This window comes from Nelusetta ayraudi, unplaced genomic scaffold (assembly GCF_046127955.1).
Source record: "Nelusetta ayraudi isolate G7.1 ecotype Tasmania unplaced genomic scaffold, CSIRO-AGI_Nayr_v1 ptg000058l, whole genome shotgun sequence".
Taxonomy (NCBI): domain Eukaryota; kingdom Metazoa; phylum Chordata; class Actinopteri; order Tetraodontiformes; family Monacanthidae; genus Nelusetta; species Nelusetta ayraudi.
Window position 1 is genome coordinate 146 of NW_027466108.1, and position 258,965 is coordinate 259,110.

A 258,965-nucleotide genomic window follows, 5' to 3' on the forward strand; every position below is an offset into this window, starting at 1 on the left:
CGCGCTGTCCTCACAGAGCAATTTCAGGGTTCAAAAAAATCTTCCATTTCAAAACAAAAGGAGAGAGAGAGAGAGGTCTGTCTTTTTGTCAAAACGGCATGCGGGAGGTTTAGCGAGTGTTCTTTATGTCACAATGCACCGCAGTCACGCGCAAGTGACTGCCCCTCCCCGCCGCCCTCCTTTTAAACATCAGGCTTCCGCAGACCCACAGTGTCTGTCGGGGAAAAAAAACAAAAACAGACAACCAACTGTCAGCGGTGGAAGCAGCCGTCTGTGCGCGTCTCTCCGAGCCTCTGCGGAGCCGTAAAGCCCCCGAAAATGGCAGCGGCGTCGCCAAGGTTGAACAGTCAAGTGCCATCAAGAGCAGTTTCGCCGCAGAAATGGGTCCATCTGAAAAGCAAACAAAAGTGGGGAAGGGGGTGGGGGGTTGGTGGGGTGCACGCACTCGACTCAACCCGCTCGGCGTACGGGGGGCTAAGTGCGCGAGAGAGAGGCTCGTCTGACGGCGGCAGAGAAATGGCTTTCTGAGCGGGAGAGGGGAGACGGGGGAGGACAATAAATGTCACTCTGGGAACTTTCCCGCAGGGGAACAAAGTGTTGCCGCTCGGCGAGAGTCAAAGGTGTCGAAGCCGGAGGCTTCAAGTCGCCCTTAAACCCTGAGGTCTTCTCCGTGGTGAAGGAGTGAACTCCGAGCAGCTCGCCGACACCGACGCGGTGCCGCGTTACAAAAAAATAACATGAAAGTAAAAAAACGCCAGCGGAGACGAAAAGAAAGAACAATCGGGTCGCCGACACCGTCCTGCCCTTTGGCGCCGACTCGGAAGTGGCCCAGTCAGTCGCGCAGCCGAGACGAGTTGTCGGGCCGAAGTCGGCGCTCGGTCCGGACAAAACAGCCGCGAGCGCAAGACGGGCGTGCGTGCGTGCGTGCGTGCGTGCGTGCGTGCGTGTGCTCGACAGGAAGTGCGCTTACGTTGGTGACCATGCGCCGTTTTTTTTGTGCACCCCCGGTGCCTCGCTCTGCCTTCTATTAATGGTGCTAAGATGTAGGCCAAATTATTTTTGGAAAAAAGGTAACAAAACTAACCAACTGCTTGCCCTGGATGTGCAGTAAGGGGGCATAATCTTTATTATCATCACTGTGTAAACTTCTAATTTTGACCTGAACGTGCAACAAGTGGCTGGCGGTTGACTGTACCGAAAAGTTCGGGATTCTTTATGCAGTGTATCAGAAATGCATGAGGGCATCCACAAATAACAATTTTTTTTATACTCGGAGATGAACTGAGAGGGGCAAAGGTCAAACACATTTACTGTCTAAACCATGTTTGTTTTGTAGTTGGTGGTCCATAAATACATAAATTAAAGTGTATAGTCAGAGTACAATAAAAATAATTTTGTTTTTTTTCTACCCTTACAACGGTTGTACACAAATATAAAATTATAATTATAAAATTTACCTTGGACCTTTAATGCCTATTTGTACTATTGTATTTACTGCCGTTACGACTTGTGAATTCTTTGTCTAAAGAAAAAATATCAGTCTGGCTGACGTTTTGAATGCAATGCATGTGTGTGTTGCAACTGTAATATAAATGAAAACTCAACACTTGGTAAAACTGCATGTGTGCGTGTTTGTGTGTCTCATCTCGCCCTCCAGGCTCAGTCCTCCTCCGGCAGACCAACAGTGAAGGTCAGACTCCGCTGGACCTGGTGTCCGAACCCGGCCAGAGGGAGCAGCTCCTCCGCAGCGCGCATCTCGGGGACGCTGCCCTGAGGGACAGGGCCTCCTCCGAGGTGACCAACCTGCCCCTCCTGGAGGCGGGATCCACCCTGCTGGCTCACATCCTGGTCTCCTACCAGCAGGAACGGGGTCTGTCCGGCCTGGTGCGGCCCAGCGGGCCGGGCCGCAGGCTGCTGGCCGCCCTGGGAGAAGAACCGCTGGGGACGGTGACTCGGGGCTGGGCGGACCAGCGTGCGCTCAGGCTGGCCCAGGACACGGAGACGCTGCTGGAGCTGGGCAGGGGGAAGCACGAGGGGCTGGTGTCCCGGGCGGTCAGGGAGTGCGAGGGGGAGAACACGCACTTCCTGATGGAGATCGTGGAAAATCTCAGGTGCCGAGTGGAAGAACTGCTGAGCTGCAATGCAGAGGAGGAGATGACTCACTGAAAGAAAAAAAAAAAAAAGACTGGCACGTCCACGTTAAAATGTTAACGCCTCAAGAACTACATTTGCGTTGAGCCTGTTGATCCTACGTCGCTGTTTTTTTCTACTGTTTTTCTATGTTGTTAACTTTAAGAGAAATAAAAATTCTATATATATATAATATATAACTATTCACCTGCCCTCTTTTTTCCTGCAGTGCTCTGATTCTCTAAAGCAGCACTTCTCAACTGGTGGGTCACAACCCAAAAGTGGGTCGCGGAGCTGTTCTGATTGGGTTGCGGCACGCACACACACCCACACACACACACACACACACACACACACAGAAAATGTTAGTCAATTTCAATTTACTTACTCGACGAGATAAAAAAAAAAAGTGGGCTCGCGTCCAATAAATTTGAGTGCCGTGGAATAAATTTGGGTCGTGACTTCATGATAAGGAAAAAAAAAAAAAAAACTCTCCACCACTGATCTAAAGTGCGCCGTTCTGTAAACTTACGCAGCTCCAGACGGCGTCGGCTGCCGCCGGTGACCTCTGGAGGGCAACAGAGAGTGAAATGGATTCTCTGGCGGGCCGTCCTGACTGAGGCGCTGGTGTGGACTCGGGACATGAGCCGCGCTGACCGCAGTGAGGGATGAGCAAACTTCCTGGAGCTGAACAAGACTGAAGGAGGAGGCCGAAGCCTGACTGACGGCAGAGTGGCGGAGCGAAAGACTGAAGGCTCTGAACATGCGCACAGAATAACTTCAAAACACGCTTCAAGATGATAAAAAATATTTATTCTCGTGTCCCCCCCCGCACCCCCCCTGCCCCCCTTCAAAATGAGTTACACGTATCTGATGCATTACATCTTTCAAACTTCAAAATATGTTTGTTTTTTCTTTTCGACCTTCTGCTGACCAATCAGCGTCTCCGCTCTTTATTGCTGCCCTAAATTGCTATTGGTCAGAACAGTGGGCACATGAAGATGATGTCCAAAAGGCAGGCAACATCGCAGGCGGAAAAAAAAAGAAAAAAAAAAAAAAAAGCGACAGATCATATAAAATGAAAAGGCATACACCGACATTACGATATCATAACCGGACCATCAACAGGCATACCGTATAAAATACCAACATAAATTAGTAAGTAGGTCGGACTGTACAATATTATTCCAAAAATAAATAGTCTTATTTCAACCTCGGTGCAAATAAAAGTGCTTTTTTTTTCATCCTCCCCCCGCCCCCCCCGCCGCCCTCCCCAACAACGTTACAGCCGTCAGTCTGATACATTCCTTCATAGAACTGATTTTCTCGACATCTTGCATGATAAAAAACACTTTGGTTTGCTTGCAAAAGGAAACGCAGCCTAATCATAAATAACAGAATAAAAGAAGGTATCTGGATGCAGGACCACACAGTACATCACCACGATTTTCTTTCTGGAAAAGGAAAAAAGGAAAACCCGACATACAGTAGAAGACACGCACGTATCAGGTGTTTCCGCCGGTCCCTCCGGGCGTTATAAAAAGCCATCCATCCGTCACCGGCCGCGCCGTGTTTGCTGAGGAGGCTGTAATCAGTCCGCCGGGCGGCTCTTGTGTGTGTGTGGGGGGGGGGGCCAGGCGGTTATTGTCTTTCAAGTGGATTCTTAAAAGCTACAAAATAAAATCAATGGCCCTCCGGAGTGACGGAGGAACCGGGGCCTGTTGATATTTAAGAGGAGATGGATGGGCGACGGGGGAGAGTGGCACACAATCAGGCCCAGAGAGAGGGTGGGTGGAGGGGTGGGGTGTGGGTGGAGGCGGGGGTGGGCGGGGGGGGGGCAGGGGTCGGGTGGATGCGATGGAGCCCGAGCTGCGATCTTTTAGCAGACGCTCAGCCAGAAGCCCAGAGTCCCCCCCCCCCGGGCCAGGGCCTCCAGACAGGGTTGCAACCCGGCCCACCGACGAATAAGGGAACCCGGAGAGAGGAGTGCATGCACGCATACGTGCACGCTCATCCCGGGCCCGAGCCCCCCCTCGGACTCTGGCCTGGTCGCGCCGCGGCTGACGTCCCTCCTCCTTCCTGCAAACCAGACAGCGGCTGACACTTCTGCTGCCGCTGCTGCTGCTGCGCCTGCCGCTGCCGCTGCGGGTAAACGCAGTCTACAGCTGGAGGGCCGATGCAACCGTGACGCACGCCAGCGCCGAGGAAAAAGCAACACGTCTTTGATTATGTAAACGCGAGCGCGCGCAAAGAGGAGGGAAAACAACGGCGCCCGCGCCTGCGTCTCTGAGAAGACGAGATCAAAGTTGAGCTGTGGGCGTGGGGGGGGGGGCAAGGGGGTGAGGGGAGGGGAGGTGGGGCGGGGGTACGGCCAGCCCGGGGCGAAGCATCACAGGAAGCGTGTCTGTGCGCGAGCGCGCCCGCGGTGGAGGCTGCGCCCGCCGCTCAGGCGGGGCTGCCGCGCTTTTCATCCGAGACTGGCGGGGTGCTGGCGGGGCGGCGTGATGGGGTAGGGGGCATCAGGGTGTGTGTGTGTGTGTGTGTGCGTGTGCGCGTGTGTGTGTGTGCACGGCCACCGAGGCAAATGCACGGGAGAGGAAAAGGGAGAGCAGCCTTTCAGAGCAGATTAGGACTGTGGCAGCCTGAAGGCCTCGGCTGCCTGGCGACACTCTGCACAGTCTGGGTGACGTCTCTATCAGCGGCGGGGCAGCCGAGGAGCCAGTCTGCTGCTGCCGCTGCTGCTGCCGCTGTCGCTGCTGCTGCTGCTGCTGCTGCTGCTGCCGCCGCTGCTCACAGGGACACAACGTGGGTGTGTCTCTCACTCTGATGGACTGGTTGACCTGCTTTCAAAGGGGCCAACTGAGGCCGCAGCTAATTAAATGACAGGGACAAGTGGTGGAAGAATCTGCATGTCACACCAATGTTCTTTCCTCCCTCTGACTATTATTTAATGATTATGTAATCTTAATTTTTATTTATTTTTTTCTTTACTAATACCTCTGCCTGCTGAGGTTTCAGTCTCTTCTTTGTCTTGGAGTCGCATCTTTGAATCAAACAATACAAGAGGAAGCCAATTTGGCCGTGGGTGGAGCGCAGACTGCTGCAGCCTTCAGCCCTGCCAGTCCGGTTTTGTGTACAAGGACGTATCTGGAGGCTACCGGCGTAATTGCAAATCAACTTGGCCGGCTGAGTTAAGTGGAGTCGATTCATATTAGTGCCGCTGAAGAGAATGTCATTTCATAAAAGAAAATAAGGGGGAAAGGGAGTGTAGGGGGGGGGGGGCAAACAGAAGCTGTTTCAGTATAAAACCAATTAGAAAAAACATCAACGTAATAACAAAATGATGTATAAATTAGTTTAAAAACTGTAAAATCTGTCAAAGTGAGGATGCTGAATGTAACTGTAAGGCTTGTGTTCGGGTGGACTGGCTGAGAGTGTGTTGTTCTGGGTGGTAAGTAAAAACATTACAACTTATAGCGCTTATAAATTATTGTAAGAGAAGAGTGCGTCACACAATGAATTAAAAATGAAATGCCACTCCATCCGTGTTTGCAAACACGGACCCGACGCATGAAAAACGATCAGGAGAAAAACGAGTGTGTCGTCTTTTTCGCACAAAAAGGAATCACTTCAGGAAACGGTACGGCACCATACAGACATAATTAAAGACGGAAATAAAGTATTAAGAGAAGCAAATAGGAAGGAAACGTAAGAAGAGGATGAGTTCAACTGGTCCAGGGTTGTTTTCCTCGGCGACTCGGCGTCCAGTAATAGACAAGAAGTGGAGAAGGAGAGACGAGTCGGTGGGCGGACGTCAGCTAGCCGGGGTTGTTTTTCTTCCTTTTATTTGGACTGGGATTGGGATCCAGTTTCAGCTCTCGGTACTGCACCTGTTAAAACACGCAGGAACACACACACACACACACCACCCGGTCAGGTGGAAAGAGCAAAGGATGCTTGAATAGCAGTGAAACCCTCCAGAGGCTCTCTGAGTCCAGCTGTGTGGAACAGTGGCCTCGGGGAGGGGATTACACACTGATTACAACAAACACACACACACACACACGCTATCTCTCTCTCTCTCTCTCTCTCTCTCTCTCCCCCCCCCCCCCCCCCCAAAAGTCCAAATACACTTGTGCTCGCAGAGAAACACACGTGTGCGAGCGCATACTTTCACAGACGTGGGACAGTGGCCGGAGGGAAGGGATCACACAAGCAAACAAGAGAACAGGGCAAGGCCTCATGGGAAAGCTTGGAGAGACAACAGAGTCGTCTCAGTGTGCCAAGATGTTGAGTAGCAGCAGCAGCCGCAGCAGCAACCGCAGCAGCAGCCGCAGCCGCAGCGATGGGAGGAGAAACAAGATGGGAACAGAAACGAGACTGCAGCGTCCACCGTTTTCTCACCCACCCGACCGTCACATGCAAGTCGACCATCAGCGATAAAGATCAGTAGACAAACAGGTTTTTTTTTAACAATTCTAAGTATTCATTTTGGCAACAGGCAAGAGAGGAGCAACATCTTCAACCTCCTGTGACTGTTCTGCTCTCGGACTCAACCGCGCTAAGTGAATCGTCCTGTAGATTTGATCGACTGCTGAAATTTAGTTTGATGATTCCATGCAGACTTCCCAACATTATCATATGTTATTTAGTAGCTGCTTCACTGGGTGAAAAGGTAAAAGTGGTCTCGCTCGTGGCTTTGGCCTCCGTTTACGAGTTTTGTTCTCTTGTCATTTGTTGTCATTTGTGGTTTTAATGTATGGTGATCTTGTTATGTTAAATGTTTTATGCTGCGACGATAGATGCAATTTAGCCTCCTTGCTAATCTTGCAACGTTTAGAGTACATCGTGTGTGTACTATTCATTAATATGCCCTGCCCCATCAAAATCAATCATCATCAGTCGCTGCGATAAATTTTCCGCACAAATCTCACAAAAAAATCAGTTATTTTACAAAATAAAAAAAAAATCGCATGACTCTTTACCCAACTTACTTTCTTGCCTGCGATTCTAAAAACTCTAATCGCATTTCGGGAGCATCGTCTTCAAAAAACACTCAAAGACACGTTCCAGCGTTCCAGCCAGCCGCCCGCTCTTCCTGTGGGGAAACCCCGGCCCCCTCCGATCCCCCCCCCCCGCCACCTCGCAGACGCCGATCGCAAAAAAAAAAAAAAAAAGTTTGGCGAGCGGAGCGACGACAGACGAGCCGCTCCAAAGTGATGGACACTCGAAATGCGACGGCATCACAGTGGCTGAGCGTCGACAACCGGAGACTGTCACTCCGGCAGTCCCTCGCTTTCAAAGTGTACGCACACACGCGCGCGCGCACATACAAACACACTTGTGTATGCACACTTGAATACAGTCTGGAGCCGAGACACTGACAAGCACTAGCCACTGAATCAGAATACTAATACGGATAGAAAAAAACAGACAAACAAACACGAGACAGTGGCAGCACCAAAGACCCAGTACTGGCTGTGGAATCCCTCCTGTGCTGCTCTACTGTAGGCTACTCTGTCTGACTGACTGGCTGACTGACTGACTGACTGACTGACTGTCTGACTGTCTGACTGTCTGGCTGGCTGACTGACTGACTGACACCCTCTCTGATTCTCCATGCGCACAACAAAGTGACGTCAGTGGGGGTTCGTCTGTTGCGTCTCGCGGCGCCTCCAGTCTGCTGTGGATGGGAACAGCGGCACCGCTCGGCGCCATGGAAGGGAACGTGGGGGGGGGGGTTCGTGGGTAAAGAGTTTGGAGGGGTGGGGGGGTCTTTGTCATCCATCTCATTCTGGTGCGGCGACGCTTTGGCAACACTTTCTTCCTGCGTCCTCCGCTGAACCGACGGGAACCCGAGAGTCGTGCGAGAGCCGGAAGACGGAACGAGGGGACCGAATGCAAGCGCACGCCGTCACGTCCGCGTGACCGCAAACTCTCTGGCGGAGTTAACTGGAATCCCCCGCTCAAAATGTTTCGCACGAGGCGGCCACTTCTGATCTGCGGATCTGCTTTTGTTCACGAGGCAGCAGCTGCACAAATACGGGACTGGGCCGTAATCTCCCGGGGCGACAGGGAAATAATCCAGGTGAGGCAAACAGGAGGAAGATGGGAGGTGAGAGTGAAGAGGAAACAATGAGTGAAGAGGAGCCGGGATGAGACAGGGTGAGGTCAGTGGGCACTCCAATGATGACAGATACGGCCTTTTCAGAACCCTGCCAACTAAAGCAGACAAAAGAGGAAAGGCTCAGTTGGTTGGAGTGTGTGTGTGGCCTCATGAACGTGTGTGTGTGTGTGTGTGTGTGTGTGTGTGTGTGTGTGTGTGTAAGAATAAGAATAAGAATGCCTTTATTTATCCCACATTGGGGAAATTGTCACCGCTCGCGCATCGCTGCACTCAGCGACTGCAGTGGCCTCGGATGACCGAGTGGGTGAACAGTCGGATCGCTTGATGAACTCGTCAACTATCAAGTGTCATCACACCTGCGTGAAACGTCGCTCAACATATTCAATGGCTGAGTTTTGAAGCAGGCAAAAAAATCCGGTGAAATCTTTTGTATTTTTAAACTTATCACCGCTCTTTGCGCGCTGCCGGCTCGGAGTTTAAGTGGATCCAGAAGTAGGACAGACGGCGGCGTACGAGATCACCGACTGCTGGCGCTCCCATTATACGGCCAAACGCCTACGGCAGCCGCAAACAACAGAAAAAGGAGCAGGCAATTTAATTCGCCGCACTGACATCCCTGTCCAAAGCAAACTCTCTGTGAGTGCAGACACACAAAGAAAAGTTTGCGTGTCAGGAGAAAAGCAGGGGTTTGTTTCCTCATGAAGAGGAGCGAAGGGGATCGACGAAAAAGAAAGAGTGCGGGTGGGGGGGGGGGGGATCGAATAAATATATATATATATATCAATCAAACAGGAGTTTTTCTCTGTGAAGAGCTGCCAGTCAAGAGAAATGTGTGTGTGTGTGTGTGTGTGTGGAGGGGGGAAGGTGGGGGTGGGGGACTCATGCGTCGCAGGTTCAATTCCACCTTACAGGTGACAGGCCTGCCTGACGCTATATACCCCTGGCTCCCCCGCTCACCTCACCCAACAACGAGAAGAAAACAAAACAAAACAAAACAAAACAAAAAAAAAAAACACAGCCACACGCACAAAAAGCAAACACACAGTCGCCCGAACCGAAAGCGGGAAAACAAAAGCTAGTTAAAGTCAAAAACAGAAGAAGAAAAAAAAAAAAAGGCAGAGGAAGACGAGGAGAAAGTGGGGCGTTAGCAAAAATAAAGGAGAGCGGAATTGGGTGAAAGTAAAAGAGCGCAAGGGGGAGGAAAAAACAAAAAACAAAAAAAACAAAAAGAAACGATGCGGCGTTAGCGTAAGCAATTTGGTAGCGCGAGTGGGGAAGCGTTAAAGGAAACATTGACAAGAGAGGCTGTGGGTAAAAGACCCGGCGCTGCTCAAAGGCTGCTCCGCCCTCGCTCCTCTCGGCTCCTCTCCTCTGCTCTCCCCAATGTTGACAGTACAAGTGCAAAACAGGCTTTGAAGTGCTGCTCTGCTGAAGGGGCGCCGTGTACTCGGCACCGCGCCTCGTTTAACGGTGTCACCCGCACAGCATCCCGGGACCCCCCCCCCCCCCCCAGCTCAATTCCCCACAACCTCCCACTCCCCCTCCTTCCCACCCCACGTCGTGCTGGGTTCTGGTCATGTCAGGACGGACACACGGACCAGGGTGTGTGACAGCAAATTTTTTTTTTTTTAAATAAAAAGACAAAATCAAAGCTTGCAAGACAATTCTTGGATTAATTCAGGCGTGGGAAAACTATGGCCCGAGGGCCATATGGGGCCCTTTAAGATTTTTAATCTGGCCCGCCCATCTTGAAGAAATTATGTAATCGTAAATCAGTCATAAAATAGCTGTATTTCCTCCATTTTTCAGTCTTTTCAGAATCATTTCAATCCAGAGCTAAATACTGTGGGGCTTCAAATATACTGATTTTGTTGCAACTTTTCTTCTGTTCATTTTCAATTGGCATTTAAGCACGTTTTCTACATATCCCTCGATATATTTTTTCCTCCTATAAGGTGGGTCACCAAAACACTCCATCCATCTTCTCCTGCTCCTCTGTCAAATGTTAGAACACATTGTGGCCCACCGGTCAAAAAAATTTGCCCACCCCTGGATTAATTCATTGGGGGGGGGATGCAAGCAGGCAACATCTTAACGACGCCGTGTTTTTCTGGTTTCTCCTCCCGTTTTGGCGAGTCTCGTCTCATGTGACGGCTAATGGAGCGCGAAGGTTATTAAACCATTCCCAGGCAAACGCGGGTGTACGTGTGTATGTGAGTTCAGGGACTCGGTACTCACGCCGAGGTGACGTGAGCCCCGCAATTTATTATTTTTTTTAACAAAGTCGGAGGGGGCGAGCTGCCGCGGCGGGACGTCTCCTGAGCAGCTACTAATTGGTTGCTAGGCGTGAAAATGTCTTAAGTTTGACACCGGAAAGCCGTGTAAAGCTGTAGACTTTCAGGGGCTGTTTACAGGAAGACGGGTTTGTGTGAAAACGGTAAGATATTTTGTGGTTGCACAAACGATCTTTGCTATCTCCGTGGTGCTGTGTTAGCGAGCTGCTAACACGCCGTCGTACTCCGGGTGTTCTTCTCCTTCTCCGCCTTCGGGAGTAAACTCGCAGCGCCACACAAGGCCTGGCATCGGTACTACGTCGATTTCAGTTGTTTCCAATGCAAGTTTTTTTAAAAGACGTCTGTGTGGAGGCGTTTTTCCATAGAGAGCTCCGGAAAATTGTCAGTTTAAAAAAAAAAAAAAAGCTGTCTCTATGTAAATAGGGCCTCGATAGGTCGATCAAGCTTTAACCTTTGGCCGTTGCACATCTGAAAATGGAAATCAAAAATCAAAATGAGCACAAACTTTAACTTCGTAGAGATGTTAAAAACGCAAGGAATTAATTTGATTTGAACCTCACTTCCGGCAACTCCAGGTGAAGACAATAAAAATCCAACAGCAGCGTGCTTCCGCCAAAAGAGTGCGTGACTCCCGTTGTAAACGCGCACTTTAACTTTGCTCCACACGGAGAGAACTAATGGTTTAAGTAAACTGTCCAGCTGGTAAAAAAGGTTCACCCCCACCTGCTGCCTCCCTTTTAAAGGGTGTTTGACGGTGCTGTTAGGGGCCCGGTGTCATCGGCCGAGCCTGCTTTCTGCAGGAGCCGTGTCTTAGGTGCACGTCTGCACACGCGATGACGGACTGCAGTCCGAGCCTGGACGCCCTTTTGTATATGAAGCCATTAGAACCTCATCAGGTCTTGGCTGCACGAAAGCACCTCTAAATGATGCGGAACGCTACACATCCCCTCCCCACAGCCCTCTCATGCACTACTGCAGGGCGTGTGTGTGTGTGTGTGTGTGTGTTACACCAGAGCCTATAAATGGACCTTCATTAGTCATCCAGGGTATCAAAGCCGGTCGGTGCTCAGATGCCGTTGGCTGCTGCGGACATGCAGGCGGCTGTGGGGGCGGTGGGGTAGGAGTGGGGGTGCTGCATTTGGACCCCGGCTCCTCTGTGCACCACCAGGCAGGCGGGTGGGGAGGTGAATCCACCACTGCAGGCGGCAAGTGCGACGCTCCGCGGAGCAGAACGTTCTCTTTTTAGCCGCCGCGTGTCTTTGCGGCAAATTAACCTCAGCGACACAGGACACAGACTGTTTTGCAGACTAAGCAAGAAAATTATTTTATTAAAGTTTTAACTCCTGTTTTCGGTCCTCACACACATTAGGACACCTTACACAAAGTCACCAGAGTGGTCATTTCCTCATTTCGACCTTATGTCCCTTCCTTTTCCCTGTGTGTCGACTGCCATCTTGCTCTGGAATGCTCAAAGTTGTCCGTAAAAACCCAGCAACACTTACAGTGTCGACAGCTGCAGCAATAACCGCCGCGGTAGCGCTCGCGGTGTTACTGCAGTGACGGGGGCGACTGGACCGGAGCGACTGCGGCCGCCGGCGGGGACCTCATTAGGGGCCTTGTAAAGGCCTGGTACCTGCCGGTGCAGGGGCCCCCCTGCGCTCGGCTCCAGGTGTGCAAGGTGGCTGCACTTTACCAGAGGCTAATTTACCGCCGCTAGCTACCTGCCAGGTGCCCACTGCAGCAGCAGAAGCCAGTAAAACTGGGAAACTGTAAAACTGCGCAGGGGCTAAAAGGGGGAGGGGGAGGGCGGGGGCGGGGGGTGGGTACGGAAGGTTGAGGAGGGGGTATAAGGGAGCAAGGATTATGACCCCGTAAAGATGAAAGCGGTCGTGGGCAACGAGCGATCAAAGGGGAAGCGTGTCGGTGCTGATGTGGCAGGGGATTGGTCGTATCAGAGCCCGCGACGTGTGTTTATCTGCGTGCTGACGTGCGCGTGTGCGCGCGTCGAACTCAGCACGGCGGGGCTTAACGGCCACGGAGGAACACCGCCGGCGCTGGATAACGCCGCGACTTTCACAAGCATGCGGCTTAATTGCCGTTTAAACTGCACTTTGTCTTACGCAGCACGGCCTTACGCCGTCCACGCTTTTATTTTTTTTTCCCCTAACGAAGCAGCCACAAAGTTAATCTGATCTCACGCTTAATGTAAAGGCAGAACCGCATGAGGCTGGTTAAACAGCCGGTTTACACTCAGGTCCAATTACTAGCATAGCCGGGAGACCGCGGCTAACTGTAATTGTGCGCGAGCGAGCGCGCAGTGGACTCAATCAAGCTAGTTATGGGCCGGGCACTAAACTCACTTAACCTTGTTATCTCGTTACACAGCCGCAGCTACGTATGTGAAAATTGAATTAGACAAAGAAGGCTTTAATCAAAGGCCGAAAGGCTCTCAAACAAATGAATTAGATCCTGTCGCGGACAAAACAATCGATCGGCGGTGACGGACGGTGAGACAGAAAAAAAAGTTGAGCCATGAACCAACTGAAGCAGACTTCAGTAAATGGAAGGAAGGAGTGTTCTCAAAGAGACGTATGAGGGATTGAGATTAAAGTTAAAAAAAATTTAACCCACCACTTGCACATCTGAGGGAACTCTGGACAGGAAATCTAGCAGCTCATTGTTATCGATGGCGTACGGGTCTCGCAGCTTCTTGGTGAATTTATTCACCCCTGCAGGGGAGAGAGAAGTGAATGCGGCATCCATTTCTTAAAGCTTTGTGAATCCCAACTGATTTCCAAGTCCGTCAACATTCTACAAAAAAATAAGAAGAACAATAAATAGATTTTTATGGCTCACCCCAGGCCAGCACGATGTATCGCAGAGGGATGAAGTAGATGATGGTGGTGGCCACTCCGAAAGCCACGATGGCCAACCAGCTTAAGAAAGGCACGGTCCAGTTGAATGTGCTGCAAGAGAGTAGAGAGTGAAACAGAGATATGAAGACACAGTCTCAGTATAGTCAAGGAAAAATAAATAAATAAATGAATAAAGCAGTGAAAGGGAGTCGGCAAGGGCATTTTAATACTTTGGAAGCAAAACAAGCTGATCTGGATGCCCTCACCCTACAAATCCATCACAAGGGTATGTGAGGACGACACGAATGCAAGGGTTATTGCAGGTCGGGGAGAAAGTCGCCGGTGACTCATTGCGTTTTACAATATGGGCTCTGCAAAATGCTTTCAAACGTACAGAAACACGGGTCAGAGTTGTTCCAGTCTGATTTAAAATGTTTGTTTGTCTTTTTTACCTGCAAACCCGCGACCTTTAATCAAAAACTAAACGGACTGCCTTTATACTCGGCCGGCTTTTTTGAAACACCGGAGCACCTGGTCGGAGGCTGGGTGGGGCAAACACACACTCGCCCGTTTGCGTTTTCCGATTACGCGCTCAATCTATCGGGAGGTCGCGGCGGGTGAGGCGAGGTGCGACGAACATAAAGGCAGCCTGTTTGTTTGCCTCTCGGGGGGAGGGATGTGGGGAGGGGACAGGACGGGGGAGGAGCGGGAAGGGGTCACACTGGCAGCGTCTCCTGAGAACAGAACCCCGGCTTTTGGATTCAGAAGCGGGGCAACCTGGCACTGCTGGAAGGGTGATGGAGCGAGGGAGGGAGGAAGGGAGGGAGAAAAAAATAAAAAATCAGAGTGGGACGCGCGGGCCGGGTGCCGAGGAGCAGGCTTACGACTCACTTCTTTATCCTCTCGCCATAGGAGGCCACTTCATCCAGCGCATTCTGCACACTGATGCACACGTCCTGAATGGCATAGAGCTTGTTCATGAAGCCCTTTCTCTCCGAGTCCTGCAATGAGGGCGATAGAGATGTAGGCGAGGGAGAGGGAGAGAGAGAGAGAGAGAGAGGAGTGGGGTGTGGGGGTGGGTGGGCATGAAAGACGGCGAGGGTGAGGGCGAGGGACGGAGAGAGAGAGAGAGAGGAAGTGAGAGAGGGAGACGGAAGACGGAGGCTGGGCTCCGGCACCACAGCGGAGACAATAGATGTTAAATAGCGTCAAAGATTTGCAGCGCGGAGCCAAATCGTCGGATATCCTGAACGCACCAGCAGCGGCACCGGGTGGAGCGCTCCCCATTCCCCCACCCCCACCCCGCCGTTTCCAGGCAGTGATGGAGATATAAAGTCGGCAGAACAAATCAAAATGCTCCCCTCCAACTTAAAAAAAAAAAAGGCTCACGCAGGGAAAAATCTGAATGTGCGAACAGAGAGGAGGAATTCAAGCGTGAGCCAACTGGATACGTCAATCTCCGGGCGAGTCTTCCTTTCTCTCGGCGGCAGCCGCTGGCCAAGGCCGCTCCGAGGACTGGGGGTTGGGGAGAGGGGATGAGAGAGCCCTCTTTTGTTGTGGCTGGCACACTGTGATGTCACCGGCCGTGACATCATTATCAACCTCATGAACGCTGTCGCCCGCCATGAAGAAAGAGCTCCTCTCTTTCCAACTTCTGATGCAGGACAACTTGAGAACAAGGGGAAAAAAAACAACACGAGGGGTCCGGGAGCCATCGAGAGCTGCTGTGCTTAAAGTGAGGACACGCACACAGTTGCAGCTGGATGTGGTTGGTGGACATGCGAGAGGGACAAACACACCGGGAGGAGGAGGGCGACCTGCTATCACAACCTGAAGTTACAATAATGTGCGTCAATAAGGGGGCAAACTGGAAAAAGAGAATTGTTGGGATCTGAAGTCGTTTCCTGTTTCTCCTCCTCACTTCCTGTGGTTTTCCGTCTCCCCTGTTTGGCAGCTGGCCTGGGAGGCATCATCCACATGATCAGCTACACCTGCTCCCTAGCTGCCGCTGGTCCACCTGACTGCCTTCTGCTCATCTACACCTGTGTTTAAACCTGCTCTGATCACCTAGCCTCTGCCAGTTTGTCAGTTACTCTGAGAGCACCGTCCGTTCAACTGCATCTTCGTCCCAGCTCAGCCGTTGTTTTGCAGCCCTTCATTTTTGGCTCGACACCCTTATTTGAATCCTTAAATATATTCAGTTAATACATTGACTTGTTCAATCTGCATTGTGGGTCCAGCTTCTGCGAAGCAACTGGTTTCAGATATTACAGAAGTGTAATTGTTCGAACTTAAAATGTGGTTGAAATGCACATTTCAGTTAGAAACAGTTCAGGTAATAAAGAACCTTGATTTTAAAGGGCACGAACAATAGAATAGAATAGAACACCTTTACTAAAGATAGTATGTTTGTATGACTGTGAGTGACATGAAGAGATGCAAAATAAATTGAACATCTTATCTGGGGAAGGATGATTTCTATTGGATCAGCGATGTCACCATGTCCATAGAAGACAACGAAGCGGTCAAAGACTGAAACCCCTCAGAGTCTTTTACCTTATTTCGCTCTATCAGCCCCCTGACCCTCCCCTTTCCCCCCACTGAGACCCTCCTCTTCCTCTCAGGCTCCGTCCAGGATGGGAAGATGTGAAAAATGATCACTGGCCTCCCCGACAGAACCGGCAAGACAAATAGATATAATTAGACAGTCGGTCCCTGGGTTATTTTTCTTTGCAAATGTTTTAAAATGCCCCATCTTTTCCCCTCTTGCTTTCTTTCCTCCTCCCTCCTCCTCCTCTTCCTCCTCCTCTTTGTCAGTCCCCTCCGCAGCGTCCATCTGTTTTCCATTGGCTGGCCAAACAAATCTCGGGACTAAGCGAAGGTCCGTTGCACCGGGACGGGTACGGTCCCGCTTCGCTCTCGGGCTCAGGGGAGAGTGTGTTTGGGGCCGAGGGAGTGGTGTGAGAGAGCATGTGGGGGTGGACGGGAGAGGTCAGAGGTCGCCAGAGTATAAACCATTGCCACATGCCCCTCGGACCGCGGGCCGACTTGTATTTCCTGCCTTCAAACGCCACTCGGGGAGGCGGGAGGTAGCAATAACACAGAGGGCCGTGGAGAGCCTTGTTTTCCCAGCTTCCCTGCACACTGTGCACATATGGAGCCAGGCAACCTGTTCTTATAATGGAACCTAATACACACACAGGCACACACACACCCTTCAGCTATTAGATAAGGTTGATGTGCACACCTGGTCTTGCTGTGCGGCTCAACAAGCAAGGGCACAGATTAGACCAGAAGGGTCCTGGACTTCCCCAAAGCCGCAACCATCAAATAGGTTTTCAGCCTGGACTAACAGGACTGACATAGTGGACATGTAAAGGGAGGAGACGTCACCATGCCGCAGTGTAGTCCAGGTTAAAAGTTTCTACAGGCTTCACAAAGTATGAGGGATAGCTGGGCTACAATGCTGCTGTGTCTCTTCCTGTCAGTCAGGGACACTAAGTGGGTTTTTGTTTGGAGACCTGAAGGCACAGTTAATAAAATGACATCTGCGGGTGGGCCCCCCCTTGTATGAACTCGGACCTCATTGCAGGGTCCACGTTGATGCTTGTTGAAGAGACTCCTTCCTTAAAAGGATCTTACAGAGCTGACGTGGCACAACTGTGAATAAGCCATGCAAACACGTATTTAAGTCAGCAACACTGCTGCAGGACAGTGCAGTGCATCATTTGAGAAACTTTATCTAATTGTTTAAACTGCTTCAAGGTTCAGCTTTGGTTGCATCTTGCATCTTGCAAGATTAAAAAAACATTAAATGAGAATAAGTATCTATAATATTGTAAAATTGATTGTTTCATGCATTACATAGTCACACTTTGATATATACACATATACCATTTAAACATTACATTTTATGTATATTTTTATCTTTATATGCATATATCTACTACTGCATATGTGTACTGTGGGTGACTTGAAGTCAGGACAACTGAAAATCACTGCGGTGTGAAAATTGTTTACCCCCTGGATAAAATGCTGCTGCGCGCAGAGGAGAATCTCTGACATCAATTAACTCCCATCAGGTTGGCAGCGGCAATATTTTGTGACTCTTCGCGGGAGGAGAGCTGCCTTAATTGCGCGCGCGCCCGTTTAAAGCCCATAAACGCTTTCTTTTGTGGTTGTGTCGAAAGTTTGCATCATTGTCGGGACGCGGGGAGCCTCCCGCCCGCCAATCAGCTCGCCGGCCCGGCGTGCATGCGTGCGGGCGGGCGGAGCACGGCCGCATCGTGGGAGCGCCGCTATCAGGGAAGACAGAGACGGGGGGGGCGGGGGGGCTTGTTAAGGCGATGCGAGCTGTTTGCATGCGTTAAGGAGAAACAACCCTGTGTGACATCAGAGTGAGCCCAGGGACGCTCGCGCACAGCGGGGAGGCGCGCAGCACACAGCATCGCTATAGGCTAACCGCACTGCATCTGCTGGTAAATCGCGGTGAACAAATGTGGTGAACTCGCTTGATTAAATATTTAATAAAGGGAAGGTGCCTGTATGTGCGTGTGCGTGCTCGCTCCCTCGCTCGCTCGGCTGCTCCATTTTTCTTTTCTGACGCGCCACCTTGCAAAGGCAGAAGTGTGGAGAGGGAGCAGCTGTAAACTTTGCAAAGACGCTGCGCTCTTCACTGACCCAGGGCCTGGAGCTAAACAACAGAGGTCGCAGAGGACCCGGCCCATCACAAACTGAAATATCTGCCCTATATATAGAAATATATATATAGATATATAGATATATATATCCTCATATGTAAGGGGTGAAAACAGAGAGGGCCATTTGAGACTGTTTTTGCCTCTGATCACATTGCTGGGTTATGTCATAAAAATGATAAAGTGGGTTACACTGTATAGGCACGTATCCCATCACAGCACAGAATCACTTTGAAACCACGAGACGCCGCCGCCGCTCATTGCTGCCGTGTTGAAATTGCACCTGTTTTTCTTTGTTTTTGTTTTTTTTTTTTTACCCCCTCTCTCCCTCCTCCTCCCCCCGCCTTGCCTCTCGCACTCTGGCAGCGGCACTAAAAATTGAAATGTCATATAAAACGTGACAGGATGCTAATATGCGGCTCCCAGAGGGCATCTGAAAGTGTTCTTGTTGATTTTGTAACTGCAGAGGGAGCCGGCATCCCTCCAATTTTCACCGCGGGAAGGCGAGAGGAGGAGGAGGTGGGCAAAAAAAAAAGAGAATACATTGAGAAGTTGAGCGAGTGGAGGAATGCTTAAGCAGCAGCAGAAAATCAATTTCCACAGCGTTTGCAAGATATCGGTGGAATAACGCAGTAAATGTCACGCGCATGCAAACACTCATTAGACTTTAAAAAAAAAAAAAATCCATATGTAGCTATTTTAAATAATTGTTTATAAGGGTAATTATTTTGCACCGCGCTGCATTATGTTCAATTCTGAAGCACCGTTCAATGAAGACTCAATTTATTCTATTTGGAACAAATTTAACACCTTCAATTCTATACTGTGGCAGAAAGCAAAGCAGTTGATTAAGATGAAATAATTGCGAGAAGTGTTTTAGAAATGGCTGCGCAATAGAGATCATTTATTCCTTTTTGCCGTGGCCATTTTAGTCGTTTGAAAATCAGTCAATTACAAAAATGGCAATGAGCTCTCGACGTTGAAAACACTTCAAAAGTTCAGCTTGTGAATCGGTGGAGCCACTGACTGCACTCATGGCGAAAACTCACGTCAGAACCGGAGCGGAATTAGAACCCTGCTTCAAACACGGTCGACTTCCACCGGGGGAGCCGTGAGTCACAGATTCTGCCCAGCAGGAGGTAAGAGAAGTCCCACAAGGACGGGGGGGTGGGGGGGGTGGACTTGTGGCCTCACCGAGGGAATGACAACAAGATGAGACAAAGGCCCTGTGACCGGCCTCAGAAACCACCGTGCTGGCTGGCTCCTCGCCAGCGCCACATGAAAGAAGCAGATGTTCCTCCTCCCTCCCCCCCCACCCCCCCACCCCCTTTTGGAGGCCACGGTTTTAATAAATTATTTATCCCGTACAACAACTAATCCGAGGGTGAATGTGGGGAATACATCTTTATTTCCCTGCCTCTCTTCTTTTTTTTTGTCTTTAATCATAAACACATAAATATCGGCTTTGCCGGGCTGTTGGGATGCATGACACGTCCTGCATCCACCTCATGCGCATAAAAGGCCGTGCTGGAGCGCGACTCCGTGGTGCTGCTCGTACAGGCTGGGATGAGACGTGTGCATGTGTGTGTGTGTGCGGCAGTGGGGTTTCCTTGAAGAAGGATGTACGTGCCGAGGGTTTGCTCCCAAACTGCCGAAGACAAAATCCAGTTACAGGGGTGTAAAACGAAGAAGGAGCTGGGAGTCAACCTATGGCCCAGGGGCCATATGTGGCCCCTTCAAACTTGAAGAAACAACATTAATAGCCAGTCAGTCATATGATAGTTGTCATTCATCCATTTTTTCAGTGTTTCAAGAGTCATTTCAAGAAAGAGCTAAATACCGTGGGGCTTCAAAGACACTGATTTTGCTGAACTTTGCTTTTGTTTGTTTTCGATTGACATTAAATGACGTTTTCTACAAATCCCATGACATATTTTTTCCTCCTATGAGGTGGGTCACCAAAACACTCCATCCATCTGCTCCTGCTACGGCTCCTCTGCCGCATCTTAGAACCCATTGTGGCCCACCAGTCAAGAAGCTAGTCCACCCCTGCACTAACGTGACAATATGAGGGCAACGTCCTCACACAGTGCTTAAAAGCCAGGGACGGCAACACAACAGTGTGTTTTTGCATGACCTCTGCCTGGGAAGCCGACCAGTGACTACAGTTCATCTCTATTGTATCTGGGGGGTCAGGAGGTCGTTCTCCCACTGATCATCTTTACCCATCTCACCCATCTCCCCCTGGTGACTTCTCATCACCTCCGGCCCAGCAGCCACTTCATCAGGCTCAAGGTCGGGTGCGCAGACACACGCCGCACCGCACCCAAACTTGTGCACTTGATCACTTTTTCCGGCCCGGACACCCCCCCCCCCCCAGCCTGGCCAGTATCGTCCCCCCAACCCCCAACTCCCCTCACCCCCAGACTTTGTCTCACCTCTGCTCCCCTGCTCCCGCACTCTCCTTCCCCTGTCCTTCCCACCATCCAGGCTGGCAGTGGGTGATGAATGGGCCAACATTACTCTTGTCCTCTGCTGGCCTGGTTTTAACTGCGGAGGCCCATCTACACCTCCCACCCCCTCCACACACACCCCTCCCCATCCCCATCTGTCTGTCCGAAACCATCCGTTTGTCTGTCTCCACGTCTGGACGGCCTTAAAACATATGGCACTGCACAAGATATACATTTTTTTCTTTTTAGAAAAACTAGATTTACTTGTCTTGGCCTACAGCCAAAGATAGGGGTGTAAATGAGTCCCCGTATTTTTAGGAAAGGCACAGAAAGGGTGTTTGTTTGGATGGGATCAGACAGGCATTTGAAGCCTTTGACACCGGGAGGTGAAGCAGATCCAGTGCATCCACCTTTCTATTCTGGGGAGCTGATTGAGATTTTTCAGTATTCTATATTTATTGTTTCTTTGATTAAATACCATCTTGCGGCTGTGCAGGTTAATATCCGTCTGATTAATCACCCTGGCTTGCAATGATCTTTCTGGATCTTTCTAACTTTGGCGCTACCTTTAATTACATATTCATGTTCAGAGAGGCGCGGGGCCTGGAAACAGCTGTAACAGCCACTGTCTTAAACTTTGTTTTGAAAGGGAAGTGGGAGTGCATTCCTATGAAGTGAAGGGATCACGTCTTCAAAAAAGTAAATAAAATATGCATCCTCTCTGTGCTCATTACAGATTTATGACTCTTGTTAAAAGAAAAGGTGGCGGCTGCCTCCTAACACGTCTGACTTTCAAATTCAGACGACACCGCTGTCAAGTGTTGTGCTCCACATTCTGTCCAATGAGAGACCGCGAGGGCTGACTGTGTGCCGTCTTTAACATCCTGTTTGGTGAGAGCCGGGGAGAAGAGTTACTTCTTTGGGCGGATGAGAACACACACAAGAACTCCTCACCTACAGTGCAACCGAGTGCCGCTTTGATGCATAGTTCATCAGTCAAAAAGTTCAGTTGGTTCAGCCGCTTGTGTGCACACGATTCAGAACAATAACAGTTGGGGGGAGCCGGCGTTGCTACATTAGGCATAATGAGCATTGGGATTTGCTCCGGCAATATGAAATAGTTTTGCTGTCTCAGTAGCAACTTTTAAGAGGCAAAAAAAAAAAAAAAAAAAAGCATTCGGATCAGCCCATCATCCATAACCAGAAACACACACACACACACATAGGCGCGCACACACATTATTTGCACAAATCATTTGGAATTAGGTTGTTAGGTGCTTGCTAGCAGTGACTTGGGGGTCATAAGGTGCGAAAACAATCATTATTTGTGAGAGGAAAGTAATTAGGGTTTGAAAACACACACGCACACACAAGCAAAAAAAAAAATGAAGCTGCTAACAGTCAAGTGTTTTGTTTTTTTTTTAGTGAGGGTTTTTGAAATAATAAGTAACACCCTCAAGCATCTGATGAAGGCCACCCTCACCCAGAAGATCATTTGAGTCAATCCATATCACCCCCTTCAGTGGCCAGGATTCAAAAAGTGCTGTTAAACGGAGCTAACGCACCTTCGCACAACAATCCAGCAGCCGTCAGACTGCGGCGTGACAGCTCCGCAGCGCTGAGGGAAAGCCTGCCTTCCCCCCGCTGAAGCCCCATTAGTTCCTATTACCTCCATAAGGAGCAGGCAGACGTGGGGGGGGGAGGGGTGGTCCTGGAGCTGGGGTGTGGGGTTAGTGAGCCGAGCGTGCAGCGTGTGCTTGCGGAACGAGACGCAGACAGTGGACAGGTGACTGTGCAACAAAACCCCCCGACAGGACGGCAAAACAGGAGGCCTCCGGACAGACGACGAGCTGAGAGAGGTGGAGGGGGGGGCCAGAGGACAGCGACACACAGCATCAGGGTGTAGTGGAGGAGGCGGAGCAAGGGGGGGGGGAAGAGTCGGTGCCAGAGCCACACACATGCCCAACTTACCACCATCACTCGTATCCACTGAAAGTGCCAGGAAGCCAACATATCCTCAAGGATATGGTTATTATCACAGCTCTCCTCCCAGGGGTCTGCTTTAGGGCCCTTGTGGATAAATTACAGTGAGACGAGCTCTTTAAAAACCAGGGAAATCAAAGTGCAATGCTTACAGTAAACACATGGATGTTTTTCTTTCTTTTTTTTGCTCCCGGGGCATGTTTTTGTTCGCCCTTGCAAGTAGCTTGAGGGTGTTTCACGGCGTCACGCCACGTCTGCCGGGTTTACATCGCGGACGTGACGTGGGCAACGCTTGAAAAGCATGGAGAGAAAAAAAAAAAAAGCTTCATCCTGCAATTGAGAAAAGAATACTCACCTTTTTATGGACTGAGACTACAATCGATGACTGTGATAATATTTTATGACACCCCGAGTGAAAAGTGTGACGTGTATTCAGTTTCAAAGGGCAAACTGAAGATATTAAGAATGTTGTGGGAGCAAGAAAGGTGCAGAAACGAGAGAGAGAGAGAGAGAGAGAGAGAGAGACAGAGAGCAAAAGATAAAACGGCAGATATGCATCTGCGGGGAATAGAGACGACCCAGACTGGCGCGCGCATGTGACAAGGAGGGGGAAAAAAAAACAAACTAACAAACAATGCAGTAGGTTTTGCACAGACTGACAATACCCTCCATGCCTCTTTCACCCACCTTTTCTGTTTTCCTCCCTCCCTCTATTAGCAAAACATGATTAAAATGCAGTTCCTACTGGCGCGTCTCTGCTGAACAATGAAAACAAAAACGGGGGGGAGACAGCGAGATGGGAGGAAAAATGAAGCGAAGAAGTCAAAAGTGTCTTTTGCGGCATGTAAACAATCAGACTCCCTGAGCAGTCCCTAACCCCTTCAGTACCTGAGGACCCCCCCCTCCCCACCTCCCCCCATCTCCCACTCCTCCAGACCCAAAAAGATGATGCTCGCCCTATTCAACACTGCGTGGCGCGGAGAGGCTTGCCACCTGCTCAATGGTGCGAGCAAAGAGAGAGGCAGCGTCGTAAAAAACGACAGAGGAAAGAGAGACTGAAAGCGGCGATGCTATACTAAGATCAGTAACAGCTGTGGGGTCTGAAGGATGAAAAATGTCCACGTGCAAGCTGGTAGCGTTTAGAGTCGGAGCTCCGCCGCAGCTGACGGCATTCTGAGCGCGCACAGGATACAGGTGCACGAGTCGCGGCCACAGCGAGAGCAGCAGAGGCGCAACTACAGTGTCAGCAAAGACAGAGTGGCTTAATGGTGACACTCAAAACTGAAGATACACGTTTCAACTTGTTGTTCTACGAGAGCGAATTTAGACGAGAAAGACGAGATGTGATGCTCAGGGATTTTTTTTTTTTAACCAGTCAAGCAGGTTTACAGAAAAAAGGGCTTTGGAGATAGATGCAAATAAGAATAAAAAAAAACCTTTAAAGGTAGGTGTGTTATGTCAATGTGTGTGTATGTGTGATAGAGGGCGAGAGAGATAGATACAGATAGGCAGACAGAGGGAAAGAAAGAGAGAGGGCTCGCATCGAGCAGTAAGCCTGTGAGCAGGACATGATTGCAGTGTGTATCTTATCTGTGTCAGGCCCTCCTGAGGCTAGCGGAGCCGAGCTGCACGGAGCACCAGCGCTTCAGTGACCAGTCAACCGTGTGAGGGTAATCTCCTCACTCCTCCGGTCTCACTCGCTCTTTTTCCAGTAAGCCAACCGCCGCCAAATCCCCCTCTGGGAGGCAGCGGAGCCGCACACGCACACACGCACACACGCACACAGACAGACAGACACTTGCTCACACAAACAGTGAAGCGAGCGCAGGGCCTGAAGGTGGTGGCTACATGCTAGCGGTGGACAGCGAACCCACAGGTGAGAGCTGAGATCACCGAGAACCCTGAGGCGCCAGCAGACCGCACAGTGGTTCGGCTTTACGTATGAAACAGACTCGGGGATCTCACACCATCTCGTAATGTTACTTCACAGACAGATAGAGGTAACATGCCAAAAAGATTCCTGACAGGAAGGTTCATGTCCTTAACCTGGAAATACATTTTAATAGATGTGGTTGACTGAAAATTTCACTTAACCGAAGGTATTTTAAATTGCAAAAACTAGGGATGCACCAATAGCGATACCAGGATCAATACCAGTGTTGAGTACTCTACCTGTTCTCGTGAATATTATGTGCAGATACCGCGACACCGACACAAGTTGTACACGCATGTAAATGACAATTTTGTTCAATTTGTGGTTGGACTGCAGTGAAACTTGTGACAGTCACCCATGTCCTCCAAAAACATGCTGAGGAACGTTGTTCAAATAAAAGAACATCTGTGGAATTTATATTTTTTTAGATCCAAGTAATTCTATAATGTGTGATGGTGTTATTATGTACTCTGCATCGGTATTGGTTAATGATGAAATGTATCGATGCATGCCGGGTGAAAGCTACAGCAGCACACTGCTGGTGCGCTCAAGACATTTCAGGTCACACACAACTGCATACAACCACACAGTGCGAATGAGCCTCGGTGAAGCCGGCCCACTTGGCTTTGGCAGCCAAAACATCCCCATCAAAATTAGCCAAGATGCTGGACTTCCATTGAGATGAAGTGACTAATATCAACGCTCGCTCAGGAGAACACAGAACTCAGTACGCTAAGTCAAAACACGTGGCGATTCAAGACCAAAAAAAAAAAAGCCCTGGCTGCAAGGGGTCCTCCACGCAATGAGAAACAGGTGCTCTACTTTTTGGCCATGTAATACCCCATTTAGCCTCTGGGGCAAAGGTTATCCAGCTAATAGCTGCCTTGTGGTGCACTGGGAAGAGCTGCGCACATGGCTGAAGTAAACATCTGGGACAGATTGAACGCACTTGCAACATATGCTTCAAGTTCAATTAAAATGAGGCCTTGGCATATTTATTAATCTCCCCACCCCCACTCTCATTTTTCTGTTTCCTCTTTCTCTCCCCTATAGGGCCTGTGCCATTAAAGAGGCCCTCTTTTGACCCATCTTTCATACTTACTCACACAAGCTGAGGCTGCACCTCATATCCAATGTAAAAGACAATTTTCTTAAGCCTTGAAACTCTATTTGTTCTGCACTTATGCAGGTTGAAGGATGAGCAAAGGATAAAGACACAGGGAGGAGAGAGAGAGAGAGAGAGAGAGAGCCAGCGAGCGAGCGAGCGAGCAAGAACGGAGAGGGAATATATGTCGGAATAAAAGGAAAAAGACGGGCGCAACAGGGGGATGGGAGGGAAGGGTGGGAGAAGAGCGGGGGGGGGCATGTAGGCAAAGGAGGAAAAATAGAAAAATGCCCCCTTTTAAACCTTCCTACGGCTCAAATGAAATGCTAACAGTCGAGGGGAGCGATAGATCAAAATGTATGAAGCCAGAGTTTGTAGCCTTTGTGGCGACCGCTCTATCCAGCGTCCCAGCCCTGTGTGAGCTCAGAGAGCAAGGCCCTATTATGTGGAATAATCAGTTTTGCACCAAATCTGTCAGAGGCCGCAGAAGCTGCTGCTGCTGCACCTCATTTGAATATGAAAGTCCAAAAAACGTATTTCATACAATCTGCAGCATTTCACATGTACGTATTATTTATTTATTATTATTTCTTGAAAAGGGAAGGCACGCGACGACGGCGAACAGATGAAAAAGAAAATAATAATGATAAAGAAAGGTTCAGCGCTGCCTGGTGCTCATCTCCAGTTGGTGCACAGGCGTGCACGTCGGGCCTTAGAAGTTCCCAGCCGTGACATGTTGCTTCTGCGAGCGCAGTGGGACAGGGCGTAATGCTCACGTATCTTTGTGTGCTCATCAGTCACCCAGGCTGCTGCCTGGTCGACTGATTGGCCAGACCCGCCGGCAGGAATGACTGTTTGTCCATCCGCGCTACAGATGGAGGTTTTTAAACCTCTTTGTCGGGCCCTCACAAAGCCAGAGAGACTTCGCAGCTCCCCGGGAAAGTACGGAATGTCCTCGGGCCAAATATTCATTTTCTCAAAGATGAAATTGCCTGGTCAAAGGCCTTCTTCATACTTACCGTTCCAAACACCCAGCGCTGCCCCTTCCCCAAAAGACGGCCAACGAAACAGAGCATGCATGCAGAGTGGAAGCCCGCTAACCTTTAAACTGTGAGAGTGTGGCTGAGAGGCGCACGGTATCAACTCTAAATCACAAGTCGGGGACTCGCATCCGCGCCCTTGTTGGACATACCGCAGGGCTAATCTGAGCTGCAAATCAAACGTGTCATAATTCCAAGCGTGTTTAAATAAAAAACAGGTGACACACAAACACACAATGCGCTGCTAAAGAGTTGCAGCGGTCCAGCGGCGTCCACAGTGGATTACCGACACGTTACAGTCTCCGATCCGGCGGCGTTTGTTTCAGTAGCTGCTCTTGCAGTGTAAACGAGCGGAGGCAGTAAAGTAGCCACCTGTTGTTACCTGATAGTGTCTGGACAAGCCCAGATGCTGTTTTACTGGGACATAAAGGAGCAGTGAATGGAGCTAAATAGCTAACTAAGCACTTTATACGGCCGCGTGTTCTCGCAGGAAGCGGGGGGGGGCGGGATCACAGCGTCCGTGTCGTAAATTCGACGGAGGGGAGGAAAAAATAAGCGCGACGGAAAGGATTGCAGAAGAGAAAGAAAAAAAGGTGGGAGAAGTGCGTCTCTTGACATGGGCGAGAATGAAAAGGTTGCGAGGAGCCGTTGCGATCACGGCACACAGTGTTTGCGCTGCGAGGCAGAGGGGAGGAGGTAGCAGGGAAGGGAAAGAAGTCATTTTGTTCATCTGTGTGTGTGTGTGTGTGTGATTTTCCTGGTGTATGTCGACCCCCTCCTGTGGCGTGTGCAAGAGCGCGTGCGCAATTTATTTTTTTTTTTTTGTGCCTGTTTGTCGAGACATAATTACCTTGTCATCTTTGTCAAAGTCCTCGTCCTCGTCCTCCAGCAGGTCCTCCATTGCTTGCTGACGAGATGAAAGAGAGGAAGAAATAAAGAGGAAATTAAAAACACTTATATAAGACTCGCGGCGGCGCCGATGCGCGCAAGATAACGCAGGGCTAGCGCGTCATCAGCGCTAAAGCGGATTGGTTACGCTTATGTCTGGCGCGGGTTCGCTAATGAGTATGGGAAAGCACGCCGGGCGCATGCTAACATGTCACAGGGCTCAGAGTGACTCAGAATTAGTATTTCATTTTGGCAACAGTCTGTTGTTCCGACGTGTTGACACTTCTGGAAAATGCGAGCTTTGATTTCCGACGGCGGCCGAGGATTAACGCCGCCTGTTTATCCACTCGAATCGCGTCGTGCAAAAAGCATTAAAACCCGAACGCGTTCGGCGGGGACGACGAGGGCAGAGCTCGTCTCTTTCCATTTCGCTCGCTCTCCGCCGACCTCCTTGACCTTTTTTGCTACCTGTACCTCCCCGCCCCCTCGCGTAATGACGCTCCGCGGGAGAACAGAGCCTGCAACACGGTGGGGGGAGGGGGAGCCACGAGGAACAGCAACTATGTGCTTCAGTGGTCCACGACAGATGAAACCGGAGCCGGCGGAGCTCCGAGGCCCCAAGACACCTCGGTACGTACTGTACAACCGGAGGGGAGAAAAAAAAAAGTGACAGGGACACACTGATGCGCAGACAGTTGGAACCAGGAACACAAAGGCACATATGGACGCTGCACGTCGGCACCAACTCAGACTGAGGGCCTGATTTACTGTAGGTTTGCCTTGGGAAAAACGGCCTAAAACGTCACATGCTAATTAATGAGGACGCTGATCTGCTGGTGGCAGAATAAGGGTCGCGACCGTTACACGGGCAAGTCTTTTTAGCTCTTTTGCAGAAATGAATATGTAGATACGGGCGTTTCTGACAGAACGTGCAAAATATTGGTTAAGGTGGATGCAAATAAATTATTCAGAGGGCGCACTGTTTAGCAAAACTGAAACTGATGGCGGTTGTTATTTTTGTGTTTTTGTTCAACTCCTTTGAAAGACAGGCATTTTCAATTTGGTGCAGCACACTGGTTGCACACAGATCGAGCCATGTTGGCCAGGCTGGCGACACGAGCGATCCGATTCAAAGCCAGTTGTAATGAAACCCATTGAAAGTAAAGCCTGCGCCTTTAATTCAAACACCTATGAGGCATGCACACTATCAGGGTCTGTTCCAAATCTGCGCAAACCAACAAGCATACTCATACCATGGAAACTCGAGAGCGGTCGACCTAAAGACATAAAGTTCCGCCGAGACTCAAGAACAAAAAAAGAAAGAAACCAAAATCACCGCAGCCCCCTAACAACCTCCAGAAGAGCAAAACTAGTTTTGGAGAAATCCAAAAAAAAAATCATTACTCGACGAGACAATGGCTTTTGTCCTTTTCGGTTTTCAGTGTGCGGAGGAGGGTGAGGGGGTGTGGGGTGGAGGGGGGGGGCGGCTGACATAAGCCTCTTATGTAAATGCAGCTTCCCACACAAACAAAGAGGAGTTCAGAACGGCAGAGTTGAGAGGGGAGAGTCAATAGCATGCGCGTTTGTGAGTGCGAGTCCTATCAATAGCTCGCCCATCGCCGAGGCAGAGCGCTTGTTCTGCGTGCGCACGTTGCGTCGCGCTACCGGCCGTGAACCGTCTGCTGGTGGAGCACCGTCAGCGTCTAGACGGAATAGGGGTAACCAGAAGTAACAAAGTCCACAACAAACACTTTGTTACTGAACTTAAAGGTTCTCTGTGTAATATTTTGGGATTTTGAGAGGAAACGGCGACATCGAGTGGTTACATTTTAGATTGCAGCGCTCGTTCACTCACCCTCCCACTCCTGAGCTTGCCAGTGAACTACTTTTATGAATTTATTTATGGCCAGTATATGAAGCTTCTACCCATAGTAAATCAGGCCAAATTTTACACACTGGACCTTTAAGTAGATTTTTCAGGTATCTGTACTTGAGTATTTCTTTTTCTGATGACTTTTTACTTTTACTTCCGACATTTGTGGGAAAAGAGGCTTGTTACTTTTGTAAGTGTCTAACAAATACACATTTGTTAAAAGTAATTCACTTATTACATTAGTTGTTTAAACTATAATGTTATGTCGTTCGATATAAAACTTTCCTATCAACAAATGTATTGTTTTATTAACTGCAATTACTTTTTACTCAAGTACATTTCAGAACCTGTACTTTCTTGCTTTGACTTGAGTAAAAGGAGTTGAATCAGCACTTTCACTTTCGCCAGAGGGTTTTTCTCCAAAAGTCTCATACTTTTCAGTCATACTTTTACTTTAGTACAGCTTGTGAATGCTTCTGACACCGCGGCCGCAACGCTCGGCCTCGGCCCCTGCATAAAACCCTCCACGGCTTTGTAGCGACGCCGCGAAACCAGAGCGAGGTGAAAAAAATCTCCAAACACAAACGAACTAGAAGCGTTTATAAAGTCGCAGCGGCGGCTCCTCCCGAAATCCCTTCGCCCGCTGCCAGAACGCAAACACAATGGATCCCTCCGCGCGGAGGGCTCTGCTAAGGCGCGCCTGGCACGCGCTGCCCAACTTTAAACAAAAGGGAGGGGGAAAAATGAACATGAGCCTCGCTGGGAGAAGCACGACCTGGAGAGACGGAGGGAGCGATAGAGTCGTTTGTCTCCTTCCTTCCCTCCCTCCCTCCCTCCCCCACCTCACCGCTCTGCTCTCTCTCTCCCTCTCCCCCTCTTCCATCGCCGCTGGTTACAGAGAGAAGTCATGTTTCCCGCAATGAGACACAGTGTAAAATTAATAAATAAAAAGACACCGAACGTGTCATCTGCCCCGAAGATTGCCACGGCTAAACGTGCGCGCCGAGGCTCCTGTCGCAGCGAGGGAGGATATAAATTACGCTGGTGCAGCCGCTGAATTCCAAACATCTCTCTCTCTCTCTCTCTCTCCCCCCGTCTATCTCTCGCTCTATTTGTCTCAGTCTCTCTCTCCTTCTAAGACCTGTTCGGTGTATGATATCATTTGTCTGTTTACACCTCCGCCCCCCACTCCTCCCCCTCCCCCCCCATTATCATGTTGTTTGAATTACTATCATTACAGCACGGCGGCATCAAAGCCTTCCTGTTGACAGGATGGCGTGGAAGCTCGCGCGCGTCGCCCCTGCAGAGCCGCTTCCAGTCGATTCAATATCTCGCCGAGGTGGAGATTAACATATTCAGACCTATTCAAAATGATACGGGAGGAATGCGGGGCTATACCCTCGCAGATTACACCGTGGCCCCATAAACGCGCACAAAGGCAATGATAATCTAAAGAAAAAACACACACACACACACACACACACACACATACACAAAATAAAAGAATAGATCCGGCGACAATGACATTGACATTGAGAGTTCCAACCCTTGCAGAGGTATCAGTGTGTGTGTGTGTGTGTGTGTGTGTGTGTGTGTGTGTGTGTGTGTGTGTGTTTCTGCACCTTGAGATCCTGGACAATGGATGCGCACGGTCGTCACTTTATTTAGTTTTTTGTTGTTTTTTTTCTAAATCATGCAGAACGCTAATTGAGCAGGATTTACTGCTGTCAATTACAGCGAGGCTGTTCTTACAATTACAGGGGAAAAACGTGTGAATGGCTCAATTTCCGACGAGAGCGCGAGCAAATTAGACCTCAGACACGTCAAATCACAGAGGAGAAGCGCGGTGACGTCCTCGTTCAGCATCCGTGTCCCTGTGTGTGTTTGAGAGCAAATGAGAGGGGAGGAGCTGAAAAGATGGAGCGAGGTGCAACACTGGCAACGGCACAGGAAGTTTCGTTTGGAGGTCTGTTCTTCAAAATGTTCCCACTCATTAGTTTCTGCCGCGATATTCTCGTCTATGGACTGCAACAACCGCGAGTGAACAAACTCCTGAGTTCTGTGGGGTCAAAAGGTCAAACGAACACGAGAAACTCTGCGCTTCTTTAGCTTCTGCTTTGCGGGTTCACAGGGCTTTTAGGCGAACTGACGGAGCAGGAAGGAAATAAATACTCGAAATAAAAGCAGTTTGACGGAGCAGAATTCCGCCACGTCAGAAATGCCTTCAAATTCCACTTCTTAGGCCAGCACGAGTTGCTCTCGCACCCTTTCCCCTCCCGCCCCGCTTCTCACCTTCCCAATGACACCCGCGGGGGGAATTGATGGCGAGGCAGACATCGTGGCGAACATGAAGATATACTTATTCCCCTTCTTCTTTTTTCTCGCTCCATCCCTCCCTCCCTCCGTCCTCCTGCTGCTCTTCCTCTTTGAGACGCGAGGGGGTTTTAACCTTTCCAGCTGCTGAGGTTTGGCCGACTGGCTGGTGTGTGTGTGTGTGTGGGGGGGGGGGGGGCTTCGGCGGCGGCTCTCAAGGCCCTACTTGGTATGCGCTGTCCGTGAAGCGCCCCTTGTCTGTGTGTGTGTGTGTGTGTGTGTGTGTGTGTGTGTGTTTGCGCGTCGGCGCGTCGGCGCGCGCATATTGCCAACACCACACTTTCCGGCAGACTGGGGGAGGCTCTGCGCGTCTGATAAGGGCTGCTGGCTGAGCCTGGCTGACCCGCGCGGGCCCTTCACAAGCTGTCAGAGCCGCGGCCCGCCGAGGGGGGCCGGGGCGGGCGGGCGGCGGGGGGGGGGGCCTTCCATCTGCACTGCCCCAGTCTGGGGCGAGGCCCAGCAGGGGGCCGGATTGAGAGAGAGGCTGGGGGGGGGGGAGAAGAGAGAGGCCAGGGTGCTACTGGATGCTGCGAAGGAAGGAAGGAAGGAGGGAGGGAGAGAGGGAGCGTGTTCATTAAAGCCGCTGCAAATCCGCCAGAAACTGAAAGAGATTGAGTGGCGGGATGAAAAGCCCGTCGTCGCTAAGACCGGCGCGCATCTTTCCCCGTCGTCTTATTTGCTGACAAATCGCTGCGGCTGTTTAGTCTGAGATTCGGCAGCTATTTAGGGGGAGGAATTGCAGCCTTTTTACGCGCTCCGTTTTTCCCCCGGCGACTCGGTAACCACCGCCGACGCAGCCGCGCAGCGTTCGTCCCTGACAGACAATACTGTGGTTTTTTTCGTTAAATACGCAGCCGGGGCCGAATCCGACGTCGCAATCGATGGCAAACAAATACGCAGTCCCGTCCTCGAGTTCAAGGTTCTGAAAGTTTGCCGGATGTAGCGTGCAGACAAAAGACACACAAAAAAAAACGAACAAAACAACAACGACGACAACAGGCGGCGAGACGGAGGCAGACACGCCGCGCTGCCGACGTTGTTAGCAGAGAGCAGCGACAGTCACGGAGGTTCACGGGGGGGGAAGAGGGGAGGTCGGGTGAGGGGGGAACAGAGAGCGACGAGACGACATGATGAAAAGGGAAGGCTGGGAGGATTCCGCCGCCCCGGCATTCCCGGCGCTCCCGGTTCTCCCGTCCCGCTTCAAACTTCAGCCCCGTCGCCTCTCTCTCTCTCTCTCTCTCCCTCTCTCCCTCTCTCTCTCTCTCTCTCTCTCTCTCTGCCTGCCAGCCTGCCATCCTGTCTGCCAGTTCAGGCGGCGAGAGCAGCAGAGACGAGCGCGGCGATGCCGGGGCGGCACGGGGGAAATCAGTGGGGCACAGGCGCCTCCCAGTTAAAAGTGACATGACCTTTTGATTTTGTCACCTGTCACCGACTGCCATGTCTGACTCGGCGCCGAGGAGTGCCTGCCATCCGTCGCCGCCGCTCTTCCTCTGCCTCTCTCTCTCTCTCTCTCTCCCTCTCTCTCTGAATTCTACTCCTCCTTCGTCTTCTTCTTTTTCTCATGCCTCTCGCTCCCACTCCATCGACTTCTCTCCTTCTCTCCCTTTCTTTCCGGAGTTGCGGTTTTATTGGGAGAAAGTGGAGGTGTGACTTTTCCGGAGGAGCTCAGATATAATAGGGAGAGTTTTCCCTTCTGCTCCTTTCAGCTTTTTTGGTGTTTTTTTTTGTTTTGTTTTGTTTTTTTCACGCCTGCTTGTCGCTACCTGCATTGCGCGTGGCTCTTAATGAGGGCAGGTGTCATGGCTCGGTGTGTTTAGAGACGCGGATTATTTGAGATGTAAAAATTGGGGGGGGGGTTAATGCAATATTCAACTTTTGGCAATGAAACCAGACGTGGAATAAAAATATTATTTTTACACCCAAGAACTGCACGGCGCTATTATAGTGAGCACACTCACAGTCGCGGCTTTAATGATCGAACCGTTTAAAGTTAAGCTAAATTGATTCAGCAAAAGCTATTTTCTGTTGTTTTTTTAAAGGATGGCAAAGCTACATTGATTCGTTTAGAAAGAGTCCCGAACCTATGGATGTCCAAGTGGGACTGAGGCGCTAGGCTCCGTCTCACCGTCGGAGGCGGTATCTAAGTATCCTCAGACTATTAGGCTTCTCTCTACTGTAATGGGCCGGTGCATCTATGTAATGGTCTGAAGAGGGGGGGGTTCTCCGGTGTCGTGAGGCCTAATTGCCCGTCATTCTGTTGCGGAGAGAGACATCACCGCGTTCCGTGTGTGCCCTCCACGCCGGCCCTGGACTAAAATTAACACCTTCATAACATCTGCTCAGGGGCCTTTCTGGGCCAACAGAACAGCAAGGAAGGCTCTCTACAGGGGATGTGTTCCGCTCCGTAATCTCAGAGACCATCGTATGCACTCAAGAAAGCGCACGCACGCACGCACGCACACACGGATACAGTGAGGCAGCAACGAAAAAAGACACACGCGTCCACACTCGCAGCCTTTTTCCTGTTCCAGCAGCGCAGCCTGTCCTCTAGTTGACCGAGCCCAGCCTACTGGCAGCTTCCTTTTGCAGCGAGCGCAGGATGGATCTGAGCCCCAAACTGTTCCAGGTTTCAAAACAGGATGGAGCAGGCGAGGTCGCGGGGTGCTCCCTTCGCATTAAAAGAATACACACAGATGCAGAGATACGGGATGGGCCGTCAGGGACGGTACATAATCAGCTCTGAATGTCAACGTGAGCGCGGCGCCCCGTGCCTCGCATGCAATTTTTACGTGGCGGAGGAAGAGAAGGTGGTGGAGGCGGAGGAGAAGGAGGGGGGGGGGGGGATAGGCTTTTGTTTGCTCTGGCGGTGTTGCGGGCCCTTGGCACGGAGGTCAGCGAGCGGCGTCGGAGTGTCAGGGTTCGCGGGTCAGAGTGCTACACGATAAAAAGAGGAGGTCGGAGACCTTCCTGGTGCGCTGCCTCCCTTTAATCGCTGTTTTGAGGATGCTCTGACTGCTTAGCAGGCACTGGTCAAGGTTGGGGCACGGGCAAAAGTGGGGGCCGGCGATCCGGGATCTGTTTGCGAAGCAGCGCGTGGACAAAACACAATGCGCGGTGGCGGCAAGCGGACTAGTACAGCGTGTCGGGAACGGGGAGTTTTGTTTGTTCGGCACGAGGGGGGGGGGCTGCATCCTGCGGTCGCGGCATTAAAATCAGAGCGGGGCCGCTCACATTGAACCCATCAGATGAAGCGAGGCCGTTGGGCTTATTAGGAAGTCTCTAATAAGTGCGCACTTCTCTTCCCTCTCCTCTCAGCCCGCGTTGCCAGACCTCTCTCTCCTTCCCACCCTTGTGAGCGAGGTCAGCAGAGATTCCTTTTGTATTACCCTGCACCCCAGACTGCTGGAAGACCGCAGCGCTCCGGATGCTGACCTTACTAGGGCTCGGCGCAGCGCATTCATCTGGCATGTTGTTTAACGTAATTAAAAAGCCCTTTTTTGCTATCCTCCGGTTTGGTTTTCTCTCTTCTTTTTTTGACTTGTTTCCCTCTCCCTGCCAAGTGCAAGAGGGAAACGGCGAGTCGTCCGTGACTCGCGCCCGATAAAGACTTGGGAGAGGAATCCAGGGGACTGGAGGAAGGAGGAAGTGAAGATTGCAGATACTGTATGCTCTCGCTCGCTGCACCCGCTTCCCCCCTGCAACGCCGAACTGAAAACAAACAGGGACAGGACTCGGGGGATGCTCCAGTCTCAATGTGCATGTGCAAGTGTGTGTGTGTGTGTGTGTGTGTGGTGAACACAAATGCTTAAAAAATATACACAACGTTCATAAATCACGGCAGGCTACCTTTCACGATAGATTATTCAGTGCAGGCAAATTAAAGGAAGAAATTTAATGAGAAGCCAGAGATCAAAGTTCAGCCCTGAGGCTTAATTCTAACACACACACACACACAAAAAAAGAGATTAATTGTCAAGAATCTTTCTCGCATCAAATGTGCTGCTCTTTACTGTTGGGCGCCGCAGTGGTAGCGCGGTTGGTTCTCCGGCAAACGCTTTGCTAATTATTATTTCCTCCTTCCATATTCAAAGGCTACTGCAAAGAATGCGTGCACGCGCACGTGTGTAAGGAATGCTTTGGTATTCACACTTGTACTCGCGGGAGATAGAAAAACGCACTTTCTCCCGCAATCGCACACCACAGCTATCTTCAATTCATATTTTGCATCCGCACTACATAAACATACACCTGGAGTGACTCCCATTTCAAAGCGCGCAGTAGGCGCGTCCATGTGTGTGTGGTTGTGTATGCGTGTGTGTGTGTGCCTCTGCATGACCTGTAGTCGTGCACGATGGATTTTAACCTTGGAATAAGAGAAAACATCTCCCAAACATAAAACATCACAACAACCACACCATAAAACACATAAAACTCAGTATTCATGGATTATACACAGAGACAGTCACACACACACACACACACACACACACACACACACACACACACACACACAGACATCTTGCACACATCCATTCAAACTATATAGAAACCTGATGCACTATTCTATTGAACTTTGTTTTTCACAAACTGAACCAAACCAACTTCGACAGTATACCGGATACCCTCACCTACACACTGCAAGGCTGCCGAGCTGCGTGCCACATACACACTCAAGTACTTGTTTTAGACCATGAGATGTTGTACAGTTGAGGATATGTTGAGCCCTGCGTCCAACAACATGTGTCTCTGTATTTCACATGTGAGATTAAACTAAAAAAAAAACAAAAAAAAACTGTTAAAGTGAGCGTTAATAAGATAAGGAGATGACAGTGCTTATAATAAACAAGACAAAGTTAGGACAAAAAAGTAACAACAACAAAAAAAAAAAGCCGTCAAAATTCTTGGTGTATTTAGATCAGAATTAACAGGCTACATTAAGAAGTGCACTCCTCAATGTTGAGGCTGAAGTTTCAGGGTTCAGTGTGTCCTCTTGTTTCTCAGCATGGAATGCATTTGCTCAATTGTCAGTATTGTCAACTGAAGGGACACTCGGCATACGTGTATAAACACCACGAATGTGTGATAAAGTTCCAACCAACTACTGAGGCACTTCAGAGACAATGGCCCCTTTTCAAGGAGTGTGAAGAAACTATTTTGCATGACAGATGAATTACATGTACTTGCTCAAACGACCTTATTGTTGTTGCTATTGTTACCTTATTTCATTTAGGACGTATACAGGGAAAGATACTGAAAATACAGGTGAGGGGACAAATCATCTTGCCTGGTGTATTGTCTTAAGGCACGGCTGACTGTTTTTTGTCAGGCAATGTTGCCATCTACAGGCCGACTTGCACATAAACCCTCTGCATCGCCGTAAGAGAGGTGTTTCATCTTTGTTACTTGGACCTACAATTATTTGACTCCTGATTATTGATTGATTCAATTACAGTGGGTCAAAAACTACTGTAAAGCCGCTTGATTACGGTTGTTTACAACGGTTCAATTCTGTCCCGTATTTTGCTGTTTACGGCCGATTTTAATGCCAATGTTTAGCATTTACAAAGATAAAACTAAACTTTACAGATTTTACAAACAAATCAATAATATTACAAGTGATGGGCCGCTTTGCATCTAATTCTATCTAACGTGCAATTTTTCAGCCCTGTGTGGTAATAACGTTTGGTTTATTATCATGACAGAATTCAATATCGAGCCTATATCCAATCTAATTAAAAAAAAAATTCCTTATGAGAAGATAAATATACACACACAGAAGGCGAGAAACCGAAGAAACCACTGCGGCCTATTCACCAGTGATTCCCAACCAAGTCCTGGGAAAATAGCACTTATTAAAATTAATCACTTCATTGTTCACGCTTCGGCCGTAGCCCGACTCGCTGTCGTCCCCTTTTCACTCCGTACTCACCAAATGTAGCTGGCAGTGATTAAGACATGTCTGTGTCTTCACTTCACACTGATTTCACATTGTTTAATTGGTGTAAAAGACCGAAAAAATATAACTAATTAAATATATACAAGAGCAGGTAAGTGCTCAAGGTAACAGCCTATTATTTCTCCCCTACAGCTGAATCAAAGAAGAGGTTCCCGTGCAAAACGTACACAAATGAGTCTCCTCATGAGGAGATGCATCTTCATTATAGCTCCTAAAAAAAATAGGAAGGCACATTTAGAATCTAAACGCAAGGTTGTTAGGTTTAGACATCCAAAATTTCTTTGTATTGTGGTCATTACTCACGTATCTGTACACCAGTAGTGATGAAATCATATATTTTTGCAGCACCAACATGTTGATGCACGGTTATTTTGTGTCATTTTTGAATCAACGGAAAAAGAGCACAGCCAGGACTCGAGGATGGACGAAACGTTGCCTGTCAGTTGTATATTTAAATCAAACTATCGGGCTACTCACCACATCTTGCCTGGTGTCCTTCCCCGATGTGATGAGGATGTAGTTCCAGGCCAGGGGCAGCAGCAAAGCCAGGGGAATCATGTAGAGTTCAAAGTTCCAAACGACGATGACAAAGAGCTGAGGAGCAGAGAAAGGGACAAAACATTTCAGCCCAAGAAAAGAGCGAGCCCACAGAGTGCGTCAAGGTTGCATACATTCAGGACCTGCTGTTGACCCCTCATGAGCGTAACTCCTGAGAACATTAAGCCGACCATATGTGCTGCTGAAAATGACACGCATTCATGTCATAACTACCATGGAGCAGGGCATAAAAATAAGGGTGAATTTAAACAAAGGTACAGGTCTGCTGTCAGTGGGCCTCGGTTCACCACGCTGACCCTAAAGGCCTCCTCCAGCCATAAGCCTGAAGAGGAGGACGGCGAGGAGGATGAGCCTGAGCCGTCAGAGCCCCTTTACTCCTTGCCAATCATCCCGAGCCTTAGGAGCTGTACCGTTTTCAGCCGCGGGACGTCAAAGTTGATCCATCCATACACAAGTCTCAAATACGAGCCTCTGACCTCACACACCCAGAGTCCCTAACCCTGTCACTCCAGGCCCCAATACCCTCTCAGCTTCCCCAAAAGGCTCCTGTGCCCCATCCCTAACCTTCTCTGCACCCATCTGCCAAAACCATAACCCCTATACCTCCCCTCTCATTACCAGACAAGAAAGGTACCATCTGAAAAATTAACCTCTCTCGAAACCCCGCATTCTCCGTTTGACAGGGCTCTTTAGCGGCAGACTGCAGCAACCAGAGAAGATGTGTGTGGGAAAGTAAAAACTGCTAATGACAGAAGGCTGCTTCTTTGGGGAGGCACTGGGCCAATTGTGAGAAGATATTTTGTCCACTAATTCAAGAGAGTTTAGCAGGGAATAAAAGATTTGGATGGTAATTAAGGAACGAAAAAGAAAAGCTTTTTTTTAAATAATTAAAAAAAAACAAGCAACAAAATCTTTTCAAAAACAGTTAAAAAATGCTGAGACCCCAAACCAGTGCAAATTATTTTCTTATGAAAACATATTAATTAAATTCAAGTGCAAAAGACACCTTATTTCTACATATGAGAAAAGACACAGTTTAACTTAATTATCCTCAGTATGAAATCATGTTTTCCGATCAAGGATTTTTTGTTTAAAAAAAAAGGTGTTAAAATGACTGTACGAGAGAGAACGAGAGAGAGGAGAATGGAAATAAAGCTCTTCATTGTGTTTACACTCTGAGGTTAATGTGAATATGAGGTTCAACAGCCCCTCCAGAGTGTCTGCAAGTCTGCTGTTCTATAGCCGAGCCAGTCAGACGAACTAACACGGCGCGCCGTCGCCATTTCATTTTACTTTCGCACGTGCAAACACATGCAAATTAATATCAACGCAAACAATGGCATCATAGAAACACAGGCACCCAATTACATTTTCCCAACTTTTCCACTTCTCACATTCAAAAGTTTAAAAGGCCTCGTCCAAACTTCTCGAATAACATGCTAGAAAGCAACTGACGGCGGGCGGACGAAGCAAAAAGACAAACACAATAGAGGTGAAAATGCTCAGTACGTGAACCCGAGTGGCCCGAGATCTTGGTCTCAAGCTCAGTAGCTCACGTGAAGCTTTGAGGATATTGACAAATAAAAGCTAGTGAATCATGAATAGCTGTAGACTAATAAACAACACATCCACTCTGAGTTGTATATAATAAAAAGCAGAGACGACTGTGCGAGCTGGATAACAGAAACAGAGGAGAAGAAACAACAAACACACACGCACACGTTTTTCCAGACAAAATGCAGCCGCGCTAAAATTATCAATTTTCTAACAAATTACCGTAATTTACAAATCTGTACAATCTGTGTGCAGTAGTCTCCACCTCAACCGTGTGCATAAAAAAAGACTTCAGTCAAACAAAGGAGCTCGCTTGTTTTAAACTATTCTGGTGGGGGCTATAAATAACCGCACACTTACAAACATCTTCATCAGACGCACACAGAGCCGCTTTCAAGTCCTGCTATAAATATGCGGTACAGTCGACATGAGCTGTAAAGATTCACTCATTTCTCACAGCACAGCTGTAGCAAAACTGAAAGAAAACGTGTGCTTCTCACTATCCTGATGTTGATATATTTAAAAAAAAAATAAAAAAATTATTGCTTTCTTCTTTGTTTGCCCCGAGGACGGATAACCCGCCATAGCCTCCATTCCATTTTTCCATTTGCTTAAAGTAGCTAAGGGCAGAGTTTTGACTGGCAGCTAGAGGAAGAGAAGACCCGGGGTCAGTAGCGGCCCGCCCTGCCCCGTCTCCATGCCCCCTGGGTTGGGTAATATGGGACCGGCAGTGCCTGGACCTTCCCACCAGGACCGAGCGATCACAGCCACCCCCCGCTGCTGCTTAACTACACCAGATAGGGGGGACGTTCGCCTGGGGAAGAGGGAGAGGGAGGGAGGCACGCCGAGGATGTCAACGACCGGGAAAAGGTGGAAAAAAAGGACAAGGAAAACACGGCCGATGGAAGGAAAACAGAGTGAAATGCAAAAATAAAAGGTAGAGACGTGGTCGGCGGAAGCAGTTTAGTAGAAGTGTGTGCGTGGTCGGACGCACATGATTCTGGAAGCAGTAGCTGACAGTTTTCAATTAAATGGACGCAAGCAAAGAATAAAAATAAGGCTGGATTTCAACAGAGCTGTTGGTGTAAAATATTATCTTTGTCATCATTTGAAATCTGTTTAAGAGTTATATCATATTTATAGAGGTAAAAATTGGTTAAATAAGCACAGTAAATCTCTTTGGAAAAAAAAATATATATATTAGCACTTTCCAGTACTTCAATGGAATTCACTGATTGATTGTTTTTCTTTAACACCAGACTGCACAAGTAAAAAAAAATAAAAATAAAGAAATACTGCCAAATCAGACAGATCATTTCAAATAAAGTCAGTGTGTAAGCTGGACAAACTGTATGACTTGAAAAAGGCTGAAATTAAAAGAATAGCAGACGTGAAATTAAAACAGACAGCCACAAGCACAAGCAAAGTCAAATCATGGCTGGATAATTTTGACTAAACTGTCATTAAACAAAATGAGCAAACTGGACTGCTTTGATGAGTCTCTGCCGTTGAATTTAATAACAGATAGAATACTTGAGGCTTTCGGATAATATTAAGAAATTCCCACTACACAACAAGATTTAAAGGCAAGTCAAAATGATTTATTCAGGCACTCAGTGTGTCACGTTGAGAGCCGTGTCTTGCATTATTTGTTTCAAAAAAAAAAAACAACAAAAAAAACAAGCCGCGTCCTCACGGCTCCGAGCCTCGGCACTGTGGGAGGGTAATATTCAGTGCTTTGGCTTACATTAGCCACACACCAGGCTAACTTTCCTCCTGCAACTGTCTCAGTGGAGTGAAACTGAAGTTTGGATTCCAGAGTTTCCCCCCTTTACCTCTCTCACATCAGCTTCCATGCTGGCACTAAATGTTGCCAGATAGCAACAAGAAAAGTCCTGTTAAGTTCAAGAGACTGAGAGAGGGAGGGAGACTGTGTCCTGTTTGTGACCGGACCCGGCTGTCGTTCTGCGGTGCTATACTGCCCCCACCTGGCCTGTTGCAGAACAGCTCCGCTGGAAAAGAAAAAAAAAAAACTATGCTGGTGGAAAGGTAGTATGAAAAACAAAATCTAGAATGCAAAACCTTTCAAAATGACCTCTTTCATTTTTAAAAATGTGAAACAATCCAAAATAATGTTGGGACAATGTGTTGATGCAATGCCGCACAAGGGCCACAAACAAAGGGGGCCGCATTCACGACGGAACAACGGGTCTTCACGCCATTTCCGCCGAATCTCAATCTCTGGTGATTAAAGTCTGACTTGGTATTCCCGGTTAGTCACGCCACAGCATTTCAACTGTCGTTCGTTTTGCAAATCAAGAGAGTAGTAAAAATGTGAAAGTATGTCTTTCAAAGCTGTCCCTTGCTGTGGGCAAAGACGAACTCCCGACTCTAAAACTTTTAAAAGTGAGACAGGCTCTTTGAAGAGGAGTCAAAGGAGCAATTTAAAGAGACCTGGAGTGGTGTGTGTGTGTGTGTGTGTGTGTGTGTGTGTACCGCCGTTTGCTACGGCGTTGTCTCCGCACTTTGTGCAGTGTGTGTGTCAAACTGTCAGCCGAGCACGTGCAAACACACACACACACACACACACACACACACACACACACACACACACACACACACACACACACCTACTCCAATAGTTGCTTCTGTACCTGTCTTTGCTTTTTTTTTTTTTATTTCAGCAGGGTGAATTTTTATCTAAATGCAAAGCAGGTGATAGGTGCTCCAGTTTCCTCTAGAAGTAGCTCCCTTGTCTGGGCTCTCTTCCTGATAAGAGTCCTACTTTGCCTGACATAAAAGAGCTCGGTATCATTTCCCCTGCCTCCCCAACAACCCCCAGCTCGCTGCCCTCGCCCTTCCCTGAGCTCCACAAAGCTGCCTCTATTTGCTCCCAATTCAGGGCCCAATTGCAGATAAAGTTACAGCAAATTTGTTTGGAGGAAGAGCTGCTGAGGCCTGCCGTCCCTCGGGCAATAACAGCCTTGTCTCGCAGGGGCCGTCGGGGAGGGGGGACGGGGGGGGAGGAGGAGGCTGCCAGCGGCAGGAGAACAGAACTCAACACCAACTCCGGGCCCCACAATGGCCTCGACTCTCCGGCATCGGGAGGGGGAGCGGGAGATAGAGGGAGGGGAGGGGATGAGGGAGAGCCGAGATGGACGGAGGGATGGCTGCACAGACGGGAGGGAGAGAGAGAGTGAGAGAGAGACGGGGGCCTGCAGGTGTGGAGACGGGAAAGCGGGCGCTTAACCCCCCCTGGACGCAGGGAGAGTGAGACACCGGGACCCGCCCACACACGCACTTAAGCACAGACGCCACCCATCATGCGGGACAGGAGGTAACTCCAGTCCCGTCCATTGTGCCAACGCCTCGGGCAAAGCTGCCACGGCGGCTGATTCTCTCCGGAGATGGGCGTGCGACAGCAGCGTGGGTGTGAGAGAGAGAGAGAGAGAGAGAGAGAGAGAGAGAGGGAGAGAAAAGGCTGCATGTGAGGCATGTGCGATATCTCTTTCTCTCGTGCGCACGCACGCACGTACGCACACACACACACACACACACACACACACACACACACACACACACACACACACACACACACACACAGTCATCACAGCTGGCACTAATGATGTGTACATGCGGCTGGCATGGCAGAGCCGGGCAGACGGGGGAGTTTGGGGGACCGTGAAGAAAAAATGCAAAGTGCTTTTATGGGGAAGGAGCGTTTTGAAGTGACGACGACGGCATTTTGATTTGCTTTGGCGCAACATGGAATCCTTAAAACGTGTGAAGGCGCTCGGCGGAACCCCGTCACTCAGGCTTACGTGAAGACGTTTGCTGAGCTTGGGCGGCGAAAAACATCCCGCGACTTCGTCGGACGGTCGAGCGCAACATCTGCCTGGAGAGGCGGCCCCAGACGGGAACGCGCGCCCGGAGTGCGTCCGCGCACAAGCGAAGAAATAAATAAATAAATTTAAAAAAATAAGAAATCGGCAGACACGTGCGCCCGTGATCGCACGCCGCCGCCACCGCACACCTTTGTGAACGCACCACCTTGGCCAGATGGCCCCCCATAAAAACCCACTTAAAGAGATGAGCGAAGTGATTAAGAGGCCTCTCAAAGTGAGAGAGGGATGAAGAAACGGAGGGTAAGAGAGGGAGGGAGTACCTGTATAAGAGCCGAGGCCCTAAATACTCTGATGCTTTTAGCTAAGTGCACACTCCTACAATAACAGACTCCCAAAAGAGCGAGGGGAAGGAGAGGGTGTCGGGGGAGTGGGGGGGGGGGGGGCACAATGACACCTAAATTTCAAGACTTTCTCCAAACTGTAAAACGTCCTTGGCCTAGATACGCGGGCTTTGTCGTCATCCCAACACTTTAAATTTAAGTGAGCACAATGAGACTATGAATAGTCTCCAACTGCTCATCAGGAGCGGATGTTCTTTACGCAGCGCTTGATTTGGAAAAAATAAATAAAATAAAAGAATAAAAGGTCGGAAGGGTCACGCGAGAGAGAGAGCAGCGCTAACTGATCAATATTACGTCTTGTGATGACTATGACCTGCTGCACAAATGCCACACACACACACACGCACGCACACACAGGGCCAGGCTGGGGTCTGTGCGTGTGTGTGTGTCCACCTGTCCTGAAGCTGCTCCCGTCAGGACACTAAAACCAGACAGGATTAAATGCCGCTCTGTCATCTTTAGGGCAGGGACCTTCCAGCAGTCACTCAACACCTTTTTGCCCATGTCTGCAGCAGATAGCTTCACTGCCCAATTACATCTCACCTTTTAATACCAGACACAGATGACAGGGGAGAGAACATGTTGCCATTTCCATTGTCTGCAGCTACAGATTATTGTTTGTAGTGGGTCGCTAGCAGCATTTTGTCGACGCGCGGACGAGCGTCTCCTTTGGAACACTACCTCGCTGAGTCAGCACTCGTTTTGAGCTGCGCATCACAAAAAAAAACAAAACAAAAAAAACAACTGTGAATTTTTGCGTTCGATTGAAATCTGGAAAACACTCATCCTGACAGTCGAATCAAGACGTGCGTGTGTGTGTAAATAACAGAGCGTGCAGCACAGTGCGCTAATGCACTCAACTGGGACCCGAGACATCAACGATCTCTTGTGGTAGAGGGTGCAATTACTATGTACTCATTTGGTGTGCGGCTGTCCAGCGGCGCTGCATGTGTACCGATGTCAACTTGCTGACAGTCTCAAGCGTAAGCAGCACAAACGTTGTGATACAACACAATGCATCAATGATCCAACACCGTGTGTGAGGGGTTTTTGACGACATCAAAGTGCAAGTCTGGAGGGCTTTAGAAATGCAGGAGTAAAACCAAATCAAACCGAACATAAATGATAAATTAACAAGGGTGCAATTTAATGACATTTGCAACAATAAAGAAGCCTAACCCTCAAAAACGTCCAATTTGAGAAAGTGCAGTGCGACATACCACGAAAGCGCAGATGCTTCTCTGCGGGGATTCCCACTCGAAGCAGCTGTTGATGTAGTAGCCCGTGTTGATTAGGAACATGATGCAGCGGCGAACTCTGTTGAAGTTGCGCAGCAAAAGCTAAAAAAAAAATAAAAAAAAAAGAGGCAAAAGCACAACGAGGCATTATCGCATTGTCATTTGAAATGAGAAAAACGGAAAGGGGGCGAGAAAATGAAGAGGATGGCAACACAGCAAAGCACTGAAGCAGGCGATAAATCGCAGCACATTTTCTGCCGTTGTAAATAAAAGCAATAGATTATCTGTCGGCCGACATGAGCAAAACCATTACGGTGTCACAATATTCACAGAGAGGAGACGCAGGCTGATAAGGGATTTGTTTTTACACATTAGCTGTACAATTAAGAAATGACAAAGTGTCTCACTCTGATGTCAGTGGGTGAAGTCGACTGGAACTGTGATTTTTGCAGATGTTGATTCATCAGTGCTAAAACACTGAGAGCGGCATCTTGTACCTGCTACTCGCCAACTAGCAGCGCAGACAGATTAAAGTGACTCACGCGGTTCGGCGGAGTCTAGTCTCGCAGTGATAAAAGTTAAGCAAAGATAATACCAATTTCCTGCACAGTCTGTGCACTCGCCTCCCCGAGGGTCCTGGGCGCATTCTGCCAGACAGGAGAGAGAAACTGGCTAACTGCTGTCCTCCCTTTGGGTTTCCAGCCACGCGGGGAATAAAATAACGGCGGAGCAAAATGCCAGCCACCCAATCAGGTCAGCGGGAGTAGAAAAGTGCTCCCACAAGACAAACTGCCTTTGCAAATTGCACCGTGGAGGAGTAGGGGGTAAATAAATAAATAAATAAATAAATACAAGAAGGTATTGTTTATTTCACTCTTTGAAAAACTGGGTGTTGACTGCAGTCACTGAGTGGAGGTAAACTGCTGGCGCTAAGAGCAGACAAGGCTGCAACTTCTGTGCTGCAAGAGAAAGGACTCCTTTCCCTGCATGTGTGTTTAAATGTGCAAAGCCATTTGTCTTTGAATTGACAACGGCCGTGCGGTGTCCTGCCGAGGACGCGCGAGACCCCCGAGGACAGCGAGCCACGGCGTGACTCATCCCCTTCCACGTTGTGCCGTGCGTGCACTTGATGCGCGGGCTCAAGTCTTGTAGGCTCATTACTGCCTTAACTGCCTCGATAAGGACGTTTCATTTTCCATAAATTATTAAGAAAAAAAAAAAACAGCCCTCAGTTATTCCTTTGAAACACTGACTGAGCAGAGCGGCGGAGACATTTATTTAGGCAAATGTCATAATTACAATGGAGCGGTTTTGTTTCTGAGGCTGCTTATTCGCGGTCTTTTTTTTTGTGTTTTTCCCCTGCCCTTCTTCGGTGCGTGCGTGCATGTGTGTGTGTGTGTGCGCGTCTGCACGCTGCTAAGCGGCCAGCGACAGCAGGGGAGCCGCCGCTGCACAAAAGAGCCGTCGCGGGGCGATCCCTCCAAAGCAGCCAGTGACATCATCATCGCGAGACACTGACACGGGTCATCTCTGTGAGTCAGAGGTGAAATGGGAGATGAAAAAAAAAGAGCCTTCAGCGCTCGGTGGGGGGGTGGAGTGTGTGTGTGTGTGTGTGTGTGTGTGTGTGTGTGTGTGTGTGTGTGTGTGTGTGTGTGTGCGGGTGCGGGTGTCAAAACAGCGAGGGAAGACAGGAGCGAGCGAGCGGACGGACGGGGAGCTGACAAGGAGTGACGCGGTGAGCCGGCGCAGCGCAGCGCAGTGCGGGCCGTGCGTGTGTGCCGTCCGCTGTGGCGAGGCCCAAACGGTCAGTCAGTCGTATGACACGTCTGATTTGGGCCGGCCCCAACCATTCAACCCCCTTTGTGGTGCCGCCGCTGCCACTGAGCGGCGTGACAATGAAGTGCAAAGCAGCAGCAGTGGCAGCAGCAGAAGCAGCAGAGGCGGCAGCAGAGAGGGCCGACTATGAGGATGGCCAATCTACTTATGCACCCCAGAGCTGACAGCTTGACATTTCTATTCACCGCTCGCAGAGGATGCGAGAAAGGCTGGAGGGGGGGGGGGGGTTTGAGGGGGTTAGGGGGGGCAAAATGCTGTTTTTCTTTCAATCATCCTGTTGTATCTTGCCCACACAAGCGCTGGTGGTTTGCAACATGCCACTCTCAGGGCATCGTTGGGTTTTTTTTCGTTGTTTTTTTTTTTTTTTCTTTTTTTTTTCACTTAAGACAGTGAAGCCAAGCGGCGGCGGCGGCGGCAGCGGCGGATTTGAAAAAACAGACACGGTGAGTGAATGAGAGGGAGAGTGATGGAAGGAGGGAGGGAGGGAGGGAGGCAAGTGTGGTAAGGAGGAGATAAAGCACTGGCTGCTGCTTCTACCTGTTTGGACACTCTGGGCTCCTCCTCGATATACTTCTGCTCAATGGGAATCAGCGTCCTGAGACCAGCCTTCAGCTGGAGGAGGGAGAGAGGGAGAGAGGGAGAGAGAGAGAGAGAGAGGTAGGTAGGACACACAGCGTCATGCACGGCGGGCGTCACAGTGCCGACAAAGTGAAAGGACAAAAACACAGAGGCGGTGGTGGCAATGAGACTACATTCAGAATATTTCATTTGAATTTTATTTATTTTCCGATGGCAAGAGGGCGCCGATATTAAAGGCTGCGTGCCCCAGAATGCCAGAGTCTGGGGGAGAAGAGCTGTAAGATGGCTGCCGTGGGACACACACGGCGATGGTTAAGCGGGCAAACAAAGGGCTGCTGAGAGGGAGTCTTCGATAATTAAAGCCCCCGACGAGGACGAGGGACGAGAAGCGGGGAAGGAGGAGGGGGGGGAGAACAGAAGCGATGTGAGGAGAGAACAAGGGAGGGACGGAGGGACAGGATAAAGTGGGGTTGGTTGGGGGGGAGGGGTAGGGGGAGGTGGCACAGCAAAAAAAAAAAAAAAAAAATCCAGGAGGAGAATCAAAAAGGCGAAAGAAATACTTACGGCATTGAAAATCACATCTATTTCGAGAAAGATGACCCCTTTGGTTGGCCCTGTCAGCTCCTTGCTTTTCAAGGCGTAGGCTTTGCGTTCTCCATTTTGGATCTGCGGGAGAAGGGACATGACAGGCGTCTGTCTGGCAATACCCGGCTGAATCGGCTCCCCGGGCCACCTCTTGAACCCCAGCTGCTGCCGCTGACAGGGAACCCAAAACAACTGTGGCAACTCTGACAAGTACCTGTTCATTACCCAGCGCAGCTCGGCTCTGTCAAACAGAAATTAACTATCCTGGGGAATCACGGCGCCGCACAGCCCGCCACAAATAGAGCAGACATACACTTCTTTCACACACACTATCTATATATATAGATATAGATATATATACATACATATATATATATTTTTTTTTTTATTTTTTTTTAACATAAATGACACTCTTCTCGTGAATCAGACCACTCTATCCCTCAATCAGTGTCATTTTCATAACAGTCGCCGTCCTTTCCTGTCGTCACTTTCTTTCTTCTCACCTATCAATCTCCTCTGTTTTCTCGGCCATTTTTCCCCTTTATGCCATCTCCCCCTCTCTTCCTCTCACTCTCTGTGAAATAATAACAGTCTCCTCTGTGAAGTTACAAAAATAACCTCTGCTTTTTATATCTCCCACTGCATGTTTTCATTATTCCTGTTCCTGTATGTTCCTTTAGCGCTATTATCCCCAAAGGAAAAGAAAAAGGCACAAAGACAGGGAGAGAGAGAGAGAGAGAGAGAGAGAGAGGAAGAGAGAGAGAGAAGAGAGAGAGATGTGCCTTTGACTCACGTTTAGCAAAGGGATGGCCACTTTCCCCAGGAAGTCTGCGCTCCTGTCTCGGTCCTCGTCGTAAACAGTGACCTCGAGCACTGAGTGGATGTCCTTCACATTACTGGACCGCACACAAAGACAACACAGACGCGCGAGTCCTTAAATGTGGGCTAGACTGTGAAAGCTACCAGACGTCTTCCGCGATGCTAAAGGAAACGGTTTGAGATCTGAAAAGACATAACTAATAACAAATTTGACATTCTAGCGTCATAGTAACATAAAGGAGAAGAAAAAAATGACCACGAGCATCTTTGCCAATGCGTGAAGTAGGTGGAACTAAAGTGGGTAGCTGAAACATGTCATCCTCTAAAAACTAGGCTAGTAAGACTATAGCGGATGTTATGTATAGAAAAGAGGCTAGGAAAAAAGATCCGCACTCAAAGAAAGACTAAATTAATCTGCCCCATCACTGGGAATAGACATTTGTACTCCTGAATCAAATTGCGTCTTATATATAGGAAACCAATATATAGAGTGGGAACTAGATTAACATCCATTCATGGCCTGTGGTGCAACTCCAAACTTAATGAGGGACAAGAATATTCAAAAGCCTTTAAAATATAAATAATAACTGATTGATTGATAGATACTTGATTCATCCCCATGCATATTTCTAAACAGTAGTCCCTAAAAACAACCCGCCAACCCAATTAAAATCTTAAATTGACTTGTATTGACGTGAATTCTATTTTAAGAGGAACTCACAAGGTGAAGACCTTGTTCCACTCCGGGTTCAGGTTTTTGTAGACTGTGTGTGTCAGCAGCCGATCGTTGCTCAGCTCCACCACACAGAAAGGGTCACTCTTACCTGCAAAGCACCAAAACAGGCACTGATCAAGATGATTATTATCAGCCATCAGTGCAACATGTGATCATGCAATTCTTTCATTTTAAGCTCTGATGTGGTGATGCGCGTCACACAATAATACATCAGTCAAGCTGCAGCCAGCTGTTTCTATCAACACTGTGAAAAGATGGGCTGCTAAGAGATAAGCTTCAGGACAACTGTGCTCTGGGCAGTCACAATATAGAGAGGAAAATAATGAGTAAATAAACTAATGACACTGAGAGCAATGTGACTCTGCAGGTCCAAAGAAGTTTAAGGCAGAAGACAATGACATGAAAATTAGGAATGAAAGAAGAATAAGAAACAAGGAAGGAATGGAGTTGAGAACAATAAAATAGTTACTTGAGATTGAGACCTTTTTTTGCAGAATTTAACATCAGATTCATAATTCTGATTGCAGGCAATACACGTTTTATCCTTGTTACTGTAAATATTTATTGAAAAAAACAACTATCAACTTCACGCAAAGTGCCATATATATCAGGTACATTAGTGTTGCCAAAAAGTGAAAGGAGGAGGATTTCAAAAGTGTTCAAAAAGTAAGATTTGACATAAGATTTAAATATCATTCAATTTATTGATAATTTATTCCAAAAATAACTTTCAATTCAGAAAATTACTACAGTTATGTAACCAAGTTAAGAAAAAAAAAAACCCAAAGAGACAAACATGTTCATTGTGTTCTTTCCTTCTCCTGAGAGTAGCATGCTGTACTGAAATAACCCAAACCAGTCATGTCCCGTATAATTCTCCATTTGTTTACCAAAATCTCACAGTTCTTTTTCTTCACACACAGAAAGAAGTGAGATCTGCTCTTCCCATGCCTGCCATCCCACCTCCCTTCCACTGCTTTAAATGAACTGGGGGGGTGGGGGGGGGGAAACAACACAACAACTCATAATTCTGGCTTTGATCGTGTTAATCTAAGCTGTTGGGAGCCGTTGTGCTGTGTGTTGCAGCTTATTACCTTAAAAGGCCGGGTCAGGAAGTAAAAAGTTTATATTTAAAATCCCTTGACGACATTCTTGTATTTGCTTGTGTGTGTGTGTGTGTGTGTGTGTGTGTGTGTGTGTGTCCATCTGCGAGGTGCATGCGAGTGTCATTGATCGGTGCGATTTTCCTCAAATGTTGTGACAAGGGCAGGACATTTAGTGGGCGTGCAAAGTAAATGTCACTGTGATCAATGGCGAGCTGTAGGTGTTGCCTTTCATATTTGTTGTGGCGCTCTATTGACGCGGCGGGTTGGAGGTGGATATTGACGCCTGCGACTCCCACCATGAGAAACCAGACACTTTTAAACCGACTAAAAAGACAATGGACTCCCGAAGCACATTCTTATTGTGTTTATGTTGCTATGTTGTGACGTTAACGGTGTGCAAATAACACTGCTGGCGTACTGTGTCAAATACAAAACCCCACAATGATTCCGTACTATAAAATCTTTAAGTGCAATAATTATTACAGGGGCAAACACTGAAATCATCCTTGAAATTCCATGGTGGAAAGGATTAGAACGCCGCGCGGGCCAATCAGCTCCCATTTAATTTAAATGCAATCAATTAAGAGATGGAAATTACTCCGCCCTCCCCCTCCCCATTTTATCTATAACGTTCTGTTTTTTTAATGACACGGCAGGCAGGCGGCGGCGCCGCGGAGTGCCAGTTGTCGCCGGTGATGAACTTTCACCTTATTGGCCGCCGGCGCCGGAGGCGGCTGTCTTAACCAATTACACGCTGGGGATTGAGCGCCACTCGGAGATCGTCCAGGTAACGTCCGAGCGGCGCTCCCCCCACCCCCGCTGGGTCCCATCACTGTGGCGCGGGGAGGAGTGGGCTCCAACTCATTTCAGGGTGGCCTGAGATAAGGGTGGAGGACGGATACACGGCGCGGCGGAGGGGGGTTGGCGGTGGAGGTGGAGGTGGTGGTGCTGTAATTGCCTGGCAAGGAGCTCAGAGTTCGCAGTCGGGATGGAGGCTCGCATGTCTAAACACAATTAATTAGAATTCACACTGAAAAATGAAAATTAAGACGCACGTTTGTTGCATTTTTTTTTTTTTTTGTGTATCTTTTTTTTTTTTTTGGTTTAAACCCATTTTTAATCACTTCTAAATGGACCGTGCAGGATTAGCGCAGTGCTCCTCTGTGTGAGCCGTGGAGAGTTCGCACTTCACCAGCAGGTTGGGTTTCAACGCCGACTGAAAAAGAAAGAAGGTGGACGCAGGCATTGCTGGCGGTGCCGCAGTGCGTGTGCGCGCGCGCGCGTGTGTGTGTGTGTGAGCGCGCGCTTCACTATTGAAATGTTCTTACAGTACAGCATCCACTCAGAGAGACAAGAGCTGGCAGACAAAAGGGATTGTTGGTTTTAGAGACTATTTTCAGTTATCCTACTCGGGCTGGAGAGGAGCTACTCCACAAAAACACTTCAATTAGAGAGGGAGAGAGAGAGCGCGAGAGAGAGAGAGAGAGAGAGAGAGAGACTAGCAGGAGGGCGAGCGAGCGAGTGTGGCGGGAGAGAGGGGGGGAGGCTGGAGACAGTGGAGGGGACGGGCAGCATGAATGGGTGAGAGATGGTGAACTCTCCCTTTCTCTCTCTGACCTTCCCCCCCTCCCCTCGCCCCCCACACCCTCCCTCTCCCCTGTCTGTTTGTCTGTCCGTCTGTTTCTCTCTCACCTTGCTGCTGACCCTCTCTTGGTCTGGCCTGTTCAAATAGGGTGTTCATGCGGTGAGGGCTCTTACGTGGCTCTCACAGAGCTATTGTTTCTGCCAGTGACACACACACACACACACACACACACGCATGCGCGCGCACTCGCGCGCGCACACACACACACACACCCAGAAAAGCAAGCGAAGTGTGCGCACTGTGCAGCCTCAGAAATGGAACAGTAAACATGTCCATACAATTTCACACGCTTAAAATAATAAAGAAAAAAAGTTTTTTAAGACACCTCTTTAAATTTAAGTTATGGTGAATTTTACAGAAATCTCATTATTTTTGTCAAGAAGGTTTATTCAGCAATAAATGTGCAAAAATGTTAAGTCACGTTTTTGGACATTTTGTACTTCGTATTTTGGTATTTGAATTAAGGAGGAAAATAATTTCACAATTCTAATTTCACCAAAGTCTTCTCTTTAATTGTGATAGAAGTTAAAAATGGGATGAGCAGTGATGACGCAAACCAAGACCAGTTCAGATCAAACATTTTAAACATGAAGCACTCCTTTCCAAAAGGTCTATATTTAGTCTTCAAAAATTCTGAAATAATTTGTCGGGGCGATGTAGCCATAATTTGAAATCACCACAGGCTGTAGAGATACTTTTCAGAAATCACACTCACGCTCACACACACACACACAGCAGCAGATCGCGAGTAAAAGGCAACAATCAGCCGATGGACGCTAGATTTCCACACTTACGCCCTTTTGTTTTATTTCTAAAGCTTCTGTGAGGCTCAGACTGAATGATGAGCTCTACAACGAGGTCACAGAACAAATTTGTGCTCCAAGTGAAATACAAGAGCCAGAGAGCCATTAGCCCTGCTCTCCGGCTGCTCCCCTCGCTCTGCGCAATAACCCAAATCAACCAGCGCCACTCTGCATTGGCTAATGGGACTGAGCCTCTTTCAAATGGAGTAAAACTCTAGGCGCTCTCTCACTCGAACACGCACACACACACTTCTCTCCCAGTCTACCAGATAATACAGAGTGAAAAACTAGGCCTGTCCACTGTAGACCTAATTAAAAGTAAGAATTAATGGAGAATGGAGGATTCAGAGGGGGAGCAAGCAGAGAGAGAGCAGGAGGAGGGCGAAGGAGGGAGAGGGAGATTTGTTGGTTCAAATATGTGCTTTTTCTCTATTATTCAAATGAGCGCGCAGCGTGTTTTCTAAAAGTGCGGAGACAAACTCGGCGTCCTGCGCCGAGTGGACTCCAACTCCCTCTGAGGACCCTCTGAGAGAGTCGCAGCTCAGGCCGAGGCCGCAGTCGCACCGCCGATGTTAACAAAAGGTAAATCCAGCCTGAAGACTTGTTGAGAATGAGAAACTGTGTGGAACTTCGGTGTTCTTCAAAGCTTTTCCAGTGCTCTGTAGCGCGGAGTGAGCGGTGGGCAGCAGTTGCAGCATGATAGGGAGAATTACACTATACTCTCGTCTGATGATCTTGTGGCATGAACAAACAAACAAACAAATCAAAACAAAAAAAAAATTCAGCATGATAAGCTTGACCTCTGCGGAGGTTCACGCCCTGCTGTTTGGACGCTTGGGTCGCCGTCCTACCTGTGACGTCCGCCGCCATCAGTCCCTCGGCTCTGATGACCTTCACCTGCACCACGCCGACATCTTTCAGGTTGTGGAGGGACCTCCAAATGCTCTGAAACATCACAGGCACGGGGCGAGAGGGGGGGGGCAAAGGTACAGAGAGGGCTGCAAATTAGCGCCGGAGAGAAAGTCAGGTCAATAGCTTGACATTTCATTAAGTGAGGAAAGGGTAGGACGTGTCCTTTTACAGTCCTTATTTGAAAATGTACGGCGGGGCTGGCATTTTGTAGTTGAGTCTAACGGAGGACAAATGGCCAAATTTAATTTCACTTAATGGCCGCGCCTCTCTCTTTTAAATGTTCCCTTATGTTGCACATTTTTAAAATACATGGCGACATCACCGCTTTCCAGCCGAGGCGACGCAACTGCGGGAGGGATTTTCACAGAGGATGCATCTCCCACAAGCAACGTGCGCATGTTTGCCCCTTAATGTGACGAAGTGAGTCACTTAATTAACTCATGCTGGAATATTTTTCCCCCTGCAGAAGAGAAAAGACGACCATAGCGGTGGTTTAAAGACACAACGCGTTGTTGTTTTAATCTGACCTCAACAAAGACAAACGTAGTGATTGGAACAGATCGAAAGCCGTTCTAATCCCTCCATACTACTGTCCCAAGTTAAGTCAGTTTAATTCAGCACTAAGCGTAGTTTTGTGCACGTGCAATGTGGCAGAAACTACGAACTTTAAATAAATCATGCAGGAATTTACTTCCCAATGTGCAGAAATATTTTTGTAGCACTGTCTGCTTTGTTTCATTTTGTTTGTCTTCATGCACTTCACACTGTAAACCTAATCTAAACTAAGTTCTGTGGGGGGAAAAAAGCAAATCACTAATAGGTGACTGAGTAAATACGGGTCTATAAATTGCAACCTGTGGAAACCACCACAGCCCATTGGGGCAAAAAGACACACACACACACACACACACACACACACACACACGCACACACACGCACACACACGCACACACACGCACACACACGCACACACACGCACGCACGCACGCAATCATAAAATCATGCTTTTGTTCACTCCCAAATCCTCAGGTACAAACACACGCAAAGAAAAGCCACACTGAGGCCAAATTGAGTAGCATGTAGCGCGTCTTAAAAGCTGAGTGGAAATGCACTTCACTTCAATTTATTTCACTCTCTCTGGCAATAACCCCGTCCATCCCCACAGGAGTAATTATAATTTAAATTTCAGAGTCAGGGCCAGGCTACAGACTTAATTCATTATTACCAACTCTGTCAGACTCTGCCTGTTTCCAGCGATATCATTGTCCAAAACCTCTCCAAAGGAGATGAGAGGAGGGAGTGTTTGAAAGAGAAAGAGAGGGGGAAAGAGAGCACGGGAAAGAAAGGAGAAGGGAGGGAGAGAGGGAACTCTCAATTTTCAGGCACGATTTCTCTGAAGATACAGCTGCTTGTTGTGGTTATTGGGGAGCAGTTCAGAGGAGAGACGCCGGGAGAAAACGAGTCAGAGCGAGGGCACGGAGGAGGCAGCCGAAGAGGAAAGAAGGGCAAAGTAATGGATGACTAGTTTAAAGCCAGAAACAAGACAGAATTTTTCATTTTTTTTACTGGGATTTCTTTTGGCAGTAAGAAGAAAAATTCTACTAAATTAATTCTCTTGTCCAGCTTACTAGTTTCGAAGAAAATATGAAATCTGTGACAGCGGCCAATGACTGCAGAGTTTCCATGAGTCAGGTGTTTAACTGATACTGGACAGGAAAGATTAGCTCATAAAAGATTAGTGTTATGATTGATAGCAGTAGCGGCCGTGTATTGGTGCAAGTTCAATTTCAGACAGAATAACTTTGACATTGATACTATGTTATTATAATTTCCTCGCGTGCAGTTTGCTTTTTCCAGCCATAAATGAAAGATATAACAGTGGAGTCGCAATGTTGGACTTCCTGGAGTCCTGGAAGTCCAAAGTTCCTGGGAACCACTTGTATCTGAATGCTAAAGAATTGTGAAGGGTTTTGTGAAAATTAAAAAAAAAGATACTTAAAAAGCAAACAAACAAACATACAATTGTGCATTTTCACTTAAAAGCAACTGATGATTGAAAATACTCGCGGCATCACCACAACAGTTTTTTTTCCAGATTGAAACATGAAATGACGCAAAGACGGTGGGGAAAAAAACAAAATAATTGACACAATTATTGCACGTATGGATGCAAAGATATTTCTCCCCCTCCCCAACCTATTATCCATGTTCCATCCCTTCCTCCCACCACACAGGCTCCCTGAGGGGACAATCCATGGTTCGGCCTGGATGCTGGAGGAAACACACCCATCCTCCACAAGGACTCAAATCCTCGACAGAGAGACGGACAGCAGAGGATTGAAAAGACAGACAAACAGAAAGGTAGAGTGAGGGGGGGAGGGGGAAAAAAAAAAAAGATATGAGGAGAGGCCTGCGACGACCCCCACTCCCTCATTTACACCCCCATCAGCATGCAGGTGGAATGACGGGAATAAAGAGGGGGGTGAAAACAGAGAGACGAACAGAGGACAGAGGAGGAAAAATGAAAGGACGGGAGTCGGCGCTTACAAAACAAACCCCCGCCCCCCCCCGCTCGTGATTGGCATCTTGTCACCGTGACATCTTCCTCCCGTCCGCCGTCACACTCGACAGACACACAGATGAATCAGCCCTGGCGTCGGCTTCACCGCGCTCTGTCATCTTTGCATCGTGTCACCTTTCATCAGCGCTCGCCGTAACATTTCGCGACGAGGCACTAGGCGAGCGTCCGGACATTTGATCGGATGACTGTGAAACGTTTGAATGCGAACCCTATGCCAACAACTTCCTCCAATTCCCAGGCCTGCCTCATCAGCTCGGAGGAGCGCCCGTCAATCTGCGGCCACCGACGCGCGGAAGCTTGCGGCCCCCTTATCTCACTTCCTTGTCCGGGTTTTGCGTTTGTGGGCGCGCATGTGCGCAGGGGTGGGTGTTGAAGTGCCACCACTCCAGTGGAGGTCACCACGTCCTCCTTCCCCCCCTCATACGCCCATCTTGCGGCCACCCCTAAGCCCATTAAGAGCCATTAGCGCGCGCGTGCTCCTTTGCAGTCATAATGCATAAATCTTTTCCTCTCACGTTGCCGCTCTCCCTCTGTTCCTCTTCACTTCCGAGAAGCTGTAATTAGGGATGAAGGAAAGGTTACGGCGAGCGACGCTACGTCTAATGTGGTCGTCGCCAAGCGATGTTTTCCACCGGGTGGGGGGAGTGGGGTGCATGATGTGAATTCATTCACAGGCCGACATATACGGTGGATACATGGTAACAAAGGCCCTCGCATCACAAACGCATCACAACGTGCATAGAAATGCCAGCATGATGGAGTATGTGCTATATAGCGATGTATGCTAACCTTCAGGTCGTCCATTGTTCTGCCTTTTCTGAAGCAACCAAACCTCTGAATCTCACACTCTAAATGTGAGCGTATTTGTTTTGTGTTCGGTGATAGAGAGTGTATTGCTCATTTTGAGTTGAATCGTTTCATCAAATCAGTTTATGTCTACTTAAATTGTATTCCGCCCCTGCCTACGTGTGAATATTGTCTGTCAATGCTCACATGTTGCTACAAACGAGCCTTGTATTTTTGTGAAGAACAGGTTGGACCATGCTGGCGATAAAAATAAATAAATAAAGAAAATAAATAAAATAAATCCTCCCAAAATTTCAATTTGCATTGCCAAATTGTTCATCATTTGGGAAGATGTTCTCTTTTTAAAGGCTGCGACGATGTCAGTATGGTACTTCAAATGCTCTGCCAAACCACATCTTTTTGTGAGGCAGCTGACGAAATAAAAAAAAAAAGTGCCTTTTTTTTCACCCTCCTTTTCCACCACGGGTCTGCATGTGTGTGGCTGTTTGTGATTAGGTGCAGTGGGACGCTTTGTGCAGTTTCGAGCCGGACAGCTGATTTTTAACTGATAATACTCGGCAGTAAAAAAAAAAAGTACAATAACACACACATACACACACACACACACACACACACACACACACACACAACAGCACGTACACACACATACTCTTACACACACGGGCAGATTAGTGGGCTTTGAGCAGCACTGTTATGTATTAGTGCTGGTACTTGGTCTTATCAGGAGTCTTTGATAAAGTACATCTTTATTAAATTTTCAACCTGAAAGACGGCCAGTGGGAGGGTGAAGAGGGGGGAGGAGGGGGGAGAGGAATATGTTAATAGGTAGCGAACATTCAAGTCTTCCAACCGACCTCGCCGTGCCCCTCCATCTGCAAGCCTCCCCGCTCTCCACCACTTTCCATCTCTCCATCCCTTCATCTAATGGGAGGGCCACGGTGGCGGCAGACAAAGAAGAGCCGGGCTGCAAGCCGGGGGAAGCAGGACAGAGATGAGGCGAGAGAGAGAGAGAGAGAGAACGGGCGAGCGAGGGAGGGAAGGGGGGCGCAGAAGGTGGGCAAAGGAAAGGGGAACGTCTCGCCTTCAGCCGAGCAGAAAAACGGGGTCTGCGAGAGTTGTGAGAGAGGTGAAATAGCTTTTTCTTTTCATTTTACACGCCTTCCCTTCCTGGTGCAACCCTCATCCTTTACCTCGCGCCCCCTATTACGCACACGCTCACACAAACAGACGCAGCACACATGCACACACACACACGCGCGAGTAAGGCGCCCCATCCTCAGCTGTGGTCTGCGTTGTTTCCCTGCCTCGGTCCTAGAGCTCCCCCCTCTGATACCAGCTGGTCTCTGCAGCGCCGGCAGAGAGCTAATACGCTAACACGGCGCCGCTGTGGCTACCTGACACCAGCGTTTCGGCCTGCCGGGGCCTTGACACTGGCACCCGGGCGCGCGTCAAAAGGTGATAAACTCACAGCGGCTCTCCCACGGCGTTGAGTGGAGTCAGAAAAACACTAGCTGGACTATGTTTTGCTAATGTGAAAACAAGTAACAAAAAATAAAGAACATAAAGAGGTTACAGGGCCCAGGCACACGTTTGTGTTGTTCCTTGACACCTACTAGTGAGATTCACATTAAAAAAAAATTGCTTTCAGACGGACGCTTGAGCGCTGCTGGCCGTATTTTTTTTTTTTTTTTTTTTTTTTGCTCACGAAAAAAAAAAACCCTACAACTCTCTGATGCAGGGGTGGGCAAACTTTTCAACTGGTGGGCCACAATTGGTTCTAAAATGTGACAGAGAGGCCGGAGCAGGAGCAGATGGATGGAGTGTTTTGGTGACCCAACCCATAAGAGGGAAAAATATATCAGGAGATATGTAGAAAACACGTTGCATTATGTAAATTGAAAATGAACAAAGAATTACAACAAAATATCTGTCTTTGAGGCGCAGAGGTATTTAGCTCTTCATTGAAATCAATCTTAAAAACAGGAAAAATAAATTGATGAAATACAGCTATTTTATTATTTACTGACTATTCATAGGTTTGCCCACGCCTGCTCTCATCTTGCATCAACCCAGCAGTGCAATACTAAATAAACAAATCTTCCGACCTGGACTTTGACTTTCTGGACAGCGTGAGAAATGAGAAAAAAAAATAATCTCAGAGTTTTTGTACAGGCAGCAAGAAACGGTTTGAAACTGAGTTCAAACAGGTCCACAGATGCAAGACAACGCTCCGACGACGTGCGGAGAGGATGCCAAGGCCGTCGCAAATCCAGTCTATTGAAAGTGCGAAAACGTGTGCGCGGGCGTAACTCTGAGGCGGCGACAGAGGATGACAGGGTGTGAAGGGTTAACCGGGGCTAAGACAAAAGACGCAGCGAGAATTGTGTGGAGTGAAGGGCCTCTGGAGCAGATGGGGCCTTAACGTTCTCTTTCTCACTCGCTCTTTCCAATTTTTGAGCGCAATTAATTGATGCCTGGTTAGGCGAGCCAAGCTGCTGTGCTCACAAATAAATGAGCCGGCATGCATTAATCATAAATGCAAAACGCACGCAACTTAGTGCGGCGCGCTGATGCAAATGCACCCCCACACTGGCGGAGGCATGAATCAGGGCCACGGAAACAAACTAGCAGGGTGGGGTTCAATCTTACAGAGGAAAAAAAAAAAAATCCAGCTACACAACTCCTTTTATAATTTATTTAATCTTCAAAGTTCAAACCACAGTCACTGACAAATGGATTTTATTCCAAATCATTTTTCTTTAGGGTGACGACACCCCTCTTGATTGAACAGCCCGGGTCGCCATACGCTGAGGCTTTTTAACAAGCAGACGTCTAATGATGCGTCTCTGAGGAGGCTGCAGTTTTGGGACATTTGTCAAACTCATAACTCAAAAGAAAAACTCTGCTTCCATTTTTGTCTTTTTGACTTTAAAACATGAAGCGAGTCGAGGAAACCCCACGGCCTCAGGTGCGAGGTCCATTAGTCAGTGGCAGGTGTTTAAATGTTGTTGCACTTCAATGTGAACGAATGAAAAATATTCTAGAATATAAAAAGTATGAAGCATTGTTTGTTTGAGGAAAAAGGTTTTCTGAATTATAAATAAAAACATTTTAATCTTTGATATTCAAAAAATATTTTCTTGCAGCGTTCCATCATTAGCATAATTACACTGAAAATACTGGACATACCTGCCTGTAGGTTAGGCAGAACTAACTTCTTGACAAAACAAAATTCACTCAACGCTGACACGCGCACACACACACTAGCACACTTTGCAGAGGAGCTCAAGATCACAAACTTACGTATCGCTGCATGATCTGGTGTCTCTCGTGAGGGTCGTCCAGCATGTTGACCGACAGGTCAGAGATGGAGACGGCGGCCGAGGCGGTGAGCGTGACCAGCAGCACCAGCACTCCTCTGCCTTCCTCCAGCGGCACGTCCAGCTTGTGCGTCTGTTCCTTACTGAGGAGCGACAGGTCAATGGTACACCTGCGGTACACACACACACACACACACACACACACCACAACAGTCAGATGCACACGATCCCGGCAAGCTAGATGTGTACAAACCTGAGCGCCGTACCTTCCCATGAAGTCGTCCTTCTTGCCTGCATCTTTGTCCCACACCGTGATGTCCACAAAGCCTCCCTGCTCTTCGTAGAGGTGGAAGTCAAACTGCTCCCTCCACTGGGGGTTCAGTGTTTTGGGAATGGTCTGACAGGGAGAGCATGGCAAAAAAGAAACACACAAGAAATGCATTTGACTCAATACTGCCAACAAATTCGAGGTTAAGAGAAACGACCCGGTTGTTGTTGGTCAAATTTATGTAAATCCAGCTTTTAGCTTGAATCAGATTGGATCGCAAGGCCTTACAATAAGTCTGAGTACTATCACATTTCAAGCTGGACGACTAACTTGACAACAATCAAGACCCGCTACCTTGCTCTTGTACTTCTGGTGGCCCATCCTGAATTTGACGTAAGGGTCACTGAGGCCGTTGGCGTCCATGGGCTGGAGGCCACAACCTTCGATCAGACTGATGCTGACGATCCCCCGCCACAGCTGAGCTTTTCTGTGCACGTCGGACAGACGCATACTTTGATACTGCAGCAGGCACACACACACACACAAATAAACAGCGTGTTAAAAGGAAAAGAGTTTGTGCAAGCCCTCTGGCAGATAATAAAAAAAACGTGGCTTCGTTAACATTTAAACAACCATTACAAAACACGTTGAGACAACACAGCGAGGGGCAGGCAAGACGCACAATATTCAACCAAACAGACAATGGCTAAAGCCTGAGCTCACTTGACAAGGTGTGAAGAAGCCTTGAGCAACTGTATCTAATATTTTATTGTGAGATTTTCTTGTTTCCTTGGTTTTGTCCTCTGCAGTTATGGGACAGGAAGCTCATATTTGGAACATTGACGTGCATCATACAGGTGTTGTGCGGACATTCTTGATCCACACGTATAAAAAGAACGTTGACCATATGGTTTGTTTTAATTACATATGTGAGCCAGTGATGTGCAAAACAAGCCAGATCGCCGGCTTGTTATTGCGATGAAAGTTAATTTCTTGCTCCGTCTGTGACTTTGATAAGGCTGTAAATTCAGAGCGGTGATATGCCATATACAATGTTGTTGCTTTTCTTCTTCTTTCCAACCCCCCAGTCGTTTCTGCGGCACTTACAGGTCTATTTAACCTCTCTTTGAATCATGTCAGTATCTTTCACGAAAACAAAGAGCAGGGTATTTATTTGTCAAACAAATACACCCCTCACTCTCTCCCTCGTTCTGCCTTCCCCTCCCCTCCACCCTCATTAGGGAGAATTTATTAGCATAGCTTTTGTTTTGTGGGTGAATTTCATTAAACTCTGAACAAACCCTGCCTCTCAAGTGGAGGCCTTTGATCTGAAGACAGAGCCTCTTAATTTCCATTCTCCAGACATGAAACAATGCGAATGGTTCCTTGCAATATAGGCAACCGTACACTCAGCAGCTCCCACATCTTTTATTCCTCCTTGTTCACTTGCTGCAAATGTACTGTGTACTAATACACGGAGGGCACTCTTGCGTCCGACGTTGGTACATTACAAAATCTTCCCTTGTTTTGTATCACAAATTGAATGCTTTGGGCTATTTGTATAAGGAGTCCAAATCTGTCGTCGACAGAGTAGCACAAGGATGCCGTGAAAAGATGTTAGAATGCAACAGAAATGTCAGGAAAAACACTGAATGCAGGCTTGCGCATGGTTCGATTTTTGTTTGTTAGGCTTTTCTGAAAAAGCAAGAATTTTTAAAGCTGCAAAAAAAAATTAAAAAATTCAAAGGGGTGAAGTGATTTCATAAAGTACGATTTAATGTGCCTGTGACTCAAGCCATTTCTTGAATAGTTTGCATCTTGTGCCGCGGGTTCAGTGCTCGTAGATGCTTCATTAAAAAGGAGGTGCTTGTGTAAAAATAAACCATGCACTGTATGTTGTCGAGCACAGAGGCAGGGCGGCACTCAGGAGCCGTGCCTTTTTTGGAGGGGTGGTAGGGTAGCTAGTTAGTTAGCGTTTGAGGTAATTCCCGAGTCACAGGCAGGGTGGCCCAGTTTGCAGGCTTCAAAGGCACGGTTTGGGGAAGCACGATACAGCAGGACGCCTGCCCATATCTAACCGAACAAACCCTCTGCGTCTCCCAGTGAATGCAAAACTTTATACTGTTGTGAAATTACAAGGCTTTTAGCAAACATGCCGTAAACTGTTCAATTTAAAACAACAGGACTTTCTAAAACAAAAAGTAAACTCATGAATTGCAGTCAAATGTAAAAGGTGGATGCATCGTACAAATGTGAACATAATCACTTGATGTGAAGTGTCCACGGGTGCCTTTTCATTCGCCCATGTAGTTGGTGGAGAGGAAAAAAGAAACAATGATGCACATAATTCCATTAAATCAACTTAAACCCCTTATATCAACTTAAATGCTTGATGTTCTCAGAACGCAGCTGCAAAACACTGAGGAAAGCAAAGGTGGAAGAGGCACATTTAATTTATACTGACGGTTGACATGATTATACATAAATAGACTAGCAGCTCAAGAATTTAGGCGCTGCAAAATTTAACTACTGGTCAAAAATACTTTGGAAGAATGAGCAATTGTTCATTTGTAACGTATTAGTATAATCTGTAAGTCATCACAGTAAGGTCCACCTTGAAGACTGACTGAGCTTTAACTGTGATTAGAGCTCGGTGAGTCAATGCGTATATCCTCTGCGGCCATGTATTGCAGCTTGTGGACAGCATAAAGAAAGAGAGAGCAACTGCTAGCACCACGGTGGAAGGAGGAAAGTAAAAGGAGACCAGGGAGACTCTTTTCCATGTACCAGGGACACAGATGAGGGGTGCAGGACAAGTGAGGTGCGTTGCGGTAGGTAGCCGAGTTACAAGTACACGTCAGGGGTTTGTGGTTGGAGTTTCATGCTGTTTTAGTTTACCTTACTAGATCGTTTCCAGTTCCTTCTCAAAAGCATGGTCTGTAAATGAGACAAAGCTGTTACAGAGCGCCCCCAACTGCCTCCCCGTTAGAGCTGCAGTGTAAGAGGTTAAAGGGGAACAGGGAGGGTATGAGGTACAGGTGTTAATCCTGGTCAGGGGCGGCAGAGCAGCCGGTATTCATGCAGGTTAAATGAGCAATAAGGGCACAACGAGGCCTCTTTGAAAAAAAAAAAGTTTTTTTGTAAATGTGGACATGCATATGTGCCACATACACACAAAGATAAGCATGGCTAAACACAGCTACTTTTGTTTTCCATGATTTCAAAGAGGGTTCAGAATATATTTCCAAAGGCTCTGCAGTCAGAGGACCCCTATATATTATTATATAATAAAGGGTAATAAGTAAAAAAATAAAAATAAACACTAAAAAAAAATATGAAGTATGTAGTTTGGACTCAGATAAACAAATTAGAAAAAAAGTTTTTTTTAAAAAATAGTTACAAATATTCTGAAATTCTCCCTTACACTTTTACACCAGTAGATGGCAACAGCGGCCTGGATCCTGAATGTACTACTAGTGTAACCTTGTACCCATTTCCTTCACAGTTGGAGAAACCCAAAATGATGCTTAACCTAAATAGAGTTTATTTGTTCTGTCAAATGTGGACTCTGTGCACTGCACTAAATAAGCAGCGGAATGAAGACATCAGATCAAAAGGAATAAAATATTTCCCCCATGACTCTGCCTTGTTCCGGATCAAGCATGCAGGGGTCCAATTAAACAAACAAATAATTGAACAGAAATAAATGCAACACGGAACATGGAGCGTGTCCGCAGAGGCAGCAGCCAACATAATTAGGAAAAGAGGAGCCAGTGCTCTTTGAACATGGAACTTTTCCACAGAACATATTAATTACACTTGTGTTTATGCATATGTATTTGCTGAGTTGAAGAGTTTCCAGCGGCTGAGGCGGACTGCAGCCAGCGTGCTCCATTTGAACACAGCGTGCGTGTGCTCCTGACTTATAGATGAACAGTTTACTGGTTGAGAATTGCACTGTTGCTGAACTTTGATAATAAATTATAGAATCTGATTACATTGATTTGAAATGCAGATATATTTAGCGTGGGCCGCCACAATATTAGTATAAAGGGCAGTGTATGATAATTATTTTACATTTTGGTGTGGTTCAGGGGTGAGGAAATTAATTATTTACCTAAATGAGTACAAGCAAAAGTTGTCTCGGTAAAAAATAGGGATGAGTTCAAATATCAGAATGGTCATAAAGATTTCTTACAGCGTCCCTTAGGTCTCCTTCCTTTGGGGACAGGGTGACCGATAAGTCCAGGGTGCCCAGGTTGTTTTCAGGGTACTGAGGGTCTTTCAAGTCAAGCGTAACGTCAAGAGTCCTGCAGAGAAGCCCAATAAATCATGTTGACAAAAAATTAAAAATACGGTTGGCTAAAGAGCCAGTAGACATTATCATACTGCATAGTTAACCTCCCTGAGCCTGACCGTAACGTTGACAGTCGCCATTTGGACAATACAAGGTAGATACTGCAAAGTGGGAGATTACAAAGAAAAAGCATCCATGACCATGAAGTGGGTACGACCTGCTCCTCACAATGTTTCTTGGTCTCAAAGAAGAAGAAAGCAACCAGGTCAAATCAATTTTCTATCACTTATCCTTTTTTTTTAATTTGCTCTGTAATGACTGCACGGAGAGCAAAGGCCAGCCCTCAAAACCCACCAACAGCGAACTAGCACCTGGTTCTTCTTGGTGGAAAAGAGGTCAGACTGAGCACGCCTATGTCTGAACATGTGCTCAGAGTTGCAAAAATCTAAAAATGTAATTTAGTTGACTATTAATTTTCAATAACAGCACCCTTCTCTTTTTTAATAACTTTACTAAAAGCATCACATTACTCCATACACACTGAGCAGCGCTAAAAAAAAACTGCTGATTCACCCATCCTAAAAAGGTGGTGTCACCTGCATTTTTGTCTTTTTTCTTTAAAAAAAAATCTCTTGTAGAAAAGGCAGCTAATTGGGAATACAAAGTAATGACTACACCTCAAGTTTGACAGCTCCAGCACCCTCTTGTGGTATTAATGTAAACTGCAATAACACGTGACAAGCAGAGCTCTTGGTAATACAGCGTCGTAGTTAAATGGCTGAGACTCGTCGTAAAATTAACACCAGTCCTTTGATTTGGTCTAAAATATTTGCTGCACTTTATTCCTGTGTGAGATGACGTACTGAAAAAACAATATACTGTTTGATATACAAACGTTTCTCCCAGAATTGGCCAGATCAGACTTTTGAGAGGGACTTCAAGGTAAAAGAATGTATTCAGTATTAGAACACATTAATGTTCTAAAACAAAAGAAGAGTTTATGAGTCAAAGAAACATGAAAATACTGATTGAATTCAAAGTCCACTGCATTATATGGATCAGTATAATCAATTCTCAGCTTGGTTTTGTTGATCTCAAAGTGCAATGACACAAAAGAACATGCCAAAATCTTGGGCAAGTACAAGGAAAAACGTTCTTGCTTCTAAGAGAAAGAATTATGGAAGTTTTCTGCATGATGCATGAGTAAAGCAACGGGGTCTAAGTCGACCTATTAAAGACTACCACTAGAGGGAGACAACAGACTACTACAGAAAGACGGAGAGGAAATAACGGTTGTCAGATAAAAGGCTTTACACCTGTCATTCACTGCTTCCTATCACGGTGACCATCAAATGGCAAGAGAGTGCAGAGGAGACAGGTTGGATTATTATGGGGGTCAGGAGGTAAACCTAGGAGAAATGGGCAATGAATAATAATTACAGAACAACAGACCTCTGGTGTTCCAGTGACTCCAAGTGGAGATATGCCGAGCCCATGAAATCATCCTGAAGTCCAAAGTCATAGTCAAAAACCTACAACAGCAACAAAATGGATCAAGTGTCAAAGAGAGACAAACTATCTACAATTGCTTTATGTCAGGCAGCATTAATCTTGGCTTCCATTTAAAAATAATACGAAATAAATTGCATGTATGTACCTTGACGTACAGTGGATCCCTCAGAGTTTCCACCAGCAGGCTTACTCTCTCATCCCATACTGGATTAAGGTTCTTATGGATGGTCTTACTCCTGAACACCTCCTTCCCTGCTATCTTGAACTTCACATAAGGATCACTGGTTCCTACAACAAATTTAAAAAAAAAAAAGGAAGAGGCAAAAAAGAAACAATTTAGAGAAAAGGTGGATATCAGAGTGACAGTGAACTGCATGTGAATTGGAAAGCAGGTTGTGAAATGTTAATTCAACATGCAGTTGTTGTATAACCAGGCAGATGCTGTCAAATTATACTTTGTGTCATTGTCATTTTTCAAAAACGCCGTGAAGAGGCAAAGACATTGCTTCGCGATCAAGCGAGTGTTGAACGTTTGAATTTAAATTATACTTGCCATACATCAATTTGACCGCTAGATGGAGCCACTGTACTGTATGTGATGGTGGAGTCAACATTGTACTCTATGATCTGCCTGTATACACAAGACTTTCTCTGATGTTTAACTACATCATCACGGAAAACAAACGTCAACAAAATTAATAGAAATTTACGACTATTACCTCGTAAGACATTTATAAATTAAAACTGATGATTCTGTATTTGAATGATTCTTTCCCTTGGAGTAAATAAAATGTAAAACAATGAGCTCCCCTCTCTTCTTTTATCTGAAAACATTTGTCGTTTGTTGTCTTTTCCCCATTCAGGTTTTGCTCTGCTGGAGTTCTGCTGCTCCATTGCTTTTACTCCTTCCTGGAGATGCAGAAAAAAACGCAACTTTTGTTTGCCACGGTTGCATCAGTGTTTGCTCACAGCGGGTACAACTGCTCTAGACAGCTTTGATCTAGATAGCGTCGCCATGAAATGGTACCACACAGGTGTGTGGGTTTAAATATGAATTGAAAACAGAAGAAATAAAAACATATGTAACCAAATCAGCAGGTAAACGAGCCCGTAACAACAACATCTATCCGTTCATCACAGTACCACTGCTTATCCTGTCCTGCACTCAGGGCTACAGGGGGTTGGAGCTCATCCAAGGCGCCACAGGGCAAAGGCAGGGTACACCGTGCACACCATTACAGGACGGACACATGGAGACAAACAATGACTTTCACTCAAATTCTCACACACACACACACACACACACACACACACACACACACACACACACACACACACACACACACACACACACACACAGATTTTTGTTACCTTATAAACCAAATGGAATGTTCCTTACACTATGCCCAAATCATCTAAAACCTTTCCTCAGTTGTCAGGCCACAAGATAAGTCTAAACATCCTCCCCAATGAAAACATGAAGCTCATTACATTTGAACAGCGTTATAATATCAGTTAATGATATTAAGAGAAATAATACATTTATGTGCATCACAGTGCTGTACATGTGAAACACAAATGCAAAAATAACGTAAAACACTTTCAAACAATTTATAAAGTTCACAATTATTAAGTCTGAAACAGGACACCAAGAGTAAAACTAATGCACAATAGGGGTTTTCAACTTTAAAATCTGAACCGGTAACCTGAATCCGAGTGCATCGCTGCACCACGGCGCTGGTACATAGAAAGAAATGACCCGATCACCTACCAACTTCTTTTTTAACCTTCGGGACATTCAGACACTCAATCTTCTGGAATTGCAGAGGCCATGTGGGTACAGAACAATTGGCCAATTCGTGACATAACGTACAATAAGAACAAACAGCGATGCTGTAAATACCTGTGACGGCATCGATTTGTGACACAGACGAATATAAGTATCGGATAAAAATAAAGGGGGGTCTTATTTCTTGTTAGGGAAGCGGATTCATATTATGTTATCAATATGATGACACAATATGTGACACTTTAGTTCTTTTCTCCAGACCATAGTTACAAAGAAAGAAAAAAAAAAAGTACCCTCACTGCATCAAGCTGGTGAAAGCTATCAAGCCCACTCTCCTCCCTGGCAGCTCTGTGTGTGCTCCACCAGGTCGATATTCCCCCGACACACATCACCGCCTCGCAGTCTCTGCATCCCACAGTGCCAGGGCTTTTTTTTTTATGGTGCCATAAATGCACGCAGGAAAAATAGAGAGGGCTGGTTTTGCGGGTGGGTGGGTGGCGGCTCAATATGAGTGAGAGTGGGCACCGAGCAGGGAATAAATCACAGAGAGACCTTCCTCAAATTCAATCACATAGGTGACATTTACAGCATGGCTCTTAAACATAGTTGGCAGACAGGAGGAGAGACTTGACCGTGGGATTTAACAGAGCAGCTATGTAGCTGCTAAATATTTTGGGCCATGTAGCTATCATACTTGGATGTTTTGTCAATACTAAATAGACGTTAATGTTCAGCTTTATTGACTGTACCGCAATCTGAAATTACATTTTTGTACGTACATTGAAAATAATCAGTAATCCTTAAATGAATTGGTAATGGTTGATTTATAAAATGTATATAAAAATCAAAAAAAAAAAAAAAAAGTAGTTGGGTTTAAGACACTAGTGCGATGACCTGGTACACTGTGAGTGTTTTCAGTGACAGGCAGAAGGTTGTGAGGAAAGACTGGGTCCACCGGGTCAATGTGTCTCGTTCTGATAAACGGGCTCATGTACTGCGGTCACTTGAACGCAGTCAAGGAGAGTAAAAAAGGATTTTCTGTCACTTCGATATCGAGTGGCATTACCTGTAAGACGTGATAAATGCTGAATGTGAAAAACACACTCACGGAGGGAGAGGGAGAAAGTACGGCAAAAAGTTTTTATGTGCTTTATTTGCTGAAATCCTGTTTTCGGCTTCAGCGATTCCACTCAATACAATCAAGACCGACGGCAATTCTTTGATCATGTTTTGCTTCTAAAAGTGTCTCAGTAAAGAAGAAAGTGGTTTCTGATTAGCCCTGATAGACAATAACGCTATGCAACAAATTAGTTGGTTCTTGAAACTATTTTTTTCTGTGTGTGAAGAAGCGGGGTGATGAAAAGACAGTGGAGCTCATTTACAGCAACATGATATTCTTGAATTTTTAGGCTCAGTCCTTTGCACAGCTTTGATTGTGTCTTTCTTTGTGCGTCACACATTTCACATTAAATCTCTTTCAACACATTTTATATCACTCCAAGTGACTGCAATATTTACATTTTGAATCATTGGTCTAGAACGGCCATAGATCATCACAAACTGAGATTAAGGTTTTAATGATTTTGTATAATTACAAGCACAAGAGAGGCTTCTTCAATTTCCCTTCCGTTGTAAACAGCTTCACCTTTCTCACTCTCAGTCTCCGAGTGCCAGCACTCCTCTCAGCCAGCAGGCTGCTGTGTGAGCGGACAACAGTGTCTGCGTAAGAGGAGAAATAACTGAATGAGCCACAAAGTGGTCTTCATTTATTCATGTCATCTGATGGGATTAAAACCAACGACTAAACACTGTCAGAGTGAGAGGACCCTGCGGTGCACTCGACAACTACATTTACTGTGGGTGTGGCTAACAGGCTAAAAGCCCCTGAAAGACTTTGTATCGGATTGCTTCACTCCGTCTTAATGACAGTCAGTCTGAGATCAACAACCACAGATTCATCTCGGCTGAACACCAAATGGACAGCAGCCGTAAAAAAAAATATTTTTGCAGTGAGCTTGGCTGCGTGCGCCAGACAATCAAAAGTGGAAAAATAACGGCAGTACGTTTCACAGCACAGATGGAAAAATGTGACCAGTCTACTCCAACATTTCACTTAACTATTGTAATATCTTCTCTCGTCCTCTAGTGCCCCGCCATAATTATTTTTTTCCCCCTGCAATTTAAAAAACAACTTTCATCTCAGCTGCATTCTGCATAATTCCATCCGCCTAGGTGCTCCTGGTTGAAGAAGGTGAGCCCTGCATACAAGGACCTCCCAAGGAAACCGACCACGGAGAGGACAGTCATCCATGAACAAGTCTTGATTATAAAGAAAGGTTGCATCATAAGAAGAAGGTCGTCTGGCCCATCAGTTCAGTCATGCAACAACTATTGCAAATGCAACAAAGAGAGGAAAGTCTTATGACTCCTTTCAACGGCAGACCTGAGAATCTTGGCACTATTTGTCAACAGGTTAATTGTGGTTGTGTTGAGAAAGTTTGTTAACTTTGCAAAACTTTGTTTTTCACAGTTTAAGTTTCTACATGCACGATCTGTTTGCGTATTTCCACTGTATTACCAGTGGAATGTTGGTGAAGTGAAAATACATTACACAAGACTGTGAGTTATGTCTTAAGCGATTGTTGTTACCATATTTGGGGAAATTCCACGTTTAATTCAATACCAGAAATACCTAATATACAAGAATAAATAACATCTCTCAACTATTAGCTTTCCTGGTGCTGAAACGCAATTTAAAGAACAGCGAATCTGCTACCTGAATGATAAGGGGGGAGGCAAGACAAAAACAAGATTTATTAGCACAATAAAATCACAGCATCAGTGGCTGAGAAAGTGTCCCACATTAGGCAGAACTGGCTAAAAAGACCAATGCTGCTGTTGCAGAGTTAAAAGTAGCTGCCCAGTTAAAAACAAAAAAAAAGTCCTATAACTTTAAACACTAATGTGTGGAACACTCAACCCTGCTTTCTCATTCTCATCAGTCATGAGACACTCATTAGGCATTCATGATCAATAGTCTGCTGTCTCACTACAGAGCAGACAAACTGTGCTAAATTATTAACTGATAATAAATGAACAGGTAATTACATTTCTTGGGAGGACACTGTATTACCATATTCTATAAATAAGTTAGGCTTCCTATTTCTATCAGGAAATTAATAAAATGTGCCCAGAGCAGTAAGCACATTCCTCGAAAAAAATGCAAATAAAAGTATTTATGTTTATGCAACAAAGACATACAAAAAAATGCAAAAACATAAAATGAGAAGTAGCGTGGATGTGAACTTAATGATAAGATTTGTATTAAAATGTAAGGAGTACTGGTGACCAGCCACCAACTGACTGACTGCACTTGGAAGCTATTAATAATGTACGTCTGAAAGTATGCGATCACTTCAGCCTCCCAAACCCCAGTGATCTGTTCCACCCAAAAATAAACAAGAGAGAGCGACTCCCCCCCCCCAAAAAAAGACTTTTCTAGAAACAGCTTGCTGCCCTTTTTGCAATGGCGACTGAATTACAGCATTTTATCTATCGTAAGAGTTACGCAGACGTTTCTCAGTGCTAAAATGAAATAATCCACATCACAAACTGGACTCCGCATCCTATGTTCAGTTTTTATGCTGAATTACTCCACTGTTTCTTTAATTTTACACGGCCAGACCCAAGCTTTTCCTCCATGTTTTGGTTTTCAGTACCAGGACATCTATATGTTTAATACTTTCACTCTACTTTTTGAATTGAGATAAATCAGCATCTGTTTGCTTGTAGTTTGGCCTGAAAATACATTTTATAACATTTCAAATCACTATTAAGTATAATCTTCTGAAGGCCATTTCTCTTGAGGTAATTCCTCATAATGGATAAACTGCATGAAAAATGAACGGACTACCTTGGCATGGGTTTTTAATATCTCCCAAATGAAAAAAAATATGCAAAATGAACTTCAAGTTTATATAAAGTGGCTCAACAATCACAGCATAAACACTGAAAACGGTCTCTTCATATTTCCTGCTTCTGTGATATACAGTGCGGGAGAACATATTGCCAGTAGGCTGTTATTGAGAGCCACACAGAGGAGGAGGCGGCTCACTGACGCTTGCAATGGGATTGTGACAACAGGTCAGATGAAAAATGCAGTTGGTCATCAAACACTGAGTTGTGCACAAAGCTGGATCAGCACAAGACCGGTATAGGTCGCACGGCACTACGCGCCGCCTCGAAAGGGTGGCGTTGTTCTGAGTGAGTTGAAGCTTCGCGTGCAGTGCAGAAATTGATTGATGGTTGCAGGTCTGGGGTTTCCCATTACCCAGAATGCAATCTAGAAAAGAAGTATCGGCTAACGGGTTAAAGACTGGGAACTCCATCACTGGTGCCGACAGCATGGTTGAAAGCTTTGCTTTTTTCCTGATGCACGTGGCCACACACATGTGTGACTGTGCCTCTGGCCGGCTGGTAGTCCTTTTGCCTTCGAGCCCTCGGCTGATAGTCACCCAAAAGACTACCCTGCTTGGGCGTAAAAAGGATCTAGCTGCAATTGAAACTCGGCATTTTTTATGAAATTACAGAAGAAACGCTGGCTTAAACTGATGAGTTGAGGCAAATAAAAGATACAGTAGGTGTTGAGCAGTAAAGGTGAAAAAATAACAGAGAGGTGAGAGAGTATTCAAGGCAGCGTAGTAAAAGACATCAATCAGACAGCCGTGCTTGGCCCTATTTTTCCATTTTCAAGCTGCTGTGCTGAAGACAAGATCATTAGGCTCTCTGTGGACTGATTGATCTTTTTAGTCGTGCTTGGTGAAACAAGAAGTAAACACTGCACCCTCCGTTCGAAAACAAGCATGGCACAAACTGGAAGCCAGCCACTGACACATCTCCTCTTAAAGGGAGGAGGAGAGCAAAAACATCTGCGCCAAGCTCGACGGGTCTTGATTTGTACTGGAGATGGATGTCTGAATCAGTACGCAGAAGCAGTTGGAAATTTACTAGCTATTTTAAGACTTGAGTGGTGAAAATGTAATGCTCTGCAGATGAAACTGTGTTGTCTCTGAGGTTGGCTTGTTTGTTTTTGAAGTCATTGTTCAAAAGAATAAAAAAAAAGAGCAGGCTAGTGTTCACGTTTAATACCGGGTATCACTAGTTTGGAATTAAGTGTATATCATCTATCCTTTAAATTGCATTGCTGTGCAAGTCGAGAACAAATATTTGGGGTTAATGGGTTAAGAAACCATGTGCTGAGTATCACTAATAAATGCTAATCCCCGATACATTTTTTGTGAATCTCCAGTAAAACTGTCATATAGTTTACATGTTAATGTCAGTGCTTTTGTTAAGAATCTGTGCGGATAAAAACAGGCAAATTTTCCCAGTTCTACAGGGACATTATATGTTACAGTGAATATGTTCTAGCATTATCCAGTTCCTAAACAACATTTTAGAGCATATTAGTTGGTACGACATGTTTTTGGATAAAACATGAGGAAGATCCAGGCAGCATAGTTGATTTCTTATATCAATGGAGTTTCCACAGGGATTCTCTGAAGGCCTCGAGCAAAACATTATTTGCTAAACTTTTTACCAGCCAATTAAACCATCTAATATTATTTGGCATTATTGGAAATCCATTATAATATATAATGGAGGGCATATCGGAAATTTGTTTGGCAACGCTGACTATTTGTTACAACAATGACAAGAACAGGTCTGCTACATATCAGAAATTTAACAGCATTATTGCTTTGTTACGTCTCTCACATTGGACAACTGGTGGTCTTGATAGGCTCCAGACAGACAATTTCCTCCACACCTCCAAGACCACAGCATCAATCATATTCTCGAGCACTTCATTTCATAGAGAAGGGCCTTTACCCAACACACGTATTGTTCTGGTTAGTGAATGATTTCGTAATGTGACACAAAGGCACTGAAGTATCAGAATAGAATCAACTGTCTTGGTACCAAAGTGAAAATCTTTGAGTGAGAGCCAAAGTCGAGTTATTTTTATTTCCACATCTACACAGAATTTCTTGCATCGTCTCACATCACTCATTGAGAAAAGAGTGTTCTACTGGGGTGAAAGACAACATTTATGAAAGCCAACAATACGCTGCGATGTAGCAGTAGATAAAGAGAGTCAAATGGAGAGAATAGTGGCGCAAAAGGGATTATTAAGTCAAAAAAGAAGGTATATTAAAACTATACAAACTCAGTAAAAACCAATGCTGATTCAAATGGGAAATTAATCTTATTCTGGAGTCCATGTGAGACTAAAACCTAAGTGGCAGCCAAGTCTGCTGAAAACAATCACCATAACAAGAGTTCTAACCCTTGTTCATAGTTTAGCTTGTGTTGTCGCTACATGACTTCACGACACGCAGGTGAAGAGGAAAACAAGAGAAGCCTGACCAATGGGAAGAGAGGGACGAAATCCAGTTAGTGGTACCACATCTAAAGGGAATTCACTACTGGATAACAGGTAATTATACTCTAGCCTGGGTTACCACGAAACTGAAATGATTAATCTTTGAATTAAAAAAAAAAAAAAAGATTAATCTGACTCATCATCATCACTCATTTGCGTGGAGGAGGTCTGCTGGACCCCCACCTCAAACAATCCCTGGCTGAGGAGAAAGAAACCATGGCAACCATCGGTTCAGCCTTAACTTAGTCACAAATGTGAGTGAGCACATGCAGAAGAAAAATATATTTTTTCCCTTATAAGACTGGCTTCTTTAATAACTTTGTGAACAAACAGGGAAAGTACATCGACTCACATGTTTCTGGACCTGATACATTCAGCAATGCCCATCAGCCTGTCCATCTAATAATTGTCGCTGTAACAACCAACAGTGGCAATGAGACAGAACACCTACCAGTCCTGTCGCGGATGGCCAGGTTGTTCCCCTTCTTTAAGACGATATCCAGCTGATACATGGCTGGACTGGGTGGTCTGGGCGTGGGCTCTGCATTACTGGGCTCCACGATGTTGATGCCCTGTGGAGAAAAAGAAAATGACTGATTAAATTGTGCTGCAACGTATCACCTGTCAGGATAATATATTTAGTACGCCCAAGTGAGAAACAGCCTATATAAAACAAATGCAGGGCACTGTGCTCTATGGATGCCAGGTACAGCACTAAAACTTTTTTTTATCTTTTTGCCGAAGTAGTACCAGTACTTGGTCAGCTAAACTTTTACCAAAGCTACTCCAGTAAAGCCGAGGTTCTGTTTCCCATCAACATCGTCCTTTGTGCAATCCTATGCCTTTCTTTCTGTTACTTCATTCTCTGTTTTGACAAAACTATCAGCCAGCTTGTTGTACTTTCTCATCATGGAGCAACTAAACCTTGCGCAGAATCACAAGGATGCTGATGGTCCGGTCAGTTTAAAAGGACCTGAATCTGAGCAGTCCAGCTGTTTGGCAAAGGGGCAGTGTGAGTCAAAATAAGAAGCTTATCATTTAATTGCAGCCCTGTGACCAGCTGGTGAGTTGTCCAGGTTGTGCCATGTATCTTCAGCATCCTGTCAACCCTGGGTGCAGGATGCACCGGTACAAAATCAAAGGAGGGGTCAAGGATGGGGTTAATGCAGTTTAATATATGAATAAAATAAAATTTCAATTTTGGTCACATCGAATAAATCATAAACTATAGAAAATGAATTTCTTTTCAAACTAAAGAATGAAAGGAAAGAAATTAACAAATCTGTGTATGCCTCTCTCTCTCTCACACACACACACACACACGTACAGCCGAAGACATGCTGTAAATGAGAGGGTATCTCATGATACACCATGGTCTGCGAGGTCTTCGATGCGATCCACTTTGGCAGGGATTCCCTGAGGCTTTTATTACTGCGGCTCTCTTTGGAGGAGACCCATTAGCCGGACACACGATGAACTGAGCTATGCTCTCCGATCCACCACAGATTTCTTTTGCCTCCGTCTTCATATTTTTTTCATTTAACCCGGCCACTCTCGTTTGTCATTCCTCCCCCTTATTCCCAAGCCGTGCACAGGCATCGCTGTCGTGTTTCCACAACTTTTGTACTCTGACGCAGCTAAGAATAACTTCATAAGGGTATGAAACTACTAGCGGGCCAATGAGAGCAGGAAAATACGAGAAGAACAAGAAGAGCTGAACATTTGCCGTACAGAGAAATACCAGAACACAACAAGGCCAAGAAGGAACTGGCTGCTTTCACGATATTCTGAACCTTTTCTATGGGTGATAAATTGAAAATAAACACACTATTTCACAAGCAACCTTATTGTACGTTAATCTTACTAAAACCGTTACTTCAAGGTATATCACTGGATACTGAAAAGGCCTGTGAAAAGCAACGGGGTCAAACGAAAGGGTCAAAATGAACTTTAAGACAAGCAGCTCAAGGACACTTGCACAAAGATTATTATCGCCATTGTCATCATGTTATAGGAACAATAACCGCTTGATGATTCAAACTCATATTATTCATCCTATTTGTGCACTGCAGTGCAATAAAAGTGGTGCTGTGTAAAGCTGGGAATTGACAAATCCCAAAGTACAATTTAACAGCTCAACAGTTTTTTAGCTCCACAGTGTCAGCAGGTATTAAAACAGAAAGGTAACAAGAAAGGCAGGCCAGCTAATATCTGGAAAACAATATTGGCTCAAAAGCAAATACAGAGAGAGAAAATGTCTGTTCCAATTGCATGTAAAGAAGATCAACAAGATTTAATTCAAAGCACCTCAGATACATTTAACTTCCAGAAACACTGCAGTGGAAAGTAGTCGGAAAGCCATCAGCACTTTTTCAGGAAATGCTGCTGACCAAAATACTGACTGAATTTAAAATTAAAATCGATGAGATTTTTTTTTCCCCCCGTTAAGTAATTACTACTTTGATGGAATGAGGGGGCTCAGTGCTGCATTTTAAATAGTGATGGCAATCTTGCATATTTTTTTTTTCATCGTCTCGAAGGGACTGTGTTCAAGCGACGGTGGGCGTAGGCACATGTGTTCATTTTAATGTGTCTGGGACACGATGGCGTTTCTCCTTCTGAAAAAAGGTGCAGAAAGCACAAATCAATAGTATGAGCATAAGTAACATCACATCATACTGTTGTATAATGATGTAAAACAAATCTTCCTAACAAATAAATAGATAATTATTCATTTAACAGTACTTAATGCAGACACTACAAAAAAAACACAACATTGAAATCATTTTTGACAAATAATTCACAGAATATAGAATGTGATTTTATTTAAACTTCGCTTCTCCACAGTTGTTTGATTATGTTTAAGGCCAATAAAATCCTACCATTACATTTTCAGTTTTAGTCACAATGTCTCACTGTTAGTTGTGTTTGGCCAGAAACCAGAACATTATGCGAAAGATTTCACTGGCATTTATTGACTTAACTTTGGTAAGAGCACTGCTAACCTAATTGGTATTAAGAAATTGTTGCCACTGTTAAAGTGCAAATTGAATGCCCTCCTCCCCCAAAAAAAAAAAATAGTGAATAAAAGAGTATACAACAGTAGAGTCAGAATGCATCAACTAAGATGGGAAACACGAGCAAGAACATGTTTTGCCACTGTCAATGTCTAAAAGTGCTTGGGTTGAATAACTGCTGAATGAGACGTGGGGGAAAAATAAAAATAAAACACAGAGAGGTTTTTCACCAAGTTCACCTTTAAAGGGAAGGCTGAACTTAGAAACAGATAGGCTCATATTCCTCTTAGAACGTTATGTGTCATAAAAGTTGAGTCATAATAGAAGAGGAAGTCTGGATTTAGCCGGGGGCACCAAAAGGAGCCAGACTCGTTTCTCAGACGGATGGCAGGCAATTTCCAGGCTCTGTACCTCCATTTGTGAATAACAATAACCAGTTCCTGCTTTTGTCATTAACAAGGGTGTTATGACAGTTCTCCTTCAGTTAGCAGAGGTGCAATTTCCTTCAACCCCATCGTTAAAACCAATTTATCCATCATTTCATGCCAGAAATTCCTGTCTGACTAATTATGTCTGAGCGGGAAAAAAAACAAAAAAAATCTCACAGGTCCTTTTTTTCTATGGTTGGCCACTAGGGTAAAACCTCACTAGGGGACAGCACTGAGAGTGGGATGGACAGCTAAATACAGTGTTAGTAACAGAAAAATGTAGTAAAATGGATGTCGACACAGGTTGTGTTTTCTCATGTATTATGGCAATTGACACAAAAGTTAAATGAGTGCAGAAAGTCCCCGTGAAGTTCAAATATCACGTTAACAAGGTCATTAGGCACAGATTTTGAAATTAACACTTGCCAAGAGCAAGTGGCTTTTCCATTTTGCAAGTAAATCTCAAAGGGCTGCAAACCACATGAGAGATGAATGTTTGTTCAGACAAAATAGAAAAAGAAAATCAGGTAATCTAACAAAGTTGAGAGCAGTTCATTTTCGCTGTGTTGCTTCAGTGATCCATCGCCCATCGATCGACACTGGTGCACGTTATGTTAATTAGGTGATGAAATGCCAATTACACAACTGTTGATGGCACCATTGTTTGTTGCACCACCGGATTGGGTGCACATGCAACTTCACACGGACGCTAATGTGTGGTAATTAAACATTGTGTGGAAATAATCAGGAAGTCTTGCCGTTTGAATACCAAGTATGAGAAAATGCAACCATCAAAAAAAAAGAAAACTGACGCCCGCCACATTGGCATCACAAAATTAAGTTCTCTGAGAATAAAGAAAGCAGACCAACGTACATTGAATATCAGGTCACGTCTTCATCTCTTCAACGTTTTGTGGCTTTTGATCACTAGCTGATCAATAACGCTCATAGATAAGAAACCAAATGACAAGTGAAATTGAAATCGTATTTTAGCAGGATTCCAATCAAGACTGTTGAAGGCATTGTTTTGAAACAGAAATGTAGCAAACCATCCATCAGCTTGTATCAACATACCGCCATGATATTGACCGACTGATGGAGCCCTTTGTGGGCTGATTGGCTTCATTATCGGCAGACACTGCAACCCACAATTGGGGAAAATCCTGATTGCAGCATTTCCTTTCATTACCGCCAAGGACGGTTACTTTTGCCTTTAGCTTTTCAAACCCAAAGAGTAGCATCAAGCATTGTTACTGCGGAAAACCTACAGTACTAGAAGCTAAGGCTAAGACGACGACAACGACGACGACGGCTGTCTTACTTCACCCATAGCAACAGCATAATATCTCCTGCGGACAGTACAGCGCTTTTAGAGCGTATATATGCAACATAGCATGAATGAATGCCTACCGGGCAGAACGTGAAGATTATCACTACAAAAACCTGGAACGTAAAGACAGAAATAGTGGGGTAGGAAGTAAATGATAAATGAAATGGCAGGAATTGGAAACATAACCTTTTCAAACATTCTCTGCCTCTGCCCCCGGAACAAATGACCAGACTCTCCTCAAAGGAGCAGCAGTTCTTAATGATTATAATGGCCTGATCCATTCTCTTCTGAGAGATAATCACTATCCAGCTCTCAATGGTCACTCTTAATGTTGCCGCAGCCTCTGCGGGTGTGTGACTTAAATCTATAGCTCTGACCTGCATACCCACCATGGTAACCCAGTTTCAGACCACCCTGCCAGCTGCGGCAAGACTCCCTGGCCAGTTGCACCAGCTGTCACGACTAAACCCTGTAGTTTGGCCCACATAGGCCGGATGTGGTATTGGTGGTTAACATGTAGAGAACACCACAGGAGGACGCAGCTCCTCTTGTCGACAGTCTCATGACAAGCAGGATTAAGTTGACTTGTTAAGTGTGTGTGTTTATGTAGACTGTCTCGGGTTCAATCAGATTCACATGGCACACACGACACACTGTTGACTCCTTTCACCCAATGGGTGTCTTTTCAACTTGAAAACTCAACCCTACTGCAACAATTGTATGGATTTTTGTTTCGCGCAAGCCAACATTTTCTTTAGTTCGTCTTTTTTGAAGTAAAAAGCAGGAGTCGGAGCCAGCTTTGCAGATGTTGTGAACAGCAGTGTGTACAGGTGCACAGCAGAGGGCCCATCTACAGCCCAAACCAAACTCTTCTAATGTCTGTAACATCTGCATCTGCCAACCTATTCAGTGAATTTGTGCTGTTGGTCTCAGGCTGCTACTTTAGAGCTACCCTCACAAAAACAAAATGCTACTCCATCACACCTGCTACCATAAGGCTGCTTACCAGCAACCCTTATCTTGCATGACTTATGTTGGTGGTTGGCTTGTCTCACCTTTTTTGAGGACTATCAGTCCAAAATACACTGAGACATTTGTTTATGCATGGTGCTTAATTATTTAGCAAATTGCACATGTCCTTGGTCTTGCTTGTCCATGCACTGCCTGTGTGATATGCTGATGTGGTGGATGCAGGCTGCTTGTGTTTTCTGTGTTAGTTGTGCACTGGGTCTATGAAACTTAATGGACTGTGTAAATATTAATAAAGCTGTCTGATTCAGCCAGTCTTTTCATTATTTTTGTTTAATACAAAAGTCTTCTGTCATCAAGAAGCTTTTCATCACACAAAAGATGGGAAATGTGTTGTGGCTATCGAAGAAAAGTACACCTGCCTTTTGTGTCAAAAGGAGCCTGTAACCAGTCAATGACCACATTTAAAAATAAATAAATAAATCATGTGACGATTCATGTGACCATTATCTGCACCAAGATAAACAGATGAAAACGGTGCATTCATTCTGCATTGTTCTGTACAAATTGGTACTCTGTTGGATTGTTAGGGTCATTTGGTTGGTTAATCAGTATCCAGCAAAATTAGGACTAAAGATACTTCATGCCATTGAGGTCTACTGTCGGTCCAGACACAGCGCTGACTCGACGGCCTGAGTGTCCCCATAGAATGCACACATCTTCAAACAGTTCTCACCACCAATGAGACTGCACAGTTCTGGTCACAGCCGCGTAATCACAATCACGTTTCACTTGCCCTGCTGTCACATATTCTGTCTGACGGGCCTAACAACAATTCAAATCAGGAGGTCTCGACCACTTTTGCACCTGTTGTCAAGGTGGTCAGGCAATCTTAGTAGATCACCCACAACATGCAAACCAACAACACGCTCAACCTATGGGTGTGAACACTTGATTTAGCACTCTATTTGGGATCTTAGTGAATTAGGGCCATAGTATGTAGGGGCCGATATTCCTTAGCGGTAAAAACCACCACTTCATCTCAGTTCCCTTTCATTAAACCATTGTTCATAGAGGTGAAATGTTATGTTTGCATAATCTGATAGCACATAGCAAGTTTTCATTCTAACCAAGACACTACCTGGCATCTCACAGGTGCGTGCAGATGGAGAGAGGAAACTGACCCATTACATTAGCAACCAGAGAAGGTACAGACATGGGTAACACCCACCTCAGACTTTTATTATCTTATTTGCATGTGTAGAATTTACAACCTCTTCCTCTTCAACAATTGTATCCTCTTCTACTAAGTGTCATCATCCACTTTTCAAAGACAATAGCTCAAATTGTGGCAGCATCAGCCAACACTGAGGCACTCCAAGCTCCCGCAACACATCAAACGATGGAAATGCAGCTCCTGACTGCTGTAAAATCCATCGGAGTCAGCTGACATTGCCACGGTTTGAGCTTGGCCTTGCTCCCTTGCTTGGTGTTGCCACATGCAACTCCCTACATCTATGCTACTGCTTTGGCTCCACCACTGCAAAGTAGAAGCACAAGCCAAAATGAATGAATGAATAAGAATTAAAAAAAAAAAAATCCCAATATTCACTACACGCACTATGAGCGGATCTTGTATCATAGATGGATACCTTATTAATCTTTCACAGGAAATTGAATTGTTCCAGCAGCAGTGCGTTATTATGCGTCATTCATTCATTCATTCATTCATTCATTCAACACACTTAGGTAACAACAACCAAAATGAGAGAGCTATCCACAAAAATAAAACAGCTTATGTAATAATATATATAAATACATACTATAGATATACACACACATATACATGCATATACGTGCTTATCATATCCTTTAAAGGCACTCTGTTGTTTGGCAGATGTTTCATCGAACCACAGAAAGTAAAATCAGCTATTTCCTGCCCATATGCACGTAAAGTAAGACGTGAGGAATGTGTCAAAACCACATCCGTGTACAAATGCAAAAAAGGTCCCCCAGAAAGGAGACTGACAGAAGATAAAACAATAAAACACAGACGACAACATATTTTCTGAGATACACAGATCACTATTGCGTATCACAATCCAAATTCTGGCAGCTACAAAATGTAGGTGTAGATACTACTTGAGAAAAAAATATGCAGGCAGACAGAGGTTGTAAAGGCAGGAAGATGAAGGCTATTCAAGACACATCAACGTACAACAAGACAGTAAGCTCTTGCAATGGCCAACAACAAGCATTTCTGCGCAACAGACTTAGAATGCTAAAGTCATATATAAACAACTGGATGACAAGCACTTAATATAATCAGATTTGATTTGACTTGGCTGACTTCAAGAAAATGAACCCCCTTGCAGTTTAGTATTCTAAAACAAACCTTTGGACAGTAGGGAAATATGGATGTTAGTTAAAGACATACATAATATGCGGCTGTGTGCGCAATCAATAACTGCAGTTTAGGAACCACTTCCCGCATATTGGAGAGTGATAAATAATTTTTTGAAGAAAAAAAAATTAAATGCCAAAAGAATTCATTCTGAACTTTATTGCCAAGGCAACATCAACACGCACGACATGCATATTGCAGAGAACTGCATGAACTGCAGTAAGTTTTACTCAATGGATGATCTAAGCTCATGTACTTTGTGAGACAACATATTCAGATGGAGCCCAACTGGCCTGGATGGCTGCCGGCCATGGATATTTCAGTGTCTGAGGTTAGCGAGGGGCAACTTTAAGCACATGCAGGTGAGCAAAGGAGTGAAGCATCAATGTCATGTTTGCAGTAGTGGAAGGGAAGGCGATGATATGCGACAACATTTAAGTGTTCACCCAAATTTAAACATGTACAAAAAACTCCAAAAATTCTCTGCAAATACAATGTGTTAGAATTTTTTACATTGAAAAGATACTGCAATAAATTGGATTTAAAATAGGAATTTTAAAATCACAATATAATTGAAACACATTAAACTTATGACACAAACGTTTCTGTTTGCAACTAAATCTATTTGGCAGTGGCAGAAGCCAAACACTTTTTAGCAAAACAAACACTTTTTAGACGATGATGATAAATATATTATTGAAAACTGTCTGTCTAATCTCAGTGGCATTATAAAACAGCTAGCATTTCGATTTTTTTAATGACACAGCAATGACAAGTTAAGAGAAGCAAATATATAGAGATTGCTGTGAAAGTTCACATCATTAAAATATACAGACAACACAACCACATAAGTGCAAATGTTTTGGCAGTCCACTAGTGTTCCTTTTCATATTAGTTTTTTTGTAGATATCATTAAGAAGCAGGTAATTAGGCTCTCTTGTTGGCCAATTCTAAAAATAAAATCACATTGGATCTCTTTAATGGAACTGATGGAATGATAGAGTATGTATTTTGTAGTGTTTGAGAAAAAAAGAATAGCAAGTAAACAGAATTGAGGGCGCAGTAGGTTTTGCTGCACACTGCAGATGATGGATGCGCAAAATAATAAAAAAGAAATAGAGGGGTAGCAATAGACCGAGCACGGGGGTTAAGAAAAAATGAATAAGTAAGCAAATAAATAAAACCATGAACGGCTGAGATGAAATTGTTGTCAGACCATGCAGTTGTGGAAGACAATCTTAAAAAATGTGTGTGGAATGTTTGCCACTGTGTAATAAATGTATGAATAACCCAGGTGTCAAAAACTCCTGAGAAATATCTATTTGCACTGAACAGTTTTCCAGAAAACACTTCACTGCAAGAGCAGAGATTTCACACAGTGTTCAGGCAAAAACGTGCGGTGATAACAATCCAAAAATCAGCATAGCAAATAAAAAAAAAGTATGAAAATGCCACATTATTGTTACACTCTCAGTATGATATTTGCAGAATCTAACCATTTTAATGATGAGAGCTGCATTCCGTCCTCCTTCCTCACATCTTTTTAGCTTTTTGTTCACTGCTCGCATTCGAAACATTCAGCAAAGAAACGGTGAGGATGAATTAAGTGAAAAACACATTGATTGCGAGAGAAAGCCAAAGATACCCTTTAGCCAGCTGCATCAATCCATTTATTGTTAGCCCTACCCTTGCTTTCAACATTTACTGCACTCTCCTCTTATTTCTGCATCTTCACTGTCTTTTACAGTATCCGTGTCCGTCTGGACTCTGACAAACAACTGCATGCAATGTCACACGAGCAGCCGGCTCGTCTTTCCACACTATTGGAAATTGGACACGGCGCAACCATTGCACCTCTAGCACACCTTCTGACCGCATGCCATACACAAACCCATGTATAGCATAGCAATTAGGCACGTTCTTAGACCGTCACAGAGTGCACTTGGGCAAGGCAGGTGCTCAGGTGTATGGAAATTTGGACTAAAAATAAAATTTGTTTTCGCATGCAAATGCTGAAATGCACTGAAAAGATGGAAATACGTTGTTTCCATTTGTGACACCTCTGTCAGCTCGCCCAACCTTGGTCCGAACATTCAACAACATTCAAATGATGAAGAGATAAACAGCTGGTGAAAAAAGCACAACAGTCAGTGCATATTGCGTATGTGCATGTCTATATATAAGCCAGTGCGTGTGGTGCAAGCACGTGTGTACCTACAGTGATGCTTCGTCCTGCAGCTGAGAGAGGCAGTGCAAACATCCAGACACCGAACACGTTCCACTGTACTACTGCTTCTGCTGCTGCTGCTGCTGCCGCCTCACTGTGCTATACGAGAGTCTGACACACACACACACACTTACGCACACCCACCAGATTGCTCCCTACGTTGCTCGCTCGCTCACTCACACACATGCCAACAGAGAGACACACACACACACCGGTGATGAACAACCAGCTGTGACGTTCTTGCACACTTTCCCTCAGTCAAACAACTCTGCACACACACACACACACACACACACACACACACACACACACACACACACACACACACACACACACACACACACACACACACACACACACACACACACACACACACACACACCCCTCCTCCCGCTTCCCCTTTTTCTCACTCTTCCTCTCGCTCACTCTTACAACAGACACCAGCGCTGTCTGTCACTGTCAACTGACCAATCCCACGGGACAGAGAACTTGAATAAATAAATAAATAAATAAATAAATAAATGTGTGCTGGGCACAAGAAGGAGTACAACCTCTGAGCGAGTTTATTTCAATCCAGTTCATTAGTCTGAGATTACATTTGTTTGAGATGACCATTTTGCTTGCAGGAGGAAACGGTAGCAAAGGGCCATGTGGTGAAGAAGGCAACACGAAAATTAAGTAAAACAGCAAAAAAGAAGGAAGTTGTGGTTTTGTTTTTTTTAATGGTTTAATCGCAGTGACCATGAAAAAATGAATAGGTCTGTCTGGTTTTCTACAACTTTGCTGAAGTTGATGCTATTCATCAGAATGCATTATGGGTTCATTGGCTTTAAAGTCCAGTCTTCTTTCCCTTGCGTGTATTTTGAAAAACATGCGAAAGAAATACTCCTCTTTGCAGAAAGCAGTGAACCAATACATTTGTTAGACCTGTCAAAGGAATATATAACATCTACTATTGAAGCAAGTGTCTCCCGAAAGCAGAACCTCTCACTTTAAGTTCTGCCAGTGTTGTTTTTCTGCCCGCCAGCTATTTCCATCAGACGTATGGTGGGGGCTCCAGAAGAAAACACAAGTCGGTATTTGTAGACACTGGCAAAATGTTCACAAGTCAGAAAAAAAAGTATGCATTTTGTAACTTGAGGAGGAAAAAGAGGAATAAAAGAAATGTGCAACGGCAGATACGCCTTAACAGTTAGATTGGCACAGAAAGGGAAGAAGAGGAGAAAGATAAGACGGGGGAGACAGTGAAACATCAAGCGGAGGAACATTCTGACAGCAGCATAGTGAGCAGCACAGATCGGCAGCAAGGTAAGACAAATTTAAAAAAAAAAAGATTTGGCACACATTAATATACAAAATGTTGTAAAGAAATAAATGTATGCAATGAGGCTCTGTGTAGCAGGGTGACTGCTGGGGGACAACCTTGTGACAGGGAGGCTGCAGGGTGCAGGGAGGTGTCACTCTGATTTCTGGTACAGACAGCGCTGCATATTCACAACAAACGCTCGTACAGTAAAAATTGTGTGTGTGTGTGTGTGTGTGTGTGTGTGTGTGTGTCAATCACAACAGAATCAGGTGCCAGGATGGAACAGCTGTTGGGCGTAATCAAACACAGTGGCACAGCAGAGCAGCAGAAATTAAACCAACACAAGATAAAAACAATGCGCAAATATGAACAAGTCCAGAATGATAAAATCGCAGAGGTGCTGGAGTCAGATTAACTGCACGTACAGCATCTTTGCACGAGCATGAGCTGAGGCTCGTCCTCTTCACGCGTGCATTAGCAAGGCAGCCTCCGAGCACTGCTTTTACGCACCAACAAGCATCTCTTCAAAGAAAAGGATGGTGACCGGTTGTTCTTTTTCCTCCAGCGCAGACACATGTATGTAATAAGAAAACACCAATGCAGTTCCCCCCCCCCCCATCACCTTTATCTCCAGTGTTGGCTTGAATGCCCAAGCAAAGCCTGGAGTGTGCGCCATCTGTCTAGTTCATTACTTGTCACACGTCTTGGGGCATATGGTTGCACACACACACACACACACACACACACACACACACACACACACACACACACACACACACACACACACACACACACACACACACACACACACACACACACACACACGCAGTACATTATAGAAACAAAAGACATTTTGCATCATTTCAGCTAATAAGCCCAACAGAACAGGCCAGGGAGAGAGAGGAGCTGTATGCAAGTGGCCGTTGCACATTACTCTGGCAAAAGCAGTGTTTACGGTGAAGAGAATGGGGAAATGTGCCGGCTTTATCAGTGGGGGGAAATAACACGGTGGACTCGGCGAGCAGGAAGACAGATGGGCAGGGAGAGGGGTGCCGCAGAGAAGGGCAGGCTTAAGAATATCGGTGCACAAACACAACAGGGCTATCGTTTACTTTTAAACCACGTACGGAGCTTGGGACGACTGCTACAGAATCCTAATCAATAATGTATTAGGCAAATGTAGCAGCCACCAGCCCTGCATACGATTAGAGAGATCCACAAATCTGCCTTTCAGCGGGACTCACGAGCCGTGTGTAGGATACAAAAAAAAGTAAGTGAGTAAGTCTGTGCAAAATCTCTTAATAAACATGAACATTCTGCACTGACCCCCTTCAAGATTCCGAGACTCCGGTTCAACAATGGAAAGTTAATGATCACAAATGCCAGAAATTCAGAGAGAGCTTGGTGCTCATTCAAACACACGGCCACTGCTTATTAAAAAAATACCTTTGGAAAAAAGAGCCCTTTTTCCAATGTAACTTCCAAATAGACTGTACAACAAAATTTGCCCCTGGATAATAATGTGAAAACAAGCACATCTAGCTGCAGAACCCCTAATTAGTTAGTTAGCACTAGTTAGGTCAACGTAAATTACAATGTTATGTCATGAATAATAATGAAACTGTAGGTCAGTCACCCCCCCCCCCCCCCCCCCCCCACACACACACACACCGGTCTTGGCTCCCAGCAGATGAGATAAAAAAAGAAGCCAAAAAAAAAAAATCATTGATAGTGTGATAATGATGTTCAAATTAACTGCCTGCGGCGTAAATACAAGAGAAATATGAGGAAGAAGATATTTCTCAGTCACCCAGCAGAAACAATGATTTGGGAAGGTGGTGCGCCAATAATTTGTCCATCCATCAAAGGTCGGTGAGTATCTAATGAACTGTGACTGGACGGTGGTTTCGAACGGCGCTCTGACTGGTCAATGCAAAGCAACACAGTTGGTTATTTAGCCACTGCGAGTGAGCATTGACAGACGTAGCTGCACGGTGCCAGTTCTTGTGACCAAGAAGTGCCGCCAGGCTCAACTTTGTCTGCGGCAATTACTTTATTTTCGCCGCCTGGCATGACAACCGCTGCGGCAAGAGTGCAAGGATTTCAATTTCATTTCTGTGCTCAGCTTTCAGCTTGTTAGCATGAGTGAAAAGAAAATCCAGTATACCTGCGATTTGCAAACGAGCGCTGAAGTCGGTGTTTGACAACGAAACAACTGACAATCCACTGGCGGGATGGATGAGCGTCAGATGATCAGCATCATAACGGGGCATTGATGAAATGAAAATCCAGATCAGCGCCAGTGGAAAGCTGTTGGATGTGCATATCAAACGTTCCCACTAAAAGCAGGAGGTTCGTCCGGGTGTCTGGCGGTCAAACACAGAGGCTGGCCTGAATTATCCACTGCCTTGAGGGAATCACTGGCTGTTTGGTCTGTGGGTGGATTATCTACTCTGCTCTGTTTATGTCTGTCCCTCTCGTATCCTCTGTTCTCTCCATGACCTTGCTTCTTTCAACACCTGTTAACAGCGCCACTGTCACCGGCCCACTTCCTTTCTATGCACAGCTTTAGCACTTTTAGCTTCATTTGTAAGAAGCATTAACAGATAAATGCAAAGTACTTACAACAAGTAAATTAAGTCAATGAAAGGACACAAGAAGACATAATATAATACACTGGGGGGACCCCAAAGCGGCAATAAAAAAGCATTCAATGGCGGCAGTATAGACTTGAGCTCCTGAAGAAGACCCCATGTTCCCAGTGCAAGAAACGTGCACAATTGTGAAGATAGATTAACCCTTTGGGAGGGAAGCAAAAGAGATGAACAGTGGCATGTGGGGCAAATACTAATGACATTAAATATTGATCAAAAAAAAAAACTAAATGCTACAAGTTTATCCTGAAGTGTGGGTATGGAAAACTGTAATGAAGCACATTAAGTATCATGTCATTACTTTCTTTTGACTATTGAGACGATAACCATTAGCTGACTTAGCTAGCAGAACAAACCAGTGTGTCACCTGTGCTTGTTGTGTGACCGGATCGATTGTGTACGCTGGCAGTCAACCTGTTGACTGTCAGCTAGAAGCAGGAAGAAAAAAAAAACTCCCATACCATTTAATGAAATCAACGCACTTGTCAACGTTTTTTGTCCCTTGTGTGTCTCCCTTTGATCAGAGCACTCCACCTGCTCAGCAATGAAAGACGATAACGTGAGGAAATGGCAAGCGGAGGCAGATATGCCAGTGCAACAGCTGCAACCCAACACACGTGTGACAAGCTGCCAAAAATTGCTTCAGCAGGAATTTGTTTATTGCAATTCCACGTTCCATGTAAACACCTTAATCGCTGTGAAACTGCTGCTGTTTACATGACAATGTCTTACTTGGAGTAATTTGAACAATATTGGATTACAGTCAATGCGGGAATATTGCTGTGTGTGTAAACATGCTGACAACCAGGCCACGCGGTTAACATAAAAAGTTGCGGTGTAAGCTCCTGCATGCAGGTTTAATCCTTTCTGCGTTGAAATAACCTTGCATTGCATAGCCCATCTCAACTGAAATGTAAGAACAAACCACAAAGAGCAATAGCTATGCACAACAGCAGCACTAACACGGAAAGCTTAAAAGACACCTTAAAAGTAATTTGAAGCAATTGTTGACAAGTTGAGCAGAGAAAACCCCCTTCACACATTCCAGGAAGTCACCTACATCAATAACACGTCATCCATCTATAGACCAAATAATAACTATTTTTGTGTGTTAGGAATAGAAGCAAAGTTCAAGTGCTTATAAGCACACACACACACACACACACACACACACACACACACACACACACACACACACACACACACACACACACACACACACACACACACACACACACACAGAACCTTGATGTATAAGAGAAGCCACCTAAGGAGCTGTGAGAAGGGGAGGTTTTTCCTTCACCAACCTGAGATTCATCCCACACGCGGCATGTCGTCACAGCAGCCTACGCTACAGACCTGGAAGGAGGCCCACACTCCAGACCTGTGTGACTGTAGTAGCAAACCTTGGTTTCACCCAATGATTCATCCTCTTTCATTAGAACACCCACACGCCGTCGAACCTCGGCATGGATTTATGAAAAACCTTGAAGACGACAAAGCACCATGGCGACCATTTTTAGCCTTCAAATGTTGAGCATTGGCTTTGAATTCAAGTCTACTTTTAATCATATCTGGAGTGATTTACAGTGCTGAAACGTTTGCACTGCCTGATTGGCTGATTGTGACTAATTCTTGGAAAATAATATAAATTGCAAAAGATTGTATTGGTATTTGTAGCAATCAAGTGTCTGTGCCATAAACAAATCAATTTCTTTTAGGTGCCAGCAAATTGACCAGGCTCATAGTCGTACAGGTCCTCATTGTCTTTGAGAATTGAGTTGTAGGCACCTGAACTTTTGAACATGCCATTATGCAAACCGAAGAACTGAAATATCTTTAAATAGACGAAGTGCCAACTCTAGTTTTCGACAGCTTAACTCTGAAAAATTGTATAAACAAAAGTCGGTTCTAAAAAAAGTGACTCAGAATAAAAAATTCACAGCACGTCGATTGTTGTTCATAATAATAATAATAATAATAATAACATATATATATATATATATATACATATACATATATATATTTTGTGGTTAATAAAAAAGGGAAAGTGTTAACTCACCAGCAGTTCAGAGCTCATGTTGCAAATATTCCCGTGTCTCTCAGAGCAACGAAATGCAGTTAGATGACTAAGACGGTCAAAGCTAATGTCAGCCGGTGTGTCAACAGCGGATGTGCGCACCAATGGGAAGAGGAATCTCTGTTTAGTATGGCAGCTTCAGAGGTCACCCGAGTGAGGCAGGACTTGTGATGCAGACCAAGTAATTATTCCTGTAGCTCAAATATCACCTGCGCAATTGCACCGCAACGTATTTCACTTCTTAATCTGGGTGTCTGCATCATTTCTTAACAAGTCTATTTAATCATCAACAGGTGAATGAAATGCAGCCAAATAAGGATGTGTGCACACAATAAAGAGAATGTAAGCAAGAATAGAATCATCAGAGAATAGGAATGATTCACAACAGCAAACTACATGCGAGGAAATGAAATTAAAAGTCATGCTGTTGCGTGTCAGGCCTTTATATAGCACCTATGGCCTGTACTCATAACCATGACTTCAAAATAGCAGCCACCTGTTGTAGGTGGGGACTCGGACAAAAACAGATTGGCAGGCAGACCACTGAAATAGAACGGCACTGATTTACCAAATCACGGGATCATGTGTGCGCACACGCAGATTGAATTATGTATCGGTAGGGTAGGTTGCTTTTCAGATGCTGAAAAAATATCACTTTATGCCACAAGCACTCAGGCACACATTTGCTCATTGATCATGGTTTCTGCCTGCGATGCTGTCAATAAAGGGGTAATCATTTGTGCAGCAAGTAGAATACATTTTCAAATGATGGGGAGAAAAGGGAGGTGGGATATGGAGAATCCCCGCAGCATGAATCACTGTGATTTATGAATTTGCCAGTAGTGGAGGGAAAAGCACTTGGTATTCTGACCTGCAGAGAAAACACACGTGCACACGCACACACACAAATTAAACGGATGGTGGCTATGGGTTCCTTGAACACCATTACACTTTCCTCTGTTTTTTAAAACTGTTTCAATCAATACACACAGATTTGCCATCGTGTTTGTTTGATGAACGCGATATAAATCCCCAGAAACCAAGGTTCTTGCTATGAGATTCGCTGTGGTCTAATCAAACTGATGGATATTTGAGGTGTATCTTGGTTCAGTAGAATATTTAGAATATTAGATATGAACAGAAAGTTGAGCACCACATTATTCCATCAGTGTTTCCTCTCCTCCTTAGTGCAGCACATCAGCTTTAAACCAGTAGGTGGCACCAAGTCCCTTCTGAGCTCCAGCCAAAAATTAAGAGCAGACAGAGGCTATTTGTGTAAAAAAGAACTGCTGGGCACTGACATTATACTATCAAATACAGGCTGAGCCATCAGCTGGGCTTAAATTCTGAAGCACAATGAAAACACAAATAGACAAAAGTTGGGACAGACTTATAGACAGAATGTTCACCATGGACATCATAGATCAGCGATGTCATACTCTTGGAGTGGGGGAGGTGGGGGGGGATCAGCCTTCACACAAGCACTTCACTGGAATAACATAACAGTCGATTGGCTTTCAGGGAGCGAAGGACTCGTTAGCCCTAAATTTAGTTTGCAACCCAATATACTGAATGGGTGCTATTAGATAGGCCGTTACAAGGAACCGCACAGTCATTATCTGCAGCATGTATGTTTTCATTTTCATTTTTCATACTTCATTGTGCATGTGCAGCCCGTGTCAAGTCATGCTTGGTGATATAATTTCTGCACCACAGCCCGTTTTTAAGAGGTCACCACCTCACAATGCAATCCTCCCCCTCTATCACAGCCTTCAGTGTCACAGACTAAACAAGGATCCAATCAATAGAGCAGGCGACTCTTGATTTATGATGAATGTGTAAGAGCATCATGGGATCATGATGCAAATGTCTTTTTTGTTTGTTTTTTTAAGCAGCAAACCGCACTTACAGCACACCTGCTATTTGGAAAAAAAAAAGTGATGCCCATTTCTCCGTTTCCAATAAACACAAAAGGATGTGGCTCTCAGAGAAAAAGTGAAATGCAAGTGAAACTGCAAAACATTTTGCAAATCATGATCAAAAACACACAGTGCGATGCGAGTTGTATGACATGCTTTGAATAAACAAAACAGGCGTTTGTGAAAAGTCTGCACCCAGTTGCTGAGCTGTGATGAGGCGTGTCCTTCCACAAAGAGAGGTTAGGGCAAAAGCACACAGCTTTTCCAGATTGAGACTCTTAGCAAACATGTAAGCCAATATTAGGCAGGCTGTCTAGAAGTATATATATTATTTTTATGAAATAAGTCACATTTTCTTGTCGCATTGCTTTTGTGCTGCATGTGTCACATCAAGGCATTTTTTGCCATCAGCACTTCAGAGAAAAAACATTGTGACCTTAGTGAGGATGCGCGACATCACTTGACATTTTGGTGATACAGCAGCCAACCACTCTTTTTTTGTTTTACTACAGCTTGTGTAATGCACATTGTAATGAGACAAAGTAAACATGCAGACTAATCCTCCTCTTTCGGTTATATTCCAGACAGAGCACATAAAATACCACAGCGTGCAAGCAAAATTACAATACAAACTAAAAACTGCAGTCATCATTTTGATTGACAGTCCCTTTTAATTATGCAAGATATAGATCGAGTGAGATTCCCAAAACTGAACGTCTACAAATGAATGTCATTGTGCCAAAAAAAAAAAAAAAAACCATTAACCAAGCAAACACATAAAATGTAAAGTAAAAGCTGTTACCTGTTACTTACACAGTGCTTGTACCTCGTACACGTCAAGTGGAATTCTTTTTAGTGAATCCTGCCAAACAACGTCCTCTCTAAATTAGCTGTACAGCAGCTCAGGACCACTTTCTTTTGGCACTGAACTTGGAAACAGTGCTTTCCTGTGAAAGACTTGAGGTTGTGAGAAAACAAAACTGAGGTAGTTATGTGATGACACCAGCTGGGCAACACTCTACTCCTCCTGCCAATATCTGTCAACTTGAGCTTATTAAGAAGGATCTTGCACCTGTTCTCTTCACTCAATTTCAGTCATAGTCCCCTTGCGAAACAATAAATCTGATTTTGAACTCAGAAAGAAACTCAGATCATATCTGAATAAAGCATTGCGGTCTGCAAACAGGATCATGAGCAGCCCCAACATGTTCAACTAGCCAGTTACTACCAAGTAAGTCAGTAGAACTTGTATAAGTGCAATTCGTGCAATTCAATTTGTGCAATTCACACACTGTCATTTCAACCTTAGTCAAATGAACATTATCCAAGGCCAAGCAAGTAAAGTCGCACTGCAGTTACAGCAGTTTCCATTTAAAGGATTACAGGATTATTGTATTGCTGTGTTGTTGTTTTATGTGGCCATGTGCTGTGACCTTAAACTGTACAGCAGTTTTTTGTGACAACTCTCAACATAGTTTTCAATTACATTCAGTTGCAGGATTTATGCAACTTTTTAAATGCAGGAGAAGAGACTGCAGTCGGGATTAGATAATAGGGCAGCATTCATTTTAGCGAAGTAAAGGACGTTATCTGTCAATCGTGAATAATATCCATATGTTAAATCCATACACAACATTCCCAACGCATCCTACACAGGACAGTGTTTTTTCAGAAATAAACTGGAAGAATAAGAATCTGCTGGCATATTATAACGCTGGAAATGAAATGCACAGCCATGATCCAATTCTGCCAATAATGATTTGTGGCAACACTTCTGACACAGACACTATTGGGACAGCATTGTGGCGGCTACAAGGGAGACTCATTTGCAAATATTCAATATCCACTCACCACCAAGGAAGTTGGTCTATATTGAGTTGCAAATGATCTATGCTTGATTAGCATGAGGAGTAGGTGCATCCATCCCACAGCCATTGGCCACCATGTGTTGCTTCATCCGGAGAGACAGTCCACACTGGGTTTGTCTGTTCCATGCGGTCATATCTTTTGATTTCTTGCATTACACAATTAGAAACACTGTCAGCGCAAAGTTTTTATGCACAAAGAGCATCTGGGCTGGTGAGAGGAAGACAAGTGCCACACACAAAAGAGTCCTTCTGGCTCCATCAGTTGACCTGATCAGTCTTTTTTGTGTTAAAATAAAACAAAACTTGGCAATTGCAGCACAGTTTAAGCATCAGAGCAGTTGATGCAATCTGTAACGTGATGGCCCTTCCTACACACATACACCTACATCCAGTGCTTTCCCATTGTTGTGGGCTGACTCACCTCAGTAACAATTTATCAGGGACAGTCTCATTAGGAGAAGGAAAGCTTATTTAAACGGTTCCATCTGTTGATGTCTACGTCTACGATTTTGATCTTTAACACAAACTGGTGACTATGATTGTTTATTATTTTAGTGTCTTAAATATGTGTATATACATAATTTGCACATTTATACAGTGTGAGTGAGTGAATGAGTCTATATAGAAGGTCTAGGGGTCCAGGGTAGCACAATGTCAGAGTACGGTGTCTCCGTCTTGTCATACACAGACTGTTCTTCTGAGAGGCCGGGATATATTTCGGATTTGTCCTCAGACAGCTCTTCTGAGGGGAGCAGTCGTTATCAGAGAGGCTAATGCTATCAGAGAAGGGCGAATGTGAGATAGATCAGGAGGAAGTAAATGCAGAAATGAAGGTTATCTTTGAAGGACTAACTCGGAACCGATGGCAGGAAGGATTTGGAAGAGGAGTGTCCTCAGGGTAATGACTGTCTCAAACACTTTTGAACTAAGGGCTGGAATTACCAGAAACGACGGCTAGAAAGATTCACAGGTTGAATTATGGTTCATACTTTTTCCCCACAATGGTTTCCCTGAGAAGAGGAGGGTGCCATGTCTGTTTATTCCAGTAGAAATAGATGCACAGCCAGTCGTCCATATATCAATTCCTCAATCGCAACAGAAGTAATTATTTCTCATCTCTATCTCACAGACGTTGCAAAGAAAAACTGTCCCTATCTATGTGTTTGCGGACTGAATATGATGAGTAACACGTTGAACTTTCCCAAACCATTTTAATACATCATAAATTTACTACGGGAAACACACTTGTCTGCACACAAAACCACTCAAAATCTCTTTAGCAGGTTGTTGAGAGATTTCCATGGCAAGTGGAAGCTCTATCCCTGGCAATGAGAGACACTTCACCACAAAGTGAGAGCCTGAACCCATCATCACCTCAATGGCGTCAGTGATACTTTTGCTAATGCAAAAAAAAATTGTTTTCCACTCCTTCATAATGCCCGGCCAGCTACGAGGGCAACATCCATCATGCGCTTGTCAGTGTGAGTTAAAACCAATTTTCCCTTTAGCTGTAATAAATCCTAATTTAAGATGCCATCCGGCTCATCCACACTTGTGACATGAGCTGTTTCTAAGTAGCGACAATGCTGTTCTCACACAACTGCGCAATGACAGCCACAGGGAAGAGACAATACAACAGCTCATTTCTCAGTCACCTATTTTTGTCAAGGGATAAAAATTACAAAGAAAAATCACTTAAATATATTAAAATTTTAAACAACCATTTACTATAAACAGAAACATGAGATATCAGTGTGGGGAGTCTGACACATAAACCTACTTCCCTTGTTCACAAGTACTTAATATTTTAATGCAGTGCATTGAAAGACACGTCGGAGAACTGATATCAGAGCACTGGCTGTCAGGTTAATGGGATGACATATATAGGGAAGTGTCATAGAAAAAGGTAGATCATTAATTAATTCATTAATTCTGGTGTTGAATGCAGAGTGTTGCATGCATTATTAGTAATAGATAAAGGAAAACTGTTGAGGAAAACCTGCCAATTTATGACCAGAAACAATTGTGCTTGAGGTTGAGATGAAAAGCGTATTTTAGCTCATAAAAAAAAAAAGTTTGGTGGACACTAACAGCAACAAATGTAAACACATAGATGAGGAGAATGACTGCAAAACCAAGGAGGAAAGGCCCAAATACAAGAAGCAGAGGAAGTACAGCAAGAGTGATGATGTGCACGAGGAAGAGAAGCATCAGTTGGACCAGATTTAGAAGTGGAAAAAAAAAAAAAACAGGCCAGATATTTTCAGCAGTCAATACGCAGAAAATATCTGGCCTGTTTTTGGTGACATTATTTTATTTGTTTGTTTCAAACCAGACGACACGGTGGTGCAACAAGAATGTCGTGGGTTCGATTCCGGGCCTGGGACCTTTCTGTGTGGAGTTTGCATGTTCTCCCTGTGTCTGCGTGGGTTCTCTCCGGCTTCTCCAGCTTCCTCCCACAGTCCAAAAACATGCATGTGAGGTCAATTAAACACTCTAAAATTGTCCGTAGGTGTGTATGTCAGTGTGAATGGTTGTTTGTCTCGATGTGGCCCTGCGATGAACTGGCGACTTGTCCAGGGTGTCCCCTGCCTTCGCCCTATGACAGCTGGGATAGGCTCCAGCAGACCCCCGTGACCCTGAGCTCGGGACTAAGCGGGTATGGAAAATGAATGAATGAACAAATGAATGAATGAATGTTTCAAACCAAAACAAACAAAATAATGTCACCAATCAATTCATCCATCACCATGGAACATTCTATATAATGCAGTCACATTGAAATGCATAAAGCAATTCAGGAGTTACATCTGAAACGAGGCAGTAGTATTTGTGCGTTGTTGTTTTTTTACTTCTGAAATATAGGAACTATTTATGGGAATTATATATACTCAACACTATTTTTCACTTTTAAATGCTGCATCCCGTTTGAAAACAAATATGAGTTCGCAAAGTCATATCTGACACAAACATGCGTACAGACTCCAATGTCTACATCAATCTTACAAAATGCTCAAGGTCTTACTCAAAGACTACCTCACCAGTTGTGTGAACGATTAAATGCTGAGCAATCCCTTTCAAAATAGTTTCCAGTCGAAAAAAAACTTGGAACGTATGTGCACAATTGACTTTCATCCATGCTTCGAACTCAGCTAGCTTCCGTCTTTAACTTCTTTCGCACGAAGGAAACCTGTCGGTGGTCTTTTTTTCTCTGCGAAAAGCCACAAAAAGGAAGCGGCTGTGGCTCACTGTCTAACGTCTCCGCAACAGAGTCGTATTGCTTTTGATGTTCTTATCCGTCTGTCGAGGGAGAACGAAAACAACTTTACTGTGAACAAACACTAACAGCAAACATGCGCAACACTGTGGGATGGATGGGTTTTGCTTGGCACTATGTGTTGACGTTCAGTTTCCATACTACGGTAATAATTTCTCTTTAGTTATCGGGAAATGCGTTTTGTTCGTTTAACTTTACTGACTGAGGCACGTGTTAGCCAACTCGGTTACAGCGGCCACAGAGTAGCCGCCTAGCTGTCCTTATTCCCTGTGCGAGTTGGTGTGCTATAACCAGCGACGGGAAACAACGTTTTGAAAGCAACACACGTTCACATGTCAAACTCACAATTATCGAGGGTCAGTGTCTTTCAAGTCATAATCAAATAAAATTAAGGTTTCACTCACGTTGATTTAAGTCTGAGGGCTGTCGCCAACGTTGAACTTCCAACCCAAAGAGCCAGCGTAGCGGTTTTAGCCAGATTGTCCATCTGAGTTAGAACCAGGTTGAAGGGAGCGGCGGATGCAGCGCGTTCGCAGACGTTCTGCCAATTAGCCGTGACCGTTTCTGTTACTTTTTAAGTTGGTTTGGGAAAACGCCTTGCTGATATAACGCAAACTGCATTTGCGACGTTAACTGACGAAAAACGACTTCAATATGATTGACAGTTCAAGGTTGCTGCTTGTAGTTGACATCAAGCTAATTAACTGCAACTGCGTGTTCCTTTTGTCTGTCTGACGCTTGCGATAGTCACATGACCACCTTGAACCTCCGGTATCCCAACACCCTGCTTTTATATTGCTAAAATGATGGTGATTCATTTTTGACACGATGTTGTTTTAAATGGTTTAGCTTACAGCCACCATGACCATGGCGACCATCGAGCTAAGGCCCAGCTATAGCGCTTGCAGTTCGCCTCTGAGATCAATACAAATAAAAAATAACATTAAAGTGCCTGCACACATGGGAAGAATAGCCTGGAGTAAGTGAGTGGCGCCGTGCCATTATGAACCTGTAGCAAGAACGTGACTGCATGATTTTCCCAAATAAGTGTCAATATCACTTTTCCGGTATTCAAGATACACTACAGGAGTGTACAGATGCATCATAATTAGATGAAGACCCTACATATACCACTGAAGAAGATGTGATTCATCACTGTGGCAAACAGCGTTGCATGGCCTTTGCAAACTCAGTCTAACAAGTATTTGTTTTTTCTTTCGGAAAACCCCTATTTTTTTTTCACTCCGTAAAATAATGAAACCCTTATTTCTTCCCCATTATGTTGATAATGCAAGTACTCTCAGAATTTGGCAGCAATCCCAAAAACACTTACTCCAGTTTAGAAAAGGCTTTCTGCACACTATTTTCAATATGATGGTATTTAATTTATTTGGGGCATTGAGGCTCTACTTTTTTCATATTAAATCCAATGCACTCATCCAACTTTGAGTATGTGGATAAAAGTGGGTTATTTCCAGCCATAATCTTTGTGGCATTAGGAGAGTGTTTATGCAGGGAATAGTAACATGTATATTAATACAGGTGAGTACATAACAATAGCTTCATGGATTATAAAATAACCGCAATACCTAAATTATTTGCTTCTGACATCAATCTGTGTTGATTAATGTATTATAAAATATATAGTATATTTTTATTTTATAAAGCTCTTCTTTCATCGTGCATTCCCTTTCCTATTACTCTGCCCCCATATTACACTATCGTACATCACGTCATCTTTCACCTGATCTTATTTGACATCATTTTATCACATCTCATCTCTTATTACTGCTCACTCTTAATCTCTCTCCCTTACAGGTGTTTACTGTCTTTAAATGTAAAGTGAGATCCCCGAGTGCAATACCCATTTTACTCTTCAGTTTTATGAATTCTTTTTTTTTTTTAAATATATCTTTGTGCTGTGACCTGAGAAAATGAAGTATACTGTATTTACCACTTCGCTTCTTTTGCCACTGATGTGGAAAATCTAGCAAAAAGAACAACAGAAGCTTAGATAAACATGGCAAGGCAACGACAGGGGATAATTAAGGGCTCACACACTGAACGCTCCAACTTTATTTGGCAAAGTGAGATCTCTGTATTATGTAACTGACCCGGTAAGTGCTGTGATAAAGCTGACATCAAATTTAATTAATGCTTGCCTTCTTTTACCTCTTCTGCTGAGTGCACAGCACTGCTCTTGCAGATTTAATGGATGTGAAACCATTGGATCATCTGGATAAAGCTGTGGTTGGATGCCAACTTACCCTAATTCTATAGCGTGAATTGGGATCAGCAACTTTTTCACGTCCCACTTGGCAGCTTCATATATTGTATTAGTCATACTATTAAATAGCAAAAAGCTCTGTCAAAATGACATGACCCTCTGTCAACCTACAATCCACATTTAGGGCCAATTAGCCCAGACATAACATTTCACTTCTCCAGCATTAGATTCTTTGTCATTTCCCTCTCTAACTTCCTGGATGCCATTGTTAGTGACTGGAGTCTTCACAGCATGTCAGTTCTGGTTGACACATAATGTTCATGCTGTTGTTGTTGTGATTGTTGTTGCTTTCCTTTAGGGCACCCTGACTCAGCGCATTGAATTGCACAACAATGTTCATGCTTTCACTGCCCTGACTGGCCACTTGACATAAATGAAGTGAAAACATGATGGACCTACAGCATGTATGGGGCTCATACAGCCTCTGCCTACAGGCAAGGGCAACGTGACTGACTCACTGTGACGCCACGGGACAATCCTGAAAGGAAAGTGAATGGGGCCGCAAAGATGCTCTTATTGACGCCAGGGCGTGTGTCCTGCACAAACGCAAGGGGGTCTGTGATTCGTATGAATGAAGACGTGATTAGACTGTGCGACCAAATCAAACAGTGATTCAAGCCTCTGGATCACTTGCACTCGCCGGGCTGTAATCATTTGACCCATGCAGCTCTACAAGCTACAGGACAGCGTAAGGGCGGCAGTCAACCGGCACCACGTGATGCAAAGAGCCTCAGTCTCAGGACCACCACCATACAACTTGACTGCCCCCATTTCATTTACGGGGCTTCTAGCCGAGCTCGTCTCTTTAGAAACGATGTCGTGCACGCTCGACATGGGCGTGTGACAGAAACAGGTTTCGATTCGTGTTTCACCACATGTTCATGTATACTCACAGAATCGCTTGCGTTTTTACGCAGCTGTTCTTCCTCGTCCGCCGCCGACGAGGCGGCCGCAGTCGGGTCCATCGCCAGTTTCTCGAAGCACGCCGATCCCAGAGAAGAGCTCTTCTGCTGGTACATGATTAGCTGCGACACAGGGAGCTTGGGGCTGCCGCACGCAGACAGCTCCGGCTTGCTCCCCGTGGCTCCGGAGGCTGCACCGGGGGGGTGCAGCAGAGACTGCACGCAGGCGCCGCTGGTCCCGGGAGCCGCGTCGCCGCCAAAGGACGCGTCCCCATCAAAAGCTGCAGGTGTGGAGCACAGATTGGGCTGGGACGACGAAAACACGCGGTCCAGCTGTTTCTTTTTCCTCTTAAACATCCACAATCCCGACTCCTTCTTGCTGCCCTCCGCGCCCCCGGTGCCACGACGCTCCGAACCCAGTTTAGGGCTCAGCCATGGCTTGGTTTTCTCCTGGAAATTCTTCCACATCCTGCGCTGGTAGGACTCCTGTCCTTTGCTCTCGTGCTTCGGCGATTTCTGCTCCATGGTGCCTGTGCAGCAGCCGGCCAGCCTGAGCGCACTTTGAATCAGCGGAGGGATGTCACAGTCGGGCTGCGGCGGCTCGGGGGGCACTTCCACTGATGATCGGTTTGAGCGCCAAGAATGAGAAGCGCTGAGTGCTGATGAGAGGGGTGGTGGTAGAGGGTTGGTGGTGGTGGGGAGTGGGTGGGGGGGGGTGGGCGCTGCTCGTATCGCGGCGAACCCTGCAGGATGCCTACGCACGCGGCGCAGTCTATTCTATGTCACGCGCTGTGCAGCACGCTTGTGCAGCGTCTATTTTTCACATCTCCCTTGCAAGTTGCAACACATGCGACTTTACAAACGCTACGTTGAGTCTGTTTGAGTCCCTCCCCGTGCACTGTGTTTTACGATACTTTGACTACGCTTAAACCGCAATTTTAATATTCAACAGAAGGGGAGGCGTGCGTCGCCTCCCTCTGGCCGTGCATGTGACTTCACCGGATCATCTGCACGCATGAAATTGCGTAAGGCAACCCCGCGATGCGATGGCCCATTGAAGTGTTGATCACGCAACAACGTGCAAGTGTATTTAATTAATTAAGTGATTAATTCTCGAACAGAGGCATGGCTCGAGTGTAGGCCATTACTCTCAAACAACCAAATAAAGTAAGGACATATGGATCAAAATGTCAAAAGTTTTGACAAAGATAAGACATAAGCACGCACACTCACACAAACTTAAAAATTGATACATTTTAAAATTTTGCATGCATTTGATTTCTCACATATACCAACCATATGTGCATATATACACAATGTTCCCATCTAAATACAGCTCGCCTAAAGTGGTGGTCACCATGTTAATATATCTCCTCCGAGAGCACATCTTAGGCCCCATTGTTTCTGTCGACTGGAGGGCTAAATATGCTATTTTCTGGAGATCTATTGAGCATTTTTGCTCTTAGATAATTTACTGTGCGACCCTTTGCCAGGTCAGCTCGCTTGATTCACGAACCTGACAGTGAGTCTGAGAACTGTGGCTTTCAATTCTTGTAAGGGTTAACGCCATGTGAAGGTCCCTCTACACTGTTGCCATGTCTGATTGTGTCCTCTGCATCAAATGTGTCAGGCTTCAGGGAATGTTATCATCCACATGCAGCAGAAAACCTACAGTGAACAGAACAAGTCCATTCTCCTTTTAGTTGCATCTGGAGTGTGCGTGGTACAGTAAGTCATTACATCGTCCTCTGCTGCCCTTGTTTCAGCGCTGATGTGTTCCTTCCTTCCTGGCAATTGCTGCGGCCATTTTCTGACATTAAGAATACAAATATGCACTAAGAAGGAGCACCCCTCTTCATTTCACACAGTACACATGTGGACTCATAGTACAAGCAGGCTGCAGAATGACCTTCTGACTGCTGATTAAATGGTGTTTTCAGCATCTAAATGGAAATCAGGATGTTGTAACAGGCTGAACTTTGTCCGATTACACAAAGGGCATCTCAGAGTCCAAGGCCTGCAGGGACATTTAGTCATGCGAGATGCAGTAATGCGACCTTGATATCACTTGTTGGAGTTATGACGAATGTAATGAAGACTATAAAGCCCTCTGACTATGACCCCACCTCTTTAATTGTAAATAATGAGTGAGTAAATAGCAATTGTGCTTCAGTTATGAGCAGCACATCCCATTTTTTTCTGATCCTGAGGATTACTCCCAGCAGGATATGAATGCTGGACAAGAGCGTTGTAATTGCATAGTCACCCATGAGATCACAATGCTTGATCCAGTCCACCAGTTTAAAACGTCCCTATCATAACCATTAGAGCTCTGCCAATGAAACACAGAGAACTGCTCTGAACCTCTTTTCCATTCAACTGGATGGAGATGTAAGGATTGTGAGCCGATTGCTTTTTACAGAACATTGTCTTTTCTCACGGGCCTGCATGCAGAAGTCACGAGTCTGCAGTGTGCCAACCTCTTTCCTAATGATCCCGGTTCTGTTGACACAACACTAATCCACACGATGTGCGTGGGTCTCTGCATGCATGCACATCTACCCACCCACACATTCCTACAAACGCACTACTGACTGCAAATGTACATCACTAACACTTGCTGCTTGACTCACACAGATGACAATGTCAGTTAAGTATCACTTAAACCAAACAATGTGCGATGCTGAATCATCCGGTTAATTCATTCAAATAAAAGCTAGCTGCCCACTAGCTGACGTGTTTTATTTTCTGCATTGTATTGTGCAAACAGCACGGGGGTTGGATGGCAATACAGAGCCAGTATTCCCTAACACCCCATGCCAAATTGCAATAATAATCACGGATTTGGCTTCAGCCACATGAATTACAGGCACTTGAAGAAGGCCCTGTGTGCTGCCAAATGAATAACTATGTTTAAGTAATTAAAAGCTAAATGCTCGAGTCAGCCTTCTTCCACAAGGCGTATATGGAATCACTTGAAAATCACTAGACTAGAAAAAAAAAAAAAAGAAGAAGAAGAAGAAGAAGCAACTACTTATGTGTTCTATTTAGGAGATTCTTTAAACTTGACTGTAAGTGACCAACATTATTTTATTTTTTTAAATGAATATTAAGATAATATTTGTGGGAAATTATTGCCTAAGCAAATTGGTTGAGTCCTTGGCTCAGTTTGGACCTTCTAAATCCAAAAGAATACGTATCTAAGAACCGAGGTTTTCGCGGTAACCACTGCGCCACCATGTCTCCCAAACATTTTCAAATAAGTGATTTGTTATTTAAAAAAAAAAAGGCTGAACTAAATATCATTCACCCTTTAATATATCAATCATGAATCTTGTTCTTTTTAAGATTTTTTAAACCATTCCATTTTATTTTATACTATATAAAGGGTATTTTATTACGAAAGAATTAGAAAGAGATTGCTGAACAGTTTTGTTGACTGAGTAAAGTTGCAGTTAAAACTACTGCAGTGAATAAACTCTTTTGCAGTGAATAAAAATTTTAGAGTTAAGACGTTCCTCTGCAATTAGAATATAATAATAATATAATCTCTATTATTTATGTTGCTGTATTAATACCTCATCTAAACAAAATGGTCCGATGAAATTCCTCTAGCTTTTAAGTATATTTATTTTGTAAACTGATCAGTTGGTCAAGTACAAGGTTATGTTAACACCCTATGGTCCAAATTGCTGAGTGAAGTTGATTCGCATTGTGTTGTTCTCGCATTACTGAGTTTGCAAATTCACACAGACAGGTGGTCACTCCCCCACTGAAGGAGGCCACAGCAACCTGGAGACAACACAAACACAAGAACTCAAGAACCAGCAGAGGAAAAGCCCGTGAGTAGTCTATAATCAAAAAAAAGAAAGAAAAGCTTTTAGTTTTGATTTTCTTTTAATATCTAATCTGCATTTTTCCCCTCTCTTTTTCGACAGAAGTAATGTCGCACAAGGCAAAGCTAAAGCCTATTTCCAATCGCTCAAGGTAGCTTGACTTATTTTTACATTATTTATGAAGACGTTACAAAGCGCAGTGGTAAATTATTTTTGCTACAGTTTCTGTTTTTGTATAAGTAATAATTCCAGTTCAGTTACTGCCTGAGAGAGGCTGATCTGTTTCTTCCGCCAAACTGGGGGACAAGTGCCTGGAAACCGCCAGTCGCATTTCTTACTTTGCCAAGGATCCCCCTGCACAAATTAATACAGAATCCCATCATAAAGCACAGTGAGATGAAGACAAGACGTGATTTGGTCTCAGACTAACCTCAGGGAGGGAAAACTCATGCACATTATCACCACTTTGGATGGATGAACTTTCATGAAACTATTAGGCAAAAATACTTTTTTTATTATTCCTGAACATGATCTGTTGTTTTATGTGTTTTTTTCATCACAAGACTTACCATATTTACTTTTGCTACTGTTTTCCATCATTATTAATCTGTGATGTCACAATGTCTCGTCTTAGCTGGCCGGAGACAAAACTGGCTGTGCTGTTGGAGCAGGCCTGTCACGTCAGTGAGGAGTTGGCGCTGGATCTAAGGTCCACCCAGGGATCCTCACAGGTCGAAGCTGTTTCCCAGAAGCTGCTGGAGAATCATATATTGATCATCACACACATTGTAAAGAAGCTTGGCCAAGACGTGAAAGTATGTACCCCATGAAAAAATGCCTCTTTTTAAGCAAGTCTTGGGTTAGGCGTGGCGTGAATCTCTGGCTGATGTAATTTCCCTGCATATTCTCTCAGCTGTTTTTTTGGTCATCCCTTTTGGTGTGCAGAACACATGCACGCACACACCCTGCTTTGCCCACAAACTGGCAGCTGATTTGATTACATCTGATAGAATGGTGCAGTGCCCAAGCAGGGCCCCGTCTGACTTCTCATCAGCATCAGCTCATTTCGTCTCCTACCTTTAGAGGCAGCTGCCCAAGCGAGAATTTGGAAAATGGGTGTTTGTGGCGTCGTCATACTGGACATCAAGCAGCACTACAGTCTTATCAAAGCAGTACAAACAAATTAAATTCATATTAGACCTTTGAAAGTGAGTCATCTACACGATTAAATGCTCGTCAGAGATATAATGTTGTGCCAAGAGCCCATTAATTCTCAACACGGAGGCAATAAGATAAGACATGAAGTGAAAATGCCGCTGGTCAGTAAAGTGGAAGGAGTTTCAGGGTTTTGGGAGGTTTTCTATACCACCATGACCCACAGTGATGTCTCTTTGAAGCTGGCTTATCTCAAATTTATTCACATGTAATTAGACTATCCCAGAAAATAAAATTATTAAGGCAGTGATATAATTGCTGTATCAGTAAAACACATTTCAATCAATAGTAGTTTAGCCTTAAAAGGAGAGAGAGAGAAGGAAAAATGTGATGCTGTCAATGCTGGCGACTGTGTTTAATGACTTTGCATCTCGGAGGTGCTTGTTATTAGACCCACGTGTTCTCTTTGGTTTAAAACAGGCTGTGGAGGGACACATATCCCAGCATGACCTGGCTATTTCTGGAACCAGTGTTGTTGTTCAAAACCTGGATCAGAAGACCCTGGCTGCTGTTGCAGACCTGAGAGGAAGGGTTGCCAGGTACAGACACCAAGCCTCTCATCACTCACAACACTGCAGTGTGAGCTGCACAAAGAGTGAACAAAATCTTTGTTTTTTTTCTGTGGAGAAAATCCACTTTTTTAGACAAGGATGATGTTGATGTTGATGATCTTTTTGTTTTGGCTCTTATGTTTTATAGCCTTCATCGTGTTTAGCAAGGCTTCGAGATTCACACCATACAGTCTCTGATTGCAGTGCTTTGAACAGACATAATTATTTTGCCCTCAGCGTGATGAAGTTCCTCATGCTGAATAGTGTGGACTTTGCTAACGCTGGTGATTTTGCTAGTTCCTTTTTAATATTTCTACAATTTATTGACTAGTTCATCAGAGAGAAAAAAAGAACACATGACAGAAGATCTTCAGTGAGTTGACATTTGCGCTTAATTTACAGCTGGCTTTTCTTCATGTTTGTTAAGATGTCAGTAAGGGAAGATGGGACAACTAGCTGGTTTATGGACCTATAAAGTCAGAATGACCTACTCAACCTGATGACCTTATGTGTAAAGACATCACAGAAAGTGAGGACTCAGCCAAAGGGGAAATCAACCAAATTTCATAGTAGACGTCTCCAAAATTAATTTCAACTGATGGTTAAGCACGGATTTATTGAACCGACTCAGTGATTGGATTTTACATTAAGCAATAAAACAACAGGGCTGTCTTTGTTGCATCAGGGTACATTTAATGATGAATTTTCAAAACCACTTGCTCATTTAAGTGTGTCATGTGTGACCTACATTGATTATCAGTCATTTATTACCCCAGAAAACTGTTTTGTTCACCAGACAAGATGGGACTCCCTACTTAAGATGCACTGATGTCTTCCTCTCAGCTTCCAATGTCTCACCTTGTAAAGAATAAGGGCAACTGTCATATTTGGTCCCATTTATCTGCATAATTGTCTCCTGACAGAACTCAAGGTGCTCCGGCTGACCGTCTACCCACTCTCCCTACTTCTCCAGTGCTTTTCTCAATCTTCCTGTTTTCACACCTTCGTCTCTCAAGTCCCATACATCAAACCTTTCCCATTCTCATTGAGCATTTCTCTCCCCGCTTTCCCACCTATTATCTCAGGTGTGATGGCTGCATCTCAGCACTCGGCGTTGACGTGAGCTCTGGGGAGCGGCGGCTGATTAGGCAGCAGCAGGAGGTGGCAGAGCTCCGCTCAGCTGTGGACGCGAAGCTCAAAGAGATGACGGAGAAGGTGAGAGACGGTCGGTGACACAAGGCCTGAATAAAGTGGCTGGCGCAGAGCACTTGTTGTTGCTGGTTTATTTTTTATTTTTGTGCGCCACAGAACAAAATGCTGCCATGCTGAGGCCTGAAAGTCTGCATAAAAAGCTGACAATAATCCTTGTGATAATGTTGAAATGCTGCCATCAGTACTTTGAAGCACCGCATTGCCGGAGTAAAGACTAAAGTTGAGACCTTCATACGGCCCTAGACTTTTAATCTATTCTTTTAAATGATGACATAACTATGAGCTCCCCTCGCTAACCTGTGGCTTAGCTTCTGTGCACCCAGTGTTACATGGCTTTGATTCATTCTGAACAATACAGTCCCAGGAATTATACCTTTGAGAACTCTGAAGAGTATAAGTCAAATTCAGTTTGCTTTCCAGAAATGAAAGCTCTTGGCACGCGAAATTTACCGGCAGATGTTCAAGCCCTTACCGGTGTTAAGAAAGACAACCTCCTAAAAAAAAATCTGAGTTTGAAAGAATTTTGAAAGAATCAGGCATGTAAATTCAGCTGGGGATGTCACACACACACACACACACACACACACACACACACACACACACACACACACCCATGCTCACACACAGCCTGTGCCCAGTTTCGCTGATAGTACAAGGAGGTCAATCACAGCGATGACAGGACATTAGCTGCGGAGCGCTGGTCAACCACGGACCATAAAGATGATTGAAAATGTTGAGAAAGTGGGTCACTGCCATTACTCCCATGCCTGAGTGTGAGCGGAAGTGAAGCGGTGACTCGACTCAGCAGAATCCACAGAAGGTGAAGGGTCGCATTATGGAGCTGGCAACACAAGATGCTCCAGTGTCACTTGTTTTTTTCCCCTCTCTCTTTCCTTTTCCCAGCTCCATCATGCCCAGGGGAGACTGGAGGCCTCACTGTTAGATTGTTCTAAGATGAACACTATGTCTGATTTTCAAAAACAAGAAGACAGGTGAGGTGGGACAATTATTAACCAACGAATAATGAAAAAGTGTGTAACATCACTGATTATTTTCCTTTTTAATATAATGTTTCAGGGAAAAGCGATGTTTGCCGTGTAGGCATATTTATAGTAACATGGAAATGAGTCAGAGGAAACCAAGAGAAAATGAGTACAAATTACACAGTGTTACTCTTTTAACATTCACGCATGCAAATGAGTTGCCTTTTACCATGCTGTTTTTCCAAAAGTCGTGACTGAACCAATAAACCAGCAGTATGACATGAACTCATGTACTCGACTTGTACAGCACGCCTGAGGGTAAAGAGAAGTCGTTGGTTGAATGAACTCGGTTGGACATATAGTGTTAATTGGCATTTATATGATAGGAAAGGTCACTTATTTTTATCAAAGAAAGAACAAGCATAAAGCTAGAAATTATTAGTGAACAGTTTCTATTAAATACTGCAAGACTGTAAAGAAGAACGGGTCACTGCTCATGCCAGAAACAAAAGAACCAGTGTTTAAAAATAGACTAAAGGCTGTTATGCCTGTTTTGCAATGCAGCCAAAATAAGGACAAACATTCAGTACCTCTGAACATTATATCATCACAGATGCATCTTCCTTTTTCTGCTGCTCTTACTCAAAAGCCACAGGAGTAGCCATGAAGTATCAACACACAACACACTTAGCTCTCAGTGTCAATACTAGATTTGGAAACAGTTCAGTCTAAAACGCATTTATTGCTATAATGGTCAGCCGTCCTCTTGAAGAGCGCATGCCACTAACAGCTGCAAACATGAGCTAGATTAGCCCGTCTGTGTGGAGTAATAGATGAGGTGTCTCTGCAGCTGCAGATGTGGGCATAATTTTATTTCTGGCTAGTATCATACACGCTCACATACACACACACACACACACACACACACACACACACACACGCGCGCGCACGCTCAGTGGCTCTCTGATCCTGAAGAATGAGAAGAAAGAAGGTTGACTCAATTCACTTCATCAGGGGAAAAAAAATCCCCTTTCGGAGGGAACCCCCATTGATTTACTGTCATTTGCCCTACCACAACACAACCCACATGGTTTTTCTACTCGGCACGCCTAGGAGTGCACCGTTAACCGAAGACACATTCAGACCCAGTGGGCTGGATGAAAAAAAACAACTCTCAACTGCTTATGACACATCAAACAGAAGACCAAAAGCATCTTCACTAACACATATCTCTCGTTCTGAGTATCATGTGCACAGTTGCCTTCAGCTCCTGCAAAAGTGGGCTCGTGGGGCTTTTTGCCCGAAAGTATAACCAGCAATTGAGACTATCATCAAGTCAACCAAAAATAAAGGAGTACTAGCGCTGATTAAGTCTCACCTCTAAACCAAAGAGCAAACACTTTACACAATTCAGATGGCTTGTCTGCCTGAATGTATACGTACGCTGAAGTAACAACAGACAGCACTCTGGTTGCAAAGTTCTCCTCTTAATGAGTTTATTTTTATTTTATTTTATTTATTTTACTATATTTTACTTCATTATGTACTTTGACTCTGCAGGATGTCCATCAAGCTGAATGAAGTGGAGGAACACACAAATTCTCTGAAGAAGTGGACCCAACAAGAGCTCAACATCTTGAGCCAGCTGTGCACACACCAGCATGAGGAAGCGGTAACTCAACTTTCGCAGCTATGGCTGACTTTCCACACCTATTGGCACAAGAACATGTCCAAACGTAGAGTAGCTTCCCACTTCATTCACAACGAAACTTCACCCCTGCTTTCACCTCGTCATTCGTTGTACAGATTGCGTCATATACTTGACAGGTGGCTTTTAAGCTGCCTGTGAAAGATTTCAGACTTGAAACCATAGCCAAAAAAGCTATGTATTTGTAAGCATAAATATCTTCACAAAAAGATTCAAAACTCTCACTTTGTACTGTGGGTTTTTAATTGTTTTCATTTGTTTTGTTACGTTTTAGACGGAGGCAAAATTATCTGATCGGTTGCATGCACTGGAGGCTCGTGTAGAGCAGTTTGAGACCCAGCTGGACCAAGCCGACCGAATTCATGCTGATAAGATAAAACACTCTGAAACCAAGCTGAGTAAAAGGATGGGCCTTGTGGAAGACAGCCTTCAACAGGAGCTGCAGCTGTTCAAACATGAATATGACGGAGGTGGGATGTGACTGTCCGTCACCAGCGGGCAAACGCACACATATTGCATGTACCTTACTATGCAATTCAAGGAAAATGCACATGCAAAAGGGTCAGAATAGAAAAGGGAGAAGGAATAATTCAGCATTATTATTCTGACATGACAATGGCATAACTAATGTGGTCCATTTTATTTCCTGGAAGTCAAATACTTATTATCCCAGTTGATTATATATTGTTACTGACTTGATAAATGACTGAAATGTGTGAAGGGAGTTGTATTTAAATTATGCATGAGAACTTCTCAATTATACTGACAATTTTCAATCTGAATCACAATTGTGTATATTGCTGAAGTGTGAATCATCCAAATTATGATGTCTTAAAAGCCAATGATCCACAAGAATTGAGGTTGTAAGTACAGAATCTGAGTCACAGCAAGCTGATAACCCAGGGACAGAAACTGACAGAAATACACACTTATCTGGCAGTCCATTACAGCAGCTCAGCTCTGCATCGGGCCACTGTTAACGTCCCTCTCCATCTCACTGCTGTGCCAGTACAAAGCCCCAAAACTAATTCTCCCATGAGCCGTGGTGTACAAAAAAACCTTTTGCCATATCTGCCCTATGCTCTGGCTCTTCTTTAGGAGAAGAAAACAGAAAAGAGCCCTCCACAGTAAATAAAAGCAGAGCTGAACTTCCTCATAGCACTCAGCACTGCACTGCTAATCTCAGCCCATAAGAGATGTCCAGTCATAGCTCTATTTCAAGCATGCGATGACAAGATGGAAAGAGAGATGGTTATGGAGTGGAGCAGAGCAATGCATAATTAATAAGGGTTGTAAATATTTGTAGGAAGATGGGTTGAAAGGGAAGAAAATGATTTTAATATGTTCCAAGACATTTTATATCTCAATATAATATAAATATAAAATTACATTTTAGCGGAACAGTAGTGGTTGCTGGTGATTGAAATCAAAGCGTTAATACTGTAGCTTGTACTTTAATTACACAAAAGCAACGTGAAAATTCAAAAAACACTGTTGTAGTTACTACACAGTAATATACAATAACATGCAAATGTGCAATAAAATCAGGAAATCTGAGAATGTGCCTCTAAAAGCCACCTTATCCAGCTTGTCGAACAAACAAAGTAAACAGCTTATTTTATGTATAATGTGATTTTTTTTTTTTTTTTTCCTGGATTCATTCCAACCAGTGATTCCCTATATGTATTATTCTCAGCAGGTTTCCTATTGGTGCGGGATGCCATTGAGAGCCTCAGGCAGATTGGAGACACCAGATCTCTTCTTGACAAGAAGAGGCTTCAGAAGGATGTCAGAGACATCTGCAGTAAGATGGCAAAGCCCACTGACCTATGACAATACTGTCACAGCAACCCCTCAACAATAGCCATATGTAAGACCCTGTCACATGACTGTCAACGTAACACAATAAATAACATTTTTGTAACCAAGCAAAATAAAACTGTACAACTCCAACCCCGCACTGAATTCATTGAGAAGTTAATTACATTCAATTCAAATACAAACTCGACGACACAGGAAAATTCCATAAAGATGTAAAATCGCAAAAAGGTAGCAACCATCTGCCGAAACCCGGGATCGAACCAGGGACCTTTAGATCTTCAGTCTAACGCTCTCCCAACTGAGCTATTTCGGCGTTGATGACGTGGGCTCCCATGTTGTATTTCAAACTACGCACTGCACACTACTACTAATGACGATAAACTGGAGATGATCTCCAGTTTATCGTCATTAGTAGTAGTGTGTAGTGTCTATCGACAGTAGATAGACAAGATTATAGAGCTGTTCATTGTTTGCGTCACATGATGTTATTAGGTAATTACGTAGGAAGAGAAGCAATATGCATAGACAGCAATGATAAAAATAACGTATATCCTATTAAATCTCATAAAATTTAATGTACTTAATTTAATACGGGAAGTCGTTACGGTTTCACTGCCATAACCGCCAAAAGTTAGTGTGGCCCGTACGGGGATCGAACCCGCGACCTTGGCGTTATTAGCACCACGCTCTAACCAACTGAGCTAACCGGCCGTAGGAATGTTGCACGAGAAAAATGATTTTAAGCTTTCAGTAGTCACTTTGAAGTGTTCTTGACAATTAATGGGTCAAAATAATTTACATATATATATATATATATATATATATATATATATATATATATATATATATATACATATATAATTTGATTTATATTACATTTAATGAGTAAGTGGATTCAAGTTATCATTCTGTTATTTCTTTCCGCCTCAATCCTGAAAATAACCTTAACTGTCCACACCTGTCCGCATACGCACCCGCCGCAGGTGGCCCTATAAATGGCGTAGAGTTTACATTTGTTTGAACCTTTTGTGAAGAACCAACAGACCATTGGTAGGTACTACGTGGCAATTGTTCACAAAGCCTTGTGAACTGCCTACAACGCTGTTCAAATTGTTAGTTTACGTTTGTGTGCACTAACGTTTAACACGCTTGTTGGTGTTAGTTGCAGCGAAGACTATTGGTCGATGATGATTCATTTTTAATTAGTAGGTTGTGGGCGTTCAGCTTTGCTGTGTTGCAAGCTATCAGTGTAACGCCAGCCGCTTAAGATATTGGTCAACTAACGACAACAGTAACGTGACCAGTATTCCCGTATTCCATCGTCGTGTCGCGTCGTGTTACTTTTTTTTTTTTGGTTTGTTTTTGTTTGGATGCATCTTGTGTGCTGCACACTTGAGCACAGACAGTTTCGTCGCGACCACCAGTGGCGGTAGGCATTCTGAGTTGGTGCGATTGCTTTGCGCCAGCTCCCCTACACATTCTAAAGGCATTACGGGCTTCTAGAATTATTTTTTTTCCCCCGCATTTGTTTTCAAAGAATCTACTGCATTAATTAATTCCAGACAAAGTGCCTGGATTAGCTTGCTTGAGAGTCGTTCCTTTGAAGACAAGGTAACACTGACACCTGCCGTCTACTTCTGAGCTCCTGCCGTCACCAAACTCCCCATGTCAGTCTGAACCGCCACGTCTACCGGAACTGACCATTTTAATATGCCAAGTTCAGATTTGTGGAATATCCTTTGATCATTGTATACATGAAATTGTAATAAGTTCACCAATAACATGGTTCAACGTTTAAAGAGGCTAGTCACTGAATTGTTTTTAAAGAGGATTAAAGAGAAGATTAAAGAGGAATAATGTATTTCATTATTTTCATCTCGGATAGGCATCAAACATGGCAGACACCGCTGTTTGCTGGTTTGCTTTTCTCCAGCACACTCTCAAAGTAATTTATAGACAGTGATCATTATTAAGAAAAGAAAAAGTAACTTGCCCAAGCAAATCTGAGTCAGAGATGGCGAATAAACACCAAAGTTCAGTTGGCCTGAGCCCCTTTATAAAAAAGAAATCTCACTGAGGCTGTCTGCTGGACACACTGGGGAAGCAGAAGGCGAGTGTAATGCAACTTGGATGTGTCTGTGTTTCTGTTTATCATGACCTGTATTACATATATATATATATATATATATATATATATATATATATATATATATATATATATATATATATATATATATATATATATATATATATATATATATATATATAGTGGTAAAAGTATTTCACTATGTAACCAAAAGTCCCGACTTTGCAACATTTCAAAGAGAATACAAGTACACATACATATTTTCAGATAAATCGAATTACTACTTTTGCAAATATTGTTTCTTTCATTAATAATATGCAATTCTGTTTATATATGGAACGAGTCCACTTTTACAAGAGATTTCCTGATTTTAAATCACAGCCTCCAAAAAAGATGCGAGATCAAGCAAGAAAACAGGAATTAATGTTGACATTGTTTGTAATATGCTTTTCTTATTGTTGGATGCTATGCTAAATCACGTGTGTGTGTGTGTGTGTCTCTCTCTCTCTCTCACAGGTCACAAAATGCATGCAGTCCTCAAAATCTGGATTTTTCTAGCAGTGACTTGCTTGGGAAGGAGTCATCATCATGAAGGCCATGACCAAGACACTGTATCTCAAAGCAGCATAGAGAGTCTGGTGGCAGCAAACAACAATTTCACCTTCCACCTGTACAGAAAATTGGCTGCTCATGCTGATTCAGCAGGCAAGAATGTCTTCTTCTCCCCTGCAAGTGTGTCCCTTGCCTTGGCAGCCTTGTCCACAGGAACACGAGGTGAAACACAAAGACAGCTTTTCAGCGGTCTCGGTTTCAACAGCCATACACAGGCAGGTGTAGATCAGGCCTTTCAGAGGCTCCTTGCACACAAGTCTGAGGAAGTCAGTCAGGGGACCGCTGTATTTGTGGACAACAAATTCAAGGCACGCCCTGAGTTCCTGGAGGGTTTGAACCAGTACTACTCTGCACATGGGTTTAATGTTAGCTTCACCAAAACCAAAGAAAGTGAAGACTTCATCAACGAATACGTGGCAAATAAGACCAACGGGAAGATCGACAAATTGGTTGAAAACCTGGATCCCAGAACAGTCATGTACCTTATCAGCTATATCTACTTTAAAGGTAAACAGTCAGATGAGATAAGATTTATTTGGTTGTTTACTTGCTGATGTTTCAGGTTTTTTTTGGTCAACCTACGAGTTGTGTTTTAAATCCTTGTCCAACAGGAAAGTGGGAAACCCCATTTAATCCAGAGCTCACCAGGGTGGACAAGTTCAATGTGGCCGAAAACAAAAAGGTTTAGAGTTGCTTCATGGATTCTGCATTGAGTGGTTTTGCTCATTTTCAATTTAGGGACATGATGTTTATATCTTCACTTTTCCAGGTTGATGTCCAGATGATGTACAAGAAGCAGAGATTCAATGTCTATCGTGACCTTGAAATTAATGCATCAGTGCTCCACCTCCCCTTCAGTAGCTCCCACACTATGCTGCTGATGTTGCCTGATGACATGAATACACTTGAAAATGCCATCTGTCCAGAGCGTGTTACCAAATGGTTAAAAAGGATGAAGGCCAGGTTAGAATAGGAAGATTTGAAAGTGTCTCTGCTTGCTTTTTCAGATTGATGACTGTATTCATCTCCCCCCCTTTTTCATTTTAGAACATACAAGGTGTATATTCCAAAGTTCTCCATTAAGACCTCATACTCACTAAAGGAAGTACTGGAAGAGATGGGAATGACAGACATGTTCGGTGATCGTGCAAATTTGACTGGCATTGCTGAGGGAAAACTTGCGGTCTCTGAGGTAGCGATAAAATATGTTGTGGCCCCAAAAATATCTCCCAATGTTGTGTTTACTGATACTTTCACTGTTATTCTCTAGGTTGTGCACCAAGCTACCCTTGATGTGGATGAGGCTGGAGCTACTGCTGCGGCTGCAACAGGTGTTGGCATCATGCTTACGTCCTTCATCCACGTCCCAGTCTTGAAATTCAACCGTCCATTCATGGCAATCATCACTGAGCATGGCACAAATAACATCTTGTTCCTCGGAAAGGTTATAGATCCAACCATCTGATGCAGCAAACACTTTGTTCATAGATTGGGGCTGTCTTCTCATCAAAAAATAAATGACCAGTATTCCTGTATTCCATCGTTGTGTCGGGTCATGTTTTTTCTTTTTGTTTGGCTGCATCTTGCGGGCAGCACACTGGAGTACAGACAGTTTTGTTGCAACTGCGAGTGGGGGCAGTGAGCTGCTGTATGCATATTCCTTTAATGCTAAAGCATTCTGAGTAATATCGTATACTGGCTTTGAGCCAGCTCTACTAACATCTAAAATGGCAATACAGGTTTCTTCAATTTCTGTCTCTGTTTATTGGGTTCCTGCACACAATGTAAAGAAGTCCTTTAAGACAATTTTGCATTTTAAATTTCAACTTTGGAAAATTACTATTCACACACGCGCATGGTGAAGCAGTAATGATTAGGCAAACCAAGAGGATTACAAACAAAGTCAAGTTCAAAGGCAGAGATGAGATTTACTAAAGAGTTGATTATGTTTATCACAAATGCTTAAATTTAGGCACCATACAAGCTTTGAAGGGCAACAATGTATTTCATTATTTTCAACTAGGATAAACATGACACATGGCAGACACAGAAGTTTGCTGGTTTGCTTTTCTCCAGCACACTCTCAAATTAATGTCTAGGCAGTGATTATTTAGAAAAAAAAAGTGACGTGCCCAAACAAATATGAGTCAGAGATAGCGAATAAACACCAAAGTTCAGTTGCCCTGATCCCTTTCATAAAAGAGAAATCTCACTGAGGCCGTCTGCTGGACACACTGGGGAAGCAGAAGGTGAGTGGAAAACCTCATAAATGGAATGCAACTTGGATGTGTCTCTGATTCAGTTTATTGTGAACTGTATTATGTAGTAGTAAAAGCATTTAACTATGGAAGCAAAAGTCCCACTTTGCAACATTTCAAAGAGGATACAAATATATATTCATTATTTTATTTAAGGTATATTACTACTATTGCAAATACTGTTTCTTTAATTAATAATATGCAATTCCGTTTATACATGGAGGAAGTCCGCTTTTACATGAGGTTTCGTGATTTTAAATCACAGCCTGCAAAAAAGATGCAAGATCAAGCGGGATATCAGACAACAGGAATTAACATTGACATTGTTTGTAATATGCTTTTCTTACTGTTAGATGCGATACTAAATCTAACACAAATTGCCTTTCAAACCTAATTGTTAAAAAAAAAAATCAATAATGTAATTTTAGTATAACAAGCATGTTTTTCTCATTAAAAAATATACGTGCCTGTGTTGTGTTATTGTGATTGTGGCAGTTTTTTGGTTCATCTATTTTGTGTTGACTCTTAGGTTAGGACTACAGATGGACCTTAACATTTTGCTGAATATGGTGCAGCCATCTCCTTTGTGAAAAACGGCACATGTCCAACAATGCAAGAACATTTTATTTTGTTAGACCAACTTTTATCATTTCACCTTATGCATGACTCCTCTCAAAATCTAATTGACAAATTAACTATAGCAGTAGAACTGACTGACCATGTACCAAGTGGTGGACCCTAAAAGCACTGTTTGGAATTCTATTTGCCCTTTTTCGTTGCATTTTCATGTTGCTTTAAGCTGTTGTTGTGTTTGTATTACTGCTTACTATCTACAGCTAATAGAAGAGTTGGCACAAGGGTAGTGTGCACATGATTGCATCAGAGTGTGCTGAGTTTTAGCTAAATACACATTGCCACACAGTGTATCATTCAAGTACAAAGTTTATATTGTTTCATTCTAACTTTTAACCATTAACCCATTTTTTGTAATCTGCAAGTGAGATGGACCTGATTGCAGATTGAGGAGATTACAACATCACCAGACAACAAAAAAAAAGGGGGGGGGGGGAGAGGGATTTATGACAGTTTAGAAACAAACAGATGGTGAGATGGCTTGAAGCAAAGGGAGAACTTTACCCAGTAGTAAGAATAGATGATTGAGGAGGGCCTTCAATTCAAGGGTGTGTGTGTGAGTGCACACGTGCATGTGTGCATGCATGCGTGAGCGTGTCTGTGTGTGTCCTCCAAATAGGGGGAGCAATTTTCTTTGTCTTCAGGTGAATACTGGCAATGTTTGACTCAATTATATACTTTTTTTCTCTACTCTGTCTCAGGTCACAAAAATGCATGCAGCCCTCAAAATCTGGATTTTTCTCGCAGTGACTTGCTTGGGAAGGAGTCATCATCATGAAGGCCATGACCAAGACACTGTATCTCAAAGCAGCATAGAGAGTCTGGTGGCAGCAAACAACAATTTCACCTTCCACCTGTACAGAAAATTGGCGGCTCATGCTGATTCAGCAGGCAAGAATGTCTTCTTCTCCCCTGCAAGTGTGTCCCTTGCCTTGGCAGCCTTGTCCACAGGAACACGAGGTGAAACACAAAGACAGCTTTTCAGCGGTCTCGGTTTCAACAGCCACACACAGGCAGGTGTAGATCAGGCCTTTCAGAGGCTCCTTGCACACAAGTCTGAGGAAGTCAGTCAGGGCACCGCTGTATTTGTGGACAACAAATTCAAGGCACGCCCTGAGTTCCTGGAGGGTTTGAACCAGTACTACTCTGCACATGGGTTTAATGTTAGCTTCACCAAAACCAAAGAAAGTGAAGACTTCATCAACGAATACGTGGCAAATAAGACCAACGGGAAGATCGACAAATTGGTTGAAAACCTGGATCCCAGAACAGTCATGTACCTTATCAGCTATATCTACTTTAAAGGTAAACAGTCAGATGAGATAAGATTTATTTGGTTGTTTACTTGCTGATGTTTCAGGTTTTTTTTGGTCAACCTACGAGTTGTGTTTTAAATCCTTGTCCAACAGGAAAGTGGGAAACCCCATTTAATCCAGAGCTCACCAGGGTGGACAAGTTCAATGTGGCCGAAAACAAAAAGGTTTAGAGTTGCTTCATGGATTCTGCATTGAGTGGTTTTGCTCATTTTCAATTTAGGGACATGATGTTTATATCTTCACTTTTCCAGGTTGATGTCCAGATGATGTACAAGGAGCAGAGATTCAATGTCTATCGTGACCTTGAAATTAATGCAACAGTGCTCCACCTCCCCTTCAATAGCTCCCAAGCTATGCTGCTGATGTTGCCTGATGGCATGAATACACTTGAAAATGCCATCTGTCCAGAGCGTGTTACCGAATGGTTAAAAAGGATGGAGGCCGGGTTAGAACGAGGAAGATTTGAAAGTGTCAAAGATTCTCTGCTTGCTTTTTCAGATTGATGACTGTATACTTTTCCCTCCCTTTTTCCTTTTTAGAACATACAAGGTGTATATTCCAAAGTTCTCCATTAAGACCTCATACTCACTGAAGGAAGTACTGGAAGGGATGGGAATGACAGACATGTTCGGTGATTGTGCAAACTTGACTGGCATTGCTGAGGGAAAACTTGCGGTCTCTGAGGTAGCGATAAAATATGTCATGGCCCAAAAAATATCTCCCCACATTGTGTTTACTGATACTTCCACTATTATTCTGTAGGTTGTGCACAAAGCTACCCTTGATGTGGATGAGGCTGGAGCTACTGCTGCGGCTGCAACAGGTGTTGGCCTCATGCCTTGGTCCTACCGCCACGTCCCAGTCTTGAAATTCAACCGTCCATTCATGGCAATCATCACTGAGCGCAGCACAAATAACATCTTGTTCCTCGGAAAGGTTATAGATCCAACCATCTGATGCAGCAAACATTTGCTCTTCATAGATTGGGGCTGTCTTCTCATCAAAAATAAAACACCCTGAGAACTACTTCTCAAATTGTCTCTTTGTTCATGTGTGATTTTTTTTCTGTATACATTTTACAAGTAGAAAAGCAAATTGATAATCCACTCCCAATAACAATTACCTTTTATAATTAAATATAGACATTATATCCCTTGCAGAAACAGACAGTCTATTTAATATTCTTTCCAGTGTTCTGGGCATTAAAGGAACAGCTGTTTTCAAGCGAAAATAGTTGTGTTGTAAATTGGAATGTCAAAAAGTTGTATAATTATAAGTAGAATAAATGAATTGCTTAAATTAATCTGTTCACTGAAAATAAAAACACAAATGAGAAAAGGTGCTGAAGCAACATTTAAAACAAAACAAACATAACACTCTGTTTAGAGTTTGCAGACTCTGTGTCTGTGTGACTTCCTCTCACAAGTCCAAACATGGCCATTGGGTTAATTGGCAAATCTAAAGTGTCCGCAAGTATTTGCTAATGTGACTGTGAATGGTTGTTTTATACTCTGTAATGCCCTCTGTAAATTAGTGGCATTTCTGGGGTGCGCTGGCCTCCCGAGAACACAGAGAAAGACTGAGAGAAAATTGGTGGATCTCTTCCTCTTCTTTCTTAGAAAATTTGTTAGCTGCATTTTACTTACACCACTCTAGATGGCAGCATCCCCGAAATACGGGACAAAGTCAGCAGGGGCTGGCTCAATTTGTGGCAGTGGCACCCGTCCCGCGACTGCCAGAAGTGCCGCAGCTACTGTGGTCTCTGGACAAAGTGCCAAAAGTGTCGTTTAGTTGCCTAATACGGGACAATCTCGTATTTTACGGGTCGGTTGGCAACCATCTCCAAATTTCTTGTGGACAGTTTGTGAAGATAAGATGTCACGCAAATCAATTAGTTGCTCAATTCGATCTTTAAGTACCTTTATATTATCGCTTGTATATTTCTTATATATTCACTGTTTTTATCAGATCTAAGTATTTTTGTATGGTTGTATTTATCTAAGTTTTTAACAATGGATAACCCCCTCTTATATATAATGTTCAGATGTGCGATGTGATGTACAGATCATCGTCCTTCATAAATCCTTTCACTTGATGAAGGCCTCCAGAATATAGGATGATTGATCTGTAATGTATTGATAAGTGCTGTTGTTTTTACCTGACAGGTGAGGCCCATCAGCAATGTTGAGCCCTCCAGCCTTCTAATTGGCTAACTGCATCCACTACACACCTATATATAGATATTTATGCAAGTATGCCATATGTGATGCCTGACGAAGGTCTCTTGACCAGATTGTTGTATTATCAATAAAGAGGAAGACAGCTAAACAGTGTGCAGGAGGTTCCACTTGACTGTGTTTACTCCTGCGGCACCCTCCTCCGACGCATCTGTTCCTTTGGGAGTGCTGAGATTTATGTATGCTTTTTAGAGAGGTGAAAGAGGGCATGGCTAGAGATGTCCAAGTGAAATTGGTGGTGATAATTGAGGATTAAACCTTTTCTCTACAATGAGCGCCTATGGAGAGGAAAAGGCTTCATATGGACAGTGTCCATAAAATGAGATTTATCGATTTGGTTTTTGGAGTTGTGGAGGTGGGCATGACTAGCGATGTCCACACAAAATTTGGTGACAATTGATCGCTGTATTTGGTCATTGAGCTACGTTGAGCTTTTTATCTTCAGCGATTTAGCATGTCCCGTTATCGGACATGGCTGAAAAACGCAGATGTGCCGACGAAGGGACCTTATTTTCGTAAAGAGAGAATTAAGTGTAGCCCCGACGAGGAAGCTAGACTGGAGAGACAACATTTTTGCTGAATAATGAATAATCGATGCTTTTAAATTTTACGGGTATCGGCACTCCATAATTATTAAGTCTTACTTTCTGTGAAAAGAAGACGATGCTGTTAGCTTCTAACAACAAAAGCGCCAGAAGAAATCACTCTATAGCTACTGATAGTCGCTTGATGCAGATTTGATTGACATTTCTAGTCACACTTCAATACAAATCAGTTGGATCAGCGTGCCATACAGGGATTTGCTGGTGTAAAGCAGCAGATTCAGGACTCTCCCAGAGTAGTTTTCCGCTGGCAGTTTATTTTTTTAACTTCTGTAATTTCAAACTCAAGTCTGAAATCGCAAATGTCCATTTCTAATAAACGGTTTTTAGTTTTTTTTTGTTTTTTAAATATGTTTTAGGTATCGTGTAACGAGGCCACGTCCCTTTCCATGTGAATAAATCCACTGCATATCCCCCCCTGTATAACTGCTGCTAAAACCGAGTTTCTTGCTTTCTGAGTTAATTTCTAAATAGATTTATGACTTATGATATTTACGATTTCTGAGAGTATAAAATTAAACGTGAACAAATTCCGTTACCGTTTATGTCTTGGTGATCATCGGGGTTGCGTGACGAGATAAGATAAGATTTAACCATTCTTAACCTGAATCTTGCCAGGTTTCATGTTCAGGAGCAGGTGAAGTATGCTGAACATCTGTTTCGGAGCCTACCACAACACCACCAAAATTTGTTGCCAAATGTTATGTCCAATCTGACCTGCATTAGCGAGTAAGCCGAAAAGAACCAGGAGATACTGCAGGCCATCATCCACAACTGCCTTTTTAGAAAGGAAACTAAATTGTCAATACCTGTGCGCATGCGCAGCCGCCACAGGTGACCCTTATGTATGGCGGAGGGTTTAAATTTGTTTGAGCCATTGTCAAGAACCAACAGTCCATTGGTAGGTACTTTGTAGCGATTGTGAACAAAGCCTTGTTAACCGCACACAACGTTGTTTAAATTGTTTGCGTTTGTTTGTGTGCACTACAATTTAAAATTGCATTACAGGCTTCTTGAATTAGTTTCTTTTTTTTTTGCATTTATTTTCAAAGATTAGATTAGATCAGTTTAGATTAGATTATTTGATAAAGAGGGACAACGTACATTAATGGGCATTTTCACAAAAAAATGTAAATGTACCCAATTCTAGCGTAAAAGCTATAGAATATACTGCATTAATTAATTCCAGACAATGTGCCTGGATTAGCTTGCTTGAGAGTCGTTCCTTTGAAGACAAGGTAACACTGACACCTGCCGTCTGTTTCTGGGGTCCTGCCGTCACCAAACTCCCCATGTCAATCTGAACCGCCACGTCTACCGGAACTGACCGTCTTGATATGCCAAACTTAGACTTGAGGAATATCTTTTGATCATTGTATACTTGAAATTATAATCAATTCACCAATAACATAAATCATACTTTAAAGAGGCTAAACACTGAATTGTCAAGAGCAGTCTTGGTTATTTGGAAATCCTAAAGCTTTGAAGGGCAACAATGTATTTCATTATTTTCAACTAGGATAAACATGACACATGGCAGACACAGAAGTTTGCTGGTTTGCTTTTCTCCAGCACACTCTCAAATTAATGTCTAGACAGTGATTATTTAGAAAAAAAAAAGTGACGTGCCCAAACAAATATGAGTCAGAGATAGCGAATAAACAAAACCAAAGTTCAGTTGCCCTGATCCCCTTTATAAAAGAGAAATCTCACTGAGGCTGTCTGCTGGATACACTTGGGAAGCAGAAGGTGAGTGGAAAACCTCATAAATGGAATGCAACTTGGATGTGTCTGTGTTTCTGTTTATCGTGAAGTGTATTATGTAGTGGTAAAAGCATTTCACGATGTAGGCAAAAGTTCAGTTTGCAACATTTAAAAGAGGATACAAATACTTATGTATATTATCAGATAAATTGAATTACTACTATTGCAAATATCGTTTCTTTCATTAATAATATGCAATTCTGTTTATACAAGGAACGTGTCCACCTTTACATGAGATTTCATGATTTTAAATCACAGTCTACAAAAAAATGTGAGATCAAGCGGGAAAACAGGAATTAACATTGACATTGTTTGTAATTTGCTTTTCTTACTGTTAGATGCTATACTAAATCTAACACAAATTGCCTTTCAAACCACTAAATCCTAATAGTTTATTTTTAATAATCACAAATGTAATTCTAGTATAACAAGCATGTGTCTTCTCATTAAAAAAAATATGCAGCCTGTGTTGTGTTATTGTGGTTGTGGCAGTTTTTTGGTTCATCAATTTTGTGTTGACTCTTAGGTTAGGACTACAGATGGACATTAACATTTTGCTAAATCTGGTGCAGCCATCTCCTTTGTGAACAACGGCACATGTCCAACAACGCAAGAACATTTTATATTTTGTAAAACCAACTTTTATCATTTTACCTTATGCACGATTCCTCTAAAAAAAAAAAAAAAGAAATTCTTGACAAATTAACTATAGCAGTAGGACTGACTGACCATGTACCAAGTGGTGGACCCTAAAAGCACTGTTTGGAATTCTATTTGCCCTTTTTCGTTGCATTTTCATGTTGCTTTAAGCTATTTTTGTGTTTGTTTTAGTGCTTGCTATCTACAGCTAATAGAAGAGTTGCACAGGGGTTGTGTGCATATGATTGCATCAGTGTGTGCTGAGTTTTAGCTAAATACACGCTGACGCAGTTTTCGGGAAAAGTACCATCATAAAGTACAAAGTTTAGATTTACACATGATGACTAGTTTCTAACTTTTAACCATTAACCCATTTTTTGTAATCTGCAAGTGAGATGGACCTGATTGCAGATTGAGGAGATTACAACATCACCAGACAACAAAAAGTGTGTGTCGGGGGGGGGCGGAGGGGGGATATGACAGTTCAGAAACAAACAGATGGTGAGATGGATTGGATTGAAGCAAAGGGAGAACTTTACCCAGTAGTAAGAATAGATGATTGAGGAGGGCCTTCAATTCAAGGGTGTGTGTGTGCCCTCCAAATAGGAGGAGCATTTTTTTTTTCAGGTGAATACTGGCAATGTCTAACTTAATTAAATACCTTTTTTTACTCTGTCTCAGGTCACAAAAATGCATGCAGCCCTCAAAATCTGGATTTTTCTCGCAGTGACTTGCTTGGGAAGGAGTCATCATCATGAAGGCCATGACCAAGACACTTTATCTCAAAGCAGCATAGAGAGTCTGGTGGGAGCAAACAACAATTTCACCTTCCACCTGTACAGAAAATTGGCGGCTCATGCTGATTCAGCAGGCAAGAATGTCTTCTTCTCCCCTGCAAGTGTGTCCCTTGCCTTGGCAGCCTTGTCCACAGGAACACGAGGTGAAACACAAAGACAGCTTTTCAGCGGTCTCGGTTTCAACAGCCACACACAGGCAGGTGTAGATCAGGCCTTTCAGAGGCTCCTTGCACACAAGTCTGAGGAAGTCAGTCAGGGGACCGCTGTATTTGTGGACAACAAATTCAAGGCACACCCTGAGTTCCTGGAGGGTTTGAACCAGTACTACTCTGCACATGGGTTTAATGTTAGCTTCACCAAAACCAAAGAAAGTGAAGACTTCATCAACGAATACGTGGCAAATAAGACCAACGGGAAGATCGACAAATTGGTTGAAAACCTGGATCCCAGAACAGTCATGTACCTTATCAGCTATATCTACTTTAAAGGTAAACAGTCAGATGAGATAAGATTTATTTGGTTGTTTACTTGCTGATGTTTCAGGGGTTTTTTTGGTCAACCTACGAGTTGTGTTTTAAATCCTTGTCCAACAGGAAAGTGGGAAACCCCATTTGATCCAGAGCTCACCAGGGTGGCCAAGTTCAATGTGGCCGAAAACAAAAAGGTTTAGAGTTGCTTCATGGATTCTGCATTGAGTGGTTTTGCTCATTTTCAATTTAGGGACATGATGTTTATATCTTCACTTTTCCAGGTTGATGTCCAGATGATGTACAAGGAGCAGAGATTCAATGTCTATCGTGACCTTGAAATTAATGCATCAGTACTCCACCTCCCCTTCAATAGCTCCCACGCTATGCTGCTGATGTTGCCTGAAGACATGAATACACTTGAAAATGCCATCTGTCCAGAGCGTGTTACCAAATGGTTAAAGTGGATGAAGACCGGGTTAGAACGAGGAAGATTTGAAAGTGTCAAAGATTCTCTGCTTGCTTTTTCAGATTGATGACTGTATTCATCTTCTCCCTTTTTCCTTTTAGAACATACGAGGTGTATATTCCAAAGTTCTCCATTAAGACCTCATACTCACTGAAGGAAGTACTGGAAGGGATGGGAATGACAGACATGTTCGGCGATCGTGCAAACTTGACTGGCATTGCTGAGGGAAAACTTGCGGTCTCTGAGGTAGCGATAAAATATGTCATGAACTAAAAAAAAAAAGAAACATCTCCCCACGTTGTGTTTACTGATGTTTTCACTATCGTTCTCTAGGTTGTGCATCAAGCTACCCTTGATGTGGATGAGGCTGGAGCTACTGCTGCGGCTGCAACAGGTGTTGGCATCATGCTTATGTCCCTCCGCCACACCCCAGTCTTGGAATTCAACCGTCCATTCATGGCAATCATCACTGAGCGCAGCACAAATAACATCTTGTTCCTTGGCAAGATAATAGATCCAACCATCTGATGCAGCAAACATTTGCTCTTCATAGATTGGGGCTGTCTTCTCATCAAAAATAAAATACCCTGAGAACTACTTCTCAAATTGTCTCTTTGTTCATGTGTGATTTTTTTTTCTGTACACATTTTGCAAATAAAATAACAAATTGATACACTTTTACAAATCCACTATCAACAAGAATGACCTTTTACAATCAAATATATGCATTATATCCCTTGCAGAAACAGTCTATTTATTACATTAAGCCTCTTTCCTGTGTTCTGTGCATTAAGCTGATTTCAAGCAAAAATAGTCATATTGTAAATTGGAATGCTAAAAGGTATATAGAGTTATAAATGCGATAAATAAATTCCTTAAATGAAATAAATTGCTTACTGAATATAAAAGAAAAAAGAGGAGGGATGCAGCAGCAACATTTAAAACAAAAACAAAACTCTGCTTAGAGTTTGCACATTCATTGTCTTCCTGTCTGCGACTTCCTCTCACAGTGTTTATTAATGTGAATAGTCGTTTAATATTCTGTAACGCCCTTTGTTAATTAGTGGCATTTCTGGGGTGTTCCCGAGAACACGGCGAAAGACCGGGAGAAAATTCATGGATCTCTTCCTCCTCTTTTGTAGAAAATGTGTTAACTGCATTTTTACTTGCAGCACTCTAGATGGCAGCAGAGTGCCTCGTCAACATTAGCCTGCTTTGGTTGAAGAAAACGTCCAACGAAGAAAACGTGTGTCGGCTTTTGGTTGGCCCGCATTGTACAGTTACCAGACATGGCTGAAAACGGAGATGTGCCGACGAAGGGACCTTATTTTCGTAAAGAGAGAATTAAGTGTAGCCCCGACGAGGAAGCTAGACTGGAGAGACAACATTTTTGGCGAATAATCGATGCTTTTAAATTTTACAGGTATCGGCACTCCATAATTATTAAGTCTTACTTTCTGTGAAAAGAAGACGATGCTGTTAGCTTGTAACAACAAAAGCGCCAGCAGAAATCACTCTACAGCTACTGATAGTCGCTTGATACAGATTCGATTTACATTTCTAGTCACACTTCAATACAAATCAATTGGATCAGCATGCCATACAGGGATTTGCTGGTGTAAAGCAGCAGATTCAGGACTCTTCCAGAGTAGTGTTCCTCTGGCAGTTTATGTTTTTTGCTGCTGTAATTTCCAATTCAAGTCTGAAATCGCAAATGTCAGTTTCTAATAAACTGTTTTAATCGTTTTTTGTTTTTGTTTTTAAATATGTTTTAGATATCGTGTAACGAGGCCACGTCCCTTTTCCTTTGAATAAACCCACTGCATATCCCCCTGTATAACTGCTGCTAGAACCGAGATTCTTACTAAATAGGTTTATGACTTGTGATTTATGAGAGTATAAAATGAAATGTAAACAAATTCAGCAACCCCTTATGTCTTGGTGATCATCTGGGTTGTGTGGCGAGATAAGATTTAAGATTTTGTGTGAGTGAATAGATGAGTGAGAGGCCATTGTAAAGTGCTTTGGGGTACCGTGAAGGTGCTTGAAAGAGCTATTTGCAGTGTCGTTATAAGTGCAGTCAAATTAACCTGAATCTCCCTCTCCAGGGTTCATGTTCAGGAGCAGGTGAAGCGTGCTGAACGTCAGTTTCGGAGCCTACCACAACACCATCAAAATTTGTTGCCAAATGTTATGTCCAATCTGACCTCCATTAGCGAGTGTGCAGACAAGAACCAGGAGATACTGCAGGCCATCATCCAGAACTGCCTCTACATGTTTGAGAACATTGATTATGGACAGAGGGTAAGTCGCGATACCAGGCAGTCCATCACAAAAATATTGAGTACAAACTGTCATTTGTTAAAATACATACATACATGCATACAAAAATTGTTTTCACTTTCAGAAAGATCCAGAGAAGCTGGGCCCATGTTCCACCTTTGACATGGACAAGCTCAAGTCTACTTTTAAGCAGTTTGTCAGAGACTGGAGTGAGGTGGGTCAGGCTGAGAGGAATACCTGCTACAAGCCCATCATCCAGGAGATCCAAAGACTCTTCCCAAATGACAAATAGTAGGTTTTCAGTCATACAAATACACATATGAAGACGAAACAAACATAAAAGGGTGACACTACTTTATGTTCTATGGAAATATAAAATGCTAACTTTTCTCAACTCTACATATTGACACATGTAACGGTCAAAAGTGTTTATGGTCCAAATCCACCCAATGAGTTGTGACTCCTCCTATAGGACTGTAATATTTGGTGGCTCTCACATAAGCAGGAGGGACATTGTTTTAGGGTATAAATCTGTCAAATTGTGAGATTGTTTTGCACTAGTAACGAAGTCGTGATGAGAGTCAATTAGTTTTTTTTCTTTATTTCGTACAAGAAAGAATGTTATTGGTGATTCTGATGAAGTCGACAATTTCTAGATAACTGACTTGATAACTGACTATGAGCAGACATATTACAAATGTTGTCGCAATATTTAAATTTCGCAATACAAGGTAGCATACTCTCATTTGTGATAGCACTGAGTATGTCCCAGTAAAATCCAACTTTATTGGGCTAGTTTGCTCATAATCTCACGAGGTGGGGTAACATCTAAATGATGCAGATAACAGACATACTATTATAACACATTACTACAGTTCATACATTGTAACTTATGGTACGGTTTTCCATGTGATGTGTGTATTTTGTACATTTTTTTATGTCAGTGATGTGTCTAAGGTGAGTGTGCTGGTTCCGGGTGCTGGACTTGGTCGCCTAGCGTGGGAGCTCGCTCGTCTGGGTTACAGTTGCCAAGGCAATGAGTGGAGCTTCTTTATGCTCTTCACCTCAAACTTCATTCTGAATAGGTATAAAACATTTTGCCACTTCTGCATCTCCCCGCACCCCCAACAAATTTTCAAATTCAAATTCTGAAATTCCTTCTTCCCCTTTAGGTGTGAACAAGTGAACTCACTGACTGTGTACCCCTGGATCCACCAGTTCAGCAACAATAAGAAATGCTCTGATCAGACACGAGGAGTTCGATTCCCTGATGTCAACCCTCAGAGCTTACCACCTGATGTAGACTTCTCAATGGTAGCAGGGGACTTTGTGGAGGTCTACAACGAGGCAGGTCAGTTCAAGCTGATTGAATTGTTCACCTTGGTTACTGTCAGACTGATGGTCCATAAATCAAACTATAACAAACAGTATTTAAGCTTTTTAATTAAAACATAATGCAGATGCATTATCTGTTTGTTTTCCCACAAAAAAAGCTGTTCAGTACGTATTCAATGGTAAATGGACTGCACTTATATAGCGCTTTCCAGCACCTTCACAGTACCCCTAAGCGCTTTACAATGGCCTCTCATTCACCCATTCACACACACATTCATATGCCAATATTTTGACATATAAGTTACTGAATTTACTGATTAAAGCAAATGAGCTTTTTTTATGTCGTAGAAAATGGATGATTAAATGATGAAGAGTAACCTGCACAAGGTAAAAGGACTGTGCTTCACTCTGTGTTTATCAGAGTCTTGGGACTGTGTGGCCACCTGCTTCTTCATTGACACAGCTCACAATGTCCTTGAGTATATGGAGACTATCTGGAAGATTCTTAAGCCTGGTGGAGTGTGGATCAACTTGGGTGAGTTGGTGTTTGGAATGAAAGCAACACCACACATTACACCTGTGTGGTATTCTACAAAGTCAATTAAGGATTCATTGATCAGGTGATTTGGTAGACCCATTTTAATGATTCATTTTTCCATGGCTTCTTAAGGTCCACTGTTGTATCACTATGAGAACATGGCCAACGAGCTCTCAGTTGAACTTTGCTATGAAGACATAAAAGCAGCAATGATCAAGTTTGGCTTTTACATAGAGGTAAGCAATGCCTTTTATTTTATTTCTTGAATAACAAAGATAGGCAGTACTGTAGTAATTAAATACTTTGTGTTAATGAATTTATATCTCTCCTGCAGGTGGAGAAGGAGTCCGTCCAAACCACTTACACAGAGAACGACCGCTCTATGCTCAGATACCTTTATGACTGTGTCTTCTTTGTTGCACGGAAACTCAAAGACACATACTGCGACGACCAGGACGACCAACCAGCTGCAAAGTCACAACGGCTACAAAGTACGGACAGCCTGACGTGACAGGAACTGCCTGATCCTAAAAGACTGAGACAGTTAAATTGACAGAACAATAAGGCAAAGAAAGTCAATGGACATTTCGTTTTATGATTTGTTGTATAAGTATTTGCTGCTTCTCATCAAGAAATCTAATTCCATCTACTTGAATAATGTAGCTCTAATGACAGAACACATCTGTCCATACAACCACGTCTGTTTTGTTTTGTTTTTAAACTTAGCATCTTAATCTCATCAGTGATGACTTTAATTACTTTGCATTATTTAGTTTTTTTAAAATTAATTTGGCTTCTTAAAAAAAAAAAAAAAATGGGAAAAAAATGGTTCCAGTAGTAATTTTTATCTGTATGCAGCCTTACTTAAAACCAAGTAAGTAGAAGATAACTTCCATCAAGTGTTTTTTTTTTCCTGTAAGACTTTTTGTAATAAAAGTACATTTTTCAAAAATGTTTTAATTATTTAAAAAATGATAACGTTGAAAATGTTTTTCAGAAGAACATGACCGAACTACTATGCGGAGTTGTGCGACATCTGTGTTCCATCAAATAATATTTCAAAACCTAGCGTCATGGCACGCCACAGGAAGCCGCTGTACCAAGTACGCATCTGATTGGTTAACGGACGGGTCGTGCCAGTTTTTATTTTATTTTATTTTTTTGTAGCAAAATTTCAATTTTGCTCAAAATTGTGTCGAGGTTTTACACCTATATATTAAAACAACAGGCCGATCTCGCATGCTGTTATGCCAATAAGCAAATGTCTGACCCAAAGCGGCAAACATCCCCAGGAACGCGCGGAAGTTACGTCGACAATTTTTTTTTGTTTGTTTACATTCTACCTCCCAAGCTACCGGAATCACATTTGCGTAGATACTATCGTCATTTAAAGAGTAACGATAAATAACGTTAAATAACGCGAACTACTCGAAGAAGTATACTCGAAGAAGAATATGAACACCGCAAAATGTTTTTGCAACGTTCGACCCGGTCCCCCAAACAGAGCATGCGCGCTCCCGTGGAGCAATTTTGGCAGCCAATCACTCTTGGATAAAACACCGATGCGGAAGATCGGCCTGTGTGGATGAATCCTGTGCACGCTAGGACCTAGCTCTACGACTTGCAATGGGGAAAATATCGCAGCAGACAGTGCAAGTGAAGTGCTGACTCGTTATTTTACTGGTGCGCGGGCAGACTCTACTGAGCCAACGTCTATGGCGAAGCGACGACCAGATGACGCGCTGCTGCACGACTCTCCCTCCAAGAAACACTGTCGTGCATTTTGCAAACTTGACATGCGTGTGGGAGGCATGGCACCGGTCGGGGGCGTGAACCCGCCGAGCCTGCTGGCTCTGCTGGGCAACCGCGCCGGGAAAAGGCCTCGCTACTTCGAGGACCCGGACAAAGAGCAGCAAGACGAGGAACCGTCAGCATCGCTTTGTCGCAGTGACACGAGGAAGCACGCGGCGGGCGGTCTGACCGACCAAACTTCTGGAAATTTCTGCGAGCGTCCTAGCAGCAGCAGCATCTCCAAGAAACGAACCCGTGACTCCGACTCCGAGACTGTCCGAGACGACAAGGAGAAAGTAAGCTAGCTGTTGTGACGCAGCTGACGTTGATCGCTTTTACGATATGCGTTTAGGAAAGCATGTTGTGTCGTGACAGTAAATGTCCGCTAGATGTCGCCCTTTAGCCGCTATAGTACAAGTGCGGCCGTCTCTGTTGGTCGGTCACTCTGTCTGTAATTAACCCGTTTAAAACACGCCTATTTTAGGCATCTGGTCGACCAGCGCATTCCCAGAATAAAAAAATATTGTATCTGTGTCACAAATGTTTTAAGGATGTCACCGATATGCTTTATAATACTTAAAATAATAATAATAATAATAATAATAATAATAATAATAATAATAATAATAATAATGTTATAAAATGCATTGAGTGAATTCGACTGAGTTGTATGCAATTTTAAGTTTCCGAATTCATTAATTGAAAGATTATTTTTCTAAAAAGCATAGAGACAACATTGACAGCATCCAGACTTAGTTGTAACATTCTTTAATTACTGATCTAATGCTTGATTTTGCTATGTGGCGTAAGCCTTTCCCCAATTTGTAACTTTAAAATGTATTTCTTATGTCTAATTTCTTTTGTTTTGTTTTTTGTTTTTCCATCCATTCCAGGTCGATGCAGATGTAAAGACTGAAGACTGCACATACAACTCCTTTCAGTTCTGGAGAGTCCCCTTACCGCAGCTGGACCTCTCACTGTTGGAAGAGGCCAGTAGTCATTCCAGAACAGAAGAGAAGTCCAAATGCAAAAACTCTTTTTCTGAAGCTATGGAAACCTGAAAGTGACATGAGTCTTTCCTGCTCTGATTTCAACTGGCCATCACAGCAGCACTTAGGCACAGTATTTCGCTTGGAGAGTGGGGCTGGGAATCAAAACAGCACTTTCAACAACTTGATGTTACAGGCTGCCCAGTCTTTATAAAACAGGACTGTGCTGAAAATTTTGTGGAAAAAGTACCTTCACCATCAAAATTAACCATCCATTCCCAGGCTGTGTGTTAATAGATTTTTAAAATTAAGCCTTTGTGTCAAAAATGTGGCTAACGTGTTTTATTTGTACAAACTACTAGAATTTACTCATTTCAAATTAATTCTTCAATGCCCCTCTATTAGTAGGGGACAATGTTTTGTTTTGATTAAACTGCTATTGCAACTGCAACAGTTGGCGTTTACAAACTATTCTTGTTTTAGTCACAGCTAATGCGTCGGTGAGGATGTTGAACTGATGTTACAGCGATAGATTTGCCACCTAAGCTGAATTGTAAATAAAGACTAAAGGCGACACAGAGGTGCAGTGGTTTGCATGGTCGTCTCACAGCAAGAAGGCTGCGGGTTCATTCCCAGCCAGGGGTGTGTGGAGTTTGCATGTTTTCCCTGTGTCTGCGGAGTTTCTCTGCGGGTACTCTTGACTTCCTCCAGCAGTCCAAAAATATGCATGTGAGGCAAATTGGGAATGGGTGTATGTTTGTTTGTCTAAGTGGCCCTGCGATGAACTGGCAACTTGTCCAGGGCGTAACCTATCTTTCCCCCAATGACAGCTGGGAAAGGATCCAACAGACCCTTGCAACACTGAGTGCAGGAGTAAGTGGGTATAAGAGATGGATGGATGAAATTAGGACATAAACTTGTGAGACCTATTGTATGACTCTTTAGTTCAGTTGTTTATAGTTTGCTGCACAGCTGTCAATTTTGGAGGTGTATGTGTGTTTTTGTAGGAAATAAAGTCCACTTTTGTACATTCTTCAAAATCCTCTGTTGTATTTTTGTTGTGTGTTAAGCCTGTTCATAAAAATGCCTTGAGACTTAACCATACACAAATATTAAATGTAATGTTTAATTCATGATTAAGTGAAACGTAGCAAAAGAAATACTCCACATAAAAATAATGACCGCAGGATATACAGGTACATCCCAGAAAATTAGAATGTCGTGAAAAAGTTCAATATTTTTGACAGTCTCAGAATATGTGTCCATTTTCAAAACCTCTTTACTTTTCATCATTCCATCTCTGGTGAAACAAAAAACAAAACAAAACAAAGCTAAATACCCAACTTGTTGGTGATCTGGGCAATTGTAAGGGGTGTGGATTTATGTGAATGCATCTGGTAGCAGATGGCTTTGGTTTAAAAGAGGGTTGAGTAAAGGGACATTTGCTTACCGCTGCCTTTCTATGGGGTAGCAAACAACAGTCCTACGATTGATTGACTAAGAGGCACCCTTCATTCCCCAAAGCAGAAAACCTTAATGCACTTCTGTTGAATTTGTTTGTGATTAACTGCCATCAGTCTTTGGCATTTAAGATACAAATCTACAAGGTGCTCCACACGATCTTTGTGAATCCAAAATAGATTTTTTTTGGGAGGGGGGGTGGGTACTTATTTAAATATTACTGACATAAAACATACTTAGAGACTAACAGTACCACTTAATCCATGTTTATTTTCCCCTAAAACTGTTTTATTGATGCTTTACCATGTGCATTGATTTTGTTATTAACTGCTTTGTGCACAAACCTCGCTCACCACTCCTTCCTCCTCGGGTAGTGGGGTCATTGGGCACAATAGTGTGTCCGCCATTTGTTTACAACTGAAGAGGAGGAAACAATCTTGAGTGTGTTTGAAGGGGGAGGTCACGAACTCCTCAAGGCTGCTTTGAAAGACTTACTGCTCTTTGGACCTACAGCTGATAAAATGCCAGGCAGTCTTCTTCCCAGAGAAGAATGATCACAAGTATTCCTTTAGTCAAGGGCCGATAAATGATCAGTGATGGTAAGTTCTCAGTTACTTGTACCGACTACTTCACCGTTATTGTGAGGCATGTACTCATGGCTTTTTGGTTACTTTATTTAACTGTGGTTATTAGTTGTGCTTGGCAAATAACACAACTCAATGTATAGTTTAAATAGGTTTTCACAATATTTTTTACAGCAATCGTTTTGTTGTGCTTTTATTATTATTGCAAGTATATTTAACTATAGCGCCTTAATGTTATTAACCTGTTGTGGCTTAGGATGCTTTTGATACAGCTACCTTAGATTAATTCCTCAACCGTGCTTTTATATTCTTCACAACTTTCACACATAACTTAATTGCTAACTTATCTGACGGCAGTATAGGACCAGATGATGATTTGCGTTCCTAATAATTTAATTCAATTTGGGAGTATCATGACATTTGCTGTAATACAGGCAGAGTCAGCGGCTCACTTCAATGTTTTTTTTTTTTGTTTTTAAATTCTGAAACACTGAAGCGAAAGTCTTGGTCGGCATGCGGTTCGCATGTTGACATAGAGTCCCGAGTAGGCCGGCGAGGCAGGTTTCTGTCAGACAAGTTAAACAGGCAGACTGTCTGGGCTGATGAAATCGAATCATAGCTGCACAAAATTAGCGCTGTGTAGTCGCTGTGCTGTCGCTTTAGTAGATGGTAAGTGATTGCTGATGGAATGCACCTGGACACCACCCGTCACCTGTTTACCCGGCTGGTCCTGGCCCTGCAATCAGCCACAGAACGGAAGGAGGGCTGGAGGAACCGTGGCTCGAACAACAAAACACCAAGCGTGTCATATTATTATTATTCTTTATTTGTTTTTGTTTTTTTTGCTTTAGGCGTCTTTTTTTTTCAGTTTGCACACATTTTGGACCAACTGACTTGACCAATTCTGAGGGGAAAAAAACAATAGCTAAACACGTACGTGGAATAAATGCGTAAAAATATACACTTTGCAGAATAATTCAATTCCGATGTTAATCTGCTGCTATGGTTGGCTCATGTTTTTAAAACAATGCTTTCCACTTTGCGATTATTGTTGATGGGGCAAATGCTGTACTTAAGAAATGCTAAAGTATAGAAGGTACAACTTTGTAGCCTGTGTTGTATTAACACAGTCTGACCGAGGGAGGGAGCACTCCGCCTTCGAAACCCATGGCGGAGTGTCGATTCCAGGAAGGGGACGTGGGCATGTTTCCTTCGGACTGCGTCTGAGTCAGAAGGGTCATTGTTAAACGCGTGTGTCGGAAACAGCAGAGGAGGAGGAACAGACTTTGATGGGCAAGTTAAGGCATGTCAGAAAGACTTTCTCACATCCTGCTGGTGTTTTTAAGTGTCTTTCTGTGGTTTTTCTGTGGCAAGGAGAGGCCTAAAGCTCAGTCCCTGTTGGATCAGCATGTAGACTTCATCTGGCAACGCAATGAACTTCACACAGAAGGTCATTGATCAAAGACTAATACGTTTTATACCCCCAAATGGCCTTGGCAACATATAAAAATGTGGAGCTTAGCTGCGTCAGGATCTCTGGACAGCATTTGAATATTTTCTCATTTCATTCCAGTCACGGAAGTCTTGGATTGAGGAATCCTTCTACAAGAGAGAATGTGTGAAGTTTATCCCTTCCTCCCGGGACTTGCACAGGTAAACTGGGGTCTGATTACATTCATGAGCTTCCAAATTGTTCAAAATTTCATGACTCTCGGAAGTATTATGCAGTATGGCTTGTTAAGCGAATATCCACCATGGAATCAACTGTAGCGGTTGGAAACAAGGTTTTGGCTCTCAGCCCTTCCTTCCAGGAATACAGACCATGTGGATTCTTTGATATTGTCTTGTTTCCTGTTTCTTGCAGATGTATTCCAGTCTGCCAAGTGTGCCAGAACTTGATCAGGTATGATATATATAATTCTGTCTTCTGTCGTGTCTTCACAACATGCACATATGCAGGAGTTTGACCTGGCATGTATTTCTGGCATGTCAGGAATTTTCATTTGATGAAATCATAGTTAGCCACTTAGAGTGATGTCGCGTCAGGTCATTTAAACGCCCTCCAAAATTATTTTCTTTCAGCTATTTTTATTGGACAAGTGGGTTTTTTAATTTCTGTGTGAAACACACTTTTCTCAGTTTTTACTGTTCTGACCAAATGTATCTTAGTTACACTGCTAACGATAAATACAGTGATCGGATACAAGCGGCCAGTTGTTAAAGGGAATCAGCTGACAGGTTGAAGAGAATAGTGGGAGAAACAATCAAATGTCCTATCATGGTCACAGATTTGGAAGTATATATAACATGGAACTGTTTGGCCCAGGAAGTGTAAGAAATTATTTATTATATTATTATTGTTGTTGTTAGATTTGTGTGACATAAGAAAATCAAGGATATAGACTACGTCTGTCTGGCTCTTGGCAACCCTGTCAGAAATGCATAATCTATGCTATAGGCTCTATAGTTGACTTTGAAGGTATTTATTTCTTCAAGCCTAAAAGCACAGCAGTGCAACGCATAAATCCGCTCCTGTTGTTGTGCAGATGTTGCTGTGGCAGACTAATGGGGGAGCACTCCTGGCAGGACTCTGCTCCCCCTATATCCCTCTGCCCCGATCCTGGACAGGACTTGGAGGAAGAATGGTCCACTGAGCTCCACACTAAAGCCAGTCTCACCAATGCGTACGGCGTGATAGACTTCGAGGACACAGCAACACGCGTGTGCCGAGCCAAGGTCGGAAAGTGTGCTCCAAAAGCTTAAGTTCCTCAGCACATTGGCATAATAAGGATTTAGTTTCGCTTGTTGAATAAACATGACCTGGCTCGCTATGATTTGTGATAGTATCTACTCCAGGAAGAACCAAACTAGGGCAAACTGTTTCCAGACTTACTGTGTTTGTCTCCCCCCAACTGTCTAGTATGTCCGTGTGGCTGTGGACTCAAAGCCGGAACTGCTGCTCCAGCTGATGCTGAGGGAGTGGCAGATGGACAGACCCAAGCTACTCCTGACGGTCCAGGGAGGCTCAGAAAACTTTACCCTGCCCCCAAAAGTGAAGCACGCCTTTAGTAAAGGACTCCTGACAGCTGCACTCAGCACAGGGGCGTGGATACTTACTGACGGCATCAATACAGGCAGGTGTAAGACAGTCACTGTGCATGTGTGTGAGCAGCTATTTCTTGATGCTTTTCAATGGCTGGTTGCATACCAACTTCAACACCCGTGCGACACTGAGTGCAGGATAAGCAGTGATAGAAATTGGAGGGATCGATGGATTTTTCTTACACTGTAGTGTAAAAAAAGTTCTGAATATGTTTTGTTGAGTTTTATCATGCTCTGATTTTTTTTTCTGGGTCTCAAGGTGTGTCCAAGTATGTTGGCGAAGCAGTAAAAATATTTGGGGGCCATGACCTGAGGAAGAGGAACACGGTCGGTGTGACGCCGTGGGGAGTAATAGAAAACAATGTAGAACTTATAGGAAAAGATGTAAGTATTAATATCTGTCTGTCTGTCTGCCTTCCTGCCTGAAAAATAATCAATTTTTTAACTTGCAAATTTTAAAGATTTTGCTTATTAATTACAAAAGACAAATAGTGTGTGATCTACACCTGTACTAAATGCATTAAAAGTGCTCCCTAAAAAAGTTATATCAAAAGTGAAAATTAATTTACATACAGAGAATATAGTTAAAGACTCACAAAATTGAAATCCCTGCCTCACAGTTACAGTCTAAAAAAAAATGTTCCTGAGGAAAAGTTATGCGTTGAATCAAGGAATGACGATAATATAATTTCTTCCCCCCAAAGAACACTTTGCGCTGTCATTTTTGGCTCTGTCACCCAGGTGCTAATATGGGTTGCTATGTTGGTGCTGTTGTGCTGTGGCTAATATGACAATGACTTGTTTAGGTATTTAGGCCCTACCAACCACTGGGGAACCCTCTCAGCAAGAGGGCCTGCCTTAATGGTTTCCATTCCCACTTCCTGCTGGTGGATGATGGAACACTGGGGAAGCACGGCTGCCAGCAGGGTTTGAGGAAGAGACTGGAGAGACACATCCAACTACAAAAGATACACCCCAGTGAGTATGTGTTTGTGTAAATACGGAAATGGAAGCGAAGAACAAACTAAGAACATTTCAACAAGCCCTCAAAATGTTTCACCCTAATTTAAGGTAAAGGTGTGTTTGCTTCCATCTTTGTAGGACTGAACCAAGGTGTGCCAGTGGTGTGTGTGGTGGTGGAGGGAGGCCCTGCCATCGTGTCTACAGTGCTGGAGTATGTCAGCAGTGCGCCCCCTGTGCCTGTGTTTGTGCTTGAGGGGTCGGGCAGGGCTGCTGACCTGATCGCCTTTGTACACAAACAGACTGCTATGGGCAGGTACTACTATAAACATTGCACACTGTAGAAAAAAACACCTTATAGTTAACCATGACGACAATTTGAGCGTTCATCTGCGTTGCGTTTGTTATTGAATTCTACGTTGTAAACATTTGCTAAAGAAAGGCAACTACATGCTTGTATGTTGCAGGCAGCTGGACTCTGACATCAGAGACAACTTTCTCATCATGATTGAGATTGTGTTTGGGTTTGGAAGGGCAGAGGCCTCCCAGATGTACAACCTCTTGCTGCAGTGTATGGATCACAGACAGTCTGTGAGTGGAGCACCACGAGTGAATCTGTTCGCTTTGGTTTAACACATGACTACAGTACTTCATCATGCGATTGATTGACAGATAACCATCTTCGACTCAGAGTCGGATGACCACCTGACACCAGACGCAGCCATTCTGACAACGGCTCTCAAAGGTTTGTCTCCGCATTCTTCTGGTTTGTAATGGGATTACTAAGACTGCAACTGATAACAAGAAATGTGATGTATATGCAGGCTGCCTGTGTGTTTGAGACAAATCATCTTAGTTAGAGCTCTGAACGTCAGTCGTTAGAACATGAAAGTGTGTGCCATTCTTGAAATGCAGGTTCAAGTTCCGTCTTGGTTCTGATTTCCCAAACAGGCACGAAGGCCACTCCTGCAGAGCAGCTGAGTATGGCACTAGCCTGGGACAGGGCTGATATTGCACAGAAAGAGATCCTGGTGTCTGGGCAGCACTGGCAGGTGAGGTTTAGTTGCCACCGACAGGTTTGGTTTAAGAAATGCACAAAAAAAATATCAAGCACTCCTGAAATGAAATTGCTGCTCAACCAAAGTTCTCAGACTCTGATCAGGCTCCCTCCTGTTGTCAAACTCACTGACACATGATCATGATTGCAGCTGTAAAAAACAATTTTCCGGGTTGTTGTGTAACCATGGTATATGTGGGTTCTATGCAGGTGGGTTCCTTGGAGCAGGCCCTGCTGGATGCCCTGGTGATGGACCGAGTCAGTTTTGTCAAACTGCTGATTGACAACGGCATGACCATGAGTCGTTTCCTCACAGTGGATCGACTGGAGGAGCTCTATAACACGGTTATTTTCAATTCATTATTGTCTTCGTTCAGTGCCTCTGACCTCTTAAACTTCTCTACTGGGACAGGTACAAAAATACAAAGCATTTTAAATGTTAGAAAGGATTTTGCAAATAATTTATAATTATTTGTTTGCAAAGTATTTTTGGCCCACTTTGTCTTGTTGTACTACTTGCACTTTTGTTTCCCCTCTGCTAGCGCTTTCCCACTCTAAAGGGAGGAACTGGGAGGAAATCAATTCCTTTGTCTTTGACTGTTGAAGCACAAACTCCAAAAACTATGTCTTTGATTGAAATCACAATAATACACTGTAAGTGTTTTGCACCAGCAATCTCAGAGCTTCCTGGTCAATGGTTTGCTTGGTGTTTCCCCAGTTGTTGTTTTGGGATGTTTTTGAGATCATAAGGCTCTTTATCATCGCCGCATTCACACTTGGCTTTCTGTACACTGCCTTTGTGTATTAAGCCTGCTTACTTATTCATAACTCTGGGATAATAAGCCATTCTTACAAACAAAATAAGGGTCCCACGGCAGCTGCTGTGTGTGCAACTGCGTTAAAAAAGTTGTTGTTTTTGGTTTTTTGTATTGTTGTTTTAGTTTGATTGTTTATTTGGTTGATGTGTTTTTATTTTGCTGTGCATGTGTTCTGTTTATTCTCCAGTTGCAGGGACAGACGGACCGTTTCCTCCACCACCTCATTGAAGATGTGAAACAGGTAAACTGTAATTCTGTGAGCACATCAAATGATGTCTGTGATTATGTTCATTTCCACTCTGGTGGTAACAATCTTTGTTTGCTATTTCTGGATTTGCTTAAATGTTTGTGTCAGTAGACCTCGCTACCACAAAGCTACCGCCTCTCTATCATTGACGTGGGCCTGGTGATAGAGAACCTGATTGGAGGAGCCTATCGCAGCACTTACACACGGAAACAATTCAGAGCTGCCTACAGTCGTCTGCAGGAAAAAGTATGCATGAGTCATTTTTTATTCTGATTTTATTCAGTTTCATGACGCTATGCATGATCACTGTTTATTTTTCTTAAAAGATAAAGTTTAAACTCACTTATAAACAGGAGACTAGACGGGAGGGCGCCATGTCTTTCTCCAAGCGGCGACAAGGCCTCATTCAAAACTCTATGAGGGGAAGGAGCCTCCAGGACCAACATTTCTTTAGAATGGCTCAGCCTCACAAACCCAAGGTTGGTGGACTGTAGCTGTAAACGGCATGTATTAATGAACATGTGCAAACATAGTTTTCTGCAGCTAACTATTGGATAGGCATACTTTGCATCTTCCTATGCCAGCCTTAACATTTCCGTACTTTTCCCCATCTTGAAGGATCAAGGCTTTCCATCCACAGGCAGTAGAGAGATCTCAACAAACTGCGGCCTTGCTGAGGTCCCTCTGCCCGTCTCCTTTAACTTCAACGACCTGTTTGTGTGGGCTGTGCTTTATCAGCGCCAGCAGATGGCATTGTTCCTTTGGCAGCATGGTGAAGAGGCTCTGGCACGTGCCATTGTGGCCTGCAAGCTTTACCGCTCCATGGCCTTTAAAGCTCGACAGAGCAGTTTGGATGATGACATTGCAGAAAGATTCAAGACTTATTCCATGTGAGTATAAATACGTTTCTCAGCATAAACGTGTGTTGTTTTTTCGCGGCAATTTGCAGCGTACTTTGCTAACGTAATTCATTTTCATTTTCCTGAAAACCTGCATACGACCATGCACCTTGCTTGCATCCTAGTGAGTTTGGTCAGCTGTCGGTGGATGTGTTGGACAGTGCATTTCGTCAGAACGAGCAGATGGCCATGAAGCTTTTGACTTCAGAGATGGAGGCGTGGAGCCACTTCACCTGTCTGCAGATGGCTGTCTCCTCATGTCACAAGCCATTTGTGTCACACTCTTGCACCCAGACTCTGCTCACAGACCTCTGGACCGGCCCACTCAACATGAGAAAAAACTCTTTTCTTAAGGTAACATTAAATTTTTTTTTAATAAAATCAAACTAATAAGTTAATAAAGATGTCTTACTGTAGTAAAAAAAAACATTAAAGCCCTCCCATTACCTAGACAATATAAATTGATATTAAAAGGTGCAGTTCATTTATTATTTTTATGTTGGTAAAAGCTTGACATACTGCCCATAAATACAGTGATAAAAATGTATACTCACAGTACAATAAAAGTAATTTGCCATATATCTCGTATATGTAAAAAAAATATACAAAGAACAATGGTCCTGCTCCCAGTCAGTCATGCTTTCAGGTGTATTTTTCTCTTTTTATCAGATTATTTTGAGCCTTCTTGTCCCTCCTGCCATCTTGCTGCTGGAGTTCAAGAGTAGAGCTGAAATGTGCCATGTGCCACAGACCCATGAGACAATGCTGTTTGGACTCGACTCGGTGAAGTCAACTCGTCCCCGAGAGGAAAATGACATCATGGTAAAGCCCCTGTCATATGGCTCTAATCTACACCTACATATAAAACCAGAAATCTAATAAAACCTCAAAACTTGCCACTCTCACTTCCTGTTCTACTGTAGGACACAGAGCAAGGCCACTCTCCACGAAACAAATATCTTGGTTCTGTGTCAGAGCCTTTGTCCCTCATGACTGCACATTTTCTCTCCTGGATCCCAAGAATCTATGAATTCTACACTGCTCCAGTTGTCAAGTTCTGGTTTCACACTGTAAGTGGCAGATATGTATAGAGTCACTTTTATGGATTATTGTCATTTTTTATGGGATAGTTAATGGGCCCTAGAACCTAGAAATTAAATTACTGTTAAATCAGGAAAAGTAAAACTCATGTTTCCACACATTTGGAAAACAACCTAAGGAAGGAAAAAGATGATGACATAAAATCACTTTTTATTTAAAAATCATCCTAAAGACATGTAAAATCCAGTAGATTTCTCAAACACATATTTAAAGACTCAACTAAAAACATGAACCAGAATTTTTTTTTTTTTTTTTTTTTTTAATTATCATGCTTGTTTGACTTTAGATGTCCTACCTTGGCTTTCTGATGTTATTCTCCTACGTCACACTGGTAAAGATGGAGGACAAACCAAGTGTTCAGGAGTGGCTCGTCATCGCGTACATCCTGTCCACTGCAGTGGAAAAAAACAGAGAGGCATGTTCCCTTCACTTCTCTGGCATAATCAGGATTAAATGTATATGCATATACTACATACACACACAAATCCTAGCACAACGATCAATGCGACAAATCGAGCATTGTTTTAATATTGTTTGTCCTGATGTTTAGATTCTGATGTCTGAACCAAGAAAACTAAGCCATAAACTCAAGATTTGGTTTTCGGAGTACTGGAACATTTCAGATTTCATCGGCATCCTCCTCTTCTTGGCTGGACTGTCCATGCGTTGGTATGCTGACCCTTACAGGAGAGCAGGACGCATCTGCTACTGTTTGGACATCATCTTCTGGTTTGTCAGGCTGTTGGATCTGCTGGCCGTAAATCAGCATGCGGGGCCGTACCTCACCATGATCACCAAGATGGTGCGTTGACGCACTGTGTGAACTGTTGGATGAGCGGACTGTTTTTTAAAGTGATAATCTTCTTGTGCCTTCCCAGACACGTAACATGTTCTTCATCGTGGTCATGATGGCCATAGTGCTGCTGAGCTTTGGGGTGTCCAGGAAGGCCATCTTGTCACCATCTGAGGAGCCGTCTTGGAGTTTAGCTCGAGACGTGGTCTTTCAGCCTTACTGGATGATTTATGGAGAAGTCTACGCAGGGGAAATAGATGGTGAATGTTTCATAATAACTTTTAAATCAAATATTTAACAAAAACATCCAATTAGTATTTGTATCATTGCGGAATGTCTAAATATACCTGTATCAATAAGTTAAACAAGATGTGAAATACCTTTGACAATAACGTTTTTTTTGCTTTTGCAAGAGTAAAATTGTATCCGATAATCCAATCCAAGTGTAGTTGTAAATCTCTCTTTTAAGTTAGTTTGCTGATGAGTCCATAAAGCAGTTCATAAAACAAAAAAAACCTCACACCTTTAGATGGTGATTGCATCCATCAAGCTCAAAGTAATCAAACAAAAATCCTTCATCTGGTATTAGTGCAGCGTTCCCTGACAAATATATATTTGTGCATATTTGTGTGTTGCAGTATGTGATAAAGGCGACCCATGTCCTCCCGCTGCCTTCCTCACACCATTCCTCCAAGCTGTGTACTTGTTCTTCCAATACATCATCATGGTCAACATTCTCATCGCATTTTTCAAGTAAGCTTGTTTATTTAAAGCCACACGATGCAGTCCTTGTACCTTAAATGCAGGATTTTTTTTTTTTCTACAATGATTTGATTCACAACGGGGAGACTGGTACCACTTCAGTTTCATTTCTGCCACCCAGGCCCCCTGCAACAAGTTAATGAATGATACCAATATTTCTTAGACAGCATTTTAAGGCATCAAAGTGACTCTATTGCTTTACATTTAATTGCAGATTAAATTCAATTAAATGCCTCTTGAACTTTACTGACAATTTATTTTCCATTAACAGCAACATTTATTTTGACATGGCATCCACATCCAGCAAAATCTGGAAGTACAACCGTTATCGGTACATCATGACCTATCAGGACAGGCCGTGGCTGCCTCCGCCTCTGATTGTCCTCAGTCACATGACCCTGGCTTTGAGAGCCACCTACAGGAGATTCAGTGGCGGTGACGAGCAGGAGGAGACTGGCTCTGGACTGAGTGAGTGTCTGTGGTGTCTAGGTGCATGTCAAACTAGCCACACACATGCTACAGTGCAGTTAAAAAAAAAACTCCTGTCTCCACCAGAACTCCTTCTGGGCCACGAGGATCATAAAAAGCTCCATGAGTTTGAGGAGAAATGTGTGGAGTCCTACATTCATGACAAAAATGAAGGCCTTGACAGCAGTCAAGTGAGCATGATCCGAGCCACCGCTGAGAGGTTAGATTCATTCATTTTTATTAATTTTTTTGTATTGTATTGTATTGTTTCATATTAATAATGCATATTATGCTGTTCCCACACTGGAATGTGTTACCTTTAATTCTTTTGAAAAGTTATTACTACCTTATGAATACCCTCTAGCTTTGTCCTGCAGTATAGTGCATAACAAGCCTGTTTAACTGTTATTATGAGTCTGAATAGGCAGGCTTGTTAGGTAGAAGTGTTCACAGCGAAGCTGTTTTATGTTGCGTACAAATCATGATTTTTCATGATTGTTTTAGCTCAATTTCCTTGTTCTTTTTTATTTTTTCATGCTTTTTTTATCTGCTTCTTCTATTTTTTTATCGGTTTGTCCTATTTTTTTTTTTTTAAACTGCTCAGTAAAAGTGAAATTGAAACGTGTTCAATTTGCTGCAGCTGAACTCAAACAAGGTCTGTTTCCATCACACACCAATTTGAGTCTGTCCCGAATCGTTGGTGAAATCTTGTAATGTGTCCCAAGCTTTATTTGGCACAGCTTATTAGGGCTTTACAACTTCATACAGTAATAACATTTATTACTGTTACAACTGCTGCAGTGTCTATTCTGTTTCTGACCTACCAGAGCGGAGGACATGAGCACAATCGTCGGGGAGGTCACGGAGAAGGTGGACTTCATACAGGACAGCCTATCCGAGTTGGATAGTCAGTTGGGTCAACTCCAGGACCTCTCTGCGCTGGCCGTGGACACCCTCACTCTGCTGTCTGCCACGGACAGCATCTATCAGGAGGAGGCTCGCCTGGCTCACTGCACACCCGCTGCGCTGTCCCGACACGCCCTCCCTCACAGCTGGACCCTCCCGCACAGAGGTGATGGACCGAGTTTACGGCGAACGGTGGCCAAGTCGTCCAAAAGCACCCCGTCCTCTTTGCTGAAAGGTTCTACCCTGGTCTCGAGTCGACTTCGATCTCAGGAGCGCTGTGTCACAGCCGGGGGGAACTGGGAAGCAGGACTGGGACATACTAAGGATGGAGAAACAGCGGAGGAGGTATTTTTTAAACTACCTTAATGAAAGAAAACTAGAAAGCAAATTTTACCAGTTTGCAAATGTTATTTCACCTTCACCAAAGTTAGATAGTTGGTACATTTCCATCATGGCATCAAAATCCATCCTCTTGGGATGTTAATCTTTATAAAAAGAATTCCAGGCTCACACCAATGAAACTCTGTGGCTATTAAGTTATTTTTTTCTGTCCAACTCCGCACTGAACAGACACCCCGTGAGACATGTGGACCATCCTGCTCTGCATACCCTTCATTTTTAAGAGGCACGGAATCGTCGCATCCGAAACCATGGACATGCGACGCGTATCTATACGCAAGTCAGGAAGAAACATCAATGGAGGAGGAAGAAGAAATGGAGGAGGAAGAAAGGGAAGTGGAAGACTTGTCTAGTTCAGGAGTGTCCAGAGCCTCGAGTGACGCCGACCTTCTGCCTGAGCCTCAAAACATCCTTGGAGGTTTGGTAAATCCCTCCTTTACTGGAGAGGACAGCCCCACAGGTTTACGCACTATACCTTCCAGCCAGTGGAGAAGACCTGCGGAATCCCACAAAGCGGCCTGTCCGTTCAGAGACGGCCCCTATAGCTACTGCAGGTCGCTGTCATCAAGTGTGGAGAACATGACCTTCTCGGGGGCACCTCCCAGTCAGACGGCGGGGTCAGTTTCTGAGCCGACAAGTGAAGCGAGGGATGAGAGGGGAACAAAGAGCGGTAACTCATGTCTTCAGAACAACAAGAAGAGAGGTAAAGTTGTCGCTCCAACGCAACGATTAGAAAACCTAATCCAGTATTGATTCCATTCCTGTAGTTTTTTATTTGTTGAAAGTTTCATATGATTTGTGTGGAGTCAATGTCTCAGTTTGTGTTATTGTGCTGCGACAATTTTTCTTCCTCGACAGATCATGCATGTTTTTCTTTCTGCAGAATGGTCAAAGTCTTCAGATTTTACTCAGTTCAAAAGCAAAGACAAGTTCCAGAGCAAAAAGACAGTGAAGATAAAGGAAACTGATAAACACACGGTAACGTCACGCAGGATGTGAGCTTGAAAGTGCGCCTTCTCTTAAAATAGCACAACTCTTTTGAACAGCTTTGATATTTAATTTTAATTTGATACCAACATTTTTTTGCATCATCCATTGATGGCAATAATTTACATTTAATAATCATTATGTGCATTCCAAGTAAATTGAAATGTCAAATTGTAAAAGCTAAAGAAAGTAAAAACCATTCACAGTATGGTAAAAGATTAAGACTAAGACATAAAAGCCGAACACGCCAACCTCGTGCACCTATTGCTTGTGATTTGGAGTCTCACTGTCGCGCCAGAACAGAAGGACATTGTGCAACATTCATGTTTTTCAGCAAACAATTGCTCATGTTATTACAACTCATCCCTGTGAAACATGGCAGGTTGGCCCTGATACAATGTTTCTGAGTGAGAGGGCATCAGTGGTCATGTTATGATAACTGGCAGAAAATTAAGGAAACTACTACTGTGGACCAATCAGGGAGCAAGACACCACTCTGGTTAACAGTTGGATTTCTTCCAGAGCACTAACCCTAACCCAGGAGGTCCACATGATTGCAATCAGGGTTAATCACTGGTCACTTTAGCTGGAAAGACATTGATTAGCAACAAACACATCTATATGTATACAAGTAGGTGAAGTCATAGCACACAAATTACACATCGATCGAAGAACTAATGTTGCTTCAGTATCAGCTGTTTGAATCAGAAACACAGAAACAACTCTCTTTACTTTAAAAAAACCAAAACAAAAACTGGTTTGGTGCCATTGATAAAAGAATATACATTAGAATTATTTAGTGAACTTCTTTAATGTCCTCATTTTGTTTTTATAAACAGGGGACCATGCATTCCCACATGTCTGACGCAAGCTGGAGGAGAGGCCATATAATGAGAGGAGAGCCCAGATGTTGGTCGGCTTCTACCAGCCTCAATCAACTCAGTAAGAACCAACAATCAAGAATTCATTTTTGAAAAATAATAATAACAATAATAATAATAATAATAATAATAATAATAATAGTAATAATAATAATAATTTATAGACTCTTAGAGGTGCAGGGAAGTTTATTTGGTCACATTAATGTATCAAGTTCCAAACTGAAGGAGCAGTGAACCAACCAAAATCAAGGTTACAGTTTTGGTTGTAATCGGCTCAATACAACAATTTTTTTCAGATTTTGAAACGCTGGACCTAGTGCAGAAACAACTGTCTTCCCATCAAGTAAGTCTTCATTAAGATGTGCAGGAAATGACACAATCACTGGGCGCATTATCGCTCTGTAAGTTTGGTCTCTTTACTGCGTTTCAGGATGTGTGGAGCCCCACCCACTCAGCATGGAGCAGCTGGGCGAGGCCCATGAGCCGCAGATCGTCGTAAGTCAGCCTGTCTTCACTCTGCTGCAACATCCACCAATTGTTTTTTTTTACAGATTACAAACTGTCTTGTTTCCATTTTTCATTTCATTGCAGCATGCAGAGCGGGATTGCTGCTGAGGGTAATGCCCATATTATTTCAGTTTATAGTGTAGTGATATGACATTCCAATGACATGTAGTTACATTTTGTTAATATTTGATTTGCTTTGTTTTGGTCATTGCAGCAAAAACCTCATTCCAATCCACTGAAAATCTGTATCCACACTATTCAGGTATAAAGATCATTACATTTCTGTTGCATCTTTTCTTTCATTCCATCCCAGACGGTGTTCTTCTGAATCATCATTGTGTGTTTTTCTGTTTACAGCGGTGGAGAGAAATAATCTGATGAGACTGGCAAACACGATTCCCTTCACACCAGTGTCCAGTCTGGGTATTTTTGGTCTCTTCTTCTTTTTTTTGCTTTTGCTTTCAGCCTTGTTCCATATTAACGTGTTGCACTTTCTGCTGTCCAGGCGGCGAAGAAGTGAGCATCTACTCTTTGGAGGAAGTACCCTCGGATGCTGGACCTGACACTGTCTCCTCCTGGTCCTCACGCGGCCTGACTGCCTTGCTGCAGCCCCTCTCCAGCGAGGAGGGGTCTCTGGACGGCGGCCTCCGCCAGGGCTGCAGGGTGCTGTGCACCTGGGCGGAGCAGGAAGTGCTCACGCCTGGTCTCGTGTACGTGGTCAAGGCTTTCAGGCCGGAAGTTGTTCGAGCCTGGCAGAGGTACTTCCATGGTAGCACGGCGCTGCAGCTTTGTATAAGGGTAAGCATAACAGAGAAATAAAGGGCTCACTGGACAATGGAAGCACACGGACATTGGTTCAATCAAGTCAGTAGAGTCGGCGGAATAAATCACGAGGAGAAAAGAGAAGAGAGGAGTGTTTGAGGTGATGACAGAAGTTTAGCAGGACATCAGGAGGAAGCAGACAAAGGAAAACAACATTTCCAGTCCAATATTTCCCAACAACCTTGGATCTGGGAGTGGATGAGGCTTCAAGGATCCTTTTGTTTGCAATGATTTATGCAGACAATTAGGCACAGCGGTCTATATCCTTTTGGTGAAAAGGTGAAGGCAGGTCTGATCATCGTCATGCCAGTTTGACAGCAGAGAGAGAAATTTGATTGGCTTGGAAGGAAATGTTTTCAGTTTTAATAGGACCAGGAAAAGCTGAAAAAATAGACAATGCTAACTGTGACTGCTGGCAACACAGGACAAACTCCCTGATTTTAATTCCTATGAGCTTAATTTCTTAGATCTTTTGACTTGTAAACTGTCCCTATTTAAGTCAGAATATTTAACTTCAAGCTTATGCGTTGGATCAACCTCTGTTCTTCATCCCGGCAGGACATCCAGCAGCAGAGAGCAGCCCAGAAAATGATGCGAGTCTTCAACCAGGTCAAACCGGATGATATGCTTCACTCACCGAGGTGTTTTCTCCTTTCTGCTCCACATCCTTCCCTGCATTATTATCTACGCTCTGACTAATTCCTCCCTCTGCCAGGTTTCTAGACGTGTCGCTGGTCCTCTGGCACTCAAATGGCCAGTGGCTGACAATAGAGAGGAACATGTGCGGTCACTTCAGGAAGTACAACAACAACACCGGAGAAGAGATCACCCCCTGCTGCACGCTGGAGGAAATGCTGCTCGCCTTCTCTCACTGGACTTACGAGTACTCGTGCAGAGAGCTCCTGGTGCTCGACATGCAAGGCAGGTTTTTCAGTGTGCGCACATATGAGGGTCCTCATGTAATTTAGAGTAACTTTGAAGTACTCTAATTTATTGCTTTATCATATCTTTACTCTATTCAAAATGTTGGCAAATGCTCTTTTTTATATAGTTATATATAGTGACTTAATTTTGTAAGTCGATTCTCTTGTTCATATTATTATTTTGCACCATTAAGACAGCGTCAATGATGTCACGCACTTTGAAAACATTTTAATTTGTTGTGACCTTAAGAAGACAAGTAAGGCCCCACCACAATAAAATGCCAACCCTTTGCTCAAGTCAGCCAAATGTTCATTCAGTTTCTAATTTTTCTTTTTCGAAGTTATTTACATCATGGTCCGGTTGATGCAAAATCTTCACTTCAGTGTATTTTGCTTAAGCAGTATTTACATATTTTGAAGTGACTTTTGCGAAAGCATACCTTGCATGTATAATTTTATAGAGAAATTGTACATTTGATCACTTTCGACCACTTTGACACCTCTGACCTCCTTGACAGGAGTAGGAGAACTGCTGACCGATCCCACAGTCGTCATGGCAGACGATAAAAGGTACAAAGACCAGTGACCAATCCAGTTTATCAGCCATATATGATTCTAGCAAAATGTGTCCCTAGTTTGACATGACATTTTGCAAGTTGGCACAATGGAGAGAACCTTTTTTTTTTTCTTGTAAATGTCTCACAGTGGCAGCAGGGGTGAGATGTTGTTCGGGCCTGATAACCTTGGAGACGTCGCCATCAATGGTTTCCTGCTGAAACACTTCTGCAGCCCGAGCTGTCGAAGGCTGGGCCTGTCTTCATTAAAGGATCCTCATTAGAGGTGTGTATTTGTGTGTGTGTGTGTTGAGGAAGAGGAAGAGGAGGAGGAGGAAGAGGAGGGAGTGAGAGAGAAATTGTAAATGTTAACTTAGTGCTACATTTTTGACTTAACCAGTGGGCAACATACTTGCATTCCATAAACATAACAAGGGTCATACTGTACTTTTCCCCCCCCTCTATGCACAGCATGTATACTTCATGCATGTGCGCATCCACATGCATTTGTATGTCACCTCTGTGTCGTCAGTCAGGAGACCGACGTTGGCTCTGAGATAAATCCCCAGCAACTTCAAATGAAGACGGCACACACCAGCAGCCAGCTAATTAAGCCGCGAGTGTTCGTTTATTCCTATAACAACAGTAGTGTTTGAGGCATGGGGGTGGGCCCTGCTTTGTGCGTTGTGCTCCGCGGCCTTTGATTACGTATTAATCATGTCTTTGTGCTGGCGATGTGCTGCTGAGACATTAGCTTTGATTAGCTATTAATTAACGTCTCTGGGTAGGCACGATACCAGCATCTAGAGGATAACTGCTCGGAAAGTAACTGTGCTCAAAAACAAACAAGCCCCGCAAACAAACACACAAGCGCAAACACCGAGACACAGTTGTTTTGATATTTCAAAGGTGCGTTGTGTTTCCTCTTCCTCTTCTTGTGTCCTCTCCAAGATTTCTCCAACAAATCAAACCAAATTATTCATGCCGGATGTGTGGACTTCCTCCCAGGCCTGTCAGTATTCTCTTTCTTGTGGTAATGACTGCGTTATTGGAGCGACATGTCTGATCAACTGAAAAACGGATGTTTCCCGTTGTTCAGATTAAGGAGAAGACCGGACAGCTACCAGAGCAGCGGCGAGAGAGAGCCAGCGTCTGGGAGAAGATGAGAAAGAGGATGAAGATGCGGTGAGGAAACCTTTAGGCCTGAAAGAAGGCGAGACGAAAGACTCATGTACTTTCTTTATCATGTTCGAGACATGAACACTCACAGTTTTGACGTTATTCATGAGCGGCATGTGACAAGTGCACTCTGTATTTGCCAATATTTGGAGGATGACACTTTGCTTTAATATTTAAGAAAGTTTTTTTTTGCTAGAAAAATGGTTCTTAAGCACAGCAGATAACAATAACAGTATTAGTATTTTAATCTAAATGTTTTCGACTTTGTTACACTAAGAGAATTAGATTTTTTTTTATATCACATTTTTATATACATTTGTATTTCGGAATTATGTCATGGAAAGACTTTTTTCATGTTTTTCATTAGCAAAAATGTAAATTTCTATCTATCTACCTACCTACCTACTGTATCTATCTATCTATCTATCTATCTATCTATCTATCTATCTATCTATCCGTCTGTCTGTCTGTAAGTCGTCACATGCAACAGAATAAGGAGGCTGATATGCACCCATAAAATTTCTTTTATTTTTTTTCGTCCCACAACAAAATGTCTACAAAAGCGATAAAATATAGAATTTAACAAAAAAAAAAAAAAATCACTTCAGACCTTCACATTGTATGTACATCTCAAAAGAGGACTCAGTATAAGGGCCCTGCATAGCTCTGAACTTGAACCCATTCTGATCCATTGTGTGTGGATGTTTATGGCTCTCTGTAATCCCAATGAATGCTCAAACAGACAAACTCACGCGCGCTCTTTCGCTCTCATGCGAAAATGATTTGTAAAGAAAAAAAAACACGAAAGACTGACTGAAGAGCTCACGGATTTCTAGCAGAGTCAGAGTTCAGAGTCCAACAGAGTCCCCTCTCACCAAATAAAAAAAAACCAAAGCATAACATGTAAAAACGGTTTGTCCGTGTAATCAAATACACATTTTCCTCAGAGTTCTCCCATGTTTTTTTTTTGTTTTTTTTTTCGAAATTGATTTCTCAAGTAAACTCACACAGTAAAGCATCTACGGCCCACTCAGTCCTCCCCTCACTGGCTATGGCACTTTGAAAACAACAACAACAAAAAAAAGTCCTTTTTGTTTTACTGTACGTCTTGTTTTGCTCTGTTTGACATGTGTAAAAAGAGGTCCTGCAACCCGAGGACCTCTCAGGCTCGGGCTGCAGGTTGCTACATTTTTATTCAACTCGCTCTTGCTGGATTAAAAAGACATTCTAAACAATAAATTAACAATTTAAACACTACTCCAATTGCACACATGTGTAATGCATCAAGAAAGTTTACAAAGCATTGGTAGAGCCAACATCTCTGTTTCTCTCACGCACATACAAACACACAGAAACACGCACGCATGCGCGCGCGCGCACACACACACACACACACACACACACACACACACACAGGATTGTATTTGATGAAGTGAAGGAAATGCCTTTCAAACTGAGTGTATTAAAAAAATGTATGCACGTATAAAATGTGGACTGGTTTCATTGTGTGCTCTGCGGTGTCGGTCGGTGTTGATGGAGTGGCAAAAGGCGCATGATGAGTTCAGCCCCTCACACTGAACAAGCTGCTCCATAACATTCAGAATATTTTACCCTCCCCCCCCCAAAAAAAGCCCACCCGCCACATGTTAAGGGTCTTGGATCCGGTTCAATAAGGCCAGTTCAGAAAGGGCTCTCCACTGACTCACTGGTTAACTCACACATTCAAAAGTTTAGGAGTGAAAAGAAAAGCTTCAGATTGGACGACAGATTTGACGTTCGTTGTGCGTAAATAAGAGCATTTTTATTATTATTATTACTTTAAATGAGATTTTCCAGCTCCTGAAAATGTGAAGCTTTGGAACTGGCTGGGATGACGGTGGAAACTGCCTTTGAACCCTTTGCCCACCCTGCCAATAGCCCCTCCCACAAAACCTACAATACCATGAGAAGAGAAAACACAAATAAGCCCCAAATGTTTCATTGCAATGAAACGTCATGCAAATAGAACAGAACAACAATTGGCTAATAGTAATAGAAGAATAGTAGTCATAATAAGAACAATAATAATAGTAAATAGTAATAAAATAAAAAATAATCTTACAATGCAAACATGACAGTAGTAAATGCCTCCAGTTCTTATTGCTACAGTATCTTACTTACAGTGTTGCGTTGCCACTCATTCTTGCCAGCACATCCCCTCTTGGTAACCCCATCCCACCCCTCTGATTCACAGTCTAACAAGGGAATATAAAACATCAAATGACAAGAACTTCAAATTCAGAGTCGGAATTCACTGTCCTTTGTGGGTGGCTGCGATGACGCTTGATTCACAGCCGACTAATGGACTTCCCTCAATGTCCCAAAAGCAGCAAAATTAGCAGTAAATATGAGTGCACACTGGTGGCGAGAGCACGCGGACATATAGTATATATATATATATATTTATTAGTTTTTCTTCACGTGCTAAATCTTAAAAGAAATCTTTGTCATATAGTCTGGCTTCCAATGAGATCTGGACAGTGAATTCATGCTCTGTACACACATACACACAGACGCACACTTATCAAAGCCTTGTCTGGGCAGATTTCATCACCTGCATACGTTTGGCGCCGTATGCAAAGATTTATTTTTTTCAAACCCTAAAAAGTTATCCTTTAATAATTATTTTTTTTTGTAGATTTGCAAAAAATATTAAACCCTCTTTTAATGCAAAGTCAGAAAAAGAGCTGCTCCCTGAGAGATGCCGTGTAGTGCATCAAGCCTTAACGAGCAAGTGATTGTCTCGAGTCACTGGCTTCTGATCTGGGGTTGGGTCTGGGGTCTGGGGTCAAGGGGATGGAACACTAAGACACACACTAAAACACACTGACAGCCTGCCTAATGTAGGAGAAATCAGATGTTACGATGAAAATGGTAATATTTTTCAAGTGAATGTACACGCCCCAAAATGAAGATTTTTACCTGGCCATGTGGAAACGACCGAAACAGCAGATCTAAGAAACACAACGTCTGATTTAGAGTTTGCTTATCAAAGCTGGGGTGAAAAATTATGCATTTGATTAAAAAACAAAATCCAGTAATTGTGCAGTTGGTTGCTCATTTTGGTAAATAGCTTCTTTTAAAGGAAGTGCTTCAATTGGGAATTGGCCTCCCTACGAAAGTAGTGTACGTGGGGCAGAGAATAAAAAAAAAAAAATCTGTCTCTTATTAATACTCAATAATAATCACAACCAAACAATTTCAGATGGTGGTCGAGATGACATTAAATGTCCAGATGTATGCTCTAAAATAGCATGAATGGAAATAAGCTGCCAGTAAGTGCCATTATGAGATGTTTTTTTGTTTTTAAAATGATTTAACTGTAACACATGCCAACGATTCCTGAAAGCTAACACAGACTACGTTCAGTTTTCCAGACAGTGTTACTTTATGTCCTTAACCCAGATCATAGTGTCACCTTGTGCTTGAATGGAATATAATATTCCAACCGACTGTTGGCAAAGCTCATGATCAGGAATTAAATATAGTGCATTCTTGTTCATCTGCTACCCTGTTACTGACAGCTACCAGCTAATAGGAAGAGGTGGAGAGGATAGGGCAAAAGATCAGAAAGGCAGTGTGTAAGTTATTGCTCTTTAGAAATAAGGGTCCTTCATATTCACAGCCTGGACTGATTGACATCCATCAGCTGGATTGTGCAAATAGAGGTGGGCATGAGGTCATGTACCTCCCATACAGGCTTTTGAAGACTGACAAGCTTTAAGTTTGATTCAAGATTGTCTTGAATTTGACGTCTTTTTTCTTTTTTCTTTTTGAAAACCTCTTTCTCATTTAAATTTTTCCGTCCAGCTCTGCAAAACATCTCCCATTCGAGGCCCGAATACGTGAACAATTGGGGCAGGATGGAGGGCGCCTCAGAAGTGTCAGGGTTTCATTGTGAGGTCCTACAGTCTGATTGGTTTGCGTCTGGATGATTGTTCGAAAGCAGTCCAGCTCTTGTTGGACACAATTATTGCAGCGAGAATAAAATGATTAATAGGGCGGCAAATCTGCCTGATTCTTTCACTTGCAAAATAAAAATATTTATGTATATATCTTCAACTTGAAAATGTAGTACCCATTATTTTCTTAGTAAATCCTTCATATGCTCTCTTTACAGTTGTATAGGTTCTCATCGGAAAGTTGCTGTACCTTTGTTACATATGAACAACATCCAGACAAGGCTTCTTATATATCAACAAAACCTGAAATTGACTCCCGGTTTCAGCCAATATTCTTTTACAAGTCTCAACTTTACAAATTCTGTACACAAGAGCCTATCAAATAAAATAGAAACACATTGACAAGGTAAAGGCAGCCATGCTGGGCTGCGGAATAATTAACTTAGGACTAACTTATTTAAACAGAACAAGAAGTAATACTGGAATCCGCTCTGCACTAGAAGATTATCTACAGTTGCTTTACTACATCCACAATTCCCTCCCCTGTCCAGCTTGTCCATCTTTACAATATTCTCACGTGAAAGAAAATCAAATAAACAAAAGTTGTTTTTGTTTCTCAGAGTTAAAACAAATTAACTTACCCATTTTCTTTTTCTTTTTTTCCTTTCTTTTTTTTTTTTTTTTTTAAAGATTTACGGCTTAAAATACTTCCTAAATGGTTCAAAGTCTGTACATTTCTTGTCAGTCAGTTCAGTTTTAGGAGACAGGAGAAAGCCCCGCTGAGGCTGTGGCTTGGGAGTGCGCTTCATTTATATACATTCTTCAGACTGTATCGGTGAACAGGATGGGATAAGTGCTGGACATTCCTATTATTGTTGGCGGTAACTGTAAGTTTCTGGCAGATGACTCCTCACCCTCCAGCCCATAATGTGTCTGGGGGAGCTCAGGGATGAGCGATTGCCTCGGCAGCAACGGGGTCGACGCGGCCGCCGTCTCTCGTTCCTCTGCTGACGCGTGTTGCAGTGGCAGTCACTTGGGCATGGCCATGGCCGAGTTGGGGTCGGGATTGAAGAGTTCTTTGTAGAGCGGGGGGAAGAGGACGTTGACTGTTTCGGGGTGCAGCTGCTGGAAAGCCTGGAGCTCCTCGGTGTGGAGCGTGCACAGGGCCGACAGCGTTGGGATTCGGCTAATCAGCTGCGAGACGAGAGAGACACGGTCAGAGGAAATGGAAAATTTAGATTAGTGGATTCCAAACTGAGGAAACATCGGAATCGTGCGACGTTTTTGCGCTGCGGGCGTAATGAGACGGGGCTTGTGTTTTCATGTTGCCCGAGGACAGCGTCTCTACCTTGATGCCGCTAATCTCTCTGCTGAGGCTCGGCTTACCTTAGCGAGCGCGTCTTCGTCCATGTGATTCTTCTGCATAATGTGCTGCAGCGCAAAATAAATCTTCTCCTGGAGTTTCTGGACTTTCCGAGGCTCCATCAGCCACGGCCGATCTGAGTTGGCAGGAAAGACAGAAGAGGACAGAAGAGTTAAACTTTGTTGCTGACGGCCGGCAAGCTCAACTTTCTAGGCACAGGAGGACAGGGGGGCATTTCTTGGTTTGGTCTGCATTGTATCAGCGCAGGCACCAAGTCCTTGCACGTAGCTTCCCTCTTGTTTTCCAGTAATTTCTTTTCGGGGAGCGTGAACTGACCTGTGGAAATTAGCACAGCTGCTGAGAACAGGGCGATCTCTTCTTCTGTCAGCTGCAGGGAACACAAACTCTTGGCAAAGTCGAAGACTGCACTCACTAAGTCGTCACAACCTTGGAGGGGAGAAGAGCAGGCAGTGGAGAGATTTGTGTTAAAAATGCCACTTTTATCCTTTTTCATAGGAAGAGGAAATCCACAAGCTGCACATGTCTTACCAAGAGCTTTAAACATCTGCATGCCTCCGTACTTTCCTTCAAAGAGCACCGTGTTGTTGAGAGGGTTGAAAGCCCGGCACATCCGCACCAAAACTACCTCCAGACAACCTGGAAGAACCGGAGGGGGGACAGAGATTTTCACGTTGCAATTCTTATACCTGGCCCTGGACCTTCACTTGTTTCTAAGCCAGTCAAAAGGTTGTGAACCAGTTGACTCACCTGACTTGAGCAGGAGGATCTGGTCATTCTGGCACAGCTCCATGAACCCTGAGATGCGCTTGGCAAACTCGACCACGTACTGAATGGCATGGGTGATCTGGATGGCACACTGCTGCCACAGCGCATCCCGAGGCTGCGACCAGAACACACCCAGTTTAGATCCAACACTATATCGGACACACTCGCCCACACAGACACACACACACATCCTGCAGTGACCTGGAGCCTCACCTTGCTCTGGTACATCTTGACCTCTTCATACGAGTGCGTCTGCCAAGCTAGCTGCTGCAGCTCGTCCGTTGTGTACTGACATGTCTCCAAGTGGGACTTGATGATATTCTGAGCAATTCGGTCTGGAAGACACAGAACGTTACTCGATTATTTTTATAAAGTCGTCTGCTGCGTTCATGTGTGTGGGGAATTACAAACGTGCTCAAACAAACGTGTGCATCCTGTGCACAATGTTCTGTTCCGTATACAATGACGCCTCTGTCGGATTCTGAAGCCTCAGAGGGAAGAGCCTTTTCCGTTGCTGCTCATTTACCGCTTAATTCAACAGTCGCTTGGATTTGTGCAAAATCCTCATTTCTGGTTTAATGTTAATTTGTGCCAACATCCTGAGAGGAGGACACAGTAATATGACACAGTGTCAGCTAGCTGTGTAAGCCTCTCTGATCTCCTGTTCTGCTCTCAGATTAGCACTGACTCACGCTCTCCACCAGGAATACTTTGTGGATAATTTTCCACATGGATAATTCATGTAGATTTTTTTTTTTTTAATGATTCCCCCCCCCCCCCCAACATGCTCAAAGGTCCTTACCAAGCTCTCCCATGCTGACATTATTGGGCCCCAGCTGAGTGTCCTGATAGCCGCCGTAGCTGAACAGGTTGGGTACGGGCGTCAAGTCGTACACTGGCTCCTGCTTAATGTGCTTCATGCCTGACATGTCCAAACCCGACTGGTCTGGAGACGGCTGAGTGGAATCCATTCCATAGTAACCTCCGGGGACTCCACCTCCGTTACCATGGCCGCCCTTGGGCAGTTCAATAACGTGGCCGTTGGCGTAGGTGCCCCCGATCTCGTGGTTTAGGGTCGACAATCCGTTGGTGAGGCTGGACGAGTAAACGCGCGCCAGGGCTTCGGCTTCACCCGTCTGCTGCTGCCGTTGCTCCTGCAGTCGCGCCTGATGCTTCTGCACCTCCGCATACAGACTGTCACGCTGCTTCTTGGACATGCGGCCAAACTTTACCGCTTTAGTGCGACACGACAGGAGACAGAAGGGAACAGGAGAGAACAAGAGGGTGTCACAACCTTTGAGCTATTTTTGAACAACCAAGCAATGACAAAGGGAAAAGGAATATGATTGTTGCTTGATTTTTAATGCAGACAGTAGTTGGGTAGGCTCACCATCTCTAGACATTCCAAGGGCGAGACATTTCTGCAGGCGGCAGTGTTGGCAACGGTTACGGTTTGTTCTGTCGATGAGGCAGTTTCTCTGGCGAGGGCATGAGTAGGCTGCGTTGTTCTGCTGACTCCTTCTGAAGAAACCCTGCAAGCAAATAGCCGAAACACAGGTGCACCACAGGTAAGGACAGAGTGTGGAATAAATCCAAAAGGATTTCGGGCTTCCTGAGTAAAAGCAAGTCTCACCTTGCATCCTTCACATGTGATCACTCCATAGTGGATACCTGATGATTTGTCTCCGCAGATTTTGCATGGTATTACTTCAATTTGGGCTGGAAAAAAGAAGAAGAAAGAGGTGAGAAAATGTTCATGTTAATGAGCGTGTCATAGGTTTCTTTTGTGCCCTTTGGGGATTTTGGCGCCTCAGCAAGTGGTCTCATTTAAGGTTAAAAACTGCATGACCTGAGGTGTGAATATGCTGAATGTGTTGGTGTTAAGAATCTGTGTGACCTCGCAAGGGCACTGTGACACTCGGCAACTCAGTGCCTCCTCACAGGATTTTTTTTTTTTTTCTTTTTTTGCAAACAACCCGAAACTGAGCAAGACCGAAGGCAATGCATTGCAGACCCATACAAGATAAACGGCAAGAAAGCAACAACTGTGTCTTTGGAGATTTCTTTTCATTATCTTTGAAGGAGCGACCCTGCACACCAGACAGGTTGCTACTAATAAGGTAACAAGTTGCATCGCTTTAAAATCACTCTCCAACTCTCCCTTTCTCCAAGACTTTTTCTTAGTCCACAACCGCACCATGTTAACTACCTTACGTTTGTCACAACTCTACTCACTGTGTATTGGCAGCTCCATGGACAGTCAAAACCAAAGGCACAGGAAGTCTTTCAGACTAACACACAGCTCCGCCTGTTACTGATGTCTTTAAACCCAACGTCCATAATGGATATGGTAAGAGAAAGCCGCCGTTGAATGTTAAGAGACATGAGGTGGATGTAAAGGTATGTCTGCTGAGATTGCACAGCCTCTATAAAGAGATTAGACAGCCTTTCTAATCCTAAATTATTTCCCGACGAGTCGCTTGCCTCGTCTGCTGAGCACTGGCTTAGCCACAGCGAAAGTGTAACGTACCACCTGTTGGACAATTCAGCAAGTTTTACATGTGGAATTGTTTGCACAAAACTTAACGTGCGCGATGAAAGAGATGAAACGCTGTTTTACATTCCAAATTTGCATGCGTTCTTATTTTAGATGCGTGAATCAGGCAGCCGAGTTTGCTCATGACAGTCCAAGTGAGTTGTGCATACCAGTGTAAAGTGCGCTGCAAATTTTGCTTTCATGTGCATTAGAGCAAATTGTATATGACAGTAAGAATTTGATGTGTTCGTGTGACTGCATGCGGGAAGTGCAGCATAACAGCGTGTGCCGCAGCTGCACACTGAAGGAGTGAGTGTGCAGTATATGTAATTGGATAATCTCATATGTGCGGATCAATGCAGACTGTCTCAGCGACTGAGCGATGACGGGCCGTAAACTTTCACTGACTGTCTGTCTGACCACTTTAACTGCCGAAAACCAAAAAGCTCTTTGCGAAAACACTTGTACAGCTTGGACTGTGTTTTATCAAATGAAATGAGTGAATATAGAGTCATGACATTATTTTGTTTCTTTCTGAACATTGTTCTCTTGGTTTTTGCTCAGAAACGCACTCAAATCATTTAATTTGTAACGTTTCTCTTCATCCGTGTTTTATTCGGCTGATTGTGACAGTGCAAGCGGGTTCAATAGCCTCCTGGAAATATGGAGATCATGGTAAAGTATGTTATGCAGCAAAAGTACTCATTTCTTTTCATTTGAAGATGCAAACTGACCTACGCTGTTCGTGGACTATGCACCTTCGCTCCATCCTGTTGCATCAGACCTAGTTCTAGCTATCTTTATAGCTGTCGTTCATAATGTAACCATCAGACACTTTGTTTCCCTCTTGCACAATTCCAGTTTGTGTTTCGTACCTCTCCGCTAACAAATGATGATTGTGTCTCAGCAGACAGACAGCCTGTAAATGAATTACCAGTGGGTGGGCCGATGGGCTGTGCGACTTTGTGCTCAAGGCGGCGTTAGCTACTGTGAGTTCTGGTGCAGCTCAAGACATGACCCATATTCGCCAGTTCCCGGCCAACTGGTCCCAAACTGGGTCAGAGCAGCGCGCCGGACTGGGGGTGACACACAGACTACACGTACAAAGGGGCTGTCAACGCAACGCTCTATTTATAGTCTGTAGAACAGATCGGTCGGGCCCTAGATGGCCGTTAAACAAGCGGCCGCGTGTCGGCAGCAAACAGGACAACGGCGCCTCTTCACCTTCATTCTTCACCGCTAACGATTTTTCTCCCCTGCCTCTCGTGCTTCAGCAAAAACTCCCTGATTAAATCGTGAACGTCAGAACAAGAGGGGTTTAGAGGCTCTGAATGTTTCAGCCCACACCTGCTGCCGCTGTGTTGAGGATATACATACTTATTATTGCGTTGTTTTATTTTTTTTGTCATTGTTGTCTGCTTTTTTTGTATAAGCTCTTTACATTTCCCCCCACCTCAAACGAGCGTGCGCTGACAGTTTCTCTTCAGCGATTGCGTTGCGTCGCTGCCGCCGTGTTTCCTTTTGCCCCGTGGGAGATTATGCTCCTCGCTGTATCACATAATTATGCCCAAAGGACCACGGGCGTGTGGGCACGAGCATTGTTTAGGTGAGTGTCTCGGCGAGGGTTTTGAGCGAGCGTTTCACTCGTCGAAGAAGACGCAGCCGGAGAGATAAAGTGCGCGTCTGCGTGCCTGCGTGCGCGTGTGGAGGCGTTTGCGCATTGTGGAGTGAGCGTTGTGCCCGCAGCCGGCGGGGACTGTCAGGTGGGATATAGGGAGACGGTCATGACAGCATGGCTGTTGCCAGGGTGACCACCCACTCGCTGCACTCGTCTGGCTGTCGCAGCGATGTTGTGCTAAGCTGTCACGCTCCTGGAGGAAGTGATGTCACCGGCTCGTGGCGCCAACTTGATGCGTCATCATCATCATCATCATTATCATCAACATCCCGTTGCTCTCTTTCGGTGGCCAGTGGTGGTGGTGGTGGGGGGGGGAATCTTTCTTTTGTGGGTTGTGAAGTTCTCTCCAGATTATACCCAGGTAAGAATGCACGCTGGCTCTGATGGATTAAGGTAAGACTGGGTGGGCGTTTGCTTTCTCATTGTTTTAAAATAAAATTTTAAGTGTGTATCGTTTTGTAGGGATTTGATTTCAAACTAAGAGCCCCAAAGTTTTCGAGAAAGTGAAAGTAAGTGAAACAGCAGCGAAAAGATGGCAAACGATTAAAAAAAGACCCCATCAGTTTGAGAGCGGTGGGAGGGTCTTTTCCTTGCCTCAACTGACCCACTCTGAGCTGAGTGAGTGACAGCCTCCTTGGCCAGCTCCAGTGTTATCCTGAGGTTACGTAAGAGCAGGGACTGCAGCGCTGGTGATTCCTCAGCTAAGAGGAGGATCAGGCCTGCGCAATCTCTCTCTCTCTCTCTCTCTCTCTCTCTCTCTCTAGAGAGAGTGAGGGAAAACAGAGAGGGACTTACGAGGCGAAGGCGGCAGCTTCAGCGCGCGCAAAACTTCAGCGGGAGTTGCCACTCGTGCACATGCGAAGCTGATTATGGCCATGAGGGCTGTGTTGTGCCGGCACGTGTATGATGATAATTGATTTTTAATGAGGTGAGGATCTCCTGTGTATTTCCTGGGCTGGCCCTATCTCTCTAAATAGAGTCCTAATTATCTACATTGCACTCCAGAAAAAAGGCAGCAGCAGCAGCAGCAGCAGTGGCGGCAGCAGCAGCAGCAGCAGCAGCAGCCTGGTGCCAATATCTTAGCAATGCTTTATCTGAATTTATGTAAGTAGCTCACACAGAAAGAGGTTAGCGACACACACAGACAGAAAAAAAGACGTAAAAGTGGAGCTGTGCCTGTCTGACCGAGAGTGCAGCATTAGTCTGGTTCCACTAGGTGATGCTAGATGTGATTGGTTGTATGTTTGGCTCTCCAGGTGGGTACCAAATATACACACACACACACACAACACATGCCCACACATACTACAGACTCACTGTCATTGTTCAGTTAAGTCGTCATAACATTTGAAATTTTCCCAAGGGTTTAATTGAATAAGGTTTTCTTGTATGAGTAGGTAAACTGCAGAACAGTAACTCAGTAATGAATCAATATTTAGTGAATTGAGTGACATTATAGATTCATTGATTGGAACGTGATTTCATGGTGCGTTTGGGCTTTTGGTTTTAGGGGCTGTTAAAGTCTGATTTCACTTAATTCTATATATTGAATGATTTTTTTATTTAATTTTATTTAACAGAAATGAAAGTCAGCATTAACCTTAAAAAAAATATACTGACGCAAGTAGGACATCTGTGGTTAAAATTCAACTGTACTTTATAAAGAAGAAAAAAATACTCATAAAACAAGAACAAAGTAAATATACTGCAAAACTGCCCCTAATTACTCTACCTGAGCAAGTGCACTTTGAGCGGGTGCAAAGCTGTATCCACTGGAGGCTCCAGCCGTCGAGCGGCAGCTTACGGAACATTTTCACATCACTTTCTACTGTAACTTTTGCCACTTCAGAAATGCAAACACAACCTCCCTGCTGTCGTCCCAGAGGGTTGATTTTTTTTCTTTTCTTTTTTTGTTGGGAGGGGGGGGGGGATGAATGTGGGTGGTATCTCCACTTCATTAAAAAATATGCAGCGCTTCCCGCTAGTTAACTAGATATCTTCTGGGAAAATGGAGGAGATCAGCACTTTACCCCCCACCATTCCTTGTTAAAGCTGAGCAGCTGCGGCGGCGGCGGCGGCCTCAGATGTCTCTATATACTGCGAATTATGCCTATCAGTGTTCGCCATCCACTCCACTTCGCTCTGTTTGACTGTTTCATTTGAGTGCTCCTCCTCACTGTAAGTGGCTGTGTGACTGGGAAAATCTTTGCTGTTTCTCCATTTCGTGATCTATTTCCATCTCCCAGCATTAACTGCGTCTTCCTCGTCTCATGGAGCTCAGAGAGATGCGAGCGTGCCCCCACTCTTCGCCCCCCCCCTCTCCTCGCAGATGATGAAAAACGCAGTGAGAAACTTTTGGTGCCGTGATCGTTGAGTGGATTAACGCACACACACACACAGCTGGGAATAGCATATATCAGTGCTGCTTGGGTTATCTCCCATGTGTCTCCTGTCTTGTTTTCACATCACACTGTCCCATTAAAATCAATAAAACACAACCAATGCACATTATTTCAAACGGACTCGTGTAATGCGCTGTCACACTTTTCTCTCCTTCTCGTCTGTTTTTTTTACTCTCTGAAGTTATCAGAAAGGAAAATATATACCGAGGACTGGCAGACTATCTGCTCTCCCTTAAAAAATAAATAAATAAAGTTAGTTCATTTTTATTCACTTTGATCCGTCATCCATAACGCGTCCATTGTGCGTCTCTGCGCCGTTGAGCGGTATCAACGGGCAATGCCAAAGTTTGGCTAAAAGGTTTAAAAGTTGCCAGTTTGTCTGGTCATTTTTACAAAGCTCCACTTGTCTCCTTATCTCATAATTAAACCCTAAATATTTCCACCGAAGCTCATCATTATTATTCAGTGTCATTTGAACCTAGACGAGGTGTCCAGTAGAAATGTGCCACAAAATTACAGGAGTAGGAGAAATTAATATATGTATAATGTAAATTCTAACTATATATATATATATATATTTTTTTTAAGTGAAATATTGCAAAAATGTTCTACTCAGTTTATGTCTCACAAAGGATTACATTTATCAATAAAATTACTATCACTAAAGTAAAACGTGTAATGCGTAAGATAATGGCCAATCGAATCGACCAACCGATAGCGGAGAATGATAAATCAAAGCCCTCAGCATCAGTTCAATATTATATTAAAGTCAAAGTCCCGCAGATGAACAAGATGGACTATGAAGAAACGCAGAGGGTTGCAAAGTAGAAACCAATCTGAAGACTGGAGGAAAGTCCACATTCCCATCATCACCAGAATGTTAAACTACAACTCGCAAACAGTCTCGCCGGCTTCAACTGAACTCTGAGCTCCTTAGTCACATAACACACACAAATAGACTAAACTCAATAGTACTACACCTCCATAGTACTACAGCGCTGTGCTAGAACAGCCCTAGACGTTAGTGGTGATGGACCTCTGACTCGTCTCTTCCCGTCGTGACATCCATTGCCGTCCCGCCCCTTGCTGTTCTCCGCGTTACGGCAATAATCATAATGCCTTGAAGCGACCCACCCCTCCCCCACCTCCCCTCCCTCCACCTCCGCCCCCTCGCTGCCAAACATGTCTTTGTCCGCTTACTAATATAGACGGTCACACTGTTGCAGCATGACCCCCCCCCCCCCCCCACCCCCTCGCCAGCAGCCTCTGCTTCTCCCATCGGTCTATCATCATCGACCAACCCTGCCCCGCCCCCACCCACGACCCCCCCCCCCCCGCATCCGACCTTCCCCCTTCCTCCTCTCCCCCGAAAAACTCTGCCCACACACACAAACAGTCGGGGGGGGGTGAAACAGTCTCCCTTGCCCTCCCCCCATGCTGTATGTCAGAGGGCATGAGCCTGTCCAGCTTGCCATGCGGCCCCAAAGCACTCTGGGTAATTGCTCAGATAGCAGGTCTGGGATCAGCTGCGGTTTGCTCATAGAATGTTGTGCCGCGGCATGATTGGACGCCACGGTGAGGGAACAGAAGGGGGCCACTGGCTGCCATCCAGTGCATCGATTCACATGTACCCACACACACACACACACACACACACACACACAGACAGACACAGACAGACAGACAGACGCACATTCAGACATGCTCGAATTCATACGTTATTGAAAACTGGCTTCAAAAAGGCAGACTTTACGGTGTGATTTCTATGCTCGTGCCCTTCCCCCTACACACACACACACACACACACACACACACACACACACACAGCCCCCAGTGCAGCATGTGTCCGTAGATGGATAAGGGGAGGTGGAAGCGTGGGAAAAGATCCACAGGGTAAATGTAACCTCTGCGTGTACGTACGCATGTAGAGACGCACACAAGCCCATCTGCCCTCTCTGATCTTCCTCTCATGGACACTGTACACACATACGCACACACACGCACGCACACACACACGGGCGCGCGCGCACACACACACACACTCCAATCCCCGGGGTGACCTGTAGGACCCTGCCGCCCTTTGACCTTTCCTTAAGGACTGAACGAGTGCACCGGAGTGGAAGAAGGACTGTGTCCAAGTGTGAGAGGTCTGCATCTGGTCATTACCGTCTTGAGAATGAACACACACACACACACACACACACACACACACACACGCACAGACCGAGGCGTGCTTCCTAAAGCGTACACAGACTGAAAACGCACTGAGAGCTCCGGCTCCCACATATATTTTTGTCTCCCTTCTTCCGAAGCCTTTGCCGTTACATTAGCAGACGTGTGCACAATGAGTGTGTTTGTTGTTATTTTAAGGGCAAATCAAAGCAATGAGGACTCGCACTGCACACGCGCTCCTGTTAGTTAATTGCTAAGGAGGGAAAATAATGATTTGTTGGCTGTGGCCATGTCTTCATCAGCCCTTAGCGTCGCGCTCCTCCCACTGTGGTGTTTCTCTTGAGCCTAATTGTAGATGACACCGTGTGTGTGTGACTGTGTGTGTGTGTGTCGTCTCTGAGGGGGAAGGGAGAGAGGCAAGGTGGCTACCACAGTGCAGAGACGGAGAGGAAGAGAAAGAGAGGGACGTCCATGGGTGGCAGTCAGAAAACTGCTTCCAGTTCTTACATAAGACACAGAGACGTTTCCCCTTCTGCTCAGCTGGACCCTTCAAGTGATAGTTGGTCAGTCAGATAAAACAGGAACATGAGCACGAGTGAGGCTGAATGGGCTTCCCGTGGACAGACGAGCGCTTACTGTGAATAGCAAACGGTCGGACGTAAAAAACCGAGTCTTTGTATGAAATTCAATTAAAATCGATGCTGTTAACACTGCAGGCGAGAGTCAGAATTTACAGGCCTGTGTCTAATTATTTCATTTGAATTGAAGAGGTGTTGTACTTAAGAACTTGTGCCACTTGCAAGACAACAACAGTTATTTGTCAGTTTATTGCTCATTAGACAAATGATTTAAAAAGAGCACGGCGCAGAATGTAATCATGGGAGCGTAGCGACAGACTATATATAGAAATCTAACATATTCAACAATAAAATGTGATTTGCATTTTAAAAGCTTCAGTAGAAAACTAAATTCTGCATTCTGCATTCGATTCTGCATTCTGCATATTTATTGCAATTTTGTTAATATGCCAACATGGTGTTGACAGTTGTTACATCCTTTTCATGTAATGTTTTAGCCAACATATTTCCCATTGTCAGTCTCTTTTCCGCACCACAGATTTTACAGCAACCTCCACTATAATTGTAACCGAAACACACAAAACATTTGCCTCATAGTGTGTGCAAGTTTTTTTGTTTTTTTTTTCTCCTTAATTGCACTCCAGTATTATTGTTACTGAAGTCAGGACCCTCCTCATTCTAACGGTTGGGAGTTCATCCAATTAACCAGGCCGTTTGCGTTGAACATACGCGCGTGGATGTGTTTTAAAAAAGGTTTGCGCTCCGGCAAGTGTGTGAGCGTGCATGTGTGTGTGTGTGTGTGTGTGTGTGTGTGTGTGTGTGTGTGTGTGTGTGTGTGTGTGTGTGTGTGTGTGTGTGTGTGTGTATCTGTGCGTCCTCTCCCAGGGATGGCCGCTAATAGCTCGCCTCCGGCAACAATTTAACTCAGCCTAACAAGGTTCTCCCCAAAGTGGCCCCAGGGGCATCTCTCACAGAGACAAATTGATCACAAAGACTATCACACGGCTCGGCTCGGCTCGGCTCGGCTCAGCTCGCTCTGCCCCTTTACCCTCTCCTTCGTTCTCTCTCTCTCTCTCTCTCTCTCTCTCTCCAGCGAGATGATTTAACAGAATGTGTTATGAACGCAGACTCTGACTTGGGAAAGTGCGAGCGGCGGCGGCAGCTGCTCGCCTGTGTAACGGCTAACTCTTTGTGAATGGCTGGAGAGCTTGCGCAGCTTAGCGCGCGCGCACACACACACACACACATGCAAACAAACAAGTGCATGTGTGCGTGCGCGCGAGCAAGCTCACGCGCGCACACACACAAATACCCATATGGGTTAGGAGAGGTAATTCAGGCTTGGAAAGAGAGAGAACGAGAGAGAGAGAGAGAAATGTACAGAGAAAGAAAGATGGACCCAATAAGAGTCTCTTCAATGAGATTACAAGCAATAAAACAGGCTAATCATTGTCATTAAGAAAAGATGCCTCGGTTGGTTAAGTCACATTAAAGGCTTATTGTTACTTGTGGTTAACATGCACTTGCAGTCACTGAACACCTTCACAGTGTTCCGGCATCTGCATAATTAATATCTATGGCTATAATACATAGCTTATTTAAATATAAAACATCACAGTTCTTTTTAATGGACCCTAGTTCTTGCTGCACTGTTCCTGGTATTGGATAGTTTTATTTACAAAGGCCTCGTCTGGTGCTATTTCTGTGCAAATACCTACATCTTAACTTGTATGGATGTGTCTAATCCACAAGTCAGTTCCTGTGTAAAAGGGCTGGAATGTGACGGTGGCACAGCGCTACAGTATATGGCCTAATCTGATTTGAGTGTTGGCTAATTGGAAGTGTGCAAGTTTGGACTTTGGACACTACTATTGCAGGTTGTGGCATTATTCATTGCTGAGGGCAGCCATGGGCGCGCAAAGAGTAATGCCAGGACACGGCAGTTTCTGCCTGCGTCTATCTGTGTGTGTGTGCGCGCGTGCGCGCATGCAGGTAAACACTATCTGTTTGCAGACAAACACACTCGCGCGTGCACACGCACAGTTGCGCTATTACATAACTCTTTGGGTCAAACTCTTCCTTGCTCAATCTTTCCATATTTTATTTATTCACACTTCACTTTTTAATCTTTTGGATTTCAATAATCTCTGTTTTAATACATTGAGGCCAATCAACTGTCCAGCTTCACTTTCCCTGAAGATCTATGAACTTCTACAAAAAAAAGTGCAGAAATACAGGTGGTCATACAACACCCCTCGTACCCCCCCCCCCCCCACACACACACACACACACACACACACACACACACACACACACACACACACACACACACACACACACACACACACTCAGAGCAACATTGATTATGTGGCAGTGAAACTCCAGAACAAGCGCCTCTCCAAAACGAGCAGCTGCAAAGAAGCAGCCCATCCAACGATATCGGCGGTCCTTCTGTTCATATATTACTTGGTTTAACAAGCGCAGTCACCCTCTTCCCTCGCCTCCCCACTTTGATGTAAATCGAAGGAAAATGTGAATATTGAACACCATTGTGTCTCCATTGAGACTCGCCGGCTTCATGGATGAGTAAAGCCGACAAAACAGAGGGAGCTGTCAGAGGACTCTATGACTTCAAGGCAGATTTAGAGTTTAGGAGTGGTTCAGGCTGAAATCCCTCCTGGCTAAGATAAAGTGGAGACACAAACGGAAGCGTGCGGCATAGCCCACGCTTTGTGTGTATAAAGATTGTTGCAGGGAGGGAGGGAGGGGAAAAAAAAAAGACTTAGGATAGGGAGAAAACTGTTCCAATAGACTCCCCCAGCCTGGTTGCAGAGGGATAAAACCAACCCGGAGAGCACATGCTAAACAAACACAGGCTATGATAGCAGCTCAGTGGGAGCAGAAAAGAGCCATCCAGGCCACACACACATGCACACAGACGCACACACGCAGACACACTCACACAGCCGTCCGACGAAAGGTCATGACAGACATGCAATAGACTGCAGGCATCTGCAGGCAGGTGCACATTGTGTAGGCGGTCATTACTAATTGTGCGACTGTGTGTGTGTGTGTGTGTGTGTGTGTGCAAGGCAAGTGTGCGTCTTGCACTGTGGCTGCCCCTTTAGTCAGTCAGTAGGGCTGTGTTGAGGGATTAACAGTGTGGCCTGCTTGGGCTTGGCGTAATCTCTTCTCTCTTCTTACATAACACTGGGCCATTAGTCAGCACAAACACACAATAAACAACACAATCAACAACAACGGCAGGCCGCACAGACCCCGGCCAACCCCAGGTTCACCCCGCTCGGTCAGGCGCCCGCTCCTGTGCGCAACTCGCAATTTGTACACGGAAACACAGATGTTTGGTGGTTTTTCTGCTCCGTGCCACAGCAGATGGTGCTTCGTGGTTTGTGAATTGCTATGAAGTTGATCTTTTTCTTTTCTTTTTTTTTTTCTTTTTTTTTTTACTTTTTTTTACAGCATAAAGTCTTCCTGTTAATGAAGACGATCATTTTCAGAAGAAACACACAAAGCAATTTCACAGGTGCCATTTGTCGCCGGTGCTGACATTTCATAGTATTTCTTATAATAACTGTACATGCCGTCACCTACTGTCTAGTCGGCCAAAGGAAGAGTACTTGTATAAATCAGATATGTTAATTGACAAGAAAAAATACCTTACACAGAGTTGCATAAAGAAGGGCGTTCTAAGAATTTTGGCAATTCCGTCATTATAAATTGCACTGTTCGATACAATAGAAGAACTAATGGTTTTTTTTTCTACCCATCCATTTATGGATCGAAAAAACATTAATGCCGAAGCCATCCGAGCCATAGATCCATCTAAACCGACTGCTTCCGTTGGCTTTGACTAAAAATTGATCCTGTGATGCTTTAGAATCGCCTGAATCAATGCCCACACGAGCTTCCAAAGCAAAGCAGCATGGAAGTAATTCTATTGGCATGAGGCCGTCATGCGTATTGTTGCAAGTGTCTGTGTGCGTGCGCGGGCGCGGGCATGTTCATTTTCTGCGAGCCGTATTGCCTGCCATCTCCTCGGCTTGTACGAGTGATTGGAGCGGCGGCTAATAAGTTGCGAGTGGCTCCTGTCTTCCTCTTATGACACCTCACGTCATCGCCTTACAGGTTTTCCGCTCTCTCACGGTTTGTGTCACCCTATCTTTTCCTGCGCAGGAGGAGCCCTGGGAGATTGCGAGTGATTGACACGTATCACTGACCATGGGGATCAGATGGTGTTCCTCCCCTCCTGCTCCCTCCAATCGCTGAACTCGTTGACCTTTTTCTGAGCGGGTGCAACAACTTTGCCGTCCCGCTTGCTGGGGACTCGTATCGAGAGAGAGAGAGAAGGAAACGCGGCGATGCCCCTGTTGGTTTATACAGATATGAGCATGCGCCCCTGTATGTGGAGGTTAAGTTCATCAATTGTAAAAGAAGCACTGATTAGAGGATGCAGGTAATTGCAAAATCTAAACTTTTGTACGTCTGCCATTCAGTGCAAAAATTCAAATTTATATATCGATGTTCAGCAAAATAGAAACACTGTTTTTTTTCACATTTTTTATACCAATTTATGGTTGACAAAAAAACAGTTTTTTCCCTCAAAATAAAACTTTACTGTATTTAAAACTTCTCGCCACTAACGATATTAAATAGCTACCAACGATACAAAATTGCTCAACTTCTTTGGGTCTCGGTGAAACAATTTTCACAACATAACATCATCCTATTAAGAGATTAAAATATGCAATCGTAATTATCCTTCAAAGCCACAGAGAAGAAAAACCAACGCGCACTTGCAGCTTCGGTTTGCGAGGTTCAGAAAAGGCCCTGCTGTCATTATTCTGTGTTGGTTTTTTCAGCCCCTTCCCGACGGCCACGCGATGCGGTGACATCATCTCGGGTCGGGGCTTCAGGAGTTGTGGCTATTGTTAAATGATAATTACCACGGCTCATGAGGGGCCTCTATTTTTTATAACCTTGTGGTTGTGAGCACATTTCTGTGTAAGGGCAGTCGAGACTCCGCGCGCGCACACACACACACACACACACACACACACACACACACACACACACACACACAGGTTGAGAGTGGGGGCTGCACGGCCCATACTGATTTAATTCTATCTGACAAAACCCTTTGGGGCGTGCAGAGGGAGAGAGGAAGATGGAGAGAGAGGGAGAGACATGGAGAATGAGGGGTGAGAGAGACGCTTCAGGGGCCTCTTCTGCCAACCACGGCTATAAAGTGAAAGCAGCAGCTTTTGGTATACCCCCCCTCCCCACCCAAAAGCCTCACATGCACGGGAGTGGTCGCGAGGCCCATTAAAATGTGGATAAAATGCAAGGTGCCCGACAGAGGAGTTTGCCATTTGGCAGAAAGAGGGGACGGAGAGGTGAGCCTGCATGGCCTTCTAATATATATATATATAATTTTCCAACCTGAGGCTTGATTGTCTGAAGCTGCGTTACTTTAAATGGCAGCCAAATGCAGAAGTCAGAAACATAGACGGGATTTATTTTCACCCAAAACCAAATCCAATTTTTTTTTCTCCTTGAAATAATTGAATTATTGTTGATTAAAGTCTGGACTGTAGAAAAAACATGATCACATCTTTACAGATATAATTAAAATGTAATATGCTTTGATGTATATATATATATTTTTATTATTATTTTTTTTTTACACACACATATGCTTACTAAAGCGCTCAGTTTTTAATTGCAAGCAGAGGCGGGCTGTTTTTTTCAGCCAGGGTTGTGTTGCCTGCACAGTCGGGCCTAACTTCCAGATGGAGTTCGTCATTTCATCGCGTGAAACCGGGATGACAGCAAACTCCTTCGTTTTCATCAAAATTCGCGTTTGAACACTGGGACAAACGGATGGAGCTGCTGATTTGATGTTAATTTACATATTAAAAAAGTGGTCTGATTGGTTGATGCATTTTACCGCTATGTCGCAACTTTTGCCTCAGCGACAATTGTGCACTATTAACAACCCTGAATAGGCGCAATAAAAACACATAGACATAGAGAGCTGACCAGACAAATATCAAATCTAATTTTACGGCTCCGCCTGGCCGTGATCGAGGCATACGAATGAATAAAATCTACTCACAATAAATAAACCGCACTTTCTAGATAAGAGAGGAATATTTATTATTGGCTAACTGCGAGGGGTAGTAGCTCAGAGAGCTTCGTGTGTGTGTGTGTGTCTGTGTGTGTCTCTCTGTGTGTGTGTGTGTGTGTGTGTGTGTGTGTGTGTGTCTGTGTGTGTGAGTGAGCGAGCGAGCGAGCGAACGCGCGCGCGCGGGGCTGTACGTGCACGCAGGACAACATTGACGTTGAATTTCAACATCCACGGCGCGGTGCGTCGCGTCGCGGAAATGGGTTAGTGGAGCGCGTGAAAAGTATCCCCGCATAAAGTTTCTTCCACTCTGTGCGACTTCATTTATTTGTGATATATATATATAATTTTTTTTTAGTTATTTATTTATTTGATTCATTCATCAAACTTCTCTTCCTGCCCATCATCTGACCTGATCCGGTGGCAGCCTATCCGCAGTCGCAGCTCAAATGATTAAAGCTTTAATCAAACCACTTTTTAATTTACATTCGCAGACCCCACTGGCTTTTCAAGCATTAATTTGCAAATGTAGGCCCTTTGCACACACACACACACACACACACACACACACACACACACACACACACACACACACACACACACACACACGCCCAGGCTGTAAAAACCAAAACCAAAAATAAAACGAAAACGAAAACCCCCCCAAAAAAATGAAACACACAAGCGCACGCGAGCACACAAGCCGCCACACAGACGGGTCAGAATGAAACTTTTATGCATGCAAGGTGTGGAGAAATCCGAACGCACGCCCTCCGTCCGGACGGCGTGGAAGTGACAGCGAGAGCTGAACTTTTCAAGGCAAGATTGGAGATGAAGTCCGTCTTGTGTTTATGTGCCTGCCTCTCTGTGTTTTAGCGTGTGCGAGTTGTGTGTGCTCATCGGGATGAAGCTTTTTTTTTTGGGGTGGTGGTGGTGGTGGTGGGTGGAGGGGAGCTAAAGTGCGGCGCAGTGAGTGGAGCAGCGCGACGGCTCTTACCTCGCATGGTGTTGGCGTTGCTGGAGCTGGTTGCTGAGGCTCGCTTCCCAAAGCAGCAGTCATTAAGAAATAAACACAAACACTTTAAAAAATGGGTGGGACTGGGGAGGGTTTTTTTTTGTCTGGGTTGGAAGGGATGAAAGAATCCTCGGTTTTTTTAAAAAAATAAAAATAAAAATAACTACAACAACGACAAGTGTTGCACGGAATCGGCGTCGACGTCCACTGGCTGCCCTGCGTGCAGGCGGATCTGCGCTAAAAGCATCCCAGAGCGGGGCGCAGGGAGGCGGGCTGAGGTGGCTCGGTGCGTCGGTCGCTGCGCTCTGGTCGTGTGGCCGCGTTTCTCATGACATCTGCGCTCTCACCTCTATGGGAGGGTTTCACTGTTTTCAGCGGGCTGAGGGAGGGAAGAGCGCATAGGAGAGGCTTTAACAGGCAGCCCCGATTGGACTGGAGCACTTCCCGCCCCTCCCACTCTCTCCTGCTCAGCCTCCAGCCCAGCCAGCCAGCCAGCACGGACGCGCGCGCGCGCGCGCGAACACACACACACACACACACACACACACACACACACACACACACACACACTTAGAGCTAGTGTGCCCACATAGTCACAAGCTCACTTTTTTTTTCCTCTACCAAATGTTATTTTTAAATCTAATCAGCTCTGAGCAAATTTTATTTCATTCACAAGGAAAGTTAATCTTTGTTCTGGCCTCATATTTCACAGGCTGAAAAGATATTTTAGGACACAAGGATGTATTTCTCCCTGCCCACAATCACAGTTTTAATTTTTTTTTTTTTTTGCAGTTTCACTGAAAATATGTGGGGCATTAATGCCTAAAACCCTATTAAATAGATCAGTGTGGTCAGTCAATTTGGTCCTAAAATGCGGAATTACAAAATAAAAAAACAGAAATTATGATATATATAACTGAATTAAAAAATAAATGACTGAGTCGGTCAAAATATTACAGAAGTTTTAAGTATTACCAGAATGTATAATGAATAAATTATCTATATAAAAAAGCCCTCTCCCCCAAAATGTAGTAATTGCACTGCTAACGATCTTCAAGCCCATGTTTGTCTACTATAATACTATAAATGGAGTACTCTGACTTCATGTTTTTTTTGAGAAAATAAATATTTCACTTTAAAAGCACCTCATCAAAAACGCCCATGCCAATACTTCAATGATATTGATACCTATAATACCTTTGCTTTCCTAAACAACAAACTTAAGCAAACGACAATGACACACATCATTGCACCTACACTCTTCCTGTCATCATTTACGTGCACAGATCTCTCCGTCCGTCCATACGTCCAGCCGAACATCACGTCTTGGTACAGTTTGTAGATCTTATGTCACAGAATGGAGAGCAGCTCGGATGACGCAGGTTGTCTCAGGTGTCCCCTGGATGGCTTTCAGGGTGGGGTCCTCTCCTTCCTCTGAGAAACACTGAAATACTGACCTGGAAACTCAAAGAGGAGGTTCACTTCACACCAAACCTATGCACTGTACAATGACTGACCTAGTGTCAGGAGAATGACCGATTATCTCGAATGTATTAGGTTTATGGTATATTGTATACATTCTATCTAGATTACACAATATAGAGTCTGTCATTTACAAAAAAAAAGTTAACACCTGAACATCTGGCATGGTGGCTGTTTTTTTTCAAATTAGTAGTTTTGGATGGATAAATGTATGTAAACTGTTAATTCTTCGTATTGAGCCATCTATTTCCTGCCACTGCTTCTCTTGTACTCAGGGTTGTGGTTGTGCAGCTGGAGCCTATCACAGCTGTCTTTTGGTGACGGCTACCTCTGATTGATATTGAAGGAAATGTTATAGAATATTTCAATGAGATGCTGCAGTAATCTCAAAAGAGCCATCTCCATGTTTTTGTATCCAAATCGAACTACTTTGACTACTTTGCTGCATCATTGTCTAATCACTGCAGTGTTTGAGCAGCACACTATGGGAGGATCCTGATGGACTGAAAGCCACCAGGTGTTCTTTCACCCTCATCTGACTCCAGGTGACCTTTGCTGCCACATTCAGAAAAAAAAACATACATCTAAAAGAAAAAAAAAAAGATAGTCATACTTGTAGGAGGAGTTTGAGTCCTGTCTGTGCTGGAAAGAGCCACTTCTGTCAAACACGGTTGGCCCCTGGCCCCGCAGCGTCTGTCATTAGGGCCGTTTGCTCAGAGACGAGCCTGTCGGAGCGTCTGTGCGTCTGTGCGAGGCAGGAGAGAGGCAGGTGTGGGTGAGAGCCACTTTCACCCCTGGTCTCTTTCAGCCTCTTTAGCCGTGGCCCACGGAGAGGGAGAGAGAGACCCACAGAGAGAAACGGGGAGAGAGAGAGAGAGAGAGAGGGAGAGAGAGAGAGAGAGAGAGAGAGAGAGAGAGAGAGAGAAACTGCCCCGAGCACATCTCCACTGACCTACATTTCATCTGTCGCTTTTTTCCACTCTTCCTAACCCCCCCATCCCCACACCCCCATCCATCCATCTCTTATTTCTCCTGTACCAACAGCGCCATAATTGTGATGTAATGACCAAAGCAAGCGTGATAAAATCCCAGACTGGTCAGGATGAAGAAGACGGGCAGACACGAGAAAGCGATGAAGAAAAGAAGAGACAGTGAAAGACAGACAGGGAGGAGGATGAAAGAATGAGGTGGGGTAGGGTGGGGTGTGAGTAGTTAGTACTTCAATATACAATAAAGCCTTTTTTTTTATCAAAGATTTTTTTTTTCTTTGCTCCCCCTCAATTGTGTCCTCGTATGATCTGCACGCTGCACTGACTTGCTTGAATCCATCCGAGGGCTGGATGGAGACTCTATTAAGAAGGATTACCTCTCTTTGCCAATAGTCAGTGTTCTCCCAAGGCAACATGGAGAGCAGAGCAATGACTTAAACATGACCAGATATGTACATCGTGTGTTGGGCGAGGATGAGGATGAGGGAGAAGTGGTGGAGGGGGAAACATGTAGGCTGTGTTTGATGAGATATACTGGCTGCTCTGTCCATATGGTGGTACGATGGGAGGAAGGGAGCAGGAGAAGCAGACTGGGCCATGCCTAAGGGTTGAACTCGGAGGAGGGAGCGCTCCTCGCCGAGACGGGATCTCTGGTCCTTCTGCGCCGGGGCTTAGTCGTCTGTTCCTCGTTGCGGCTACATCTCCGCCAGTCCTCTTTCGTCTTAAAGGTTGACATGTGTTTATGAACCAGCTCGCAGTTTGTTTTTTTTGTGTGTGTGTTTGGCATAGTTTGCTATTCCAACCCCCACACCCCTTTTTTAAACCATGCTGGAGGCGTGGCCTGAGGGACAGCAGCGTCAATCTGCTGGTTGGCCCACCACTTTGGTCCAAACTAAAATATATCAACAAATGTTTGATGAATTTTCTCAGCATCTTTTAACAGACATTCATTGTGCCCAGAGGGTGAGCCAGGAGGGTTAGGGTTAGCACTTGATTTTTTTTTGGCCAAGCAGAGCAAACAAAAAATGTGAAAACCCCTCATTTATCTATCTGTCATTAAACGCAGCTTTGTCTGTAGCGTGTTTCACGTGTGGCTCTTAAAACTAGAGCAGGTTCCAAAACCAAGTATCTTGTGGTAACTTGGTGTCGTACAGTTGTGTTTACATTCTTGCTAAAGGCACTGGGTTATCACTGTGGTTGAGCACCCATCCAGAATATATCATTACTATGGGCACCTCACTAGGTTACCTAACACAAAATTATCACCGTCTTCTCAAACCATGCAGATACAACTTCTAATTCTGAAGCAAAATACAATTTCCTGGATTTTTCTTTTTTTTTTTTTTTTTTTTTACTTTTTGGACTATAAAAATGAATGCTAGCTTATTAACTCACAGCCATTCTTTTTTTCTTTTTCAATGCATCTTTCTAGAAGAATTTTTCCTAATAACAATTTGCACCAGCGCTGATGGCAAATCTTTCGACGCATTTAAAATATTTTCACTAACATGAGCAGCCGAAACTTAACGATATATACAGATGCAGCGATCATTTGGCTTAAAATAAAACATCCCCTTTTACAATACAATACACAAAAAAGAGAAACACAGTTAAAAAAAAAAATTAATAAAGTCATTTTTTTATGTGGCTTTATTAAGCTAAACAAAAAAAAAATGCACAGCCGATACAATGCAATACAGAAATGCAGAAGTGCAACAAAAAATAAGAATGTGGGCAAACCCAGGACTCACTTGGATACATGCAAGCAGCGCAGCCCATCCATAGTGACATGACAAACAAAACAACAGTGAGCCTAGTGTGAACGCCACACCGGTGGGGAGATACAATCTGAGGCTGAAAGACAAAAACAGGGAGCTCAAAGAGAGCAGGATGTGATAGCCTTGTTTCTTTTAAGGCTGCTCATTCATACCAGTCAAATCCGCCCTTGAATCGACCACTAGGAAGTTAACTTATATATAATTAGATAACTTTCCTCTTGAAAATAAGAAATTAGGCCACAGGTCTCTGAGGAATCTCCCTCTCCAATCTGATGACATGTTTCACACTGCCTCTTATTTTCCCCTGAAACAAGCAGGTGATTTTTCACTGTGAAACTACAGTGCGTGTGTGTGTGTGTGTGTGTGTGTGTGTGCGTGCGTGTCGCTATGAACACATGTCTGAGACTTTGGGACTTTGTGTGGCCCATTCTTTTTTGTTGCCTGTGCGTAGGTCTTTTATCATGTATTTACACACATATACATATATACACATATACACAAACATTTACATGTATTCAAATATATATATACATACATATTTGTGTGTGTGTGTGTGTGTGTGTGTGTGTGTGTGTGCGCGTGTGACCATGACCATATAGTTCAAAGACAGACGTTTGTGCTCGAGCGGAAAAAAAAGAGGTTCCTCTTTTTTATTTTTTATTTTTTTTTACCATATGCCAGATTGTTTCACATATATTGCCTTGCTGTAATGTGACATTGACACATTGACATGTCAAGTGAGCGCTCGGAGAAACAGAAAGAGAGCCAAAGAGGGAGAGATGAGAGACGGAAAGAAGAGGACACACGGAGAGATTGATAATACACTTGAGAAATTTGCCGTGAGATACCACAAGTGACATAGGCAATTTCTGCAGAAAAATTACTTCATCATAATTTCAATCCCGAACAGAATTGAAAGGAAAGCCCTAAAGGAGGAGGGTCGAGTCACCTTGAGAGGCATAAGGGGAACTGCTTAACCTACCACACGCACATGCCCACGTGCTCTCCTATGGCTCTGTCCAATCTGATGTCCGTGCAAATACCTCATCTGTGTAATATAGGTTCATTTTCTTCTTGATGCTGCTGTCTTATACTTCTGTACTTAGTGCCCAGAACCTGCCTGGGCCTTTTTAGTACCAGATTCGTACTTGTTTGACTGTGGCACTTAAAAAAAAAAAAAAAAAAAAAAATGTATCTGTACACAACCACGGTGGTCCATAATGAAGCAGTGACAACAACATTAAGAGAAAACCATTAGCCAGCTCACTTAGATAAATGCATGATAGTGAAAGTTTCATCATTCATCTTCTATACCCGCTTATTCCCATTCAGGGTCACGGGGGTCTGCTGGAGCCTCTCCCAGCTGTCTTAGGGCGAAGGCAGGGGACACCCTGGACAAGTCGCCAGTTCATCGCAGGGCCACATACACACAGACAACCATTCACACTCACATGCACACCTACGGACAATTTAGTGTTCAATTGACCTCACACGCATGTTTTCGGAGTGTGGGAGGAAGGCGGGGAACCCGGAGAGAACCCACGCAGACACAGGGAGAAGATGCAAACTCCACACAGAAAGGTCCCAGGCCCGGGCCCCGGAATTGAACCCACGACCTTCTTGCTGTGAGGCGGCAGCGCTAACCACTGCGCCACCGTGTCGTGCCGTGTAGTGAAAGTCTAGAGGTGAATCCTTCTCCCACTGAGAGACTTGACTTTTTACATGTATATATATATATGCAGTATATACATTATTATTATGCTAGTTTGTCAGTTTAGTTTTGCTTCACTGCGCTACACTTCATATAGAATTCCATGTTGTATTTGCGTTAAACTTTTAGTTAAGTTTTTTCACATTGACTCTGATTCTAAATCTAATGTGGTGGTTTACAAAGGAAAAAGTATAAAATCATTGTCACTGTCCGAATGTATTTATTTTTGTATATAACTGCATATTACACTAGCTGCTAATAATACAACCACAACCACCTCATGGCTTTATCCCCAGCCAGAGGTTCTGACAAACATGGCCCTACCTCACAGTGCCAATCATCAGATTTTAATTGGATTTCTCTATTATCATCTTTTTTTCACTTACAAAGCCATTAAGATATTAAATCTAGTTTTACTTTGAGACTCTCATTTTCCTTTTCCCTCCTCTTTTCTCGTCCCTCATATATATATATATATATATATATATATATATATATATATATATATATATATATATATATATATATATATATTTATATAAATATAATTTTCTTCACTAGACATATTGAATATGTCTCTGTAGCCCAAGGCGCTAGCTCAAAATAATTTAATCCTCGTTGATTTTCTTGGGAGAGCTTAATACATGTTGACGATGATATTGGGAGAAAATTGCAAACGAGGACCATTGTAAGGCTTTCTATGTTCGGGCCTACTTGATAGTTGATTTTCTGAAATGTTTTCAATTCATGATGTCAGTGGAGAATAAGACTTTGGTAATCATCACCTCCATTCAATATTCAGTGACGAGTGGCGAATGAAGGGTTGGCCTGCAGGGAGACACTTTCTGACGTCAGACCAGGGAAACAGTTTAACTGCAGCATCTTAAGGGTGATTGTAAACCTTTTCAGGCCACATTCTTAAATTTCCCTTTGTCTGAGGTTTCATCAATATCAGATTAAAAATTTCATTCTCCCACACGTCAAACGTCAAGTCTTAGTTTTAAGCTTTGTCTATTTCTCATTCACCATCAGTTTGGTTTCCAGTAATCCTCCTCATCAAAACAAACAGATGTATGTTTCATAACCATCTCATCATATAGTCTTTTCTACCCCTAATTGTTAACCTTTGACCTCCACACACTCTGTAGGTGCACGGTCCAGAGGGGGGCTTTTCTAGAAGACCAATAACAGAGCCCTGGGGGACGCCAGCCAGAGATCCTCTTACTGTCTGTCGCACAGGGGCAGCACTAAGCACCATAATCTGAAGGGAGGGGGAGTGATCATCTGTGTTTGTATGTGCAAAGATGATGGGGTGGGGGTGGGTCTGGGCCTCATGTTTTTAACCCCACCCTCGCCCACATCCCCATCCCCTCCTGTTAATCTGGAGTCTAGCATGTGGATTAGAGGACACTCTGCATCACTACTGTTTGACAAAACGCAGCGGTTCCTACAGAGCATATAAGATTACGTCTTTAAGCAGTTTACACTCACAGCTCTGTGAGAATATTGGAGTTAGCACATTGGCTAATGACATTGAACGCAATCAGAGTGCTGGCGCACGCTTTAATGCTCGGCTCTGATAATTGTTCGAGAACATCTTGCAGTGTTTCCAGTGTCTGAGCAAAATAGTGAACGTCATTCCAAGCAGGGGTTATGAATTTCAATTTTTCCATACTTTTTTTTTGTTCATTTGGTGGCTGTCACTGAGAACGATACATCCATCCCGTCCCCATCATTACCACCCACCCAAACACACATACATTTGCAAGCATTCACACACAAACACATGCCGCTCCACGATGTTAATGCGATCATCACCTTTAGCGTTGGGTGGATGATTTGACATCTCTCTTTGTTTGGGCTGAGGTAAAATGAGTCTGTTAGTCTGTTAATCCACCAGGATTAAGAAACAACAACAATCCCCCATGGAGTGTGTGAGGGAGAGAGTGCGGAACGGTTGACGTGAGCGAAGAAGAATGAATTTGGGTTTAGTTCACTCTCTGGCCGTGAATATTGTGAAATTCGGAAGTCTGAAGGGGGCTATTGCCTCCAGATATATCATTTACCGCTTGCATCCTCGGACGATGATGGCAATGATGAGTAGGAGGAGAAGAATGAATGTTGAGGGAGGGGTGTAGCGTAGAAGAGTGTAGGGATTAGTTGATATTTTCCTGGCATTACGTACGCTTTGGCGAACATCTACTTAAGTCCTGCCTTATGCGCCGCTGTCTGGAACACACACACAAAAAGCCCTCTGTCCCATTCACACACACAAAGACTATTAGTACAGTCCAGCTCATCCTCTCAATGCGCAGAAGAAAAGAGAGAAAAACATGTTAAGTCTTTGTCCTTTTCTGTCTGGCCCTATTCATTCTCCCATACATTGGAGGAAGGGTAATAGGAAAAAGAGAAAGAAAGAATTGCAAAAAGAGACATGATGATGATTTGTCCATTGGGATTTATGGTTGACATGGTAAGCATGCAGGGATGACAGAGGAGACTTTAGTGCTCTCAGGTGTATAGATGGGGAGAATTGATGGGTGGAATTCAAAGATTTCTTTCAATTTCTATTGCAATCTTTTGTGTGGACATGATGAAGCGATCTAGTTATTCTTGTGTGTACAAATTAGTAACATCTCACATAAAAATGTATGGGCCTGTACCTCTAGCAAAAGCTGTCATGGTAGTCCATCATTAAGATATGCTGCTATTGCTAATCTCACCTAAACTCTGCTCGTAGCTTGGCATGTCATCAAAGAATTGTCAGACGTTGTTGCTCAAACTCAAAATTCTAAACACCATTTAGTGGGACAGCTCATGGTTGCAATATGATGATACTATCAGAGACAGCACTAATAAACATCAGGACTACCAAAGATGTTCTTTACAGCCGTTTTTCATGCAAAGGCAAAACAACCTCACATGTAATGCCTTGACTTTGACTTTAAGTCAAAACTGATACTGGTTCATCAGTTTCTGCCTTTTGACAAATTTGGACATCAGCGAAATAACCATTTGAAAAATCAGTGTTTATAGATATATTATAGATGGATTATACACCACTACTGCACAGTGCAAGTTCAGAATGGTTAATTGGTAAATGTCCTCCCTTCTAGCGACTGATACCAAAAAGAACTTATTCACAAACTCAAAATAAAACACGCCTGCGTCTCAAAAAGCAACTCTATTAAGGCGAGTTTGGCGGAAATATTCTAATGCAAGTGCTGATGCATATTCTCAGTGCAGTCCTCTGATATTAGAGGGATGATTTAATGTGTCTGCCGTCCTCCTCCTGGGATTCTCTCAGTGCTCTCCCCTCCTGTTTCTTTTGCTTTACATACTGTACTTAGCCCTCTCTCTCTCTCTTTGCTTTAGTGGCTGCCACTTCCAATCTCTCCTCTCCTGCTACCCCTTCCCCCTTTTAACTCATTCTGAATTATCCATAGCCGCATCGCTCCCTCACTTTCCCTCCTCTCCAACCCCCCAACCCCCTCACTCTCTTTCCTGTCTGCATGTTCACTCGCGCTCCGTCTCCTGTTCCTGTTCCTTCCCCCCGTCTCTCAATTTGCTCTCTTATGGCAGCTTTTCACTTTTCTGCATCCTCTCTCCTCTACCCCCCCATCTTCGCTCTCTATTCCCTCGCTCGTCCCCTCTCTCTCGCTCTCTCGTTCGCTCCCTCTCCCTCAGTTTCTCTATGTCTCTCACTTAGTGTAACTGTAGGATATAGGTCAGCAGGGCGGCTTGGCTGACTCGTGTCTAGACTCAGCCTCAGTCTTGGGGGCATGCAGTCACACAGCGGAGCACATTGACCAGCACAATCACCGCACCACGCTGGAGCTCCATTGACTGCCTAGCTGTGCCTATCTAGTGTAGAGTCTAGTGTGTGTGTGTGTGTGTGTGCAAGTGTGGGGAGGGCACACGCAAATGCACGTGGTATATAAAAAAAGAAAAGCTGAGGGGCAAAGTTCTTCTAAGGAGGCTTTGCTGTACCGCCAGCCTGGGCATTACAAAATAACATTAACACCGTCTGCGGCAGAGAGGTAGAAATGTCAGTGTAAATGCCATTTGCTGTGAGTTGATATTTGCAACGGGGCAAAACGTGACCACGGGGCGCTTCTTTAAATTGATCTAAAATTTTCAAGCATGCATAAACACGGCGTGTTAATGTGACATTCTCACAGCTTGCGTTGTTGTGCAGACGGTTATTATTGCAGGAGTGAAATACGGCGGGCGGAATCAGAGTGATTGCGCTGTTTGTTTGGCCGCCGAAGCCGCTGTGTGAGTTAAAATCAGTGTAACTCTGAGTATTTTTAAAAGCTGGCTCGGCAGCTGTATGGCTGTGGGTGCTGCAGGGTGCACAATGCTGTGGGGAAGGGTATATGGGGTGACTGCGTGTGTGTGTGTGTGTGTGTGTGTATGTGTGTGTGTGTTCGTCGCAAGGGCAGTGATTCACTCAGCTGAGTCTATGTTGGACCCCTCCTCTCTCTCTCTCTCTCTCTCTCTCTCTCTGTGGTCCAGATGTGATCCCCGTCCTTTCTTCTCCCTGGATACTGTTCAGTCCCTGCACCCATCCTGCCAGCCCTCGGTCTCGGCAGGCAGACCAATGAGCTGATGGGCACAGGAGGGAGCATGAATTGGGTGCACATCAGTTAAATGTAGCATAAAGAACCTCTAATTATGACAATTCCCTAAATACTGTGGAAATTTACGGCAAATCTACTGTATCTATCTATCTATCTATCTATCTATCTATCTATCTATCTATCTATCTATCTATCTACTTAAAATGTTCATATTTTTAAACTTGTAAAACATTGATTTTTGTGAAAGGAAGTGGTAATTAAATAATACATAACATAGATATATATGTATATATCTCTATATATGTAACATATATACATATCTCCATATATATATATATATATATATATATATATATATATATATATACATATATATATATATATATATATATGTATATATATATATATATATATATATATATATACACACATATATATATATAGCTATATATATATATATATATATATATATATATATATATATATATATACATATATATATTTATATGTATATGTATATATATATATATATATATATATATATATATATATATATACATATATATATATATATGTATATATATATATATATATATATGTATATATAGCCCTCTCTCTCTCTGTATATATGTGTATATACATATACACATATATATATATATACACACACACACACAGAATGCATTTTAGAAACCAGTTCAACATTCAGCTGGACGGGGAGAATGACCTCCACACTGTTCTTAGACAATGATAGATAGAGAGTTTTTAGTCTTTCAGTTATATATAAATCACATGGACATCATTGAAACAACCCAAAAACAGTGTTTTGGAAAGAGGAGGCCTTCTCAAGCAAGTTCTTTTATGTACATCTCTATATAAAGGACAACACACCTATGGGATCACACAGTTTGGAATCAACCTACAGAACGACTTGTTTAGGAAACCGCCCACCTGCAACACACAACCAGGCAGGAGGCTCAAGCATAAGGGCTTTTTTTACTGTGTCTTTCCGAAAACAAACCACTGTGAAAATGGTATCTCCACTTGGTCATTAGTTGATGATGAATATGATTTATAAATTGTTGGATAGTCTGCCCGGTAACAGTACGGTCCTTATACTCTGCCACGCTGAAATATTGATAGTTGAACGGGATTAGAGGTGTGTTAGTGCGCCGCCGTGGTCGGACGTGTGTGTTGTCAGCATATATGAGTGTTTCGCAGCATACGAAGTGTAGAGTGGTGGAGGAGCAAGTCTTCACATGGCTTTTAGAAGACAAATCCAGTCTGTGATGTAGCCTCATGCTACCTTACTCCCAGCCCATAAATAATGTTATGTCTACTGTCTGCTCTGTCTACCTCTGTCTGCCTCCACCTCACCGGCTTTTTCCGTTATTTTAAGTACGCTCTTTCACCCACTTGCTTGTGTATACGTGTGAGTGAGAGAGAGAGAGAGAGAGAGAGAGAGAGAGAGAGAGAGAGAGAGAGAGGGAAAAAAAAAAGATTTAAAGCCTCAGTGTGTAAGATTTAGTAGCATCTAATGGTGCAAAGGCATGTTCCAAACAGTGTTTGTACATCCCTGTAAAATTGTGAAACCGCAGTTCTGAGTTCTGGGCTATTGGTAAAACTTTGTGCGGAAGCAGCTCATTCTAACCTGAACCTTGCAGCGGAATAGAAAGAGAGAGAGAGAGAGAGAGAGAGAGAGAGAGAGAGGTGGCCATGGCCTTTAAAGCCGGCACACACCTGACGGTAACCACAGGAAACTAACAGTCAATTGAAAAAGCTCGATTTTAGCAAATGAAAACCCAAATGGAAATTTGAAGCGTAATGTTCTTCAATAATGTTTTTCAATTCCATAACAATACGTCTCTTTAAATGTTATACATTAGACCTTTAATTATTAGGTGCTTCTTCTATATGTGTTAAATAGTTCCATGTTATGCAGCCCCCTTCCCTGTATCCCTCTTTATTTTTTATTGAGAAAACCTTCAAGTATGAAGACACACTATAATAAGATCACAAACAAATTAGCCTCCTATTCGCTGAATTAGCTAATTAAACTTACCTAAATCATTTCAGCATCATTTTCTTCAGCACAAATCAGAACTCACTGTTGTACTATATGCACACATTTTGTCACACAGTGTAAACACATGCATGCATGCGTGCACAGCCTTGCACACATGCATGGATGGCCGTGGCTGCACACTTATTCCCCCATGTATGCGCAAACATTAAACATGGTTTTGCACTGAACAGAAATATTTTCTTTGCGCGCATCTACACAGACCTCATTACGGCTGTCCCACAATGAGCCTCCAGCACCTTGAAGCTGAGAAACATCACAGAAAGTGAACGTTTTTAGAACTTTTTTGGTTTTCTCCCTACTCCCCTCTCCTCCGAGTCTTTTTCTGTACCTCTTGATGCCCGAACCAATTTCAACGTCTTTCTGTTTGAGAGGCTGCCGGCAGCCTAAATCAGTGGACGTGCGGTTGAAAATCTCATTACAAGGCATTATGAGACGGAGGTGTTGTTATGATTACTATGCATTGCTACCTGCGCCAGTACATGAAATGACGCCGGAGCGGTAGAGCACCATGTTAGATCCTTCTCAGCGCAATGAAATCAATCACGCACGTCCTCTTGAAATAAGAACAAGAACAAACATCTTGACTTTCAGTCTTTTTTGGAGGGAGCTTGGTGTTGTTTGTGGCACAGTTTTAGTGCGTGTCTGTGTGCACGCGTATGTGTGTGTGTGTGTGTGTGTGTTTGCAGGTCAAGGTTGTGAACTGAAAAAAGTGTGGTCTTCCAAATGTAAACTTCACATTCAAGTATGTTTTTTATCTTCCTACAGTTCGTCACTATTGCTGAGGGGTCTTTGAAAAGATATATATAAAAAAAAAACAACCCAAAAATGAATTCATGAAGTCTTGTATAGACGGCGACAAAAACAGATACAACGCAAAGAAACAAGGATTTCTTCTCATCTACCTCTTTCTTTCCTCCTCATCTCCTACTTCAGGCATTTACGAACGGGACTAGTAATGAGTAAACAGCACGACAATGTGCTATGTTAGAATCAAAACTCTAAATTTGTGACAGAAACAAAAGGAGAAGAGTCAAAAGGGGGGGCAGGGGGGGGGGTTCATCTTGCAGCAATGTGTATCTAGTCAAGAGGGTCAATTCTCTGTACAACCCCTTCTGCAAAGTGGATGCTTGGCATCAGCCAAGCAATATCATGCTTGGCTGGTGCAGTTTTCAAACAGTGGAATATTGAAATATGGTTGCTATTTTTTGGGAGAATTTCACCACTTTGAAATAAGTTATTTTCATACCTTTCTTCAGAAATATTTCTACCCGCAACAAAGTAGTTTTAAAGTCATCCACAATGTTTCACCCATATCTCATCACTTCCATGCTTCCGGACTTGTAGCAGTTTTCTTCATTGTATGCACTGTTCATCACTGTTACAGTTGTTGTCAACCACTTTATGTGACACCAACAGCACGTCTACCCATTCCCTCTTTTGCTGCTCTCTCTAAGGCTTCTTTTTTCTCCTTCCTTGCTCTTTCCTCGCCCGGTTCAAGGGTCTGAGTGTAGCGGGTGTCGTATCTGCCAACACAGGGCCAATCAATGGACAATGCAAGAGTCCTCATTTGTTAGCGTATGTTGGATAGCGTAGTTATCTATGATCTATTTCACTGACTGCATTCTTGCTTGGTTCTCTGCCTTGAGCTAAGTGAGATTAAATGAAAATATTGAAATTGCACCAAGTGCAAAGGTCTCCCCATACTTTGCAAAATAAGCGCTTGCTCCACAAAAGTTGTTTGTGGCTTTTGTTTTTTTTAGTAATTAACCATTTCAAAAAAAATGACCAACCTTATCGTGTTTCTAAACGTTGGGCTGCACTCCGCCATCATCTCTACCACCAATCATATCATACACAATGTGAAGACGTGCAGGGGTCAGGTCTGTGCCCTTCTAACCTTCTTCATGGCGTAACATGATTTATGTATATATGTGTGCCAGGCTATATAGACTGATGTAACACTGCAGCTAACCCCATCCTCCCCTTTCTCCCATTTTCTGCTTTCATTCATGTGGCCCGGGGCACTGCTGCCACGTCCCATCATGCTTTGCTCTTGTAGCAAAATTGACGTTACATGCATACGGGCTGTGTTGCAATGGAAGTCGTCCCCCCAACCCCCGTCACGAGAAAAAAAAAATTGAAGTCTCTCTTATCACGGTAGTTGATTTAAATTATACATTGCATTTTGTTGTTGTATGAAATTGAAAATGTGCTTCCGACAGAGAGCATGTTTATCTTTTTTGCTGTGCATTATCCCCCCACCCATGCTTGTCTTTTCCCACTTTTTCTGCATCACGTAGGATGCGAACCGCTGTTGGATGTGAACTGATCTGTGTGTAATCCACATTACAGAATACGACTGCAGCTTTATGTTGCACCTTTCACCAAACCACAGCGATCCCTCTTCCAGAGGCCTTATGGGAAAAACCACAGCTGCACACAATCAATGATGGTCAATTTGCAATCCAACCATACAGCCGACCACACAGCCATATGGTCCGCGTGCAGTTAGTCCACGCAGCTTCATCTGTTCGTCATACACCTGTGCATCACACTGAAAGGAAAAAGCTGAAGGTATTTTGTAGCTCTTTTTAAATCGATAATATGTGGAATGATTCATTTGTAGTGACACAAAAACACTTGAATACAACTAAATGCATTTTTTTTTCTTGTTAGAAGGAAATTGAGGTTTTAATAAATGTAATTCTGCTGAAGTCGGGGTTTATAATCCCTGAAACATTGTTATGTCATTATGACCATTATATTTCCTTTCATGTGACGTCTGATTTCACTAAAGAATGACACAAAGTCATGGTAGTGACATTATATTTTGCAATGCGTTGTACCCTCACTAATGTCTCATGAATTATTACCTATTTATTAAATATTTAGAAGCCCTTTGATCTCACTACCATAACCTTTTCACAAAAGCCTGACTTTCTCAAGGGCTATGAAGCAGAACATTTCTGCCGGCTTTGCAGGTGAAGTTACATTGTACAACTAATAGAAATAAATCAATATCATGACATCTTCAGGGGCTTGTAGTTTTTCTTATGCGAGGCAAGAAACGCAAACAGATTTAATGAACAAGACGGGGTTGAACCTTGAAGTGCACAAAAAAAGTGATTTTCTTTTTCATGAATCTGTTGACTACCGAGCAGAACTTGCTTGGATGTTTTAAAACCAAAATCAATTAGCATCAAGCCACATGCGAGCTACTTCTCGCATTAAGGGTCGGTACTTAAGGGTACATCAAGATCACGCATATATAGTAATGTTTATATCTAGTCATTGCTGTGATTAAAGTGACAATCTGACTGCCCGCCACCTTTGCCTGTGTTAGCAAGAATGGGCTACTGTACATGGCGAGTCGTTGACTGCAATCACTCAGACACACGAAAACTGTTTTGAGACCAAATTCTAAGCACATAATTGAGCGATTAACATTCACTTTAGAAACTTTTATATTAGACAATTTTACCTGTCCAACTTCAAGGGACAGGTAATAAGGTCGTGATTTTAGCACCATGGACAGCGACATGGCTTTGTCACTGCAGAGCACAGTTCGACTGCACTGGGCATTGAGGCGCACGGTTTGAGCGAACGGCCACCCTTTGGCGCCAGGATGCTCGGTGAGGGTGCTGAACAACAGCTTTTCTTCAGACAAAGTTAAGTTGCAGATGTTTCTACCAAGCTCAGCATGTTTCAATGTCTTCTTCACGGGTGTAATAATCTGTAATTAATGCAAAGTGTTTCCAACGCATCACTTTTGGTGGGGTATAATAAAAACGATGTCGGTGTTTTTATGACCACATATCAACACCTGAACTTCCGAACTACTACACATCCACATTTGAACAGAATAACTGCAGGAAACTCGAGCATGTGTGCAGGACGCTTGGATCCACACAGCCTTGTTCAGCCGTCCACCCTTCCACTACCACAAGGTGATTAAAATGTGTGTGTGGCAGAGGCCGTGTCTCCTTGTCCGCTCGTTCCCTCGCTCGTGCTCATATGAAACATTAAAGCCAAACTCAGACCATCTATATTTCATACATCATTTTGCAAACAACAGATGAATAAATTATATCATGAACGTGGGCATAACCTCTGCATCAGCATATCGCCGTGGCCTATTTCTCCGCTTTTCTGAATGGCGAGTAGAGGTGTGTGTCTGTGTGTGTGCTTTCAGGGTAAACATATTTGTGTATCTTTGCCCTGCTTGTGTCTGTCTGTCTGTGTGTAAGTGTGTGCTTCCCTTTACCCCCTTGTGTCTAGCACGCACATGTGCTCTAGGTGTCAGCAGGGTTAGGTGTGTAATCTTCATGGATTAATGAAAGCTCTGCCATGCTCCTCCTGTGAAAAAGAGCAACGCTGATATACTTGCCAGCTTACCATCTCCTCTGTCCTCAGCCATTATCACCCTCATAAAGACTCTTATGTAATATGGCTGACCAATAATGGAAAATAACACTCGGCTCCGACAAAGGACAGAAATGTAATTAGGGGTCTGAATGGCACTGCTGCTCCTTATTCCTACCCAGAGAGAGGAGGCAGGCAGGCAGGCAGGCAGACAGACAGACAGACAGACAGTGGGAAGGGCAGCAAAGCAGCGACTGAAAGAGTGGATGAGTATTTTGAGGCTCGATGAAGAGACAGCAGGAGAAAAGAGCCAAAGGTGGACGAGAGGTCGTACGTGTTTATCTGTGCTAGCTGTTTCTGCATGGCTTCTACCCACACTTGCGTTGATTGTCAAGCAATGAAGTGAGCTTGTTTCAACTGACTCGATGATCACGATTAAAAACAAAAATAATAATTAAAAAAACGTGTGTTTTTTTTTTTTTTTATAAACTGTTAAGATTATTGAAGCGACCCTCTCATTTTAAAAGGCCTAGGCTTTATTTTTCCTCCCAGGTTCAGTGGAGCACAATCAGGAAAATAGATTTTTAGCCCTGTGTTTACAGCTTTCCTAAAAAAAAAAAAAAAGTAACTGATGAAAATCAATCTTCTTCTGCACTGTGTCTTGCTGATCTTCCTCTCTTGGTGCTCTGTCAGGCCACATGCGCAAACATTTCCGAGGATCATCAGTGGTTTTCTCCTCAGCCTGCCTCATTTCATCTTTCAGACTATTTAGAATAAATCTGTGTCGCCAGGAGAGGCGACTCGGTGCAGTGACATCACCATGTCGGGCATATTTGCGCAATTCTGTCGAGAGCGCGTTGCTAAGGGCAAAGACACACCGGGACTGTGTGTGTGTGTGTGTGTGTGTGTGTGTGTGTGTGTGTGTGCGTGTGTGCGCGCGCTCACACACACACACACACATTCGCGAGCGTTTTATCCAGTGTGTATGTGTGAGTAAACACGCCACTGGCAAAGTAGACGCCATTAAGAAAACACACAGCCAACATCTGGAATAAAGCTGCAGCGAGGGAGTGGAAAGGCATCTCTCCCCGTGACCCCTGCGAGGAGCCAGGTGCGTCGCCGTGCGCAGCTATGTCTCTCCGTGGGCGCGCACGCACGTGCTTATCGACATGCGAGGCGTATTCATTTGCTGCAGCGCTTAACGAGCCTGTGGTCGGCTGCATGATGAATCATCTGCGTGTCACAAACCACATCACCTTGGTGGCGGAAGCCCCCGGTGGGGTGACAGCACGTGTTCGTCAACGCTCGGATGTGGGTGCCCCCTCTCGAACGGCTCCCCGACGTGCGCGCGTCTACGTAAAGGGTGGAGGAGATCAGCTGCTAACAAGTGGTGAGCTTTTATGTCGTATGTAAAATGTATTGCCGCTCACTCCGCGGAAATGAAGAGCACTTTAAGAGACGCTCTGGAGAGTGAATGGGATGCAGTTAAAGGAAGGCCACAGCACAGCGCGGTATTCTGATAAAAAAAAAAAAAAAAAAAAGGAATCTTTTAAAACAATCTATTGACAAAATATTTTCACTTCCCTCTTCGGACACATTGTCCTCCCACTTCCCCGTTCCTTATTGGGAAGACGAAAGATTGATGTTAAAATATTTAGGCCCAGCTTTGGCTTGAATAATTTACCCGTGAGTGGCATATGTTAAATATGTGTTGAAAGCATACATTAAATTTGTTTTGTATACAAATCAGCTGCAGGCATGCGCCCTCAGGGGGGGGAGATGGTAGCCTGGGAGATTTGGCATATACTGATGGTTGTATTATTTAGACGCGCATAGATTTCGATCCCTATTCCTGCTGTTGCATTTGTCAACGGTGTCTGATTATGCCTCGCATTATTTCAGCTGATGGAGATGAGGGAGGCTTTGTTATGTGCAGAGTGAGGCTTGTTGAGATGCGCGCACGTCCGCTCGCCACTGATCGCTGAGGTGTTTGATTGTTGTGGCCGACAGTCAAATCCTTGGGTGGGGTTTGCAGGTGAATTACTGTTTTCTTTTTAAAACGTGAGCTTGAAATATTGATGACAAGTAACAGACAGAAAGACTGAAGGTGTCACTTATGGATTAAATTGTGGAAAATTAAACACCATAATAAACTAACAGTTTGCACCTTAACACTGGTATTGACTATACCAGAGGGAAACTTTATAAAGATGTTCATGACACAATAATAATGTTTCGGGGTGTTAAAGGACTTTTATTCACCCCTCCAAAAAAATAAAAAATAAAAAACAACGTATGATTTTTGAAAATATTGGGATTCCTGTTTGATAGTAAAAAAAAAAAAAAGTAAAGTTTTTTCCATTTTTTGCACTCCATTTCCTCCATTTTCAAGCTAAATTATCATAGGCCAGCCTTCCCTGTGTGTTTTGAGGTGGTCTTGGACTTCACATTTTTTGCCCCTGGAAATAAATGAAAACATGAAAAAAAATAAAATAATAAAAAATACAACAGTATGACCCTGTCTTATGCTAAAGCAGTCGTCCCTGTGAATTTGGGGCTAATCTGTTTCCTGAAGCATTTTTCTGAAAAAGCAAAACAAATAAACAAACAGAAAAAAGTATAGTATATTTTTTTTTTTCTCAACGACATGTTGAGATTTTGCATTCTTTCATTTTGTTACCTTTCACCCTACCTTATTTCATGCAAAGCATTATGGCTTCTTTTTTTTTTAATCTGTTGACTGCACTGCTCAGACAAGTGTTAAATAAAGTGCTGTCAAGTAAAGTCCAACATATTTTAACAAGAGAGAAGGGACTACGATACTGTTTGAACTTTAAATATGAACTTTGAGCAGAATGTCACCATCTTTAGCATGACACATTACAATAGTGAAGACCTCATCAAGACATTTTGAGAGGAGCACAAAAGTGCTCAAGATCCCCGCAGAAAGTGGGGGCAGAGTGAAGACGAGGGTGGGGGTGGGGGGTGGGGGGAGGAAGTGACAGAAACAGGAGGGGGGGGTGAGAGAGGGAGGAAGGAGAGGGTTGGGTGGGGGGAGGAGGGAGGGAGGGGGGCATCTCATGCTAACACAGATCATGATCATCATGTTGGCAGGATCTGAAAGATTAGACACATCAATAGTTTATGAATCTCCACAGAGTTGTGCTCAATTCCCTCTTCTATAAATTACTAAATAAGGGCATTTACATCACAGCAACACCGCAAACTTTCTTTCTTTTCTCCGCTGCCCGCTTTCATCTTCCTCTAGTTGAAAGTTGGACACGGTCCATTTGACCCTCATGAACTGAGCAATAAGACAGAGGAGCAGAGGGAACAACACAGCCAAGGATTCTCTTTTTTTTCCCCTCCCCTCCGTCGTGATTGAGCAAAGAAGAGAGCGAAAGAAAGAGGGGAAGAGGAATCAAAGAAAAAAAGAAGACGTGGTAAAGACGCAAGCACCTAAAAGACTGACATAATTAATAGATGTGGCCCGCCGATACACATGAATTATGCAACTTTTATATTCAAGAAAATTACAAACACAACCCATCGGGAGAGAATGGAGAGGAGTCATTATCTGCAGACTTGAACCTTTGTACAATGCACCAAATTTTAAATAATTAATCCACATAAACAAATAACACATGAATAAAGAACACTTAAAAAGCCACCCAAGCCACAGGACTTGCGCAAACTTCCTCCGCAACTTTGCTGCCTGTGTGCAGAGAGGCGGAGGGGAGAGGTCGTCGTGAAGTCATTTCCTCCTCATTCATTAGCTAATGCTGATGTGTCGCGTGCTTGGTCGTTTCCCTCGGAATGAACTGTTTTGCCCGGGTTTGTCCAGACTCTAAAGTGGCAAAGACGTTTGTCCTTTTCTCCTGGCTACGAGATGTCCGTCTCAGTATCCGCCCAGTCCAATCACCGGAGTGCTGAAGCTCATCTGCCGCTCCCTCACTTCACTCAAATGTGTGGGAAATTTGTACAAACTAGTGACATTGTGTTCATTTGTTTATTTGTCCCACAAAGTGTAGACACAGAGCGTGGATGTGTAAAATTCAGCACGTTTCTCTCTCTCTCTCTCAGTCTCTCTCAATGTCTCTCTCTCTCTCTCTCTCTCTCTCACACACACACACACACACACACACACACACACACAAACACACACGGGCGAATATATCCATGGGAGCAGGACAGTGGACGTGTCAGCTTGGGTTAGGGTGGTGCAGCTGAAGAGAGGGGAGGACAGGAGGACACCCTGCAGTGACCACACACTGATGCCCTACGGGTGCTCTGACTGGAAATGAACAAGAGTTACCATTCACACACACACACACACAGACACAGACACACACACACAAAGGCCATAGTCACCTTCAACACAGCGCATATGTTTCACACAGAAAATATCAGTCAGGAAAGTTCACACCAGATGCTCTTCAAAAACGGAGGCTGAAGCAAACGTGTTTTCTCCTCATCAGCCCCTCCCCCACCCTGCTGCCCCCCACTGCTGACACTGTTCTCATGACAAATTAACCCCTTAAGTCGTCGCTCTTGCTCTCAAAGTCTGCGTGTTTCATGAGATGCAACAAGTCAAACAAAGGAAATGTATTAAAATCAACTGAAATGTATTTTATGATTTCTTTAAACGCTTGTTTGTGTTGATATTTTTCACATTTCATTTTATTTTATGTTGTCATAAGAGTAAAAAAAAAAATGGTTCATTGCGTTGTGGCCTCTATTCCTTTTTATATTATTGTATCAATAATGCTACCACCCTGTTAGCCAAAACAGAAATTCTGTGATAAATTTACACAAAAATGTGACATACACATTAATGCATTTAGACAAGAGCTGCCGCAGGGCAAAAGATGCCATCATTGCTTTGGCCTTGTGCAACCATCTTGAGATGATGGTGTTGTGGTTGTGTACCAGAGTCACCAGACAGGTAGAACCAACAGTTTCAATTATTTAACATTCTGGTATTTTAAAAAACAAAGCACGAACAAGTCTGTAATTGTCTGTCTGCAATTTTATGGTAATTTATAAGATTTGATTGATTTTTTTTCTTACATTAGGTTTTTATTTGCACCCCTTTTGGAGATGCTGCATGGATCTTAAGATGCAACAGTTTGGTGTAAGATTTGCTGAATGATTAAACTGAGTGTTTCTCATTTCCAGGTTGTGTCTTTTGATAGCGACAAGCCCCAAAATTAAAAAAAACTATCAGATCCAAGCAGTCTTTGAGGTGGCAGACTGGCGAGGACACAAACTATTGGTAGGTGTAGGTGAGGTGACTACTGATGATGAGCTCGGAACGTTGATTGGCGGGTCAGTTTAATTCCAGGCGCTGGTTTTAAGGTGTTGGCACAGAGGGGCCACGATCATGCAGGCATCCACAGAATGTCATTAACGATAACAATCATTGGACTTTCCCTCTTCCTTTCTTCGAGTGACTCGCCTCGCATTCCTTCTGTTTGTTTCCACAAACAAAGAATTTGTTTTCCTGTCGGCCGTCTCATTCCCTCACACTTCCTCTCAGCAGCCGGGGTTCAGTTCAGCCGGCGTGGCAGAGCGGGAGCCTCGTCTCCAGCTTTTTGTCTCTGTGGGCAGCGGAGGTTGTGTGGCTCCTAATTGCTGTGTGCCAGGGAGACCTGGGGAGCCAATCAAAATGGCCAATCTCTAAAGACGAGCCAAAACTAATTTGTTAGCAATATAACATCCCTCCTCTCTCTCCCTCCCGCCCTCCCGCTCTGCCCTCTCTCCCCCCCACTCCTGCTCTCTCGATGACAGTCAAGGGTTCATTTCTGTGGCACCGTGGTCATGACCTCCCTCTGCCTCTATCCCTCCATTTCTCACTTTCTCCTGCCGCGGCTGGAGAGTTCCTCTCTGAAGCCTCTTTGGCCGTGACCTGGCTCCAAATGACACCATGATGAGAGCGATGTTGAGGGTGGCAGAGGGAAACCAATCATCTTCCCGCGTTTATTAAATTCTCTTTGTGTTTCTGCGGCTTCAGTCGCTGTTTAGTTGTTCTGGTGGTGCCGAGTGTGTGTGTGTGTGTGTGTGTGTGTGTGTGTGTCTGTGTGTGTGTGTGTGTGTGTGTGTGTGTGTGAGGGACACACCTCAGGGAGCGTGAGAGCTGAGCAGCTGTGGTCAGAGGGAGAACACACACGTAAGCTTTGGGTTTCATCCTTGGCTCGTTCGACGGGGAATCTGGCAGCCTGCTGAGATTCTGTTCCCGTGCGTGCGTGCGTGCGCTCGCGCATGTGTGTGTATCAGCGATCGCATGTCCGTGTGCGTTGTTTGTGTGCCTCCTGTCCCGTCCTCTGCCTCTGCAGCCTCTGCTTTGTCACCATCTTGTATCGCTCTCTCCTCTTTTCTTGTTCCTCCCGCTGAGGATGCGCGGCTTCAAAAGGCAACTTTTAAAAGAGAAGATTTCACACAGTCAACAAAAGCGCCGGCGAGATTAAAGACAGGCGCGCTCACACTGGCGTGCAGCCGTCACTGCCAAACACACCTAGAGCAGCGTCTGCAGGACACGTAGGCTCCAGGGGGATGAACACACCCCCTTCATTTTGTAATGGTATCAAAGTTTGCGTCGGCCGAATGCTGCAGAGGAGAGAGTGAACGCATGTGAGCGACTGCTGTTTAAAAGTGACGCACATGGGAGCACGCAGTGACTGGTGATACTGGTTTATTCTGGTGTGTTTGCACACCGACGGGCTGCACCAAGGGGGCATCTCACTGCCGGCTTGCCGCATTAGCTCAAAGTGAGGAAGCCGCGCAAACACAGTCTCAGGTCTGAGTGATGCAACCTCAAAGCAACTCAGCTCCAAACTGCTGCTAAAGCAGGTCACAGTCACCAGACGCGCTGATCGCAGCCAACAAAGGTGACGTGCGGCACCGGCGTCAGCGGCATCTGGAATAACATTGCAATTAATCTGAACCAAATCTAACCTACCAAAAAAACAAAAAAAAACAAATGTAATGTAAACAGCTGGAAGTTGATTTTCATGAATTTTACATGCTAGATTTTCTTTTTTTTAAATAATTCAGTTTTATGGAACCTTTCGAAACAATAGGTGTCATTTTTAAAGAAGAAATTACAAAACATTACTATTTCAGCACAACCTTGAAGTAAACATTTTTTAAATGCAAAAATATCTTGTAATCAAATTTTCAAAAGAAAAGCTTTAAAACATTTTCACAACAGTTTTCTCTCCTTAAGGCTCGATGGCCTGATATTCGACTGTGCTGGTCATGTGGCTCTCTCCGCTGCATCGGCAGCCACATCAAGATGCTTTTTCTATTGCCGCAGCTATAATTTAGCCCGGTGCAGGGTGGATAATTGGGGCTAGCGCAGCTGAAGGTGATGGTGATTTTCCCGCTTGCGAACAGAGTTCGCGATTCGGCGACGATCGAGTAATGAGAAAAAAGGAAGACGGAGCATCTACTGAAGGATCTGTTGAAATTGCCAATCTATTTTAATCTATTGTCACCTTGGGAGGGAAACACTCTTTTTTCTTTTTAATTGGATTTCAAAATGTATATTGGAAAAGGTCTAATTAGGTATTCATCACATGGGGAGGTACAATGCTACCACATGCTAAAGAGCACCTCTTTAATGCAGGTACTGTTCCCCCGGTCCCCTTCACTCTTCGACTCCTGCCTCTGCGCCTCCATCTGGAGCTCAGCATACAGGGCCATGTTTGAAAACATCACTTCACCACTTTGTCACCTTCATCTAATCCAGTCCATACGTTTGTCGAGGAAGACAACAATTCCAGAGAAGAAGGGGGGAGGGAGGGACCAAATCTGTGAAATGCTTAACTTCTCATCACTGTCACTTGTTCTCTGCTTCATGACCCCTAATGGACTCTCTTTAGTGTCTAGACCAGCAGAGGTCAAAGGTCAAGACAGGGGGGGTTGCCAGAGGTCAAGATGGACATTACTGACCCTACGTCAGGTCAATTTCTGTGTTGATCACCAGACAGGAGGAGACACATGACACATGCTGATGTATTCACGCTGCTAGGACACAACTGTGTTCAGTCAGATGTAGAATAGCTTTCACTGGATTTAGACAACTGTGGGCAGTCGCAGACGGAGCCGTCCCAAAACCAGAGGAAAGCAAGCTGGAGCAGACAAGACGAGTGGTGCTTTTGATCACTGTAACCCACAAGCACATTATGACTGCTCAATGTTCTTTGAAAGAATAGCAAGCAAAGTATTTTGTTGATATACCACTTCAATGGTGAGCCTCAAATGTGTCTGTCTATGTCAATATTACTTTACTGATATCTGATATCTGGTACATGAACATCAAAATGGAGCCATGCATTGACAACACTGTCAATGGCAGTCCAGAAGCAGAAGTTTAAAGTTTGTATTTGCACTTTCAGAAGGCTATGTATTAGAATAAGAGGCTTGCTGTATCTGGCAACAACAACTGAAAAGCAGTATTCTTAAGCAAGTTTAATACTACTATTGTTGTAGATGGATTTTGTAGATAATGACTATAGTTTAAAAAATGCTATAAAGCAAAGAACAAAGAAGCAGCGAGCAGTTGTAGCAGTAGTTTAGACCAACTTGTAATATCGTCACGGCAGTTACACGCATCCATGTGGAGAGAAGTATAGGGCCAAATAATCAGGGATGTTGACATCTGCGTCGCGACTTCATCCCACCTCCATCCTCATTAATAGATGTTTAGTTTTATTGCTGGGAAAATGCATTCAACCATAGTTTCAAAATGTGTATTTCCCTGAAAGCTAGCTGCATTGTGCGCTAGGCGCCTACCCACAAAGTCAGCATAATCTACCCAGCTTTTTGATCTTCCATATATTTATTTCCATTTTAATACATTTGGTAAAGCAGGCCTTTTTTTTTTGTTGCCTAGTTTTAATCTCTGGAGACCGATTTCCACATCTATTTCGCAACAGAGCAGAGCCGTGTCAGTTCCCCTTCACTGAAGCAGTAATCCGCCGCTCCATTCAGAGCTTCGCGCGGCTAACTTGTTGAGTGCTGTGGAGTGTGTGTCTGCTGCCTCTCGCCCTCGCCGTCCTATTTCAATGAGATTAATCCTGACAAGTGAACTTCAGCTGGTCCTGAAAAACCTTTTTATCCACTAAGCAAACATTAGAGCCTCCCACCCAAATGAATACCTAACTCTCGAATTAGCATAAGAATAGTTCAGCTGAGTACACTGACAATGCCTAAACTAACAGAGCACAGTGCACGCACACGCGCGCACGCACACACACAAATGCGTGCACTCACATACATGAACTCCAGCCGCACTAATGAGAAATTTCTCAGTTTGAGCTTGCTGCCCTGTCGGCTTGCTGGTGGATGCAGCGGCGGCGTCGTCGTGACGATGAGCAGGAGGAATTCCGAGACAATATTGTTCTGCGGCGTCCGTCCGACACTCCCACCACCCCTAACCCCCCTCAAAAAGAACCCCCACCCCGCAAAAAAAAAAAAAAAAAAAAGTTGTCACACCCAGACCGCCTTCATGATGTCATTTGTGATGCAGGTTTGCTTGCTGACTGAACGTGTGCTGGCTTTATTTCATCACTTCACCGAATTCCTCACCTCACCTCTGATGCGTCATCTGACCAAAAAAACAAAAACCAACAACCTCAAGGCTCCTTCTTTCAATTACCCTCCATCAGATGCCACCCACTCCCCAGCGTCCAGGACCTCCAGACCCCTACATCCGTGAGACCCACCTCCACCCCCAAAAAAACATCCAGTGCCAGAGCCCTTTTGTCTTCCTCCGTCGCCCTGTCCCCTCCCCTCCCTAAAACTCACAGGAGCGGAGTCCCGAGCTGACCAGAGCCGCTGAGCAGGGCGCGGAGAGCAGGCCGTTGGTTCCCAGGACCGCCGCGCACTTGTCATGTAAATGAAGAAGTCACAATCAATTAGAGTAATTGCAGCGCATCGCCTCGTCTTAGCCGCGGCTGCTGAGCCGAGGAGGGGTTTCGGGGAAGGGGAGGCACGGGAGGGACAGGACGCAGAAAGTGGAAAAGGGTCGGGAGGGAGATGAGCGCAGGACCTCGGAGGGAGGGAAGAGCGGGTGGAGAGTAAGAAATGATATGGGTGGATTTGTTGGAGAAGCAAACAAATGCTTTTTTCAACACAGAACACACGCTTTTGTGTGAAAACCCAACATTGAACGAATACGGCCATCACGCCGTGACATTCAAAGTCAGTGATTTAAAGCTCAAGAGGTGAGGAATGTTGTGGGTTTTTTTTTTTTTTTACTTTTCTTCTCCAAGTATTAAAGAAACAGTGAATTTCAGAGATGTGCTGCTGTAATTGGGAGCGGCGCCCGGAGGTCCGCTGCTCCATCACACCAAACAAGAGCAGCAAAATACAGAGTGGGCGTCTCCCAAACACGAGCGCAAGACGGGGAATAGTGAGTCAAGTGAAGACAGTGGGTGCCGTTTCTTGAGTACATGCGTGTGTGTGTGTGTGTGTCTGCGTGTGTCTGCGTGCGCACGTGAGTGTTTTGTGTTTGTGTGTGTGTATCGAGACAGAGAGAGAGAGAGAGAGAGAGAGAGAGAGAGAGAGGGAGGAGAGAGGATGAGTGGGTGTATCACAGCAGGTGGTAGGGGCTAATGGAACCCCCTCTGGCCTACCAAGAGCAGGGGGTGATGGTGCAAGAGAGCGTGCGCACACACATGTGTGTGTGTGTGCGTGCGTGCGTGTTTGTAATGTATCTTTGCAGACAGCAGTGTAAAACCGAACCAGGGAAGTCGAGAGGAACTGTTGACAGCGGAAATGAAGTATGGTCAAAACAGTAGCTGGCTCTCGTTACGCAGCGTACGCCGTGCAACAAAAGAGTTGCAAAGTAAAAGCGGTGGTTTGTGTCAGTGAGGAAATAAAGGTCCGGCCCTGGAGGGACTTTAAATGGATGGAGAGAGAGAAAGAGAGAGAGAGAGGGAGAGACGGACAAAGAGCGAGACGAGCATTTGGCCTGAGGCTTCGGTCCCCACCTCTGTGGTCAGTCGGCATGCAATCCCATCCATCCATCCATCCATCCATCCATCCATCCATCCATCCATCCATCCCTGTGTGGGCTCCTACACTCCAGAGCCTTGGGGCAACCCATGCAGCTTACACTCACACAGCATGGGTATGGATGTTTATGTATGTCTGAATAAAAGCCACTTGCAATGTTCCTTCGGCTCCCAAGAGGTCTAGACAGCTCTGCTACAACAACACCCACCACACACCCCCACGTCCTCCACCCTCCCTCGCCTTGCCAGGGAGACGATCCTCCGCTCGCTTCACTTATAGACGCACAGCGACTGTCGGCGCGCATACAGGAAGAAAACAACAAAAACAAAACAAAGTGGCAGCAAAGTGTTACTGCTTACTTTTGGGTTTAATTGTCAAACACAGATGGAATAGTTCTTCTACACTTTCAGTCTGTCTGTGCATATATATGTATATCCGTATGTGTATAAACACACACACACACACACACACACACACACACACACACATATATATAATTCTTAAAAAGTGGGAAGCAGTGTATTTTAAATATAGAATGATAAACACAGGTTATTACATAACGGAACTAAACTTAAGAAATGAAAATACAAACAATTAAATGTTAATATAATTCAATGTGAAGTCCGATGACCTTTAATGAAAAATATATGTTCGATGTTGGGCGTTATGTACTGGGAATACATGAAGACTCGTACTACTCACCCCAAAACCAAGCGCTAGGGAAGTGCTGTGTGGGAATATTCACATAGCATTAAAGAGTAATGCATTGAGAAATACCAAACGTGGTGCGCGCGCGCGTGTGTGTGTGTGTGTGTGCGTGCGTGCGCGAGCGTGCATGTGCGCATGTGGCTGCGCCAGGGGCCTTTCCCAAGGAGAAGTGAAGATTCAATATGTCTGCCTCCATTTAAGCCCTGAAACATTCATGGCATTCAGCACCGACTGGGAGACACACACACACACACACACACACACACACACACACACACACACACACACACACACACACACTTGCAACAATCAAATTTTAGTCAATTTTAAAAAATTCTTCAAAATCAAAAGAATGGACAGCTGAGTGATGCATCATATCACCGAGTAGAATTTCAATCCAATTTTTTTAAGAAACAAAAAAATAATTCCCAAACTTCGGAATCTAGAAACCACGGCGACTCTTCTCTTCATTGAGGACACTATCTGGTGGCGCACGCCGGCCCAGCAAGCCACAGCAATAACTGCTCTGTATATGTTTCTCCTCTTATGAATTATGAACACAGTTAGCTCTTTCGTTTATGAATTATTACTGATGTGCCTCCACAGGATAGTTGCTGGAACAAATGCATTTACACTGTAACCAATCGCATTATTGCCTTCTTATTTCCTAACATATTTGTTTTATTGGGAGCAAGTTATTTGGGGTCGAGCGCGAAACAAAACAACTCATTTCGGAAACATGCTTTTCATTAGGAGGACACAAATGTTTATTTTACCACCACTTTGTGAGGAGTCATGAATAAATATGGTGTTTGTCTCTGAGGTAAATAAAACAACAATGGCACATCAGAACAGAGGAGATGGAGACGCATCAGAAATGTGGTTCGGCTCTCTGTGGGCTCTCGGTCACAGCTGAGGGGGGAGAGTACAGACGTGGAGGGGGGAGAAAAAAATCTCTTATATTCAATAAGAGCGGCTTCCAGTTTTGAACATCAGATTCCGCAAAATGAGATTCGTCTTTAGTTAGCGTCTAATGTGAAAGAATAAAGTGAAAGATGCAGGATGGGATGGGAGGGGAGGCGATGGGCGACTTCAGACAAGCAGGGGGGAGGGGGGGGGGAATAAAAGGCAAAACAAAAACACAGAGGTCATGAATATGGAATGTGTGTTCCTTGTGATTTAAATATTCATGACGTGACGATTAGTATGTCATAACGGCATTATCAGCTTCAGCAGCCAAAAGACGGGAGAAATATGGCTTGATTGATCTCATCAGGACATCATCAATAATGGATAACTCCAATCATAGCGAGGGGAGCGCACGCACGCATGAGCGCGGCGCGATGTGCGCCAGCAATTATGACGCCGTCTGTAATTTAAACCTGCAGTTAAATCAGTCCCTCTCCCAACCGCGAAAAACACCAGCGCGCCGTGATTCACCTCCTCCCGTTGCACGGAGAAAATCTGATCATTGTTTAAAAAAATAATAATAATAATAAAAAAAAAAAATTCAAACTGAGCTCTGCGGCCTGGCCTGCTCTAAAGTGTTCACATAATAGATTAGTTGTGCTCAAACAAGTAAAGGGCCTGTTCACTATGAAATTGAATTTTCAGTTGCACAGGCAGAAAGACAGACCGGACAGGAAGTGACGATGATTTGCTTCAAAACATGCACTTGAGCTCCCGACTCACGTCAACTCTTGCAAGTGTGGCAAGTTTAAGTGGATCTTCCGTAGCTGCAGGTTTCCATTGCTGTGCTTCAGTTTTCACCTCGATGATAGATAATAACAGAAAAAAATGTTGAAGTTGTTTTCCTACTTATAAACCTGGTAAACACACCTTAGAAAACATTCGACAAAGGAAGCACTGCAGTGCGTCTGTCCATCACATTCTGCACACACTACAATCGGATTTAAGTGGTGTGGTGTTTAAGGGAACTCTAGCCGAGGTTAACCTGGAGAAAAGTGAAATAATGTTGTCCATCGAGGAAAAATCCTCCATGGCATCTTTATGTTATTCTTTTCAGCTGGAAATGCTGTCCAGTTCTGATAAGACCATCACCATTCTTCACAATTTATGGAAGCCTCTACTTGCCGGCAGACGCTTGTACCTTTCGCCTTGAAGTAAGCTGGTTGCTCATTGGATCTATGAAAAACCAAGACTGACAGACTGTATTTTTGAGACTGGAGATTTTGGAGATGAAATCAGAGCTGGGATGCGAGATAAACCAAAAATAGGAGATGACGAGGAAGGATCAGTTCGCCAGGATCCAGAAGAATGGATTAGGACATTGTTGTTTTGTGATACTTGATACTGGACGGCTGCTCAGTCGACTTGGAAAATGACCACAACAAAAGGATTTGTCTTCATAAAATCTGATGTCTTTATAGCCAGGGATGCTGGGAAGCGGGGAGGTTTCTTTTCATTATTCATCAAAAATGATTCAGTCAACTTTCTAGTGTATCTGGATTGATTTGCAAAGATATAGTTCTTGGGGAAAAAAAGACACACACTCAAACTGACAAATAACTGGCACAATTTGGAAGTGATGGGACTGTACAATCTGTGTCCAAATTCTACCGAGGCTGAGTCGAGACTAAGCTGTTAGTAAAGGAGTGTTTTCCGCCGCTGGCCTGGTCTCATTCCCCTCCCCCGCCGCCCGAGGAGACAATCTCGAAGAGACAGATCATGGCGATGAAGACGCGCTTCGGTCGGGTTAGTGGATGTGCGTGCTTGTGCGTGCATGTTGCGTGCGCCGGCGGGATTGGGAGGCAGTTTTGGAAGGAGACACCCGGGTGGGTCTCTCTTGTAAAGTGCTCCATTTGTGCACAGAGATGTCAGAGTGTCTAGACAAACCAACGCGTAAAGCTCATCCGACTCGCACGTGAACCTCAGTCTGCTGCCTCACTGCCCCTCTGCTCCTCCTCCCCGAGACATGCAGCAGGTCCTACTGTAGTACGCAGGCACCATAAAATTTGAATGATGCTTCCTTTTCATCGCCACTAGCTTAACATTTCTTTCGGCTTGACAATCGTGTTTTACACGACAAAAGAAAGAAAGAAAAAGATTCATTGTGTAAATCTGAGTGACACCATGTTTGCCTAACAGGAGATACTGCATACCAAACTGATTAAAAGAAAAAAGAAAAAAAAAACTGGGTTCACGAACTTAGCAAAAGCACACTTTTGCATAAAAAAAAAGGGAATACGGCAAAGATATTTTTTCCTTTGACAAAAACTTTCAGTGCCGATTTTGTTCCCCTCAACATGCAAAAACCCCACAGTTCCAACGAAAAAGTATCTACTCTCTACGCTTGCACCCATGCTAATCTCTTTCGCAGTAGCAAGGCTTGTTGTCACTTCCTGCTTTTCACCTCCTCTTTACAATGTGTTTTTTGGAGCAGCTGTTATTTCCTGGAAGGTACTTTATGACACAGACTAATAATGTTTTAATTTCATGCTTGGCAAGATGGATGTGCAAGAAGGATTCAGACTAAATATGCAGCCTCACTGCAGAATTTGAAATATGAACAGATAACTGCAGAAATAAGACAAACAATTCAGAGTGTGATGCATGACTTTGTGTGTGTGTGTGTTTTTTTTTTATGTCATAATCTAATAGATTGATTCCTGACTTGTGCTTGCATTCAATAATTGTCATCCAATTAAATGTCAACAAACTGCAGTCTATTCAACTTTCATGTTTAAGTATTGAAAAGGAAATCTCATAAAAAAAAAAAAAATCTATTAAGGTATTTCCCCCCCACATCCACCTAATTTTAACCTCTCTCCCTCCTGCTTCACTGTGGTTTTTTGGGTTTGGCATCACAGCCTCAGGGATAAAGACACTACTCAGAGCATCTAGCCTCAATACAGCTGAGCCTTTGAGTCAGTCGGTCCACACGCTTAGAAATTGGTAGATGCAAATATGAGGCACACAATTAAATCAAACTCCATGCTTGGATCGAGTCGATCTCGTGGTTCATTCGTCGGTTACAAAGAAGTTGTTTTCTATCCAAACGACAAAAAAAAAGGAAGCCCTTTCCTGTAAGCAGCAGGTGAACTGGCTCCTCTACACCGTCGCCACAATGGAGCAGGTGTCTTGTCTTAGATTACTTGAGATAGTTCCAAAGAACCTGCTGCCAAATACTGAGGAACAGTGTATCATTATACACATGACTGTAAGAGCTGCCACACAGTGAGCGCCATCATTTCTTCCCGTAACATTTGTGTAACAATATTAAAACTGCAATAGAAGTCTTGTAGATTTCTTGGCATGATTGATGATTTCTGATTTGTTCTCAGAGGAGTATAAAAAGAGTGAAAATGTCAAAATTGCCATAATACCAGGTCCCATATGGAAATGAATTTCTGCAAAACACACAATCAAGGTGTGTGTGTGTGTGTGTGTGTGTGTTTGAAGGTCTGGCTGCCAGTGCTTTGTATGGGCGTGAGGTAAAGGTCCACATGTGCACCGTCGTTTGCATCCTCTGGCTGTTAAATCAAGCTAGAACGTATCTGACTACAAGAAGCAGCTACTTTGGCGTTGGCTCCATCTGCTCCACCTGGAGACGTCACGTGGTGGCCCCAGGTTGCCTCTCCTCAGGTGCTGTTGTTATGTTTGCAGGTTATTTTCCCTTTCAGCTACGACGTACAACAACAGATACTTTACAGTAGAGAGGACAAAATGTTTGCAGCGTGGCAATAAAAACATCAGTGGGGGTGGGGGTCGGGGGGGGGGGGTGAAACAACCGCTGTCCCTGAGTTTTGTAATGACTGAACGTGTTTGTGCGTCTAGCGTTGCTCCGTCCTTGTACGTGCGCGCGCATATGCCACGGCACTGTTTTTATTTGCCTTGTCCACTGTGATCACGTCTAACGGCGCCTCGGTGACTCAGAGGGTGCGTGCACGTGCATGCGTGTGCGTGTGTGTGTGTGCCCGTGTGCACATGTGTCAGCAGTCTGTTTGTTTTATTTCCATGTGTCACATTTAGTCATCGGCATGCCTGTCACTGCCGTAACAGCAATGCAGTGACATATGCCCGCTCCTTGGCTCCCTGACTGACAGGGCGGCTGCTGCGGTGAAATCAAAAGGATGTTGGAACAGATCACACCTCGCCCTCTTCCTTCCTCGGACTGACAGATGGCCTGTCGCTTAGCTCTTCCTACGCTTTCTCTACTCTTCGCGACACGTTTTTACGGAGGATTTCGCGTACAAAATCAAACGAGGTGTGGGGGAAAATAGCGACTTGATAAGTTCAAATAAAGAGAAAACAAGACAACAAACCACAGGCGTGTGCTTGATTTCCTCCGAGCTCGTTGGAAACGACTTTTTTGTGGGCAGTGTGATTCTGTGTGAAGTCAATCAAATAATGATAGGAGTAAGAATAACGTATTTAATTTATAAACGCTTTTAAAGACACTCAACAGCGCTTTACAAATCATATATAAGCAATGCCAGATATACATAAGCAATTCACAGGACAAAGTACAAGAAAAGCAACAGAAAAAGAAAAATGATCAGACATTTCTACATTAAAAACTATTTCAAAAAGATGGGTTTCGAACTGAGATACTGCAGTCATGGATGGCTTCTGGGAGTGAGTTCCAGAGAGATACTGTTACTGAGAAGGCTCTGTCACCCCAAGTTTAGGATTTCAAATTTAGTTTAAATAAAAGCTGGAACATTCTTCGTTCCTCACCCAAAACAACACTTAAAACCCTGCAAAGGCAACAGAATCGTGGCCCCTGACCGAGAGAAGACTTCAGAAGTAACCATGGAGATGAGAGCAGCCTATGAAGGTGCACATGTCTCCACTTGGTTCCTCTTACAAGTATTTTTTTTTCTTCCCAACACATGGACAAAGTCTCTTTCTTGGATAAGGTTGCGTTGCACATTCACTATCCAAGTGTGGGATCGAAAAAGAAAAGCCAATGTTATTGTATTAGTGTGACAGCACTTCGCAAATGGTGTTGAGTTTGGCTGAGAGTGACCGCGGCCAACAGGAGAAACTCTGGTGCCAGAAAAACAGGAGGTCGAGGAGTGGATCATATGGGGAAGATAAATATTGACTATTTCGTCTTAATGTTTGTTGTTGTTTCATTAATTTTTATATTTTAGTCCTGATAAAATTGACTTTTTATTTGACCCATTATCTGATTGCAGCACAGACCCCTCAGGCTGTTTAGGTTGCTGTCCAATAATGAATAGTAATGGGTGTTGCTTGGGCCCAATGTAATGCTTTCTCTATTGCTGTGATTCTGGGACTCAGTGGCGGGCTGCAGGGCCAGCAACATCATGTCACATTATCAACATGGTTGTGCTTTCATTGTTGTATATTACAGCATTGTTTTTATCCAATCATATTTCAGCTAGTTTGTGTTGTCAGGGTCTATGAAATCTGCCTGAGGCCTTCAGATTGTGTTGGCCAATCAGATCTCCAGTGTACGATGTCAATGACAGCTGGCTGTTCTTAAGCCTTACACTGAGCTGTGATTGGATAAGCACTCGTGAGAGCCTGAAAGACTAAACTAACCCCAGAGATCCGATGGCTGAAGGATGAGAAGGTAAACTGCAGAATCATCTGCAATTTATAATGTAAATAACGTGGTGCGTTATTGTTGCAAATGAAAACAATCTGATGAATCTGATCAATGAATAGTTGTGTTTAGCTATTGTCTTGTTGGTGTTTTACATGAAATGGCAACAACCTTTTTGAGCTCAAATAGCCTAATTTCGCAGGACTTATTCAAACTTTGTTGAATGTCTTGAGTTTGGACATTATTGATGGTATTGTGAAGTGTATTATTTTAAGTAGGACTAAGTGCGACATCACTAAAGGCCTAGATGTGCTAGGACTGCTAGAACTATAATGTGTCCTCATCTCTGTCTACTTAAAATTTGCAAAAGGAGTCAAGTGGAAAAAGTTTAAACCCAAAACAAAATAAACCAAACATTGTCCGCAGCATATAAGAGTTATCTGGGAGGAATTAAGCATGGTGACTTCACGCTTGCGCTTCCCATTTGATTTAAACAGGGGCTTTATTCATCAGCTGCGTGATTATTCACATAAGCAAACGTCGTGGAATGCGATCTACAATTTACATGTTGTCTGTGCATCCCATTGTCTTTTAAGATCCAACCAACAAGGGTCCACGCTGACACAAAAGAGGGTCTCCACAGCTCCCTAATGGGAGGGGGGGGGGGGTGGGGGGGGGAGCTGTGTGAAGAGACAAAATGTCACCGGGCGGTCCCCACTCCACTACCTCCCCACGCAGGGCATACTTAGCATTTAAAGCACCCCGAACCCCACCCTGCGCCGCGCTGGAAAAAGCCGAGCTAACATTTAGCGGCGGGGGGAAAGAGAGGGAGAAGACGCACAGACGGGCTTTGGCCAAGGCAGGCGGCAGATTCCTCCAGCCCTGTAGTGGAGCCGTGGGGAAGTTTTTAATTCCTCCATCCTTATGGTTCATTTGTCTCCTCCCCCCCACTACCCCTCCACCACCCCAGATCCCCCATGTGAGGCTCCACGATGACCACTCATGTGTGCACTCCTGCTGAATTATTAACGAGGGAGATGAGAGAGGAGGGCGGCGGTGGGAAGACAGAGGGTTGGGGAAGGAGGGGGAGGCAGAGGCGGCGGCGGCGGTTTGGAGGGCAGTGCCGAGTGCGTCAGTGAGGACGGGAGGTGTGGAGATGTGGCGCGGAGGCGAGAGGTGAGGTGAGAAGTGCGAGAAGAGGTGGGAGAGTGATGGAGGAAGGGCAAGAGGAGGCGCGGTGGGACGGAGGGCCGGACGGAGAAAAAGACGAAGCCGTACATCTGCGCTCGCTGGTAATCAGCCACCGTGTGCTTCAAACACCATGTTGTGCTGGTCTGTTTCCCTCCACTGGAACTAACTGATGGCTCAGTTAAAGCACTGTTCCATTCAGGTCCTCTAATATGTCATTTTCACTTTGCAATGTTTCCAGTCATCTGTGTCTCCGGCCTGTCAGTCGACTTCCCAGGAAGGAGAAAAGTCCGTCTTTTACTTCTTTTGCTTGATGAGTTCTCAAAACACATCATTCTGGAAATCAGCCCTTTGTGATGTCACAAAGTCGATGGACCCCACTAATATTTCTAATTTGTGCCTTCAGTCAGTAGATTATTAAATAAAAAAAAATGACAATGAGACAATGAGAAATAAAATAGCAAATTTGAGACAATGTGAATTTGCATGTCTATATAATACAGTTATGATAAAGTTGTTACTAGGAGTAGTAATAATTTGGACGGAGTTAAATGAATACTTAAACAGCAACATGCATATTTCAGTGACACATCATGCGCATCATGTTGCATCTCAGATCAGATGCATTTAACCGTGACACAAAAAATGAGGTGTAAACTATAGTCAAATTTAAGGTAACATAGAGGCGTGTGTGTGTGTGTGTGTGTGTGTGTGTGTGTATTTGTCCTTGTTATTTTTTTATGCACGTAAATGTGGCCCGTGTGATACCTGTCCCTTCCGTTATCCAAATGCCTTTTCTTCACTGTCAGACTGATCACATCTATATTGTTACTGTAGGAAAATTCTGTCGTTTTTTTTCCGCAATGTGCTGCTTTGTAACGAGGCCATCATTTGGTTAAAGCGATGCAACGCGAACTCTGGGTTTCCCCGAGTTACCTGAGTGTCAGCACATGCATTATTACTTTCACTCACGTGCACAATATTAGATATGTTAAAAAAAAAAGCCCCAGACAAAGGTATCAACACACGCGCCCGCATGCACGCACGCACACACACACACACACCACAGCAAAGTAAGACAGAAAGAGTGAGCGTGCTGATTAGTCTGGAAATGTGTGTGTTGGTGTGTGTTTGTATGAGTGGGGAGGGGGAATCTTCCTCGGGGAGACCCAGTCTCTTCCCACCACACGCACACACACACACACACACACACACACACACACACACACACACAGTGTCTGGGGGGTACAGTAAGCCCTGGCGGATTTGTATAAAAGGCCCGGATTGTTCATTAATAAAGAAAGGATGAAAACAGGGGAGAGAGGTGGAGCAGTGTGTGTGTGTGTGTGTCTGTAGGTGTTTGTGTGTGTGTGTGTGTGTGTGTGTGTGTGTGTGTGTGTGTGTGTGTGTGTGTGTGTGTGTGTGCGGTGGTGGTGGGGGTGTAAGCAATGAGAGTTGGGGGAGGAGGGGGGGGAGAGAGAGACAAGGGGATGAGAGTGAGGGAGGAGGAGAATGGGGTACACAGTATTAGACAGTAATTAAATAATCATCTGTGTTGCTCTCGTTTACTCCCTCCCCTCTTCCTCCTCCGCCTTCTCCTACAGCACTGGCGGCCACAACACCTGTCACAACTCATCACCCTCACACACACACAAGCACACACACACACAAGCACACACACACACGCACACAGGCACACACACCCAAATAGAGAGATAGACTCCATGCAAAATCACATCAAAGTCATCCGCACACTTTATAGATGCACAGCCATAAGAAATATATGCGCTCATACATAACACAGAGGGTTTATACGTGTGCACAAAAATCTCCCCCTTGCTGATGAAACACACAGGGTGGGGGAGGGGGGATGGTGGCGGAGGGGGAGGGGCTACCACCATGGGGGTCTGTGGCGTCTTCTTAGAGGCAACGTGCTTGTCAAATTAATTTCCACGATCAGTTGGTCTCTCTCTTCTAGTTTACGGCCTGTCCTTCACTCAAGCCAGGTAGCTGCTGCGAGGCGTTAGCATTATTCATTAAACCAGTGTGGACACTGGACTAGTGGTCATGAAAAAAAACATCTTCAAATAATGGCAGTGACTGCATATTAGTTTGAAAAAAAAAATAAATCAAAACTCAAACGATGTGCAGGAGGTTCGATCAAATGTGTAGAAACAACTCCTATGACGTTTATCTGTGTTTATCACTCCAATGTCTGTAAAGGGTGATACCATTGTTTTTATTAAATCCAGATGGAGAGGGCACTATTCAGTGGGCACATAGTCAACATATTCATATGGAGGGAAAATCTATTCCATTTTATTCTGAAAAAGCCACTTTTCATTTTTATTAGTATACAGCATTGCCAAATCCACAATACAAAAATTAATAATAATATAAATATTCATACATTAAAGTTAAAATTTGCTCGACCAAACACAGCTGCCAAAATAGCATTAACGAGTACTGCGTTAACTAGTGACTCGTTTGTTTGGGGGTAAAAAACAAAAACAAAAAATAGACATGTGAAGTGTCTCACTGCACCCGAAACTTCGACAGATGAAACCAACTATAATTATAGTTATATATAGTGATTTAGTTATAACTATATAATTATAGTTTTAAGTTTTCAAGCAAACACGAACCACCTCAAAGAATAAAAGTATTATTTCTTCAAGTAATACATCAGAATAGGAAATAATAATACATTCAAAAATAAATTATTTTCTACTTGGCTCATTTTCTTGTTACAGTTTCACTTTCAAACCAGTTTTCCAGTCAGGAACATTTCTAACTGTACTTTGCCACAGTGTTCCAGCAAGTGTGCCCGATCCTTGTAGCAATACTAAACATGTTACATCATTAACACAATCATTTGCCTACAGTTTCTGCCCTTTGAATCAAATTCATCAACCTACTTCCACCACCAAAAAAAGATGGGTGTGCATGGCGACACAACACATGGGCATTACAGTGCAACACTTGTAATCACTTGACAACAACAAACAATCTAGAGCTCCTTAACAATTCATAAAACCGTGAAGCTCCAGTACTTTCGGTCGCTCGGCCTCCTAATCAAGTAGGACGGCAGATTACATGTATGGCTCTGTAATTGTGAAGCTCAAATAATCTCCATCTGGCTGTACATTGACCACGGGCAATATGTACAATCATGTCCACACCTACACACAGCGGAAAGCAAAACAGACACTGAGAGTTTCAGACGCGGAATGAGCACACGATCGCCGACAGATATTCACCTGACAGAGAACAGAGGAGCGCACAATGTGTAATTACGGTCGGCCATATGGCCGCGGAGACTGTCGGCCAGGCCGACAGGGTTGGGCGCGAGGAGATACATTGACACACATACACACACGCCCCCTGATGAAGGCTAAACATGGAGCAGCGTTGCTGTGGATGTTTCATTCATTGATTCACATTCCTGATGTAGCCGCGGGCGCTCTCGGTGAAATCCGGCACACAGGCCAGTATGGCGGGATAATATGGCCCTCGCTAATGACGATCAAACATTTGAGCCCCCCGTGCAGCAGGAGGTAAACAGGACTCTGATTAACATCTGCTGGGAATTACCCATTGATTTTGTCTCCTGTTGTTGAGGTGATTATAATGTTGCTGGCAACGATCAATCTGTCCCGCGCTGACGCAGAGACGGACGCGTGCGTCGGCTCGGTGCTCTACAGCGGCCGCAAAAAGTGGAATTGAGGGGAGAGATGCGTTTCTCGGCAAAAACAAAGCTTTGATCAGTCAGGTGATTCATTCCGTGCAAAGAAAATGTCATCCTCTTAACGGGGCCCTATTGTGGCTATTTCCAGGTTGAATAAATTATTTTTGGTGGTCTGGCTACTTCCAACAATAAATAAGTTTGAGCTTGTTTGAGCTGGTGAGGCCTTACGAAAGAAGTCTTTCTCTCCCACAGCCTGAAGAGGCTGTTCTGGCACTCTTTCCCCCTCCCTTATTTGCTCCATACGTGGCTCTGTCATGGCTCTGTCATGGGACAGCCCAATCCTTTGTGATTGGGCTGAAATAAAGAATCAAGAATCTTTATCACTTTGAAAAAGCGTCAAGAGCTAAATGATGCTATCAACGATGACGAGAGAAACATACACAATTTTCCCCAGCTGAATGTGCACTCGGCACACTGGCTGAAAAGCCCTCAGACTTCTGTTAAGGTTAATGGCAGCGACGAGTAGATGTGACGCAGCAACAGCAGCAACACTAACACAACTTGTCTGAGATCTGAAAAGCTGCTGCACTTTGAAAAAAAAATGTCAATAGAGAAAATGACTTTGACTTAATAATTTTCTGATCACACTGATAACTGGTTTATTGATAACTGGGTGAGGTCCCCAGCTCCGGGCCTGGAGGTTTGACTCACCGAGGGGAGATTATGGGTCAGCGGTCAGGCTAGTTGCTGGACAAGGTGAATACAAACAAAAAAAAAAAGACAAGAGCAGGACAACAAAACTACACAAACACCCCCAAAAGAATCTGGATAAGTCTGGGTGTGAGAGCTGGGTTCTGTAGTGGACGGATGATTAGATGATAAGTTGCAGCTGAGGCGACTGGGGAGCCAAACCCCAGCACGCCAGAGCCCAGCCCTCCAATCAGAGACGCACCTGCACTGAGTCACACATGCTCCAGCGCAGAGGGCACGACAAGCTCATCCGTCATTGTATCTTTTAATGAATGAATGTAAATTCAACTAGAGGGACAGTGACATGTGCACACACTTGGAAGTCCTTCTGCAGCAAATGCACACTTACATGCACACTATCTGCAGAATCAGAAAAGGCCAGGATGTGATTATTGGAAAGAATGAGATTCACCAGCGATGTAAGATAATGAAAAGGAAATATTCATATTAGGCGAAAACAAACTATTGAAAAGCTGCTCATTAAAGCTCATAAATAAATGCAAATCGTCTTAATTAGTTGGAGGACCTTGGGTGCCTCTGAGCTTCTTTTGCTCCCCTCTCCTTTCTCTCGCCTGGGTATGTTTTTTTCCCCCTCGCGTTGTTTGTTTTCTTGCTGTAATTGTTGTTGTTTTTGAAGTCTTGGGGCCCCCCCCCCCTACCCCTCTCTCCATCCCAACTCATCTCCTCCCCCTCCCCCAACGCTACCATTCCTCTCCCTCTCTCTCTCCGCCCCTCCGGTCTGGTCGCTGGATTCCAGTCCTCTTCCATGGCTGCGCTGATGACCTGGCCTAACCCTCGGCGGACAAACCAGTGGAAGGGATGCTGACTGGGAGTTTCCTGGGGGGCGGAGCGGTGGGCTGCAGACGTGAGGGATCTGGGGGATCTGGTGCCACTTTCTGGCATCTCAACTCTGATGTGGGCTGGAGCCAGGACTCACTCAGTCAGAGGGTTGTTTTTTTTTGTCAAGGGAAGTCTCACACTGGGCTTTGGCGATGCAATGGATCTGAGGTGCATTGCAGCTGTGAGCGGAATAATCTCATAAGTTTGTTCATAAGTGGATACGGATGTGGTTGCAGAAACAAATGTTGTTGCTTAGGATGTTTGTGTTTAGATTTTGGTTATTTATATCTTTTATTTTTTTGTTTTGGTTTTATTAATTCAAGAATTTTGGTGAATATTTTCACCCATTTTGATTTGTAATCATTGAAATTTCTTTTGTCTGTATTTGTGTAGACCCCAGGAAGCATAGTTTTCACAATACGAAAACTAATAGGGATCCTTATTAAATAAAAAAATAAACAAATTGAAAGGCAATAAAGGAGCATCCAGCATCGTGATATTTTCTGACAAAACTAATAAACTTTATCACGATTTGAACGTGGAATGCTATAAATATGCTATAAATTGCTGAAGGCCGTACACACGGCAGCAGTAAGTCAGGCAGGCCGCAGGGAAGCGACGCTGCAACAGTGCCGAGCGGGTCTACAGGGCTTTGTTAGACAACACCTACCACTGTGACACACGCTGCTGCGAGAGTGCGATGCAGATTGGACACCTGTGTTGTCACCAGGCCTACCTGCTGCTATTAGTTTAGAGACACCTAATTGGTCTCTGGTCTATCTGTGATATCTTTATGGACCTTTTATGGGACTTTTTTTTTTCTCCGAGAGGTGGATGAGAGGAACAGATAATTGGTCCTGAGGTTCTACAGAGACCCAGGCTTGCCGCTCGCTGTTCAATTTGCAATTTAACAAGGAGATCTTGCACCTATTCGCTTTAACAAGGTGTTATAAATCACAGTTGTCTGGCCTCAACAGGGAGATGGCTGGTCTATACGGGGGAAAAAATGCAAAACACATCAGATTGTTGTTACCATTCATTGGTAAATGTCACTGTGCCGCGCTCACAGGTACGACCTCTGATTGCGACGCTCCCTTGTTTGTGACACAGTCGACTCCAGTGTAGCTAAACAATGGGTCCAACAAGGTGTGAGCCTGGAGGGTTTGCACCTGTGAAAAGGGAGGCGCGTCCACCAAAAGGCAGACCTAGGACCCTGGGATTTATTTCGCCATCACAAAATTGATGTCATATATCAACACCTACACGTGAATTGCGTTGAGTTTTTTTCAAGGTGAGGGATGGGTGGGGCCGTATGTGTCAACATGATGGATGGAAGGAAGGAATTCCTTCAAATGACACGCTGAGCTGTTGGTCGTCGGAAACATATACCGGTGGCTGTGTTGCGTATTGCAGACCCCCGTGACCCTGAGCTCGGGACTAAGCGGTTATGGAAAATGAATGAATGAATGTATTGCGTGTGTTTCGGTGAATGTGTTGAAGTTTGTGTTGTGTTGTGTTTTGTTGGTTTTTGTGACTTTGTGTGAGTCTGTGTGTGTTTTTTTGTTGTTTGATGGTATTTAAAAATTAAGCAAACATTTTAGTTGAATTAGACAGATAGACAGATAGACAGACAAATAGACAGATAGATAGATGTGTATATTGAGCTATCTGCAAGAAGCACCCATACAGGTGTGGAAGCAGGATGTAGCCAGGAGGGCAATGAAGTGTTACGCAACAAAAGTATAGGGTGTGACCTCTGGTGTCACTTACCGCGACCTACATACTGTAACACAGGCGATTGACATACATACACACGCTGACACACGTAAGGCATGGCCATGGCCACGGAGTCAGCGCAGACAGGTGCTGAAAAATACATTAGGTGTCATTGCGCGCAATGACAGCGAGTGACACGACAGCCAATAAAGGCAACAGGTTTCTAATCACCAATCAAAAATAAACAGCCCACCATTATAAATCAGTTTAATCACGGCGCAAATGAAGCCGCCGCTGGTCACAGATCAGCCGCATCCGCTCCCTTGGAGCACTTATGATTATTTCAATGTTACAAAACACCCAGCGGAGGTCTAATTAGATTAAATGACCAATAAGTCGCACTTATTAAGAGCGCTCGGCAAACCGCACCGCTCACAGACGGACCACTTCTCTGCCACTGGCGCCGAGCGCTTGTGGTTCCTCATGTTGTTATTCCCCGTTCTATAAATTATTTAATATTTGTTTGAATAAATGAACATGAAAAATAATCTCCAATGGCAACAGAAGGCAATAGTTAATTGGAATTAAAGAAAAAGTTTGAGCCTCCTTTTTAGTTGTTGTTTTGCCGCCTTCCTTTGCACTCTCGCCTTTTATACTTTCTTGCATTGTACCGCTCGACTTTTTTTCCCCCCTTCTTTCATGTCAGTTCATTACATTTAATTTATTAATGTCCAATATTTAATGTGCCAAAAATGTCAGATTCAAACAGATGAAAATGGGGCATTTTCTCCTGGTACGAGGGATGCACAAGCTGTTTGCTGCCTCTTGTTGTGACTCTGGGGGCCAAGCGAGGGATGGGAGGGGAAGAAACAGAGAGCGAGAGACAGAGGGAGGGGAAGAGAGCGAGAAAGTGAACTCTTCAGTCAGACCTGAAGTTTATCTTTAACCAAGCTCCGAGCTCCCAAAGCACAATGCTGCTTGGTGCCAAAAGGCACAACTTTACAGAAACTAACCTCGAAACGGGGGGCTGGAGCCGACGAGAGGAAGGCGGCTTTACAGAGGCAAACAAACAAACCTCGCAACCTTACTGTAACTCTCAAAAAGAGCAACTTTCTTCGCGGACTAAACTTAGTGCGGCTTGTGAAGATGCAAATCAACTCGGCGTCAACTTTTGAATTGCAGCCGGATCTATATTTGATAGATAGATGAGGAGGTGCGTTGCGCCGCTGCGGTTTGTAAAATATGGAGGCTCCTCTTTTGTGGCGGGGAAACAGATGCGCGCAGCGACGCAGAGTGCAGCCATGCCGCTATTGATCCACGAGAAAATTTGCCCTTGATGTCTGTCCCACTGCCGCTGCGATCGATGCCTTGTGTCATTGACTCACGCAGTCAGCTGACACACACCCCGTAAACTCACACAAAGGTTTCTGTGACGGCAGCGATGTCCGAAAAGGTGAGTCTGTCTGTTACCAGGAATGCAACCCTTCCTCGAGTAAATCGAGTAACCCGATGACAAAGAAATAATCGAGGGATTTCAACTGCCTCAAGGCGTCGCTTAATTCAATTTAAAGCTCACGTTTCGCACAGACTCTTTTCAGTGTGACACAACCTGCTTCCGACACAGGCCGTGTGCCCAAAGGTAATAATGGGGAGAAGACGGAAGCGATCTTTTGTACGGTACCATGGTGTTAATGTCTGCAGTTCTGCTGCGGAGTGGCCTTTAATTAAGCAAACGCGTGTTTTATCCGATGACTCGATGAATCGACGGAATATTGGATAGAGTAATCGATTACCAAAATATTCGTTAGCTGCAGCTCTAGTCGTTAGGCACCTTTTCACCTCCCGCGTTGCATTTGATTCTGCTTTGACTAGCGGGAGGCGAACAGTGTTCCTCCAACAGGAAGTGGAGCGATTCAGCCTTGTAGCATGTTTTGACGAGTGACTGATGGACGACACAGCAAGAGAAAATCTGACGACAGAATCAATCTCGATAAAAAACTCATAATTGTGTGTGTGTGTGTGTGCGCATGTGTGTGGCACTGGATGACACGGCTGATAATCATTTGTGACTTTTAATATGGACATCCTGCACACGCACACGCGTGCACGCACGCACGCACGCACACAGCCACACACCGTCGCAAACACGGCTGCAAATGTAAAGTTGCCATGACGACCGATGACGAGCACACAATGTTCAAGAGGCGGTTTCTCCAACCATTCGCCAATTTGGTTAATTATGTCTTTGTGCCGGTGAATAGGCCTTGACTCCCCCTTCTCTGCTCCCCACCGCCCCCTGCGCCTGTCCCAGCTCAGGCCTGAGTGCAGCCAGCTCACACACACACACACACACACACACACACACACACACTGATTGTTTGAGGGGTGGGGAGGGGGTGGGGGGGGGGGTTGGGTCAAGGAAACTACGAGCGAGCGAATGGAGGTAGGAACATGGAACAGCAGCTCTAATGAGCCAGTGGCTGTCAGGAACAGTTAGGCTGCTGCGCATGGAGAGGCGGGGCCTGCTGAGGGGCGGTGGTCTGGACGGACACACACACACACACACACAGACAGAAGAGTGAGTTGGTCAAGCAATCACCCTGATGACGGCACTGATCAGTCGCTCTCACGGTCCTCAAGTTTTTTTTTTCTTTTCTTTTTTTCTCCCCCGTTCTTGTCCTCCTCACATCTGCCTCTTCCTGCTGCCCTCAGATATTTGCACATTCATGCGTCAGTGGTCCCTGACGCCGATCCTCTACTCTGGCGCTTCCTGACGGCTCCCACGATCTCCCACTGTTATGAAAAACACGCATTTGCAGAGACAGATGCATTGAAAAGGTTCTTTCCGAGCATCAAAGAGGAGAAAACTGTTGGCTTTCTGTTACACAACATGCGAAGCATGAGTCACACGGCCGTACAGCGACGTGCTTGCCCATGCTGCTCCCGCTGCTCATGCTATTACTGGGCCCGCATGCTATTGACGCAGTCAAAGTGTGTTTGGAGTGTGGGGCGAACGTGCATCGTTTAGTTCCAGTCAGCGAGTCCTGCTGTCCACTTCGTATGTCTGCGAGGTTCCTCCGCCTCCATTACGTGAATGTGCAAACCAGCGCTCATACAATGACAACCATCTGTCGATACGCACAGCAACACGCATGCACGCCGCGCAAAGCTGGGAGCCCCGCCTCATAACAATATTCCAAGCTGTCTCTAGAACCAGGAGGGGAAGAAAAAAAAATCAATGGAGCTCTGACAGAGACAAAAGGGGCCTGGGAGGAGGAGCAGCTGAAATTTTTTTTTTCTGTTTGTTTTCCTCACTTTCCTCCTCCGGCAGATGTCACGGTAAAAAGTTGACGGGCTTCTCCGTCCCGCTCATCTGTCGGCGGAACGCCCGCTGAGGCTAAGGCGATGTGAAGCCGCACCTGAGACTTGAGGAACTCCACTGTCGATTTCGTTCAGTCCACCTCTTTTGCGACGAGGCGCGACGCCGCGCTGCGGTTTGACAGTGTTGGCAGCTCAAAAAGCTCGGGCAGAAGTCGACCGAGAGGTGACTTCCTCCTCCGAGTCCTCGGTGGGAAACACTTGTGTTGTGTCTCAGGATGTTTGCCCGCAGCGTGGCACACCTCGGTGGGTGGAGACTCAGCCATAGTGGAGATAGAGGCACAGATGTTGTCAATTATCAAAGGCCTCCGAGTCATCCACCGTTATCGTCAGCTCTCCTCTTTGCTAATTACAGCCTTGACCACTCTGCAGTTGAACATAAGAGCTGATGTAGAGTAAAATTACGGAGCTCATGTTTCCGCAGGAGGATCACCAGACTGTGAAAAAAATAACTATGTAAAAAAAGGGAAAATTTGTCCAAAATCTTGTTGCTTGAATGCTGCGCTTGTTTGATCTTTGAACTTTAACATCCTGCAGCTCCTCTTTCGCCAGTTGCAGAATCATTAAAGAAAGAAAAAAAGCAAAGACACAGTTCAGCATCCTGTTTTTTTCTGTCCTCTTGGAGCTTTAATTGTGCTATATAGATGAAATTGCAGCACTGAGATGTTCCCATAAGTCACGCCGAGGCAGAGCTCGGTGCTTCAGAGAACTGAGGTTTTACGGTCTTCAAGGTTTCCTATTTATTGCACATACAGCAAACGCCTCGACTGGAGATGAAAGATCTGACATTTAAATGTATTTATATGTAAAGCTGGTTTTTAAAGGTTGCCAAGGAAATATTGAGAAGCTAAACTGCTACAAGTCAGATCCACATGGTCAAAATTGCTGCCTATGAAACCTTTAGTGAGTTTATGGTTGTCCATTTTCTTAACAGGCTTTACGACAAAACCAGCTGAGGCAGTTTAATAGGTTTTTGATTGCTTTTTTGATTGCTATCAATGATCTACAGTATTCTAACTCGCTTTAAAGGAAATGAAAGTAAAACTTCTGTTCTAACGACTTCACGACTGCTATATTTGCCCGCCCACCTCAACTCTTTTCATTTTACTGACTCTCAGCACCCTCCTCTCTTTTTCTCTCTGCTACATCTGTTTGTCCCAGTGACAACATATCCCAGTGGTTAATGTGTTTTTCCATTCATTTTCTGTATTATTTTATTAAAAGAATATTATAAAAAAAAAAAAAAAACAACCTATAACTTGGCAGTTAAATGAAAAAATCAGCCTTTTCTTGAAGAAGACTTTGACGTGTCGTTCAAAGCGAGTGAGAGAGTGAGAGAGAGAGAGAGAGAGAGAGAGAGAGAGAGAGAGCACGCTGACGATCTGCAACGCGTCGTGACCTCCGACCTTTGCTTCATATCGTTTGTTTTGCATCAAAGGTAACAACGGCCGCAGATGCATGCGGCAACGGTAAACACAGGCGGAGGATGAGGCGCCAGCTGATAATGAGACCCATGGGACACAGCATCGGGATTTTTATTTTACTATTATCATTATTCTTATTAAATTGCCGTACTGTGAACAACAGAGGGAGGGAGGGAGGAAGAAGAAGAGTGGCGGCGGCGCAGGATGGGATGGATTAACGGGGATGCAGACAGGGATGGAGGGATGAATGAAGTGGATGTCAGAGGAGAGGGCTGTCACTGAGACTCTGTTAATGATGTACAGATGGCCCGTGAGCCTCCCCTCCCCACACCAGTAATCTAATGAGGAGACGTGGATTACCGTTAACTCAGATTAATTTTTAACATGGTGGAGGGGTTGGTGATGACAGCCACGATTATTATCATTACCATAATCATTCCCACTTTGTCTGCCGCTCAGTGTACTTGCGTGTGTGTGTGTGTGTGTGTGTGTGTGTGTATGCGTGTGTGTTTGCGTGCGCGTCACGTGTCTCCTGAAAGTAAAGTAAGCACGCTGGCAAGAGGGTGTGTGTGGGTGTGTGTGTGTGTGTGTGTGTGTGTTTGGCTGTTCATTTGCATGGAGTCTAGACACGACAGCGCGTAATCATCCTTTTGTTTTTCATAAACAATATGTATTGACCCTCAGTCAGGCCGGGGCAACACCGCTACATGTAAGACCAGCGGAAAACACAACACAACATAAAAGGCCTTTTGTCTCAGGGTGAGTGAACACGGAGGGGAGGCAGGAATCAGGAATCCCACCACCTCGCCCCCTTCGGAGGAGAGTAATGTGGAACTTCATGAAGCTAAGAATGCAGAGATAATGAGAGGAAGGGATGGAGGGGACAACCGGATGGATTCCAAGAGTCCAATGTTGGAGGCGGGAAAAAAAATCGAAAGTGAGGTTCAGGTCTGGGGAAATATTAATGCATGTTTGTTTTTTTTTCCATCCAAATCCAGTTAAACAGTCATTCAGCAGCAATTTGTAAATTTGGATGCAGTGTGGGTGTGTGTGTGTGTGTGTGTGTGTGTGTGTGTGTGTGCGTCTGTGCATGCATGTGTGTGTAGTCAGGGGTTAGACAGAGTCAGACAGTGTCTAATCCTCACGCTGCTCTCTCTTACAACAACAATAACGCAGGATGAGACGAGATAAAACAATCTCGGTCATTGTTGCCTCAGACAATGAATTGTCTGAGCTCGGATCGCACTGAGCATGCTCAGTGGGAAGTTCACCATCGCGCCGCCAAAGCGTAACCGTCTATCAGGAAGAAATACGATGCCGCTCTTCCCTCCCCAGTCGATGACAGTACAGACGCTTTCGATGTGGCACGGTGGTGAACCCAGTTCAATGGGACAAGAGCTGGATCTGTATTTTAAGGATATTTGGAGGCAGTGTTGGCGAGTAATCTATTACTAAGTAATCCACTACAGTAATTTAACTTTTTTTTTTTTAATAACGGAGTAATGTAACGGAACTAGTGTGGCAAAACTGGTAATGATATCATAGTTACTTTATCATGTAACGATTCCACTACTTTTCTGAAATATTTTGCAAGCTAAAAATGACCCACAAAATGCCGGAAGTTGACAAAAAGCAACCGAGAAAAACAATGTTGCAGATTGATGATGCAGCCGTGCATGCAACGTCTATTGATATGCGACGACGCACCAAAACGGCGGGATAAGGAAAAACAGCGATTGTGTTTGTAGCTGGAAATACAAATATTGTTTTGAGTTCATGTCGTCTAAATCAAAGAACATTGTGGTTCCTTGTACAAGAAACAAGACGTTCTCAACTGTTACTTCACCTTTTCTTTTTCTAACGTAATTAGTAATTGATTACTTAATATACAAAGTAGTTAAAATAAGTAATTAGATTACTTTTTAAGGAGTAATCAGTAGTTGGACTACTTTTATGGAGTAATACCAACAACACTGTTTGGAGCAAACTATACATCTCCTTAAAAAAAGACAAGAAAAACATGTTTTCATTTTGTTATTTTATCAGCCTTCATTTGTTACTGTGACCACCTCGCCCCTTTGCTATTCTCCAGGATTTGGAAGCATACCGCTGACACATTTAAGGGTTGTTAAACATTGTTAGTGTTACTGACATGTCATTTTATCACACTCATAGCCAGCCGTATCACAGATCATATAGCATATCCCCCGCCTGCTGATTCGGGGTCCTCGGCGCAAGGAAATGGTTGAAGTAACTGGGTAGCGAGATGCAGAGCTGTCACTTTGCCTGTCTGTCAGTCCACGCTGAGGCGAGGGTGTGTGTGTGAGTGTGTGTGAGTGTGTGCGCTAGGGGTTTCCCCTTAATAAGCAGGTCCTAAAAGCGCGGCGATTACCCCAATTAAAGAGTGTTCCCATCACCATCTCTGGGACCTGGGGCCCCGGGAGCCTGTTAGCCTGTCTGAGAGAGTCTACAATGGGCCAGGATGACACACCCAGCCAACCACACCACATATATGGATGCACATTCATGCCATATAAATCCCACGCAACGTTGGAAAAGCATCTGATACACGTTGGGAGTATTTACTTACACGCCTACATTGTCATTTCAGTTGCGCGTTTCCACTTGTCATTAAAAAAAAATCCAGGGGGAAACGCAAGAAAGTTATGAAAACATGAAATTAAAAAAAATAGCTGATCAATAGAACGATAATACAAGTTTAGTCTAATTACATTTAAAGGATTCTTTTAAACTAATCAGGGGAATTTCAGGTGAAATATAAACATTTCAAAAACAGTACGAGACCTTTCAATTATTGTGGGGGTTTTCTCTCTCTCTCTCTCTCAGAAAAAGCTATTTCACCACAATGCAAGTTTTGGCAAGTACGGAGTGTGCAATTGTCAGGGAAGCCAATAAAGGAACTATGAAATGTTACATGAGCATTTTATGACATCAGTATTTCTTGCATACTGTAACAAACTCGGGAAATATGGAATTTCCATGTCATCCGAAGCCGAGAAAATAAGAAACAGCCCAGCCAGTCACACATGAGTGTGATCTGTGTCGAGATGAGATAACTCGCGCTCATCAAAATAACATCACAAAAGCATGTAAACACCGCGTGCGATCACATTATCTCACTGTGTTCCTCCGCATCAGCAGCGGTTCAGCAGCCACGACAAAATTAGCTTCCACTGACATTTCTCTGACAGGTTGTTGTCTTTTTGAAAAAAATATATAAATAAATAAATATATATATAAATAAATAAAAACTCCGGTTTGAATGTGTGCTCCGTTTGAATGGAAGCCCTGTGACTGTTGTGCGCGAGTTACATCACAGGCGTCACCTGAACGCAGCCAAACTGCATCACAGCGAGCGCTCGGCGTCAAGACGGAAATCTGAAAGGAAAAGTACAAAGATTATCTGACACATCTGCCGGCAAGACTTGCAGACATTTTGACTGCCTGTCTTGCTGTTTGACTCTCGGTTTTCCTTTTTCACACAGCTGCACATATTGCTCTCTTTTGCGCACACACATGCACGCGCACCCGGAAACAGTGTGTGTGTGTGTGTGTGTGTGTGTGTGTGAACGGCGCGGCCCCTCGCCGTCGTCGTCTGGCTGTCACAACCCCAGCGCGCGGCCTGCTGTTTGGGAGGAAAACCTCCACTGGGCAGATCCTATTTGGACAGATTAAAAAATCCATGTCCAGCTGTCTACATTAGTCAACCCGCCGCCCCTGAGACCATCTCACAGAGGCCTCCTCCTCCTCCTCCTCCTCCTCCTCTCCTCTCTCTTCCGCATCCATCCCCTTTCATTTGGCTGCATTACCTCGTGTGTCTCAACTCGGCTCACTTTCCCCTCTCATCTCTTATTTTTTTGCCGCGAGGCTACGATTTGGCGGCTTGAAGCGCACGGGCTGCTGTCACAGGGGTTTTTAGCACTTGAATTAGATTAAGCGGAGCACAACAAATGCTGGTTGGGGATGAGTTGGCTGTTCTCGGCAGCGTGGCGCTGTAAGCCTTTTTTCCCCTCCTTTCAAAGGCGGCGGTGATGAGCGAGCGGCGTGGCTTTCAAGGTACGGGGTGAGATAGAGGGGCTAAACTGTTTCCCTTTTGTCTCACAGACGACACGTCGAGATAGCGGGAGATAGCGCAAGATTTAGCGTCGGCGTGAAGCGGCGGCGAAATGGGACGTATGGTTTCGTAGGGCGCGCGGCGTTCAGACAATTTGAATGCGGCGGGAGTCGCAGCTTTGCGCCCGAAAATGAAGATGCAAACAGTTTGATAAAGAGGGAGAGATTCAGACATTTGTTATTTCAAATACTGCATGGGAACCTTATTGGATTGGACATGACGGCTCAGCTCTCTCTCTTCCTCCCTGTGTGTGTGTGTGTGTGTGCACACGCGCATGCGTATTCACATGTGTCTGCTTGTATGGCTCCGGGCACTAAAGCATGCATGAATTCATATACGTACATGTAGTGTGCGTTTTGAATTGCGATTGTTTCGTGTGTGTGTGTGTGTGCGTGTGTGTGTGTGTGTGTGTGTGAGTTAGGGGAAGTGAGAGAGACGGCGAGGCCGGAAGAGAGGAACCCTCACCCCCACCCACCCTCCACACCCCCATTAGTGGTCCTGACCCGGGGCTGAATCCCTGCTGATGTCAAACAGTGTAGTAATGGTTTGTCGTGGAGTCCTCGCCCCACCTCTCGCCCTCTGGTTTCTCGGTGCTTCCTCTCCCCTCCCTCAGATCTCCACCCTTCCTCATCGTCCCCTCGTCCACCCATCCATCACTCCCGTGCATTTTCTTAGGAGGGAAGGTGGAAGATGAAGGTTGATCAGATAGTCGCACAAATAGTTTAGGGCTTTGAAGGTTCAGGCTGAGAGATGGTTGACTGACGAGTCTTCAATCCAAATGTTTCTGAGCCCCTTCAACCAACCAACCTCAAGTGTTGGAATTTGAGAGAGTACCTAGAACTGAGACCCAACAATTTCCAAATTACTCCTCTGGTGACATTTACGCCTGTAACATTAACATTCTGACTTTATGCGAAATTCTTGACTCTATGTTAAATATATTGCAAGGTCCTCTTGAATGTACTATAAAAACTAAATTGGTTTTGTAAAGCTTGTGTTTGTGCGCGCTATAAATTGCAATCATCAAACAACACTTTATTACCAATTAAAGGAATAAACAGTCACCATTGTCAACTGGGCTCTGCTTGAATGGTCTCCACTGCTTAAAAAAGGCTTGATTTGTTATCCACCTGGAAACCAACACAGCTTCTATGAGAAATTGACAAATGGGCAAATTAAGGGATCAAAATTGATTGTTTACTTCATTATTTTACCCAAAAGTCATTCAATGCTCTGGTGAAAGAATTCAACTTATTGGAGGTATATTGTGGCCATTGACTCCACCTTCAGAAACAACAGATATGCTTATATGAGGACTTCCACGTGTCAAGACCAAAAAGCAGATCAATAAGTTCCCAGGCAAAGAACATGTTTGTCCAGCATATCATGTGGACAAAAAACATGGACCACAATGGACTACACCATGTACATTGCATACAAGTTGGTATTCACACGTTTGGAAAGTGACACTATTCTTAGTCACTATATGCTCTGGTATTGAAGTTTGATGTGGAAGTTGGACTTCAATACACTTTTATAACACCAAGGAGTATCCACAAACAACTTGGGTTGAGTAGCAAATGGCTTATAATTTTAAGTGATCTATCCCATTAATATTGGAACAGAAAAGCAAGAAAAGATAAGAACCTAAGCGACAGGACAAAAGACAAGAGAACTATTTTTGTTTAGCTTGCGTTAGTTCATCTAAAAAATAAGCAGCATGATAACTATGGACGACAAAAGTGGATATTGATAACCTGAAGACAACTGAGAGTCTTTATTCGGTGCCACAAAATACAGTATCTCTCTCATAACTTGAGTAAAGTCTGGTAAGTGGAACCAGCATGACAAATTTGACATTTCCCATTAATTCATATCAGTTTCATTCCAAGGACATTTTGATACAGGATTAAAAGAAATCTGAGTCTGTCTTGTGTGACTGCACTCTCAGGGACAATAGAATTTGTTCCCAGCCAATCCTTCCCTAGGAGATACCCACTACAATACAGGCTGGCAACATGATAGGATCAAGTCTACCAACCGCAACTTGGCAAAAGAGAAGCTATGAGTTCAGAGTATCTATCAGGCTGTCTGGACACCAAATGACCCCCACACAAAAAAAATCTCCATTAACTGGAAGCTTTAGGTCAACCAGTTAGCCAGACAGCCTCGGTGAAACCACACCCTTAAACGGCGTCACAACGCGCTGTTAACTCCCCCGTCAACAACTAGTCGCGACGGGTTGCCCGTGTGTGAAAGTCTGCGAGACAGTGGAGTTAGCGGAAGGCATCGGAGAATGGATGACAGAAAATGATAGACAAGAAGTGGGGTGTGTGTGCTCGAGAATGAGGCTTCTCCTGTCTTGGCCCTAATGGTCCAAATGAGGCTGGGGGAGAAGATGGGGGTTGTATGTGGTGGCACTGGGATTGAAGGAGAGGGAGCGGGGATGTGAAAGGGTTGGGCTGAAGGGGTCTGAGCCAAGGAGACTGAGGCAGACCAGAGCGAAGTGACTCAACCTCGACACCATATGAGCTGGCAGCTTGTCACATCCCAGTCCATCACTGAGGGGCCACATAGCAGAGCTTGTTTAACCACAGAGCGACGATAGATAATCGCTCTTTCTTTTCCTTTTCAAATTCTTTGGAAATATCCTACCCTGAGTTAAAGTCACAGCTTGGCCGGCAGAACCGCGTTACTCTACATTGCAACTGCGATTACTCCCTGCATCTCAAAACACATGCTCTGGTACTCAAGTTCAGCACACTTCACTGCTGTATTTTGTGGTGTATTAATTTCAACAAATTTCTTCCAAATTGCAAAATGCTGCCTTGCTCCAGAGCATTTTAATAGAATATGCTTCTGTAGCAAGGAACATGTTAGCTAGCTGGTGGGTGCAAGTTCACGAATGCTAACTTTCTATCTTCTTTAAAAAAAAAAAAAAAAAAAAAAAAAAGATAGAAAGAAACATACTCGCTCACAAGAAAACATCAGCATTGTCTTTGACTCTCACTCTTCAGTCAGACGATATTCCATATGTTTCAGTAGGTATCAGATATGAGTGCAGCTCTTCCACTGGCTCGTTATCAATCTCATGTTAGCTTATCTGTTGCAGTATGCAAATCACACTGGAGAAGGCTACACACCACTTCTGAGCATTAATTACAAATACAATTTGCGACTGTAAACAGCATGTATTCCTCTGATCTCAGCAGTGGATAGTAACTATAAAGATAAGCAGTGTTTTTTTTTTTTTCATTAAACAATTGTTGGAATTGAAAGAGTTATTTTTATCTCGCACATACAAAACCGTAAATTCTGCTCATGACAGAGGAAAAGCCGTAAAAGCTCATTAGTACAGTACATAAGGCCAACAACCTCACAAAGTGGCTCTCTATACACACACCGAGATGCTAACATTTGGTGCCTGTGACCATCATTACTAAACTGAAAAGGACCGCTCACCTCCTTTTTGAAATGTATCTTCTTCTCCACGTGTAATACTGTTTATGCTGAAAAGCACTCTTTTTCTCTCTCCCTCTCTCATTGGAATATTCATGCCAATTAAAGGGCCAGGCCTTAAAATAGAAAACTATGATTATGTTTGCAGCGAGCAGAGATCTTGTATGAAAATTAGTTGTGTATTATTAATGAAAGGAGTAGAGAACACACTCTTCAGCGGGGTCAGACTTGGAGCTGTGGCTCAGAGCATGCAAAGGTAAATTCAAGGCATTTCAATGGCAACTAATTGAAAATTCTACTAAGGCTCTCACCAAAATGGAAAATGACTGTTTCTATATTAAGTGCAGGGGATTATGTGCATGATTTGTTTTTTGTTTTTTTTTAATTAACTGTATTCAAATACTGTTCAATCTCCCAAAGAGAAAAGTCCCAAAACAACGATTATTAGTCTTCTGAAAATCTGAATAAATGGTCTTGTGCTGGATTTATTTTGCAAATTCAGACTGAATGCATTTATATTCTAAATATTTCAGCAAAATAAGAGGAAATAAGGAACAAAAGGAGGACCACGCAACATGAGAAATTTGCAAAGGTAGCTTCAAAAATATTGAAGCAGCAGAGTCTCAGTCAATTGCTGCCACGCTGTGACTGCCAGTTTGACAGACAGACGGAGGGTGTGAAGGTGATTTCTGGCAGTTCTGATGAAGACTTTAACACATGGGACAGGAGAGAACCTGACATTTGTCATTTGGAATTGAAAAATACTGGAGGTGGCTCTAGAAACTTCAATGGTTTAAGTTCCGTCTTGTGTGAAAGAACTAACTTGGGTTTCTTTGGGTTTTTTGTAACCCAACCAAATATTGTAAGAAAGGAAGGTGTTAAACTTTTAGCAGTCTTGAACATGAACCACCTTTGCATTCATCAGAAACTACAAGGTGAATGGTGCTCACAATTGGAAATATGACAGACTTGGTTCACCTGCGTTGTACTCAATCTCTGATTTCCTGGCATAACATCGACTGTTTCCGCAAATGTTCGCTCTTAAAGGTTTCCTCTTCCTAATCCCAATAATTTTTTGTATCACTTCACAAATTGCACCACGGGAGGGGTCACATTACACCCAAACAATTACACCACTAACAAATACCCTGGAAAAAGTCTGAGCGTGAACTTTGTGTGAATTGTGCTGCTTGTTTCCCAAAAGCCTCCCAACCTTCTGCCACTTCTGTGCTTCCCGGAAATCTGCAAAGAGCTTCTCTGAATACCAGCGATGGCTGGTTCCCACCGTTCGGATCGGGTCATGTGATCTAAACACAGGTGTGTGTGTGTGTGTCTTTTGTCGGCAGGTAAAGATATCTACCTACCTGCAGTGGAAGGAAATACACCAGAGCTCACCTCTACGTGGGCTAAAGTTACTGCCTGGTCGTTGTGTTGCCAGCAAGCTGAGCCGCGGCTACTCCTCTGTCCATCCTGCATTAAGATCACTTCGGCTTCCTCCACTCGGCCTGGTCAGAAATGTCTCTGGTTTCTTTTCCCCTTTAGCACGAAAGTAGCAACACGGAAGTGACGGTTGAGAACGGCCGAGTGCTGATTCCGCTGAAGAAGGTGCAAATTGTTCGTTTTTGACCAGAAGGTGAATCCAAATAATGAGATTGTGTAAATGTGAGGACAACAGAGTTTGTTCAGGTTGAACACACAACGTGAACACCATCTGTTTGCACTGTAACTTCTTATGGAGTGGCAATTTGTTTAGGTGTATCTTTAACATTAACCACAAATAGGTGTTACTTGCAATGTACGCCGATGGCCAGTTGAGAATACTGTTCTTAGAACTTCATAAAAAATGAAAATATTACATCCATCATATTACAAAAACATTGATCACAGCTCATGCCCTCCTATTAATTTAGAAGAACTAAGAAAATATCAGTAATTTGCTGGTCAGATTAATAGGATTCATAAATGCCTGCCCTTCCATGCTTACTCAAGCTTTGTACAGAAAACAAAAATTGTTTCCAGTGAATCTGATCTTAAAAACTGTATATCAAAATAATTTCAGTGTGTGCCTCCAACCATTTGCTGATGGTGGCACTCACCATTTTGTTCCCGAGTTGTTTTCTGTTCGTTTGTACCTACATAGAGGTACCTTCGATTCTCATCGTACAGACACACCAATAAAATATGAAATAAATTTTACGAAGCAGGGGACAACGGACAAAAGACAAGCGGTGGGAGGAACGAGAGGAGAACCAGAGAGAAAGAAAGAGGTGTCCATGTCTCTTGTTCTGCAAATAAACAAAAAGTAAACACCGGTGAAGGAAATACTGTGACACTTGATGCTGCTGAGCGAATCCTCTCCCTGCCCACTCAGGTTTCCCAGAAGGCCATTCTGCTGGCCACAGGACAAAAGCAGCGCGAAAAAAGCCAACACCTCTCTCCTCCCGAGGCACTCGGAGACAATGGAGAGCGAGAAAAAAGCGACGCAACACCTTTGTTTGCTGAGATTTAAACATGCTGCCTTTTTCGCTCTGCCTTCCACCTTTTCTCCGCACTCCTCCCCGAAGGTTACTCTACCGCGCAAAACACGCAGCTGGCAGGCAGCGAACTCTCTCGGTCGCCGTTCCTGGCAGCACATAAAAAAAAAAAAAAATCAGAATTTTCAGTGGGGTTTTTGAGCTATTGTGTGGCGTCATTAGCGGGCGAGCCTTGGCACAGGCTGAATGGTCGGCACTGTGTGATATGGGCGTAAAAGCCACGCAGACTTCTGCTGGTTCTGATTCCCAATGAGTGAAACTGAGAACCAACGTTGGGCCTTTATCATCAGGAATGTGACCAATGATAGCATCTATAATAATATAATAACACACAGCGTAAGAGCTTGATCCGCCGTGATAAGGCGCGAGGCGTGCTTCGTTACGAAAGCACGCGGCTAGAAAATTGATACAGATCCTCGTGCTCGGCAACAAGTATTATGCAATTTCTGTGACTGTTTTTTTCCCCCTCCTTTTTTTTTTTTTTTTTTCAAAGTCAGCAGTTGACATGGTACGGAAGCTCACGTCTAATCCACCAATCTATCGCTACAATGGTGGCAGGGAGGGTGGCCCCAAGACACGCATCATCTCCACGGGGGGAGGGGGGGGGTGGGTTCTGCCAATCTGGCGAGCGCAGTGGGAGGTCTCACTCTCATCAGTCGCTGCAGGCTCCAGACCACTCGTTCACCTTGTCTCACTTTGTTGTCTGCAAACAGGCTTTTTTTTTTTTTTTATAGCGAGAGGAAAAAGCGACGTGTAACTAACAGGCTGCTAACAGATGTATTATGAAATTTGTCAATCGTCTATTGTGACAAATCAGATGTGCGGTTCATCCAAAGCAATCAGGCGAGCAGAGACGTTTAGATGGCTCATTAAAATTCTTTTGAACACCGGAAAGAAACAACATGCTTATTTTTAGCAGTGCAGGAAAATAAAAAGAACTCACTAAGAAATGGCATGATTCAGTCGCACAGTAGAATTAATTCCCGAACCCCCCCTGTAGCATAGAGAAGCTGAGAGGACTTAAGACTGAATGAACCTCTAGAATTCCAAACATGACTTCAATCTGCTTATTGTGACTATTGAAATTAAATGAGTCACTCAGTGCAGGAGGTGGGGCCGTCTGACACGCTGAGTTCAGTGAGGAAACAATGACTACATTACTTTAGGTTGGAGTTGATTCTTTCATCCTTCAAACACAAATGCGTTGTCTTGCTTTCCATCCACGTTGGCTGTCAGACTAAAATGATGAGATCAACAGAGCGGCCAACGGCGGCATAGGCACCCTGCCTCCCACAGGCAAACCAACCACGGACCAACACACCCGTTAACCAATCAGCCCCAATAGCACGCACACAGCTCTGCTCACGCACACATTTCCAGTTACGCAGCCGTTACCCCTGGTGCCAAATGAGAAAACGTTTTAGCCTCTTCGCTACTGTTCAATTTGATTGATGCCACATTTTGTATCTTTACAAAGTGTACCTGTCACACACATTGATTAAAACATGACAAAACGCACGTTCATTAACAGAAAGAAGAAGAAAAAAAAACAGAACCTTTGAGAGTTTTCTAATATTGAAGCACAACCGCTCAGCTGACCCCTAGTGATGGGTTGCAGTATGTCCATGAACTCCACCTTCTCTATGTTATATATGCAATTTGTTATTTGTGGACACCTAAAATATTTTCTCAGAATATTATTATTAATATTATTACTAGAAGTAGTAGCAGCAGTAGTAGTAGTAGTAGTAGAGTAGTATTAGTATCAGTAGTATTAGTAATAATAATAACCATAATAATATTTTTTATTTATTTATTTTATTTGATGCAATAAAGTAAAGAACCTGAAGCTCACCATGAGTGATAGATGTGATTTTTTTTTTTTTTTTTTAAATCCCTCCTCTCACACGTACAAAGGGTTGAGGTTTCATGTGACGAGCAGGTCCAGCTCTCTACTGCAATAAAACATAAACCAACCCCCCTCCCCTCTCTCTCTCTCTCTCTCTCTCACTCTCTCCCTCCTCTCAGCCACGGCCGCTACACAAACAGAACGCCCAGATAATGAGTGCCGGGTGAGAAAGTGTAAAGTGGAGGTGTATTGAGGGGCCTGTGTAAGCTGGCCTAATCCTCCTTCACAGCGTTTGTTGTGTCATTAGAGCTGCATGGGCCGTGGATCCTGTGACACGGGTCCTATTCACCGCCGTCGCCCTCAGCCCCTCTTTGCCGCCACCAGCCACCGTTGTGCCGTTGTCGGCTTTGAGCCGCGGCAGATTTTCAAAGGTGGGCGCGTCTTCGGCAGCCACGCAGGACCACAACCCCGGGGGTTAGGGTGAGAGGTGAGACCGACTGGCGGGAGGTAAATACCCGCGGACGTAACAAAACATAAGCAAAAAAAACCAAAACAACTGCAAGATTCATTCTGCAAATTTATTTTTAGTGGAAATTCTATGACAGAGGCTAAATAAGAGGAAGTAGGAGTGGATGAGCAATTGTGCTATTTGGCGATAAATTTATACAGTATATATATACAAATATATGTATACATATATATATTTACATATATATATGTATACATATATATATACATATATGTATACATATATAAATATATATATATATATATATATATATATATATATACACATATATATATACATATACATATATATATACACGCATATATATATATACATATACATATATATATATATATGTATATATATATATAGCTATATATATATATGTATATATATATATATATGTATACATATATATATATGTATTTATATATATATATATGTATATATATATATATATATATATATATATATATATAGCTATATATATACATATATATATATAGATATAGATATAAAAATATCCATCAGTCTGTCTCAATGGTGTTATATACAATGGTGTTATATATATAATTTTGGAGACCAAAGGTTGGCCAACTTTTTGACTGGTGGGGCCACAGTGGGTTGTAAAATTTGACAGAGGGGCCGGAGCAGGAGCAGATGGATGGAGTGTTTTGGTGACCCACCTCACAGGAGGAAAAACGTATATCATGGCATATGTGGAAAACATGTTGCTTTAATGTCAATTGAAATACGTATCATTGAAGCGCCACAGTATTTAGCTCTTTATTTAAATGACTCTTAAAATGCTTAAAAAAAAAAAAAAAAAAAGAATCAAATTCAGCTATTTCATGACTTGTGTTAAGTTCGGCGGGCCGGAATAAAATGCTTTAAAGGCTGCATAAGGCCCCCGGGCCGTAGTTTGCCCATGCCTGTTGTAGCGTGACACCAAGGTTGTCAGACCTGAGCCGCTGTTTGCTGTGTTTCTGTGTATTACAGACCAAGACAAACAGGGAGGGGAAGGGTCTTGACTGCTACAGCCACAGAAACACAATACAGCTGGCGTTGTGGTCGCGGGGGCAGGTGGAATGGGTTGGGGGGCCAGCACACAGTTCAAAACATGTCTACTTGAGACAAGCATTTCCCAGTGACAGGATCAGACTGTAAACGTGACAGACAGAAAACCTGGAGACATTCAGCAGTCAGTGTCTCAAAGCGTAAGATAATTGTAACAGAATATGAAAATGTCTATTTTTTTTTAACAAGGTCAAGGTCAATGGACTCTCTCTTTTTAAGAGGGAACACCTTTAAGAGACAATTGCACATACAAGATCGGCAAGATCCCGACATGACCAGCGCTCCTCCATTTGAAATCCTCTGGCATTTTTTATGTAGTGTTTCATATAAGTTTAAACAAGCAGCTGTCCATACCAGGCACTGTGTGTCTTTCTGGGTAAACTATCATTATAAGTAGATCGATAATGTTCAGTATGTCTTCGTTTTTAGTAGATTTCGTTGTTTCTTTTTTCAAGACAAGGGTATGACCAATGAAAAAACCCTTGACTTGGAAAAAGAAACAACGAAATCGATCATTTTAAGTGCCCTCATTTAGAAGGTTATTATCATTTCTGAAGGTACGGTTCACAGTCCAAAGTAATATTGCGCAGCTTGGCACTATATGGTCATTTTCACATCCGTTTAAACATGTGCTTCATTTGAAATTCTATGAAATCAAATGAATACATGTATGAAATCAAAGAACCTTTAATGGATGTTTCCGGTCCAATATTCAGAACACAGCATGCTCGATTTTCCTCGACTGCGCACATGCCATAATGGACAAAAGGACAAACGTTTGTTAGAATAAATAAATGGCATACTAATTTCAGTGGGGAAAAAAACGCTTTCAATTTAAATACACCGACTGTGTGGTTTTTGCCTGCAGGGATCAAACTGCTGGTTGATTCAGGGCTGCCAGCTACAGCAGTCTCATAATGGACCGCTTTTAAACACACAAGCATGTTCTAGGTTAAATATGACAAATCTGTGGCGCAAAACTAAATTTAACCCCTTACATTTTCATGACAGAGAGTGATGAAAGTGAGAACATTCTCTGTGGAAATTTTATTCTTTTTTTTTCCAGCCAGAAAAAAAAATCTCATACATACCGTAGAGTGTTACAGAGTATTTTCAATCACACTCTGACAATAACATGAATGAGTGAGACAACATTTGCAGTTCGGTCTTATTTCTATGACGAACACCTTAAAGTCAGCGGGGTTGATTATTTGACTAATTGTTTGACTAATTAAAGTTGGCACCATGCAATGAATAAGGCTAAGGATTCCTACAGGAAGAAGCTTACAGTTTGCTAAATTGTGTTTTTTGTTTTTTGTTTTTTTAAAATTTGTTGCTGATGACAAAAGTTCAGAAGCTGAACTTCTTAAACGGATGCAGTGACAACAGAACTGGGCTCTGATTGCAGCTCAGGTCACACCGACTGTGACTGTGCTGCAGCTAATCCCTGCTGTGAAAGAGCTCTTCCTCAACTTTTTGCAGCTAATGTACATTCGCCTCTTCTGTGTCATGCTTTACAGTGGTGATACGAGGTAGCACAGATCCTTTATGTATTGGAGGGTAAACTAGAGAGATGGCAAACGTAACATTGTCATACACAGTCCAAAATAAAAGAACAAGCATCACCAAGGAGCAACGGTGCTTTTGGCTACAGCTCTTATTGCGTCATATTTTGAAACGGTAAAATGGCTCAGACAAAGACAAACAGTTTGCATTACATTTCCTAAAGTCATTTATGCCATGCCTGTGTGCTGTAAAGTAGCATGTTAGAGTACTCTGATTACATTTTATTGCAATAAGAAGTGCAGAAAATTACTTTTGCAATTGAAGTATAGCGTTTTAAAATATAAGTAAAATATTGAATATTTTCTAAACTTTTTACACTTTATTTTTTAAATATTATTATTATATTTAAACACTACGGACCGTGAATATTAAAGCAAAAAAGAAGAATTTGTTCACTTTTTTACAACAAAAAAAAAGCATTTCAGTGTAATTTGGCTCAGTAGGTGTGACACTTTTACTTAGGTTATTTTGAAAGATCTTTTAGTTATTACATGTGTGCTTGCTGTGAGTTCCCTTTCTGGTAGGTCATGTTGTAACTTTAAAAAGGCGTGAACACTGAACACCAACACATTTCCCTGCAGAACAAATATTTGTTTAACCCTTGAAACCATTTGGATGCACAAACGTCATCCTTTCTTTAAAATTCTACACATTTATTATTTGCAAAGAAATACCTGCCACCGTTACAGTAGATTTTAAGACTTTTCCAAACCTTTCAGATGAAAAAAAAACAATTAAATAAAAATCTCTGAGAATATGGACGCAAACGCATCCAAATACAGACACTGCATGGCTGATCTCTCCTTTAAGTAATGAGGAAAAAAACTCCAAGGAAACTTATCCGTTACCTTATAAATAATGATGATATTCTGAGTTGCCAAAATATCAAACTTAAGTCACTTTTACTTAACATATTCAGCACCAGCAAGACGCTCCACGCTTCCACCCCTGGCCTCACTTGGGCTGTTCTTTGAGCTGGTGTTCCCTGAGAGCCCCGGTGAAGGTGGCCGTCCACACATGCAGGGCCGTCCCAGCCGACAGGGTGAGGAAGAAGAGGAAGGCAACTTGGAATCCGAACCAATCTACCAGGCCTCCAGCCAGTGTGCTGAACGTCAGCTTCCCCAGCACCTCCAGAGTGGCCAGGAAACTGTAGTGGGTGGCCTGAGAGGAGAGAGGAAGGCCCGGTTGAAACCAAAGAGAAGAAAAAAGAAGAAGGGGGGGAGTGAGAGGGAGAGAGAGGAAGGTGACTGGAGAAAAGAGGAAAGGAGACGAGCAGAAGCGGGAGAGCGGGAAATAAAGGGACGCTGTGTGCAAGAGTGTGGGAATAACGAGAGAGCAGAGATGGAGAAGATGACAACTTCATCTTTGTGCGCTTGCGCCGCTCGCACAACCCCTGGCTGACCGTGAAGAAAGAATAATACAAGAACGGAAGAGAAAGAAAAAAAAAGGAGCAACACTGAGGAGCAGGTGAAAGAGTGTCGGAGAGAAGGAAAGCGTGAGATCAGGGCCTGAGACGGTGGATGGGGGCCAAAACTGAAACTGAGGATCTGATCCCAGCCTGAAGGCCTTTAAGACGGGCGAAGAGAGACATTACTTAATCCACTCAGGAACCCCCAACCCCCCTCTCTGCGAAAGAGCGCAGCTTCAGAACAGACAGGTGGCTTCAGAACAGACAGGTGGCTCCGACTCCGCGAGTGACTCCTTGACCACTGATTGGCCCACACACAGAGCCTTATACACAGAAACTAAGGGGAAAAAAATCTGCATTTCATTGTCAACAGATTGTTTAAAAGTTTTGGTTACAATGGATAGATAGATGATAGAAGCAAAGTTTGCAGTTGAGAGTTGATTACTTTGAGAAGAGTATGTAAATTCACATACTTGAGTTCTGTATTTCAAAATAAAGGACTTGCTCCAGGCAATATATTTATTAAAAATACTGTTTGTTTATCTAATGTTACCTTTACAGCCCTATTTTTCAGTGCAATGCAATAGCAAACTACCATAGCTATTTAGGTTGATAGAGTTATAGAGTTATATATTGATAGAGTTATATAGACTATTACTACTGCTAGCATTTTATTTGCAAGTATAATTCAAAAAAATATTATTTGAAATCTTGCACTCAAAACACAAGTGTGACGACATGCTCAGAGGTTAAACCCAACACTGCAAACTTTGCTGTCTCTTACTAGATAGATAGATAGATAGATAGATAGATAGATAGATAGATAGATAGATAGATAGATAGATAGATAGATAGATGGATAGATAGATAGGTATGTGAGGCGAGACTGTGGTCTGTACGCTGAGGTAGAGAGCAGCCATCCTGTGTGACCACGGCTAAGTGGAGTGCCTTTATTCCGAGCAACTTGTTTAACAGATCGGGTTACTGTCTCCTGGGGATCGTTAACAACCACTCACACTATCAGCTTTCCGTCACTGGATAGCACCACCTTCAATAACTTGCACAGATACGCGCACACACACACACACACACACACACACACACCAGGAGCACAGGCCGGCTTCCCCTCTTCCTTGTGCCTTCACACACACACACACACACACACACACACACACACACACTGACATAAAACAGCAAACAGTATATGTGTCATGAGAACCTCTCCAGCGGACTGCGGCTCTCACCGGCGAACACACTCTGATTGATTTTCTACCATCATGTGTTTTATCCGTAACCAGATCCTCATATCTTTCCTTCCGACCGCCACTCCTCCCCCCTGCTACCCTTTTTTTTTTTTTTTTATCATTACTTAAAGGGTGACAGCAATTTAAATGATAATTTGTCACCTTGAGAGACTGACTGAGTGATGTCTGAATGGCTGCATGAACAACCATCACCTCCAGGCAACGATGGCCCAGTTACGGCGGGGACAAAAGCAGTTATGTCAAAGAGAAGAAGACGAGGGAGGAGAGGAAAAAGTCGGGAGTGTAAAAAACGGAGCGCTTAAAGGTCCCCGGAATGACAAAGGGAGAGAGCGAGGTGGAAGGAAGGACAATGTCAAGGGGAGGGAGGGGAACAATGAAGGATGTAGGCAAAAGGGAAAGCGGAGAATAAGAGACTTGAGCCTGGCATTCTGCAGGTGGAAACAGCTGATGGGAAGTGACAGGTACAGGTGAGAAGAGGCGTGGTACTGTATGCTGAGGATCCCCCCCACCCCCCCACCCCCTGCATTGACCAAACGGAAATGACCTACAATGATATAATAGCACAATTAAACGGCAGAGAAGTGAGCGAGCCGAAGGGAGGAGGGAGAAAAGACAGTGTTGTGTTGGAAACTGATCAGGAGATGATCTAACGCCAAAGAAGGAGACAATCACGACTTTAACGGAGGGACAAATGTGCGTTTGAAATAACTCACAAAGAATTTTTTAAGAACAAAAAAGGTGTAAAGGTTTTTGTTTTTGTTCAGCCAAAAAATTTAAGTTAGATTTCAGACACTAAAATTGCACAAACTGGGGGGTAAATTATGAGTCTGGACCTTTAATGAATACTTTGACCAACAAAAAAAGAAAATATGTTTTGTTTTTTTATTTAATTGAATGTATTTCGACTGTCATTACTTGTTGGTCATCAATTCAGGCTAATGAGGAGTATTACTGGACTTGCTTTTTCAGAATCAGAATCAGAATACATTATTAATCCCGAGGGAAATTTTGTTCTTAACAGTGCTCCATTCAACCCTCAAGACTGTACATAGCGAAAAATAAAATAGAAGCATAGGTGGAAGTGAATGTATGTGGTAAACAGTGGTTTCACAGTGAGCAGTTGTACAGTTTTATTGCCACAGGAAGTAAAGACCTTCTGTGGCGCTCAGGCTTTTCTTAGACTGGTATTGAGCATTTCATACTTCAGAATAAACAGCTTTCTTGTCTGTAATTTCTTAAAAATGAAGTAAATCCAAAAACCGTTGTTTCGAGAAAGAGATTGATATTTTTTTAGAATCTGCGCTCTTGAGCACTGGCTTCTGTTGGTGTTGAATTGGCTGGGTGGATGTCACAGTGAGAGGGCTTCAAAGGAGCCGTACCTGAATGCTTTCCTCAGCCCTCTGTGTGCAGTGCATCATGGTGGTGAAGGTGAGCGTGGTGATGAGACCACCAAGGAAGTGCTGGACACTCATGCTCAGGACGGCCATACCTGGGAGAGGAAGCGCACGAGCAAAATAAATCACTGTAAAAGTACAAAACTGAAGTTTTGCCCCAAAAAAAGGCAGGAAATTCACACTTTTGTCTGCTGCGCTACACTTCTCATTATGTTGCTCTGCGTGGAAGTCAAAGCGGGGACACAAAGCGGGGAGAATCGGTGAGCAGCCACCCCCCGCATCCTCCTCTTTCCCATCACCGCCACCACCCACCCCTCCCCCTCTCCCTTCCCCCAGCTCCCTCTCGTCCCCAAATCGCATGTAGCGTATCCTCGGAGGGGACGCGGCGGAGCAGTGGGGAAACACAGAGGAACCACAGAGCCTATCTGTCTCTGCTGCCTCCGACGCTGAATTATTCACTCAAGCCACCAGAGTTTTTCCTGAATTGGATTCTTCAGTCAGCGCCGCGCGGCTGTTGGAGTCGCGCAGATGCATCGACTGATCAGGCAGGAAGAGAAAGGGGAAGGGAAGCGGAGGGTTATCATGTAATATTGAAAAATCTGAAACACAATGTTTTCCTTTTTTTATTTTTCCAGTCGAGTTTTTCCTGAAATCTTTGTTCTGGCTTTAAAGGAGGGAGGGGAGGGGGGGTGTATGGCGGTGGGAGAGGGGGGTCCTCAACTTTCAGTCTGAGAGGCTTGATAGGGGAACAGACAGCTCCGACGCAGATGAATGGCGCACATCTGAATCCCAAATGCTTTGCGAGGGCTGCGTAACAGAATCAGACGTGTCATTCAGACATTAATAACTCAATGGGTCTCTGGAGAGAGAGAGAGAGATGGAGAGAGCAAGAGAGATAGTCAGGGAGAGGGAGAGAGAGAGAGAGAGAGAGAGAGAGAGAGATAACCTGTCTATCACTGCCCTCCGTATCACACGCTCTTGGTCTGGTCTTGGGGCTACAGACAGTTCAGAAAAAAAATTGGTCTTAACTTTGTTGGGGGGGGGTCAGGGAAATCAGTGTGCTTTCATTGGTCGGACAGGGCGAGACAGACAGGTACGATCTTTGCTTTCGAGCCCTCGTGCTTTGATCTGTCAGAGAGCACGTGGATTTTAAATGTCATGTAGACCAGACGGTGTCTCTAGTTGCGTTCCCATTACCCCTAGAATTGTGCAAAACCTAAATATCGCAATAAAAAACTGGTAATGGAATCGCATACATTTCGAAAGACCTCCCAAATATTGCTAAAAGGTTTGTACGCCCTGATGAGATGGTTTTTCAGATGTATCAATATAGAGGTATATCGCAAAAGTGTCATGGAAACACTTTTTTCGCGTTTCCGCATCACCGGACGTGATGCATGGGGTCACATGACCAGTTAGCATCAAGTGAAAATGATTTTTTTTTTTTTATAAGTAGTGAAAGAGAAAAATATAACAACCATTCTTGACAGACAAAAAACAAAAGTAATTGTTGTAAATCTCGCAGAACAAGATTTTACAAGAATTACGTCCCGCAAGATTTTACGAAAATTACGGCTTATGCGCTTCACACCATTCAATGGAAACACCTACAAATCGCAATTGTACTTTGTCAAAATTTTATAAATATCGCTTTTATTTTGCAACGCGGCTGTTGTCTGCCTCATGATCATTATATCTGAATAGCTGTGTAACACTTTTTTTTTTTCTTCTTCTTCTTCTACTTCTTCACTGCAAAAGAGAACACACTCCATATCACCTGACCAAGGTGTCAGATAGTCCATGGGTGTTCAGGTAAATATTGACAATGACAATACATATTATATACCAGCAACCAAACTTGACAAAAATTATTAAAACTGTCACCTCAAGTTATCCAAGTACAGTGTTCATGTCATTAGGAAGGGTCAGGATTGCAGTAATAATCAAGTCTTAAATGCTATTGTTGTGCCCGGGGGTTGTGCTTTAGACTACTATTGTGTTTGAGTTATGCTCCCTTTGTGTTCACTATTACGACATTTTATACGTCTTTTTTATTTTGAATCCTCCCACCAAGTGGCTCATTTGCGGGCCCCTGTGTATTTAATTCTTCTTGCATAATATGCAGTAAACTATAAAATAACACGGGACATGATTGTGCTGTAGTTACATAACAAGATTTGGCAAATGAATGAATAGGACTGCATAAAAGACCAGGAGACATGCATGTAACATCATCGCGCAGACTAAGAGAAGGAGCAGTTGGGTCATTTAACATGTGCAAGTGTTCATCTCGAGTCTTTCTCCCACCTTTCATGAGGGGCGACGGCTCCAGCACGGTGAGCAGGGAGCTCTGGAAGACCATGCTGACGGTTCGCAGCACAAACACTCGCCGCATCAGAGCCCCGATGCTGAGGAGAGATCGACAAAACAAGCGGCGTTACTGATGAGCAGAAGGGGGGAACGCGGTGACATGCACTCAAGGCTGCCGTCATTCAATTTAGACACATTATGCACGTTTGTGTTTTTGCTTCTTTTCTTTTTTTTTCCTTTCCGCGCGCATCAGACTCACACACATGCGTGTAACATTCGTGTGTAAGTAAACAAGTCCCCATACACTAATTGAGTCGCTGTTGGTGCAGGAAATTCTTCCCCCCGTGGGTTTGGTTTGTGACGTAATCAATAACCAGAGGAGATCCCCAGCATGAGGACCGTAATTAATCACCGGCAACACACACGCAGACGCAAACACACGGCGGTGTGTGACATCTGGGATTAACAATGTCAATCACCCAGAGGATGCCTGCCACTCAAAGGGCTGCGTGTGTGTTGATGTTTGTTTTTTGTGCATGTAATTATCTATGTGTAAAGAAAAAAGTGGGAGAAGAAGGGACCTGCCGCACCGAGCAGGGAATCTGATTAAAATGGAGAAGTGAACTGAGGGGGGGGGGGGAATAAATAAAGATAAAGGCAAGGAGCAGTCAGTCCGTGGTTTAAGTTTGATGTTACTTTTAACAAACTTTTTCTCGCAACAGGAAACCACTCATTTCACACACGCCATCAAATGGCCGCAGGGTGATGACGCTCTGTGTTTTGGAGTTCACAGCTCTTCAGGTGATTTTAGGCACGATCACAGGTTACGTCAAGGTTTTCATATTGTATTTGAGACATAATTGCAACAACAAAGTCACTGACTTCAATACAGCAAGGTAGGATCTGATTAATTATCCAATTGCTGCAACTATTTACCGGTTTTAACATCGATGACACAGCAGAAAGTTTCCTTTAGAAAGTGTAAAAACTTAAGTCACTACTATATACACCATCTTAATTGTTTTCTCTTTCTATTCTATTTCCACCAAAAGTCATGTGAGGAGGTAATTTTCTTCAAACTGCAGAAACTAAAACCATCATTAAAAGACATCAATATAACAACCACACAATGACACTGATGTGGAGTGAGGACGCTGTTCACACCTAGCATGACTAATATTGTTGCCCTCTTCTATTTTCTCTGATTCTGTTGAAGTAGAAGACCACAATCCCACCAGGAAAACCATTTTTAAATTTAGTCAAGAAAAGTGTTGCCCCCATACAAAGACTGTGTTGAGGGGGCGGGGTGGTACATATGTGATGCTAGTGTACAAACTGAACAGAGGAAAAAGAAAGGCAGTCGTAGTAGCAGAAGAAGATGAGAAGAAAAAGGGGAAAAAAGGATGTGGACAAGAATCCTGCAAAGGATGTGGCATTAAGTTAAGCAGAGGGAGTCATGATTGAAACAGCAATCAGACCCGGGTGTGGACACCAGAGGCACATGCTCACAGCAAGTGTTACTGTATGCGGTGAAAGTAACAGCTGACATGTGAGCAATCGGGCTGCAAGGCCCCAAAATAAATCTCAAAGCCTTCAAACCGGCCCGCCAAAATGTTTTACTTTCCCAATAATCCACACTTTTAATCAAGGTGAATTTATTATTTCTCCAAATGACATCCTTCCATTAGCCTCTCCCTCTCTCACCAAACCTTTCCTTAAGCTCTTTTGAGGAAAGCCAATCCTTCATCACTCAGAGGCTAAAGACATTCTTTGCTCTGCTGCTCCTTTACCTGCTGTCTCAATGACAGCCTTTCATATCACACACTCTTTGAGAGACGCTAAGATGTGTGTCTGTGTGTGTGTGTGTGTTGTGCATGTGAGACAGAGAGAGAGACAGAGAGAGAGAGAGAGAGAGAGAGAGAGAGAGAGAGAGAGAGAGAGAGAGAGAGAGAGAGAGAACTGGCTGCTACCTCACACGGGCCAGGCCCAGATAAGAATAGCCAAACTCTCAGGTTCCGCTGCAGGTTTAAAAGGGGCTCATTCACTGACCACTGAGCCGTTTCTGATGGCAGTGAGGATAAACCTTCCAACGAGGCTTTTAGAGGTGGGACCAGAGGCTGCTGGACAGCACTTTCTCTGTCTGAAAGTGTCGGTGTAGTCGCAGGGGGGGGGGGGGGGGGTGAGGGTGGGGGAGTGTTGATTTATTTAAAAATTAAAAAAAACAATACTACATCCAACCAAGGACATAAAATAAGCATAATGACTTTACAAAAGTTTGATAAAGCAACATGATTAGATGTGTATTCAAGAGTAAAACAGCAAAAACTTTTTTTTGCCTATCTTGCAGCCATTTCAATGTGTTCAACTATGAACAAGTGGTTTATGTACAACACATTTTTTTAAGCCCTGGCAGTATTTGTCGTGGGGGGGGGGGGGGGGCATTTCACTGCCGTTACACAAATCCTTGACATATGAGATGGAAGACAAAGAGGATGTGAAAGACCTGAAGCCAGAACAATGTCGACATATTTCAAGATTTAAAAAAGGAAAAAAAAAATGCTGAGGACTGCCCTGGGTTTTACTCGTGTCACTTCAAGAGTGGGGGTTTAAAAAAAAATTCTGCTAAAAACGTCACAAGGCAGAAGAAAGAACTATAACTTATAACAAATTGTATTTTAATTTCACCATTGTCTAACTAAGAACTGTGGCATAAACTGTGGCAAAACTAAAAAAAACAAAAAAAAAAACAACCTAAAAATACATTTTACCACAAATGTATTTATTTTTAGCCTGCAAACTTTTGACCCATTATAAGGGCCATTTATTTAGACACTCTGACAAATCACATTAAATACCTTTTCGCTGTTGGCAATTTGGCAGAGAGACGTTAGCTGGCATGACGGCTGGGAGGGAGGAGGCTTCTGTGGGCCCCTTATGCATTTGTCACTTTACCCGAGGCTACACAATCACAATATGGTGCCATGCTATTCCAACATTCTCCTGATACGTCACACAGGCCTACGGTGGCGGCTCTGCTAGTGTAGAGGGATGTACCCTGTGGGAAGAAACATACTATCCTTCATATAGGCATTGTTGTTTTTTATAGTCTCTCTTACGTCATATTGGCCAAAGGCTGGGTGGAGCCATGAAATGATCCTCGCCCAAGCAAATGTAAAAACTTACAGTGTGCAATGCCGGTCAGGGACTAATGGCACGGTGTCAATGCGCTGAGGAGAGGGAACAAATCGAATGTGCAAAAAAGATCACACTTAACGCAAGTTAATGAAAATCGAACCTGCTTGTCGAACCTAATCGCCAGTACTTCTATCAAAACTAACACACAGCAGCATCGACGCCGCTGTGATGTACTAATCAGACACACTAACATCTTAGTATCTCTCCAGACCTGGGAATTAAATTCAACTAGAGCTGCAGTTGTTTCTGCGATCAAACCCTGAGGGGTGTGTGTGTGTGTGTGTGTGTGTGCGTGCGCGCGCGCGTGCACGCCTAAGAGCGCATGATGGATTTGGTGTGCGTGCAGTTCTCACACCACACACCAGACACAGGGGTCCCCGAGCTCTCAAACAGGGATATGTTTACTTAAATTGCTGCCACACACACTGGCTGTGTGTGTGTGTGTGTGTGCAGCAGTACAGACTCACACAAGCAGACACACTCGCGAGGCTGCGGAGAGTAAAGAAAAATACGTGCAGATGAACGCGAGTGAGGAAGAAGCTGCAGGTAACAACTCGACGAGCTGGGAGAGGGACGGCGATGAGGAGGGGAATGATGAGAGGTATTGTCATGTGACTGGAATCAGAGCGTGAGGCAGTGACATACATCTGCGAGGCATAACAGTTTTTTTTTTGTTTGGGTTTGTTAAAAAAAATTCTAGTTCTAACTTGTGAGGTGGGAGTAAATGCTTTTCTGGACTTTGCTCCGTAATAATCAGAATCCCCACTGGGTTTCCCATCGCTGACATTAGAGCTTTTGAAATTGTAAAGAAAAATGTATATTTCTCGCCACCATTAGATGAGACATCATTAATTTATTTACTGGGAAAACAAATGGAAAATATATCCATGATTCCTTAATTATTAATCAGCAGCGTTGTGAAAATTGAATGCCGGCGCATCCTCGTACAGATCTTTATCTGGGACATAGGAGCATCAATCACAAACACTGTACAATAAAAAATGAATCACAGTCGGAGTTGAGGGGACGAACTGGGAACGGTGGCACCGATGGAGAAACTACCTGCACTGGGCGAGCAGCAGGCCTCCCAGCGACGAGCCACAGATGGAGAAGCCCATGGCGATGACGCCGTTCCAGAAGCCGATCTCCCTGGCGGTCATGTGGTGGTCCAGCAGGAAGAGGGGGAACATGGTCACCGCGCCCTGCTCACCTGTCGACAGGAGGGAAGATGAAAATAAAGCAGGGAGGTGGGAACACACAACACAATGTGTGTTAAATACAGCAAGTCTGACTAGGCAGAACAGTCTTTTCCGCATACAACTAATGTGCCAAACACCTCCAGAAACACACTCACACACTCAGGCGCACGCATACGGCAATCAGAGTCAGACGCGAGGAGGATTTTGCACCAAACTGTTTAGCCTGCAAGACGGAGGAACACGATTTTTCTCCCCGAGACGACAAGTGCACCGTCAAACGCGGCGCGAGGAGCGAGCGGCACACCTAGGCCTATTCCTGGAAAGTGTCAATAATAGATGGCTGACAAGAAAAAGAATACCCTCCGTCGCTTTATCAAACGGGGGCCTCGCACTTTTCCTGAAGCACAAAAAAGAAAACACAACAAAAACACAAAAACTTCTGCCGATGAAACAGACCTCTCAAAGACCTTTCAGTCAAAATAAGAAAGTTTCTGTCAGACAGTGAGACTTTCTGTGTGGCGCCGAGTGTGGGGGTAATGTTCTGCTGAACATTACAGTAAAATATTCAGTGGTGCCGACTACACGCCATTATTATATTAATGGAGACTGACTTCAGAAAGACGGTGGGACCAAGGAGCCGCGTGAGTGACAGCTTGGCTCCCAGACTGCTGTCAAAGACAACGCAACACGACCGACGACTCACTCACTTGAGTCAGCCAGGAGACAAACAAAAATAGAGAAGGGGAAAAGAAGACAGATGAAACAGACTGGAATAAAAAAATAATAATAATAATAAGAGAAAGCTGAGAAGCGCCATGTGATTGGGAGTGCAGCGGCAGAGTGAGGGTGTCACTGGTGTAACAGTGGTGTGACAATCCGGCAGCCGGTGCCGGCGAGGAGGAGGAGAAGAAAAAAAAAGAATTCTTTGTGGAGGAAAACACTCATCCTGCTCCTCCGTCAGTCACGTTTCACAGTTTGAAATTACAATACAGTCAACAGAAGCCACTTGACGCCGACTTTATCATTCACTGGAATTAGACAAATGGGAAACGTTTTGGTCTTTTTGACAGGGAAATCAGTTGTTTATTCCGGATGAAGAGAAGCAGAGCTCTTCTGCATCACGCCAAGTGGACGGAACCCGTCTGATTTCATTTAGGATGATTTCGTTAGAACCAAAATCAACAAGGTGGTCAATCCAACAGGGAGATCCACTCAAATAACCCTTCCCCGCTACTCATCCTCAGTGCACGGGTGGCTTTGACTTGCATCAGCAGTGGCGCACGTCTATAAGTCGCAATAATGAACACTGGCAGCGGCGGTACCCACGACGCCAGGGTTGTTTACCCGTGGTTCTGTAATCCCGATCCTGTCTGCCTGTTGTCGAGCTCAAAGCTCAGCGCACTCACAGTCCTGCCTTCAACTAATTATTTCTTTAAAGACGGGGAGGGGGAGGAGGGATGGAGGAGGAGGAGGAGGAGGAGGAGGAGGAGGGTGGAACGCAGACAAACACAGCCGCGCTGATTATTCCCTTCTATAAATATTCTCAAAGCAACAATTGTCCATTTCAGCAGGGATTTCATTAGACATCCGCAAAGATTAAACAGGCAGAGTGAAGGGGAAGGAGAGAGGGGAGGCAGAAGGAGGAGGGGTGGGGGGCGAGGAAAGGATGGGTGAAAGAAAGAAGGCTGGAAAGGTGAGAAGGAGCAGGACCTTAAGGCATAAAATATATCAGAGTACAGGGTGTCGGTGGGGGGGGGGGATCAGAGCGCATTATTAGCGCAAAACTACGGACACAAAACAGAGGGGAGTTAAACCTGGGAGCTGCAGTCTGTGAACGAGACAGCTACAGACAGAAGAGGAGGAGGGGGAGGAGGAAAGGGGGGGGCAGATGAACAGAGACATTGTTAGGTTAGCGAAGAGGAAACAGAGCAGGGGTGGCAGACTCAAAGACAACTCTGTGTTTATGTTTACATGAGCGACGGCAGAGAACAAACAATTTAACATTAAGAGGCGGAACGGCGGGGAGAGCTGGAGGAGGGCTCGTTTGATTCCTACCCGTCACTTAAAGGTGCTGCGTGACAGCGACTATCATTTACCAGACTTGAAAGCGCCAAAGCAGCGGAGTCTGGGACGGAGAGAGAGAGAGGAAACATTTTGCGATTAAAGGCGGAGCGGGCGACATCAAAACGCATCTCTTTATTTTCGTCCCGGCTTTGAGCTCGCGTGAATGACCTCTATTATCTGGGAAAAAACACACAATCAAATGTAAGGACAGTACGCGTGGGTGTGTGTGTGTGATGCTTAGCACTTCCAAGAAAAAAGGCCATGTACAATTAACACGACGCTAGGCATTTAGAAGAGATTGCATCAGGAGTGCTGGGTAACATCAAATCACTGACTGTTGTTAGTGGCGGTGCACATCGCCCTGCGTTTAATGAGAATACTAAGGCTGGCAGCGTTAAAGCATTCATGAAATTAGTTAAATACAATCCATAACTTGTTGTTTTCTTTTTTTTAAATCGCATTTCAAACGTAAGTTTTTTTAGTCCGTAGTCGGCCCAATTTCAATTTCTGGTAAGAAATACTTTACATTATGGGCATAAGAATGCCTTGTAAAGAAAAATAAAAGGATTTTACACATGCAATTCAAACAGTGATTAATCGCAGTTAACTATGAAGATTCTGAAATTAATCGCGATTAAAAAAATAATTGTTTGACACCCCTAGAAGATTAAAAAAAAATAAAACAATTTCTTCTTTATACAGAGCTCTCATCTTGTAATAAAATATGCTAACCTAAAACCACAACCAAAGCCCAAAAAGCTACAATTAGTCCTGATAACTAAGGGCAATTTCTTTGTTTGTGTGCTTGATTGTTTCCAAGCAACATTACAAACCAAACCTCAAGGCAGGGAACGTTTGAAGACAGAAAAGAGAAAGAAAAAAATTCATCCTGCTAAATAAAGAAATGAGTAGGAATATTTTACTGATTACTGACATGCCTGCGAAGGTATGGCTAGAATTAACCTTATCAAATATTGACTAATAGGTTAACCACACACAGGATAATAAATTTCTCTCAGAAATTTAGAAAAAGAAGCAAATGTACCCGCTGCTCCATAAGGAACAATGGTTTTCGAATTAATCCACCTTATTATTAGCATTTTCTTTTATAACAGACACATGGCTATTTTGAGATCTTATTTGCCTACCTTTACATGTTTAGACAGCAGCTTAATATATCTGTGCATATATAATAATATATATCTTATGAAGACACAATAAATCCCATTCAGTTATTATAACTGTAGGTTGCTTTCCTGATGTTTTTGCGATTGACACAGACTTCGACTCACTACCTCCACGCCTAATCCACTGTGATTAAAATGGACCTCATGGCCATTTCATAAGCATAGATTTTGATACATTCTTAATGCTGTGAAATGGGGGGTGGGGGGGTGGGGGTCGCAGGCAAAGTACAGCGAGCGGGATCAGAGCAGGGTGAGACGAGGGTGAGAGGTCAACGGGGGCGGCGAGGTCAAAGTCTGACATCCGCGCCGCGGCTTAGACAAAAGAGCTGGCAGAGTGGGAGGGATCGGCGAGGACACACTCTGAGCCCCCGCACAACATTATTACTACCTGCCGTGAGCGCCGCAAACACAGAGCATCGCACATGCTACATGTTTAAACACAACTCGCTCCATCCCCATCTCTCACAGAGACGCATACGCGCGCGCACACACAAACGCACACACACACATCCTTAGGCTCCCTGCGGACAGTAATTAGAGCCCTGTCTTTACACACTTCCACAATATCCTATGTATATTAGCCTGCGGAGAAACACACACGCAGGCATGGAAACACACACACAGTGGGAGAGTCTGCAGATCGATGTAGACGTGAAGGAGTTCTTCATGACCTGAAGGGTCAGTAACGTGGGAAAAAAAAATGCAACGACACACAAGTAAGGTGAGACGACCTCATCGGCTCTGGCGTCGCCCCCGTGTTGGCCACATGTCACAACAACATCAGCAGCAGAGAAATCTCACCCCAAACACGTGTTGTTTTTCATTACGGCAACATTGATTTACGCAGCGTTTCTCTCTGAGCTTTTGGACAGAAGATGGTAAAATGAATACCGGCAACATTGTGCATGGATTTAATTATTTGTTGTTGTTTTTTTATATATAAATACAGAGAAAACAGAAAGATTGATTTAAAGCTCTGAAAGTTTTCACTTTTTGAATCATGAGTTGATAAACTCAAGAAATGAAAATACACCAAACAAGCACAGAGATAACGCTTAATTTATTAATGACTAGAGTCATAAATAAATAAACATATATAATGTATTGTTTATTGTTACCTATTGGCATTGCTAAAATGAAAGTGGAACGGGCTCCTACAGCGTGAGAAGAGGAAGTTGCACCTATCTGTCCAAGCATGTTTGAGTTTGCGGAGCCCTATGCTGCCATTCCGTTCGTTTTCTCTCTCAAGGCACCATGTGGTGGTTGTTCATTAATTCATCCCCCTCCTCCAGCCTATCTCCCTGCAGTCCTTCTCTTTCCCCGTGTCCCTCTCTCATTCCCACTGCCCCTTCTTCATCTTTCCCAGCCCAGTACCATCAACCCAGCCATCGACTACTGCCAAGCATGTCCCTGGAATAGATCTGCAAAAACCAGACCGCAGGTTTTTTACATCAAAGCTGCAATTAATGAAGAAATCTTCTTTTCGGGGGGGACCTTCTTAATCTCCTCCCGCTTTCTTTCTCTATCCTATCGGGGAGAAGAGATTAATGTTTAGGGTTAAACAAGCTGCAAACAGTTCAAAACCAATCACAACAGTATTTCGTTGAAATAGATGTAGACAGTGAAGCGGTTATTGGTATCTTCGTAGGTGCTGTGTCGGAGGAAATTGCTCATATCAGAAGACGCTTTTCTTTTATGTTTGCTCATCCGTCCCTCGCTGCAACCACCTGGTCAGTTCCCAAGGAAGTCAACATCAGGCCTGACATTCATCTGTCCCGCCTCCCCCTGCACTGGCCATCCGTCCCTGGGAGTTTACCCAGACACTTCTCCCATGATGCCCGTGGCCTTCAGATGGCACCAGGGTCAAAGTTCAAAGGCATGGCTGCCTGCTATTGGCCACTGTGTTGGCGCTCGAGTTCATTAAGGGATAGATGAGATTGCGCGCGCGTGTGTGTCTGAGAGAGAGAGACGGGGTGGGGGGGGGAGAGATGAGACCACATCCGCACACCTCTTGAACAAAAACAATACTGTCTCACACGGGCAATCATGCTCTCACATCCAATTGCATTTGAAATAAAACCACACAGTCCACTTTCATTTAAAATGTGGAAGACTACTCAGAATCCAACTGAGGGAAACGTTACAAGTGACAAGGCGGCTAATGAACCCGTGGCGCTCTGAAAACGCTGCAAGTAATTCTCATAATCACGAGCATCAGTTGGTCGTGTGCGAGTGTGACTGTGACAGCGAGAGTGTTTATGGGGGAGGGAGGGATGGGGGGGGGGGTGTCCTCTCCCTAGACAGATTAGGGGGGTCCAGCCAGTACTCATATTTGTCTCGTAGTGTCGTCTGGTGGGACATCATCCGATTACGGAGCCACCCTGAACGCTCCCCTCAAAACACGCATGCACGCACAATTTTAAAAACAAAGCACAAATGTTCTCCAGTACATGCATACATTGCTTTATGCAAATGTGTAAGAACAATTATGTTCCCACCACCCACATTCACACGCACACACACACATAAACACACATTCACACATGCGCACCAATGCAAAGCACCGTTTTCCATTTCGTTTTCTGAACACAACAGACACAAAGACGCTCTAATCCTTATATAATCCCCTTCTGCTTGCAGAACACCAAACTCTGCTAGTATCAACTCTCCCACACGCCAAACCTTGACTCTGTAAGAACTACTTTTAAATTTCTGTTTCTTTTTCTTGCTTTCTTTCTTTTAAAGTGACAACAACTTTGTGCATCTGCAACTGAATTTGCCTTCAAACTCTCATTGTTGTCTCATGCAGGGCTCTAACTCGGGCGATGGAAGAGAGTACATTGTCTCGGCATTTCCTGTTTTACAACATACAAACAGAAACCTGCAGAGAGATAAACATAAAGTCAACAAACATCAACTTAACTTTTCCCCTTCACGCTCAACTCTGTTTCTTGCGGACGCGTCAACAGCTACACCTAGTGGTAGGTTCAGAGAGCTGCACTGCAGACATGAACGACTTCAAAGCAGGACAAATTCTTGCAAGGACTGCTAAATGTTTCAACTTCACATTCATAGACTGGGGGCGCTTTTTGCGTCCCTGTCATAACTTCCCCGAATATAGTGTATCATCAACATAGACAAGTTGTGCAGTCAGAACTACAGCAGTTTGTTGATAATGTTTGTCTCATACTGCTATTGAAGCTCTGACTATTTTAACTCCTCCCTCTATATACTGTGATGCTATGAGAATTCCTTATATTTTAGTGAAATGAGTATATTTGGATTATTGATGTACAGAAAAATAAATGCAATACTTAGTTAACTAGTCAAGCCACAAATATGAAATATTATATTTATTATTAGACCAGTGCATTGACACAATAGCATTTACTATTTATGTGCATGATGCCCTGTTAAAAAAAAAATTGTGCATGTAAACATTTGTATGCATTATCAAAAATAAAATATTAAACCTAATTTTGTTTTAGTGGGACTTACCTAGCTTGTATGTAAGCACATACAGGACTGTCCAAGGAGTGCCAGGCACTGCAAGCAACTTCCTCCAGACTTTCCAGGGCTTCATGGCATCAATCCCCTGCCATCCCTTCTTGTTGCCATCTACCTGTTGGCCCCTCACAGTCTCATCATCAAGCACGGGGGCCCCCCACACAAAGAGAGCCACTCCCGCATACACAAAAGTTAGCAGCATAAACATCCAGCCCCATCCAGCCACGTCAATGACAGCCAGCAGCCCACCGCCAGCGAAAACCGCCCCAGCTTTGTAGCCCACCACCTGGGCAGTGTTTCCCAGTCCCAGCTCCCCACGCCCTTTCAGCAACCCAACCGCTGCCCCATCGACAGCAATGTCCTGGACAGAGGCCAGGGAGTTCATGGCCAACAGGGTTCCTGCCACTCCCCAGATGTGTGCTTCTGGGGCCAGGGCGGCACTGGAAAGGCATGTCAGAGCCAATCCAGAAACGGTTCCGACGAGCCAGCGGCGCTTGGTGCCGATCCGATCCACCAGAGGAGCCCAGAGCACCTTGAGGACCCAGGGAAAGTAGAGGATTTTGGTGAATCCGATTCTGGTGAGAGAATGACCGGCACCGCGGAGATAGACAGGGAGCAGGGAGGACTGGAGACCATAGGGAATGCCCTGGACAAAGTAAAGCAGGCCCAGAAAGACTAGTTTGTCATTCATGATCTAAGTCCAAAATACAGTGTCTCTTTTAATGTAGACACTGCAGTGGTCCATTGGTCAGGTCACTGTGCAGTCTAGGGAAACTCCAGTAGAACCGACTGACCTGCAATGATAAGAGAGAATTTGGAGTTTAGTTTAGGTGGGACTGTATTGTTGTGAATTACTAGGGGGTGGGGCAACCGTATCCATCTCTTTCACATGCAGCCTTAAAAGGATCTGCCACTGGTTCTGATTTTCATTGCTTCCTCGCCCTGCTCAGTTACCAGTAACGTTTAACTGGCTAACTGCTTAGCTTTGAAAGTCATATGAATTATATGCCATCGCATCTATCCGACATGGCACGCAATGTGTGCATTTCTTATCACATCTTATCTTCATTTTGCTGACAGAAAAACGGAACTTTAGCTAGTAGAAATGTTCGCTGTGACAGCTAACATCAAGTTTGCTTAGACTAGCTGACGTGAAGTAGCCTAGCGAGCTAACGTTAGCTGGTAGGTAAGCAAAAGTAAAACACATTTTTATTGCGTGACAGTTTAACTTTAGGTTTCGTTGCCATGCGGTTAACTGTTGCGTATCAGTTGGGGAGAAAATTAATAACATGACATACTGTGTAAGACTGACGATTAACCTTGCGTTATCACACCGGATAAGCAGGCTCTTCCAGGCACTTGTCCCCTGATTCAGCTAGCAGGTTGCCAGGTCCCTTTAACAGAAACCCCCTTCCACAGAGAACAAACCAATGGGGGCGGTTCTTTATTGAATTAAACGACTCGTTCGTGCGTTGGAGGGAAAATGTATTATATATATATATATATATATATATATATATATATATATATATATATATATATATATATATATATATATATATATATATATATATACATACATACATACATACATACATACATACATATATATATATATATATATATGTATGTATGTATGTATGTATGTATGTATGTATATATATATATATATATACATACATACATATATATATATATATACATATATATATATATATATATATATATACATATATATATATATATATACATATATATATATATATATATACATATATATATATATATATATATATATATATATATATATATATATATATATATATATATATATATATATATATATATATATGTATTGTACTGTCTGCTCTAGTATCATATCAAATTGTGCA

The 258,965-nt window shown here is 44.1% G+C and overlaps 10 protein-coding genes and 2 non-coding genes across 22 annotated transcripts; 7 read left to right on the forward strand and 5 right to left on the reverse strand.

The window, feature by feature from the left end:
• Nucleotides 1–3,398: 3,398 nt before the first annotated feature.
• mctp1a (multiple C2 domains, transmembrane 1a) lies at nt 3,399–102,676 on the reverse strand. 9 transcript variants are annotated; one of them, XM_076039124.1, is made up of 22 exons: nt 102,000–102,672; nt 75,792–75,912; nt 67,255–67,397; nt 67,050–67,129; nt 65,499–65,610; nt 64,199–64,237; nt 61,655–61,819; nt 61,299–61,429; nt 61,016–61,202; nt 54,264–54,357; nt 49,844–49,946; nt 49,097–49,199; nt 48,283–48,384; nt 47,677–47,751; nt 45,286–45,405; nt 38,185–38,301; nt 27,468–27,524; nt 22,528–22,626; nt 14,298–14,407; nt 13,408–13,517; nt 13,183–13,280; nt 3,399–6,020 (listed from the first exon to the last, which is right to left on the reverse strand). In XM_076039124.1, exons 1-22 carry the CDS (start codon nt 102,531–102,533, stop codon nt 5,949–5,951), a joined length of 2,772 nt encoding a protein of 923 aa, XP_075895239.1. In that variant the 5' UTR covers nt 102,534–102,672; the 3' UTR covers nt 3,399–5,948. The 9 variants fall into 9 exon arrangements, with proteins under 9 accessions (XP_075895239.1, XP_075895245.1, XP_075895247.1 ...); XM_076039130.1 differs by lacking the exon at nt 102,000–102,672 and adding an exon at nt 85,707–85,892; XM_076039132.1 differs by lacking the exon at nt 102,000–102,672 and adding an exon at nt 85,703–85,880.
• A 3,027-nt stretch (nt 102,677–105,703) lies between these two features.
• Nucleotides 105,704–113,670, forward strand: fam81b (family with sequence similarity 81 member B). 2 transcript variants are annotated; one of them, XM_076039134.1, is made up of 7 exons: nt 105,704–106,659; nt 107,480–107,598; nt 108,696–108,825; nt 109,726–109,814; nt 111,366–111,477; nt 111,788–111,983; nt 113,210–113,670. In XM_076039134.1, exons 1-7 carry the CDS (start codon nt 106,372–106,374, stop codon nt 113,344–113,346), a joined length of 1,071 nt encoding a protein of 356 aa, XP_075895249.1. In that variant the 5' UTR covers nt 105,704–106,371; the 3' UTR covers nt 113,347–113,670. The 2 variants fall into 2 exon arrangements, with proteins under 2 accessions (XP_075895249.1, XP_075895250.1); XM_076039135.1 differs by having other exon boundaries at nt 113,213–113,670.
• Nucleotides 113,575–113,647, reverse strand: trnaf-gaa (transfer RNA phenylalanine (anticodon GAA)). The gene has a single exon. It is a non-coding gene; the product is annotated as a tRNA-Phe (tRNA).
• A 301-nt stretch (nt 113,671–113,971) lies between the features above and the next one.
• On the reverse strand, nt 113,972–114,045 carry trnai-aau (transfer RNA isoleucine (anticodon AAU)). The gene has a single exon. It is a non-coding gene; the product is annotated as a tRNA-Ile (tRNA).
• A 1,888-nt stretch (nt 114,046–115,933) lies between these two features.
• LOC142896972 (serpin A3-5-like) lies at nt 115,934–117,570 on the forward strand. The gene is made up of 5 exons (XM_076038954.1): nt 115,934–116,539; nt 116,644–116,714; nt 116,802–116,995; nt 117,080–117,224; nt 117,303–117,570. The coding sequence occupies exons 1-5, from the start codon at nt 115,945–115,947 to the stop codon at nt 117,495–117,497; spliced, it is 1,200 nt and encodes a 399-aa protein (XP_075895069.1). The 5' UTR covers nt 115,934–115,944; the 3' UTR covers nt 117,498–117,570.
• Nucleotides 117,571–118,127: 557 nt separating this feature from the next.
• LOC142896973 (serpin A3-6-like) lies at nt 118,128–121,279 on the forward strand. Its single transcript, XM_076038955.1, has 6 exons — nt 118,128–118,281; nt 119,625–120,228; nt 120,333–120,403; nt 120,491–120,684; nt 120,779–120,923; nt 121,002–121,279. The coding sequence occupies exons 2-6, from the start codon at nt 119,634–119,636 to the stop codon at nt 121,194–121,196; spliced, it is 1,200 nt and encodes a 399-aa protein (XP_075895070.1). The 5' UTR covers nt 118,128–118,281; nt 119,625–119,633; the 3' UTR covers nt 121,197–121,279.
• Nucleotides 121,280–126,162: 4,883 nt separating this feature from the next.
• Nucleotides 126,163–127,823, forward strand: LOC142896971 (serpin A3-5-like). Its single transcript, XM_076038953.1, has 5 exons — nt 126,163–126,766; nt 126,872–126,942; nt 127,030–127,223; nt 127,316–127,460; nt 127,548–127,823. Exons 1-5 carry the CDS (start codon nt 126,172–126,174, stop codon nt 127,740–127,742), a joined length of 1,200 nt encoding a protein of 399 aa, XP_075895068.1. The 5' UTR covers nt 126,163–126,171; the 3' UTR covers nt 127,743–127,823.
• A 649-nt stretch (nt 127,824–128,472) lies between these two features.
• Nucleotides 128,473–132,295, forward strand: carnmt1 (carnosine N-methyltransferase 1). The gene is made up of 8 exons (XM_076038980.1): nt 128,473–128,637; nt 129,323–129,518; nt 129,622–129,788; nt 130,442–130,582; nt 130,670–130,848; nt 131,254–131,367; nt 131,503–131,606; nt 131,705–132,295. Exons 1-8 carry the CDS (start codon nt 128,504–128,506, stop codon nt 131,879–131,881), a joined length of 1,212 nt encoding a protein of 403 aa, XP_075895095.1. The 5' UTR covers nt 128,473–128,503; the 3' UTR covers nt 131,882–132,295.
• Nucleotides 132,296–132,805: 510 nt separating this feature from the next.
• LOC142896989 (uncharacterized) lies at nt 132,806–134,601 on the forward strand. Its single transcript, XM_076038981.1, has 2 exons — nt 132,806–133,457; nt 134,055–134,601. The coding sequence occupies exons 1-2, from the start codon at nt 133,086–133,088 to the stop codon at nt 134,220–134,222; spliced, it is 540 nt and encodes a 179-aa protein (XP_075895096.1). The 5' UTR covers nt 132,806–133,085; the 3' UTR covers nt 134,223–134,601.
• A 2,836-nt stretch (nt 134,602–137,437) lies between these two features.
• On the forward strand, nt 137,438–155,048 carry trpm6 (transient receptor potential cation channel, subfamily M, member 6). Its single transcript, XM_076038864.1, has 40 exons — nt 137,438–137,645; nt 137,769–137,848; nt 138,060–138,098; nt 138,742–138,931; nt 139,116–139,329; nt 139,557–139,681; nt 140,104–140,275; nt 140,399–140,573; nt 140,725–140,848; nt 140,930–141,002; nt 141,209–141,309; nt 141,525–141,659; nt 142,320–142,373; nt 142,491–142,625; nt 142,733–142,858; nt 142,998–143,269; nt 143,404–143,632; nt 143,948–144,100; nt 144,202–144,348; nt 144,666–144,794; nt 144,930–145,181; nt 145,258–145,432; nt 145,811–145,925; nt 146,206–146,402; nt 146,490–146,622; nt 147,230–147,653; nt 147,879–148,410; nt 148,591–148,685; nt 149,534–149,636; nt 149,872–149,918; nt 150,006–150,070; nt 150,167–150,192; nt 150,297–150,344; nt 150,440–150,505; nt 150,588–150,880; nt 151,463–151,545; nt 151,620–151,825; nt 152,346–152,397; nt 152,533–152,667; nt 153,481–155,048. Exons 1-39 carry the CDS (start codon nt 137,628–137,630, stop codon nt 152,663–152,665), a joined length of 5,736 nt encoding a protein of 1,911 aa, XP_075894979.1. The 5' UTR covers nt 137,438–137,627; the 3' UTR covers nt 152,666–152,667; nt 153,481–155,048.
• Nucleotides 155,049–155,299: 251 nt separating this feature from the next.
• Nucleotides 155,300–176,559, reverse strand: rorb (RAR-related orphan receptor B). The gene is made up of 10 exons (XM_076038863.1): nt 176,156–176,559; nt 161,284–161,369; nt 161,041–161,182; nt 160,453–160,884; nt 159,864–159,985; nt 159,633–159,765; nt 159,414–159,521; nt 159,201–159,311; nt 158,888–159,000; nt 155,300–158,695 (listed from the first exon to the last, which is right to left on the reverse strand). The coding sequence occupies exons 1-10, from the start codon at nt 176,160–176,162 to the stop codon at nt 158,531–158,533; spliced, it is 1,419 nt and encodes a 472-aa protein (XP_075894978.1). The 5' UTR covers nt 176,163–176,559; the 3' UTR covers nt 155,300–158,530.
• A 62,454-nt stretch (nt 176,560–239,013) lies between these two features.
• Nucleotides 239,014–258,503, reverse strand: slc33a2 (solute carrier family 33 member 2). Of its 2 annotated transcripts, none has more exons than XM_076038995.1 (6): nt 258,372–258,503; nt 257,065–257,867; nt 250,179–250,326; nt 245,919–246,019; nt 243,597–243,706; nt 239,014–240,705 (listed from the first exon to the last, which is right to left on the reverse strand). In XM_076038995.1, exons 2-6 carry the CDS (start codon nt 257,762–257,764, stop codon nt 240,499–240,501), a joined length of 1,266 nt encoding a protein of 421 aa, XP_075895110.1. In that variant the 5' UTR covers nt 257,765–257,867; nt 258,372–258,503; the 3' UTR covers nt 239,014–240,498. The 2 variants fall into 2 exon arrangements, with proteins under 2 accessions (XP_075895110.1, XP_075895111.1); XM_076038996.1 differs by having other exon boundaries at nt 258,393–258,462.
• Between the last annotated feature and the right edge of the window lie 462 nt (nt 258,504–258,965).

Coding starts and splice junctions, on each gene's coding strand:
- slc33a2 (XM_076038995.1), bottom strand. CDS start 257,764: ATGAATGACAAACTAGTCTTTCTGGGCCTGCTTTACTTTGTCCAGGGC. Junction 243,707..245,918: donor GCCGTCGCCCCTCATGAAAG/GTGGGAGAAAGA, acceptor TTCCTCTCCCAG/GTATGGCCGTCCTGAGCATG. Junction 240,706..243,596: donor GGGCTGAGGAAAGCATTCAG/GTACGGCTCCTT, acceptor CTCTCCTCTCAG/GCCACCCACTACAGTTTCCT.
- LOC142896989 (XM_076038981.1), top strand. CDS start 133,086: ATGGCGAAGCGACGACCAGATGACGCGCTGCTGCACGACTCTCCCTCC. Junction 133,458..134,054: donor TCCGAGACGACAAGGAGAAA/GTAAGCTAGCTG, acceptor CATCCATTCCAG/GTCGATGCAGATGTAAAGAC.
- LOC142896971 (XM_076038953.1), top strand. CDS start 126,172: ATGCATGCAGCCCTCAAAATCTGGATTTTTCTCGCAGTGACTTGCTTG. Junction 126,943..127,029: donor ATGTGGCCGAAAACAAAAAG/GTTTAGAGTTGC, acceptor TCACTTTTCCAG/GTTGATGTCCAGATGATGTA. Junction 127,224..127,315: donor TTAAAGTGGATGAAGACCGG/GTTAGAACGAGG, acceptor TTTTCCTTTTAG/AACATACGAGGTGTATATTC.
- rorb (XM_076038863.1), bottom strand. Junction 159,986..160,452: donor TGTCAGCATGGGAGAGCTTG/GTAAGGACCTTT, acceptor TGTGTCTTCCAG/ACCGAATTGCTCAGAATATC. Junction 159,522..159,632: donor GATCCTCCTGCTCAAGTCAG/GTGAGTCAACTG, acceptor CGGTTCTTCCAG/GTTGTCTGGAGGTAGTTTTG.
- LOC142896973 (XM_076038955.1), top strand. CDS start 119,634: ATGCATGCAGCCCTCAAAATCTGGATTTTTCTCGCAGTGACTTGCTTG. Junction 120,404..120,490: donor ATGTGGCCGAAAACAAAAAG/GTTTAGAGTTGC, acceptor TCACTTTTCCAG/GTTGATGTCCAGATGATGTA. Junction 120,685..120,778: donor TTAAAAAGGATGGAGGCCGG/GTTAGAACGAGG, acceptor TTTCCTTTTTAG/AACATACAAGGTGTATATTC.
- fam81b (XM_076039134.1), top strand. CDS start 106,372: ATGATCTGTTGTTTTATGTGTTTTTTTCATCACAAGACTTACCATATT. Junction 111,478..111,787: donor CACACCAGCATGAGGAAGCG/GTAACTCAACTT, acceptor GTTACGTTTTAG/ACGGAGGCAAAATTATCTGA. Junction 111,984..113,209: donor CAAACATGAATATGACGGAG/GTGGGATGTGAC, acceptor TATTATTCTCAG/CAGGTTTCCTATTGGTGCGG.
- trpm6 (XM_076038864.1), top strand. Junction 141,660..142,319: donor TGGAGGAGCTCTATAACACG/GTTATTTTCAAT, acceptor TTTATTCTCCAG/TTGCAGGGACAGACGGACCG. Junction 148,411..148,590: donor TCAGAACAACAAGAAGAGAG/GTAAAGTTGTCG, acceptor TTCTTTCTGCAG/AATGGTCAAAGTCTTCAGAT.
- mctp1a (XM_076039124.1), bottom strand. CDS start 102,533: ATGGAGCAGAAATCGCCGAAGCACGAGAGCAAAGGACAGGAGTCCTAC. Junction 61,820..64,198: donor ACTGGAAACGATCTAGTAAG/GTAAACTAAAAC, acceptor TGCCTGCTGCAG/TATCAAAGTATGCGTCTGTC. Junction 6,021..13,182: donor TTCCCTCAGATGTGCAAGTG/GTGGGTTAAATT, acceptor GTGTTTTAACAG/GTGCAGTACCGAGAGCTGAA.
- LOC142896972 (XM_076038954.1), top strand. CDS start 115,945: ATGCATGCAGTCCTCAAAATCTGGATTTTTCTAGCAGTGACTTGCTTG. Junction 116,540..116,643: donor CAGCTATATCTACTTTAAAG/GTAAACAGTCAG, acceptor CTTGTCCAACAG/GAAAGTGGGAAACCCCATTT. Junction 116,715..116,801: donor ATGTGGCCGAAAACAAAAAG/GTTTAGAGTTGC, acceptor TCACTTTTCCAG/GTTGATGTCCAGATGATGTA.
- carnmt1 (XM_076038980.1), top strand. CDS start 128,504: ATGGCTGAAAACGGAGATGTGCCGACGAAGGGACCTTATTTTCGTAAA. Junction 130,849..131,253: donor GGAGGTCTACAACGAGGCAG/GTCAGTTCAAGC, acceptor TGTGTTTATCAG/AGTCTTGGGACTGTGTGGCC. Junction 131,607..131,704: donor AGTTTGGCTTTTACATAGAG/GTAAGCAATGCC, acceptor TCTCTCCTGCAG/GTGGAGAAGGAGTCCGTCCA.